The 203,774-nt window shown below is 43.5% G+C and overlaps 4 protein-coding genes across 7 annotated transcripts; 3 read left to right on the top strand and 1 right to left on the bottom strand.

Annotated features, from left to right (window-relative positions):
- Positions 1-2,675: 2,675 nt before the first annotated feature.
- On the top strand, positions 2,676-41,431 carry LOC139662310 (RNA-binding motif, single-stranded-interacting protein 3-like). Its single transcript, XM_071540968.1, has 9 exons — positions 2,676-2,685; positions 2,897-3,003; positions 10,191-10,234; positions 12,655-12,751; positions 15,601-15,651; positions 27,752-27,862; positions 34,538-34,627; positions 36,460-36,584; positions 37,251-41,431. Exons 1-9 carry the CDS (start codon positions 2,676-2,678, stop codon positions 37,252-37,254), a joined length of 639 nt encoding a protein of 212 aa, XP_071397069.1. The 3' UTR covers positions 37,255-41,431.
- Positions 41,432-66,575: 25,144 nt separating this feature from the next.
- LOC139662307 (TGF-beta receptor type-2-like) lies at positions 66,576-85,941 on the top strand. 4 transcript variants are annotated; one of them, XM_071540966.1, is made up of 8 exons: positions 66,576-66,779; positions 69,990-70,130; positions 71,023-71,214; position 71,972; positions 73,673-74,437; positions 75,682-75,823; positions 83,566-83,690; positions 84,617-85,941. In XM_071540966.1, exons 1-8 carry the CDS (start codon positions 66,703-66,705, stop codon positions 84,794-84,796), a joined length of 1,623 nt encoding a protein of 540 aa, XP_071397067.1. In that variant the 5' UTR covers positions 66,576-66,702; the 3' UTR covers positions 84,797-85,941. The 4 variants fall into 4 exon arrangements, with proteins under 4 accessions (XP_071397067.1, XP_071397065.1, XP_071397064.1 ...); XM_071540964.1 differs by lacking the exon at position 71,972 and having other exon boundaries at positions 66,576-66,775; positions 69,983-70,130; positions 71,023-71,210; positions 73,662-74,437; XM_071540963.1 differs by lacking the exon at position 71,972 and having other exon boundaries at positions 66,576-66,775; positions 69,983-70,130; positions 71,023-71,210; positions 73,641-74,437.
- Positions 85,942-98,477: 12,536 nt separating this feature from the next.
- On the top strand, positions 98,478-174,625 carry LOC139662306 (dolichyl-diphosphooligosaccharide--protein glycosyltransferase subunit STT3B). The gene is made up of 16 exons (XM_071540962.1): positions 98,478-98,937; positions 136,377-136,485; positions 142,278-142,565; positions 150,664-150,729; positions 155,952-156,051; positions 158,206-158,304; positions 160,252-160,398; positions 163,421-163,469; positions 164,155-164,309; positions 165,515-165,726; positions 167,236-167,423; positions 168,181-168,352; positions 168,988-169,161; positions 169,632-169,745; positions 171,716-171,922; positions 173,347-174,625. The coding sequence occupies exons 1-16, from the start codon at positions 98,678-98,680 to the stop codon at positions 173,419-173,421; spliced, it is 2,415 nt and encodes an 804-aa protein (XP_071397063.1). The 5' UTR covers positions 98,478-98,677; the 3' UTR covers positions 173,422-174,625.
- Positions 174,626-176,578: 1,953 nt separating this feature from the next.
- On the bottom strand, positions 176,579-188,535 carry LOC139662309 (oxysterol-binding protein-related protein 10-like). Its single transcript, XM_071540967.1, has 7 exons — positions 188,482-188,535; positions 185,448-185,597; positions 184,808-185,312; positions 181,674-181,860; positions 180,444-180,626; positions 179,634-179,787; positions 176,579-178,711 (listed from the first exon to the last, which is right to left on the bottom strand). Exons 1-7 carry the CDS (start codon positions 188,530-188,532, stop codon positions 178,667-178,669), a joined length of 1,275 nt encoding a protein of 424 aa, XP_071397068.1. The 5' UTR covers positions 188,533-188,535; the 3' UTR covers positions 176,579-178,666.
- Between the last annotated feature and the right edge of the window lie 15,239 nt (positions 188,536-203,774).

Below are 203,774 nucleotides of genomic sequence, written 5' to 3'. Positions count from 1 at the left end.
ATTACCAGCAGCACAGACATCTTGCTCTCAGTAAACTGTTTCCACCATTCCTCCTCTTGCTTTTGTGTGTGTGTGTGTCTGGTTGTGTGTGTGTACATGTATGTCCATTTGCGTATGTGTGGGTGGTCACCCCTCACTAACATGTTTACCTGTTCCTATGGCAACCCACATAAAAAAACAATTAAGAGTTCCCGTGGAGCACCTTGTTAGTGGCCGTCGTTGACCTCGGACCAGAAACACTTTATGTCTTTTTCCCCTGATTTAGGATCATTAGGGCAGCAAATTGGTGCATGAGTGAACCATTTTTTTTTCAAGCAGCCCCCTACAACACACACTATGACTGGAGCCAGTGTGAAATGTGTTGTACTTGGAGCCTGTGACCTAATGACACAACATCAGCAAGCGAGTATGTACAGCCAGTGGCCTAGTTTATTCTGGGCCGCACCAGTGGTGATGGTGGGTGGTGAGAGGTCCTAGAAGGGCTTTTAGGCTGGCTGCAGTTTGTGTTGTGGGTGTGTGTGTGTGTGTGTGCGCGGGTGTATGTGTGTGTGTGTGTGTGTATTCTAGGGTTATAGCAGAAGGACTTTAAGGGCAGAAGGAGGGTGTGAGTGAGTGTGTTTCGGGGGTACAGAGGGGTGAGTGTGTTCGCAGGGTGGGTGGGGCAGCGTGAGGCTGTTGGTTTTGGGCTGGAGTCTTAAACAAATTGGCTAGTGCGCTGTGGGAACCGGAGACGCAGTCACAGGGGGAACGTCAGCGTGCTCCGTGTCAGATTCTCCAAATTTCTCCGATAGCTAATTATCTCCCAGAGAGACAGAGGAGAGTTTTGGAAAAAGCTTTTGTTGTCTTTCTCTTCTCTCTTCCCTCTTTTCTCTTCTCTCGCTGCACTCTCCTGGGCGGGCTCTGAAAAGTTTGGTCCCTCAGTAGGCCCTTACGCCATACACACACACACACACACACGCTCACACTTTTTTTCTGTCAGAGAAGTTTGTTTGCGTGTGTTTGGTCCCTTAGTAGCCCCCGTAGCCACACAAACACACACACACACAATTTTGTTCGCTCCATAGCCCTCTGCTCATTTGCATCTCACACACTGTAACTAGCCAAACAGGGAGGCAGGTACAGTAGTGACATGTCAGAAAAAGAGATCGGTATGAATAAACAAATCATGTTCGCTTATTAGTGCCCGCAACGTTTCAGTCAGCTGGAAAACTCCCTTGTCATACGTTCACTTGACTTCAGGTTGACATGTTGTATTGCTGTCGCTGCCTTGTCAGTGTAGCCAGCAGTTCTTTCTCTCCTGCCGTGCGATCGCGGTCTATACCGCCTTGTTGTGGAGGCCCATGCATCTCTAACATCTGGGAGCAGAGATTAAAAGCCATTCTCTCTGTGGGTGTCAGCTGCGGTGCGGTGAGATGAAAGGCCCGCGTTGCTCGGCGTCGGCCTGTATCGTCGCAGAGCGGCCCGTGTCACCAGGCGCCGGGCCTGTAATGCGAATGCGATGACAGGAGAGCCGTCAGGTCCTTTCTGAGAGCACCAGCTGCAGGTGCAGGGGAGCGCCGGTTCAGTGTTTGCTGGCTCGACATGCGGCACTGTTGCTGGGCTTGTACAGAACAGGTGTTTGATCCCGGAGTAGTTTGTCTTCCCTCCACCTCGTTCTGCCTCTGTTTTCTCCTTCTTCATCTCTCTCTTTCACTTTCTTCCCCCTCCTCTCTCTCTTTGTTTCTTGTTTCTCTTAACCCTGTCTCTCTTTATTTCTGTCTGTCTCTTCTCAGTTTATCCCCACCACCGCCCAACCGTCTCCCTTCCTCCCTCTCATCTCCACAGTCCACTTCCAGAGAGAGATTCCGATCTCGCTGACGCAAACTAAAAAGGGGACGGACACTGTAAGACCCCCAGATCCCTGGCCAAGAGAGCCACCCGTTTCTCACGAGAAACGCTCACTAAGGCCTTTTTTTTTTTTCTCTGGCTTTTTTTTTTCTTTCCCTCTCCTCTTTCATTGAGTCCGTCTTTCTTCAGATGTTCTCTCTCTCTCTCTCTTGATCTCCTCTACCTGTTTTTTGTCTCCTTCGCTGCTCACCTGCAGCCCGAGTGTGAGAATGTGCCCTTTGAGAAGTTATCTTTAGGGCGACAAATGTCATCGCAACACTTTCGCTAACCTTTTATTGGCAATTATGCATACAAAAGGCTGTTGATACCAAGACGGGTTAGATTAGGTTGCAATACAGAGGGCTTTCTTTTTTCATTTTGATTAATAACAAGGTTATTTCATGTCATGTTTTCCTGTTGGTGAGAGGTTGGTGATAGACACTTGCCAGCTCTGTGTTGAGTGTGTTTGTTAATACCATGTGTGACATGGTTAGGCTGCCCCTGGTGGCCACACTGAGAACAGCACCCTCAACATCCACAGCAACCTTGCCCCAAACAACACAACCCAGTGAGACATTCGCACTGATGGTTGCGGAGTGGAAAAAGGCATAAAAATCCAAAGTCAAAGGGAAAATGGCTGTTAAAGTAAAACATGGAGGGATTATACTTTGGGAACGGGCACGCCTTCTAGAAATGAGCTTTGGCTGACAGAGCGGTCCTGCATTACCATCTCAGAGCTATTTACGAGAGCGATTACTCTGATTATTATTTCAACAATACCCTGCAATTCTCTTTCATGGGCTGCCAGCATGGGCTGGGGTAGGAAGGGCTTGCCAACACCGACGGTCTGGGAATTTCTCAAGGAACTCCATGGGAGGGGAGAGAGGAAGGAGGAGGGAGGGAAAGAGAGATGCAGCGGTAAAAAAAAAGAGAAAGGTGACACACTTCAAAAGGGCTCATGTCCTTCTGAAGGGTCACTGGTTGCAGTCCTCTTAACATGTTTTTGTCCTCTCTCTCTCTCCCTCTGCAGCCCCCACGGAGCCTTTGCTGTGCAAATTTGCCGACGGAGGGCAGAAGAAACGCCAGAGCCAGAGCAAGTATCCCCAGAACGGGAGGCCGTGGCACAGAGAAGGCGAGGTAAGATGCCACACCCATGCAGCTGCCATCCGCACTCCACATGTCCTACAAGCAGTCAGCTGAATTTATACAACATATAACAAGTCTTGGTCCAAAATAAAATAATCCTCAATTGAAAAATATAGACATTAAAACAAAGTAAGCTACTTTTTGAGGATAGTAGCTAGCTTACTTTCTTGGCTGACAATGTGACACCTTTACCAGACTGGCCCTATAACTAGTTATGCAAATCAAACTTTTTGTAATGTTCAGGTTTTAAATTCTACAACCTTTTCAAAACCAATTAGATAAACTCAAAAACTGCATAGCTGTCAACCTAAAAATAGAAATAGTGAAAACACAGTTTTCACTTGACAACACCAAAATGCCACATGAACTCAGTTGATTTTTTAAATATACATGTATACCATAAATTCTCAGTAATAACGTTTTAAAACTGTATTCCTTTGTTTATTCAACACATATTAATTCACATAACCAGGGGAACCAGACATGGCGAAAACAACCCCCCCAAAAAAGTCAGTTAACGCCGTTAAACGCAGCCCTTTCCATTCCTGCATGGTGACGTTCATAGCAAGGCCTTTACCTCTGAGGTAATGGCATTTCTAATAACGGGCCTCCCTGCTCACAAGGCCCCTTGAGAAGTTGGCTCCAACATCTGGCTTTATGTAAACCATCGCAGCCTGTCATTTTTATTTACTCTAAGGTATGGAGCTGTTAAAAAAGAAAAAAATGGCTGAGGTATCGATCAAACTGCCCCCGGATGTATAGGCGCTGTCAGGTAAATTGCATCTCAAGGCAAACGCCTCACTGAACACGTATATTCCCGTCATTCATCAAAATGCTGGGAAACCTGAAATTGGATACAGCGCTATGGTAACGTATTCATCAGCAACATGTGAAGACACATAGAAGGTTAAAGTCTGCTCATGGGCTACCTACCAGCTATACCAGGAAGGACAGATAGAGGAGTTTTTCAGCCTGGACTATATAGAAGAGAATAAATGTAAGCACATGTGCAAGGAGACACACACACACACACACACACACACACACACACACACATTCAGTGGGGTTGACAGTTGTGCTGAAACGGCAAGGTAGGGGAGAGAGAGATGAAATGTTTGTCCTTCAGAAAACACATGCTCTCTGTGTGTCTGTGTGTGTGTTGAGGTGGGGGGCTGTAGGTGGGGGGGTAAGTGTGTGTGTGTGTGTGTGTGTGTGTGTGTGTGTGTGTGTGTGTGTGCGTGTGTGTGTGCGTGTGTGTCTGTCTATCACGTGTTCAGCAGCCCTAACACCTATAAGCCAGTGAAGCGTGTTTAACCTAAATCACATTGCTACATCCCCTCACAGCCCCACACATTGACAGGGTCAGCTCAGTTGACTTGAGGTAAGGCGAGACAAGTGTGTATGTATTTGTGTGTGTGTGTGTGTGTACTTCAACTTGATGGGAGAAATAAGAATAAAAGCAAAATCCTCCATTGTCTCTTTCAGTCCTTTTGCCTCTATTTATCCTTCGCCCCCTCTGTCCTCCACCTTTTACACACTGCCATTGGCCTGAGCTTAAAACAACTGCTTCCCACATGTCTCTCACACACACACACAACTACAAAAACACGCATAGATATACACACACAAGCTATTAACATGATTTGTGTTTTTATCTTTGTGAAAAGGCAACTTAAATCAGATGCTATCCGTCAGAAAGTGGTACCGCACACACACACACACACACACACGAAGGCTAACAGTGTGATTTGTGTTTTTGTCTTGGTGGATGCGTGCTCCATGGCCTCAGAGAGAGAAACCCAACATCTCTCCTCTGTATCCCCCCTCTCCTTCCCTCCATCAGGCCCCCTCCCTCCTGCCATGCTTCACATTACCCAGTGTAAAGGCATGAAGGCATGACTGAGAGGCCGAGGTTTAAGTGCTCAAGTTCAAGGGAGCGTGTGTGTGTGTGTGTCTGCATGTGTATGTGCGTGGTTTGCCTGTGTGTGTGTGTGTGTGTGTGTTATTTGTTTTGCTATCTTTGTGGGAACCAGTTTGAGTTTTACACCTTCAGAGTCAGGTCATTTTAGCCGGCCTCACTCAAAGAGGCTAGACTTGGATTTAGGATACAGGCTAGAATTAGGATTAGGTTTAGGTTAGGACAGTGGTTCTCAACCTGGGTGTTGGGCCACAAAATAATTTTGGGGGGTTGCGAGATGATTGATGGGATAGGAAAAAAACCTTAACCTTAATCTTAAAATAACTTTCTACTCAAATCTCTATGAACACAAATTCATTATCAAGTCTATTTTTTCAGATTTTTCTCTAATCTTTGCTTTGTTGTAATAGTTCAGCCTCTTGGCCTCCTCTGACATTTGATAATTAATTCAATAAAACAACATCATTCTTTGTTTGAACTGATCACCACTCTGCATATGCTCACCTGTAACTGGCGTGAGTAGGCATCGCTTCATTTTAAAGGGTCAGGAGCCATAAAAGGGTTGAGAACCACTGCCATGTCCCTCTCCCTCCTTCCCTCCACTCTTCCTCTCGCTCTTTTTCCCTCTCATTCTCTCTCTCCATCTCTTGTTTTCACCCTCATTCTCTAGTTCTCATTTTGTCTTTCCCTCTGGCGGAGATAGGGGATATAGGGAATGAATCGAGTCAGTGGAAGGTCTTCACAAGTATAGTAAGACAACGTGTGTGTGTGTGTGTGTGTGTGTGTGTGTGTGTGTGTGTGTGTGTGTGTGTGTGTGCGTCCATGTGGTCATTGATCAGCTCTACAGGCAGGGCAGGGGGAGATGGGAGATAGGCATCACATGTTAGTCTGTTTATCAGCTGAGAGGCCATTCCTCACCGCCGCCCCCCTGGCAGGCAGATGAAGGGGAGCGCCAGCCCACGCCATTTATTACTCTCTCCCTTCCTCCGTGTCTCTCTCCCTCCTTCCCTCCACTCTTTCTCTCGCTCTTTTTCCCTCTCGTTCTCTCCCTCATTCTCTAGTTCTCATTTTGTCTTTCCCTCTCTCTCTCCCGCTCTCTCCTCATGTTTGAAGTCAGCCCAGATCCCACAGCAACATATGGAGAAAGAGAGAGAGAAGGGGAGAGAGAGGGAGAGTGACTCATTTAGAGAGAGAGAGAGGAGCACACTGCATGATCAGTCAGAAGTTACAAGGGGTTGAGTGCTGCAGGGTGGTTGGTGGTGAGGATTGAGAAATATGTGACAGATTTTCTTGTAAACTACCCAGAGTGGGAGTCATGAAAGTGTTCCCTCTCGCCGTCTCATGCTGACAACATATTAGTCACCGCTTTTTTATTTTTTTTCTGCACACACACACACACACACACACACACACACACACACAACACATACATACACACACACCCACACACACACAGACACGCACACAAGCGCGTCTTTAAAGCTCCATGGGTGCTCATTCTCCACTCTCTCACTCTCTTTCTCACTTCCTCGCTCCCTTTCACCAACACACACTCCTACACACAAAAACTTTCAAAGTCACACTTCTCAAGCACCTACTCTGGGGGAATGAGTGTAGATGAAAAAAAACATCCGGCTCTCCACTCTGTGTGAAAGCCTGACAGATGTCCGTGTGTGTGTGTATGTGTGTGTGAGTTGCTGTGTGTCTGTGTGCGTGTGTGTGTGTGTGTGTGTATAGGGAGGGAGAAAAAGAGAGAGTGTCTGTGTATGGAGGGCGAAATACAAGGAGGGAGTGGGTCAGTGTGTGTGTGTGTGTGTGTGTGTGTGTGTGTGTGTGTGTGTGTGTGTGTGTGTGTGTGAGGACACAGAGACGATGGCTTGGCTCGGCTTTCCTGTATAAGAACAGTACAGCACAGGTGTCCTTTACAGCTGCGTAATAGGCTGTCCTCACCCGACCCTCTTCAGCGGGATCCGTGTGTCACACAGACACATGTATGCACACACACACACACACACACACACACAGACACAGATGCAGACACACTCAGACAAATGCATGCAAAAAATACTCACATTTTCCCCCGGAAATGTGCCTATTTTTTTTTATTTTTACCGTTGTTGCTCAGAATCTCACACTCAGTGTCAATTCAGTTCAATTCAAAAGGTGCTTTACTGGCGTGGTAAAATGCATTTACATTGACAAAGCATGAGGAAGACAATATACATTTATACTGTATATAACCTGTCTTACAAAGAAGACAGATGAACAGGCATTGATGCAAAAAGATTCTGCACAACTTGTAATAAGCTTGAATTGACGATTGACTAAAAAGAGACATCAACTGAATCTCCAGTGCTTGTTTTTTAGCAAGCTGTTATGAATTTGACTGCCGTTACACCACATTTTGGCAATTCTCCAAGGAGGCATGGTAATTTTTGGGTTGTGATCTTGCTTTCGAATTCCTGATATATTTGGATAATCCTTGGGAAGAAATTCTATCTTAAATGATTGTATTTAGCGCGTGAGGAGAGGAAGTGTAATTCCGTTTCCACCTCGTTTAGCAGGCAGAATGAACATAACCAGTCCTTCCTTGGAAGCCGTGTCCGTCTGTGGCAGCCAAGCCATGTTCACTGAGTCTGTACATAGTCAGGGTTTTTCTTAGTTTTGGATCGGACACTGCGGTTGGAGAATTTCTCCATCTCACCAAAAGACCCACGGACTTCCAGTCAAAAGTTTGGACGCACCACATTTTTCTTAGTTTTTACTATTTTCCACATTTTAGATTAATAGTAAAGATATCAGAACTATGAAATAACACAAATGGAATTTGGCAGTGACCAAAAAAGTGTTAAACAAATCAAAAGTCACTATTTATATTTGTCTAAGAAACACATTTCAAGCATTTAAGCATAAGCCTTTAGATCAAAATGGCTTTAAGAGAATGAAAAACATAGTACATTCAATCAGGTGTGTCCATACTTTTGACTGGTAGTGTACACGTGCATGCGAACACACACACACACACATATACAAACACTCTTTCTCTTCCGTTCCCCTGTTGCGGAAGAGCCAAAAGCCGACTGCATCAGTAATCAGTCATTGGCCATGCAGGATCCCCGGCCGGGAGATTCTCTGCTGTGGAATTCATCAGCACATGGAACCAAGGGCAGCACTTAGGGGAGTTATCAGCCTCACCAGACAGCTGGCCATGTCTGCCACGGCTATTAGCGCGCACGTGAACACAAACACACTCGCATGCGCACAAACATGCGGAGAGACACGACACACGCGCACACACAATACAGGCATGCGGCGAGACTCACACATGATCAAACATGTGGAGAGAAGAGAGGGCATAAATACACACGCAGAGACCCCTTACACACACACATGGACCCACAGAGAGGGACCGATGCTGCTCCCTTCATCAGGCCTTTACAGCCCAGAAAAAGCCCTTTATTTACTAGCTGTACAAATGCTTAGCTGTGCCACGGTCTATCACACTGCGTTGTGAATTGCTTACAACTGTCTAGGCCGGTGCTTCTCAACATGGGGCAAATTGATGAATTATCGAACTTCACCATTATTTCATTTACAAGAGGTTAACACAATTAGAGAATGTAGATTTTGATCATAGGTTCACTGTTATCTCTCTACCTACTATACAGTCGTGGAATTCTGGACAAAATTGTATCTAACAATATTCTTAGATTTGAGTCCGAGAGACAAAATCTCATCAAATGGGGGTCTGTGGGCCTAATGTGGACTAAATTAGGGGGTCCTTGATATGAAAAAGGTTGAGGGCTATACACACAGAAACACACACACACGCTGGAGTATGCAGTGGATACACATAGTGTTGAGTTACATATGGTAATGTGTATGGATAAACATCCTCACACATGTCGAAGCATACCAAGGTGGTCGTATTCATCACTTGTGCACAAAATACTTTAGCAGACGCATTGCACACAGTCCAAACCACAGGTGCATACACACACACACACACACACAGGCCCACACATACTTGCATGCACACGTGGCTACACAGACCCCAGACTCACGCAAACATACACACAGTCACACATGCACACACAAATTGGTACAAAAACAAAGGCCTACCGCCACACACACACACACACACACACACACACACACACACTCACTTCCACACATCCCCAGTGTCGCAGTGGGCTTATTCATCCGGTGTAGATTCCCTGTTTTTGCTCACTCTCGTGGGTCTGGTCCAGGCTCACTGATCCCCCTGCTCCTCTGAGCCTCTATTCCCTTAACAGGATAGCTCACTCTAGGTAGCCCTCTGGAGGAACAAGGGGGGAAGAGTGGTACAGAAAAAGAGGGGAGGAGGGGTAGATAAAGAGACAGAGAGAGAGAGAGAGAGGGGCAGGGGGTGAAAGAGAAAAGTGTAAGGAACGAGAGGAAGAGAAGAGAGGATGATGGAGAAAGAAAGGAGAGACAGCAAAGTGAGAGAGAGAGAGAGAGGAATGGGCGAGAAAGAGAGAGTGTGTATGCTGATGAAATCTGCCGTCCTCAGCAGCCTCCCTTTAAAAGAAATCGGATTAGCTCTCCTCCGGGAGAGAACCTTCAGGAATGCAGATGACGGATTGCGGTGTGCAGGTTTCTCTCCTGGAGCATAGGAGGGCCTCACATAAACATACACACATACACACATACACACACACAAAAACACACAAGCACACACACACTGTCAGCAGACAAAGAACTCAGTTTTCTGCTCAGTCCCTTTCTTTTCCAAAGGGCACTTCTTCATTTCCTCTCATTCATAAAAACATGATTGTACGTGATTGAAATGCAAAGAAATGCCCTCGATACTAATCCGCTATGTCCTATTGACTGTGCTTTGTCCCACATTGGCTTGTCTCTTGTCACTTTTTCCATTTTGAAATGAGTTGATTTTGATTTAATTAATTTTGGACAAAAAGAATCAGGAGGATCAAAATCACTTCATTTACAAAGTACAATAAAGTTACGAGAAATTGTCTGGGTGACATTGGTGCAGGAACACATCGACAGAAGTGGCATTGTGAAAACACCACAAGGTACAAAGAAGTGTAAATGTTAAAGAGGATAAGACAAGAAAGATTAAAGGAGCACTTACATCCAATATGGTTGCCAAAGTAACTAACCCTAACTAAATTTTTATTGTATTTTTTGTCCCATCTGATTCAACCAACCTAACTTGTGATTAATCCTGTATGTTTGTTGTTTTCTTGTGTTTCAGACTGGCATGGCGCTAACATACGATCCCGCTGCAATGCAGAACGGGTAAGAGTCTGGTGGTCGATCCATCCTTGGCACCATCTAATACACTCATCTATTGGCCCATAGGACCCGAGTCAATACTACTGTCATACATGTAGATTAATGTACTGTCTGCACTTTGTTACTCTTTGATTAAGGAAATCTATATGGGCTTCAAAGATCAGTTTTCGTAGGTGGGGTGAGGGATGAGGGAGGGGAAAGGGGAGTTGAGGCAGCTAGTGTGTGTGTGTGTGTGTGTGTGTGTGTGTGTGTGTTTGTACAAGTACATATTTGTGTTCCTGTGTTCCTGTGTCTTTATGTCATGACTAAGTGGTGCAGTGGAAATAAATGACCCGGCGACGTGTTTTATTTTTCCCCACAGTACTGAGACAGGAAGGAGAGCATTGAGGCTCCCCTCTCTCTCCCTCTGGCCTCAGGAAGCGTCTCTCTCTCCCCGCTTCCCTGCTTCCTAAACCACTTATCCCCCAGTGACTCGGAGTCAATCTCACCCAAAACTGGATGAATAACGTCACTCATTACACACAGCTCGCCTTGTAAAAGCCTGCTTTGCTGCAAATCTGCCAAATTATAATCCTGCGGTTATTTGTGTTAAGGAATAGAACCGCTAAGAAAGGGATGATTCGCTCATCCTACGTTCTACCTGAAGTTTATCTAGGCGTACTGTCGCTCCACGTACAGGGAATGGCATGAATTAACTAACAAAGAATATGGAAGTGTATAGTTAACTTTATTCAAATGTAAATGCAAATTGGAAAATGAAAATGCAATCGAATTGAAAATGGAAACAGACATGCCATTTCACATTTTGTCTGAGAATGTGCATACTAGTACATGGAAATTCAAATGCAAATTGGGTTAGTGAATTTAAAATTTCATTATAATGCAAATTATGCATATATAATGCATATATATGCAATTTATGGTTGCATTTTCATTTTCTGATTAGCATTAATATTTGAATAAAGATAATTATATGCTTTCATGAGAGAACAGCAAAGAGAGAAAGGTTGGAAGATGAAATCCGGCCTGAAAGGGCCGCAGCACCATATGTTTTCCCAGCATCATCCAAACATGTGAATTCTATTTCAAAGTAGATTTTCACAATATAATGTAATGCGCAACATAAAGAGCTGATGCTGTATGTTGAAATTGAAAGTTGAGTCGTCAAGCCCAGTACATTACTCCTCTAATATCTCAGCCCAGTAATATGATCCTCAGCGCAGGTGACAGAGACTAGTGGACATTCCACTTAGCCTCCCAGGGGATCGCACTGACATTCGGGTTGCTATAAACCTTCAGCAATGAGATAAAGTACCGTAGCCGACCACCTCGCTTCTCAACGGCTCAACTCAACCCTTGGCAATAGGCTTCTTTAAATGCATTGAGTTTTCTCCAAGCTCCCTTGATATTGGAGTCAGCGTGCTACCTAAGCCAGCCAGCACGGTACAGTGTAACCTTAATACTTGAAGCTGGGGGGAAAAAAATACAGACAACCTCCTATTTTATATGATGACAAAGCTCAATTTGATGTGATAAAACCTGACTTTTCAATTGAGAATGCTATAAGACGCTTCATGAAACTTTTATGCGGCCAGCGAAACACAATATATAGCCAAGTGTGTGATTTGAGCAAGCTATGAGATAAAACCACTGTGTGTGTGTGTGTGTGTGTGTGTGTGTGTGTGTGTTCAGGATCCAGGAACATAGGGTAGTGTATAGACAGAGAAATCTCTATCACAAGGCTGTATAGACAAAGTCTCAGTTAACACCCCATTGCTATACTGAAGTAATGTGGTTTGGTGATGTATACATTATGCTGTATTATGCCATAAAGTAGGAATTACTGACTATATTGACATATTTTTATTAGAAATTCATTACTTAAAATACATACTGTATATACTTAAGACTTTCAGACAAAAAAAATGCACATTGTTGCTAAACTATTTAGACAAAATATTTTTAAAACCCCTAATATATACATACATATATTAAATATAGGCTATATACATATTTATTATTTTATTTTTTAGATTTAGATATTATATTATTTCTAATAATTTTTTCTTCTTATGGTAGATGTATCATATATTGATCTGTTCCTTGTCCCTTGTTCTTGTTCATTTTTCATGTTTAACCAATTTTTGTCAATAAAATGGAGGGGAAAAGATAAAAACAAAGTAGAAATTTCTGACTAATCTGTCATTTAGAAACATTTTATAGAAATGCTTATTATGATTTTGACAGGCTGATTGTGCTGTATGGACACAGAGTCTGACGGCCTGTTTTCCTCTCTCTGTTCTCTGTCTATTATACCTTCTCCATTCCTCTTTCTTCCCTACCTTTTTTCTTTTCTCCACCCTCCTCTCCTCGTTTTTTCTCTTTCTTTCCTCCCTTTCTTCCCTTTCCCTCTCCTTTCTCAGGTTCTACTCCTCGCCTTACAGCATCGCCACCAACCGCATGATCGCACAGACCTCCATCACGCCCTTCATCGCTGCTTCCCCCGTTTCCACATATCAGGTGGGCCATAATGCACTGCATCATGGGAGATAGCCGTCTGTGTGTGCCCGTGTGTGTGTGGCAGGAGGGTTTGCTTTGTGTGGGGGGATGGAAGAGAGGGGGCGGGCTGAAAAAACAGCATGGGGTTCTCTCATCGTTTCTTCGCTGCTCCAGCTGTGCTCGATGACATCTGTTTCGTTGGCGGCAAACACAACAGGCATCAGAAAACGTGCAACGAAAAAAAAGGATTAAAAAAAAAAAGGCTGACAGGGGAAGAAAAAAAGAAAATCACCCATCAAGAATGAAAGTGTCTAGGAAAAACAAACATTTTCCTCCCTCCCAGTTCCCTGACCTCTTTTGTGCTCTCTCAGCTGCTAACGCAATGAAGGGGGCTTTTTTTTTTTTTTTTACTTACTTCCACACTATCACTTCTTCCAAAGTGAATTTCCACACTCCTCATGGCTGTGATCCGTGGAATAATGAAACAGAACAGAACAGGAACGTGAAAATTGGCTGTGTGCGATGTCAGGAGCGTTAGCCTTTTTCCGTCAACACACATTTCACGCAGCGCCCGTCGCCGATTCTAAACATCGAGAGGCGCCGCCACTCTGCCCTTTCCCTCCGACGCCACCGTTTAACATCGGTTCTGTTTGGTATGCAGAGAAAGAGAGAGGGGGGATAGCGAGCGAGAGAGAAGAGATGAGGGATAGATGGGAGGACGGAGACGGAGAGAAAGATAGAACTAGGGAGAAGAGGATGGGTGGTGGTGTTAGCTGAGGTGTGTGTGTGTGTGTGTGTGTGTGTGTGTGTGTGTGTGTGTGTGTGTGTGTGTGTGTGTGTGTGTGTGTGTGGGGTGTTGCTGAAGGTTGCCGTGCCCGTCTTTGAGGCACGCTTGATTAAAACTCTGGTCCAGTACCTGGGGTGGAGGGGGTAGAGGAGGGAGGAGGAGGGAGAAAAGTGGGCCAGGGCGCGTCTCTAATCCGCTCTCGGAAGGCTTCCCAAATTGATTTATCAAAAACAATGGCCAGGCTTTTGAGGAATATTAATCCTCACAGTTTCAATATCGGGCAGCTCTGCCGCCGCTTCCTGTAATATTGCCCTTCAGCCAGTCACGGCGGGAAGGTGAGTCCTTCATCTTCTGTTCAAGTACAAAGAGACGGAGGAAAAAGAAAAAGAGAAGACAAGCCGGGCCGCCATACACGCCAGACAAAAGGAATCGCTTCCTTTTATGATGGAAACAATTTCCTTTGTTATGAAAAGACTCAAGACTCATAGAAATTATATTACATTCCTCCTTTTAGGTTTATGTTCAGCGGATATATTTGAGCTACTGTTCCGATAGTATTGATTTATCAAATGTGGAAATGACCCATGCCAACAGCAGCGTTCTGGTGTTCCTTTAAGACTGGCTCCAGTAAGCTTGAATGGTAATTGGCTTTGTGTTCTGGAAAAAGCCCTTTGATGATCCACATGACAGTAGCCAGTCCAGACCAGATCACTACCAAGATCTCAGCTGGTCCCTCCAGCCAGCCGCGGCCTGGTTATAACCCGGCCTGCTTTGCATCACTAGCTGAGTGTTCACTCTTTTTTCTGGCAGGCTGGCTCATTGGCTGACTTGACTGTGTGGCTGGCTGGTTGGATGTTTGGCTGTTGACTGTCTGGCTGTTTGGCTTGACGGCTGATTGGATGGATGGCCAGCTGGCTGACTGAGTGTGCGGCTGGTTGACTGGCTCGGTGTCTGACTGTTTTCCTGACTGACTGGCTTTTTGGCTTATTGGCTGGTGGGCTGTTTTAAATGGAAGCACGAGCTCACAAGTTCAGCCAGAGGTGGAGAGCTCCTCAGGTCATGAACACTGTGCTGTTACCTGCCTGCAAAATGACAACTGACCAACTGTTAGAATGATAAGCCAGCCCAAAGCCTCTCTATGAAAAGCCGCTTTATAAATGTGTTGGGATGCCAATATCTGGGCTGGCCTCTTCTACTAACCAGTACAGGCAGTGTTTATGTCACTGGGGAAATGCTAAAGATAAGCGATTAAGAATGAGCTTTCCCGCTCTCTATCTGTCTATCTACTGTTTTGCTGTGGAGAACAAACACGGCCATGCATAAACAAACAGACTTGGCTTCATGTTATAGAATACCAAGCCTGTTTAGGTAGGGATCCAAATCATGGGTTTGGATTGGCTCAGAGGATTGGTTGCTCTCATAGAAGATTATTCTGTGTTTGTCTTTGTTTAATCTAATCATTTTACCAGGATCAATGGCCAGCCTGTGTGTTTGTCTGCTACAAGCTGTCTAATTCCCCTTTCCAGCAAATCTAAAAGCTCTGTTTGTTCATCCATTCCTTCTATCTCTTGATCATTCTCTCTGTCACTGTTTCTCCATCTCTGTCTTTCTCACTCTTTGTCTGTAAATACACATATCTTTGTCTATTTTTTCTTCTCCTTTCTCTGTTAATGGCATGGATAATATTATGCTGAATAACCCTCACGAGGCCATAGAGAAGAAGGGTCTGTTTCTTTTCTAATTTATTGGCTCTTTGCTCAAGTCATACTGCTAGTAATAATGGAGAAACAGGAGAAGGATGGCCCATTCCAATCTCTTTGTAATTCTTTGGCAAAACTTAATCTGTGTTTGGTTTAGCCAATCTGGTGCATAAGAACCAATGCAATAGTTCTACAAAACCCCCAAACTCAATGAGTATTTGAACATATTAAATATTTGAACATATTAGGCTTGCATGTTATGCAAGTGTTCACTGCTTTATACTGAATCCTGCTTGGATCTGACAAAGACAGGAAGATTTATTTTGACAGCAACATTTTATATTTTGTTTTTTTTGTTTTTTTTTGTTTTGTTTTTTTCACAGGTCCAGAGTACGTCATGGATGCCTCATCAACAATACGTTATGCAACCTACAGTAAGTACTCTACCATTCACCTGCAATAGCAGCCGACTCTTAGTTAAATAGCCATGGTTTGCCTGCACTCTCTCTGTAGTGTTTGGCCAGCGTTGTTGAAGGGTTTTAGGAGGGAATCATTAAAAGAACCTTTTTTAAGCCCTTGCTGAAAAATGTTTTACAACATGGAAGAGTTTTTTTTATATCTATATATATTTAGAGCCATATGAATGATTGGAAAAATAGACTGTCTGGAAAAATGTTTTAGACACACATTCTTCCTCTGCTGCAGGTCAATTGTCAAACCAACTCTATTGCATACGTGCACGTGCACGTGCACACGCACACATATCCATGGGTGCAAACACACACACACACTCTCTCATACACAGGTATAAACACAAACACACACACACACGGACACACACACACACACGGACACACACACACACACACACACACACACACACATAACCACATACAAACTTCTGATAGCTAAATGATTAGACCACTTCTGTCCTGCAATTACCATACAGACTTCTATAAAAGCATATTATCTCATTCTGATAACCACATGCTTCCATCTTCCCTAAGCATACAAACACATTTTGTTTTATTTTTTGGTTTGGAGTTTATGGGTCTTGGATGAGCCAGGCAGTGATTCAGCATCATTTACCAGACCAGACCGGAGCACAATACAGAGAGGCTGCAGACTGTTGCTCTGGGTTACCAGGCTAGACAGCAGACACGGAAAATATTAATATTAATTAGATTCGGTACACCAACAACGCTGTCTGCCACAGTACGACTGAGGTAGTCACATTGCATCCAACAGCATTCAGTTGTCCTGGTTGAAGAGTGCAGTACATTAATTTACTCAGAGTCCAGAACATTGTTTTTCTAGGTCAACCAGAGTCTCGTAGTCTGCAAAGAATATACTAATACATACTAATGAGTAATTTAATCTTTCCTCCATTGGTAAAATCATATTAGAAACTTGTTTCCAATGCAACTCAAATTGTTTCAAGAATCGTATTTCAACAATGAATTGGAAAAGTGGTAAAGAGATCAGCCAAGGGTTTTTTTTTTTTCTGGAGATAGGTCACATTTTCTGGTTTAGAACTGACATCACTACCATAGATTAAAGTTCATTTGGGCATAAAAACTCAAACAATTCCTCTGTGGGTCCACATGGTTTGTTTCCCACTCATTGTCTAGAGACCACAGAATACCGGGTATAATTTTTTAAATTGAGCGGTATTCCAATTTAAAAATATATTGGGCAGGAAAGTTGTTGACATCTCCCAATGAATAACAAGTTCTGTTTCTTAGAGTCTGGTGTCTTTGTATAAACGGTAGTGCATGCATAGACTAGGTAGCCATGTTGAAATACTGTTGGACTTGTTAGTGTGTTGGTGAAAACTTTGCAGCCAGGGGCTTCTGCATTAGTAAAGGTGTGAGAGATGGTGGTTTTAGAGCCTCTAATAGGTTTGAGCTTTTATATTCAATCTTCCATCCATGTTTTCAGTGAGGTACATATTGTTTGGCAATATTCTCAGATAAGCCTTACTAATGTAGAGACAAATGTAGGCACGTATTTTGAAGCTCGAGATTCATAAATTGATCCTAGCTTTACCGTAAGTGTTCTCATTTTGTTGCTTAGAGGTCTGAAATCATTGTGCCAGAGGCTCTAACGTTTGCTTGAGACTTTGTTTGGCTCCTGAAGGTAATTCAGTGCACTTTGTTCTGCTCAGCTCACAGTTCAGTCACTGAATGAGCTTTGGAGCCAGTTCAGGTCACATATATTTGATCTGTGGCACTACTGTACAGTACTGAGTGCAATGTATGTAATACAATATAGTGCAGCACATTGCAGTATAAATCAATTTCTAATATACACAGACATATAAAATATATATTGTATATCTAATGCAAATATTGTATTGTGTGTATAATTTTAGTTGTTTAATTTTATTTTCTCATGAAATAACCATTGTAGCCCTGAGGGATACTTGAGTAATTATTTCATTGAAATAGCCTAAAATGAATCAAGCAGCCCGAGGCCTGAGAGTTAAAATCATTCTGGCATGGAAGTTCACCATTCTGTACAATTGTGCATATGTACAGTATTTATGCTTGCAGGTGAGCAGGAATCCCTTCATTTTTAGGATTTATGAGCGAAGAAGTTTGGGAACCGTCTTGTGGCTCCAATGCAATACAATACATTCAGTACAATGGTGCAACACAAACTCTGTATCAGTGTTACTCAGACTCAGGGCCCACTGCTGGTCCTTCAGATGTCGCCTAGTGATCTGTAGCAGCTAATAATGTAATAATTTCTGGATGTAATGTAAAAAACTATGACAATGTCATACAGTGCCCCCCTAAATGGATTGAAAATAATAAAACCTGGTCATGTAATACATTCATGGTAAATGTCAAGGAAGGAAGGGACATATTTTCAACTGATGATGTAATAATAATTTGACTAATAATGTAATAATGTAACTACTTGTAAAAATAAGAAGAACTTAATTAGTCGAGTTGTTCCATAATTAGTCAATATTATTATTACATCATCAATAAAAATATGTTACCTATGTTATCTCTTTTAAAGTAATAATTATTGGTTAATATTGTGATGGAAATTATTACATTAAGAGGTTGTATTATATTTTCGACCCATTTAGAGGGACAATTGTAATGCATTTTGAGGTAGTTATTACAAGTTATTACATTATCCAGGAGTTATCATTATCAGTTGCTACATGTTGCCTTCAATGGTTAACTAACACTTAAGATATGAGCTATTTTTTAATGCTGGATTTAATGGAAAATGGTGTTTGCCTCAAGCAATCCATGAAGGTGGCGATGTCATTGTTAGCCTGAGTCAAAAAGACAACTGTTTGCCTCTCTGTGACTGAATGGATTGTGAAACGCTGGACTGTTCAGCTGATGCAGTTACAGTAACCCAGCAGAGGAGTGCTCAGCCAGCCGCATGGCTCCCTGCTGTGGCCATTACCACTCAGCCCTACCCATCTCACTTCCACTCCTGCTGAGGGACACTGAACATGTAATCTGGCCACAGCAGGCCACCAGCCAGGCAGACACACACACTGCACCCTCTTCCAACCCCCCACCCCCCCTCACATCCCCCTCTGTCCAGCTGTCCTCTCCTCCAGCAGCTTACCCACCCAACTCCCCCTTTCCAGCTGTAACTACCTTCCCAGTTAGGGCTGCACGTCCCCGGTGACAGATTTTTTCACAGAGGATTAAAGCCGGCTCACTAACTAGCTAACTATTTTTGCTGCTGCTGCTGCTGTCTGCCTGTTGTGAGAGCGAAGATGTCGTGGGTGGTAGACAGCAGCATGAGTCTAACTGTTCAGCATGTACAATACTCTCTGTCAGCACAAGCACTTGTGTGTGTGTGTGTGTGTGTGTGTGTGTGTGTGTGTGTGTGTGTGTGTGTGTGTGTGTGTGTGTGCGTTTCTGCATAGGTACATCTGCATGTGTGTGTGCGTGCATGCCTTACTAAGTGTTTATTTAAACCTAGATACCATTTTATTCAGCCTCTGTGCTGTTATGGTTAGCCTGTCAGCGTGCAGATAGAATGTACATGGTCTCATCTTGTATGTTTGTGTAACTGGTCATGTTTGCTTAATACATGTTTGTGTGCACTGTATGTGTTATGTTTCACCATATGTGTGGTCCTTACTGGTTATTCCCAACCAGCCCATACGGCCGTCTGACAGCCATCCATCTCCCAGCCTTATGTCATGAGGCCTCTTGGAGCCATTGGCAGTCTAGCCAGTAGCCACATTGTACTGTGGTGTACATCCCATCAGGTCTCCATGCCAACAGTAGCCATGTGGCCATATCAGTCCCCATGGCCCCGTCCCCATTGTGTTCCAGTGGCTCTCTCTGTCACCAAGCGGCTGCTAGGCGCTAACCCCAGCTGTCACAGCCGTCAGTGGATCACAGCTACCAATCTGTCTCCTTTTATGACCCACAGTCATATCCACTACCAGCTATATACACAGTAGACCTCCCTTACGCACACACACACACACACACACACACACACACACACACACACACACACACACAGCCTGCCGCCAGCCCAATGAAACACATCAAATTAGCCAAGCGTGCTAGCTTCAAGAGCTCGGGGGGCTACTCAAAGCATTAAACCAATTGATTGTGCTGCAGTTTGGCGGCTCTCGCCGTGTGTCGCGTGTTAAACCAATGGAGCATTGTGCGATGGCGCTCCTGGTGCCCAGGCAATATGGAGGCGGCTGAGCATGGAAGGGGAAGAGGTCACAGCTAGCCAGTCAGACTGGGAATCTGCTGTGAAGAATAGATATAAATAGAATAGAATGAAATAGAATAGAATAGATACAAGGGCCATGAGGATAAACTACAAACTGCAAACTACAATAGCAATAGCAATGCTATTAGTCCCTTTATTCAGTTAGCATTACAGTTAGTAATTGTAAGAATAGAATAGAATAACCCTGATCTTCCTGTTGATAAATTGGGTTGTTATTTTAGGACCTGAATTCAAAAGTCTGTACAATTTATTTGACAAGGGAGTTTAAGTCCTTTGACAAAGTCTGAGAACAGTATTGCCTTCCAGTCAGGGACTTCTTCAAAGACCTACAGATAAGACATTATGTGCTTGTAAAAGGCAACACTTGTCTAGACTTTGCCAATATTTGTCATCCTTCAGAGAAACACTTCTTGTGTCATAAAGACCCAAAGAATTTCAGATCCAAATTCTATATTAGGCTACATGAGGCAGACTGGTGACATTCTGGCATCTTTGAAATTGTGTAACAGCAAATCACACTTTGGAAAACATTGTCATATTGTCTTCTACAATATCGGTCTGTAATAAACATAAGGAAAGGCAAAATGCAGGTGAATGTCAGTCTACTCTTTTTGCTTACTTGGAGTTATATCTTGCTCTCTATTTGAGCATAAAGAAATGATTCATCCCCTATTAATGCTTGTTAGGAAGACAATTGTGATTAAGTGGGTGGGTGATGAACCCTCTTCCATTGGGTTAAGGAACTCCCTAATAATTGATCTTCTGACCTTAGAGAGGTTAAGGTACGCTCTTCAGCACAAATTTAGCTTGTTTGTAAAATAGATGGAAAGGGCCTGTGGAGTGTTTTAGTGTATATTGTTTCCCCCCCATGTCACTTAGAACCCAATAAAAAGAATGTTAAACAAAGTAGAATAGAATAGAGTAGATAAAGCAGTAAGGGAAACTGTGTGTTAGAGTGTTGGAGTTAAGAGAAGTGAGAGCGACTTGACTCAGAGGTTGCTTATTACACAGCAGACAGAAAGCGTTGCAGCGTGTACAGCATTGGCTGAGGTGTTTGTGTTTATCTCACCAGATTAAGTTTGACAAGCCCATCCATACGAAGCCGGACCGCTCCTTTCCCTCAGAGGAGCCGGCTCTTTGTTAGCGGCGAGCGGGAGAGAGCGGGAGCGAGAAAGAGAGACGGAGTGAGGAAAGAACAGTTTTCAAAACGTGTTTATCCTCGATACACGGGCAAGATGCACTCGGTGTGAAACCTGATAGAAAGTGACAGCTTTTTTTTAAATCGGCCAGCTAAATGAGGCTTCAGCTTGTTCGCCCAGGCCCTCCTCTCTTCCTTCGTTCTCTGTTTATCGCTTGTCTTTCCTCATGTCTCTCTTTCTCTCTCTCTCTCTCTCTGACTGTCTAAAGCTGTGCTGTGTGCCAGTTAGATGTGGGATGCCAGTACAGTATGTCTGCTTGCCTTTTGTGTTCTGTTCTTTTGCCGACGGTACATCAGCCAGCAGACCTTGTACTTAGAGAGAGAAAACTCACACACATACAGTCACTTACATACAAATGATCAATCACACACACAAATCACCAGACACACACACACACACACACACACACAGACTCATATTCACTTCACGCTGCCAAACAGTGCTGGAGTAACTGCAAAGCCAGCCAAGCGCAGCGCTGCTGTCTTTCCCCATGACTTATCCATCCCCAGATAGTATTTTCCATTGCCTTGATATGCACTATATGTGCTTCAAGTGTGTACTTGCTGGAGCGGACTGGCCCATACATACTGTAGGTGAATTATTGAATTCCTCTCCATTGTACCCCGGCCAGTTTTCCCTGGCTCTGACTTTGAATAGACGCTCCCTGGGCCTCTTAGAATTGAACCATAACTATCTGCCCTCATCGGATGGCGGTGAATCGGTGCACTGTGTGATACCCATCTCCCCGCTTGACATTAAGAACGCGCCGCAGATTCAGGAGGGGAACATTATGTTGGTCTCATGAATTCTACTGGCGAGGCAGAATTTGAGACGGGGCTACAGTCGTCCTTGAGTTGATCCGACTGCTCTCTCTCTCTCTCTCTCTCTCTCTCTCTCTCTCTCTCCCTCTCCCTCTCTCTCCCTTCCTCACTATCTAAACCCTTCTTTCTCTACATCTCTCCCTCTCTCTTTCTTTCTCTTTTTCTCCCTCTCTCTCTCTCTCTGTCTCACTCCATCCCTCCCTCCCTATCTCAATTTCACTCCTTCTGAGTCGACATCTCTCCTTCTCTCTCTTTCTCTCTCTCTCTCTCTCTTTCTCTCCCTCTCTCCCTTCGTTTTTTCTCCTGCCCTTTCAGAGTACAACTGCAGTTACTGTGCCGGTGCCAGCAAAAAATCGTCTGTTCAGGGTTAAAGTTTCATTCATATAAGAGAGATATTGTTGCGGTGCCACGGGATGACTGACAGAGAGATTGAGCAGTTGCATTTTCACTATGAGGTTTTGGATATTACCTTGAAAATTTTGCGAGAGTTGGAAAAACACATTTTGAGACTGAAGTTGATTTTGTTTGATGGACAAGCTTTATTAGCTTGCTGTGTTTTGGAGTTGCATTTCTAATCATTTTCGCTGTTGTAAATGGAATATTGTGGAGAGATTCTTCTCTGTGAAATGATCCATTTGTCTATGGAGAAAGCCAGAGGACGGTTGATAAACGAGTGTAGTTCGAGCGAGCAGAGGACTGGACCTCCCATGAAGACATGACAAATACTGTTACATGCTTCATCTAGCAGCCTTATCCTCTCTCTCTTTCTCACACACACACACACGCACACACACATACACACACGCACTCTCACACATGCACACACACACACACAAATCCCACACAGATTCCGTGGCTTCCTCAATGAGCCCTTGTTGGTTGTTTTGTTTGAATAACCTCATTACCATGACAACAGAGAGGCCTCCTACCTTTGCATTTTGCTCATATTAGACTGTCTCAGACATGTCATAATACTGATGATGACATTAAAGTTTTGGATCACACACACACACACACACACACCGACTCACACAGCAAAACAACAGTAAACATGTCATATCCCACGAATTATGCAGTTTTCCTCACAGCCAGTCATTAACAAATGTGTCACCATGTAATTGTAGCGCCCACCTCGGACCAATCGATATAATTTTGAAAATGCCAAAAACGCAGTGGTAAGATTAATCATTTCCTCAAGTTCAAATTCATCGTAATCCAATCATCTGAAATATGGCACATGATGGATGGACAGATAGATGAACAGACAAACAAATGAATGAACAGAAGGAGACCGATCCGTCCTCCTCCCGATTTCACTGTGGTGCACGAATAAGCATAAATACACATCTGGGCTGGTGGTGAGGTATCCTTCATCAATATATGCTCCACCTGCTAATCTGCCGACACACACTGTTGTGGCCCTCAACTGCTTCATTTTCATAGCGATACAGTGAGGATCCCCCTTTTCCCCTCTGTTCCTCAGATGTTTGCACTTAAGCTTTCAAAACCCTCTAAAAAAATGAGATTTCAGATATCAGCGCGATGGGGGAGGCCCGGGAAAAGCCGCTATCTGCATCGGTGTCAGCTTGTGAGGTGTTGGGCTTCATTCATTGCTATTCATCAGTGTGCGCCACTACTCCTCTGCTCCTTCAGTCTGTCTGTTGGGTAAAAGGAGCAGCTCAGCTTCCTGGCTTAGTCCATGGCACGTTGTGTCTTGTAGACAGACTGTGTTGGTAATGCTAGGGCGGCCCTGGAAGTCTGTTTGCCCCAAGGAGGGATTCGTGCTGCGGATTAGGGTGATAGACCCAGGATGCTGGCTCCCTTTTCTGGGCTTACCAGACTAGAAAGGTGCCTGAGGGCCTCTGGAAACTCTGGTCGTAGTCGAGGAAGTTGCACGCAAAGTGGTATGTGGCTACTGTGAAGCTCCCATACAGAGACCCGCGCAAACAAACACAGAACCAGGTACATAGGAACGCTTGCTTGAGCACATAAACATACATGCAAACACATAGGGATTCATAAATACAGACACATATGATGCTTGCCAAGACAAAGACACACACACACACTTTCTACAGTCTCACTCAGTTATGCAACATTCCATATCCAATAACTTTTTCTGTGGTTTCTTTGTGGTTTCTATGGATATAGTTTCATTACCTTCAGTATCTACCCCAAAGGTGGGCAAGCCTATAGTCTTAGGGGCCCATGGCCTTCTGCACTGTATATAGTTACCAGTCAATCATCAGCAGATGTTCTGCTATAACGCCAGGCTTTCCAGACCAATAATGAACAGGTCTAGTGTGTGTGTGTGTGTGTGTGTGTGTGTGTGTGTGTGTGTGTGTGTGTGTGTGTGTGTGTGTGTATGTGCATGCGTGTCTCGCTGGAGGTGAAGGCATATCTATGCAACGCTAAGGCTTTAAAGCACCAAGCCCTAGTTTTTTATGTGCTGGAGCACCACTGCAAGTATGCGGCAATGAGCACAAACGCACTCTCTTTCACACACACACTCACATGCACCCGCAACCTCACAAACACACACGCACACACGCGCACACTAACGTACACACACACCGGCAGTATCCTAACCACAGAGCCTTACATGGAGAAACTAACTGTCAAGTACAGTGAGGAATGTGTCGAGTCGAGTGAGGTTCCTCTTTCATGTAGACGACACAAGCGATGCTTTGTTTTGCGTGAAAGGAGCAGGGATGTAGCCTCGGTCATTGTTTGACGTTTCTTGAGGCTTTTAATGTGCCTCTTTAGTCCTGTATGGAATGAAAGCAGCTTTTTTTTTCACTCTTCACACATCTATACCTGTCAAAATGCACATTCATTTTAAACACTTTCATGGCTCATGCAAAGGACATATTCCTTCTTATTCCTTACCTGGCTTTTAGTGGTTATGTGTGAACCAAACAGCACAGGAACACTGCAGTACATTGGTTTCCATAAAACAATGCATTCTTATTTTCACTTTTTTTTTTACCAACATTCACATCTCTACTGGAAGCATGTTGTTTTCAGCTTGTCTTTTAAATTAAAGCAATTAAATGTTACTGCGTGGCACAAGGTGAGAATAGGTTTGTCTCGCTTTTTGGCACACTAGGATTTAAATGTGGCCTAAGGCTATTTTCTCTCTGTCTGAGGGCATTACCAACGCCGGAAGGCAATGATACATGAGCAACGTTTAGCAGCAACATAGTGGATAGGCAATAATATTGGATATTATAACCTGCAGCAGCAATAGAGATGAGCAAAATGGTTGGTTATAATGAGCAGTGATTAAAAAACACTGCTGGCTGTAATTCTTTGGAATTTCTTTAGAAGATTTCTCATTTACTGTACATTGCCTCAAGTTGTTGAGTGTATATCAATGCATTTAACAACCAGGGGGCTGATATCATCTGTCTCCTGTCTAGAACAGGATCAATACCATATTTAGCAAGATGGGTTTTTCACAAACACACACACATGCGCACACAGGCACACACGCATTAGCATGTAGACGCACAAACACATCAAAACATGTGCATTCATCAAGCAGATCTGTGAACATCATCCCATACATTTGTAACAGATACTCCTAAATGGAGTATCCATTATCTCTCTCTTGCTCTCACACACACTCACATGTGCACAAACACACACATATATTGTCTATTTGCGTCAGTCTCTTTTTCATTTTCTTTCTCCTCTACTCAGTCCGTGGACAGACAGACAGACACACACGCGCACACACACACACATGCACACACACACACTAAAACCCCCTCTCTCACAGACACTCAGTCTCACAAACACAGAAAATCGAAATCACAAATCGGCTTAACTCTCCCTGACACGTCTGTGAATTAAGCCTTTCCGTTGCTCTCCCTTTCCCATTATAAAGGCATTGTCAGAGGCTGAATCAGTAACAGGTAGCCCACAGCTCCTGCTGCTTCCCTCTCGCTCTTCTCTTTCTCTTCCCTCTTTCTTCCTCGCCCCCTCGTTTTCTATCTCTTTCTCTCTCTTCTCTGCCTCTGTGCGTCTCTCCGCCTTCCTATCTCTCTCTCTTCTCTCGCTCTGTCTCCTCCCGCTCTCTTCTCGTCTCTCTCCGCCGCTCTCCTCCTCACTCCTCCCGTCTTCCTCGTGACCTCCACCACTCTCTCTCCTTAATCATCTCCTCTCCTGTCCTCGCGCAATCTCTGTCTCTCTCTCCCCTCATTTCCCCTCTCTCTTTTCTTTCATCTCCCCCCTTTCTCTTTCTTCTCTCTTTTCATCTCGCCACTCGCCTGCCTATTGCCGCCCACCCTACCCCCCACCCCCCCCACCCCCACCCCACCCACCCCCTTCCCTCCATTCCCACTCAGTTCCTTCTTGTTCATGTGGAGGTGAAACTCCGGGAAGGAGCGGATGAAGCTCGCATATCGAGCGGGAGAGGGGGAGGGAGAGGGGAGAGAAGGAGGGAGGAGAGAGAGAGAGAGAGTGGGGGGGGGGGGGGGGGGGGGGCGGAGGGAGAGAGAGGGAGTTAGCCAAGTGTGTTGTGAATGCAGGGAGAAGACAAGCAGAGCGATTCTGACAGGCTGTGTCTGCACAGTTTGTTCTCCAATAGGCCCACACAGAGTCACCAGTGGGGTGCGCCTGTGCACGCACACACACACTCACACACACTCACATGCACACACGCACGCACACACATACTGTCAGCGTCTACCTCACGTATACAACCGCAGAGAAAAACATACACATTAGCTTGCACACTCATACACACACACACACACACACACACACACACACATGCAGACACTGTCAGTCTGCTAGCCGAGCCTAGCAGAGGAAGAGGGGCTTGGTTTTGAGCGTGTTCCTCCCGAGGCTTCAGTTCTGGGGAAATGGAGCTATCATGACAAGGGATGAAAGAGCAACAATGGTTTCATCACTTTCCCTCATGTTCCACTGCACCGTGAAAAAAGAAGCTTCTAGCGTTCTCATCCGCCCGTTAGGGAAAACATGCAGCACATTTATACCAGGAGGGGAAGATCGCAAGTGAGTGAGTGAAAGAGAGGGAGAGAGAGAGGGAGAGAGAGGGAGAGAGAGGGAGAGAAGGCATCCACTCTCAGCAATCAATGAACCGCACAAACTCATATTGTTGATACATCAGCAGCAGATATTGACCACTTTGATGGACCATAGACAATAGTGTGTATTGATCTTGAAAATGTCACTTTGTTCTCTTACTGTTTATTGACGGTGTCCCCACCCTCCCTTCTTCTTCTTCTCTGGCTCCCTTGTCCTCACTTTACCCCTGCCTGCACTCCTCCTTTCTCTTTCTCTCTCTCTCTCTCTCTCTCTCTCTCTCTCTCTCTCTCTCTCTCTCTCTCTCTCTCTCTGTCATTTCTCTTATCTTTTTGACTATTCCATCTCTTACTGTTTGTAATCTCCACACCCTCCTTGTTCTCCTTCCGGGCTTTCGTCTCCTCTCTCGTCTCGGGCTCCCCTGCTTGCTTACTTGTTCTCCCCTCTTCCCTCTCCTTCCTGTCCCCCCCCCCACTTTAATCCCTCCTCCACCCACACACACACACCCCCACACACACACCCTTCTTCTCCCTAACTCCCTCGCACCCCCTCCTCCCACCTTCACACTGTCTCTATCCTCTCGCTTTATTCTGCTCCTCCCTTTATCTCACCCTCTCCCTCATCCTCTCTATCCTCCCTCTCCCTCCCTCTCTCTCCTCTCTCTCTCTCTCTCTCTCCCCTCCCTCTCTCTCTCTCCTCCCCCCTCCTCCCTCCAGGGTGCAGTGATCACGCCAGCCATGGACCACACTATGTCCATGCAGCCTGCCAGCATGATGGGCCCTCTCACCCAGCAGATGAACCATCTGTCCCTGGGCACTACAGGAAGTGTGAGTACTCTAAGACTAAGGCCGGGCTGGACCACACACACACACACACACATACACACACACACACAACAGACATGCACGTGCGGAAGCTGGCATCAACTCGCACAGACATGACGTTTGTTTGCACGCTTGCATACGCACCTAAATTTGTACGGTTCGCACACACGAGCAAAAACACAAAAACACACACACACCCATAAACAAGCCAAACTATGTCTCTGTCTAGACAGGGCTTGTGGTCCTGTGTAGCTCAGTGGGTAGAGCATGGTATAAACACTGCCAGGATTAGGAGCTGGATTCCCTCTGGAGCCATGGATGCTAGAAGTGTATGCAGCCATAGTACTGTACAGTGCTTTGGATAAGAGATACTCTACAATACTCCAGCAATGCAAAACATCTAAAAGTCTACAGAGAAGCAGAGGTTGAAAAAGAGAAACGACAGGTGGCCATTTCATCCTGGTATGGGCCAGGAGGACCAGACGACACGAATCCAGGTGGCCTCTGTATTTGGGAACTTGGTCCATTTAGTTCAAAACAAAGTACACATTGAATACGGGATGGATTTTACATTTCCTTTCAAGAAAACTAAACCTTCCCAGTCCGTCTCCACATGCACCGTGCCGTGGAGCTGCCGTATCATTTGCTTTACACTGCATGCATTCACCGCCAGATATTAAGAGAGCATATTTCCTCCCTGATCTTCCACATTAAACAGATTTCCTGCTAAGCTTAACAGTGTGACAAGCCGGCTTTCTGTTCTCTCTGTCTCTCTCCCTCTCTCTCTTCCTCACTCGCTTTCTCTCTCCCTCTCTCTCACACTTTCTGTCTCTTGCTCACCCACTAAATCACACATCAAATCTATCACTTCATCAGTCTTCCTTATTATACACGCACATGCACACACACACACACACACACACAGTCACTGCCCCCTAAACCAGGAACTCCCCCCTGTTTCAGGATCAAGTCGACTTAGAGGTGTCACACAGCTCTGAAGCCTGACTTCCTGCCCTAACCCTGCTGCCCCGGGGCAGGCAAGCAGGCGGCTTTGCTCCGCCGCTACGTTTGATCTCTGTGTGCGTGTTTGTGTGTGTGTGCATGATTGAAACAGTGCAGCTTTGTACAGTTACCCATGTGTTTCCAGGTGAGCTGTCAGCGACTGTGACGCCATGTTGGCTCTGTCAGGAATGCCCCCTCCCTAATCTGCCCCAGCTGTGCTAACAGCCAGGATTAGAGACAGGCTAATCTATGATGATGGCTTCTGATGTTTGATGGGTTGTATTATGGGAGAAAGTGGGCTAAGGCACTCTTTCTGTGTTTTTTTTTTTTTTTCTCATATAGTTTACTCTCCCTCTTACTCTCGCTCGCTCTCTCCCTCCTCTGCCTGCTTAGCTTTCCTGAGGCGATGTGCTGTGTAGCGTAACTCTTCTGTGGGTGAGCTGCACACACGGCATGCCGCGGCTGATCATCTATGGGAATTGAGGGATGTTTCCTATAAAGTTGACTCTAAGCCAGATGTGAGAGCCCCTTCGCGCTGCCTGATTGAGAAAGCCTGTTTAAAAATAGGTTATGCAACAGCATCCAGAGCCATCCGCGTAGTAAACTGGACTCGACGCCACATACTCTCTCGGAGTGCATTCCTCGAGTGTACGCGCATGTGGTGAGGTTGTTTTGATTACCGCTGCTCGTCACGTGACCGAACCGTTGCCAGAGAAGAGCACCTGCCATCAGCAAAGCGTCCCCAAAGTCAACAACTTAACATGACTGCCGTTGGCCGCTGAAGGAGCAGCCACACCTCAGAATACTCTTGGCTGTTCCAGAACTTTCTGTGGCTGTTTGTGTATGGCTGTGGCTTTTTTTTTTTTTTTTTTCTTCTCTTCTCCCCAAGGAAAGAACCAAATGTTCCCATCCGCCCAAGCAGCGGCACTGGTGACCATAGCTTTCCGAGAAGGCCGTGTTGTTTTGCGCCATTGAGAATGTGGATCGGCATCAGGAGCGGTGAGGAAAACCCTCCGTCGTAATGAGGAAGCGTGGCCCGGTGCCTCCTGAGGGTCATCGGTTGCTTCGCCAGAAAACAACTAATCTACCCACCCAGCCCAGTTTGCCATGTGAATTTGTTTGGTCTCTTTTCTTTTTAGATTATGATTACAGAATGTTGAAGAACCTCAGGCTTTCTGTTTACAAACGGCACATAAACATACAATCCATGCTCCACACATTTATTTTACCATGTTTGATGTGTGTTCCTCTAGTACTGATTGATTTACTCTCTCAGTGCTCTCGCCACTTAACTGGAGTCTATCTATCACATTGTGTGTGCGTGCGTGCAGGTGGGTGTGTTGCAGTGCGCGTGTGTGTGCGTGTGTGTGTGCGTGTGTATGTGTGTGTGTATGCATTTCAGTGTCTGTCTCTGTGTGTGTGAGAGTCGGTGTTTGACATGACAAGAGGTGACCTTCCCTCTGCTCTCTCCATCCTATTCCTGTCATGGGATGTAGAACCCGGGTCTCTGTTGTCATGGTGACAGTGGTGATTGACAGCTCTTATGTCCCAGGAAGACAGATTAGTGTGAAGCGCTCTCCTCCATTATCTGGGCTGTTTCTCTAGGTCTTCTATAGGGTAGTATAAGTATAGCACCTTATTCTATAGCATACTGCACTGCTCCTCAACTCTGCTTTGCTATTTTTAACCTTTATTTATCCTGGGAAAGTTGACTGAGCATGCATATTCTTTATCAACAGCTCCCTGCTTCACATTTAAACAGCAACACATATTCACACCAAACATCCACGCATTCTCTAAATTCTACAGTGCATCTTGAATGTGTTTTGTGCTCCATAAGAACAATGTAAACCTTTATTTCCAGTCAAAACATAAAAATCATGACAGCAGTGAAAAATGGCTGACAGAGAGTTGGCTGAATAAAAATTGGCTATGTGTAAAAGGCTTGTGGACTGAACAAAAATTAATTAATCAGCTTAAGCTCTAGACTTTAGAGTGCAATTGGATCTTGTCCCTGAAACTCTATATTTGTTCTGGAAAATAGGCAACAGCAGCAATTCCGAGACATGAAGCAAATATATTTATGGAGTGTGGTATGAGGTATACTGCATAGTTTTGATTATCACAAGACACACATAGATTACTGTTAATGTTTTACCTTTACTTAAAGATAAAAAACTAATCAGGTGATTTTGTCAAGCACTTCTCAAAACACAGTTACAAAGTGTCTTACAGATAAAACAACAATAAATGAAAGCCAAAAACATTAATAATAAAATGCCTAACAGTAATAAAAAACATGTTTACAGAATAATAAAACAGATGCGAAGGAAAGACAGGTAGATAAAAACAAATCATATAAAAGCCTGCCTGTAATGTGTTTTAAGAAGTGATTAAAAAGATGGCACTGGTTTTTGCCAGTCTGAGCTCCTCAGGCAGGGCGCTAACAAAGCCTAGGGGCCGAGATATGGAGAGCTTTTCATAGTGAAGTGGTCCAGTACTGTAATTCACAACCACCAGTGTGCAACTCCAGTATTTCCCATCATTCTGAAGCCCCACAGCTAAGATCAATAGTCATCAGGGTCCATCCCCAAGCTGCTCCACCATTAATAACCTGCACTGAGTGGCTAGGTGCTGTTGCCTGGACCAACTGTTATCCTCCACCTTACAGACAATGCAACAGAACAGCATGCTGCCATAGAGGGGATAGATAGATTTATAGAGAGGGGGGTGGATGACTGATGGATATATTCCAGTGCAAGTATCGGCACCGGAAGCACAGTGTTACACTCCATCCCACCAGTGCCAGAGAATTAAAATATATAGTATGTTTATTCTTGTTGATGTGGTAAAGTGCATGGGTGAACTCTCCCGTCATCCACGCTTGATGGATCCACCAAACATAAACCGACTGTATTATATTCCCCACGGGCGCGCAGGCCCAAACCACAATGGTACCAAAGTGGTTATGTTCATTTTATGGATTTTAGTCTTGGCATTGCTGCATTGCAGTCTGTATTTATAGTTATGGTTCTATGGCATGGAGAGTGATGGCAGAGGAGAGATTTTAAGAAGTCCACTCACACCAGCCTCGTTAAGGAGCTACACAGGCCTCCCGCTCATCAAACACACGCACACACCATCTGCTTCAGGCTCAGGTTGTGTGTGTGTGTGTGTGTGTGTGTGTTTGTGCGTGCATGTGTGTATGCATATGTACTGTACGTGTATGTGTGTGCATGCAAGTAAGCAAGTGTGTGTGACTGCAAATCGGGAATACCATTTATTGCCAATTAGGGAAGCTTTATATTGCCCAAACCTGTCCCCCGACCATGGACAGGGAAGTCTTAAAAGAGTTGAAATTGGACAAAAATCATCATGATCACCATAGCAACCCATTTCACTGTAGCCAGTCTTGACAACCCCTGACTTGCCACAGCAGCGACTGCAGAAATATGCCCCGCTCAACCTGCCACATTAAATAGGTTAACTAATGGTTATGGGAGAAGAAAAAATCTTATCTTATTAAATTTTCTTGTTGAATCTAATTTAAATTCCTTTTGCATTTCTCAGAGAAATATAGCATTTCAAATGGACATTCTCCCTTTGACAGAGCGATTTTGATATTGCTAATTATGTCCTGCTTCCCCTTCATTTGCTTTCATGCAATCCTCACAGGTGAGTTGGCTGAATAAGTTAATGGAAAGGAGAGGCGAAGACAAAAAGTCCCGAGGAAATTGGTATGCATGGTTTCTATTCACCAGGGAGGAGAAGGTCACTTCACCAATCTGATAGGCCCTTTTAGACGATAGCAGGTTGAGAGAGAGAGAGAGAGAGAGAGAGAGAGTGACAGGAGGGTGAGAGGGAAGTGGGGATGACACAGAGAGGTAATGTGACAAGAGTCAGGAAATCTGGATATGCTACCTCCCCCCGTCTCGAGTGTGACAGCCCTCCAGGTGTGATAACCTTAAATTCACACACACACACACACACACACACACAGACAGACCCACACAGTCACGCTCACATACAAACGCACACTAACATCCATCGCAGGGCATCCTCCTGGCCATGTGTGGCGACGGTGGGGGAGTTAATCACCCATGTCCATGGCCTTTAGCTGCTCTCATTAGCGGCGAGCGGTGGAGCCGTACCCGATCCATTAGCAACGCTGCCGGTAATGACACTTCACCAGCACCGCCGGGCCCACGGCCAAGAAAGGCTCCGCAGCCCAGCACAGCCCCTCCATTACAGCCTCCTACAGCACACCGCCGCCACGCTTTTTACTACTGGCAGGGGGACTGAGAGGCAAAAAAAAAAAGACAGAAAGAAAGGGATTGTCCTTCCTTTTTCCTTGGTCCGGAAAAGCAGCAGGAAGAGGAGGAGAGGCGGAGAGGCAGCCTGGTGGCTTTTATCTGGGATCACATCCGTTGGCGCTGTGCTGCGGCATTATCGTTCCAAGCCTCTTTGTCTTTGTCTATCTTTCTCACAGGCGCGCACATTGATGCACACACAAACATGCATGCATGTACCCACACACACACACACACACACACACACCCCATCCATACACAAAAGCACACACGAACACACACACATGCTCACACAGTTGGACAGACAAAGAGTGATATGTCATGTTTTATGCACAGGCATGTGCTAATTAAAAATAAGCACACACGCTGGCAAATCAAACTCGCACTGGCATGCGTGTTCACAACCACACACACACACACACACACTTTCACAAGAAGTAAGAAAAGGCTCACACAAAGTGCCGTGTCCTCATTCATATTGCATGTGAAAGCCCCGTAGCTGTCATGTAACCGAGCCTGTGTCACATCTGTAAAATGGCCATCACGGAGCGAGCTAGCACCCAGTTAAAAGCCGGGGCAGGCATGACTAAAGGAATATAGGCCACAGGCAATAGACCTCCTGCTTTCTCCTTCCTCTGTTTCTTTCTCTCTCTCTCTGTCTCTCTCTCTCTCTCTCTCTCTCTCTCTCTCTCTCTCTCTCTCTCTCTCTCTCTCTCTCTCTCTCATTCCCTTTAGCCCTTTTTTCATGTTCCTTAGCTGCTTTAGCCTGGTGCATTTGCCTGCCTGTGAAGTCTTGGAGGAACAGCAGGACGCCTCTTCTTCTTCCTCCTCCCCCTCCTCTTCTTCCTCCTCCTCCTCCTCCTCTGTCTACCTTGCCTGCTCCAGCAAACACACCGTTCTCTTCTGCTCTGCTCCGCTCTGCTGAGCGCACACACATATTCTCTTAGCGCCCTCCTAAGGATGCTGAGGGCATAGCAGGCACCCAATCTCACTGGTTCCCGGGATTAATTGCGCGGAATGAGACTTTCAGGGCATGATGATATCGATTCTTGTTATAAGCAGCGTCCTTGTTGTCTGCTATTAATGGATTTCATGTATATTATGTGGAAAATGTGTGCTGCATGTGATGTTTGTGTAAATGAATGGCTTGTAAATCATAGGGAACAGTACTGTTTATGATGCAAAACAATAAAATGTTACGGTATTGTATCATATCATAACATAGTAAGTATATTACGCTAAAATAAAATGTTATAGTTGAATGGATATTATGTCTCATTTAATTTTTTGTTTATGGGTGTAGCAAAGGACTTTCATGTGCAAGGATTTTGATGTGTGTGTGGGATTTGTTTGGTCTGTGTTTCAGTACATGACTGCTGCAGCCGCCGCGGCGCCTATGCAAGGGACCTACATTCCCCAGTACACTCCTGTGCCTCCAACAGCCGTCCCTGTCGAAGTAAGACCCGCCCACATGCACACACTACTCACCCGTAATCAAAAATCTGCGCATACACACCCAAAGGAGAACGTCATTACTCCTGACAGCCCACTCACTTACACGCACAGGCACTCGCACGCACATTTCTAAACCGGCTCACCACATCAACAGACCAACACAGTCATTAAATAGACAGATTACATTTGAAGTGCGCTGCGGATTGCTCTCATTCTCTAAACAAATGGCCTCACACTACCGGCGAATAATGAGGACGAAAACTGCAAGCAAAGCGAGATGAGTCAGAAGTTTTATAGTATTCCGGAAAGACGTTTGAAGTGCAATACAGACTTTGTCACTTCCTCGGTCGCTGTCTGAGCTCGTGGCAGGTCAGGCGGTCCAGCCTGAGAAATGATGAACGTTGGGGAGCAGGCAGGCAGGCAGGCAGGCAGGCGGGCCGGCAAGGAGAGCGGGGCGGCTGTCTGGCGGCTGACAGTGCGGTCGTATTCAGATGGACTATCAGTCGTGTATCAGATGACAGGAGCTGAAGTGAGACACAGTGCCGGCGGTGCTGTCTCCCTCTCCCCAGCCGGTCCGGGCTGGTAGGTAGCTGGAACACACACATCCCTCAGCCACGGGGCTCTGGTTAGCCCACCAGCCACGGCCAATGACAGTTTCCCCTGACAGAACCATCAGTCTCCCTCCTCCTCCTCCTCCCTCAGTCCCCCCTCCCCAGGAAATGGCCAGCTTTGCTCATGAAGGAGCGGGATGGAGCAGAGAGACAGACGTAGTTGTAGTTTAGCCCACGGCGCCTCTTACCTATTTCATCCTCGCCGCCGTCCTCTCAATGCCAGCGTCAGCGGCGGGGTGTGTATCAGTACATCAGCCGGTGTCTGGAGGGCTGATGTATGGACAGGACGCAGTATCCTTGAGAGCTTGTTAAAGGTGATTGAGATGACTCAGTGATAGGGGCTATCGGTAATGCTAGACACTTATAAAGGCTAAGAGGTTGTTGTGATGAATTGCCTGCTGCACACAGCCATGCTGAAAGAAATCGTTCTTCTCTGTAGTGGGTATTAAAATGTAGAGGGAAATGTTTGTGCTGAAGGATATTTCTTTTTATTGATTAAGCTTATGCATTTGAATTCTGTACTGACAAGCAAAATCTAAGACAGATCTGTTAAAGTTCTTGTCAAATCACAGTAAGATGATGTTACTTCTGTATTCTATTTCTTTTAACAGGGTTCCCAGGGGCCTTGAAAATCCTTGAATGTTTGTGGATTTGAGAAAAATAAAAAAAAATAAGGCCATAAAAGTTTTTGAAAAGGAATGGAAGAACTTTTTTTTTTAATTCAAATTTAGCATCCAAATTCATCAATATGTCTCATCTCTCTGGAACTCTCCTCACACCCTGAGGAAAACCCAATGATGGATGTTTCTGTTGATACAGCAGCAGCTGAATGAATGATTTCACTGTGATTTCTTGACAAGATAATGCGAGAAAAAAAATTGAGGCCTCTATGATTTCTGATTTTGACCAATGTCATGCCTTTTAAATCCGTGAGTTTCCCCAAACAAGACCTTGAAAGTCATTGAAAAGTGAATGAAAAAGTGATAATGTGAAGTGTGGGAACCCTGTTTTGATAATGGAAGATAATGATAATGAACATTTCATTTGGTACACTTTTACTCTATAAAGTCACATACTTTTCATCAGAAAGTGCCCAAGCGCTACAGAGGAATGCATGTTGAAGTTGAAGCGTCCTGCAGCTCTAACACACTTCTTCCTGTGTGTGTGTGTGTGTGTGTGTGTGTGTGTGTGCGTGTGTGTGTGTGTGTGTGTGTGTGTTCAGGGAGTGGTGACGGACGCCTCCCCCCAGACAGTGGCTCCCTCGTCACAGGAGGTGGCTGGCCAGCAGCAACAGATCCAGGTGGACAGCGCCGCCGACCATGTTCCTGCTTACTCATACCAGTCCAAGTAAGTCACACAGCGGCTCTCAGCCATCTCCTCTTTTAATTTATTCACTGGAAGACGCTTTGAAGCCGCGTGTATTAATTATTCCACAAGAAAACACATCAATCACACAGATTAAAACATGATAATAAATGTGCACATTAGAAATAGATCATTTCAAATTCCATAAATCATAAATCATCTTCTGGTTTAACACCTAAAGTCTGTCACAAGCAGGTTTCTCCGCCCCTGAGTAAACAACTAGCTTCTTGCCTGTGAGTTATTTGGCAAACTGAAGGGATATTATAAAACAAAATCAAATTTTGTGAGATTTTCAGATGACAAAGGCAGTCAAATTGCAACATATACCCCCTTTGACAAAATATTTTTTTTGATAGGCAGCACAGTACTGAATACTAATGTTTGAGAGTACGAAGAAATGCAGCGCCATTATCAAATTACTCAAATTATTCTGGGCTGCTGTTGTCATTTGTTTGTCATTTTGTCAACGCCGTCTGCTTTTCTGACCCGATCAGAACTGTTGAGCGCGCTTCATTTTGCTACTGTCTTCTGGCGGGGCTGTCAGCTGTCAACTCTATTGCTTTTGTGTGTTTGTAATATTGCGCTTTGATTACAGCTCCTCTCTCTCTCCCTCTCTCCCTCCCTGTTTTCTTCCCTCTCTCTCATCAGATAGCGACGGCCTGGGAGAATGTTCCTGTGACAGCGTTGCCTTGAGACAGAAGGTGGCTGCACTGAGAATGTGAGGAAAGGAGAAAAAGAAAGAGATTGCTTCCAGATTGCCCAGGCACCAAAAAAGAGACACTTTTTTCATTTCCTACCTGGCCTACGAGAAAAAAAAAAAAAAATAAGCAAAAGAAGGGGGAGAGTGAGAGCGCAGAGGAAAGGGATGGGGGGAAATTGCTGGGCACAGTGCAAAGAAGTGAAATTGTTTAGTCTGGGAACCTGCCTGAAGGGCTGGGCCGAAGCTTGAAAAGTTTCTCAAAGAAAATTCTCAACCATTTAAAAAAGGAAAAAAAAAAAATACAAAATGAGTACAAAATGACAAAAAAAATGTTGAATGCGCAGGTAGGCGATGAAGTTTATTTTGTAATTAGAAAAAAAGGGGAGTCAAGTTTGAGATACACACAGAGATTGTCTTCCTCAGATATTAAGCTACTATTTCTTTTCACTCTTTTTTATGTTCTAGTGTTAAATTTTAGTTTTCTAGATATATTCGAAAACAAAGTGTTTTTTTCTTTCTTGAATCTTCATGGCCTTAATTTGAAGGGCGCCAGAAACTTTTTACAGAGTTAAAGTCTGACGTCTGGTTGGAAATAAAAGCAAACAAAATCAGTCTCTTGGACCACTTGGAGGGTACAAGACACTGGAGGAGTTGATCTAAAGAGGAAAAAAAGAATCTATCACATAAGCTGTACAGATTTAATAGAGAAGAGCTTTTTTTCTTTTCTTCGTTAGAAGAAAACTTTGATAATAATTATGTCAGAGGTAACTAAGTGTCAGAAGAAAACAAAATGTCTGTTGGGGAAAAGACTTGGGGGGGAAAGATAAAGCTTTGAAGAGATTTTTCACAATGAGGAAAAAAGAAAACATAAGAAAACACGCTGCATTGTAGAGGATGCAGTCTGTTGCAAATGCTGAACTTGTTTTTTATTATCATAATTATTATTTTACATGGCAAAGTTGCTGTCGATGACATTAGTGCTTTTTATCTGCGACATTTTACCTTTTTTATGAGCTTTAAGATGTTTTTAGCCCGCTTTGCTTGTCACACTGCAAAAAAAAAAAAAAAAAAAAAAAGAAACCAGAAAAAAATTCTAAAATGAACAAAAAAAATCTATGGAAAAAATTCTGGCAGTGAAATAAAAACAGTAGATACAGTAGGAGCTTACGGTTTAAACCAATCAGTGCAAAAGCAATAGAAGAAATTGTTGACAATTTCTGTAGTCTTTCCTAGTTGTGGATCAAATGCAGCCCATGGATGGCCATTTTTATACCAAAGATGAAGAGACACTCTGAACCAGAGTTTTGTTTTTTTCCTTTTCTTTTTTTCAGTTTGATTTTGTCGTTGTTGATGTTGTTGATGTTGTTGTTGTTGTTGTTGTTAATGTTGATATTGTTGTTGTTGTTGCTGTTGTCATTGTTGTTTTTAATTTGACCTTGATGGCCGGACCAGTCCTTACTATCCTTCTTAACATTTTCTTTTCACCGGTTTTAAGCTACTTTTCCACGGTTGTCAAAACTATCACACACACATATTCACACTCAGATGCACACACTCACACACACACACACAGACATCTAGACACAAACACACACACACTTACAAACACACACACACACACCTCAAACAGTATTTGAATGTGTGATGCAACCGGTGGCAGTTCTACCAACCGTCCCTTTCTTCACCTCTTCTTCGATTGTCTTTCCATTTTCTTACACGTCTCATCACGTTCACGATGCTTTCACACACCGTGGGTGCATTCCACCTTCTCTCTCTCTCTCTCTCTCTCTCTCTCTCTATCTCTCTCTCAGATCTAGAGGGGAAAACTTAGGCAGCAGACTGGGGAATGTTGCTTGCTACGCTCCATGGTCGTTGGTGCGTTGCTTCTGGCTTTGTCGTCTTAGTGATTTCTGTCCTGAGGCTGTCTCTTTATCTCACTGAGTCAACCATAACTTAACTAACTCAACCATTCTTGAGCATACTGAGCTTCATTGTTGAACTGGGAATCTCCCTGCTGGCTGTTTGGCCCAGTTTTCATCTCTGTTCATCCAGACAGTACCAAGCCTTGGTCAAATAGTGTTTGCAGATTACTTTTTTGTGTGCGTTTTAGCCTGCTTGGAATACCAGATGAGTGGGGTTTGCCACATACTGGCAGGTAAGTCGGTCACAAAAACATAGACAAAAATTGACTTTCAAGTCTTTTCCGATGATTGCATAAACTTTCTGGCGTCCCATGTGGCAAATCCCACCTATTTGGTAGTGCAAGCATATTAAAACAACCGCTAAGAAGTAACTGCAAAAACTCTTTGATGCAGGTCTGAACAGAATACAGCAACATTTTCAAGCCCAACACAGGCCTTGACCCGGCATCCAAACCAAGAAATAAAGTCAGGACATCTATATACAGTTCAAGTAGCTTTGTTTTTGTGCTACGTGTCCATAAGCCACAGTAACTCTGTGACACTTATGAGTAAAGACACGGAAGCATGAAGTATGAAACTTGGAAAGTACTGTCTGTCTTGAACTTAAAGGGCGGAAGGAGGTGAGATCAGCACACCTCTGGGAACTAACCAGGTTCCTCACCAGCCATAACAAGGCGCTGATGGCAACTTCTCCATCTACCCAGAGTGTCAGTCTCACCCCTAGTTGTCCCGACTTAGACCACAAACAACCCCGTCTCATCCCCTCCGGTCTCCATCCCAGAGCCGCATGAGGGTTCCAATGACTTCATCTCTGAGGATTGTCCCCGAAGAAATTGCCTGTGGGACAGTGGCCATTTCTACTCCCATTACAGAAGCCTGTGTGTGTCTGGAGCGCTGTGTGTCTGCTCTGTTCGGCCATGCCCGCCCGCCCTGCCCCGCTGTGGTGCTCCGCCACTAAAAAGACCCCGTTTTTCCCTGCTTCACTGGCACCATTAATGTGGCATGGCCAGGCCAGGCTCCCTTGCTCTCATTTTCTCTCGCTGTCATTCTCTCTCTCTCTCTCTCTGTTCCTCTCTCTCTCTCTCTCTCTCTCTCTCTCTCTCTCTCTGAGGTTTCTTCTCTTTATTGGATGGTGCAGAAGCAGAACCACAAACCAATTTCAGTCACTCTCGCAATGAGGCTTGACGGGCCCAATTTGTCTCCCTCCGGGGCAATAGGATCCACTCCAGTGTCCCTCAAAAGACCCCTTTCTTCCCGACAGAGAGGGAGCTTTTTGTTTGGTGACAATTGCAATTGAGCTCTCGCAGTTCATGTGACTCATCCAAAAGTAAGTCTGGCGGTGTGCTGCATTTTGGGGGAAACGATGGCGCGCTGTGCACATTGCAGGCGAGCTATGTCATCGCACATGGCGACGTTTGTAAGTAACAATCAAATTGTATATCGAGTGCCTTTAACGAAGCTTCCAAATGATTCCAAAAACTGTATTATCTGTATGATAGTAAAAAAAAAAAAAAAGCAAAAGCACATGGAAGAGCTTGTTTGAACAAGTTGTGCTAAGGAAATGCTACACAATATCGAAGCTACTCTATGGTGCTAAGAAGGAAGCTGTCTAGGGCCTGTGCCTTCGTTGTGTCCACTGATCTCTGTGATGTGCTGGCCACTGTTGATCATTTGGTCGACATGAACTTACTCTTAACAGGCCACCGGTCCATTTGATGACACACAAACAGGCACACAGGTTCCTGTAGTGAACTGCACTGTTAAAGCCATACGTGTGGTGTGTGTTTTTTTTTTTTTTTTGCCTCAAACAGACAGTAACCCACAGTGAAAGTAACTGTTGTACATTCTGAAGCCAAGCCCACGTCTTCCATCCACTGACGGAGGTCAAAAGTCAAACGTCTCATTCTCACCGTCTCTCGAGGGCCATTCAGCTGTTTATTGTTCAATCAAATCAACACCTGTCCCTTTCCTTTCATCTGATCTGCCCGTCGCCATCTGCTTTTGCTCGCCTACAGGCTTGATTTGCTCTTATCTCCCAATGAATGCGTCTCTGCCACACTCTGCTCTTAAACAACTAACGACCGAGCTTAGCAAATGTTTGGTCTCACAGGTCTCAGTTAAACAAAAAGGTGATCTTTGCACTACCGTATGCGCCAGGTGCGTCGGAGGAGCAGGACAAAGTAAAATCAGACTCCCACACACTGTCTTCACTTAACAAGAATTTAATAAATGACACAACGTTTCGGTCAAGCGACCTTCGTCAGGTATGCTTCTGGTAGGCTAGGTAGGCTTCAGCAGATACCTGACGAAGGTCGCTTGACCGAAACGTTGTGTCATTTATTAAATTCTTGTTAAGTGAAGACAGTGTGCGGGAGTCTACTGATTTTACTTGGTCTCACAGGTCTCACAACCCCTGGGTCTGTCCGCACCGGTGATCCAGTCGTCATTGTTGCATGAACTCACTATATTCCATTGCTGAATCCTTTTCTTCAGTGTTGTGATTAAACAACAGAGCTGCTACACTATGACTTTGACCAGTTTTAAGCTAGCGCGTGTGTGTATCTGTCAAGAGTTGTTCTGCTCAATAGTTCAACTTTTGGGGAGGTTACGAATACAGTATAGCTATAACCAAGTTCTCTGACTTTTACAGCTGTTGTTTCATAGAGTATGGAAGACATTTTTGAAGCTCAAAAGACTCATAATGCAGTAGTTGCACATCAGCGAGCAGAGTGTCCTACAAATGGCCTCAGATTCAATAGTAATGGCATTATGGAAAATAGGATTACAAATAGCGAAGAGATTATAGAAAAATGCACAACAAACAATATCAGCGCTCCAATTTGCTGTTTGAGATTCAAGAAAGAAAAAGATGTTTAAACAACTGTTTGCTTCTGGTGTGCGGTACCAATTTTTCACAAAGATCTCCAAGATTGCCTAACTGAACAAACAGAAAATGTCTCTTTCTTAATAGCACAATGACGTACCTTTACGGAATACCAATACCTTCATGGAAATGTACAGAAAGCATGCCTGCAATTTTAAAAGAGTCTGTAGCAGGAACGCTCTGCTCCCAGCCAGCCCATGTGTCAGCACAAACCAGCAGCCAGCTATAGAGAGAAGAAGTGTGTGTGAGGGAGAGAGAGAGAGAGAGAGAGGGGGATCATTAGCTCCTGTTGCCGGGCAGAAGTGGTCGTAGCCCGGAGTTTCTCCGTCTTCATGCAGCAGTGTGTGAAAGAGACAGAGAGACGCAGTGCGGTCGCCACAGTCTCTTCCTCTACAGGTTTCCGGGAGGTGACCAGTTTGACCTCTCACTAATTACTGACACACACACACACACTTCCTTTCCTATACACACACACACACACACACACACACACTCCAACACAGACCCTCTCTCTCTTCACATTCACTCATTGACGTGCATTCACTCATCTTTTGTATACTTCCTCAAGTCATGAGTTGTATATTTGACATAACGTTACCGTCCCTCTGTCAGCCATCCTTTGCATCAGGTGACATGTGCATCCTCGCCCAGCCTCAAGTCAGCGTCAGCCTCTGTCTCGGGGTTAGGGAACGCCGAGAGAGACCCCAAACTGCTGCTGGCTTGTCGTCGTCGCAGGATCTCACTCACTGTATTCGTCAGACTTCTCAGAGTGGGTCAGACAGAGCGCTGATCCGGCAGTACAGAACACTTTTTGTGGCTTGTTTAAGCCTTCCCAAGTGTCAGAGGGGTGCTGTTTGTCACGCAGGACAGTGCGATTAGTGCCAGAAAGTCCAAAAAGTTTCTATACAATCTTAAACAAGTATTTGAAAGTCGATTTAGTGTACTTTTCTGAGATGGACGAGCATCTGGTATTCCAAGAAGGTAAAATCAAATGCTGAGAGTTATGTGCAGCTGCTATTTGATGGAGGGAAGGATAGATTTAGGGGGGAGAGTTGATATGTGATATATATAGGTGATAGGTGATATATAACGTTTCATCCCTGCTATTCCCCTTTGAATAAATCACACACTGTCTACGAGGTAAAACAGATCATCTGTGAGCTTACCTACTCTGAGATACCTGACAAATACAAATCTTGAGCTCTGTAGCTACATCCTGGTTTTGTCCAGTGTCAGTCTTTCGAGGCTAAGTTCAAGAGGTGCTTAATTCACTGCCTTTTTTAACTTTTTCTCAATCCGTCCCCCCCCCCCCCACCCCCCCTCCTCCACTGTCTCACAATCACTGCCGCCGTCCTAAATCAGACATGATTAAAAAAAAAAAAAGTCATTTATGTGGTGCGTCTTCTACGCTATCATAGGAGTAAAGTCATTAAGAGTTATTTCATGTCATACTCAGTTGTCGCGAGGTTCTTGTGGATTCACCCTCTGTGAACGGAGACGGGCCATCCCACATTGATTCTTGTGTTAGGAAAACAGTAGTTCAGAGTTACTCTGCCCAGCACACACACACACACACACACTTTCTCTCTCTCAACACGTAATGCAGTGGGAAAATTGCTCAAACCACCCCCCACAAGAGTGAGGCTCTATGCTTTTTAATTGATGCTTCGGTCCACCTTTGATGAGAGCTATCGATTGGCCACACATCCCCAGGAGCGCAGCCAGCCAGCCAGCCAGCCAGCCAGCCAGCCAGCACACCCCTCACAGAGTTTAAATAGCTCCCAGAGAAATACAAATCCGACCGATGGGTAACAATTGCTAGGAAATGGCCAACCAAATTGTGTAGAAATAGCCAGCACAGAAGGTGCATTAGGCATGGGATTCATTTACCTGATAAAAAGAGGAAATATTTATTAGGACAGCAGAGCGGTTTTTAATTTGTTTTTGTTTTAGTTCTAATTTTTTTTTTCTTTTTGTTGGTTGTTTTCGTTTGTTTTTCACTTTTCTTTGTTTCGGCGCCGAGGAGGACATGGTCACGCCTCGCACACGCTGCTCAGTGTGTGTGATCTTTGAGAACTATCTGTACATCTGTGGATGTTAGGATTTGACTTCGGTTTTATGAGTTGTTTTTTTCTCTCTGATGAAGCTTTCAATAAAAAAATGTGGAAAAAAGCACCAAGGAGTGTTGTTATCTTTCAATCTGCATCCGCAAATTATTGTGCTTCAACACAGCTTGCTGTTTTACTGTCCTCAAGCCGTTATTATGGAAACGTTTATTATGCACCAAGCATCCTCTAAGAAACACACACACACACACACACAGCCACCAGCAGTGGCACCACCCTCTCCATAGCCTATTATCTATATGACTAAATTGCAGTGGGAAGCAATAGGAAGGCCTATTATTATCATCCAGCCTGGTGGCACCTGCCGCGTGTTGACCTTGAGCCCCCACATCCTCTCATAATTACAGCCTTCGCAAATGGAGCTAATATCTCTCGACGGGATTTCCCCCATCACGGCTCGCACATGCTTGATTGGGCGTAAAGTGGTCATAATCAAAGACGGAGGAGGCTGCTGGAGGGAGAAGTGGATCGATGGCGATCAATCTTCCTCTTCGCTCTCATTTAGGCCCAATCAATGGCTGTCCTTGTCACCTCCTAGGGACGCCTGTCCTGTCAATACCACGGCTGCACAGTAGCCAAGTTTCCACTGCCGAGACGTCTCTGCTAGATCAAGGCAGCAAGGCAGGCCCCCCAAGACAAAGGACATCTTAATAGAGAGCAATTGACTGGTTGGATTGGATTGAGTGTGTGTGTGCGTGTGTGTGAGCACATGATAGGGCTGCCAGGAGTTATGGCGCCCTCCTTTGGGTGTGTATCCACAGATCTTTGAATATGTGAAAGTACCATCCACATGTTAGGCATACATGTCTATTCTCATCCCCAGCTGCCTGACAGTCTGTTTGAGGGAGATAACTGTAGGTGCATTACACATACAGTAATTTAAACATTTCACTCCTCTGAAAGACCTCTCTGTGGTCCCGTGGTTTTCTCCACTACACAAACCACGGCTGTCAAATCGGAGAAAAATGCAGCGGGATCCTTTATCGAATGAAATGCCACAGATTCAATCTCACTCCCTCGGAGCCAAGCAGCCTCCTTATCTGTCGTTCAGGAGAGAGATGTAGCGGCCGAGCACCACAAGGGTGCAGCATACCAACACAGATGTTATCTGGTGTGTGTATTTCACGGAGGAGAGAGAGAACCCCCCCACTGGATACAGATCAAGGACATCTCCGCTGGGGGAAACTCAACACAACAACACAACCAGCCTTTTCCCATCAAGTATTTGCCGTCTGCTGAATATATATGAAGATTAAGAAGGAACAGCCTGGACAAGCATTAAAATGTATCCGTCCTACTTGCAAAACAAACTGTATGATGTGCCTTTATATAGGATAAACATGTTCTTTCAGGTTTCCTGGATGCAGCATTTAGTGCTGATAAAGGAGCTGATGGCAAATCCTGACAAGATCTCCACTGTGACAACTATGAATTACACATAAACAGATAAATCTAGTGTGCTATTCACAGGTGCACATACAGCGGGAAGCAGTGCCTGCAAGCAGACCTGGGTCAAAGAGTAAATTCTGCAATTCTTTTATGGTTTATTTTGGCTTGCTGGGTGTCAGCTGGGTGTGGTTTGCTACATAATAATACAATAAATGCCAAAAAAAAATTGGACGATAGGAGAAAAGCATTTGAAAGTCAATTTCGTACACTTTTCTGGATGATAAGAATGATAAGAGGAAAATGATGGAAAATGCATTCTTCTCTCCATGCAAGTAAAAACATTCATTAGTTCATGTTTCGGCGTCATAACGATGTCATGATTGCAAACTCAGCACTATCTAAATTGCCCTCCACCCACATGGCACTCCAAGCAGCTTTACACAAATGCTAATAATTAGTTGCAAATGTTATTTACCCCGGAGCAACCACTAATAAAAAGCTTCTGTCTTCGCCTGTGACAAACGACCTTTTGTCGATTGCCCTCCAATACCTACTGCAGCAATCTGTACGCAGCTCTGGGGTGACGAGACGAGGCGCTTGCTTCAGGTTCCAGCTAGTTGAACACAATTGATTTTGCTCCACACCAAATTGAATAGAGGAAGCTGTGAAATTGGCTTGATGAGGACTGGGACCTTAAAGACCCCGAGCTTCCAGGTGCAGTCCGAGCAGTTTACATTCAATCAGGAATCTGTGATAGTCAGCAACCAAACACACACCTGGTGATCCCTCATTAGCTGATATTCCACTAAGAGAGAGATAATTAACTGAAGGGGGATCTGCGGTGCTGAGCTAAAATCGAAATATCGCCCAAGAGGGGGTTGTTATGGTTTGGGGTAGGGGATTCATTATTTGCTTAATCCAGGAATATGTGAATGCAACATTAGGCCAGTCAAGCTCATTACAAGTAGCTAAATGCGGATATCTCATTAGTGGGAAAATGCATGCTTCATATTTTCACTCTATCTAGGTCTATTGGATTCAGGACACACTATTGCATAAGTGTCCGGCCCAGGCTAGGCATGAATCCGAAATTGTTAAACGATTCACTGCTGTAGCTAAAATCTGTCCAGTTATTGTCCTGGCTGTAGAAAGAGCGTTATCAAAAGCGGCCCTTCAGCCTCTTATTGATAAACAAGGTGTGAGCACGGCGTTTTCTGCCAAACCCACTCCTCAAACCGACAGGAGAACAAATGAAAAACACGGATGTCTTGCCCCACATCCACAATAGAAACACCAGGTCCCAGTGGAGATCCAGAAAGAGTCACACACACTCCCTGCGTTTCAATCAGACAGCAGCTCCATTTCAATATTCCCATGATGAATTACTATCATTGTATTGCAGGAATTGGGAGTGCAGCCAAAGCCTATTGAAGTCTACAATGACATTAGTGGAACAATTGTATCCCATGAGATCCTGGGGGCTGCACAGAAGGCATTGTTCCCCAGGTGGCACTACAGCGGGTCTGAGCCAAGGGCCCAATTCTGTTCTGAATACACTGATGACAATAGGTGATAATTGAGGATGTGAAGAGAGCCAGTGCCTTATGACTTTTACATTAGTGCCCCCCCCCCCCCCCCTTCCTTTCCTTAACCCTTATTTAACCAGGCAAGTTGACTGAGAACATGTTCGTATTTATTTCAACAGCCAGGGGAAACGGTCACATGTGGAGGGTCACACACATTCACACACTCACACCCAATCAAACCATACTGTACTGGCACTGAGGAACTCTATTGGAGCAGCTGGAGGTTCAGTGCTTAGCTCAAAGGCACTAAGACAGCAGGGAAAATGCTAGTCATTCACTTCCCCCGAATGGGTTTTCCCAGCCACTCCAAGGATTTGACCTAGCTACCTCCAAGTCATAAAGTTAGGTAAAGAGAACACACACACACACACACACACGCACACACACACACACACACACACACACACACACTCAGCGAGGTCCAGATTGCAGGCTTGGGCCTATTCATTTAACTGAAAAAAATTCAATTGCACAACTCTTCTCTGTTTTTGCCTTGTGCTTTAATCCATTGCCAAACGGTTTCATGCCAACTTTAGGTTAACACCGCCTTGTTAAGGTGTTTCCTCAAAAAGCAGAGATACAGAGAAAGAGGAAGGATGGGATTCATAATTCTCATCACTGAAGTGGCCATTCAGGTTAAGCATTCAGACTAGTCAGGTGACAAGGTCAGTTATTACATCCACTTCATCTGTTTCGCTTGTTAATTTAGTGCAAGCGGAGGGAAGTATTAAAAAAGATAAAAATGCTGCTACTTTGAAGTCTGAAATAAGCGGTGGTTCAGCGTTCCCCAGCCTCTTCAGCTCCCCTCCTCACTGCTGACCTCCACAGTCGTGTTTTAAGATCTGTCCCTATTAAGCGAGTTAAGAGCACACTTAGCTGGTCAAAGGCTGTCAGCTGTTCTGCTGGTCCCATCTGTATGATTTGGATCTGGTTACGGCCAGTAAGAGGAGCGATGCCAATATCATCTGGCACTCAGACTGGGATCCGACTGGGAGTTCTCTGGCCAACACAGTCAGCCAGCGGAGAGGACACAAGAGCTGCAGCACTCTGAACAAATCTAGCCATCAAATCTAATTCCAATTATGGAAATAATAAGAGTTTGAACAGTCGTGTGCGTGTGTGTGTGTGTGTGTGAGAGAGTGTGTGAGTGTGTGTGTGTGTGTGTGTGTCTGAGATCGGACACAAGAGCTGCAGCTTTCACTCAGTGAATGGAACATAGAACAAATCAAACCATCAAATCTAATTCCAATTATGGAAATAATGACAGTTTAAACAGATGTGTATGTGTGTGTGGCCAGGGTATGTGTGTGTGCGGGTGTGTGTGTGTGTGTGTGTGTGTGTGTGTGTGTGTTTGTGTGAGTGTGAGTGTGTGTGAAGATGGCAGTTAGCCACCTGACCGGATACAAGAGCTGACCCTTACTCTCCTTCCCACTGGAGCTGAGTGGGTAACAGAGAACAATGCTCTAATGAAATCTGATGCCAATTATGGAAACAATAAAAGTTTAAAGTGTGTGTGTACATGCGTGTGCGTGTGCGTGTGTGCGTGTGTGTGTGTGTGTGTGTGTGTGTGTGTGTGTGTGTGTGTGAATTTCCCTGGCTGACACAAGCATGCTGACAAGGAGCACTCTGCCCTCTGCTCTTTCTGACTTGGACCAAAGAGAAGTGAAGACAATGTGATCTGCATTTATAGTGAATTGCTGATTGTGGACTTAACCGGCCATAGCTGATTCTACTATGTTGTTTGTTATGACTTAAAAAAAAAAAGAAAAAGTAAAATAAAAATAATAATTACCCATCAAATCATTTGCAAAGACCACAGCAAAATATTTTTTGTGGAGAAGACAAGGAACATTCTTGAAACTTTGGCGATTTTTGCTAGAAAGTAACTAATTACATAAGCGTTTTTAGTGAGCTATACTGTTGTACTTTTACATTCATGTTTTTCAGACACACTCAGAACACTCTGAACAACACACTGAACTGAAGTGACTAACAACCATTCTCCACTTTGAATTCAATGTACGTCGGAAACCACAACCACGGGTTCCACCATACCGAGGTATGACAGGGATCCTATAGAACGCGTCTGATCCCCTAATCCAGTTTCCACTGAGGACTGTGTAAATTATCTTCCTCCCACGCCAGCCACTGCAAGAAACAAACACGAGACATGAAGACACAGGAGATGAAGAAGAGGAGGAGGCGGGTGGCATTAACACATCCAAACATGCATTTTAACTCAAGAAAATGTAGCTCAGAGGGAGAAAAGGTAAACAGAATGTATATGTGCGAACCTGTGAGTGTGCAGTGGATACGTGTGTGTACAGTGTTTGTGTGTGTGTGTGTGTGTGTGTGTGTGTGTGTGTGTGTGTGTGTGTGTGTGTGTGTGATAGTTCTCAGCCTTTCCAGGGTATGAGCCAGTGACCCAGAATAAGTAACAAACAGAGAAGAGAGCGAGGGGGCGGGATGAAGGTGAGGAAGGAGATAGAGTGAGAGAAAACGGGAGAGGGAAAAAGGGAAGGAGAGAGTGAATCAGAGAGAAAGAGAAAGAAAGAACGAAAAGAGGGAGGAGGAGATACTGAGAGAGAAAGAGTAGGGATGTCGTAGAGGAAGAGGAAGGGAAAGAGAGGCAAAGAGAAGTGGTTGCAATGTAAGAACGAAGGGAGTGAGAGAAATGGAGAGGAGTATAGATAAGGAGGGAGACAGAGAGGGAATTAAGCATGGGAGAGAAAGTGAAAGAGGGAAGGATGAAGGCAGCGAGGGAGAGAGTGAGACAGAAAGAAAGAAAAGAGGAAGGATCTAGAGAGAGAGAGAGAGGCAGAGAGGGAAAGAGGCTAAGATATGTGATGTAAGGACAGAGAGAGCGTGTGTGTGTGAGAAAGGGAAGGAGGAAGATAGTAGAAAGGGAGAGAGAGAAAGAAAGAGAGGGGGGATTCATCATTCCACTTCCCTTCGGACCCGGAGGCCGACAGCTCAGTATCTCACCCAGGTCATGTGATGTGATCTCCGGTAACAGCGTGCAGGTGGATAAACAGTCCTCCGGTAACAGGAGGGAGACCACACACGCTCCGGGGGCCGATCTGTCGCCCGGCGCCGCAGATTTGTGGGATTGTAATGGGAATATGTGTGTGTGTGTGTGTGTAAACTACTGATGTGTGTGGCCGTAAAACACAGATCCAGCTCACCCCCCCCCCCCCCCCCCTCCAGATGTGGCTCTCAGCGGCCTGCTGTTGTGCTTTAAAGGATACGTGTTCAGTAGGTGTTAGAAATACGGGAGAAGTGGAAACATGAGGTCTTAGGTTTATTTATGTGATGATTTCGGACGCTGATATATGCTGCAGTGAAAATACAACAGGGGTATCACAACATTACTGCTATCGTGGGAAATATATAACAGCAGTGTGATGGAGGAGAAGTCTCTGAATGTGTGTGTGTGTGTAATGTGGGGTTTGTTTTCATGAGAATGATGTTTGAATCATATTTGTTTTATGTGAATGTTTAGTGAATGTGAATGTTAGTTTAAGAAAAAAAAAAATCTTCAAGGAACAGATGGAGCAGTAGAGATACTTTATGGTCAAGTTCAACCCTGTTTTGTCTTTTTCCTCACTTAGAGATTAAACTTTTTTTCCATCTTGCAGTGAATCTATAATTAATTTGGTTGTTTTTAATATACTTATGATGACTATCTGACACTGCTGTGTTAAACTTTAAACTTTAATATTTTCTTATTAGCTGTACAGATTTGATCTTTTCTTGTAAAGTACTTTGTAACCTTGTTTTGAAAACTGCTCTATAAATAAAGTTATTTTTATTATCATTATAATTAACACTAAAAGACACTATTACACTATCACATATGGCCTTAAAGACAAAACTTTGCATTGTATTTTAATATAGCCTAATATAACTCCTTAATTAACTGTTTTGCATGTCATTTATGTGGTCTCCTCCCTAAACAAAGCCTGTATTGCCTTAGTGACAATAGCTTTGTCTTATGTTTCCTAATGTAATGTAATCTAATGATCATTTTTGTGCTCCAGTTTCTAAAAATCACAGGATCTTCAGTCCATCTGTCAACACATTAACCTTGTGCCCTCATCAGGCTGTGTGTTATGAAAGCGTAGTGAAAGAATAGTACATGTACTGCAAATGTCATGCCCTCTCCAGTAGCAATAACAATGGAAGGTGGATTGGGGGTAAGGGCGATGGGTGGGGGAAATAAATACCAGGCTATAAATACAGTGGAAGTGCTGTGTTTGAGTCTGTGAAAGGTCGCTGTTGACTGACTGAGGTGGCCAGGCTTTCTGGAGTTAAGACGCCCCAAAGGGGAGCAGAAAGAAACGAGCGCTGCTTATTCTGGGTCAGCGGCCCATGCCCCGGGAAGGCTGAGATCGCACACGCACACACACACACACACACACACACACACACATACACACATACACACACATACACCGTGCACATAGACTAAGGCTACTCACACATAGACCCATACACTTCAGACAGCTTAAGTACACAGCCATACATTTTCTCTCTCTCTCTCTCTCTCTCTCTTTCTCTCTCTCTCTCTCTCTCACACACACACACACACACACACACTGCTCACCAAACTCAATACTCTGTTTCCTGAATCCAGCAGAATGTTTTCTAATCTCCCCAGAGTTATGGTACATTACACATGTTATGGCTACGGCAGACTAACCCTCTGTTGAACTACAAAGAAACTCGACATAGGTGAGGCTGGAGTCAGAAGGGGCCCGAACACTCTTAAGTACTCCCACATGTGGTGCATTCAAATGTGTACGTGTGTGAGTGTGTGTGTGTGTGTGTGTGTGTGTGTGCGTACATTTCGCAATTCCATTTTAAAATGTGAGGAATTTAGCTGCCCTATACGTGCGTATCTGCATGCATATGTGCCTGTGTGTGCATGTGCGTGCCATAGACCAGGCCTCAGGACAAAACAGAGCAAAACAACCTTCAGTAGAGATTAGCTGGGAGAGGCGGAGGTGCTTTACATAACCTCTCCCTCCACCTAATCTGGAATATGTATTCTCAAAGTCTTGGCTTCAGATCTAGTAGGACAGCTGGTCTGGTTTTCCTCTTTAAAAAAAAAGTTTTCCAAGAGGAACCTGTGGATTCAGACATACACTCTCAATTTGAAACTTTGTAGAGTGGTGGGGCAGGATGGCCCGGTGATTAGAGACTGTCCCATAACCAGAGGGTCACAAGTTCGATCCTTGTAACAGCAAATGCATCTGTCATTGTCAAAGTGTCCTTGAACCTCTGCTTGCTTCCAGGATACTGAAAATAATTCACCCTGTGCCCTGAAATGTTGAAATGTTTGTGTGTTTCAGAGAGATAAGCGTACTGTATGCTTGCACTCTGCAAAGAAACAAATTTTGAATACAAACTCCTGGCTCCGATTTAATGATCGAGTACTCTAAACCTTAAAAATAAGGAGCTTTCCTAAGGATTTAGCTCCTTCCTGAGCCTAAAATCTAAGGCTAATACAGGCGGGGCACAGACCCAGCGCAGTGATATGTGTTGGAAAAACAGCTGAGGTCCTGACATATGTGCAGCGCTGCCAGCCCAGATAAACAATGAATGAGCTGCGAGGATGTGAAGGTTAAGCCATGTAAACCTAGTCTCACTTATCTGTCACTGCCCACACCGTCATCATAGGAATCCAGCCTAAAACATCTGCTGGCCACTAAAAAGCAGCTCTAATGTGGAGTTTCCATTGGAAGTGCGAGTTATGTAGCTGGTCCACAGCCTGTCTCAATCCATGTGTTTGGGTATCTGCCCGGCCATGTTGCCATTTCCAATTAGGTTTGCTTTTAACAACACAATTATGAATGTGAAATATTTCATTAGTTAGCTCGGAAATCAGACTCAAGCCCGTACGCCAGACTCGGTCTATTTTCTGACGTGTGGTGCATCCCCCTGGTTAAGCTCATTGTAAATGGCTAATGATGGGAGCTGAAGGCCGGCCGTCACATCGAGGAGAACGTCAGCCAAGACCAACAGAGCTGAGCAGAAGTGCCTGGCCTTCTCTCTGTCAGTGTTGGCTCCGGTATTTCACTTCCCTGACTGCTTTAGGAGCTGGCCTGGCATTTTAATGCTTGCTCTTATTGCTTTTCCTCCTTCTTTGTCTGTCTTTCTGCGTTTCTGTGTGTGTGTGTGTGTGTGTGTGTGTGTGTGTGTGTGTGTGTGTCTCTCCAGATATCATGGCTAAGGTCTAAGGCAGAACAGAGGCCCGTTGCCATGGTACCAGCTGGACAACAAGTGTACACAGTGGTGAAGATTAAGATGTGTAGGCTGGAGCAGGCAAAGGGCTCTGCAGTGGCTAATGATGCTGTACTTGTGTGCCAGGACATTCCTTACTGCCTTTCCATGAAACTATGAGAGGATTTCAAGTGGGATTGAAAGGGAGAGAGAGAGATGGGAAAGAGAGAGATGGGAGAGGCATGGGGGGAAGAGGGAGAGATGGAAATATATGTCTGATGGATACAGCTGGCAGCTGCTGCGGTCAGAACATCTGGAGGTAGAGGCCTCATTAGATGAGAGATGGGACAGGATGAGTTAGAGTGTCTCTATAAAGGTTAAAATAAATACACTCTCTCTGCCGGCTGCACGTGTCTCTGCTGGTGAGACGCTGGGACGATGGCCAGGAGTTCGCTTGTATGGGACCAGGGATGAGCAGGTTACTCTCAAAATGTAATCTATTACAGATTACTGATTATCTATGTAAAGCAATCTACACACTACTACTGCACACAAAGAGCAGCAAGTGTGTGAGTAGTGAAACTGAGAATAATAACAAAGTTGATCTCTTTTGTTGGGACAGAAGTGAACTGTATATCATTTAATCATATTTATAGGTCGATTTTTTAAGCGTAAACCCTAGTCATGACCTTTGACCTTTCAAACAAATGAAAAGTAGTCACTTCTGTTTGCCTGTGCAGGGCAGCGCAGTCCGTCTTTTAGTCCCTGTATCGGTAACACATTGGCTCAAAAAGAGGATATTATAATTCACAGTCATGTAAACTATTGTTTCAAAATATTTTGCATACTTTGTCACTCCGCTTTCCATTTCGAGCGCACCACAAATTGTCTCAGGCACAATGGCCCCATTTGGAAAATCAGAGCCTTGAAAGTGAGCTGTAATTTTGTGGCTGATTTTGGGTGACCGCACTCTTTCCTCTGGACAGCAGTAGCAGCAGCAGTTTTCCTGTGAGTACAATGAAACAATCCACCAACACAGAGACACTATTATCATTGTTCTAGTAGGCTGGCCAGTGGTCAGATAATAGAGACAGGGTCAGGTCAGTCGGAAAATCTCTGCATGATAAGGCCAGATGGACTAACACACACACACACACACACACACTCTCTCTCTCTTTCTTTCTTTCTCTCTTTCTCCCTCGCTCTTATCAGATAGGAAACATTCACCCTGTTCAGCCCATGTGCTTCAACAATGCCTCTCTGCCCATTAAGGTCGCCATTAACCCACAGCAAAGGGAAAATTGAACTCACCTTGCAGTTGCACTTAAAACAAAGAGCTTAGGCAGCAACTGGGGGGGCAGAAGTTGAGCCATAACGGCAGTGTGTTTTAATGAGGCTGGACCGCGGAGGCCATGCCAGCCTGTACTGGAAACAGACGCAGTGTGGTCCATTTCCTCCACAGATGTTCAGCACAGGGCCTCTCAGGGGCAGTCTGCAGGAAAATGGGCTGCTGTGTAGAAAATGGGCTTTTATGTAGAACACGTTATGGCAGAATATATCGGCCTGAATGGATCGTCTTAACAGTGGACCGCTCTGTCTACTCCCACTCGAAATTTAATCTTAGCTCAATGAAAGCACATTTAGGAAAACCTCCGGTGCTAATCTATTATGGCTGAGGGCCGGTCTGCTCTGCTGCTCAAAGGAGAAGCATAAATGTTGCAAATTCAATGTAAGATATTGATAGCTTAAAATTCCCTGTCTTGCTCCCATAGATTTCTTATTCTCCCTTTAAAAGTTCATGAGTAGCGTTAGCGTTTCTCATTCGGAAAGCAAACTTTCATCATCCTTCTAAATCATTTAGGGAACTTCAAGTTGCGATCTTCATAGTGAGCGATAGAGAACAGCTTGAGACAGCAGCCCTTACGCAGAAAAGAGCAGCTGTGTTAACCATGTCAACAAAAGCCAACACATCACTGACAGTATTGGTATTGTGCATGCAGCAGCTGATCATGCTGTAAGACCCATTTGTTACAATGTGATAACCGCTGCCTTTCTTTCCTCTGTATCCCTCGTTTGCAGAGAAGGCCAGATGCAAGGCTAAACCTGGAAAGATGGGAATTTTTTACAGCTAGAGAAATGGCATGCAGTGGGAAATAAGCCACAGGTAAGAAGGGCTGTCATTTCATTTCCAAATATGTTCTGTCAAACACTGTGTTTTTGTTATGGTTTCGAGCAGTTTATGTGTTTTTTTTTAACTGGTGAAGCAATATAAACACATACCAAGCAAGTATTACTTAATGTTGTTTCGGGGAAAATGTGATTTTTGGTAGGAGGAAATTTTCTGCCAAAATACTGTTCGTCTGAGACACATCATATTTCAGATGGGCGCTCACGATGAAATTCCACCAAAAAATGCTGTGACTCACAATTCCACCGGAGCGGAACTTCGCCTTAGAGTCTGATTTCCTGAAACATCTAAATCATCCCGGTGTCAGGAGAGGTGGTGGGAGTGTTCTGTAAGGAAATGCCTCACAGTGAGAAAGCTGGCAGTCACTCTGTTTGGATAAGCGCACTGGGATCTGGAAGAAAAAAAAAGAAAGGGGGTGGTTGGCTCCCAAAGCCAGATTGAACTCAGACTTCATTAGATCTGATGAGTAATGTAAAATTTATACCCTTGTCCAAATGGAAAAATCATTTTATCTGGGAGCAGTGTATTCAAAGGGCACGGGCATCAATATTCAGCCATGACATCTGTAAATCTGTGCTCTGCAGTTTTCTTGCAGTACTAAGTGCAGAAAATTTTTAAATATTCTGTCAGTGGTTTATTCTGAGCCTCAATTGCCGCACTACATGCCACTGCAATACAGTGGGCGAAGTGAATGAAGCCTACAATGGCTCTATTAAGTGGAGAGATGTCCTTATTTGCCTGTCATTTGCATGCTGCGTTGACGCATAGACTGTGAGGGAACGTACCGAGATTCAATCTGTGTCATGCACAGTTTGTTTAAATGGAAGAAATTGTGCGCAGGTTTTCCATGATCAAAGCAATTCACAAAAGCTGAGCTTTGCCTGAGTTTCCATGGAGTGAGTGTGTGTGCCTCAAATAAATGCATGTTCACAGTCACGGTAAATTTACAGAGCAGCAAAGGAAAATGACTGCTTCAGTTGAGGAAAAGCCTATGGAATGAGGCGTTAAATTAATTCCATTCGGACTATTGACGTCACAGCGATGCATTCAAATGGTATCTACAAAATTTTGACATGTTTTCACTAGACCAAGGCAACGAGCATGTTGAGGTTAGTGATATCAAACAAGAGTGGCACACATTCACACTCTCATTCAGAGCAAATACTGTATGAATATTAAATCAGGCAGTAATTCTGCAGAACATTAAGAATGATTTTCACATTGTAAACTTACTATGGCCTTGCACATGTGAAAATGTGCACTGGTAAATTTCTGTACATTCTTTTGTGATTTTTTTTTTTTTTTATCTTTTCTCTCTTTTTCTTTCTCCTTCCATCACTGTTTCCCTCTCTTACACACACACACACACACAGAGTATATGGTTCCTCTATTGTCTGGCATTGTTTACCACGTGGCCATGGTTCAGCTCCTTGTCCTTATCAGCGACGGGTCATGGTGGTATTTCCTGCCCGCACCAAGAGCAGAAGGTGGCACAGGATGAGTGCTGCTTCCTGTTCTGGCACACCCAACCCGCTGCCCCGTCCCACAGCCCGCATCAACACCACACACACTGCACTGGAGTCAGAGGGGCTGTAAGGGGGGGAAGTTGCCCCAACATACAGCGCACGTTTTCAGCTGATCCCTCATAATACATCTGCTCACCTAAGATCAAAGATAGCTACATGATGCTGACTAACAGCTGAGAGCAATTCATTTTCTTTGTTTACAGGCTATTTTTAAGACGTTTCTGCTTATTGGAGACTGACAGGAAAGGTGGGAGAATGAGAGGGGATGACATGCAACAAAGGTCATGAGGCGGACTCAAACTCACACTGTGGATACATGGTACACTTCTGAGCCCACTAAGGCTCCCGGCTGATTTGGTTTGACCAGTATGGGTTTTTGAAGGCCAATAGGACACCAGTATTTTCGGACTGTTGCTGTTGATAGCCAATATTTTGTGCTGACATTCAATATCTTTAAATTTGGCAATTTTCTTGCCAAAAAATTACTAATTATCCTATTAATATCCTCGAGGGTGGAATAGCTTCTAAAACAGATCTTCTTAATCAGATCATGGGACACTAAAACTCTCCCCTGAAACCCAGTGCAAATAATAATTATAAAAAATCATGCATTCTTGCATGGAATCCGATCAAAATGTCACATTAAAATCAATTCAGGTTAAGGGCTTCTATACAAGCAGTGTAGTATTGGTCAATCAATATGCAATCAAACAAACTGCATCATATCCATCCTGTCAGAGCTGGTTGACTCTGGTCGGCCAATATCCTATTTTAAATATCAGGAGAATATTGGCTCAGTATATTGGCAAACTGATATATCAGTCCAATCCTGTGATATCTTCAAAGTCCACATTTGTATCCATCACTTTCTTGCTGTTCCATTAGCATCTTGTGTGTGCCAACCCCTCACGAGTCCCTCGACTGTGGACGGGCCCTTCTGGGAACAGGGGGAGGGCTGTTTGTGTGACACTTAATATATGTTACCATTTTTACTGTGGAAAGTCTTGTTTGATTGGAATGTCGTTTCATGCCGACCGCCGTGAGGTCTTTCCCATGGGAAGTGCACAGAAGAATCTTTGGTCTCATCAGGGGGAATCTGCAGATGTTTGTAAATACGCGAGCGGCCGTGGAGAGGGGGGGAGGACGGGCCCTTCAAACGCTCTGATGTTGGATGTTTATTAGAAGTGGGTTCCTCCGACGACCATGATCACTGGGCTCGCATGAATATATCTGGAGCGCGGCCTGTTGGATGTCATTACAAATTGGCTTTTCCGTGCACACGCCCATCCCCTCCGTCCCCGCGCTACATCTTACTTACAATGAGCCCACTGTAAATGAGTAGATACTGCTCGCTGTGGCATTCCTGCTCAGTAATCCAGCTGCAGCCTTCAGAGGTCCGCTGCCCCTTCTTTGCCATTTTCTGTCCTCTGGGCAGATGCTTGGTATTGGCAGTTCTTTATTGCGCTCTCTAAGGGGAAAGCAGCAGTAGTAGCTGTTGTAGTAGTTGTAACAGTACTAGAAGCAGTAGTAATAGCAGCAGTGCTAGTAGTAGCAGTTATTTGAAAGTTTAAAAAAATATGTTTGCAGCTCCATGCACAGGCAGATGGTAGTAAATAAGAACTATGTTAAAGTAGTATAAAGGCACAGAAAAGTGGATTATGTGCACATATACTTCTATTGCACTGTGTTGGTCTACTATAATCTCAACTATGAACTGTTAAGCATGTAAATGCTCTTACAGGCTTTTACTTTGACTTGAGACAAGCAATTAAGACTGGGTCAGACGTTTGCAATGCGATATAATAATAAACAGTTCTGTTCCACATCATTTATCATTTACATGCCGTTCATTTACTCAGACATCACATGCAACACATACATGAACTCCTTTTATGTGCTGCATTTATCCATTCACAACACACTGTGATTGCAGTTGTGTGTCGCTGTATCCTCAGCCCCATTAGCGATCCATATTGAAACGTTTTCATCGGGGCAGGATCGCTAACCCCCCCCCCCTCCTCCTCCTGCTGAGATAGTTAGTTCCCTGTAATCTAGGCTTGTTGAGTGGCACGACCCTCATCTTCTCTCTGCTCTCGCCACAGAACTAATGACAGGCCGGGGACAAACTGCAGGACAGGCTCCAACCCGACTCAACTCTGCAACTCTGCACTGCCCGGAACACATCATGACCCCCTTGAAACAATTAGACCCTTTGGACGGGTTTAATCTGCGTCGATCTGCGGTGAACCCGCTGAAATGGTTGATGCGTGCCATTATGCTGTAAGGAGAGAGATGGTTTCCAAACAATATTAGGAGAGGAAGGAAGATGTGGGAGCATTTTTTTTTAGCCAGCTTTTTTTGTTTCTGTTTGTTTGTTTCCTTTCCTCTTTTTGTTTCTTTGTGTTCTTTTTAATTTGAGGCTGCTTTCAGGTTCACAGTACGTGCTAATTAATGGTAATATATGAATAGGTTTTGCACACCATAATTGTTTTTTCGCTCTGTGCTGCAGAATGCATGATTAATAAGCACTTATCAAGAATACAACTTTTTGTAAGCTACTTGTAAGCAATATGCCATGCTTATGTAAGGCATTAGACAAGGGTGGCTCCTCTTGAACTGAGCCCCTTTTGACCTGACCCCCGTCAATTCATCTCCACACATGCACCACTGACCGTAGGCAGAGAGGAAGAAACGCCTGTGGGAGGAGTGACATTTCCAGAAACAGGATGTTGCCAAACACACCGAGCTGGGAGTCACACGCTGCTGCATGCGCTCACATGTATTATCGCCTTGCGATAATACATTCTCAATCAAAAAAATTGTTCGGCTCCGTTTTGGACACCTCTCAAAGTTCTGCCACAGAACAATAGTTTGAAAAGTGTTGTGATACGGTGGTTGTAACCTTTGGAGCTGTTAAGATAAACTTTCCCTTCCTTCACGGTGTCTGACTAATGCTGGGAGACAAAGCCTTTTCAGAGCGGCAGGAGAAGACAGCGAGCGGGTGTTGTTGTCAGAATGGCCCAGTGGGACTTCCTTAGGTTTACCCATGGCACAGAGAAAACTGTGCCAATTGATTGTGCGTAGAATAGAATATGCTAGTCCGACTATTAACTGTTCATTGTGTGTGTGAGTGTGTGTGCGTGTGTGTGTGCGTATGTGTGTGTGCTGTGTTGACTCACAGATTTCCCCAGTGGCTTGCTGCCTGACAGATTTCCCAGCAGAGCGCATGCAGTGAACTCACAAGCGAGAGGTCATGTTAAACAACACCAACTTCAATGTGCATGACCTGGATTCCTGCAATTCTCTGAGTTTAAAATAAATTATTCAAATGTGTTTGTGTGTGTGTGTGTGTGTGTGTGTGTGTGTGTGTGTGTATGTGTATGTGTGTGTTGGTGTGCATGCTATGTTAAGTTATATTCCCCTTGTGAGTTGTTGTTTAAAAGTGTGCTACCAACAGTGTGAGTACAGGTTCTGGTATGATGAATTTAGTAAACTGAGAGAATTGGAATAGAGCATGCATCGCTCTGGGACTGTTATGGTTTGCATTGTACAGAGGGATAATGTAAAATGAAAGAGTTGGGAAGGATGACGACATGATAAATGAGTGTTAAAATCATTTTTTCATGGACTGACCATATATACAGTATATGCACTAGATAGGCAGACAGACAGACAGACAGACAGACAGACAGATAGATAGATAGATAGATGTCCAAAGTCTGCTCTCACTGTATTGCCATTAATAGAAAAGTTGTGTGATACAGTCTATTGTTGTAGATTTCTTCCGTTGAAATCATCTAAGCTTTCTTTGGACAAAACTGCGCACAAACTGAAAGTATTTGTACATCCGGAGCTAAAAATAAAATTTTTGTGATGCATAGTTTTTGAGGAAAAACAACTTTGTTTAGGTCAGCACATCATGGTCGCTATGGTAACAGTGTTATGTGTGGGTCAGAAGTGGATATGTTTATGCTGCCTCTGCCTGAGGAAAAAAGTGCATGTGTGAGGGTTAATGCTCACTTTTGCAGACCGGAAAGTGGGACAGTTTTTTACTACTGAGTGATTCATCTTCTTGCTAATAGTGTAGCTAATCTTTGGCTAGGTGAAGGAGGGCAGTAAGTGGTGAATGGGCTCATGAGGATAGTAAATGATAGTTTGTTTGACCAGCTCACATTCAGTTTACAGTCCTAATAGAAGCTGTTGACCTTCATCTGCTGTGAAGACACACACACACACACACACACATACACACACACACACGTATATATATCAAACACCTTCTACCTTTTGAAATTCTGAAGGTTGAAGTGCTTCCAAAGATACATTTACTGGCACAAAAATAGGGAAGCAGTATATTGCTGTAGATGATTGACCAGATCTCTCTCTCTTTCTCTTTCTTTCTGTTTCTCTTCCTCCTTCCATCTTTCGCTGCTCTTCTCTTTCTTGCTTTCTCTCGTCTTTCCCTTTCTTCCCCACACCTCTATCTCTGTAGATTTTTATTACAAACTGGTATTCATCCAAAATACGTACAAGACACTTCAAAAAACGTATCCTCCTGTGGCATTAAAAAGAGATGAGGCCTGGCTCTCTGGGGTGAAGAGGGCATCCTAAGGATGGATGAAGCACGTCTCCTCTTTATTCAGCTGGAGGATTGGTGTGTAGCCATTTCAAAGAAGCACTGTAAAAAGCCTCCACAAGCTATAGATTGTGTATTCAAACTGACTAGGCAAGCCCCCTTAATCATGTAACTCCATGTAGCTCCAGAGGGCATTGATTTAGAAATCACCTGATTGTTTTGTGCCACTATGTCTCATAGCAATTTGCAAGTTGCATTACATTTCTCTGTGCTGGGCAGCTGTACATGCCTGAACCTGTGTGACTCAATGTGTCTTTCATTTTTGTTTCCTCTGACATGAACTGTACTTGTGCATCTTATCCAGTTGTAGTACTGATTGATAGTGAGTTGAAAGATAGACATAGAGAGATTTCTGGCTGTCAGTGGCTGCAGTGATCTACGTGTTTTCACAGCCAGTCGATTACAGTAACAACATCACCAACAACTCAGTGCCTGGCCCTGTTAGCAGTCATATCAGTAGTTGAGTTGTTCAGGTGGGAGTGGACCTGTTGAGATAACTGCTCCAAGTACCTGCAGGCTGCAGAGTGTATATTAAAGAAATCAAACGCCTCCAAGCCGCCCTGAAGAGGCAGGCTGCCTGTGTTGATGCCTGCACTGTCTCTACAACTCAGGCTCTCTTTGTGGGAGCCCCCCTACTCTCAAAATATCTCTCGCTATTAAGACTTGACAGCAGGATGGTGTTCAGATGGTGGCCTTGATATTTCAGTTGATGGGAAAGATTACCTGTTGAACCTGTCCAACAGTGGCTGAAATCCAGCAGGCAGGAAGCCCTGTTGAAGAGACAGGGAACAAATGAATGACGCATTACCAGGCTGCCAAAACTGGGCTATTGATAATATCTTACCTACTTTTTATTCTAAGCCTCTTCAAAGGTGAATACACAAACATAATCTATAAAATTGAAAATCTGGGCAGTTTTAGTCCATTGATACCTCATAGCTTTGTTCTGCTGGGACACACTTGCCTGCTAATCTGAAGTCTAAGCTGATACCAGCAATTGTGACCCTGTGAAAAAGTAAAATGATGCTTTGATATTTTAATTGATCTAGCCTCTGTGTGTCTTTTGCATTAAGTTTCTAAAACAAACTTGCAAGGAGAGATAGGGGTCCAGATACACTGCGGACTGGGAGCAATACTCTACAACCTGCAATACTATAACCAAAAGGAACCAGTTGGATTTACAATATCAGTGGCTGGATCTGCAGTAGTGACTGTACTGCTGCTGTAATTCACTGAACAAACTGGCACAAACTGTTCATTTCTATATAGATAAGTGGATGTCTGTAGCTTAAAGTAGGATTAAGTTTGGCTCTCTGTTAGACTTTTCAACTGTATTTCCTCTTGACAAGTGGTTGCCTCGGCGCAGTATATTGCAGGTCTCCCATGGTTTCTTATGCGTAAACAAGCCACCTGGTGTATTTCAGCACAAACCTGCTGTCTGATCAGTCTCAGCTGGGCCGCCGTCCTCGGCTCACCCAGTTCCCCCTGGGGAACCATGCATCACAAAACACTCATTTTTTCCGTAATTGTATGACCATCCAGTCGGTACAAAAAAATAAGAATTTGATACAGTTTTCATTGGTGCACTTCTTTATAAAGTCCTGAGATGCCTTCCATATAAGTTTCATAATGACATGGAATGTTGCCTCAAAATACACATTGATACAGTCCGTAATACACGCAATAAAATAGCCTTAAAATGAAATAAAATGACCTTAAGTAAAATAATAAAATAAATAAAAAAGGAAGGACTCCAAACACAATAACTTTTACCAATCTTGGAAAAGGAGTTTTCCAGGATTTAAGCCATGAGACACAACAAAACTGTGCTGCAAAACTAAATTAAAGGTAAATTTAAGTTAAAATACACTGAGCCAACTAACAGTTGGCTCAGTCAGTAACTGTGTTAAAACATTTGAATTAGTGACTATGGTGTACAAACAACACATAAATTGAAACTGCTGTCTCATACAGGAAGACTGTAGCAACATGTAACTTCAAATTAAAATGATCAGTTTCTTGCTAATCAGAGATGCTTAAAAGCCTCAAAAAGGCTTACACAGAAACAGAAGGAAATACAACTAGGTGAAATCAAACCTGTTTACAGAGTATACAGCCAAACAAATCAGAGCTCAACTTTTTCATAAGTCTTAAGAGCCATAAATTAATTGTTTTAATCAGCAATTCAGCATGTTTCCACTTGCAACTTTGCAATGCCTCGGCTTACCATTGAGCGATGATTTAATATTCCTGTTTGCCCTCGCCTTTTGTGGCGAACCTCCAGTTGGCATTCAGTGCGGGGGAGAGCGCTTGTATAAGAAATGTAGGAAATGTGCATACAGTATATGCATATAATCCTGTGTGTGGGAGAGACTTGTTGTGCTGCTGGTCTCGCAGAGCAGAGCAGCAGAGAAAGGTGCTAAGAGACTGACATTGCAGAGTGCCTGTTTAATGTGCTGCACGCTGCAGTTGTTTGCCATTGGTGTTTTCTCAAGGCATGCGTCCAGAGATTTGTCATCAGGCTGCTCTGTTTGCCTTTCCCCTCGACCAAAGCGGTTTACAGGAACGCCAAGCACCTGCTATTGAGCATAATACCACTCAGGATGTTTGCCTGCTGCTTGTTTATCTCTACTTGTGCAACGGGGAGGAAAAAAACCTTTCAAAGGTAGAGGAACACTGAGAAACTTGTGCATGGGGAAAGCTAAAAGTAACATTGAAACAGGCGCATGAAGTGACACTAAAAAAGATCGTGTTTGAATAAGCCTTTCTGGGCACAGTGCAGTGCTGTGTATTTTCCTGCTGAAGTGAAGCAGACAAAGTGAAGTTATAAAGGAGTGTGTTTGGGGCGTTGCGGTCGGTCAGGAGGATGCAGTGACCCTCTGGGATCCCACATGTGCTGAGGTCAGCAGGGGAGGGAGTGTTTTTGGACTCGCAGCGCTGCCGGATCTCCACCTTGTGGCTTGGACCCCATCTTACAGGGCTGAACGCATGCGGCACACACACACTTAAACAAACACGCACACACGCACGCACGCACCCAACCACCCACACCCACCCTGACTCATAAGTCCCTCTCAAACATGTATACACACACACGCACACACATTATTCACAGTGAAATCTTCTCGTTTGCATACACACTTGCGAACACACACACAAACTAGATGGCAATCAGTAGAGCGCATACCTCTGCCAATGCTATGTAATTGTCAATATATGCCAGTTCCACATCGGATTTTCAACAAAAGTTAATAATTTCTTCCATACCACCTTACCAACTTGTTTCACATCAAGAGATGCTCACATTTTCATGACTGGACCTGAATGGGACATGAGATCTGCCTGTTCAAATTCTAGCCACTTTCAGCTGATTATCTCAACACCACATGGCCAATCAGCTGCATATCTGTTCAGCAGCCTTTAGAGCTGCCCTTCTACCACTGGGGAAAGTTTTGGAAAATTTGGCTGAGCAGTTATGTCTAAACAGGAAATGAGCTCTCCATGTTGTTTGATTGAGTCTTTTTACAAGAAGCCACACTCACCGCCTCACCCCCCTTTGGCCACTTGGTGCAAAAAGTGAATCAGTAATTCTTTGCCCCATGACCAACACGTCCACAAAGTTTCATAATGTTCCGTGAATCAATTCAGAAGTTACAAGTCTTTTTACGAGAAGCCACGCCCACTGCCACGCCCCCTTTGGCCAATCTGAGTGAAAAGTTAATCAGTTCTTCCTTGTCCCATGACCAACCTTTCCACAAAGTTTCATGCGAATTCATTTGCAATTTTTTGAGACATCCTGCTAACAGACAAACAGACAGACAGACAGAACAGGGGGCGAAAGGGAAATTAAAACCTTTCCACAAAGTTTCATGCAAATACATTTACAAATTTTTGAGACATCTTGCTAACAGACAGACAGACGGACAGACAGAACAGGTCGAAAAGATAATAAAAAACACATATCTTACACTAAAACAGACTTACCAGAAGCAAACACTTTAGAAGACGTGTTAATGCACGGCAGAGAGCTGGTGGGGTACGGAGGAGACGCTGTGTGGGGAGAGTTATAAGCTCCGGGGTCAGAGGGTCAGGACTGAAACCTGACATCATGGCCTGAGTATGCAGAGCAAAAACACATGTGTGCAAAGCCCCGGCAATAGAAGGGTAATTTATGGGTGTTACAGTGGACTTAACCTCTGCGTGTCGTCAATAAAAACCAACACTATGAGATATGGAGAGACTCTCACCACCTCTCATGTCATCCCTGATAAACACCGAGCCTGGAGCCTCTCCAGGAGGCCATGTAGCGGGAGAATGTCGTTAAGAAATGAAGTGTCTGGGAATCAACAGCTAAATGACTGCAGTATATTGCATGTGTGTAAAAGTGATAATTCCATGACAATTTGGTGCTAAAATTAAAGATGAGTAAACCCCAGTACAGCACAATGAAGTACCGGCAGTTGTCTTTGAAAGTTGAAAAGTCTACATAAGGTTTGAAACTATAAATATAAGTGAGAAGTTTGGGTTATTTGCATACTCTTATAGCCTAGGTGAAGGTTCTGGTTTAACCTAACCTATTTTGGAGCGTGCCATTTCAAGTCTTGCTATGTTGAGTGTTGGCCTCATAATAACATGGTTCAAGACTTTGTGAGCCACATGAGCTTTGCTGAGAAGAAAAAAAAAAAAAAGCTGTCCAACCCCTCTGAAGATTTCCTGTTTCATGAAAAGTGCACATACTGTGAGTCATATAGGGCAAACCCTGCCTGCTCTATTTACTCTGCTTCTACCCGGGCTGGGAAGGCGCTGAGAGCAACAGGCGGACCAAACTAAGTCCGAAGTGTGTGGATTTATCGTTTTATCGTTGTCAAGGCTTTTAGTAAATTCATGAGAAAGAGAGGAGAGTATAGTCCGTTTCTAAATGGAGCTACTTCGGTTTTCCGCTTTTTGGTGTGGAACGATACTCTTTGGTAGTATTCTGCTGGACCAGCCGAGTGAGTAAAACTTTTATTTCTTGGAGGCTGTCAAGGCGCTGGCCGCGATTTATCAAAGCCATGAAGTAATTTTAGAAACATATATAGAGGGTTATCGACCGCTTCTAAAGGTGACATATCGCCTCCTTCACGAAAGAATGATAAATTGTCAAATTGTCAGGACTTTTAACGCACGTGGCCATACAGTAGAACACTGGTCAAGACTACAGTACATTGCTTTTTATTGCTGGGGGAGGAATAAAATTGCCTCCTCTAATCTGTTTTGAAAACAACAAAACTCGCAAATTGCACAACTTTCTCGTGCCTTCCTAGAAGCCCACTCAGCCTTTCTTCCTCATTTAACAAGGATGCTTACATTTATGCTAGGCATTACTGTCTAATTGAAATGTAAATTGAGTTTCTGTTTACACTGTGAACTACCGGTGTAAGAAAGTGTGCATTGTGGGAAGTTCGCGCTGCAGCAGCACACATCACCTGTTGTCAGACGCAACCTGCATGGCTCCTATCAGAGGGATTCTGCATCTTTGATGTGCAGCCACAGTGCTAACATTGGCCTCTCATCCCCCCCTGAGGAAGACAGCGTTTTACCTTCATCTGTCTCATGCTCAGTCCCAATGGCACCAAGTGGCTTTGGCTGCTCCTAATCCTCTCTCCCCCTCTCTGCAATTATATGTAGCCCTGGGTGACAATTACTACCATTCATCCCTTCCATAGCCCGCCTCCGTGGGTTTAAATGACATGCTCTTTGAGAGGAGTTGTTCTAATGATATAATTACTCTGGCTCAACCACCTCACCACCACCAGCACTCAGGCACAGACGATCCCCTCAGTGCTGATTTGCTTCAAAACACCTCACACCCGGGGCAACATTTTAAATTGCACTCTCGAATAGCTTTAGTCTGGAGTTCAGGTGTAACGTTTTAATGTTTTTATTTGGGAGAGACTTAAGCGCTCCGCAGTCAGACGAGGCCAGAAAGCAATATCCGTCTGCAATATCCTGCGACATGCCCAGGTATCTCACTCCAGCTCTGTGTGAGTGCCAGCAGCAACAGTGTGGCTCTAGGTCTGCTCCTCTCTGTTTCTCTTTCTCTTTCTCTCTCTCTCTCTCACTCTGCAGCTTGTGTTTCTGCTGCTTCAAGCCGCAGCTCTAACTCCACCCAGCAGATTGGGCGAGAAGATACAGTAGGCTTTTTGTCCCGGGTCAGGAGCAGACACACAGCACCTTTTCCTCAAGTCAGTGTGAACTCCGAGGGTGAAGAGATAGTCGACTGACACTGTGAGGACGTCTGACTTCATTGGCACTCCCCAGTGGCTTAAAAGCATACACTTGATTATTTTGACATTGTGGTCATGTAAATCGTCCTATCACATTTGCCAGCTTCATCTCCATAATACTACAGTCTTAACCCCCCCCCCCTGCCTGTTTTCCCCAACTAAATTCAGTTCTCTGTGACTGAACTTCTTCAGGAAGAAAATCTTTGAGCTACGCCATGCAGAAAGTAACCAACTTTCACTATTGGTTTGGTCACGAGTGTTGTATGCTGGTGCAAGGAACAGGTTCAGCTTCCTGTGCACATGGTGTCAGCTGCACTAGAAATGTGTGGTTATGTGGTAGTGCTGTGGCAATGCTGTCACATGCTCTCTCTCTCTTCTCTCTCTCTCTCTCTCTCTCTCTCTCTCTCTCTCTCTCTCTCTCTCTCTCTCTCTCTCTCTCTCTCTCTCTCTCTCTCTCTCTCTCTCTCTCTCTCTCTCCTTTCAATTTGTATTATTGCTCAACATAACACTGTAAACAACTGGAAGAAGTGCAGTCCTCACCACATGGAAATCTCAGCTACTATCTTGCTCAACTCTCTCTCTCTCTCTCTCTCTCTCTCTCTCTCTCTCTCTCTCTCTCTCTCTCTCTCTCTCTCTCTCTCTCTCTCGTGTGCACTTGTACCAACTCGTCATGTAAAAACACAGTTGAGTGGGATCGGCCGTCATGATACATGTACATACTTTCCTGATGATGCACCAACCGCTGGTACTAGATAGAGGCAGGGAGAATTAAAATATCCTCTCTTATAACGACTTCCAACTCTCAAAGCCACAAGATCCACTTTTCCTCACATACTTTCATGTGGTGGGGCTGGAGAGGAGAGGAGAGGAGAGGAGAGGAGAGATTGTCTGTTGTGTGCTTTGCTGCTCCATCTCTCCTTTCTCAGCCAAACAGAAGCGTGCTGTCTATCTGTTTTTTATCAGCAGTGGCCTACTGATCACAGTGCAAGGACAAGCTGATAACTGCAGTCGGTGAATTTTTGTGGAAACACAAACATGTGTGTGTGCAGAAATAAACACACACGCACACACATTTCTGTCTCCAAACACGCTGAAGCACAATGTCATCCTTTTTTTTTTTTAAACAAAAATCGGCACAACACCTTGCAAGACATGGAGACAACTCATCGGCTTGACAAATTAGAGGCTCCTCAGCAAGGAGATGTATCCGCGTTCCCTTTGTTTGTTGTTCTTGCCTGTCTGCCAGTTGTCTCTGGAGATGATTATCAAACCCACAGGCACTCATCACACAATCCTGTCTGTCTCACTGATATGGGGTCTGTCTGCCGGCAAAGTCAAGTCTGAACAAGACCAAAGGAGGCGGATGGCACCGTGAACTGCTCTTATTGTTCAGACTTCACTGGGAAAAAATCCGTCCAGCCCTCTAGGAAGAAATAGTTTGGATTTTAGTGTGGTCTTTTTGAATTCTGCTTCAAGATAATTGGCATTCCAACAGACAACTTTTCATTACTTTTTAAGTTTATGACTCTTGATTTTCAAGTTAATGAATATCATGTATATTTCTGTAATTGATCATCTTGGAGGTATTTTGCCTCTCTGACTCCGTTTGTTAGTCATTTCAGTGTCAAGAGTTCAGGCCTTCCATTTAGTAACAACCGTTTAACCAGGCTGCAGCAAATTGGTTTGTAGGGCTTTACTTGTTTATTATATTTCATGTAGAAGACATAACCGAATACTTTGCAGCCACACGAGTCATAATGTTTGTGATGTTTGAGTGTTTTGACTGCTTTAATGGTCTATGGTTTAAGTATCTGATTGCACATGAGAAGATGGGCTCGGATCTGAACCTTCACATTTTTACAGAGTAGACTGGACCTTTTCTGTATATCCGACTCATCACCTTACCCCTCTCACTTCCCATCTCTGTTCCAGAGGCCAGTCTGAGTATGATAAAGTTAAGGAAGCTGTGTAAGTTCTGTGACGAGCAGCCGACCAGCTGCACCGGTACAGGGAGCTGCAAGGTGGAGTGTGACATCACGGCCATCTGCCCCCATGTGAACGATGTGTGTGTCAGTATCTGGTGAGTAACCACTGCTCTAACTGCTGAATTTCCAAACCACCATTTTGCCTCCCATTTTGCATGTGGAAGCTATGACTTCAAATGAATGCCAAAGATACATTTCAATACAAAACATTGCACCTAAGGGCACATATGAAGCTTGAGACACTGAAGTTGGCGTCATTTTTTCCCTGAAACCCTGACATTTCTTCTTTGAAATGACATTTTACTTTCAGCACATTGTCAATCGTCATCATTCATGTAAACACAATGAGATATTGGCTAGAATTTAACAGCACATGATCACCTAACCACCCATCAGCATCAAACCAGACTCCAAATGTGAGATGTAGCATGAAGCAGATTTGTGTGGGTGTTAAAAGCTTAAGGCAGTGCTACTGTTTCTTACTACAGTATATTAGCAATGTTGTGGGCATGGTATGAGCTGATGTTAGCAGAAATTTAATGGCACATGGACGGCAGCACCTCTTTAAAATGTATATCATGACAACATGGCCAGCGCTGCCCAGCAGGGGAGCAAAATGGCCTGTTTTTAAATATGTATATTTCTGCAGCTTCAGGGTTTTCCTTGCTGCACATGTGTAATGGTATTTCAAAATCACCCTGTTTGTAAATACAACCTCTGTATTGCAGTAATTTCCATATTGCTGAGACCGTGGATTGTTGAAAGAGACAAATATGCCATTTCCAATTACCACTTTATCACTGTACGGCTGAAAAATGTTATTATTTGCACAGCTGTAGCCCTGCCATCATTACCTTGTTACATGATAATACAGATCTTTGAAAAGGGGACTTAAACTCCAAACAGAATAACCCAGGTGAATTAAGACTAAATACAAATCAATATAAACCGAGTGTAAATGGAAGTCGTGTTTTCTGTGTTTCCAAGGAGGAAGGAAGGTGGCAATGCCAGCATCGATACAATCTGCCACAACCCGGGCAGCAAGCTGCTCGGCCTGGACCTCGAGGATTACAACAACAGCAAGTGTGTGATGAAAGAAAGGAAGGGAATGGGCTCCCAGTTCTACATCTGTTCCTGCTCCGAGGAAGAGTGTAATGACCACCTCTTCTTCACCTGTAAGTTTAGACATTATGTTGTAATATTTCAGCTAATAACCCCTTTATTTTCACCAACTCTTTACCATGGTGAATGTATTTTCTGTGGATTATCACTTTAAGGTGATGGTATGATTATCAGCACGTTTGAGAAAACTGTGGCCCAGTCGACTGCACCCAACCAGCACCAGATATATTTTGTTCATACAGGTTTTATAACGGAAAAACCTGGTCTCCCAGACTTTAAGTAGTATAGAGTCATGGAAGTCTCCTTACACTGCATCTATCTTGCGTTATTATTTCTATACAATTTCTCTTTGCAGTGCAGCAATAGTGGAGTTACACTGCAGCAAGCATGTAAAAAGTGGGACTTTAATGATGTTTACATCTGTAGAACATAACATGGTAACGTCATGGTCATGGTTGACCTCATATTATTATGCAGTTCCTATCAGCTTGTCATGTAAGGTGTCATGCATGAATGCTAACACGTGTGCACTGTACTTTCTCTCCAGATACATGATTACAAACAGGTTCGCAGCCTTTTAGAGGCATATTCGTTTGTAGACTCCAGTTACAATATTGGCCCTGGAATCAGATGTATTTTGACTACAGCATCCAGGCAATAATAACACCGAGGTACATTTCCGAGACCTGGCTCTCCACAGAGAGCCAAATTGAAAGCATCTGCACAGTGCAAACGACGTCATGGAAACACATTCCCTCACCGTCGAGAATCTCTGAGTGCCCTCTTTAACTCCTCAGTGCATAACACAGGACAGTGTTGTAATGAACGAGCTCCAGCAGAAATTAATAGAGAAAATCCCAAAGGCAATAATACCAGTAAATGCTTTTAAGAGGTTCCCCTTAGCCTCAGCGCTGGGGTGAATTTGCCTCTAGCTCTGCCGACTAGTGACCAGCGTCCGAAACCCCAAGTCTAACCTTAAGATTCACTGTAATGGGGAAAGGATGAAGCTGACCTCAAATCAGTGTCTAGAGTCAAAATCCCCATTTTTGCCAGTCTCAGCCTTCTTCTGTGGCTGCATTCAGAACTTTGAATATTTCATACTGTAAATGAGGCGCAGAGGGAGGCAGGGAGGCACAGTGACAGGTTTGTTGTGAGGAATCGCCTCTCACTCTGCGAAAATCAAAACAAACTGGCTGGGGCCATGTTGAGGATTTCAGACGTGTGGTTTCCTGTCTAGAAAAAAAATTAGAGAGAACCAGAGGGCTCGACTGGGCAGTGAGCTGGATGCCCTCCCCTTCGTCCTCCCTCCTCCTCCCTGATTCCTCCCGCCTCTGCTCCTCCCAGCCAAACTTGCTTTTAATATCGGTCTTACATTTATAATCGCTGATACTGATATTATATGGCCAGGGTTCCTATGCAGGTCTTGAAAATCTGGAAAAGTATGGGACATGAATTTGCTCATTTCGAGGTCATGAAAAGTATTGGAATTATATAAAAAGTCTGTAGAAGAATGGAAAACGTTTAGTTTATTTGGACATATTTCACATATTGTGATTTTTGTTACTGTGAAGAACGATCTTCAGCTATAGAGTGATATGGCATAGTTTAGTCATACTGCCCAGCTACTATTGGTGAATACATCATATGAAATACCAACCACAATCTTCAAATCCATTCAAAAAATTAAGGTCTGGAAAAGTTTGGAATTTCAAAACGGAAAATGTATAGGAATCCTGTATGTCACTCAGAGAAACTAGACGAGACAACATGTTAATGACTCATTTACAACTCATCAAACCCAACTGTGCACCAGTCCGGGTTTTCCAGTGTGGCATGTTGTGTCTGGAGATATATTTTTACGGGTCTTCTTTTATTACTGCGGCCTCAAAAATAGGACCATAAACACAGCATCGGCATAAACTTTCACTGGTTTCCAAAACCTTAGCTGAGTTCGCAGACACACCACCTCTTTAAATATCAGAATCAGACATAAACTATAAAGAGACACAATGTGTGGTTGGCTGGGTCATGGTTTGGGCCAGTCTGCGTTTGCAGGCCAGACGCTAACTTTAGCTTTCTGATGCTTATAGACATTCCTCAGGGAAGGGTCAGGTTCCTCTGCTGTGCTGAGAGTATTACTTTACCCTTACCAAGATGCTGATATAGTCTGCAAACATAGAATGAGAGTTTTATTTCTTTTCATTATGGGAGATGAATTGCTATATGTTTATGGTCTTTGTCCTAGAAAAGCAGAGGTGGACAAATACAGTAACTGTCTTTAAAGGAATGTCTTGCTTTACTTGAGTATGAAATATATCCTGCTTTCACAGAGCATAGAACTTTAGAACTAGAACTATAATAAACTATCCAGATGTTAGAAACATGTACTAATCTAATCTGTAACTACAATACAACCTTCTCTGTCCTCTCATCCTGCTTTTCCTCCTCCTCACCCTCATCATCATCATCCTCATCATCTTAAGCCTTTCCTTTCGATCCCTCAGACCCGCAGGAGCCCCAGGTGGTGTCTGTCATCCTGGTGAGCCTGGTTCCTCTGCTTCTTCTGGCTGTTCTGGTCATCACTTCGTTCTACATCTACCGGGTGTACCGCCAGCGCCACGCCAGCTCCAGGCGCAAGAAGGGCCCTCCGCTGGACTTCAGCGACGGTCACGCCATCATGATGGACGACGAGGGCTCGGACAGCAGCTCCACGCACGCCAACAACCTCAACCACAACACCGAGCTGCTGCCCATCGAACTGGACGTCCAGGTCGGGAAAGGACGCTTCGCGGAGGTTTACAGGGCTAAGCTGAAGCAGGGCTCCTCGGCCGGGGAGCAGGCCTTCGAGACGGTGGCGGTCAAGATTTTCTCAGACGAGGAGTACGCCTCCTGGAAGAACGAAAAGGACATCTTCTCAGACGCAGACCTGAGGCACGAGAATGTGCTGCACTTCCTGACGGCGGAGGAAAGGAAGGTGCAGAAGCAGTACTGGCTGATCACGGCCTACCAGCCCCGAGGGAACCTCCAGGAGTACCTGACCCGCCACATCATCAGCTGGCAGGACCTGTGGCTGCTGGGGGGGTCGCTGGCCCGCGGCGTGGCGCACCTCCACAGCGACCACACCCCCTGCGGACGCTACAAGGTGCCCATCGTGCACAGAGACATCAAGAGCTCCAACATCCTGGTGAAGAGCGACCTGACCTGCTGCCTGTGTGACTTCGGCCTCGGACTCCGCCTGGACAACTCGCTGTCTGTGGATGAGCTGGCCAACAGCGGGCAGGTAAGCCTTCTTGTCCTGGAAAATTTGGGTCAAAATACCATGTTTCACTTGGTCTTAGATTCCTTCAACTTCTGTCCTCAGAGATTCAAATTCTCTCACTTTTATTATATTTAGTGCCCCAGACATGGATATAGCCAAATCTCCTGCTGTATTTTCTTCACATTTATCAAACATTGAAAAGGACATAAGAGAAATGAGGAATGTTATCGATCAAACTTTCTAATTTTTGATCCTCGTCACTCAGGGACACCATCCATTAGTGTTTGGCTCTGATTATCTCTCGGCCCCAGATGGATAATGCTGATAGAATCAGTGCTGTAACTGTTCTTAGGTTGTCGTTTTATTATAGAAACAAGATAAACAGGCTTGATTGATTCTTAATGGAGCCATTATGCTGATGTAATAGGCCGGAGTCGTTTTGGACTCTGTTATGAAAATGACTCATTATGAAAAGGCCTCACCCTTTGCTGCTCAGCACACCTAATGCATTGTAATGCCCTTAATGCATTTAGAAGAATTGCCAGTGAACACATTTTCCAAGGTGCTAATTATGTCAAGAGAAGTAATGTGTTGTTGAGCTTTGAGCTATCTTTGTTTATCCAATTATAATATACATCAAAACATATTTTCATTCAAATCAATGTGACATGACATGTTACCACAGAGGGAAATTACCACCTGTCACTCGCTTAATGCTGGTAAATTGCTTTGACTGGTGCGACAGTCTGCTGTGACTTGTAAGATTGTCTGCACTACCAGCCATCATTTAGGCCTCCTATTTTGTTCTAAAAATCTAGTTAGTTAGCTGTTAAAAAGTGGCTGAATAATGTTGCAATTTACCCGCCACCCTCCTACTGAACAATTTTATGTTTATTAGCTTCCTAAAAGATGTCTGAATGGTTATAGACGTCAAGGCTGAAATGAGGCTACATAGGGCTTAAAAGTGAAAGTTTTGACATTTATGTTTTAGACTACATCTACTGGGGTAAATGACAAAAATAAAGTATTATTTTGTACTTGCTTGGTTTAAATCTGTAATAATGTATTTACTGTTTGGTCTAAAACTAGGTTATACATCCCCAAAAAGATCCTGGGTTATATGAGAGCTAGAGCTTAGACGCAGCGTTGAAATGACGTCTACTGCTTAGTGAGACTGTTCCCTGGAGTCTCCTGCTCTTTCTGCCATACAAAACAAAATTATACAATGAAACAAATGTCTTTTTCTCTCTTTCTGCTCGTCTCAGGTGGGGACAGCCAGGTACATGGCCCCAGAGGTCCTGGAGTCCAGAATCAACCTGGAGAACATTGAGTCTTTCAAACAGACCGATGTTTACTCCATGGCTCTCGTGCTGTGGGAGATCACCTCCAGGTGCAATGCTATCGGAGGTAAGATGTGATCACACACAGAGAGACGTGATGGTAGGATGAGCTGTGTTGATTAGAGGCATAACAAGTGCTGCTGTGATTCCTTGATGAGAGAAATGACTCCATAGTAGGATTTGGCCAGTATTGTTTTTTTGAATGCCAGTACCGATACCGCTATTTTTGGATTGAACCTGCTGATTCTTCTTCCTGCTGAATCTGCTTGTCGCGATTAAATTTGACCATTTGACCATTTCCATGCCAAACAATTCCAAAAAACCCTCTGAATCAGCATTTAGACCATGGGACACTAAAACTATCCACTGAAACCCATACAAATTATTTTTTTTTAGGGTTAGCAGCTCTTTAATGCAAGGTGACCCATTCCACCTAGTCAATGGTAAGGCAAAATCTGGGATACACTAGGCCTTTACATGAAGAATTCATTTACAGAAAACATTACTGAAAGATTAAATGGCTAAATAAAATGTCCAAAAAACCTGGTTTCATGTACCGGTGGTGGTGGCACTACTGTGTATACAGCATATGTCACTCATGACCTTTAGTTAATAATAGATAGATGCCCATGTTTTCCTTAGTAATTACAGATCAGTCTGTGTCAATGGCTGGAAAGGAAATCAATATAACGACAGGTTGATGAAATTCCCTCTTGAGCCTGTGTAAATATCCTAAGAAATACTGTAAAAAGAAAAATTGCCTCCACTGCTTGTTTGACCTCGGAGGAATACGAGCGCGTTGACGACTTTACCAATTAGGAGAGTGGTGACCACCTCCACCCTGGGTTCACTCACGAGGGGTGACAGGACTTATGTGTGTGTCGTCCACGGCCCATTAATCACTGTGGGAACAAAACCTAAAGGTGTCACACACACAATCCATCTTCTGGATGTCTCAAGGATCAGCCTTCACTTAACTAATGTACCGTTGTTCCTGTTTGTCATCCTGTAGCAAAAACAAGGCCAGGATATGTGCAAATAATAGGAATGGGTGATTATCTGAAGGCAAACTGCAGGGCCGTATTTCATGTCGACACACAGTCATTTGTTTTCACTTCCCCTAGTGTCTCTGTGGTCCAGTTTGTTGCTGTGACCGGTCCCGTCTCCATTGTGTCAGAGCATTGATTGAGCGCTGAGTTCGGGCATGAACGGTTCTACTTTAGTTTTTCCTGTTTTGCCCACACCGCCCCCCCCCCCCACCCCCCCCACCCCCACCGCGGCGGCCCCTTGAACCGTACCACCGCGCTAATGCCGCCCAAGAGTCTTGTGAAGGAAAAACATGGCCGAGTGACCCACAATCCCTCTTGCTTTTTCCCTCCCAGTTGCAAGAATATGCGTGCCCCGTGGGTACACCTCCGAAAAGAAAATAGTCCCATTTCCTGTTTTGCAAAGAGCGCAGTCCCGAGACGCACTGTTTTTAGTGTGAATTTAGCTCGGTAAGTAGGGTTGTCTCCCTTGCAAGAGGATGCTCTGTGGCTAATGTCTCCTGGGAGCGGAGCAGACAGGAGACGGAGGCGCAGGTGATGGACTGTACGAACACAGGCTCATTGGATAAAGGTTAGAGTGGCTTCAATTGCTTTTCCTCTCCGAGGGATTTAAAGGAGTATTTGTGAACGACACCGCTTTTCTTTTTCCCATTTATCTTCCTCCCATCTATTTCAGTCATTTGTGAGTTCACGCTTACAAGTCATTCATTCCCTTACTGCGGAGTTAGGTCTCGGCAACCAGAGGCAGTGTATAGGGCAGTGGACATTATTTCCAGACCCAGTTTAAAACCCATTTGCTGAAGGTCTTTGGACACAAGCTACTCTCTATCTCTCTATCTCTTTCTCTGTCTCTCTCCCCCCTCTCTCTGTCTCTGTCTCTTTCTGTCTCTCTCTCTCTCTCTCTCTCTCTCTCTCTCTCTCTTTCTGTTCCTACCCTGAGGCAGATGAGGCAGCAGTAAATTACTCTCCCACTGTACCACAACACTGTGGACGACCATGCAGCCTCGCTCATGCCGACGGCGCTGTAGACAGACAGTTAGGGGAGGCCAGGCTGGCGTGGATTTACAGGAGAGGGGAAGCGGGGGCGCCGTCCCGCCCCTGGATCAGAACAGGGACGGATAGGAAGAAGCAGCTGCGATAATCCATGTGTTTTGGTTTAGTCTGCTCTCTTTCTCTGCGCTCTGTGTATCTCTCTCTTTTCCTCTCTCTAACCTCTAGACTTGGCGTCGCTCCGAGACGAGTGGATGGGTGAAATCTGTAGTCCATTAAGGCAAAAACCCATGGAGACGTTCGCATGTTGAAAGGTTAAAACGTTGTGCAAACACAGCCAGCCTCCTACCTTGATACACCCAGAGGAAGGTGGAAAGAATAAGCCGCCCTAAATGAGATGCAGTAACTCGGTTTTGCATCGCTGACTGCTGAAAAATCTCCTTGCCGATAGAGTGCTGGCAGAGATCTGGTATTGATTCTGGAATCAGAAGACCGTGAGAGTGAAACTGATGTGTGTTTACAGACTGTACTTAGAGAGTTACATGCTTTCACACTGCTGGCCCCTTGTTTTTCAACAACTGTAATGAAGTTGCCAAGCTATCATTCTAGCATTCTGAGTCACCCGTGACACCGTGAGACCTCACCTCACCTGAGACCAAACATGAACACGCTTGAGCGCTCACTCACACACACACACACACACACACACACACACTCGGAGTGACACATCTCAGTGCGTCATTATAATGACTGGGGTGAAGCCTTGGCTTCCTGGTGTCTCTTGTCTCCGATGCCGCCTGCCTGCGTGCGCCTGTGAAAGACAGATGTCTGATCAGCGTGCTGCGTCTCGGTGGCAGGCAGCCACACAGCCACTCTGTCACAGTTCCTGGGGCCCCGGTCTGATCTGAGATCTGCCAGGCGAGAAGAACGCAGCCATCAGTCGACAGATCCAGTCAGCCAGCCATGAGCCATCACTATGCTTTCTTTATCTTCCAAGACTACACAGACAGAGGGAGAGGGAGAGAGAGAGATCAACATACCCCCGAGAGAAGGAAAGGCTGGATTCGAGGCTTTTTATCTCTGCCTCTGTTCCCTAAAATGTCTCCTGTATAATTTAGCTGGTCCAGATTTAGGAGTTGGGAAGACGTTGAGGGCGTTCCCCAGGCGGGTGGGGTTAAGTAGGGGGATAATGGTGCAGCGGTGTTGAATGTGGAGCTGCAGTAGGAGAAATGCCTTCAGTCCCCAGAGGGAGAGGCTGGGTTAGAGGAGAGGAGAGGAGGAGAGGTTAGGGCAGCTGCTCTCCAGATGTCAGACCATCAGCCACTCCAGGACTGTGTGTGTGTGTGTGTGTGTGTGTGTGTGTGTGTGTGTGTGTGTGTGTGTGTGTGTGTGTGTGTGTGTGTGTGTGTGTGTGTGTGTGTGTGTGTGTGTGTGTGTGTGTGTGTGTGTGTGTGTGTGTGTGTGTGTGTGTGTGTGTGTGTGTGTGTGCGTACTTACATGTCTTTGCTTGTGTGTATGTACACATGGATACTTGCGTGTTTCATGTAATGCACATGCATGCATGCAGTCATGTATGTTCTTGTGTTTTTTTTGTCTGTGTGGGTGTGTGTGTGCATCTGTTGATCTGTGGCAAATGATTTTAACAACCTGTGAGGAACGCAAAACAAGTGTCAGAGCCACCACTGCCTAATGAAAACCATCAGAGGAGGCTGGGAGACGATTTGTCAAGCTGTTGTTGCAGACTCAGACAGACTTATGGAAACAGACATTGTTATTGTGATCACATTACTAATTCATTACTAAGTGCATGTTGAAACTCTGTGAGGATCTGTTTCCCTGCATTATTTATGTATTTAGGTGACAGGATTTCTGTTCTTTTTTTTCATTATTTATGCTTTGTTGAGCATAATTAGACAAAAAATCTTAATTTGGAAAGTGAACAGAACAAGAATATCAAACAAATACCGACGTGGGTTACACATGCCTGCAACTTTGCTGTAATCATTTAAGATGGTTTGCCTTCTCTTCCCCTTTTTGTTTTGCTCGTTTCAATTACCAAGAGTTGTGGTTCAGACTGTTTGGCTTGCTATGTCGACCGCAGTTTGAACATCACAGCCCCAATATACATCACTGAGCTCAATACATCTCTGAGGTGGGGCTGTAAGCCTGTAACCCAAGCAGGTCAAAGGTTGATGAACGAGGAAAACAGGGTTAGACACGATGGTTGACTATACTGTGAGATGCAGCAGCGGGCCATTCTGTGAAAGACATAACAGTCTGGCTATGCAGTCTATAGCCATGGAAACATGACAGCACTGCCAGAAACATACATCACAAAACTCCTGAAGAAGAGAGACATCCATTGAGAAGTTTCACAAGTGGTTGTTCTAGTCGGCTGTTGCAGCTAAATTCGACTAGAGAGTGAATTTCTCTTGGCTGCAAACTCCGAGACGTTTCTGCAGGCATGCCTCACAACTGGCATGGAAAAAAGACGATTGGAAGGATGGAATATGTGCTAACATTGCAAAATTGTCATCACTACGTGTCAGCTGTCGAAAGAGACACAGTGTAAGTTCCTCATTGTTACTGCGCTGAACTTGTTATATTGCTTTGCAAAACTCTTGTCAATATGCGCTGTGTGACTTTTGCAAACCGCTGCATTCCTTCCTTGCCCTGTGTTGTATTTTCAATAGCCTTTGCTATTTAGAGCTTAATTTAAGGTTTGCCTGCAAAAGCCATCTTTCCTCTTAGAGCAGGATTGACCAATCTTTCCATTCTGGAAAACACCACTTTTGTTTACACTGCAAAGTGCCCATGAGCAGTGTGATTCATATATATTTTAGGACCCATTGTTTGGGAATGCGCGTATAAACACAGTTTTGCAACAGTTTGCAAAATGGATTTGCAGTCTAGCACACAGTTATCACACTCCCTCAAAACTGTCAGAAGAAAAGAAACATCTGTCTCTCTGTCTCTTAAATATTGACTGATGGTTGAGTGGGGTGTATTTAAGCTTTCACACTAAACCAGGGGAACTATGCTTGCAAAAAAAACAGGAAGTTTGAGCCTGTGGAGAGAGTCTTCTGTTGCATTACTCTGTCCTAGTGGCCTCCGATTCCTGTCTGTGTGCATCATAACTTCCTGTGAGCCTCTCTTCAAGGCATTCAAGCAACTGTCATCTGTTCTGGTTCATCCTAAAAAACGATCACTATTAAGTGGATACTTTACTCCAAGATCAAAGTTGTGTTTGGGTTTGAAGAAACAATGGTTCATACCTATAGATTTCTTCATTCATCCTAATTGTTGTGGGAATTTACAATTATAATTGGGTGATGAATACTTTTCATAGACTTTTATCTTTATTCCCTCCATCATAATTAGAACAAGTGAAAACTAGTTTAGTGCTAGTTTCAAGCTCACCACCTATTTTGTCCGTGAGGCTGACCAATTTAACAGATTAAAGTGTCAAACCCAAGTATATCAAGTGTACATTCACATTTTCCAGTAATTCCAATAAACTAGACTAAGCAGATGACAACATTATACAAATCAAGAAGACCCAAGGCAACGTGCTTAGGCCTATAAAAGATTTTAGTGCATGACATCCACATTGCATCCAATAAAAATATAGCATAAAAAAACTCTATTTCTCTTTCACACACATACACACACACACAGAGACACAGCTCCCCTTGAATGTCTCTCCACAATTATTTCAAGGCTACCCAAAGCAAAAAATACACACATATGCACTCGTCAACATGACAGTTAGAAAACAAATTCCCAAAGAAAGAAAGAGGGAAAGAGAAAGAAAGAAAAAACATAGCCAGAAAGCAAGAGAGAGCCATAGGGGATCATCTTCTTTCATTCAGACCTATTTCATATCGAACCGACCCACCATTTCTATTTGAAAACATATTCCTACTGCATATTCAACAGATTCTGATGTTGAATGCTTAGGGATTTCATTGTCAGCTCTGCTCCACTTCTCTCTGTTTGAAAAACAAGTGTAAAAGTAATAATTATAATAAAATGAACTCAATTAACATGTATCGTATTTGTGCACAATGTAACCTACCATAAAGGGTTTTTACAGTGTCAAAGTTGATTAGCGTGTAGCTTACAGTCAGCCACATTGTATCAGTACAAAGACTGATATGTTAATCAGAATACTATTTATAATTGAATGATGAAATCATCCTTTAATGCACCATGTCTAGAATGTCATGCAAAATTTATAATTTAATCTCTTTTTTTGTAATAAAAAGTTAAAGTTACATTTTAAACTGGAAAAGCTACACTTCTAGGTTCCTGTTTAGCTGAGACTACTATTAAAAACTATCAATGTATTAGGAAAAAAAAAAATTTCACATTAGGAATCCTTACACCTGATCAGCTAAGAGAGATCAGTCAATAACATGCCTATAGCAGAAGCAACAGACCCTACAATAAAATGAATCGCCAATATATAAAAAATAAATACCTCTACTCATTCCAATGGACTACTAACAAGCAGTAACTTTGGCATAAATGAAACCTAAATGCCATAGAGATAGGTGTAGGCCTATTCACCACTTGCAGTAATGTCAGTGTTTTGTTGACACATTCTGCCATATTGACTCCCAGAAATGCGTTGCATTGTAACCACAGACTGTACAACTCTCCTCAATGTGGATGAAAAAGAACGATATTGAAAAAGGAAAATATGACCCTTAACCATTTAACCAGTTAAGTGACACAACTCCCTGATCTGTCATGTCATGATATGTAACCTAGGTTACATATCTTATATCATATCTTATTCGCAACCCATCTCCATATTCCGTATACTCCAGAATATCCTTTTTACAGACAAACCAACATATAGAAGTTCTCCACCTAGTGGCTAGCTTGAAAACATCGCTGTTTTATCATAGTGGGAAATCTACTAGTCTGGTCTCTCTTTGCTGTATCTAAGCCTTTTGTCTGTCTTGGTCAGAGATTATTTTTACAATATGCCATGATTGACAGACTGCTAATTCACCTCCCTGTCATCTTGTAATTATTGTAAATCTGCTGGAACAGATACTTGACTTAAGCTTCACCATTCTTCACACACTCACATGCTCCTCCTCAGTCCTCTTATCCCCATGGATCCTCTAAAACTTGTGGTGTTGTTTTTATACAATCACTCCACGCTTCAAAGGGAATTTGAGTTTGATTTGTTGTTTTGCCCCGAGGATAGATTAAATCGACGTAAAGATAAATAGTCTTTGGAAACTCTTGACCCGAGTTTCCAGACTGTATCCTCCATGCCAATGCTTTGAAATCCGGCCCTGAGTAAACTCCACTGGTACATTGGCTTTGACAAGCACTCAGGATGCTGTTGTGTAAGAGAGCTGACACCAAGCCAGAGCTGCGTCGGTGAGATACTTTAAGCCCATTGACGCTGAGGGTAAAAATGTGATAATAGTGAGTGTTTCTCCCCCTCGGCCCCTCTGTCAGCAACACAGGAGCCTTTAGACGTTTGTGCTGCTGCAGTGCTATTTAAAGTCGCAACCTGGAGTTTTAATTTGGTGCACACACTGTATACTTTTAGAGGTGTTTTGACGTGCGCACTCCACTGCATTGCCATCTCTTCTAACCCTTCTGTTCAACAGAGCTGTTATCTTCCAATAGTTATGAATCTATTTCAGTGTTAATTGCTTGTTTGTATACCATAAGAGCGATAAGGTCACAAGCTGTATTTTTAAACACCTATCTCTTGTTTGTGTTTGTGTGTGTTTGCGTGCAGAGGTGAAGGAGTACGAGCCGCCCTTTGGGAAGGTGAGGGAGCACCCGTGTGTGGAGAGCATGAAGGACAGCGTTCTCAGAGACAGAGGCAGACCTGAAATCCCCAACAGCTGGATCAACCACCCGGTAAGAGGCGCCCGGCATCAGAACTAGTCCCACACATAGACATGCTGCATTGAATGATTACATGGTCTTCTATGGGTTGAGAAAATCCTGTGACTCGTTGGGCTTATCAATCCTTTCAAAACCCATTGGATAAACTCAGAAATGTATGGTGGTCAATCTGAAAACAAGGCTGTTTTTCTTAGTTCCTGCAAAGTTGACATATGGGAGATGCAACTTTTTCACCCAACAGCGACGATATGCTCAGGCATGAGTACTTATAAGCTCTTATAAAGGAGGAAGTGAAACAACAAAACCACTTCTATTGAAAAATAACAAAACATGTTTGTTTTACTGCGCAAGAGAATTCATCAGAACCGCAGTTTTGAAAACTAAGCAGGTCACCAAAGGGTTGCAATGGGTAGAAAACACTGCCATCAGCAGTAAATGAAATTCTGCTGATTGATTGCTTTACTGTAATTTCCTTGTTGAAACATACAAGTAAAGTAATTCATACTGGAAGTTTAGATACAGAAGGTATACTGTAGTAAATTTTGGTACAGCAGAGTTCAGAATGTATGAGCATGGACATTTCTGATTCCTAATAATCTTTCTTTCAAAACTTTGTTGCATTTCAGTGGTATGAACATGTCAGTCTCCTGGATTATTTCCATTGGATATATGAGATTCTGCTGTATTGTACTCAAACTTGCAAAACCAAGTTCCTGTGACAACCCCCTTCTCTTTTTCACACATGCTCTCTTTTTACACACATATATAAATAGACAGAGAGCGGCATACACAAAAACACACAGATTGACGTACATACAGACCCACATGAACATGCATAGAGTTTCAGCTTGAGGGGATGGTGTTTTCCATCTCGATCAGACTTGCCATATGTCATATTAGTGACTGATTATATCTGTGCTCCACTGCTCCCCCTGCAGGGCATCCAGCTGGTGTGCGCCACCATAGATGAGTGCTGGGACCACGACCCCGAGGCCCGTCTGACAGCCCAGTGTGTCGCCGAGCGCCTCAGCGACATGGAGCACCTGGACAAGCTGTCGGACCGCTCCGACTCAGAGGAGAAGATCCCTGAAGAGATCTGTGTGGTGGATGAGAAGTAGAGCTCAACGGCAACACTGCCCCCCACCAGGGGGCTGAGCAACTACAACCGAGCAGCTGGGAGGGAGAGAGAGAGATTCCAGTGGATGTATTGTTTGCCGTGGGTTCGTCAGGAGCATGTGACGGAAGAGCGAATCGGAAAGTCATGGAGATGAAAGGGAACTACACAGGATTACTAGAGATGGTGATCCTGATTGCCTAAGTGCTCCAAAGACTGGAACAAGTCATAAAATAACAGGGAAAACACAGTATAAAGCTTTTGTAACCAAATACTGTTTGCACTTTATCCATATCTATGCACACCAAATGATGTATATTCAGTGTCTGTTTTTTGGTTATGACAATACAGTGCAGTTATAGGAAATAAAGGGACCACGTTTGTTTGGAAAAAGGGGGGAAAAGGGAGCAATGTCATAAAAGTTCAGGCAGTTAGTAACACTAATCCCCCTCACTGTGTATTTGACTGGCTGCTTTGACTGGCTGCAGATGTTTTATAGGTGGCCTTGGATGGATGGCAAAGGGACTGGAGGACGATGCGACGGAAGAATCAAGGTCTTTAAAGGAGGAAGTGAAACCACTTCTAATGAAACATAATGAAACATGTCTGTTTTACTGAGCAAGAGACTTCATCAGAACCGCAGTTTTGAAAACTAAGCAGATCACCAAACGGATGCAAGTATCATTTCTCCTGGCTTGAAATGGAAATGACCCTCAGCTATGAAATAGAAAATCCATCCAAAGCAGTACGGCTGCGGGGAATGCTGATGTTATATCCCAAGGACTATGGACTGTAAAATAAAGACAGTGAAATTGGCCTGTAAGAAAAAAGGGAACATACATATATATATATATATATATATATATATACTGTACATATATACTGTATATGTGTGTGTATTACTCAGAGGACTCTGCGCTATAAAAGAATATCTATTTAATCAGAGAATAAAGGGAATAGAGATATGAATAAAGGACTCTAAACTGGAAGCCCAGTGCATATCTGCTATGAAAGCTGGACTTCTTCATAGACATTTTGTGACAGAAAAGGGAATTCTGATCCCTTTCTCATTAAAGATCTCTATCAAACTCATCTGTGTATAAATGTTTAAAGCCATAATTAAAAGAGTTTCAGTATTCAGTGAGTCAACATGGTCTTTTGTAGTAATTTTATGATATTGTTTTATACTTTGACCTTGAGTGCTACTTTGGATTATTACCTTAAAGGTGCTTTGTGGAGCATTTTAACATCAATAAACCATTGCCACATTAATTTTGAGACATTAGGATAATTACCATAAACCCTTCGCTGAGACGATTGGCAGCCTCTACCAGGCTCCACTCTGCATTTTACATCGTGAGCCACTGGGTCAGATTCCACGGGAAATCCGCTGTGTTGCTTGACGCCACAAAACACAACTTTATTCCAGTTCCACTATCGGAACTGCAGTTTCAACTTGACATTAGCTTACCTTGTTGGAATGCATACTGGTTGTTATCAAGGGCTCTTATCCTTCTTCTTCCTCAGCAAAACAAATGCATGCGGAGTGATGCCAGGGCAACATCCTCTTCGTGACAGAAAGCACAGTGTTTATGGGAAATATGGTCTTAATTTTGAGAAATACAAAATGCTACATGTAGCACCTTCAAATACCTGAATATAACATATTTTACTAGCCTGCATATCTGACTATAGGTTATTATATGAATGACCAAAAAATATGTTTTAGGTGAGAATTTTCCCTTAGCCGAATTCTGCATTCTGGAAAATACAGGAAATTCAAATCACCACCCCAAAGTCAGTCAGCTCGGCGCTAATGATTTGTGACAATGAGCTTTTGAAATCTCCCCTAGCATGATGGTTTACTGTGCTTCAAGCACAAGATGCTGTCTACTGGGAGGATAGTTTCAAACCTTTTCTCAAAGGACCTAACTCTTTTCCCCGATTTCCCTAATGCTCACCGGCCCAGTCACAATATTACCTTCCTGTGATGTTGACTCATGCGCTCCTTTCCTGTCAAAAATACTTTGAAGGCTTTCCAGAAAATCTCAGCGTCACAATGAGTCTGCTGGAAAGCAGCTATCTCAGTTTTTGCAGGTTGCCAGCTCCTATCAGTAGCATCATGATCCTCATAGCCTAGTGGCTCCCAGGCTTGTAACAGGGAGTTTATGTTCCAGTCTTAGCACACTGTCTGTGACCAGCACAGGACTGCAATACCGAGACATGCATGCATACCCAAACACATCATGCTTGCATGTATACCCACATGTACTGGCAGGCATACTGTACATACAGTGAGCACACATTTACATGCTCGTGCACACACACATATTCACTCACTCACTCAAAAACACACATACATCCTTTGATGTCTTCAGACCACATTTTCACCACCAGGAGGCTATGAAAATCTTAGGTGGTGTCCAAAATATGATTAATGTCTCCGCCTGCTGTGTGTGGCTTTCTGTAATACACTTTAAGAGACAGACAGTTTCTAATGCTTTACACTAACAGAGTTTGTGTGTGTGTGTGTGTGTGTGTGTGTGTGTGTATGTGTGTTGAATGAGTGTGTGTGTGTGTGTGTGTGTGTGTGTGTGTGTGTGTGTGTGTGTGTGTGTGTGTGTGTTGGATGAGACCAAGGTGAGAGGTTCAGCAGGTTCATTGGCATGGAGTGTGTCTGGAGTGTATGATGTTGACAGACCCTTGATCCTGTGCCTACAGCTGACTCAAACTGGAATGTCTGACTGTCTGTCTTGTCTCTTGTTTGTCTGTCTGTCTGTGTGTGTGTGTGTGTGTGTGTGTGTGTGTGTGTGTGTGTGTGTGTGTGTGTGTGTGTGTGTGTGTGTGTGTGTCTTGCACTTCGCCTTCAGAGGCAGCTGCTCTCAGTTCATCCATTGGCTCCCAGCATCCCCTCAGCAATGCTGCTGGAAAAGCCTTCACCAAGCAATAACTGACTGCTTGGACTAAACTACAAATCAACGCTCACAGTGGGATGGGAATCAACCAGCGAAGGAATGTAGGTGGTATGTGTGCAAGAGTGAGACGGAGAGAGAGAAAGAGAATCTGTGTGTGTGTGTGTGTGTGTGTGTGTGTCTGTGTGCTCATGTCTGCATATCTGCCTTATGTGTGTCTTGCCAAATCTAATGTTAAAAGCTCTCTGCTGTCAAGACATATCTTGAATTTGTATGTGAGAGTCTCTATGTTTCCAACATCCACTCTATTATGTCAGAATTGTCAGAACAGCCAGGAACTTTTTTCTCATTCAAAACACATGAACCTAGGCTGCGGTTGTGTAGCAGCGCCACTGAAAATGCATGAACCATTAAAAAAATGCACTTGGGAACACCAGGAAAGTTATTTATCAGCTGCAGTGGGGTGAGTTGTTGTCTCACAGGAAGATTTCCATAGCCCTTCCTACAGTTAAAGAGTCTATTTACATAAACTGTGCCACTGGCACACTTGGTGTGGGATGCACTACAGATAAATTGGACAAGGCCCCGGGATATACAAGCTGATGATAAATGATTAACTATTTTACGTTCTAAATGGATTACCACCGGAATGTCAAAAGTAACATTTCTCTTCATTTTTCACAATCAAATAATGTGATGCCAATTTTCCTGCAGCAATGGGAGTCAAGTTCTCAAAATAAATATGCATTTTAAAAAAGTGAAAGCCTCTAAATGACTGAAGAAGCAGTTATTTTTACTGACAGTAACACTCGTTAGTGTCAGTGAAAGAATAATGACTTCATTTTGATACCAAATCCAAATTAGCTTTTACCATTTTGACACAAAGTATGGATCCCCGATACAAGTATGCATAGTTTGGAGGAGATAGCCTCTGGTTAACTGTCTGGGACAAGTAAAGTAAAACATTATAGTTATCATGCTGTACATTCATTCAACCGTTAACATAGTTCTGAACACAGTCAGTTAACATATGGATTTATTTGATCGTTTTATCACAGTTTATATTGTTGTACTTTGCAAATGAATTCACTCAAACTTGGCAGAGGTCTTAAAGAGAATAAATAAATTACATTTTCTGTTGACTGCATTCAGATCTTTTTTTTGTTTCATCTTTTTTAACCTTTATATGCAAATAATCCTCCTAAATACGGTTACTGGAAATGGCATTCATTTGGTCTCTTCAGCCTTAATAATAATCATTCATACCTCATAAAACCAAGCAATGCTCAAAACTTAGAACATAAACCTAATGGCTGCATTTTGTATTTTGGCCAGTAGAGGGCGTAGTGGTTCTATTGGATACTCCACATACAAAGACATCATTGGTGTATGTTGGAACCAACTGGGTTTGAACGCTGGAGTGCAAAGTCCAGCAAGTGACAATTTCTGCTTTGAGGCCAAAAAAAACAGTGAGCCGTTCATATGGAGCTTCTTAAAAAACAAGGCCTCCTCCAATGATGTCATTCTAAGCTTCTGTGGAAACCATAGGGCTTGAATGGATAGAAAGGGCACTAAGCTAGCATATGCATGGTACACCTAACATGGCTTCCATAGAGTTTTGATAAGCTTGTCATTGCTGCATTGATGTTGTCACATTGCTCCATGTGTGGGCAACGCGAGACTCAGAAAGTTAGAATGCTCATCACAGCTGCCACTGGAATGTTCCAAATGTCCATCCAAATGATGCCGTTGCCATGGTAACACGTCAGCGTTCTGAGTCTCATGCACCAAATCAACACTGATTTCCATTACAACATTTTCAAACGTCCCATGGCAGCAAGTGAACCCAGCCAAGTGACCCATCCAAGAGTGGAGATTTGAATGGGAATGATGGCCACTCTGTCAATTCAAATTCTACACTGGAAACGCTCCACGACAAAAGGTGGTGTCTGGCTACGCTGTTTGCAAGGTCACTAGAGAGAGGCGTTCATATGAATTTTCCAAGACTCCCCCACCCACAGTATCTCATGCTCTGCACTGTGAAAACGAAGGGGTTGAGCTCAAGATGTGACAGATCTTTCCATTACCAAGAGTCACACTCTGAGGCACCGACCAGCCACCAAACACAGGAGTCATTCTGTGTCATGGTGGGACCTAATTGCATTTAAACAGCTGCTGTTGGCACGCATAACTTAACAAATTTCTCTCTGTCTGTATCTCTCAGTCTGCTGAAGTCTCTCTCTCTCTCTCTCTTGCTCGCAGTGCAATTCCATCCTTCACCTGTGACTCTGTCACAAAGTATAAGCTTTTAAACCCTCCATTAGTATCAGTGAAACTCCATACCTGTGGCTTCATATCTACTCTTGTCTGCTACTCAATCATGACACTTTCTAACCCGATTAACCCTTTGAGTGGGCGGCAACAGCAGGCAGAGAACGTTCAGCCAAGAAATACACGTCATTACTTACACACACACAAACACACAAACACTCACACATGCATACACATAACCCTAAGGTGGGTTTAATAATCCAGAAGGAGACACTCTCCTGCCAAAGTCACTTATCATTCCCACACGCTGGTTGCCATGGTGATGCCTCATACATCAATCAAAGCTGCCGCCGAACGCGTTGGTGAGAGCTATAAACAATATTTTAAGCCCAAGTAGGGAGAAGACAAGGAAGATAAATTACTGCTTGTTGGACTATCGCCTCCTCTCTCAGCTCTCCAGGTCCAGTCGATGTCAGAGGCCATTTCCCCCAACAAGCCCCTCATTTGGAAACAATATTCATGACTGACAAAGGGTAACATCTTTGATCCTTTCCTCACAAATCATCCCCATGATCCATTTTTTATTCCACACACCCACACGATCAAGACGTTTAGTTGTCATATTGCACAGCAACACTTGAGGCGTGCAGTTTTGGCAGCAGCAGCGATAGTGGCAGCAGCAGCAGCAGCAGCAGTAATGCTCTTGGAGGAACTTTAGGGCCCTGGGCCACAATTACTTCCATGCAGTCATCGTCCAGGAGTTGATCTGCTATTAAGATAAGAGCACCAGGCAGCCCAGGCCCAGAGATAGAGCGATGAGACTCCTGCTGTATTAGGAGCCATTAGCCCAGCTCCACTCTCAGACATTTTTGTCTGATGGGAGGGTCAGTCGACTTGATGGTCCAGATATTGCTTTAATTTCCTTATGACTGAATGGACTATTGTGTTATTGTATCCTCAGTTAGCAAAGCACTCAGAGCCCTTAATAGAAGAAAAGCCCATCAAGGACAAACACAGTTGTGCCATAAATGACTTTATGTTTAACCTGGAGGTGTTTGTCTAGGGAGGAAACATTAAGTGTGTTTGCTTACATTTAACAAGGCCGGTGCTTGGCAGTTATGTTGTTATATTCCCTCCAAAAAAAAAGCTGAATTGATTTGATAATTTGTAATAACCAGGAGGATGTCATTCCACTTAATTCTGCACATAAATCATCCCCTAGTTGCATGTATAGTGTGATAATGATTTGGGACAAATTTGGCACTTTATATCCGTTAATCTGTGTTCCATGTTAATTCATCTATTCAGAATTAATTTACTGATTGCTGTCCCATTCCAGTTAGTGCTCCATAATAGACTATAGCCAGCCAGATGTGACTGAAGGGCCGTTGTTTATCTCCAGCCGTCTCCACTGCAGCGTTGCTGAAACTTGTTTGCACTTATTATCCAACTTATCAGTGGCACAGAAGCTAGAGGAGGTTAAACTACATCAAAGCTACTCTCAAAAGAAATATAGTTTTGTTGACTAAAGTTACAAAGTTAATGATCACATCTACATCTGCAATGTTATTATGATACAAAATCACACGAGTGCAAAAAATACCACTGATTAGTTTATAACAGTGGTGTGGGCTGGACACAGTGGGTCATATTTATCAATATTATGCATGTTCAGAAGGAAAATTTTGCACCACAATATATTCAGAATGCAAAATGTACATGGCAGCTGTTTGCAGGGACTCGATTATCAAAGTAAAAGTGTAATATTGATTCAAAGTGTAGATTTTAAAAAGCTTTCCGTACACATTTTTGTGCATTTTGCTAAATAAGGCCCAGTGTGAGTGCATTGTCTAAAACTGACAAAAAAATAATAAACTACAAAAAAAACACTATCCAGATTTGAATTCATTTGAGCTTCCACTAAGCTGCTCCAACATGTATTGAACCTACTAGTTTATTTACATGTGGTGAAACTAGCCTATCCAACACTGTCACTCACTGACTGCCAAACACTACCTCATAACACAAAGGCCACAGTGTAGGGTGATTGTTACAGGCCAGTTCCCCTCAGAGTCCTGTTTCTAAACAACGTTGCTATATTGTGGTCTCAGGATATTTTTTAAGCCTGAATTGATTCATTCTTTAATGTCTTAGAACTACATTTTCTTTGATATGAGGAATATCAGTCAAAACTTTGCTTTACCAGTTTACCTGTGTGTGTGTGTGTTGCCTGGCAACATTAGGCTGTTACACATTCATTCAATATCAAAAAGCATCAGTATTGGGTGTTTAAGATCTCAATGTTATAGCTCTCTCCAGACAGATGACACTGCATCTACTGTGTCCCTCTGGCATAGAGGCATGGTCAGCGATGACGTCACCAGCACCAAACAGCCAGCAGAGGGCTGGCAAGCAGCCTAAACCACCTCTCTCTCTCTCTCTCTCTCTCTCTCTGTGTCTCTCTCTCTCCTCTCTCTCCTCTCCCTCCTCTCTCTCTCTCTCTCTCTCCCCTCAGTTCTCTCTGTTTCCTGTCCTGCACCCCCTCCCCGTCTCATTCCACCTCTCCCATCCTCATTTTCGTCGCAGAGGCCAGCTAAGTTTAACTTCATTTCTGAGGCGTGAATGGTGTTCTGTCAGATGACCGATCTGGGGCAACCAGGGGGAGAATCGATTGGACATGGGCAGAGCGCAGAGACGCATAGTCCTGACCAAGAGGCCGCTCTGTATTGAGTCCCACTTACTGAATGCTTTTTGATCAGAAAATACACCAAACTTGGCTTCACAGAACTGTGAACAGACTGCCCAAAATAAACAAAAAACATGACTGAAGTTTATGAGAGGTGATTGTCCATAACAGCCATACCATAAATTGCTCAACATGCTTACTTTTAAAAATCTCAGCCAATAAAGCTTCAGGATGAGAAACCGACAGCAGCTGAGTTTGAATTTGCCCGACATTTCAAACATGCCCATTGCTTGTGAAAGCATGACAGTTGTTTTCTGAGTCTTCATATATGAATGCATGTATACATGCATGATCCCTGCATGAACTTTAAAATGACTGGAAGTATAATGTCAATATGTTCTCTGCATAGTGTGTGTCTGCTCCTCTTGTTTTGAATATGGCTGCCAGAATATTGCCATCAAGTTTTCAAGGCTGTCACTGAGGCAATAACACATAAATCTGTTGTCTTCTGAATTGACACAGCCAGTGTTGGCCACTCAAGAATGTGAGAGTGGGGCCATTTGTCAAGCTGAGGCAGCTGGGAAATTGGGAGGCACACTTCAATTTTCAACACGTGAATCATATTTTTTCTCTCCCTCAGGGATGATGTCAGGCCAAGTTCAACTGTGTTCCACGCACTACATTTCTCATATTTGAATGGCAAGCCCCCTCAAAAGAAATCACACTGAAGCTCGATCCAAACCAAAGCCAGGAAAGTGTTGATAAGGGAGCCGCTATTCTGCAGGGGTAGAAATGCAGGGCAACCTTCAGTCTGACATTACGCCTGCAGACAATTGATATCTCTGTTGAGCTTAGTTTGGTACCTCAGTCTCTCCTTTTTTCTATCTCTCTCTCTCTATCTCTCTCTCTTTTTTTTCCTCTATCAACTGAAACTTTCTTATAAAGTTTTCATAGTATGTCAATAGGATTTGAAGTATCACTGCAGGCACTTTGAGCTGTGCCGACAGGTCAGGATCAATCTTGATGAATGTGGTGAACTGTGAATGTTTACGGGCCATTTTCTATGTTGATATGCTTTTAAAAGTTCTTTTCGGCAACAACTTCAACCAAAAGTTTTTATTGCTTATTTGTGTGCAAGGCCTCTTTCCGATGTTGAGAGGCGTTTTTTTTCATTGCGTAATTACATAATTATTGTAGAATTTCATGGGATAATTGTTGTGATTAAAAGCCTGATTAAAATTTAAAACGAATAGGCTCCCTGACTGTGTTATTCTTTTGAATTATGGTGTTGGTTCACAAAAAGACTCAAGGGCCTGACATTTATCAAAAATACAGTGGTACCCTCTCATTTAGTTTTGATTTGAGCTGTCAAAGAGGGAAGCTCTCAGGGAAAAGTTTATTCCATTGATTGCTTTGTTTCCTTTCTGGTGATGTGGCAGATGAAAATATGTTTCTAATCAAATAACAAAAGAAAGACTCAATCGTTCACAGCCTAGTTGAGGAAAGTAACCTTTAATATGCTTTGGAAATTGAAAGATGACTGAATGCTATAGCATCCTGAGGCAGATGCAGCCTCATAAATTGAGCAAAAGCTCTCAAATCTCCAGCATGATGGATCATGCGATATTCTGTTGCAAGATATAGTAGCTTATCCCATTAGTTCATACTTTATCACAACATGTGATTTCCTCCAGGGAGAAAGGATTAGCCTGGGCTCGATTGTGCATGGTACACATGTCTGGCTAAGTGATGCTGTGCCAGGTAATCACAGCGGGTCACCCATGGCATTATCAAGATAACAATCCTGTCATTACAAGGTGAAATCCACGGAGCATGACACGGGCCCGTCCCATGAGGTCGGCACACGTTCCATCACCATCAGCATTAACACACTGTTCAGCCATCGTAGACTATTGCCCAAATGTGCTGCCAACGGAGACTGGGATTAAGTCGGTCCTATTCACACCTGGAAGGCTTTAGTGCTTCTCTGTGCCCCATTGACTGTTGGAGTAATGAGGCATGCTCAATGTGAAATGGTGTGTCACTGATGAGGGGACACAGGTGACCCTGGGCACTCAGTGAAAGAACCACATTGTCAAATAGGACGGCTGATTGACAGCTCTTGCTCTGGGAGAAGTTAACTGAGGTCATTACTCATGTTTTTGTCTTGTATTTTCACCCTCTGACTCAATATGAAGGGTTTTACTCTTTAGTGGCACTTTGCAAGATGCCATTAAACTCTGTTGTCATAGAAACCTGTTTAAATTTCGATCCATATTTTTCCGAAGCAATTAGGATTTATTTTTTGTGACACGTTCAACATGGCTTTGTGCTTATTATTATTTTGGTGTTGATCGGCTCTCGGCTTTCTAGAATGTATTTAAAGAAATTGTTCAACAGCACACACTTTCTAGTTTCTATTGGCCGCAAACAAATAAATTGTTCATAACAGTTGGATACTGCATCTCATTGGGATGCTAAGCGGTTTTCTTTAAGTGCTCTCATTTCTGTTAATGATTGTGGTGCAGATCGGTCTGTGCAGTGGCGATCCCCAGGCACTGGTTAATCATCCTCTCACTGTAGATCAGAGACAGACTCTATGGAGTGTTTAAAGCTTTCTGCACTCACATTGAGCAAACATCCTGTTCTTCCTTGCTTTTTGATAGAATATACATAATGCATATTTCCCCTATTAGGTTGTACATGGAGAAGATGCACAAGGCGATAATGAAGCAACTTCTCACTGTGAAGAGATGCAAGGGGAATTAAAGGACAATAACAACTTAACAACGATGCCCGAGGCGAAGCACGTTATGGTCTAACATGCATGAGTTGTTAGCATGATTTGATCATGAGATCTATAATTCTCACTTGTCTTTTTGTTTTGTTTTTAGCTTCCATTAGCTTCCATTTTGATGCAGATGTGTGTTCCAGGGAATCCAGGAACATGCTGTGCCTAACATCCTTTACATTGTCTCGAGTGCCGACCTGAAACAACAGATTACCCCCCCCACACACACACACACACACACTCACACACATTAGTTCCTGCTGTGCAATTCTCGCACTGTTTGCATGGGAATGGAGCCTCCGTTTAAAAGTATACTGCAACTTTGCTTTTGTCAGAGATAGCTGATTCAGAGCGGATTGTCCGCTTTGTTCCACATGCTTATATAACAGGGTGCACAATCGAGTGAGTGATTAGAGATGATTGTGCATCTTGGGAGAAATTGCTGAAGCCGGTCGATTCTGCACGTAGGAGATAGATGTCTACAGCTCTCAGGATTCACAGATTGCACCATTCTCAATGACCCATCATTTTAGGCAAAAGGTACAAAAAGAGGACATGATCATATTCTTCTTGACCAGCTGTGAATCCCATCTTCTCTCTCTTTTTCTCACTCTCACACATTCACGCACACACAGAGCAAAGAGAGAATGACAGAGATAGAGAGAGAGGGGAGAAGGCGGAGAGAAAGAGGGTTTCTACGTTTCATCGTGAGCTTTTGCCTGACTGGCCTTTGGCAAAGCAACAAACTGTACACACCTAGAGAATGCTTCGCATAAACTCTGTGGGCCTCTCATGTTCTTAGGGAAGAAACAGAAAAGAAAGACAAACACACTCCAGTCCGCCTCGGGAGACAGAGGAAAGCAAAGCTGCCCTGCCTGGCAACAGCACTCATTTTGGCTGGCTTTCATCTGGGCTTGGCCTTTTGACAATGGATGCGATTGAAGCAATCTTCACAGCCTGCATTTCCATTTGTCTCAAAGGTCACCCATTCAGAATTTGGAGGTAGGGGGAAAGAGGTGGAGGGTTAGAGTGTTGATCGTGGGCATAAACAGGCCTTGATGAATGAGAGGCACTGTGGGGAGGTGTGTGTGTGTGTGTGTGTGCATATATGTATGTGTGTTTGTGTGTGTGTATGGCTGTGTGTCCTTTTGTGTATACCTAAACACTTACTTGTCTGTTTGTGTGTGACTGGGTGAGTATGCGGGTGGGAATACATGTGATTGCATGTTTATGCATACATATTGCCTATCTGTGTCCACAGTGTGTGTGTGCATGTGTGTGTAGTGTGTGTGTCCGTGTGTGTGTGCCTTCTCCTCTGCACTGACTTTTAGCCGCAGCAGTACAGCAGCACACTCCTGCGGTTGTCTGTGTTACAAAGCTTTGGTTTCTGCGATCTCTGCATGAACTCAAAACCCTCATCCACTTCTCCCACTCCATCTACTCTCCATGATGACCGCCATCAATTTTCATAATCATCCTTTTATTCTCCTTTATTATCTGCCATCCATCTCCCCATCTCTCCTCCGCTGTATTCTTATCTCACTCTTATCTCCTCCTTATCTCTCCAGAATATAGTCCCCAACCAAAGCCCTATTAAACTGGCCCAGACTTCAGTCGCCAGTTCCCCTATGTGAATATTTCATCTATATTTTTCAATTTCTTGTCTGATGTGTGGCAGGGCAGCTGTAAACTGTGTTGATGTGGAATAAGGATGGGAATTTGGACTAGTCTAAAAATCAAAAGGTGCCAAAAGCAAATATTACTAACATCCTCTGAGTAAGTAGGCTATTATATTGTACATGCCAAAAACATGTACAATATAATACTCAGCTCACATCTTACAAGTAGTTATATTGTCCATCAACTAATTGGTTAAACATCGCCATCATTAAAGCAAAGCATGGGGTGATGAAAGCAGGTGTTGTTATTTTTGTCAATTCATAATCTGAATTTATAATCGTGTTCTTGGAGGTCGTTGATTTAATTACATCGCTGCTTGTTTAGGATTAGGCTCCTTTGATCATACAATGCTCCAAGGGTAACCTCAGAGTGAGCCTGAACTCTGTAATGGATTCAAATATCGCAGCATAATATGCAACAAATGTTAGAGGAAACGTGTCAAGAATTTTCCCCGCACTGTGACTCGAATGCAAAGCTGTTCTTACCTATGGTATTGTAATGATGTTGACTTTAATTCTTTTTTCTCCCCTTGGGATTGAATTACGTTTTACCTATCTCAGATAAACCACTAATCCTCCATTGCCTCTGCCTCATGGTTCTTTATGCGGAACAGCGGAAGCGTAAAATGAATGCATACCAATCAATCAAATCTTCAACGTTTATTTGAAATCTTCAAAAAAAGGTGTATCATTCCAATATAGGCTCTGAAGGCTTCGGGGAAGTTATGAGAGTACAGCCTGAGTTTAACAGAATGATGAATGCTGCGCTCTTGTCTTTGCTGGGGGACAAAATAATGATGAGACACATCAATCTTTATTACCAACCTACCTCCCAGTCCAGAACATCCAAGGGCAACAGAAATATTGCACTCACAAAGAACATTCATCTTCACACACCTGCCTATAGCTTTCAGCTGCAAGGAAACATCACTTTCTTCCTATGGATTTTCCTCCCGTACTTTATCTTCTCTTTGTGATACTCTATGAGAAATGACTAATTTACGTCTATACAGCTAACTTAGAGCCGAGTAATAAGGGTTTTATTTATAGTGAGCAGCAGAATGACTCAATTTCATAGAGAACAGGGGGATAATCCTTAGTTCAATCAGTTTCAACCATAACTTTGTGGAATTCCATTGGTGAACTACTCTGTCTATCCAGACAGTGCTGTCCTCGGATTGGCTGAGCCATATCTGGCTCCGCCCTCTCGTACCTGTCGTTCTGTGAGAGGCTGATAGCGCTTCCTATCGTCCCGCCCATCCCATCCCATCCCTCTCCTCTCCACCGGCATTCAATCGTGTAGCGGACTGAGTATTGCAGGTTCGATATGCGGCGCATGAGTGTGCGTTGGGGATGTAACGGCTGTTCGCAGTAGCGATTCTGAATTAAAAAAAAGAGAAAATCCCCGGGGGACTCAGAAGGTAGAGGATACCGAAGGAAACCGGGCGATAACAAAGGGAGGTTTACAGCAGGACGGGGCGGAGGGAGACACGGGAGCGTGGCAGGAGGGACGCTCGACCAAATCCAACCGACACCGCACGCAGAAATGGCGGAGCACCACGCAGCCAGCGACGGCAAGCACAAAGCGTCCACCAATGCCGGGGGCTCGGTGCACGGGAACAGCCGACCCGGCGCCGCGGGTGGAGGAGGGGGCAAAGGAGGCCTGTCTGGCGGACTGACACAGCCGGCCGGGTGGCAGTCTTTACTCTCGTTTACCATTCTTTTTCTGGCCTGGTTGGCAGGATTCAGCTCCAGACTTTTCGCAGTGATCCGGTTCGAGAGCATCATCCACGAGTTTGATCCATGGTAAGCTAGCTAACGTTAGTCCGCCTGATTCCCCGGTACAGTTGGTGGTAGTGGTAACCTGAGACAGTGGTTCTCAAAGTGGGGTCCGGCCGTCCGGGAAACCTTCAGAGGGGGTCCCCAGCACAAATGAGGGGCATTTTAATTTCAGTTTTATTTCACAAGTGTTTCATCCTCTAGAAGTTAGCGCAGTGAGAAAATATATAAGGATTATTTGAACATAGATTTCGTCCTTCTCCGTTAGCTCCCCACATACAATATAAACAGTTGTTCAGCTCTCTATTAAATTATATCCAACAACAAATGTCTTCCCACGTGCCTAGGGATAAAATCTTATTAAATTGGGGTCAGTGGCCGGGTGTGTATCTGTTTGGCAGACCTTGACATGAAAACCTTTTGTGGAGCCCATAGCAACCAACAATGTAGTGTTTTGCTTTATCTATCTATCTAGCTAGTCCGGTTTGGCTAGTCGGTTCCCAGTCCGCCAAGTCAACCCTCATGCTGTTTTACCCTTGACCCAATAATAAAAACAGTATCATAGCTGCAGTGAACTATATCAGGAGCTAGACGCCTCAGCTGCAGCTACAACTTTCTTTGGATTGGGGGGGAACGTGTGAATAATCTGGAGCAAGGGCAGAAGACGAGCACGCTCACTCTGCACGTCGCGCTCCATTCTTTATTCAGGGAAAACAAATTCAGTGTGAACGTATTAAGTTGAAATAGTTGTTGCTCATATGGGGATAATCGCGGCATGCGGTGGTCGATATGATTGACTCTTCAGAGGATACGGTTCTGCAGGAATAACTTAGATCTCCTCTGGGATTTCAGCGTAAAACTGCTGTTACACTCATAAATAGTGAATGCTGGTGCCGCCGTCTACCCTCCTGCTATTCATTATGATGAAGAAGACTTCCCGGTTTTCGCGCAAATTGCAGCCGGTGCCCATGACAGCAGAGAGTTTATAACCCGGAAGCCAACTGATCCGGTCTGGTCTGTCATCGCCATGCAGGATTATTCTGCTTGTTTTGTAACAGTGTCACAAGGGCCCACAAGTGTCTGTCTGGTCGCAATGCACTGCCATTCTCTCTGTGTTCACACTCTCATTCAACCAGACAGCCCAGCTGATGCATTCATATATTAATGTTCAAGGACAGGTGCTCCATCTTGTTCAGGGTTACAGCAGCCTCTTCAATTATGTTAATAACTTGATTATATTTGAGAGTCATGGGCCAAGGCTCGGGGTTATCACAGGTTCACCAGTTCTGCACGATCCAAAAGAGTGATCCTGCTTTGTGCATCAATAGATAATCTTAGCACTGTTAATGAGTAACCTCACTTTGGGGACAAGTGTAACACACTCTTTAGAAGCTGCAGTTTTCCACACTGCCTTCATATCTGATTATCTTCCTGGGTGGTCACATGGTTGCTAATTTACCTATGGTAATTTGCAACACTACCCTGTATCATAGTGACAGTGGGAGCTGCTTTGCCTCAGTGGGCTATAAAGCAGCATCAGAGTCTCCCCAGCTGCGGAGCTAGTGTTGCACAGCTCCTTCTTGGCAACATTTCAAAGAAAAGAAAGTGAAGGCACTCTTTTTATATTGAAAAGTTAAAAAGCCTTTACTGCTAACATTTTCTGCTCAGATCCCCCAAAACAAAGCAATGCACGGTTGTTGGGGCCCTCTGTTGCAGACTTGAATGGACAAAATGATGAGCTCTGACACAAAGTGATGGTTTTTATTTTCCCTTTTCATGATGTTTCACTTAATTATTGTAAGAAGCATAGAAGCTGCAGATATTAATTATTTTGCAAGTAACCTAAAAAGCATATAGTACCATGTTTGATATTAGAATTCTGCCTCTTATTTACTTTCGATGAATCATCTTGCAATCCCCACCCCAGCCCCAAAATATGATCTCTAGACCCCCTGCATGGTCCTGATCCTGATTGAACCGTTTGAGCCGTTTGAACTATGTTTGAGGATAGCAGACTCCCCTAGGATTTCTGAAATGTTTAGGGTTGCCGTAGCAATAAAGGATTCTAAGCTTTACACATAAGAGAGCCTTGGTTTTCTTTTCTTGAAAACAGACAACCCTAGCCTTGACTCTGGTGAGCACTGTTTTTTCCAGAGGTTTAAGAAAAAATGCAACCTAATAAAGCAACAATGTTGTGTTATTTTCTCTCAACTTGCAAACTCCGTGGTACTCTTCGAAATGGGTTCAATCTGTGCATTTCTCAAAACATACTTTCATGACGAGGTTACATGTATTATCACAGCATGCCTGTCTCTTATCACTCGTTTTTGAGCATATTGGATGCTGATTTGAAGCGGCCGTCACTCCCAGACATGAATGATTGGTGTTGTCGTTGTCTGAATGCTTGGATGCTGTTATTGATTTTGCTCTGCGTAGGGCTTCAAATTATCTGCAGCTAACTGCTACGTTAAACAAGCAGGCAATTTGAAGAACCAAGATTGGATTTAACAGCACTGAAATGTCAGGCTTATTTTGAAATACGCAAACATTACAGAGGCTGCCCTGATTTTGTGAGTGAGTGCCTGACACGACTTGCTTGTTATCAGGCTCTGCTCATTTTGCTCCTAATATTTGGTGATTATTTTAAGACCAGACTACAGCTGGCATTAAAGTGGGATTTTATTTGTCTCCTCTCCTCCATTCAAGAAAGTAATTAGTTTCCAAAGTTGCATCCTGGCTTAGAAATGATTTGCAGCTCCTTCAACCAACTCCTACTTAACACCCAACCTTCTCAAGTCAATGAGTCAGTCGATGGTTTCTGCTAAGAATATTGTTCTAGCTGCCTACTAGGCTGCACCTTGTGGAGGTGTAACTCCTCCACAACCCCACTGGCACAAATAGCCTATATCTCCAGCACTTGCCAAGCTGCTAGTGGTACTCCTTAGAGTAGACATTCAATCCCACTCCCAGGGTTGATTTTTATCCAAATTTCGCTGTAACATCTGTCCAGTTTATTGACTTAGTGGGAAGAAAATAGATTCTAACCAGACTGCAAGCTGTACGGTGAGGCACAGAGGTGTGTGTGTACCAGCTATATATACACTGACTGGAGGGGAGCACTTCTTGGAATCAGTCAAGTTTATTCCACCTTGGTTGTGTCAGGAAGTAGGAGTCCGTTCTGTCGGAAGAGTGAGGGGAGGAGAAGCATCTCTGTCAGGCAAATAATGAGCTGGATACTCAAGTAGAGCGCGTATAGACACACTCATACTCGCACACTTGCTCTCCTACTCCTGTCGGCACCATAACCGCTGCCTCTTCATATAGCCAGTGCCAGGACTGGAGCTTTGTTTGAGCCCTGGATGGGTGCTGACTATGTGTCTTATACAGGATGTTTGCTTTTAGTGGCCAACTCCCGTGAGGCTCAAGTTGAAAGAAGGAAGAAAAAAAAAATGCACTGGATCTTTAGCCAGGCAGCAGGGTTACACTCACAGCTCCTTCAGGATCAGGTTGATTCAACTCTGTATTGATTGTAGGGTTGTCAAAAGTATTGATCTTTCGATAAGAATTGATATTAAAAATTTGAAACGGATACAATACTCATTTGCAACAGTATCGATACCAGCAGTGCTTTCTCTTAATGAAAAAAATCAAACATATTATTTCTCTGCCACCACTAGCCACACACACACACACACACACACCCTGCACCGCTGCCCACAGCCCCTCCTCTCACTAGTAGCAGTCAGCTGGGTTGTTGCCCCACAGTCAGCAAACAATGCTACAGAGTGGTGCCGACGAAGGGGGGCAACACGTCAAACTTGGCGAAGCACCTTAAGGACTGACACGCCAGTCTGTATAAAGAATTTCGAGAGGTTTAAAAGGGACTTAAGGGACTAGTTTGGGTCTCTGAGGCCAGGAGGCAATATGATGTTTCACATGCTTGTGCAGTATAAGCTCATTCCCCTCAATAAAAAAAAATAGCAAATCATGACAGCGATCGACACCTGTCAATCAAAAATGTGTTGTTTGATCTCAGACAACTTTAAAATATTGTTTTCATGTTAAAATTATATTTTAATAAATGAAAACAGAATAAAAAAAAAAGATTGAAAATAATTTTTTTCCCCCTGTGGTATCGAAAATGGTATCGCATATCGATATTTTCCTAGGTATTGTATCAAAGTTAGAAATTCTAGTATCATGACAACCCTAATTGATTATTAAAGCCTCTAGACATTAACCCATGGATGACATAAAGCCAGGATTTGAGTTTTCAACTTGACAGAAGATCAGTCAGCATCTTATTATAGTTGTTAAGCTCATTGAGCGATATAAAATGCCCATTGTCCACCTAATTATGTTTTCTAACCATCTTATGGTAAATTGAAAAACATTTATACACATTAGGTTTTATCCATGCGTGAGGTTTCTGAACAATGTATTTATACCTTTTCTTAATAATACATTTGCATCAGGCTCATGAATGCATTTCATGAATACTATCTTTGCTCCTGAAAGTTGTTAAGTGCTCTGAAAGTGAAACCTCCCCACAAGTGATGTTACCACCTCAGCTTTTTTGAAAAGCCAGTGAAATTAGCAGGGGGCAGCAGTCTTGTATGTCCTCTCTCTGTCTCTCTCCCTTCTCTCTCTCTTTCTCACTCACTCACACTCACACTCAGACACACACAAAACATCACATCTAAATCAAAGTAGATTACGCCAGCCCAGGAGCGGCTGCTAGCACAGCAGTATGTTAGCTAGTGCAGTAGTGTGGGGAAACGGAGAATAAGTTGTGATTGATCTTTCTACCAGACACTTGGCTGGAGTGGTGATGCCCTGCTTAAACTCCTGACTGACTGTCCAATAGCTTATGAAATATTCAGTGTAGAGACAGCGTCTAATTACCAGCTGTAGAAAATAGATGTACTGAGGACCCATCCGCAGGCATTATGGACTGGTTTCCTAGACACACATTAGCTGAGGCCTTGTTTAAGACATGGGAGTTGCCAGTGCAAAGTCCACATGAGAATTGTTGCAAACTAGCCTTAAACTGTGTCTTAAGAAACAGCTGACTTAAAAGATTCTGTATTAAAAGGATGATTTTTGTGTCCAGCAATCCTTTAAAATTTAACCTGTGTATCAACGCTCATTAAATGAGTCTATTTGTATGATGTAACCTACCCTAAGCATGTGGTTGGTTGTGTACTGGCTAAATCTTTCAGAGATGAGGCTGGTAACTCACTAGCCATTTTATAGCAGTGTCTCAGTACCAAAGGTAATGATTGCATTTTGGCTCCCGTTCCTTCGTCTCCACTCCAGCCTCGCAGGCCAGGCCTCCTTGCACACAACATTCATATCACACACTACAGGACACAAAAACACACTCAGTGGTACTTTTTTATCCTCCCTGGCAGCACTTTTTATTCTCTGCTTTCTCCTCATTCAAGGGACTTGATGCTAAACCCCTGATGATTAACTGCTATTTCCCGGGCCGGGCCTCCCAGCAGGATACTGCCAGGCGTAGCGGGGGAGTCAGTTCGTCCAAGACGTGTAGAGAGTGTGTGTGTGTGTGTGTGTGTGTGAGTGAGAGAGAGAGAGAGCGAGAGAGAGGGACAGATCTGTCCCAGGGCACCTGCGGCATGCGTAGGAGATGAGCTGCTTCTGGCTGGAAGAAGCATCAAGCTCCCAAGCCACTGGGGAGCACAATGAAAAGCTTCGTCTGCATACAAACGGCCCCTTTTCATCCCTGTTTTGTTTGTTTGCTTTTTGGTTTTATTTGTTGCACAGAGGCCCAGGATTACAATGTAACTCTCTCTCTTTCTCTCTCTCACTCACACACACATGCATAAGCTCTCCCCATAATAAATCAATTTTTTTAGCCATTTCAGCCAGTAACAGACCATTAATACGTGACATCATTCTGATTGTGCCTGTTTATGTTGAGCTGAACCTTCCAAGCGGCATGTCTCCCTACCCTCTTTGCAGAGGTTTGACTCTTGGCTGTGAATAATGTGCAGGAGTTTGTGCATTCAGCGTTTTGCATGCTCATGAATGCCATTCAGGAGAATAACAAAGTACAATCTCCACTATGGAGGTGGGGAAAAGCCTGGTTGATTCATTCACATTGAATTGGGGATAGCTGATGCCCCAGTTGTTAGTCCCCAATTTGCCTGACAGGCAATTTGGTGGGGCCATTCTGAAAGTGTTGGCAGGGTTGCCACCTAACGAGAGGTGCTTGTCAGCAACCCAGAGGCCACATGGCTCACAGATGCCTTGATGGAGGATGATGACACTGAGAAGTAGCCCAATTTGTTAGTGTGATGAATTGCCTCTGCTACATATCCAGAGGAGTATTTGTTTTTGTGTGTTCAGCCGCGCATGATAAGCATCTACAGAGATGTTTAGAGCCTGTTAAGTGTTTGTTTAATTTTTTACATGGGAGTGGGAGAGGTTAAGCATAGCCCATTGCTCGTATAACCTAAAATGTAGCCTTGGCAATTACGCATTACAAATTACCATGTCCTGGTCTTCTGCCCCACCTTTTTGGACTGCACACTTCTCGCTAGGTTTGGCAGTCATTCTCTAATGAGATTTAAAGTGCACTATCCTCTGACAGCTTTAAACCCTGTGTTCCAATTCTTCGCTCTTTATCGGAGCCTGAAGAGTGTGATCTTGTACTCCCGTGACTTTCAAGCATGGCAGCAGTGCACAGCAGTGCACACAAGCAATTCATCTCACTTGAGTTTAGTGCTTTTACCTTCACATTTAGCAGTGTTTCTTTTACATTCATTGACCAACATTGGGATCCTACAGCTGGAAAATGTCCCCCACAATTAGAAAAATGTAAAGAAAATTCATCATCTGGCCATGTTCAACTCACCCCCTAAAAAAATAATAGGCTAATTACAATTTAAATCAAAACTACAAATGCACATAAATCACATCTTTTTTTTTTATTGTCATTGTGATACAAACTTGTAGCCTACACACAGTGCAATGTAGCCTACACATTGCAGAGGGCTCTGATTGTGCACATTTTGAAGATTACACTCCCCATGCCGTCCAGTCTCTGCAAACCAAACGCAGAAGAGACGAGCATTCTCAAACACAGTTGTTGTGCAAAATGTGTCGAGCAGTGGTAAGGACACCAAGAAGGACAGCAAAAAACTCATATACAGTAACTACATCAAATACGACCACAAAGAGCTATATGAAGAGTGCACAAGGAATCTGAAATGGGTAGCGTTGGTGCTCATCAAACCTCATTGCCAGCATTCAAGTAGCCATCCATTGCCCACAGTTCTGCCAGCGTGACTCCCCATGACAAGTCCATCCGGCACCAGTGTTTCCGCTGCATTCATTCAGCATTCAGGCCCTCTGCTGCAAGATTTTTACTGCTGTTCCTGTGGGATTTCACAGTTTAATGACATGTCAGTCAAATAAGTGGAGTTATTTTCAGCCACTATTCTGCACGTAACTGAGGCTGCGAGCCATCCGTGGTGATGAAAATGCACGCATCCATACTGGTGTGGAACCAGAGCGCCTGGACCATTGTAGTGTGTAGTGTTTGGCGAATAAAAAGCGAGTAGAGGGTCAAACTAGAGCGACACAGAGTCTGCAGACAACCAGATGAAGTTGCAGGGAAAGCAACAGCAAAAGGTAGTTTGTGAGGCGGTAGAGTTCACAGTTTACATAAACATTTATAAAGTATCCCCTAAGGTCTTGAATAGCAAAAAATGTACTGAATTACTTTTGTCATTAACTGTCATTTTATTTCTTAGTTGAAAACTTTGCCAGTGAGGCTTTTTTTTTGCTGCTACAAAATAATTTTATTTTTAGGAACAAAATAGGAGTTAAATAGACTAAGTCTGTACATCTAATAAATTGATTTTGGAAATAATTAGATATCATTTTTTGGCACAGCTGTCATATAATATTGGCTTTCAAGGTGTGCTTTGGCAATGCACTTACTCAAAATGTTGTGATATCTCATGTCACATCGTTATTGCAATATCCAACAAATTAACCACGTTTATTTCCGTGAAAGCCTAATATGAATATCAGAATATCAGCCATTCTTAAACTGCAGCCCATACTGGAACTGATCTTGGAATGGGCCCAGGCACAATCCTGGTTTGCAGAACTAAAATTATCCCCACCCCGCTCATCTTCAAAAAATGCTATAGGAAACACTGGATAAGCTTCATGGAAACACACGCTCACACATCAGAGTGCGTCATGCAGAGTGGAGATGCGTGGCTGATGCTGCTTTTGTCAAGCTGCACGGTCTGTCTAGCCACAGGCGCTTTGATGTGATTGTTGTTCCATGACCGCCCAGCCTGCAGAACCCATCCGCCGAGCACCAACAGAAGGAGCGACGTGTCGTCTTAACAAATGCAAAGCTGTAATTGACGGCACTCCTTTGACTGCCTGTGTGAGTGTGTGCTTGCGCGTGGCCTCTCACAGTGATTGTTCCCTGCGTCAGTAGCACAAGTGTACATCCGGTCAGCGGTTAGTGTTCATACTTCAAACCCCCACCCCACTCTAAACACACACATGCACACTACACACATCCTCCTCCTCTCTCTTCAGTCTTTTCTCTCAGTAAACTGAGAGATTCCAGGCTGGGAGTGTTGGTCTGAGTCTACGTGGCGTTGTCCACTGGTCTTTCTTGCCCTGTTGCCAGTTAGGTTCAGATCTCACCCTCACAGGATAATGGCCTCCCCTCCATTGGATAATAGTTGATAGTTGTATAATAATTACCTGAGGGTCCAAGATTTTTTATACCTACCATCAACTATTTTTTTTACTATTTTCCTTCAGTCTTATCTGCATCTTACATGTCAGCTTTGAGTTGACCCTTGATGCCCTATATGGTGGTTTCCCCTAAGGCAGAGCAATGTGAAGGAGAGCCGGTGTTTGAAAGCCGGACAACCAGCGGTCATTTGTGGGATGGGGCTTTGCTTATCGCACACCCCTGGCCTCTTACTGACAGGAGTCAGCATGCAGCTCTGTGGGCGAGCGCACCTGCATGCAGAGCGGAGAAGACGGGAGGAGGAGTGAAAGAGACAGTGGTGTGAGGGTGGGAGGCGGAGAAGCAGAGAGAAGAAATTAATGCCTGCCAGGCATCCAATCTGAGGGAGGTTGTGGTAGGGGAGCCAAAGAAATTTCATTGTTCAAAAAAACCCATTATCAGTTTGTTTGTGTGTGCGTATGTATTATTTTTTGTACAGGGAGGATGGGGATGAGTTATTATTTTGTCGGTCTCAGCCTCAAGTTAAATTGAATTCCTTGTATGGCTGATAGACTACTTAAAGTAGAGCCCATTTAATAAGATCAACTGCTTAAAGCATCTCTACTGAATAGTTCAAATAGCTCAACTCAGCTTATTCTTGAGTCATTTTCTCCTTTCACTTTAATCCCACCCGTACTCTCCAGCAACTCCCTAGAAATGCACTGTTTAGCATCAGCAGGAAACCGAAGTTGCGAGATAAGAGCTGGCTTAATCAACTAAATCTAAAATCAGAGGTTATTGTGAAGGTCGGGCAGTTGTAGTCTCACTCTGCTGCCTGGTGCAACGGCTCTCGGCAGTCGTTTGGGTTTTCCACTCAGTGAGCTGATTTTCTGCCATATTCTGTTACCACTGCGTGTTTCACGTTGAGATTGGCCTGCTCAATTGCAGGCTTGTTGATAGGCCCACTGGCATCTTCCCCAGCAAGATGATTGGCCAGCTGTCTGTTTGGCACCTCTTGAATGCCTTGTGTTCTGTTGTCATTTAGATTCTGTTATCCAATTCAGTTATGTCTTTGTTGGTAATCTTGTTTTTTTTGGTTGTTTATTTGATTGTTTTTTTCTTTTGCTTGTTTTAAGGAGAGGCTTTTGCAAGGTCCTTGCATTTTTTTTATACCTCACCTACACGAATCAGCAATTTGTTTCTGAACTTTCTGTTTTGACTGTTTTATTTCAACACTGTTTTTACCAATTCACTTCAATGTTTTATCACTGTGCAAATAAACCAAACCCAAAATAAACTGAACTTGAGAGCTGATGTTACTGCATTTCCCAGAAAGGGCCTGATGTCGCCACTGCCTGTTGTGCTGTCCTGCACTCTGCCCATTGCAGGTCTGCCAATGGGCATCTGTCCATTTTGGCTGCCCCCTCCCCCATTTATTCCTGCTGCAGATGCTGCCATTGTTCAGGCATTGTGCTTGTGTTCATTCTCATCGTCCCATTGAAAAGAGATGACTTCATCGGTGCAGCCTAGCCGCTGGCAATTCCACCTTGTATGACATTACGCAGCATTATGGTCTGAGGTCACGGCTTTGTTCCAGGTTGCCAGAACAGCTGACAGCCAGGCAAGGACATGCCTGCTCAGGGCTGCTGTCTGTTGTCCTAGGGCATTGGAGACAGCCAGACGAATGCAGGAGTAGTAGAAAGGAGGAGTGGGTGGAAGAGGGCGAAGGGCAGAGGATGAGAAATGATAGATGGAAGAATGGAGTGGTGTCAAGCCTGAAAGAGTGACAGCTGGAATAGGTTGTCATTCTGTGACAGCGCGAGGAAGACGAGCCTGTCAGGCGCCTGTCATATCATCTCGGTTATCAAGTACAGCAGCTAGCCGGTAGTCTGGGCAGGCCAGGCCAGTTAGGAAGATGGGACCAAAGAGTCCAGATCGGACCCCCTGAGAGGCCGAGGCGGGCCTCAAGTTAAGATGGTATGATGGTCATCCCAATGGAGATGGAGATCAAAGTAACACACGAGACGTTTGTGGAGAATCTGCTTTGGCCCTAAGGGTCACCTTTAGGTGCCTCTGCTCAAAAGTGAGAATGAATCAAAGGGATTTGTTAATAATACAGTCCATTTGAGGAGCAAGTTTGTTTGAAGTGGGCTAATTTTTTAATCATTATTACCAAATGACCCATGTATTTGATTTGTCCAAAGCTCTAATTCCATTAGCCTGGTAAGACCATCCTGATCACATGACCTCACATTCTGTTTCGCTCCACGGATCAGTCTGGACTTCTAGCCGTCCACATCGATTTCCTGAAATTACAATGTAACCGGGCCAATCAGGGACTGCGTCGTAGTTGATGACGTGAAATACAGGCGGCTGCTGGCAAAACAGTAATGGCGTCTCCCGAAGCAATGAGCGGTAACGTTAACATCAGTAGAGTAAACACAGCCATAAGTGCGGTTATTGCAGAAATAGACTCAATAACAACAATTAAACAAGAACAAGAGTATGCACTAGCGGAGTTTCTTGGTGGAAAAGTCGTTTTCGCCATTCTTCCGACATGTTTTGTTACGCTGATTGGCTGAAGGAGTTTGTCTGTCAAGGCAAGTACTCCCGCCCACTGAAATCGATGTGAGTGGCTCGAAGTCCAGACTGATCCGTGGAGCGAAACAGAATGTGAGGTCACGTGAGCAGGATGGTCTTACCAGGCTATAATTCCATTGTCGAAGTGTACAAAAGAACTATTTTTGAAGATGTTTTCCCTTTCCCTGTCAACTCCTCCCAGTAGGTCATGTGCCCCTTTTGTATTGACTGGCCTCTACACAGCTGATTGTAGTTTTGGTTCTCTGCATGGCAAAGGTGAAATGTCTGTTGAAGAGGAAATGGGAGACAAAAGGAGATTGAAATTAATCACCCGCAATAAATTAATCAAGAGAGTTCAGACGTGCCCCTAGAAAATCCATTAGAGACCATTTAATATCCAATTTGAACGTATTGTTTGATTTTAATACCCGCAAGGATATAGTCTGATTTTTTTTTTTCAAGCTGTTTAAGCTGCAATGGGTTAGTTCAGACTGCTGTACAGAATCATTCATCTCTAAGATGATTCTCATTAAACTTCTCGTCTTGGAATGGTTAAGGTTTAATCCAAGTAAAATTTAGCTTAATTTTAAATGGTGTGTTTTTGTCCCTTTATTTAGCAAGGAAATTGGGGCATCAACACTTGGTCATGTTTTTGGAAATGAATGTTTCATATAATGTTTCATAGCCTAGATTATGAAAAATAAGTAATATTTTGACCAGGTTTTCATGCCTTGGTAATTTATTAAAAAACAAGACCACACAGAAATCTAATGGGTACCATGGTTGCTTTTACTTAAGCTCAACGTTTAGGTTACATTGTCATTATTTAAGCACCCGCCTTCCACTATTATCTCCATGCACCTCAAAGTGACAGAAGGCAGAATACAATGTGAGTGCTAGCTGAGGACAGGTTTCCCTTGTGGAAAATGTGGGCATTGTTGGCAGCAGCTAACCTGCTGCTATAAAAGTCTAAGGAGTGCTTGGAGAATAGCGTGACTCATTGTGTCTCCAGGCTACCCACAGCAGGCATCACTGCTCTTGCAGGCCATTAGGTAAACAGTTTGTTTCGGCCTTAAGACATCTCGCAGATTTTTAAAAGAAAGCCTGTCCAATTCTAATGAAAGGTTATAGCTCTATCGCAGATTTTTTAACCTTATTGGACAGATCAATGAATAATAAATTCTTATATACAGTGACGGCCAAAAAGGCCTTTTGATGAAGGGCAGGGTGTAGTTAACAGAGGCAATGGAAGATGTTGAACCCTATAATAAAAGCCTGCCATTTACTCTTCTTTTGAAGATTTATAATGTTCTTGTCATATTCTCTAGTAATATGAGGTCAATTTCTACAGTACTTAAGACTTGTGGTTTTAATGGCAAGAGGGGTAACAAAAGTCTTACTATTGAACCCCAACACCTTCATTTTTGATATACAGTGCAGACAAAGCCATCTGTACACCGCAGAAAATACCCTAAGGGGAACACACATACACAAATACAGAATCTATAAATTCCCCAGAGGAACAAACTGTGTCACCTACAACTGAATGAATGCAATACTGCACTTTTATTTCTGTGGCCTTGCATAGTTCTGTAATTAATTGGATTAGATTAACAATGTTATTTAAAGGACCAAAACGAAGTGCCCATTTTATCTCTGTATAAAATCTGATGTCACTGGGTTCAACTGGGGCATTTCATTACTAGCAAGTTTTCTTAGGACTATTATCAATTCCAAATGTCACATATCATGGTGGCAGGATGGCCCGGTGGGTAGAGAGACAGTCTTGTAAAGAGGTTTCATGCTGGATCACAGCAACATCTAATGTCACAGTGGCCTTAAGACCTTCTGGTGACATAAACCTCCATGTCTTAGAGGGATATTTGAAGAAACAAAATCAGAGTTACACTGTGTACTGTTAAGTAATAATGGCTTTAAATTCTTAAAAGAAGCAACAAGATGCATTCGGTACATAATGTTTTTGTCATTCCACTCTCACAGTCTCGTCTTGCAGCATTTCAGTCTGCAGAGACATAACCTCTACCTACTCACTCTGCCTTTTATCATGCCTCCTCCCCATCTAGCCAAGTCTTCAGAACAGATTTGCTGAAATTAATAAATAAAATGATTTTTTTTTCCAGCCAGCTCTTCAATTTAATGTGTCCTTGAGACGTGTAGCACCGCAAAAGAGGAAGTGATTTTGCTTCCAAATGCTAATCAGTGTCCCAAGTTTCATAATCCCTCTTGTCTCCCCTGATCCCTCCACAGTTCCCAACCACAGGACGGACTGACCCTGTTGATTGGCAGGTTTAGTCTCTGCCTTCCACTGATAGCCTGGAAACTGCTTTCATCCTCAGAAGCTCTTTTTTTTTTTTATCGATCTCACTTTTGCCAGGCTGTTTTTGCCCTGATGGGGGAAAGTAAGGCCACCATCCTTGGACTCTTGTTATTGTTGAGTCACAGCAGCAGCTTGGCATTCCGACTCGATACTTTTCTCTGAGTCAACCGCCATATGGATGTCATGGTGATACCAACATATCCCGCGCATCTCCATGCTACTTTGCTATTTCTCCTACCCACCCTGCTTGGAGGGAGGGAGAGACAGTTGATCAATAGCCGCTTTTCCACCGCATGGTACCGGCTCTACTCACCTTTTTGGGTTTTCCATTGGGCAAGTACCAGGTACCAGATACCATATTACCTGGTACCTGGTACCTTGTTTGGTAGCACCTCCGTCAAGGTTCGAAGCGAGCTGAGGCGATACCAAAAGGTGACGTGAAAACACTGCAGACTACTGATTGGTCAGAGAGAATCGCCATCATTCCGCGACATGGGACATCCTGCACAGACCCGCCATATTTAAATAGCCATGGTACTGTAGCGGCTGCAATTTTTTAACTTAATTTAACTTAACTTAATTTTAATTTAATTAACTACTATTAAATGGCAACCCGCACGTTAGCTACCATGTTAGCTTACCCTCTTGCGTCGCCTTTGAGCAACCAGAGTTGTCTCGTTGTCTGAGCTTTGATGTAGGATTTCCCAAACTTTCCTGTTTTTTTCAGCAGTCTTTTGTCTTGCTTTTGTCTTTTATCTCCTTGCTGTGACTAACAGCCACATACCGAGAATCAAGAACACATCCCTTCGATATCCTCCATTGTTGCTGTGTGTGTCGCGTTGAAGATGACGTCACGGCAGTTTCATGCGGCGTCGCTATGACGACCGGTTGTGGGGGGGGGGGCACATTGAGGGGGTACTATCTGCAGTGGAAAACCAAGTGGTACTACCAAAAGCGAGTAGAATCGAGGCGAGTTCAGCCGGTACCATGCGGTGGAAAAGCGGCATATGTTGTCCTCATTGAGCTGCACCATCAATCCACCATTTGCACACATGCATTCTCCTTCCTAATCTTCTATGAATGGGAAAAAAGAGGTTTTGTTGGGATAAAAGCTGCTTGTCATGCAGCGTCTTCAGAGATGAGCATGGCGAAGCAAACACCACAGGTTGTCTGGACTTATGCCACAGTCATTACTGTCGCCCCAAGCTGCTGCTCCACATCTGGGGACCACAGGGACGCTACGCTCCCTGCCCCAGGTACATAATTTAGCAGTTCCTTTGCCTTTTGATAGAACGCCAACCTGCTCCACTTATGCAGAGAACAATTTGAAATGGGAATCTGTAATAAAAAGCTGTTTGCATAGTTTTTTCTGTGCAGAAACTTGAAAATGAGTTGCCATCATTGTTTGGACTCATGCACCAAGAAATTGATCAATCTTGGAGGTATGAAGTTTGCAAGAAAAGAGGAAGAGGGAATCAAGATGGGGTTTGCTTTAGTCCTCCTTTGCTGCTTAAGAAACTGCAAAGAGGGCTGTCTCTTTGTAGCATTCTGTAGAGTATTTCATGGAGGCAGTTAAAGTTCCCGAACTGATGCATTGCCCTGGGCCGGGACAGGGAAGCAGGAGCCTGTCCTCGGTTGACCAACATGGAGGCCAAGCTGTCACTGCTAAATCCTCGTAAACAATGAATGAAGAGGAAGAGTGAAGAAATCCTGAGGCCTGAAGGCTGCACTGTGCGGCTCCTTTGTTGAATTCTCGCTCTTTCCGTAGAGTCTGTTATTACATCTGCTCGGAGGCTCCTGAGGGCCAGTTTCATGAAGGGCTTTTGGGTCAAATCTAGTTAGGGTGCCAGATTTTGGTGGTTTCTCCCTGCTGTTTCACACTAGCTTGGCCACACTTTAATGAAAACTGATAGTCGGTACTTTGTGCTTTATTGAAAGGCTCCCTTAGCACAAAATATGAGATGGCGGACGCTTTTTCAGAGTGCCCTTTCTTTTGTAAAACATGCATATCTTGTTCTAACTTCTGGTATAACTAAGGTTTTCCGTGCTGGAGACTTTATTTGTAAAAAATAAATATGAACTTTTTTCTCTTTTTATAATGTGGGGGAAGTTTATCTTATATCAAAGTGTAAAGTCCCTAAAAGTGTCCCTAAAAATATAGCAGTTGTTAATTTTCTAGATTAGTCTACACCCCCACCCCAACCCCACCAGCCTAATGATGCCACTTGTTGATGGAGTACAATGAATTCTCCTCTCTCTGTAAATGTTTTGAGCACACATCTTCATGTCTTGTGGAACAGGTTTATTGTTTATGGCAGTATTTTACTTTTATCCTCTTGTTGCTGCTCTGTTTGTGACAAGCACCCCATTCCTGCTTTCCCTCCCCAGGCCTTTGCATTCAACACTGATATCAAAGACTGCAATGAGATGTAGGGCTTGTGGCGGTGTTATCTTCCCCTACAAAAGTTTTTCATCTCAAGCTGTGACCTTCAAAGCATATTTCCTTTGAATCAGATGCCACTCTTGTTAGTGAGATCAAGGGAGATGTTTCAGACACTTAAGGAATGAATCCCGCTCTGATGACGGCACCCCTCCTATAAAAGTGCAACCAAAGCTTCATTGGAATATATGAAGAATCATTAGGCACTTGATATGGTTTCACTCAGGAGAGATAAGTGACCTCAGACTTCTACATTTCCCTTTCAATATAGCTCCAGCAATTTAGCAATTACCACAGTCATTAGAATTTCATTTACCATGACTACTTTCTTGACCTTGAAACACACTTCCTTGCTCCTATTGGCAAACTGACTGAGGTTCTCTTCTCTCTGTCGTTCTCAATTCCTTATTTGCCAGTTTGCTTGCTTGCTTTCATGTCTCTCTGTTCTCTTCCCAAGAGCATGTCTTTGTAAGTTACCAAGCAAGTCTTTTTCTCAAACTGTGATCTAACTCCCATCTGGTCCTCCCAGCTACCCGGAGTTCGTTTGAAGCGAGATGAAATCGTGGAGGCCCTTTATTGCTCTGTCACCTGTCATCCCAGTGGCTTCTAAAGCCACATGACAACCTTACAGGACCCCTCCACTGAAGATGAAAACCATGCCTTATTAAACCTCCATGCCTTAATACATGTACAGTTGTGTGTGTGTGCGTGCTGTGTGTGTTTTTCTTTTTTCTTTTTCTTTCAAGGCGGGTTTTGTGTATTTGTTCCTGACTTTGATTGTACACTAACCCCGCCACATTGTGCTCCCCCCCCAGCCAGTGACAGTCTGAGTGCCAACAAGGTTGTTGAGGAAGATTCTTTTTTTTTTTAGTAAGGCTGTCACTGTTGCCATTTGGCACATCGTCTGATGTGAAATTCCCCTGGAGATTGACTGGCAAAATAGTTTTATCGTCTTTCTCTTCTTCATTAGGCTTTTTCGGCTATTGTCTACTGGCTTCTAAAATGGCAAATGGGGATCATTTTGAAAGGCTTGATATTTTGGAGTTTGTGTTGTGGAGAAAGAATGGCAAGATGGACCTACAAATGTCATGCAGAGTTCTTCAGAATGACCGTGTTGGCATTTCCCGTTTGTATATTTTTAGAATTGATGTTTTTAGTAGGGGCTATATCTTTCACCTTATGTAACTCATGTCAATCCCCTTAAGGCAAAAGTCTTTTCAGAGTACTTCCCAAACTCCCAGAGAACGTGCTGAGCTTCACCTAGCTTTTATGGTCCTGCTCGCGTACTGTAATATTGTGTGCAAGGACTGTACTGTATAATCTCATAATGCTCAGTGAAATTATGACATTTTCTAAATGGCTACTTAATGGTTGAGGTGTCACTTGATTGAGCTTATGACTTTTTTCCATTTCCAATATTGTCTAGGTGACTCAGCAGTAATGTCTGATTGCCTGCTATCTTGGCGCCCTTTGAGTGTGTATTGAGCGAGTTTTATTGGAACACATGAACAACATTTTCTCTTGCTATGGGGCTGTTCTGTTTTTGTGTGGTATGTTGGAAATGTTTTGAGAAAGGACTTTTCTATAGACCTATGAAATATAAAAAATACGAAATCTTGCCCTTCTGTGTGAGGAAGTTGGTTTTTTGCTATGCATGTTTGCTATTTTACACACCTAAATGGCATAGCTTACACTAAACCTGCAATATTGTGGATAAAACGATTTATTTTTGCTTTTAGGTATATAGTTGATACTCAAATGTGTTAATGAGTGAATAAGTTCATCTGGCATCGTCCATAGTTTTTGATGATGTAAAATGATGATGTAACATTTTTTGCCACAGGTGAACAAGGGCGCTTTATAATGAAGTCATAGATTGGGCATTTAGATGGCAAACATTAGCCCGATATTCTCCCATTGAATGGATGAGTTATAGGTAATGGTTGGGGATGGTTGGTTCAACCAAACTGACATTTCATTCAGGCTTGGACAGATTGGGCTGCTCTGGTCCAGCTGAGGTGTTAATAAGTTCATTTAATTCAGAATAAGAGTAAATGAGCCTTATTATTACCAGATCATAAGGCTGCATGTTGGTGTAGGTGCTATGGGTTGCTATGGTTATACATCTTTAAATTCCTGTATATGCCTAATGTTCCATGAATGCTGTTAATGCTGATGAAAGGCAGATGGTACTGTAACCTTTAAAAAAAGATGTCCTCCTGCTTGACATAATAGGGGGCACTCTGAAATTGGCGCAAAGCATGTCTCTTTCAAGGATGCTGGCGGTACTGCTTGTGACATTTGTCTTGCTATCGGCATGAGCATCATTCATTTGCAGGGGGAAATCAGAGGGAAGATTCCCCCTTCTGGTTTTCTGGGCTGCAGTTCAATCAGGAGACTCGGCTGAGAGAGTCGTCTCTCTCTCTTTCTCTGTCTTTCTCTCTGTCTCTCTTCCTCTCTCTCTTTCTCTCTCTCTCTCTCTCTCTCTCTCACTCTCTCACACACACACACACACACGCACACACACACACCCTCCCTGCATTTGCCGCAGCATAGAGCTGGCATAATGTCATTACGACACTCCCAGCCAAGGCTGGGCCCTGTTTGACGGGCCCCGCCAGACAGAAGCTGAATTGGGACGCGAATGAACCCCAGCCCCATCTCTCAGGCTTCCTGTAATGGGGTGCTGGATCTGTTTCCCCCCTGGCTGGGATTTGGGGATTTGCTACCCAGACAGAGAGCGAAAGAGAGCCTTTGCTCTCGTTCACCACTCCAAATCTATCGGGTGTGGGGGAGAGAAAGAGTGGAGTTTTATCCAGGATGAGTTCATTGTAGCCTTTTATGTATTCTCTTTGCCCGGAGCCCCGCTTTCCACTAAGATGCTATCACTACACATTTCACACAGATGCTTTATCTGTGAGTGCTTATGCCGCTTGATTTTTATCTTTGCTAAAGTTTCAAAGCCAGATAAGGACAACTGTTGTGTGTTATTGGGTAGGATGTGGTATGAATGATTAGATTTCTATTAATTTACTGGGGGTCCAAGGAGAATGTTCATACCATGGCGGTAATGGTGGCTTGCCTGGGCATACAATTGATGAGTTTCATAAGTAAGCACTGTGTCATTGGTGACCATCATTTTTACATTCTTTGTTGGTATCAGATGATCATCTCTGAGGCATTAGAGTAGCTGCAGCAGCCAGACAGAAACAGAAAGGAAACTATAATGGAACACTGATCGGACCAAGCGTGATAAATACCTTCCCATCCACATGTAGCCTATCTGCTGCAGTGCCAGCCTGTTCGGTCAGGGTGATAGTGTTTTGGCAAGGTCTTTTGTTCAGTTACATCATACAGCTGGGAGGTCTGGACTAGGTTTCTCATAAAACTGCATTTCTCAAGCCAGGGGTCGGAGCCCGAAATGGGTCACGCAGCTGTTTCTTGTGGGGCATCACATGGCAAGAGGGGCAACTGGGACTAAATTTACTCAGTTTGGGCCTTGGGCTGAAGTAGTTTAAGAGCCCCTGCTGTAAAGGATTTTGCTCCACGGTCTCAGAACAAAGATGATCTCAGCACTGAGATGCATTTGGGAAGCCCTGCCCTGAGTGATGAGCAGCAGTGCACATAGCTATTCTCCTTTTAGCCGCAAGCAATCCTTCATCTTTTGCAGTTTTGACGCCCCAAAGCGTGGAAGCCTCACCATGTCTGGGGTGACATTTAATTGGAGTAACAAAAGGCTCATTGTCTTTCCTCTCCTGGAACTTACTGCAGCAATTTTAGCTCCCCAAATCAACGCCTTCTTCCTCCGGCCTAATTATGCATGCACAGTCACATTCACCATTATGACGGAGAGGCTTTTTCTGTGTTTTACAAAGTCGGGAAGCCCCCCTGTGGTGATTTCTGTATTTGGCATGGTTACTCATTAGATTGCATGGATCATTAGAAATTGCTACATTAAACAAGCACATCTCTGGTCTGCATGTAGTTGGCCTGTGTTGGCTGTGTTGGCTGTGTTGTCTCAGGCAGTCAAGCAGGCAAACCTTAGGCAGGCCTTAAAGAGCGAATCAACACCAAATCACCTAAGACAGAAAATTGTTGTTGCACTGCTCTCCTTGGCTTGAATCTTTCAAGCTAGTTGCTGATGCAAAACACCAGCTTTGACATCACTGATTGGGGTGTGGCCAGACGTGCAACATGCTGGAAAGTTTCAACCCTTAGAGATCAGTGCAACAATGATTTTCTGCCTTATGTGATTTAGGGTTGATTTGCTCTTTAAGCCCTGAATCCAGCCACTATCTTCCTCTCCAGCTGCTACAACAGAGACCTGACATGGCAGTTGTTATTGCCAAGGTCTTTGAAGCAATCTTTTTAAAAGTGTTTGTTATTTTTGTAAACCAATGAGTAGAGTGTATGAGATTCATACAGAGGTGAAAGCAAATGAGCAATTAATATGGTTATTGAAAGTAATTTGATGTAATTTGTTTTTAATGTTTAAAATGCAGAACAATGCCTGTAACTGTTTACTAATCCATCCAAATAGCCTACTAAAAAGCTTTTAATTGCTGAAATTGTTGTTTACTCTCAGTCATCCACCGAATTACTGCAGATCTATGGTGGCATCTTTTGTGAGAGTGAGTAATGTATTCTGTCACACTAGTTCACTCAAGTCAAATAAAATTTTAACTGAAGTTAATGTGGGTCTTAAGAGCTCGGGGCTCAGTATTCATAGAGCATTCGAGCAGTCTGCCAACAGTATGGCTCAGTCACAGCATCTCTTCCCTTTCTCCAAACAAAATGTAGTCATGCAAAAATAAGGACAAACAACAATTTCCAATTTGTCATTTTATTTTTCCTTTTTTCCCCCCTCTTGTTCACCATATTCATGGATATTGTCAGTTTTGTTTTCTCTAAAAGTACTTGACTACTATGAACAGGCTTTTATACTCTTTCATTTTATTGTTTTATGTTGGATTATGTTTAATTTTAGGACTTAGGATTCATAGATTTTTCTATTTTATTTTCTTGCTTAAATTGTATCTAGCTTGATCAAATTGTTCTTGCACTTTATGACTTTTTGCTTTTTCTTATACTGTAAATCACTTTGTTTTTTCCAAATTTGTTTTCAAAAGTGCTATACAAATAAAGTTTATTATTGTTATCACCATTAATATGTTTACCACTGATGGGTTTATAATCAAACCACAGTTTTTCATTTTAACAATGTAGAGGAAGTATTTTCTCATGCTGAGTATCATTGCATGCCACAGGATCAGCATTGTGACGAACACAGCAACAATATGGGGTTTCTGGGTAACTGTAGGCCTATATGAGGAAACATTAAAAGGGAGGCTTATGCTGCAGTTGTTTAGAGAAATTTGGTAATTTTATGCCATTTTTCAACTCAACACACGGATCCTGTTCACTTCAGTTGTTTGGGAGAAGGCTGAGATCAAACTAATAGCATAAAACATGTACTGTGCAAACATAAAAAAGAATCTAACCACTCGCCCGCGGGAGGTTGCGTTGCCTGGCCTTTATTATTGGTGTGAACATCAGTGAGACTTCCTCGGGCAAGCTACTCTCTTTTCCTTTATGTTGTGTGTGCATCGGCCCCAATCAAACCAATCACATAGTCAGCTCAATGAAGCATAATTCAAAATGTCGGCGAAAAAGTACTTAAAAGTACTACATATGTTATAGTGTTATAAAAAGAAATGCGGGAGAAACTCTTCCCTTATGGATGAGACAGTTTGATCCGTCCATGCCGGAGATGTTTTGCTCAGTTTGCAGATATTACCCGAACAAGGCGGACAAAATAGGTTTGTTCTTTACTGGCACTTTAACGTCCAGCAGTTTCAGAGTCATCACTCGAAAAATTGGTGAAAACATGATTTACGACAAGCACCCATGTGCATTTGTTTATCTAAGCGGCCACACAAAGTGAAGGTAAAATGAGCGCACCTCCTTATCTCCAACCAAACGGAAACAAAGATGATATGATATTTTGACCATATCCACCACCCCTGGGTGAGTAGGTAATGACTGAATTTTTATTTTGGGGTGAACTGTTCCTTTAAAGTGTTAATGGAACTGTTACATGGAACTCAGAGACTGTCAACTACTTTTACAGATCTCAAGGGGAAGGTTTGGTCTTAAATACAGTCATACTAGCTCGGCTCAAAGTTTATTCAAGTTTGGGAATTTTTTCTTCTTGCAGCCTCATTTAGAAATCCACACCCCATTTGGTGTTCTTCAAAACTCAAACTTTGTGATTTACTTAAATGTCACATCAGCGTATGTGTGTCCCAGGGGGCTCTCATATTAAACGTTCGCCTGGCCTCATTATTAGCCTGAGCTTCTGCGTGGTGAGAGAGCCAGCTAAAGCCCCATAGAGGGAGTGGGGCCCTGCTGGACTGGTTAACTGTGAAATACAGTCAGGGCGATAATAGTGAGGCCGAAGAGGCCATAAGAGTTGGGGATTTATGCCTGCTCAAAGACTCCCCTGTGGAAGAATAAAACATTGTTCCCTCACCACCATAGGAAGAATGAGAGAGAGAGGGAGAGAGAGAGAAAAAGAGGAGGACTCCCCTCTGTCCCCGTTCCATTATCTCACAGCCATAGAATATGGAACAGCAGAGGCAGCCATGTGTTAGGAAATAATGATGAAGGGGCCGCAGTGATACAGAAGACAGTGTATAATTACTCAGCCCTGGCAGTAAATTCTGACCCCTCAGGATTGCACAGCCACAGTGGCAAGCCCATTCATGCAGATATGGCAGCTTTGGGGCAGCAATAACTTGTGTTATGATGTAGCCGCACTGTCTTAATGATTGTCAAGTTTACGGAGAGAGGACGTGGAAAGTGCTCTGTATCTTCTTGACTGGAGTGTTATTGAGTGCCTTGCCCGGTTGATGTTTGAGCCAATGAGGCGTGGATGTCTTACCGGCTTTCTCCGCTGTCTCTTAGTGACTCCACAGCGCATAGGAAAGCCATTACGCTCATAGGCAGAGCAATAACAACTCTTTGTCCAGGGGAAACGATTGTATGTAGACAGCGTAATTGTCCACAGCTGTGTTTTTAACATCCTGTTTTATGGTTTCATTTCTGGCCATCACAGGGTGGTAATAGAGCTTTCTCTCACAGCACCCTGCTTTCTCACAGCAGGTGGATGTTTGGTTGAAGAGAAAATGATTTTTCGGCAGCAGAGGGTTGTGGGCAGCTGCCCTCACTTTACCCTCGCTGCAGGATATTCAGCCTGGAGCCTCACATTGGGAGATTTTGTGTATTTTTGTTTTTTGTGCAGCCCCAAAATGCGCTGTGCTTTGGAAGCATTTAATGCCTTGCTGCTAACATGCACCTTCAGGAGTTGAGCTTGAGCCCCTCCACATCCATAGCAGGGAGACTCCCACTGAGGGCAAGCAAAAGCACAAGCACACCATCAGGCTGAGCGAGGTGGAGGCGTACATGCATCTTAATTGCCTTCCTCAGTACGATGCGCTGATAGGAGTTAGACTAGTTGGAAAGTTGAGAGTGAAGCTGTGCTGGTCTTGATCCAAATCATGATGAAGCATTCAAGCGTGGGTTCTTTGAGAGAGCCTTCAATAGAGATCTCAGCCTGTGATGATTAGGTCTGTAATTATTGCTGCTGTTTGTCCTCAGTGTTTGTGTTTGTGATATCCCATTGATTAGCCGCCCGTTATGACAGCAAAGCTCTTTGTCTGCCAGTAATTACTCCCTATCTCTGGGATTCACTGGTGCCTGCTTCCCTGGCTCTCCCAGTGCCTCTCCTATTTTTGGTCAATGGTAACAGTGGGTTTTGATAAAAGAGAGAAGCCTGTGCCCCAGCGGACTCCTTGGCTAAATGTGGAATCGGCATGCCTTTCATCCATTCCCTTTGATTCACACACTGCAGTTTAAAATTCAGTGACTACATGCTTTTGGGAACGACACATTTCTTATCCCCCTCCTTACCTTTAAACGGGTTCATACGTTATGATCTTTTGTTGCCTTTGTATCACTCTTGTTTCAAAGATGTATAACATAATTCTAAATCCAACATTGCATTTTGTTTGCCGTACTGGGGCTGCAGCGCTCGGCATAGAGGTTAGAGAAGAAGGACTGGCTTGGTAAATGTGGCTGAGGAAAGTGAATGACACACTCTCCCCTCTCTCAACATTTGGGTGCTTTTGTGCAAGACACGTAACGCCCTACTTGGCAGCTCACAGCTGTGAATGTGCGGTAATCTGTGATTTATTTATTTAATATTTATTTATTTGAGTCAATCTTTCCTGAACAAATAGAGGTGTAAGAAAAATGTTATTATACTGTATATAAAAGTAGAAAAATAAAATTAAAGCCTACCTAAGTTTATCAACACAATACCGTGCCAAACTGGGTCAAGAACACGAGGCAGGGCATCCTGTTGACTGGTGGGCTAAGGCATGTGCCATGTAATGTCCTGGGTTTGAATCCGGCCCAGTTGTTAAATGTTAAAAAAAAAGAGCACCAATAGCGATCTAATAGCACTTTTTATTCACTATATTTGCTGCTGTGGAAAACACACACTCTAGACAGGCAGATGTGCCTGGTACGCTCAAGTATCTGCATGCCAGCTGTGCAAGGTGAGTGTGCCTGACAGAGCCTGAAGTTTTACACCACTCAAGTGGATTGCTGTCTACAGGGTCTCCTGCTTGTACATTGCCATATTTTTCTCAATTAATGCTGCCCACTGTGTCCAGGCATCACCAAAAAAGCCCCCTGGCACAGTAAGCGCTGTGTGCATTCCATGCACCGGCTCATTTCCCATTGTCAACTCAATGTTGGAGTATTCATTTTCAGTCACATTCGCTCTCATCTCGTCCATAATTTTATTGCATACCTCCTTCTTTTGATCCTTTTGTCAGATGAATCAAGCACTGGAATCGTGGGTCGAGGGAGCTGTATTTAAAAGCATGAACCCTCCTTACCTTCGCCATACTGCTTTGCAATATAAGTGACGATTCTTGACTTCATTTCTTGTATTGCCTTTGGATCATTTGTGGTTGGTTTGTTTCATTTAGACAAAAGAATGTGCTTAAGCGGTAGCACATTTGATGCTGTTGTGTATCTGTTAACAGTGACTTGGTTGTCATCTTGAAAGGTTTGAGCACTTTGCTTACCTGCATAAATTAAATTATATTCACTAGCCATATTTGAACTAAACCACAAGCTAGACTAGCAGTGAAAATGATCATGTCATACTCACTGTTTAAAAGGTCCAGGCTACTGTGAAAATATATTAATGATAGTTTTTTGATTGAATTTCCTACCTTTTCCATTAGTGTCCTCTTGTTGGTGCTCAACTCAAGATGAGGTGGCTTTTTATCAGTGATGACAGCAGCCACTGGCGCCTGTTGCTCCGCTGCACGGCATATCATGTTGTAGGTGCTGTTCACCATGTTGAATATTCTTTTACCAGTTTGGTCTGTAGGAGGTAGCTGTCAGTTGTTGACTTGGTAAAGTGAAGTGCTGTGGCCTCGAGTCTGGTGATTGGTGTTTTAATGGCTTTCACAGCTGGTCCTTTTCGGACAGCGAGGTTGTGTGTACGGCACATCCATAGCCCTCAGGTGCATTTCCACTGTATTTATATAATTGCCAGCATTATGTGGTAACAGCCATAACGGATTGTCTCTTAATGTTGTACTCATCCAGTATGTCCCCGATGCATTTAGTGACATTCTCAGCTTTGTGCTCGCTCTTAATCTCCAGTGTTTTAAGAACCATGTCCTTAATTTCTCATGGACATTCATCATCCACGTTGTGGATGATGAATGCCCATCAGTTGTCAGCTCAACATATTCGTCAGAGAGGATTTTGTGAAGATTTTCTTTGGTGGCATCATATAGTTTTACAATGCGATTGATGATTGCTCCATGGCTTAAAATTTTGTAACTTTGCTCATGCAAATGGATTAGACTAACTCCTGAAATCCAAGTCCCTGTGAAATGTTAATGGGTCATATGTCCTTGCAAATGAAATGCACCAGCTTATCAGTTATGGCAGCTTGGTGAACAGCGGACAAGGTGCTTATTGGAGCTGCGCAGAAGTCACAGAAATGGCTATTCTTCTATTTCTGTGGCAGAAGTATTCTGTCATGCTTGTTTAGATGCAGAAGCCCCCGTCTCAGTCTCTGCAAGTGGGCATTTAGCTTGAATGTGGGCCCTCGTGTTGCGCGTACTGGAGTGATATTTCAGTTGCTCTTGGCAAATTGTACAGACAACGACGTCCTGCTGAATCTTGCCTTTTACTGAGGGAATCAGGGGAATAACATCACTTCTTAAACTAGGAGGAGTAGTAATCGCCTCGTCGGACTGGATATTTTCTGCCAAGATGCTGCTAACAAGCACATACTAATGACAAACTAGCAGGCTGGTAGAAAAGTATGATGAAGCAACAGAGAATCTACTATATGGAGCCAAGGCATGAGAAGCTAGTGATCAATCAGCTGTGAAAAAATATATAGCCTATATATTTTGCATTCGACAGGCAGGTTGGGACTTGAATTTGTGATTTTTTTTTTTTGACATTCAACTGAAATTCAAATTTGTTCTGACGGCCTTAATTCATGATATTATAGTAGCTGGAAAGCAATAATTTTCTGTCCTTTATGGTTATTTCTAGATATTATCCTGTTACCAAGGGTTTTCACTCTTAAACACCATTTAATTTCCCACTCTTTGGGGGGATGGCTCACATCCTCTGAGGCCTCAGTGCTTTGGTTGTGTTCCTTGGGGGATGGGGTGGAAGCCGGAGGTCTGACCAACAACCACTGAGAGCTGTCATCCTTGTAATGGGACTCGTCCTTGTAACGGGAATTGTATAAATTGTCCTCACTGGTCAGTTAGGTTCAAACACCTCTCAGCTCTTTCCACTAGTCTGCTGAGGGTGTGTTTACATTTTGATTGTTCGCCATCCATGGGGAGGATGCATCTGTGAAAGCTGTGTTTACTCACCCCATGCTTTGTCCAAATGTCACGTCCGTTCAGTCAGGGACACTCCAGGAGATGGGAGGCTAAGCTCTGTGGGGAATTGGTCTGTGGGACTGCAGCCCACACTGAGAGGAGCCTGGTCTTTTAAAAGAGGATGAGTTTGCTTTGAACTCTGACAGCTTCAGCTGCATTTCTGCATTCATCGTGCAGTGGAATGATCTGTGATAGTAATTACTTGTAGGCTTATCCACATAATGTCAATTTGACCTTTTCTTTTAGCTAGGCTGCGGCTTACATTAACTTTCCACACTATCTGTTTAATAAGGCTATTAGACTATTATTAGACACTGCCTCATCTTGTTATACCATTACCCACATCTTACGTATGCTTCAGTGAGTTGTAGGGTAATTGCTTTGGTGTTAAACCAGTGCCTGTTGTGCTTCAATTCTCCCATCTTACTTCAGTTTGTGATTACTATTCGATACTAACCTAGCTCCAGTTGGATAATTGTATGCTACCACTGCATAGTGTTATTGAACATAAAAATCATAGTAGCCTAGTGGTTTTTGTCATTGATGGATTCTCTGCACGTCAGCCTACAGGTCTGCAAGTGCTGATAAAGTCGATCTAGCCTATTGGGTCAGACCCTCAGTCTCAGTTGGATCCCTCTGTTATTACAACATAATTTTAGGGCGTTTTTTTTAATTTTTATATTAACCTTTTCACATGCACAGACTTTATTGCTCAAAAATTTGAATCGACTTTTTTGTCTTTTCTTCTCTTCTCTCTTCTCACACTCATTTACTGTGCAAGGTTCAATCTTTTAATGGTTTTATCTTGTATACACTAATCATTTCCCCATCTTATCACTCACAGTCCTGTTTCAGAAAGTGGATAATGAGGTTTGCCAAATAGGGCATATTGATGGTCCTTATATGCAGCTTAAGAGTCTTATAGATGATTTCTTAAGTGAAGGGTATACTAACTAAGAGTGAGGAAGGGCATAATTTCAAATTTCAAAGAGAGGAAGAGCAAGCCAATTATTTGCCTTTTTGTTAAGCATCTTTTTTCCCATCTTTAGAGATCTGCGTGGAAAAAAATGTTTTTGAACTGAATTATTCATTCTGACAATGGATTGTTTGTTGAACATCAAATATTAATGTGATGCAATCTGCATAAAGCTTTCCCGTAGTTCACTTGTGGTGAGCGGTGAAGCAGCTTTATATTGCAGAGCCAAGCTGCTGGCAGCTCCTGCCCTGATGCTGTGTGGCTTTAACAAAAAATACCTCACCAACAGTGAAAAGCCCCCATTATTTACTTATCCGAGCCCTGTACTACCTATGTAACATTATCTGGGATCCAGTAGCTATAGACTATGTCTGTTGAAAGTAAAAGCTGCCCCAAGTGCCTGCCTACCCATCCTCTGCTGAGCTGTTGAGATCCAGATATGCTCAGGAAATGCTTCCAAACTCTGCTCTGATTTACAAGAGGAGACAGTCCCTGATCTTCCCCTTAGGAAAGCTGGTGTCTGTTTCTGTATGAATGTCTTTTCAATGGGTCAGCACTGATGCTTGGTGTCTTACAGTGAAATTCCTCCATGCTGCAGGCTAGAACAGGTAAAGATGGACAGTTGTGTTGGTGGTAGCTTGCACTAGTCTAGCAATAACAGAAAACACATTTGTAACACTCTGTGTAGCTAAAATGTCAGTTGTGAGGATTTTACCTTTTTCCAGATTTTATTTATTTATTTCACTTCTTTTCTTGCTTAGTTTCTTATTATTTCCTGTGGTTTTGTGACACCTCTGTTTTATGGAACCGCTCCAAGAATCAGGAATCATTTCTGTATTAACATGTCATAACAGTTGATTGAATTTTGTCCCAGTGCAGCTCAAGGTAGAACACTCCCTTTCTAAACCTATCCATCAGGCATTGCCATACACCATGCATGCTCACTATTTACATCCAGAAGTCCACAGTAAAAACAGCAGTTAATTGCGCGTCTCTGGTGACAACATCTTGTGTAAACACAGCATTGATTTTGTCTGGGAGGCTGAGGTTTTTTCCATTGGAGAGCCTCTCTACAAACCATTTGTTTTGCACAAGACGGTCCTAGTGCTACAAATTCTTTGAGAACAATCCGGACAAGTTGGCCTCATTGGGCTTGGTTGACCAGCCACATTCTTCTTTGTCATTCTATCATGGGGAGCAGCTTAATCACACTGGGCAACTGCTTTGTTCAGAGCACTAATCTCCTTATAGTTGTGTTTGGTGCAAAACGCAGCAAGCTATTGGGTGTGAAATGGTCTTCTGTTCCAGACCTCTTTTGAAATTTCTTAATGGAGCTCCACAGCCCCGTGCCCTCCACTGGCAGCAATAGCAGCAGGCCGACACCTCGTACCAGGAGGTTAAACACTTACCGTTTTCTCTTTGTCACAAGTTGTGTACATTTGTTTAAAGTTTTGTTGTGTGCTGCTGAATAACTCTGTGCGTTAGAATAGTCCTTTCCTGTGCTGCTGCTTTCAGAAACAGACCTCCAGAGGAGCTTGGGTAGTCAGACAGCATCTAAACTCTGCCAGCTCCTTTCTTATAGGACCAGGCTGCGCTTAACAAAGCACAACAACACACAACTGTATACACATAATCATGAGTGTTGTAAGTGAACAGGTGTAAAAGGAATAATCTATGTGATTGTAGTAGTCTGATTACAAAATGTTGTAATCCATTGTGAGATTATTATATACTTTAACACATACTTGAAAATAGGTGATTACTGGTTGATTTTCTCAGTGGTGGACTGGTGGTAGAGATACTGAGATCTTATACACAACCTGAAAAAAGGAATTAGATCTTTGGAAAGTCTCCCAGTGAAAAAGGAGAGTGATAAGCGGCAGAATCAAACAAAAATAAATATTGCCGCTGCCTTTACTCAATGGAGAGACCTCAAGGAGCGGCAATGATTACAACCAGGAGATGAAGCACAATTTAGAGTGGGGCCCTGTCAGAAGTTTCTATAGATTGGTGACGTCAATATAAAGCGCCGGGGAAGGGAATTCATGGGAATTGGAGGCCAAAGCGGCCACAGTTGTCGCCAAAATGCAAAAGCTATAGTGTAGCTTTAATTACTGCAGATTCTGATTTAAACCCTATTCAAATTGAGTTATAAGTTAAAGTAACTTTTCCATTTAAGTGCATATTTTCGACATTTCTGGAAGCACAGAGATCTGAAAGCAATTGAAAGTATTTAGTAATCAGTAATCTGTAGCACTAAACCTCCCCACCCCCGTGCAGGGCTCATGACAGAGCTGAGTGTGCTCAGCAGACTCGTGAAGTCAGGCAGATGGATAATGCGTCACATTGTTTAATCAGACTCGCCCTCTTTTTGAACTAGTGAGCAAAGGAAATCAGGCATGCATTCTTGAATCATCAGAGTGCGTTCTTGACCCTATTTATATAAACAATTTATTATTCCATTTCTCCCCTTGTTTGCTTATATAGCTTGTGTAGGAGAAAGTAGCCTAATTCAAAATCGATCCCTCGATTTAGGCCCAGTAGGTATTATAATTCTGTGTCCTTGTGATAGTTATTGCCAAGCTGTTTGCACACAGGTGTGAATAAGGGCCCATGCTACTGTGAAAAAGTAATTAGGATGTCAATAGCACTGACTGCTCTCTCCATAAATTTGATGTCAGGAAAATGTCGAGCTCATTGGCTAATTGCCTTCAAATCATTCTCATTGAGTATTTGACCAAAAAAGCAGCACGTTCCAAGATTGAACAAATGTCGAGCCGCTGGCTTCCTTACACCTTTGGTGTTAGTGTAATAGACAAAGCATAGACACAGTCACCGCATAGAGCCTAAGCACCGATGACTCTTTATCAGGCTCCGTTCCATTTCGAAATTGGAAGACTCTGCTCCCAGCAGCTTTTTACAGCCCAAACTCTGTTTTATTTGTGATTCTTTATCTTTACTCTGTCAAAATTTGGAGGTGTTGAAGCAAATAAACAATGCTGGTTTATAGCTTTTCTGTGTCTCACGGCTAGTCCCAGACAGAGCACAAGCACAATTGTGTATTGAAGTTTTTCCCCTAGGCAAGTCAGTATTTCTGCCATTATTATGTCTTTTTGCCAAGTACCAAGCCCTGACAGAGCTTGTCATTTTTCATTCATTGGTTTGAATAGGCAGTAGTTAGGCTTATTGCTTTTTGGCATGATGACCGTACAGTCCACCTAGGAAGATGAGACATCTGATTGTCTGCAATAACTATTGCCGGCTGGCTGGTTCTGAAAAGTTGAAATTGTGACTTGGAGTTAGACCCTAATTCAAGGAAATTACTAAAATTCAGTCTTAATCTAATGGCTAAATTTTTGTAGTATTAAGATTAAACCGCTCTTCCTGGATCCCTTTTTAACTCAAAAGATGAGCTGTGCGCTCAATCAGATTGAATCAGAAGAACTGTCTCTGCTGTGTCAGCAAGTGTTTACACATTGAAATTATGGTGATTATATTTTTATTGTCTGTTCAGTAATGCCGGAAATGGTTGACTTGGCAGAATCATTAGCTGTGTATTTGGTATTCATCACCTACTGATCTTGTTCTTGTTTTAGTTTTTCTTTGCTGCTGCAGCTTGTGCAAACAACTCTACATCAGTTGAGACAGAGCCTCATTTAGCCTATATGCTGGCGAGCAAGTAATTACAGCCAATATTTAAATTCAGACTTATTAACTAATTTCCTGTAGCATCTGCACAATATTGCCATCACACATCCACAGAATGCAATTACCATACTGGGTCATTGAGCAAGCAGCAGCGTAATTTACCCTCCCCTCCTCCCCCTCCAAAAGCATGAAGCGATGGCACTACAACCCCCTGATGATATGCCAGGGAGCCTCGTCTTGTCTTGGTGGTGGCGGGCACGCTGCTCGACACTCAGCACTGTTATAAGTACAGCTTTGGCAGCTATCCAGCAAGCCAGTCAGTGTGACCCTTTCCTCTCCGCCAGCGTAGTCACATTAGTTTTGGGTCAGGAGGGGGAAAGTGCAGAGAGTGTATGGCGGCCACGAACTGCCTTGGGGGAGGGGCCTTACACAATACTTCATTTAGTGTAATGGAGAAGAACTCCTGTGGTGGGTTTTTGGCTTTGTGTCTTCTAAGCTCCTATGGCTCTCCCACCCACAAACAGCCTGCTGTAATAATTCAATTCTCAGGTAATCCAACCAGAACATCCTGTTGAGAGACTAATTTTGTATTGCACAGATATAGTTGTAATCCTGTTCTTCGAGTGATTGTGAAACAGTGAGGCGCTTGTCTAGAAGCCTAACCAGAATACCAAATTTACTCTTGGGGTGGCAGAGAGGCCCAGTCTTTAGAGAGACCATCCTTCACCCGGATGACCGTGGTTTATGCCCTGTCTCAGCGAGCATCTGTGCTGCTGAAGTGTCCTTGAGCAAGACGCTGAATCCCTACCAGCTTCAGTGTTGCTATTCTGACGCTGACTCTGCACCCTTAACTTCCCTGACAGGGGGAAAGCAAAAAGTGAAATTCCCTACAGAGATCAGTAAAGTATCAATAAACATTACTGTTATTTCACAAATTTGAAATAGCATGTTAGCTGAATCTGCTGTCATTTATCTGGACAAGTGCAGTGCCCGTTCGCTTTGAGCCCCGCTGCTGCACAGAGCGCTGTTCGCCCCGCCCCGCTGCTGCACAGAGCGCTGTTCGCTTGTTTATTCAAAGTTTATTAATACTGAACGTGTCGCGTGTCCAATCCGACACTGCACGTCCTTGGGTCCCCAGCAATACACTCGCCAAGAGTGAAGTAGATCGGACGAACGGTTCTCGAGATATGCGAAGGACACACATACAGAGATTCCTTGCTTTATAGTATGATTTACCTTTTTCAAGTAGATATATATAGTCCCTTAAGAATTGATTTGGCAATATTAAACCCTTCTGTTCCACTGGATGACATTTATTCAAAAACCATAAACACATCCAGGTAGGATGTGATCGGAAGACATTTCAGCTTAGCCCTGGGGTGCTGTTTGGCTCTCTAATTCATGCAGCACTGTTTTGGTGAATTGTTTCATGAGCTCACCCAACCTTGAAAACATTGACTGTGACTGAATAAGGTGGTAGGGTTTAAAAAAGATGCCGCTTCTTCAAGTTGCTTTCATGTGAGCCATAGGCGCATCCCGATGTATTTGTTGTGACTAGCTGCTTGACAAAGGTCGCTGCTCGGCGCACCAAGGTCTGCACTCAACCTGTTTGTTTACAGCATTTGTACCATTGTATTTCCTCTTTCTTATATTTATTTTTTTTTTTTGATAGGATGTTATATGGGGCCAGGTGATAACTTGTTTTCACATCTCTTTATCCGCTTGCAGTTTGTGAGGTCATGTTGTTGTGTCTGTCATTCTGAAAACAGCGAGTAGGTGTTTTCCAGCTCAAGTTGTATGTTTTGAAGCAGTGCTTAGTACTTGCCTTCTGGGTCCCTGGGCAGTCTCTCACTTACAGGTAATCTATTCACAGAGTTTGAGCAGAGCTGGCTAATTAGTCAAGGTGGCGATTACACCCCCGGAACCAGAAGTTCACTTACGCGTTCACCAAATTGTGAGCCGGCAGGGAAAAACCAATGATGCATCTGATTACACAGTTGATGCAGAAGGAGGCATCACTGGCTTGTAAACCACAATGGAGCCCGTTTAGTTATGCTGAGAATGAGAGCTCTGTCTCCACAGCAAACTGGTAATCAGGGAAACGGACCATGATCAAAATTAGTTATGATGGCTGCAGGTGTCCCCAAGTGATGAAAAGTGCACAGGATGCCAGAGTTAATTTACATTTTTGCTTTGAGATATTATCTATGGAGTTGATGTAGAATCCTCCTTTTCTCTACTTCATTTTCCTGGCCGCCAAAGCCAGGAGTGATTTTTAAATGGTATCGGGGGTGTGCCGTTTAGCCTGAAGCTCACCTGCTCGCTGGTTGTTGGTGGTGCTGCAGCCGCATCAGCAGTAGTCTGCTCTGTGGCCTGGGACCAAATCGGCAGTTATGCATTAAATTGCTAATGCGCCTGGCAGAGCTACATTATCCGCCCCATCAAAGTGACAAGCGCAGGGATAAAGCACTCCGCTCTGCTGTCCATGAGATCATTGGAAAATGGGTTTTTGCGGATATGGTGCGGCAGCTGGCAAAGTTTCTTTTAGAGTGCTTTCTGTGGATTCGCTTTATTTCTGCCTCGGTGCTTTGACAGCTGAAGAACAATGAGGCTGAAGTGGCTGGCCGGTTCCACCTGCATTGGAAGGCCCTCTGTGGTAGAGCTCTCTCACACCTGGCTGCGTCTGACCTACTCTGTAGCTTTGCACTCTGTTACTTTGTGGTTCTTTGCACACCTCAGAATGAAAGGAAAAAGATTCACAGAAAGAGAGTTTTGTCTGGATGGGCGTCGGATTTTGAAAGGGGAAAAGCGTTTGGCTGGCCACTTGGAATTACGTGCAGTAAAAGAAGCTTTGCTGGCTGGAAAGACCAAGTTGCAGTGGGGAAAAGCCAGATCTTTGTTGGCTGATAGTTTTGCTGTGCAGTTGTACCGTGTCACTGGGTTGGCTTGGCACTACATTCGGGTCTTTTGAAGTCTGTGTGACTATTGTGTTCCAGCTGGATGGTTGGTTGTCTTGCTGTCTTGGTGTTGTGTCAGGTCTCAGGCCCTCTGCTGGCTTCAGGTTGTTGAGTAATGTGATCCGATTGCCCAAGGAGCCACAGGGATAAACAGTCCTACTTTTCCCTACACTCTGAAATCGCTCGCTTGTCAGTGATCATCATGGGCTTATACAACATGAGGAGATCTGAGGATTTCATTTGTGTGTCTGTAAGTGTGTGTGTCTGTCCCGAAGTGAAATGTGTCATTCAATGAATTATGAATTAGCCATGACACACACACCATTATGTTTTTATTTTTTTGAGATAGGCTTCCCCAGTTAGTGCAAGCTTAAGTCATACACACGCACGTGCACTCACACAAACATCCTTTTTCTCAGTCATCGCCTCAGTTGCTTTTGTGACAACAATTTAAAACGTATTTAAAAGGCAAAATGCAGTATAAGAATCACTTTTGACTTATAGCCTAAACAAAGTGACTGCGGCCATGGAAAACCTTTCAAAGTCACCAAATCGGAAAATTGTTTTCCAGTTCTCGACAAACTAAGGAAAAATTAGATATACAAAAGAAAATATAATGGGAATTTGTTTGTAATTTTGTATTTCAGCCTGTCAAATGTTAAACATTGAACATGGCTGCTTGTAGATCTGCATACAAAACAGAAATTCACCAAAACGTATAGGCTAATTTAAACACTGACACCGGCAATTGAAAATGTGTTGTAACTGTGCAAAATGGAATGAGTGGGTAAAAAAGAGATCTTGATAATGAAAGATGGCTCTCAGGATGTATATTGGAAACCACTTGGGTTTGAAATGACTGATGTCTGGCCACCATCTGCTGTATTGAAAGAAAGAGGCCGAGCCGGGAGGCCAGTGCATGGAGGAGGAGTGCATCAGCTTCAGGTACGCTGTGGAGGAGGGGGAAAACCAAGCACCTTGTGATGATTAATGAGCTGCACCTCATGCCAGCCATTTTAGACACACTGTCCTGATCGTGAGTCTCGGCGGCGCACACTCCAGCAGCTTTGTGACAACTCTGCTGCTGCGTCTCCCTTCTCACCCACTTGTACTCTCTCACACACACGCACACACAGATACACGCGCACACATATCTGTACACACAATCGTCAGTTGAATCACTGCCTGCTGAATCATAAACTGTGGATGGAAAGAAGGAAATGCTGTTGATGTGCTTGGGGGCTGTTGACAGACTGGTGTCAGCTAGGCTGTTTGAGGTCACGCCTCTTGTGTTTGCGAAAAGATATGTCTTTCAAGTCTACTATTACCATAGCCCAAACAGCCAAAATATCGCTGGAATTTATTTGCGCTTACTTTTAGTGTTAAATTTGATCTGTACCTGCTGGAGGCAGCATTGGCCTCCACAGTGTTGCAAACAATGGCGGTTGTGCAGCAGGACATATTGTTGACTTTGACATTGAGTGGTCTGTTTCTGCGGTGTGTTAAGTGTATTGTAACCACAAAATGTCTAACGTTAATTTGTCTATTTTTCACATGGCTGCACTGTGTAAACTCAAAGAGGAAGCCATCGCATCAGAACCTGTTTTCGACCAGGCGCTCCTTTGTCTGGTCAGAATGTAGTCAAATTTTCCTCCAAGGTTAAGCATGGGTGGTGTTTGGACTAAAGATGTAATTAAATGCAAATTAATTCCAGCAACATGTTGAGGCTATTCAGGCTACTATTATTGGAGCCCAGCAGCAACAATTGGAGAGAGGATGAAATGAAAAGATGAAGGATGTTAAAACACAATCACAGTTGAATATGGTTGTGAATCGCTTAATAGCATCTTATTCTCTTCACTGTAACCTGACCTTGTGTTGGTTGGCGTACTGAAGATATTTTTATATTTGATAGAATATGAACCTGGTGTGTGAAGGCACTGATTAGCCATGCTGAGATGAGGCTATCTCCTCCATACCTCTGTATTAGTGTCAGCCAGAACAGGTAATTGTCCTTCAGCGCCCTGCTCTACCTTGCTGTATGTTCTCTATGCATGAAGTGTTTCACATGAGGCATATGGGTCTTCCTCTGAACATACCATAAAGCAGTCTGCTTTAATGAGCTAAGAAGGGATGAAGGTGCCTCTGAAAATTTACTGAACACTTGCTTCGTTCTCTTTGGCAGAGGCCTTTTCAACAGTGTCGGCTCTTTCAGTCTGCTCCATGACAGCGTTCCAAACCCCTCAGCTTACCACAGCTACAGTGTGAATCGAGGCAGATTCGCAGATATTCCTTGCAATTATTCTGTGGCAATTTCTGATCATTATTTTTCTCTGTCTTAACAACTCCAATCCCATTTTTCTGTCTTTGTCACTTCAGCACATGCCAATGGTTGGAGTTGGAAAGCAGATTGGAATTGTTTTGTAGAATAAGAAAGCTTTGTTCAGAAAAATGCCACAATGTGTGTGTCTGTGTGAGAGGCCTCCGTCTCTGCATTTTTTAACCTAGAGCTGACCTGAGAGTTGCTGGCATCAGCAGAAAGACTCACATGTTGAATGGAGGTTTTTAACGTCCCCACTCTAACAAGGCAAAGTCTCTGCGGCTTACCCACTCTGACCGCCTTTGGAGAATCTGGAAATAAAACAGCCTATTCTTTTCCCCAAGTTCAATGGTTTTTGGTCCATCCGCAGCCAGAATTTTTTTGGCGAAATGTAGTCTATAAATGGAAAAAGCAGTCTTTCCTTTTTTTGTGTACTCAACCAGCCCTCTTCTCTTTCTCTCCCCTCACTTCAGGTTCAACTACAGATCAACACATCATCTCACCACAAATGGCTTCTACGAGTTCCTCAACTGGTTCGACGAAAGGGCCTGGTACCCCTTGGGCAGGATTGTTGGGGGCACAGTAAGTTTGAACACAACCCAGCCGTGCAAACATAATCATCCCAGACAAAACATAAGCACAGGGGAAAAAGAGCTGTTTCCCCACATATAGATACAGACAAGCCCCATGTTTTACATGTTTGCTGCAAGGCTCCCGTTCCACACCCAAAAATAATTAAGAAAACAAGGCTAAACTCTAATGCAGGATAGATGGCAGATACAATAACTACAACTTTAGGCAATAGTACAGTGTGCATCTCAGGCCATAAAATAAGCATGGAAAAATAATCTAATTTTCATATATCCAATGATATTCATTTGGGTGTAGGGGGGATTACTCATAGTTACTGAGTTACTCATTACTCATCATGCTGATGTGGGGTCAGCTTTACAGGTTCCTCATTAATCGTTAATGTAAGGAAAGTGGGCAAAGAAGCTAATCCTCAGTCAGCAGTCATGGGTATTCTCAGTACTGTGTGTGTGTAGGGGGTGAGGGGGTACTCCAGGTTCATCCAGGGTCAGGTGAGGCAGTGTAGGGATACTATAGTGCCCTGTAAACCTCTGCTGAGCAGCATGGATTTCAATCACACTCCAGCACCAACAGTGACCTGATAACTTGACAGATTCCCCTCGGTTGCCATGGCTTCCCTGTTTACCAACAGCAAGAGTTGTTGTGAAATCGCAACCCTTTTCAGTGTGAAATACTACCTGCCGATTCCACACAATTTATCTCCCATCTCCCCTGCCTACCCTTCTCTGCGCATCCCTTCTCCCAGCCTCATCTTCTCAGCCCTGCGTCCTGTAAACTGGACTGTCGGAGGGCCAAGGTAAAATACGACTGGCATTCTCCTATCCAGCCTCCTCTCCTCTTCCACCACCCCACTTACATCCCTCCCTTCCTCCAACCGAGCTCCTTGGGCCCACCAGCGTTGCACTGTGAGCTGTAATCGCGGTAGCTAATGGTGCAACAGGACTACATAACCCAGTACTTTGGTGCCAGGCAAACCTGGAAATGGCTCCCTACACATTTCCATTATTGGCTCCAGCTGGGAGGCTGCGATGGACCCCGGCACTTGGCACCTGTGGTCTCTCTCTCCCATCTCTCTCCCTGTCGCTGTCTCTCCCTCCCTCCCTCAGCTGCCTGCTATGTGCCGTGTAGACTTAGTACTGGGGGCCGATTGGGGAGTTTGACTGAGCAGTTGAGACAGCCAGGCGTGTCGGTTCTGTGCATTGCTATCGGATGCCGTTATCATTACAGCACCGAGCAGATGGTGCGGGGCAGGAGCTGTAGCCACGCTAGGTGCCGATGTTTGAATGTAGTGTTGACTGCTGCACAAGGGACACAAGGAATTGGAATCCAAAACCCATCCATCAGCATTCATCTGTCATAGGCAATTACCATCAGCTATTGATAATTGTCCATGACAAGGCTAGCTTGTAATAAGGGATGTGCTGGTTCTGTAATTGTCTGTGGCAAGCCTAGCTTGTAATAAGCGATGTGCTGGTTCTGCTACAGTACTTGGATACTTGGATTGGGCCTTGTACCCGTAGGCATGGAGCTGAAACTCGTGATTAGACTTGTAATCGGACATGGAAAGCATATAGCCTAGGTCTAAGTTAATTTTCATGACATTTGCAAGATCCCTGGGCTGCACAGCACATTGTCCTCTGCATACAAATAAGCACACAGCTCACGTCTCCCTTCTGTAAGCTTGTATTGGCATTTTATGAATGTATGAATAAAAAACACAACTATACCTCCAGAGTAATTCACACATGGTTCGTTTGAAGTGGATTATAACCAGTCGTGCTGATCTCTCCTCTGGTCAGATTTAATCTCACTTACAAGTTTGTATCATTTGCCAGTTGGAATGTTATTTTAGACATTTTAATTTGCTCAACAAACTACCCTCTGGCTAGAGAAACTTTCAAATAGATGACACACGAGAGTTTATACAGTGTCAGAGCTGTGGTTTAGTGCGAGACAGGAAGAAGGTAGGGCTGTGCTGCTTCTCATGGCTGGAATGTATTACATCCTCTATTGCAGAACTAGCTTCTAGCTATTGGGAGCTGCAGGCAGAAACACTCTGTAACAACCCTATCACTGTAAATGGTGGACTATACAACAACAAAAGAGATTGGCACTTACAGCGTTCCCTTTTGGCCGAGCTACCTGTCAAGAATCCACCTGACGGTTTAATGTTTATTTGTAGAGTGATTTGTATAGTCTCCTGGCTAGAGTATATCTTGCACTGTCTTTTAGCAATGCTTTCCGGTTGTCATGTGTCATTATTTCAAACAGTGTCAGTATGTTTTAATGCAGAACCTGCATGCTCTAAAGTGTTAAGTTGTCAATATGTCTCTGCACCAGCACAACCAAGACAGATTACTGTATACCTGTTGTACTTGACAATTAAAAAAAATCTGATTCTGGAAGCTATGGGATAATATTGTCTCTAGTGAGGGCTATCTATTGACAGTGGAGTGCACTCTGGTATTATGGAACCTATGGGTTGCTTTACATGCCATTTTGCTAACCTAATTCGAGGAATTTCAGTGTCTCCTAAGAGGAATGTAGCAGAATGGCGCTGTGACATCAAATGAAAGGATGGGGTTGTTGCAAGAGGCTAAGCCTACTGTAACCCACAGTAGACTTGGAAGAAGTTTAGTGTGCTACCACTGGTGCCAGATGGCAAGTCACATCCTGCCTCGGAGGGTTCACAGGCATTTCCATAGCAGGTGGGCGGGTCATTCCTTGGCCGTACCAAATGCAAATGTCACCCTATAACATGCAAATCTATGCAGAGTAAAGCAAGATCTAGGAACTGATGCATAGGGGAGATCCGGCAGAGTTACTGCAGAGTGTCGAGCACCTGGCTCAGTGATAGGTTGTACTCATCTCCAGCTTTTATCTGTCATGTCATTATATTGTGAGAGGTTGAAGTCCAATTGGTTCAGAAGCTGAAGGACACAGGACACTCAGTGTGAATGAACCCACAGTATTAAACCCAGTATAATAGGCTGTAGTCCTTGTCGACCTGAAACTGAAAGGCTGTAAGGTACTTGTTTTTAACCTTTATTTACCTAGAGAATAGTTGACTGGGCACACTTGCTCTTTTTCAGCAATGCCCTTGACATTCAGACAGTTGCACACATTCACACCTGGGAGCTGGCCAGTTCAGTCACAGTCATCTTCTGTCAGCCACTGAGCTGCTCCACCGGAACAGTCAGCTGCCTTGCTCAAGGACACCTGGATGGTATTTGTCGAGGGAGCGGAGAGCCACTCTTAGTCACTTTCCATGGAAAGATTTGTGTTGTGTTCTGACGAATGTGCTTGTGTAGGCTAGTTGTCAAAATCCCACCTACTGTATTTGCATGACTGAGATAAATCGATAGTTGTTGTCTGAACACAGACGGGCTTCGGGAAATGGGACATTTAGTTTACTCCCACACTGCTTTGGAAATCATAAAATGAGTATGTGAGAGCCGTTGTTTGCATCAAGCCTATGCTTTTAAACCATGCAGGGGCGTGGACAAGTGCCGGGTTCATCTGAGATTGCCGCAAACAGTCTGCTTCAATGGCCATAATGCAATAACACTCCCTGGCCATGCTTGGGGAAACTCAACATCGTTTATGAATTAGTGAGTTGGTTTTATCTCCTCCTTTTTCGTTTTTTTCGAACATGACATTTTAACAGCGTCGGTCCCCTTTCTCCTGCTGAGTGGTGGTCTATGACCCATTTGGCTCCAGGTGGAATTCACAAAACCACCTTTGCTGTCTCTGAGAGCAGTGCCCTAGACTCTATCTGTTGCATTCGACCTCCACTGCCTGCACTCCCCTCTCCACTCTCTCTCCCCTCCCTGCCTCTTGCTTCTCTTCCCTCATCGCTCTCTCTCCTCTCTGCCTCTATCTTTTGCTTTCCTCGCTGCTCTCTCTCCTCTCTGCCTCTGCTTTTCTCACCCTTTGTTTGCTCTCTTGCCTCACCTCTGCCATCCTTCTCTCCCTTGCTCCCACCCTCACCCTCGTCTCCTCCCTCGTTTTCATTCAAACTCATGCAGATGATCCTGACAGTCCTCATTAATTGTGTATGATAGCGTTAAGTCTCTTAGCGCTCAGATGGGTCGCACCGTTTTGAAGACAGAGGACAGATATCCGTTAATATGACAGTGAGTGCCTTTCTGCCTAGACCACTTCTGCTGCCCTCTCTCCCTTTTTTTTTTTTTTATTTCTCCTTCGCTCCCACCCTCCCTCCACTCCCCAGAGGATGACTGTCAGTTGCTCTTTCTCCTGAGCCATAGATAAGGGCTGAGGGCTTCTCTAATGTGACAGTCCATAACAACAGAGTGCTGTCAAGCTAATAAACCACTCTTTGTTGCCATAAGGAGAATATCTCGGGTGCATTTTTTGGTAACAGTTTTTGCCTTCTCCACTTTATAATACATTCATTATGCCTGAACAGCAGCTTCACAACAGCTGCAGTATGTGGTGCATTCTTGAATACTGATTTAGTCCTTTCATGGGGTGGACATCTAATCTGTCATTTGTGACAATAGCAGTGGACCTGTGTCAATATATAGAGCAGAAATTTCAAAATCTAGCCTAAGTTATACTACACTACCAGTCAAAAGTTTGGACACACACATTTTTCTTTATTTTTACTATCTCTCACATTTTAGAATAATTGTGAACATTAAAACTAGGAAATAACACAAATGGAATTATGCAGTGACCAAACAAGTGTTAAACAAGTCAAAACTATCTTATATTTTAGATTCTAAGCCAAGTGCAGTTAGCTATGATGAACCGGCCAAATCGTCTCTGTAATGTCTTGTGGATGTGGGCCCTACCGCACAGATCAAAATGGCTAATGATTTCAGCAGTGGTTTTGTAAATGGCATGATACTGCTCCATTAGGCTGAGTCCAATCCACGGGGCTGAGAGGCAGGCACGGCTGATTTGGGAGAGGGAGATTGGTTGATGGAGCTTAGGCCTTCCAGGCAGCAGCTAATTAGAGATGTGAAGACCAGAACGGATCAGCAACAAGGCAAAGTTGTGTGGACTGTGGCTATAGCACACACACATCAGGGACATCACTCACACGTTAAACATAGCCTAGCCCCATTTTACTTCAGACAGCCAGTGTACTGCACAGGGCCCTAATTAGATCTGCTCTCATGTATAGTAGAGACAGGGCCGTGGGGCCTCGCCTGCTCAGGCCCCAGCTCTGACTGACTGGATGGTATAATTAGTTACAACTTTCTGTTGAAGATCGCCTTACCTGGCGCTGCCAAGTGTTGTCCAAGGCAGATTCAATTAACTTGATTCTTGTGATATACCAACGAGGTGAGCCGTGGAGCGTTTGTTTGACATTCCTCTCTCCTACCTCGCAATGTGATCCACTGCCTCTCTGGGTATGTGTGTGTTATAATGGAAGCCTGCATGTCAGCCATTAAAATGAATTTATATTTAATATCCACAGAAGATAACAAGCTCCTTTTTAGAGTGTGTTGTACTGTATGTCCTGTTTCTAGTGCCACATGTATTATTTTCATTCACTATGCTTCATCACAAAAATAACTCTCTCTCTGTCTTTTTCCTCTCGTTCCCTCCTCCTGCTCCTTCACTCTTCCTTTCTCTCTTGCTCTGTCTCTCCCACCTACCACTCCATCACTCACTCCCCCCCACCCCCACCCACCTACCATCCATCTCTCTCCCTCGTCCCCGCTCCCTCCCTCTGTTCCTCTCACTACTCACGACCTCTCATCCTGACACACCCTTCCTCTCCACCTCTCACTCTCTCCCTCCTCCCTCAGGTATACCCGGGGTTAATGGTGACTGCGGGCCTCATCCACTACGTGCTCAACCTGCTCCACATCACCGTCCACATCCGCGACGTATGCGTCTTCCTGGCGCCAGTCTTCAGCGGCCTGACCTCCATCTCCACCTTCCTGCTGACGCGGGAGCTGTGGAACCAGGGGGCGGGGCTGCTGGCGGCCTGCTTCATCGCCATCGTCCCCGGCTACATCTCCCGCTCCGTGGCCGGCTCCTTCGACAACGAGGGCATCGCCATCTTCGCCCTGCAGTTCACCTACTACCTCTGGGTATGTATACTGCTCTACAAGTAAGATTTCTACTGTCTCAAAGCACAGAATGAGCATAATATATCTGCAGGGGTTTGGTGGGGTTGTTGATCAATACCAGTGCAACAATTAATTCACCAGGTGCTGAAATTTCTAGCTTTCAAAACTCACTTTCTGGCCAGCATTCTCTGCTTTGGAGCAAAAACCCATTTCTCAGTGGCGCGGAAAACAAATGAACACCGCACTCGCACAGATTTTAAAATTATTTCGGTACATTGAACCAGATACTCACACTTCACACTCGCTCTTTAGAGCTGTTTTGTATTTACGTGCTGTCATGGGATTAAGTTTTAATACTTTTGAGTGGGAAAACACACAGTCACCCAGTGTTGGAAGATTAGAAGACTGGTTTGGTGCATAGAACCCGTGGAACATTAAAGAGATTACCTTTCATCACCAACCCTCTAGTCATGTGTGTTATCTTCTGCCTCTGGGTTCTTAAAGGAGCTTTCCATATTCAGATCAGAATGGTTTCTCTTGCTTGAGCTCTAGGTCAAGGCCAATACTGGAGCTATAAAGCATAATATGAGTAGGTTTACTACACATGGAAATGTGATGTAGGCAAATATTATGTATATGTAATGTTAGTTATATGAGTTATGTGAGTTATATGGCCGTTATAATCAAGTGATGATCAAACTTTTGCTTTGGGAGGCACCAGAATAACTGAACATTTGGAACATTGGTTGTCTTATTTCTCTGTTTTAGTTCAAATGATAATAAAATTATAAAATATAATTAAAATTATGCAAGGTGAAACCAAAAAAAGCAGAACTAATGTTGTACTTTGCCATTCCCTAGCTCTGGTTAGTGGCTGTGCTAACCATTATTGTATGGACATGTGAGGATAAATCTGGATGCTAATTTCATTTGGATTAACAACAATATGCATCAGTTTAAGCGCACGTTAAACTGATCTGTGTCAAAATACATTCAACTTGTGTTCAACAGATAACGAGTAAACCAATTATTACTCAATAATAAATTGTTTGGGCAATGCCAAATATATGAATAGTCGTTTAGACTAGTCATTGAAAATAACTTTTCACATGCCTTTTCTACCTCAATTTGTTAGAGCTTATTTGTTTGTACTTAGTCTTCAGTTGATTTAGCGGACAGAATGCATCCTGAAGAGTTGCCCTATTTTTAATTTCTGCTCGGACTTGGTTGTTAAATTATTTACACAAAGCCTTGAAAGGCAGGCAGGGCATCTACGCCGGCCATGTGGAGGCCAGGAAACGGCACGCTGCTCTGTAAAGCCTTTGCATTTCTGTGACCTTTAAGAGTAGAATTGAAAAGATCTCGGGTTAAAGGTGGAATAGCTATTTTCCCCTTTATTTGCCTTCTTTTCCTGAATGAATGTCAGAACTCATTTGAACACAGCAACCGTTTACTTTTTGTCCTGAAATGTGCTTTCCTTGCTTTTGTCAAGGTTTTATTGTGTGGTGTTGTGTTTTGCCTTTCTGTAGCTGACATTTGTTTAGGTTTGTTAATATCACTTTTTTCAACAAGTTACAAGTGTATGTATGTATGTATGTGTGTGTGTATATATATATATATATATATATTAAATGATCTCAAATCTGTTGCCTAAATCACATTTTTTCAGAGGTTTTTAATATTTTAATTATCTTAAATTTTTTAGCTTTAACTTGTATATAAATTATTTCTAAAATATTTTTAAAGCATTTTTGTATGTCCCTAGCAGAGTGTAGTTAAAAACATTTTCATCGCAGTTATCCTGGGTCTGTAAGGGAGACCTTGCCAGAAGAAAGCAATCCCGCGGATGAGGGGAAAAGGTTATTTGTGAATACAGCTCAGAGGTTTGCAGGCAGTGCCGCACAGAAAAAAGTATTGAAATGGGATGGTCGGTTACTGTAGGTGGAGGAAGAAGCTTTTTCAAGGTAGAAGAAGTCAGAAACATGAAACATCCTTTTCACTTGCCCTCAGTCTGTCCACTCCCTTCAATCACATCAGCAGCTGCCTCACCACCCCACAGCTATCAGGAGCCTGTGTGGATGCATCTCGGTGTGTGTGTGTGTGTGTGTGTGTGTGTGTGTGTGTGTGTGTGTGTGTGTGTGTGTGTGTGTGTGTGTGTGTGTGTGTGTGTGTGTGTGTGTGTGTGTGTGTGTGTGTGTGTGTGTGTGTGTGTGTGTGTGTGTGTGTGTGTGTGTGTGTGTGTGTGTGTGGAGGCGGGAGTTGGTTAGTCAGGCTCCAACTCACACTTTGCGCATTTTGTTCTTCTGATGATGTGGGTGTGCCCTCCCCATCCTGCTAGTTTTGTGCAGGCACATGCAATGCCAACACAACAAGATGAAATTTGAGAGCGCTGCTTTGCAAACACTTTCATCCGTATCCTCGTTATTGGAGTTGACCATGATGGGCACGGAGGATTTTTTTCATTCCCTTTTCAAATGTAGCTAATCCTTAAATGATTAATGCTTTATTTTTTACTGTAGAACTAGGAATGAACACACCAAAATAAAATTTAAAAGTGAAAATAGAAAAAGGAAACTTTCCAAAGAAAGGAGAAATGGAAAAGATTAAATGGCTACTTGAAAATTGAAATGGAAAACTGAAAATGAAAAGTGAAATCCAAAAAGTTAGGTTTTCTTTTTCGCGCTGCTTCTCATTTTCATTTGGCTTTTTCCAATTGTCATGGTCAGTTTTCAAGCTGTATGTAAATGAAGAGGCCTGGTCCTTCCATCAGTCAACGCAAGCAGGGTGGGTCTCAGATGGAGGAGGGTTAGTGGCACCTTACAGGTCAACATGATTCTGTGGTCTTGGATAAAAATATTTAAAAATCAATGGTACAGCCAATCTTTCTTCCAACCTTACTTTCGACTCTTTAATAGTCTACAATCTAGAAAAATACAATTATTATTATTATTTTTTTTTTTGCTTCCACAACTTCCTGTTATCATCCCAACTGGTAGAGAATTCACTAGCCAAACATTAGCTAGTAAACTAGTACTTATAACCCATTGTGTATTAAGCTAAAAGAGCTTATTGTTTGTGTCGATAGTTTTATTATCTATAGTCATCTGCCTGCTCTTGATGCCTAAATGGCTGCTACTTTGTAAAATGATGCTCACATTTTAACACCCACACATCAGTGTGACCGAGCAGAGTAGCACCCTGAGATGTCAGACTGACAGCACTCCATTAAAATGAATGAGAAAGAGCATACTTGTAATCTCTCACTCCTGTAATAGAACCAAAACATCTTGGCTACATGTACTGTGATAGAATCAATTGTGCCTCCTCCAAAATCAGTCAATGCAGTCTACTTTATTATGTTTTCTGTCTTATGGTTCATGTCATGGATGGACATAGCCTCAATAAACCCGGGCTACAATATGGATGAATAAAGTATGCAAGCACATTGTCTTATCTATTGAAAAGCGTTTATTAACTCTAATAATATGCTGTCTACAAGACATACAAATAATATGCCATGTCTACATGTCTACAACACAGAGCTATAGTGTGATTACCCATTAAGATATAGTTATTGCTTTATCATCTATAATAAGTTTTAATAATGAAGGTAATTGTTGCCAGTGATATTGAAGTAAAAAGTGAACAGCTGGAGTGAAAGAATCCACAGGCCTGTCTTGTGCAGCTGTTCATTGAATGTGAACGATCTGCTGTTTTTATGAGTGAGTCCAGATTTGATTTTGTAGATTTTATCATTTTAAGGGAGAGACAAGATCAAGCAAAAGTCACCAGAACATTATTCGAAGGCCATATCTAAAAAACTTCACATCAGGGAGTATTCAGGAACAATAGTCCCTGTAAGCAGTTTTACATTGCCATTTTATCTTTTCTATTTTAATTTTCACTTCATTCCTTTTCATTCCTAGTGCTACAGTAAAAAAAAAAGAAAAAAAAAAGCATTTATCATTTAACGATTACATTTGAATATTGAATGAAAAAATCCTCCATAGACGGCACGTCTCCCTCATATCACCTACTGTGATTAATATCTGGGTGGGAATGGAGCCTCATTTCAGACAGATAATGCGCAGGAGAGCTGCTCCTCTTGCCGTTGTCCCGCTCCAAGGGTGTTTCAGAAGGCAAACGGAGAAGAGCTTCCATTATGCATGCCACAGGCAGTCGGCGAACAGTAATAGTCGCTCGTAGGCTATTTGTTCAATTTATGTCTGCATTTACCTTGGAGGCCTTGTCCTCCCTTTCAACTCGGGGCCCAAGGACATGCCGGGCCAGGAAAGCACTCTTACAGGTAGGAGTCATGACTCGTGACGCGGGGTATTCCGTCACGCCACGCTTCGCTGCCGTTTGTCGCCGGCTCGGCAGCGCAGCCGCCGCCGGGCTGGAAGGCCCCTTTCGTCCAGCCCAGTTTATGTCAGTTTGTCAAATCGTGTATGGATGCATCTCTGTGCGGCTGTGTGTGTACGATCACTGAGTCACTGGGCTCAAGCGAGCTTGGCGACAGCTCTATAGCCCTTTCTGAACTCTGTCACTGACACTGATCTGGCAGTGACCTATAGCGTCCAGGTGGCCGGCTGAGCACTCCTGTTGTGTCTGCAATTTAAGTCCTGACATAACAAAACTAGCTCTGTGGCTGTTAGCTCAGCAAAGTGCAACTGAACAGCTGATGGTGCCACTCACTCACAGTGTCTGTATCCTCAGACACACATACTTGGGGGGAGACACACACACACACATCAATACTTGTGAAACACACATGCACACGCACACTGTCTCAGATTTCGGTACAATATGAATATTGGAAATATATGAATTAAGAATTAAAATTAAAATTCCTAATTATAGGAACTCTGTTTTAAAAAAAAAAAATTCATATGATTCTATGCAACGCTATGGACAATTTAGTCACAATGAAACATATATATTATATAAATATATACACATATTTTATTTACTGTTACAAGATCATTTTTATGGCATTTCTGCTTTATTGTACAGTAGAGACAGTTGAGAAAGATACAGTTGAGACAGTTGTGGAAGATACAGGAAAGGGAAAAGAGACATGTGACAAAGATCCCAGACCCGTTTCGAACCCAAGACACGATTACATGGTACGCACCTTAGACCACGCCCACCACACAGAATTTTAATACTGTTGTGAGAGACTCGCATGTCACAGACTGGCTAGATTCTTGATAATAAAATCAACTGCCAAGAACACTCTGTACTCATTTTTATATCCTACGCTTTGTAATTTAGGCTTGATTTCAAGGGAGTAATCCATCTAAGGCCTCTACCAAATTGCTAGATAGGTTTCATATTTTCTCATTAGGCGATACTAAATCTTTCGGAGGGCATTCAGCGCTTTTAACGCTAACAAGAGAGTCTTGATTCATCCTTCCAGAGGCTGGTTCCAGCTGAGGCAATTTCCTCCTGCATCTGAGCCGTTTTTCTTCCTGCGTCCATCTGAAATCATCTTTATCTCCCCAGGAGGCTTCTGAAATTATCTTTATCTCCAAAAGGAGCTTCCAAAAAAACAAAACCTCACAATTTGACTCCTCAGGACTCATCGAAAGACCGTCGCCATCATCATTTGTCTCACACCAGGAAATGCGTATGAGTGTGTGTTGGAGGAGCAGCTGTTTGTGTCTACAGTATTATAAAGGCCCCTTGTCAGCCTGTGTATGTGGACAATACATCTCCAGGTGAGGCAGGTGTTCCTTGACGCGGTCATCACAGCTTCTTAAGGTGTGATGCGTCATCAGTGGAGCGGCGCCGGTGAAAAAAAAAAAAAATCCCCCTTGACACACACGGCACCGCTCACGCCGCCATTCTATTTGGCAAGGGCCCTGAAAAACAATCATCCTGGCCACGCGCCACTGCTTCCCATTATCAGTCTCATTTACCCACGTTTGTCTCAGCGTTTTCTCTTTCCTTCTTCCTGCCTTTCTTTCCTCCCGTCTTTCCTTCTGTCTTTCTTTGTCTTTGTCTTTTTTTTTTGTCTCCCTGTCATTGTCTTTCTCATGCTCTCTTCTGCTCTTTCTCTCTCTTCGCTCTCTTTCTTGCTCTCCCTGCTTTGCTTTCTCTCCCTGTATGTCATTATTGCTCGTTCCTTTCTTCCGCTCTCCCCCTCCTTCCCTCCCCCTTGTCTCTTTACCCCCGCCCTCTCCACATGGTGAAACATGCAGAACCCTTCTCTCAAGTCTCATCCCAATCTTCATTATCCGGCTCCTTCATTTTATCCGCTAATAACCCATTCAACTCCACTCGCTTAATCTCCCTGTGTTACCCCCCCTCATCCCCTCCCCTAATCTATAATTGAATCCTCTCACACCCGGGAGAGCTGCCCTTTTTAACACCACAGCTCCTCATAACATGAGTACACACACACACACACACACACACACACACACACACACACACACACACACACGCACGGTTTCACTGCCTCCCTCTTTTGCACTCACCCCGCGCACCATGCCTACATTGTTGCAACAGTAATTCCACACTTTCTCTCGGCTCACATTTAATTAGCCAGACTCGTATCGCTGTGTGACTTCTGTGTTTTCACAAGGGGAGCGGAGGCTGGGAGGGTAGCCGGAGGCGGGGGGGGGGGGGGGGGGACGAGGCACCAGTTGAACATGACTCGCACATGCGCTGAGTCGGCGTCACAAGACCGCTCGCTAGCCGCGGCCGGCTACAGCGGGCTAATTGTCCTTTCAGGAGAGCGGCACGTGCGTTTTCCGCAGTGGCCTATACCTCTTGTCAGCCCTCTCTCCTCAGTCTGCTCGATAAAGAGATAATGCTTGTTCTTACTCGAAGGTAAATAAAAAATGAGCAAAGGCGCAGCAAGGAGCCATTAGAGGGAAGCGTGTCAAGGGAGACTTTTTGCCGGCTATGCCTATGGCAATGCAAGTTACAACTTAGTCACGATTTTCCAAACCAAACCAGTGGCCCAACAACCTTTTATTCCTCCCCCCAAATATTGCTGTTCAGCATACGGAAGTTCCAGCTTTTACAAAGGAGAATGCTAATCAGGTCAGCACAGTGCAACTTAGCTTATCTTAGTTCAGCAGGAAAAACACTATTTGGAAATGGATTGTTTTGGGTGTTAGGGCGTGTGTGAGTCAGTGTCAGTGTCTGTGTGTGCGTGTCGATCGATTGATGGATTGGTGGCTGGTAGTGGGGGTCTGTGTGTTCCGCTCCGCTGAGGCTCTGCTGGGTGTTTGGGCGAGGCGTGGCCACCTTGCTCCGGAGATCCATCGATCCCCCTCATCAGCGGATCAAGTGAGCTGTGATGAGTCGCTCAGGCGGTGTTCGATGTGATGCGAGCCCCATGACGGCTCCCCTCCTGTCACCGGGCCTCGCTTTGTTATTGGAAGAAGAGCTGTTAAGTTTGTGTGTGTGTGTGTTTATGTTTGAGTTTGTGTGTGTGTGACTGTATGCAAGTTTAATTTTATGAGTGAATATATCTTTGAGTATGCGTGCACTCGCCTGCTTTATCTGCCTGTGGAGGGGAAGGAGAGCTTGTTTACAAGCTGTCAGCAGCAGTCTAGTTTAAACTGGTCTCCTCTCATCCTCTCTCTCTGATCTGTTGGAATTACTAAAGTAATTTTAAAGATAAACTCCAGCCATGTGACTGTGTAGATTTAGAGTTTGCCCTGTAGATGGAAAATATGTATTTTTAGCACTATATTAACCCATTAGCACTGTTAATACACGTTTGTTTTTATTCCACAGTTTTACAGATGGTACAGATCTAAAGAGATCTTTCACAGTCTCAAAACACATCTTAAAATACACTCTAATACAATAAATCACAATGTAAACAAAGCCTGTAATAGGGCTACTGTATTTCAACAGGGGGACGTCATGCAACAAACTATGGATTGAGCCTTTAGTTGAGAGGACAGATTCTGGATTTTTCAACTGTTACTCAAGGAGAATGTGCTTGTGGTCTTGGGTTTCTAGTTTCCAAGAAAACAAACAAATCAGTGAGTTGTACCTGCTGTATGTCTACACGTCTTATTTGATGTTGTAGCATGCATGACCAACATACTATCCTGACCCTTGAATCATTTTGTGTTGTCTCCTTCTCTCTCAGGTGAAATCGGTGAAGACGGGCTCAATATTCTGGACCATTGGCTGTTGTCTCTCCTACTTCTACATGGTGAGAATAGTCCACACACACACACACACACACACACACACACACACACACATCTACACATACAGAATGGTCTGTGCTCAGAAAGAGTCAGTTTCAAGTCCAGAAAAACCCATAGGGTAGATACCGCCACAGACTGGATTGGACTGATTTGATTTAATCATGCACCATTCCATCTTCAGCTGAATGGGAATTGCGAGTCCTGATTGCATTAAGGTGTAGCCCCTGAGATGGTGCCGCTGGAGCGATTGCCTACTGTCATGAACAGACATGGCACTGCATGGGAAAAGGGGAGGAGCAGCTTAGCCGGTGTGTTAAGCATTATTTATGAATTCAGGCACGACCCATCAGGGGGTTGATGAGAGAGATGAGATAAAAAAGACGATCCAAGCAGACTGCCTCAGAAACAGATTGTGTGTCTGTGTGTGAGAGAGAGAGAGAGAGAGACAGAGAGAGCCTATGAAAATCTCCAGCTTCCTGCTCATTCCTAGCTAAATCTCTCCGGCCGGCCGTGAGACAGATGTCAAATGAAACGGATTACTGAAATCCAGCTTCATCGATCACACTGGGCCACAGAATCTGAGGGGGGTAGAGAGAGAATGGAGAGACAAGATACAGGGAGAAAGGATAGAGAGATATAGTGATGGGGGGGCAAGACAGAAAGAGAGAATGGAGAAACGGGATAGAGAGAGGAGTAGAGATAATGGGATGGAAAGGCAAGACAGGGAGAAAGGGATAGAGAGATAAGAGTGGGAGGATACAACAGGGAAGGGGGACAGAGAGATGGATAGAGGGAGATATAGAAGGATAACACATGAGATGGCATATAGTTAGGCAACGTTGTGGTTTTCTCTCCCTTCACTCTCTCCTGGTTACAGACGATGGGAAACATTGAGTCTCCCTGCTTCCCTCTCTCCTTACTTCTTCTCTCCCTCCTTCACTCTCTCTCTGTTCCTCTGTACTGTATCTGCAGCCCACCCACTGTTGCAGATGCCAGCAAGTAGACAAACTGTGCCTGCATGTGTCCATCAACCTCCACACTGTCTCCTCTTTGTCTCATGCGCTCTCCCACAAGCACCGCATACACTGCAGTACCTGGTTGACCCACCCTTGCTTTTCTTTACCACTCCATCACCTTCCGCTGTCAATTTAATCAGGATATAGCCAAGGCTACATGCGCCTGTGGGGCTTAATCGAATGTGACGCTCATAATGCAGATATGGAGATGGAAGGAGCGATCCCCTGCCTGGCTACTGGCATAATCAGAGCAGAGAGGACAGAGCAGGGGGAGATGAAGACGAGGATGAGACGAGCAGAACCGACTGATGGACAGGAGCCGTAGAAACCCCTGCTGTGTTAGCTATACAGTATCATCCCTTCATCCCTCCGGGGGGGGCTGGATAGAGGGAAGAGAGAGGGAAAGACGGAGCGAAGAGCAAGAAGAGATACATAGATAAGCCACAACACCTGCTTGTTCATTCCCAAGGCACTGGCTCACTTTTTTCACTCTAAACCCTCCTCCGTCCCCACCACCAGAGCAACCAGCATCATGGGAACTCTTCAAAAGCTTCTTTTTCCCTTCATAAAGTATTGATGCGGTGCTCTCAGCACAACTCAGCCTCCTCAGGTGATTGTTTATAAGATGTTGCCACTTTCTGCTGGTTATTATTAGAAGTCAAGTGATAAAAATCTTCTTGAAAATCTTTTTGATGAGAGTTAAAAGCGACTTGGAGCCTTGGCCTTTGCCCATGGTGCAGCCCTGGGTCTATCAACACCTGCCTCATACAGGCATTCACACTAAGACACACACACACACACACACACACACACACACACACACACACAGGCCTGCTCGCCAACAGTGGAATTAAGCTTCACAGCACGGCGGATCTGTCTCAGTGAAGGCCCTTTGCCGACCCTTTATCTCAAGTCTTTTCATCATGTGACTTCAAGTCTCATGTCATCTCATAGTCCCCTTGATGATCCACAAAGTCAAAGCTGGCATTGCACACACACACACACACACATACACGCTAAAGGATGCACTCAGACAAACACACACACACACACACACACACCCCGAACAATACTTTCCTCCCTACTGTTGCAGTGCGCACACAGGCTGAAACACTTACGCGCACGCACACACACACACACACACACACACACACACACACACACACACACACACACACACACACACACACACACACACACACACAATAAAACCCTTCTCCCTCTATCATGCTCTGTGTTCTCGATATCCGCTCCATGGTGGCCCCATGGTCATCAGATAAGCCCGGCATGAAATGCAGAGAGAGATAGCGGCAAAAGACTTTGCTCCAAACCATGCCTGATCCCTGCCCTCGGCTGTTAGCTTGTGGCTCGGGCAGAGGTTTGGCTGGCGGGGTCAAAAAAAAAATAGACTGGAACATACTTTGCGATAGAGCTGGTTCATTTATACACTCATGCAGAGCTGTGGTTTTGTTGTGGGCATTCATCATCGCGTGGTCCTCTAATGTGACCAGATGGCCAGCTTCACCCGTCCCTTTTTCCCCTCTGGCTGATTATGCACTGCGCTGGTTTGACCATCTAATCCAAAGACTCAAGAGGCAAATCTACAAGCAAGTTGCATTCTAGAGTTTAGAGAAGAAACTTTTAGTCGCCTCAGGTGATAATGAGGCTTGACACGGCGCCAATACGGCTCATGTTTGATCAGCACCCGAGCCTCCCACTCTCGTCCACTTTAACAACTGCAGGAAAAACAAACCCTAAAAAAAATGTTTACTTTGACTGTCTGAGTCGATAATGCTTTTCATTGATATCAGGGAGGCTAACCAGAGAGATCAATATTTTAAAGAAGCTTTTTTTATTAGCTTTACCCTGAGAAAGACACTCAAATAAAGTGCCGGTTCGTGTGGTTTCTTTCTGTCAATACATGTCATGTTTTCTCAAACATGCATATCGATTCGCAGACCTTCACAGCTATGTGAACTGGATGACTTGGCCATTTTGTCTGCGCAGAGCTGGCTTAACGTGTCCTTGGGATTGAGTTGGATCGCACTCCCCTCAATGTCAGGCCGAAGGAGCTGGCCTCTCTCACTGTTTGTTGCCGATACGCTTTGGTGCGTTCAGTAGATTGCGGTCGGCTTTGGCTGTAAGCGGCCTGATAGCAGTGGGGAATTTAGATTCAATTTTCACAATTGACTCCTCCAGACCTCCCGTCACTCCTACACACTCTCTCTCTCTCTCTCTCTCTCTCTCTCTCTCTCTCTCTCTCTCTCTCTCTCTCTTCATGACTCTGTCGTACACACTCGCTAAACACTAAAATATTAACACAGCCGATGTGTCAAATATTTGGTCAAATTGTGAGGACGTGCCCAGCCGCAGAGCCGGTAGCCTCTGTATTTTTTCCCAGTCACCCGCTCTGTGTTTTCAGCGGCATGTTTTCAATTAGTGCCCAGCCAGTCAGCAAGTGAGACTCATTCAGCCGCCTCTGTGTCAACACTGAAAATGAGCTTTAAATTGAAGTCATCTTTGGTATTCATTCAGGTTACGGTTCACATGCTACTAATTGGCTGTCACCATCTGAGGGAACAGATGCAAATGACTGCCAAAATATAATTGCACCTAACCACTCAGCAAGGAACTTATTTAGGAGTTTTTTCTTTCACTGTCTCCCTTAATGTTACTGTTTTTATCAATTAGGCATGAGGTGCTCGTTTTTCTCTGGCTGCATAAGTGTAATGAACGATCTTTTCATCGTACTTAACAGTTGCAAAGGGGCTTTTGTTTCTGACAAGCTGTTATGAATAAAGGATCAAACAATTTGCTACTATGCAATCCCTTTTCCTGTTTAATTTCCTCTCCCTCTCTGCTGTCTCTCCCTCTGTCTCTGTTGCACTTTCTGCCACTTTCTGGCTCTCCCTTCTCTGTCGAATCTGTCTCTCTTGCTCTCTGTCTCTTGTCTCTCTTTCTATCTCTGAACACTCTTCCTCTTGTGTTTTCTGAGTTCTCTCTCCCCCTCTCTCTGTGCTGTTCTGTCTTTCTCTCTGGTGCTCTCTCCCTCTCCATTTGCCCCTTTGCTGCAGTCAAGCACAGGCAATTGAAAACCAGTGAGTGATGTTTTTGTAGAGTAGTTTTATAGCCCCCACGTCTAGTGCTGCGAGACTTAGGCGGACCTCAAAGGGGTTGAAGTATAATTTTCATGGAGCTTTTAAAGTTATTGGTGCATTTCACGTTTTAGGTTTAACGTGTAAAGTCTGATTGCATAGTTTTTATATGCAGCTATATATGTCAATGTGTTATAGCTGTGTGCCTGAAGTCTAAAAGCAAAGACCACAATAAGATGTATTTATATCCATCTAGTATGATTCTATTCCAGGTGTGTAAGCTGATTTTTATAGTGTGTGTGTGTGTGTGTGAGACGAGGGGTTCTAGTGTGTGTAGGTAAATTCACTTTCAATTCATTCAGTTCAAAATGTGATTGATACTGCAGTTCATATAATAATGATAGAGCCCTAAAGGTCCCTTTATTGTAGGGATTAAACATTTCCTTGATTTATATACATATATGATCAAAGATGTCTAATGAAAATATTGTTAAAATTTGAAATGGTTTGAGTGTTTAAATTTTAAAGTTATTGCATTTTTAAAAAATCCAATATTTTTTTTACAGGCAGTTTCAGACTAACTCCAATAAATGCATCACAACTCCACTTGGAATTGATTGGCTCCCCTCACTAAAGAATTACTAAAATCCTTCCAGTCAGGCTAGTTTGCAGCATTTGAACTGAAATACCCAGTGGAACGCCTCAGCAGGTTTACCTCATTTAAATTAGATGAGATAGTGTTGTCGGCCAGGCGGGGTCCTGTGAGGGCTTAGTTAAATAGAATACATTTAAAGATTAATTCAATTCAACTTTTAACTAAACTGTATTTATTTGCAAAACATCATGAAGAACATAATTCTCATCCCAAAATCATGAAAAATTTATATGTGACCTTTAATTTTTTCATAGATAAAGAAATCATGTTTTATAGAAAGGACATAAAAACTTTTTCATGGCCAAATATTTCCACTATTTCCACCTGACTTGAGAATTCACTTGACCGCTACATTTGTGCCAGCATGCACCATGGTGCATGTTTCAGGTGTCCACTGTAGTCTGACTGTCTATGTGTGTGTGTGTGTGTGTGTGTGTGCGCGTGCGTGTGTGTTCTAGGTGTCGGCATGGGGAGGCTACGTGTTCATCATCAACCTGATTCCTCTGCATGTGTTTGTGCTGCTACTGATGCAACGCTACAGCAGAAGAGTCTACATCGGTAAGACACACACACACACACACACACACACACACACACACACACACAAGCATTTAACCCAGAGAATAACCTCAATTGCCTGACTTGTTGCTGCGGACTCCCACACATGGCTGACATTGAAGTAAATGAGCCTGTCTCTGGTATCAGAATCAGAGTAGAAACCCGACGGTACGAGATAAACCACTACTCCTGCCCGGTCTCCTCCCAACATTATTACCCAGGCGTTTCACCCTGAAACGACCCCAGACGCCCAGTCATGCCTGTGTTCATCTATCGGCGCGGCACACGCAACCTTAGGCTTTCCATCATCGGCGGTGCAGACACCCAGACACCCACACACCACTTAACAGTAAATGCAGCCACCTGCTACCTGATCCTCTCATTTTTGTGTGAATACCAGAAGCGGAGCGCCGGTGAAGAGGATAGGCTTGTTATTTTCGCAGAACATCCCAGTTCCGCTGAACACGCGGCAGCTCCGGCGCATCATCCCTTGGCGGAGGGAACGCGAGGGAGCTCGATCCTTCAGACGCTCCACCAGAACACATCGTCACATTGTCAGTTTGGCCGTGGGCAGGCACTCCTGTTGAGGTCAAGATAAATGATACTGCGTCAAGCATCATTTACACCTGATTATATGTTGTACTCACCATGACTAAAAACCATAGTCTTTGAATGCCTTGAAAATAAATTGCATCCTCTTCACAGCGAGGGAGCTTTGATCCAACTCTGCTCCATCTCCAAGCAGTACTTCTCCAGCAATGAAATTGTACTTTGTGACACGGGTATGAGCAGAAATATGTGTCACTAGAAACTGAAATTGAATTACTTATATTTGAATTTGAATTTGATGCCGTTCAGCTCGGAGTATCACGTCCAGAGAACTGAAGGGATCTGGAATTTTCGGGCCAAAAACGTGAAAAGGAGTTCTGTGAATCTGCACTCGATTGCTCTTCCTCAACGACCAGGATGTGTGTCTCAGTAAACTGAAACTGAATTGCAAGAACTGAATTTGAATTACAAGAACTGAATTTGAATTGTGAGAACTAAATACAGTTTCAGAGCAAATTAATTCAATTTCATAATATTACATTCAGTTTCAAGTTTATTGGAATTCAGTTTCAAGCTAATAAATTCAATTTCAAATTATGCTATTCAGATTCAGTTTTTCAATGCAATTATTCAAGTTAAACAACACAAATTCAAATTATGTGATTCAAATTCAGTTTTTTAATGCAATTATTCAAGTTGAGCAATTCAAATATAAATAATTCAATTTCAGTTTCTAGTGACACATATTTCTGCCCAAACACGGGGCTGTTAGTTGAAGTGGAAAATTTCCCTCCGCCTTCATCGTTCTTCAAGGATATTTACGGCCCGAGCATCAGCCAGCAACCTCACGGACCTTTTGGTAGCAAATGAGAGATGGAGCGCTACATTTGTAGACATTTTCAGTTGACAGAAAAGGCATTAGTTCTTTAAGTGGTTCCTACATTGCTCGCTCTCTCTCCTCAGCTACAATCTTGCAGCTCTTCTTTTCAGAGCCAGATGTCTCTCAGTCACTCTGTAGGAAAACACAAAAGGGGAAAGAAAAAAAAAAAATCAGTGTTTAATAAAATGCCTTGCAGTCTGTGTTCCCTCACAATTCATCTCTCTCTGTCTTGAGTCAATAGCAGATGTGTGAGAGGGAGATCGCTGAGGGCAGTCACAGCTACTTCAAAAACGAGGCACACTCTTCAGGAAGAGTATGAAATCTTAATTAAGTCGGTGCGTCTGCGAATCGGCTCCCCCCAGCCACAAAGGTGGGAGTTGTACTGTTTCAGCACCGCGGTCTCACTCCGGGCCCCCACCGCGCCGTTCCGCGCCAGCTCCCATTTTCTCAGTAAATGACTTTAGATTAGGTGTTTTGTATTTACTCCCTCTGAAGTGCGACAGTGAAAATCAATAGGCTTTAAATACCTCTGTGGTGATGGTTTCCCTCAGCAGGACCCAAACTGGAATGGTGGCAGAGAATGGAAGGTAGAGTTCAATAGTTTATTTTGATTGTTTGGTTTCTTATCTCGTTTGCTCTTCTCTTTGTCTCTCTCTTTCCCTTTCCATCTCTTTCTCTCTCTCTCTCCTGTCCCCTACCTCCCTCCGTCTCTCCTCTCTTCACAGCTTACAGCACTTTCTACATCGTGGGCCTTGTACTGTCAATGCAGATCCCTTTCGTGGGCTTCCAGCCAATCAGGACCAGCGAACACATGGCAGCGGCAGGTAGGTCCCGCCCCCTCTGCCTCCTGAGTGGCACCATGCTGTAACTGACCCTGCTATCGGATATTTCTGAAAAACAAGTCCTTCCTACTTGGAAGTTTCACATGAATGCCATTCACAGTCAGATGATGAAATTGGAAATAATGAGAACATTTTGTGACCCGAGTTTCCGGCTTATGACGCAATGATAACTTAAACTTCTCAACATGGTGGAAAAATCAAGTTTTGTGTCAGTTAACTACTAAAATCTACTTTCTACTACTCTAAAATCTACTTTCACAATAACATGAGCACATTTTTGTTTGCCTGGAGCACCGACAAACAGTAATTTACTACTTAATGCAGAATTTGTCACTGCTAGAACACTGACCTTTGTTAACTTGCATACCTTGAATTACTTTTATATTTTTTACCTTTTAGGCATTTAGCCAACGCTTTTATCTAGAGCAACTTACAGTGATTGAGCAGTTCTGGGTTCAGTGTCTTACACAAGGACAGTTTGACAGGATTCATTGGCTCTTGCAGGGATTGAACGCACAAACTTTCAGTTACGTGTCGATGTCTCTAACCACTTGGCCACTCTGCCTCGGCATGATGTAGGCGCAGGTTAATGAGGTCATTAACAGGCGACCTCCACGTCCTGACTCTCTAATCTGTAATCACTACCAACAAAACTATGACAGAACACAGGGGAAAACAATCCAGGCTGCACTGCTGTAGTTCACGTGTTAAAAGTACGACTTCACATAAACCATTTGGTGCATGCGGTTATCCAATGGGGGTACACAGGACCTTCTTGGAATAAGTTTACAAAATTAAAATCACAAGACACCCATATGGGTTTAGCACTTTAAGTACTTTTCATTTAGGCTTGTGGGTAGTTAATAAAAGCTTGTTCAGTTTCGCCTCTCAAGACCGGGCCCATCTGCTCCCCGACAGCACGGATGGGTGCGTATGTATGTGCATGTTTCTTGTGTTCATTTACATCCAGACTGCGAGAGGACCGTTGTTGGCAGCGTTAGGTAGTTAGACGGCACCTTTTGGAGAATCCTCTTAACACTGCAGCAGGCGTGCAGTGAAGTGCGCCTGTTTTCCTGGGTGTCGAGAACACAGACGGCATGACGAGAAGCTTTGAGGAATATACCGAAGCCGTCACCACCAGAAACCGTCTCCGCCTGTCTCTCTTTCTCGCTCTCTCTCACTCTCAAAGGGCGAGTGTGTTTTTTGTCGCCAGAGTAGCAGCTGCTCAGAACATCTGGCTTTGGCGTTCAGGGAGCACAGCGGGAGACAGGAAGAGAGTGACAGAGCCGCAGACCTCTGGGTATCGTGGAGATGTCAGCCCCTGAGGCGGGCAAGCAGGGTGGCATGGAGTGACAAGCGTGTTAGCACCATGGCGGCTCTCCAGGAGACGGGCAGGGCTTTAACCTTGGAAATGGTTGAGACCCGCCGTGGGCGGTGGCAGGCTGGCGGAGGATTCGGGCGATTTCACACAAAGTTTGTCAAGGAAGTGAGGTGACGAAAGGGATGGGAGGGAAACCAAGCCTCTCTTCAATTATCATTAAAATTCACCAGGCGTGGAAGGAGAGAGACAGTGAGGAAAAGGGGGTTGAGAAAGAGAAGAGAGCAAGTGAAAGAGTTTGAGGGAAGGTGGCAAGAAAGAGAGAGAAGGAAGTAGAGACAAAGCAAGAGAAAGGGAGGCTTGTTTACACAAATCTGTCTCATGCATTCAGAATATGTTGTCCCGTAGTATTTGTCATTCACATCTGCATGTACAGCCGAAGGGGCTATCGTGCGCCGCTTCATCAAAAATTTCCTCTGCTTCTTAGCGGCTAAACCTGCTTTATACCCTGCAGGAGGCAGAATGAATCAGGGCTTTTCTCAAATATTCTGTGTGAGTTCCCTTTGTGTGCTCGCTCATTCTTTTGTGTGTGTGTGTGTGTCTTTCCCCAGGTGTGTTTGCACTTCTCCAGGCCTACGCCTTCCTGCAGTACCTGAAGGACAGACTGACCAAGCAGGAGTTCCAGACCCTCTTCTTCCTGGGAGTGTCTCTTGCCGCCGGCGTGGTCTTCCTCACCGTTATCTATCTCACGTACACAGGTCCGTACGCTCACTCGCACAGTTATAACGCACCTCTGGGTAGTCTGAAAATATGTGAAAAATTAATTTCATTACTTCCAGGTCTGGCAAAGTTTGGGATTTGCACAAACAGTCTGAAAAAATATTGAAGAGTTTAGTCCTGATGCACATATGACTTTTCATAATTTGTATTAATTGTAGATCCACTGTCATGTCATGTATTGTTATGTTATTTGTCCTTCTCAGCAATAATCTTCAGTTGTAGATTGACTTGGTTTGGTTAACGGTGAGATTACTCATTCGCCATCAGAATACATTATATTGAAAACAAGCTAAAATCTAGTCAACCAAGAAATTAATATCTGGAAAAAAAATATGGATTTCTTAAATGGAAAAGGTGTTACAGTCCTGTACTCAATAATGATCTACTGTATGTCTCAGATAGAGTATGTTTAAAATGTACAGAATGATCCAGATAATACATCTCCATTAAGATCTTATTATAGATTAACTCCCTGTATACATTATGTTCTCATGACTATCCATGCCTTTATACATGAAGAAACAACATTGAGAATATTACCATGGAAACTGAGCTCACTGTGAGATGCACACAGGGCCTCAGCAGCTGTATTATATCGGCATATCCCAGGTATCTTATTTAGGTTATTTAGGAGTTGAGATAAGAGCTCATCTAGGCTGTCGGAGACGGGATCCAATTTTACCTGTACAAACACAAAAAGTCATATTTTTGTCTCCCAAATACAGTCAGGATATCTGTGTGCATGTAAACACACTCATGAAAAGGGAAACTACTCTTCCTTAGTTTTATTTTTGTTGTGCCTGACTTGCATGTGCAAATGCCTCAGAAATGAAGGTCTTTCACTGTAATAAATAAATAATAATAAAATATGATGAAAATTAAATTAAAGTCAAGGCAAATGCGTAAGATGCTGTGATGTAGTAAAGTTGATGAAATTGAGCTTCCTAACGAGGCTGTCAGGTCATCTTCCCAAAATAATGTGTGAAAGTTTTAGCTGCTGTCAACAAAAACAATTTAAACTATATTCAGCATCTCCCTGCAATTTGTCCTAGTTCATTTTTTGAGTAGCAGTGTTGAGCTCGCTCATCTTATCACCTAATAAGAGTTTTATATGATTTTATTACCTCCGCTAACGAAGTAGGAAGGAAGTTATGTTTTCCCCTGTCTGTTTGATATGTATATAGATGTGTAAGATAGAAGTTACAGCAGATGTGGCTGGAATATGGTGGACAGAGAGTTTTTGGCCATTTCAGATGATGCCAAAACTATTATGCTGCATTCATGTGTTAGTGGGATAGTCCGACATCCAGAACTCCCAAGTCAGCATTTCATTCACTTGCTACGCAGTCAGAAAATCAAACCCAGAAGACAAAAGATGAACAAACATAAACCGAGTTCTGCTGCTTTGCAAGTTGGAGAACTGTTCAGTGTTGGTGGAGGTTTGCGCTCTATCAAGTGCCTCCTAGTTACATCTGTGAACTTTGATATGTTATTTTTGACTCAGACTTGGTTGAAGCCTGGTGAGCATAGCCAGCTGGATGAACTTTGTCCCTGTGAATATTTTTTTTTTCCCCCCTTCTTCTTTTCAGCTCCCCTAGGGCTAGTGGCCTTAGTGGAGCCAGACGAGTTTCCAAAGTCTTTTCAGAACAGAGTGAAAGAAAGACTGGGGCCGAGTCTATTGATCAGCTAAATCAGTGTCATCCTTTAAATCACTTCTCAAACTCCCTTCTTCTCACTTTTGTTGGGTTTTTTATTGCCTTTTTTAAGTGCTTTGTAATTTCTGTTTAGAAAACTGCTTAAATTGTTCATGATGATTATTATTAAACAGGTTTGTCATAATGTGCTTAGAGTGCAACAAAGGATATAATACAGGTAGAATTGAGTGCAGACACATCACAAAATTTAACACATGAGAAAGCCAGAGCTTTTTTATACGTGTGTGTGTGTGTGTGTGTGTGTGTGTGTGTGTGTGTGTGTGTGTGTGTGTGTGTGTGTGTGTGTGTGTGTGTGTGTGTGTGTGTGTGTGTGTGTGTGTGTGTGTGTGTGTGTGTGTGTGTGTGTGTGTGTGTGTGTGTGTGTGTGTGTGTGGCTATGGGAGCATCCAGGCAACAGTTCAGAGCTGAAATGTATTGAAATTCCAGATCAAAGCTTAGCCAAAATGAGACATTTGCATGCACACATAAAATGCCCTGCGTGGTCTAATTTGCAGTTTAAATGCTTTCAGTTACATTAATAAACAAGTCAATTCCAGTAATTAAGCGCCATCAATAGAATATATTTTCAGCATTGACACATTCTCCTGCTGAGAGTTTATTCATGGTTTGGAGCCGTGGATGCAGAAGGTTCTGCTTTACTCAGCTGAGTCCCTTTAATAGACCTGCTTGGTTAATAGCTTGGTATTATACTTTAGGTCTACACATGAACGCTCTCAAATAGCATTAGATCTGAATTACCATGTTGTATTAATGTAGTATATTTCAGTTTTGTTCTACACAGTGAATCGGCGGACTGAACTCTAGATTGGGTTGTCCTCGGGCAAGCTCTGTTCTACATTATTTCCAGGCCTATAGCTCAGTTAGTATTTGCCAAATTCTGTGCGTGTTTTTTTTTTGTTTTTTTTTAACCTGCATGAAGTAACAGATGGCCAGGATTTGCCACAAAGGACAGGACAACGAATGCCATAAAATTTAGGCAAATACAGGGAGGTATTTTAAAGTAATTTTAGTGTACTTTGCTGTGATTGTGACTTATCTCGTCCGCACCCATCTGGTACTCAAAGAAGGTTAAAACAAACTAAAAACATTATTTGCAGTTTGATCCAGGTCTGATAATATTTTTACACACACACACACACACACACACACACGCAGTAGATCCCTACAGACGCTCCTCACAGTCTGAGGCTCTAATAGTATTTAAAGCCAAGCAAAAAGGCAGACAGAGCTCCCTGTTCTCTCTGTCTGTGTTTCTGTATTGATTGTGTTTGTGTTTGTTTTGTAGGCTACATCGCTCCGTGGAGTGGCCGGTTCTACTCGCTCTGGGACACCGGGTAAGCCCTGCTGACCTTCACACTCTCGCCATCGATGGAACACTTGTTAAATCGAGTGTGTGTGTTTTTCTAAGAGGGCTGCAAAACCCCCCTGCACCGTCCCAAAGGGGGGAAACGGGACAGGATAGGACGTCTTAATTCCAAATAGCACCGGGCACCCTGTGCTCTCCAAGCGCGCCGCAGCGTGTCTGATTTTTCAGCAATAAGACCCGATCAATTCTCCCCCCCCGTTTGCTGACTGAAGCAGTTTTGGATGGTCTTTTTTCTCCCCTTAAGAGGCTGTTACTCTTTCCTTAATGTGCTGTGTGTTTTCCCTTTCCCAGCTGTAATCACAACACACTTTAAAGAGAAATATTTAGGATAACACAGAAACTGGTGCGCAACAACCCACCATAGTGAATAAACAAGGCTCAAACAGATGAGAAAATAAAAGCAAAAGAAGAACATTACTCATCTCTTGCGTTAGATTTGTTCATATTTTTCCATGGGGATGCCGGAGAGGTCAATTATCCCACTTTTTTTTTTCTTCCCAAAATTTTTGCAGTTAATTAGGAGGTTGCATTTTCTAATTTGTCTTAACATGCCTTACGCTCTCATCCCAACATAAATCACATCCTTTCTCTTTTCCTCTTTCCCTCTCTCTCTTTCCCTCTCTCTCTCTCTCTCTCTCCCCCTCCCTCTATAGCTATGCTAAGATCCACATCCCCATCATAGCGTCGGTGTCGGAGCACCAGCCCACCACATGGGTCTCCTTCTTCTTCGACCTCCACATCCTGGTCTGCACCTTCCCAGCGGGCCTCTGGTTCTGCATCAAGAATATCAATGACGAGCGAGTGTTCGGTATGAACATTTTATTGAAATTCAGAACACCATGTTTTTTTTTGAGCATAAGATTCAAAATTTCTGCATCACCGCAGCATTCATTAATTCTGTCCATCACTTTAATCAGGGCACTAACTATTGTCTTGTGGTTACTGTGAAAATGTAGATTATATTTTCTATATTTCTGAATAACATTAAGGATGAGACGATATATTGAAATTCAGTAACATGACAATACGTAACGTGGGGCAGAAAAATTAATCACAATATTAATCACGATATTAACTACATTTTTTTCCTCTGTAGTACAAATGCGGCGACTTGCCCATCACAGTTTCACAAGCTCTCCATCCAAATTATATTATTTGCAAAATATTTTAAAATGATGTTTACATTCTAGCAAGCCAATGCCATCAATAGAAAGATTTGTGGCTCAGAAATAAACATAATTCTCTTTGTTGTCATTCAACTTTGTTGGCATTGAATCGTATAGTGAGATAAGCATATCGTCCCATACATAAATAACATACATACTATGAACATAACTGTGATTATCATGCATGATTTGTGTTAAAATACTATATCAAAAGTCATATGAAACATGCCCAGAGACGGTGTAATGATTCAGAAACCGTGCCTCTGAAACCGAAAGAATGTCCGCTGGTCTGGGATCCGTTCCCACAAGTCTGGTCTCTCCTGCGTCTCCCCTGGTATATTCTCTCTCAGCTTTCCTTCCATCTCAGTAAAGAAAAAAACACTAAGGGGACTTGACTTCTCAGTCCATTAATAATAAAAAAAACTTTTATATGAACAGAGCAAGACGGCCTAGATCAAGGGCAGAGAACTTTTGGCCGCCACAACCCCAGTCCTTCAGCAGTCTGTTTTGTTCTCCCTTGGACTTAATCAGCCTATTAATGCTATTGATTAGCCACGCACCTGTTGAGTCAGGTCGGCAGTGTTCAAGGGCGAAAAGTAGCCAGCACTCTAGAGTTGTGCAGTTGTGATTACTTAAACGACTCAATCTCTCTTTTTCATGTCTCTCTATCTCCTCCTCTCGCTCTCTGCTCCCTTTCTTTTTTCTCTTTCTACCGCCCCTCCCCTTCTCTTTCACATTCACTCCACCTCTCTCCTTCTCTGACCTCTCCTTCCTTTCCCCCCTCTCTCTCTCTCTCACCCCCCACCCCCCCCCCACCCCCACCCCTCCTCTCTCTACTGCCCTCCAGTGGCGCTGTACGCCATCAGCGCGGTCTACTTTGCCGGCGTGATGGTGCGTCTGATGCTGACTCTGACCCCGGTGGTGTGCATGCTGTCGGCCGTGGCGTTCTCCAGCGTCTTCGAGCACTACCTGGGAGACGACATGAAGAGGGAGAACCCGCCCGCCGAGGACAGCAGCGACGAGGACGACAAGAGGAACTCCGGGAATCTCTACGACAAGGTCAAGAGAGGGCGAAATGATGAATATGACAAAATGAACCTCAGACTTGCACATCGACCGTTCTGCTAGAATAATGTAATAATAATGTGAGCCAGTATTGATCTCAGGAAGGAAATTCTCTTTTCGCTCGCTCTCCATCCACAGAGAGGTCAGTGTGCAGGGTCAGATACAGAACAAGCACAGGTGCTTGAACCCGGTCGTCCGGTCGAAGAGCGGTCTTGCTACTCATTTGTATTGGTGACACCAGAATTGTGACTTTGATACCAGTGCCAAGTTGAATATCTTAAAAATGTGATACTATGAAATTACCACGCTTCCATGGAAAACAAGAAAAGCCATCCAACAATGATACAGAACAACGGTCACTGAGATGCTTTAGTTTTTGATGTCAGTTGGGTGTCCACTGGGATCCAGTTCAAGATGTGGTGGACTATCAACAGCTGACTGTACTGAACTGACTGCTGCAGTCCGCTGTCGAGAGCCAGACTGCGGCTCAGTCTATTCCAGTCCTCTTTCTTCTTGTAGCTATATCATTCATTTGTGCCATCTGTGCCGTTGAAATTGGAATTTCAGCTTGCATAACACATTTGGTGAAAGTGTCAAACGTTTATAAAGTTGAATGTTGAACTCAGTCTCTCACAATGACGTTGAAGTAGTATTGTAGTTTTGGTTTTTGTGACAATTCTGCCACTCATTACACCACTTTGCTGCCCTACACTGGCAGAGAAAATGCAGTGATGCAGAAATCCCCAGTTTCTTGGCTATGCTTGAAGGTTGAAATACATGCTGCCTAAGTATTTTAATCAAACTGCAAATTCAACTGTTAGCATGCCAGTGTGCCAAGCATTGCATTCTCCCGTACGGCCTTTGTTCCTGAGGGTTTTAATATATGCTACACAGTCTGTTGTTGGCCATTCGCATGACATATTTTGGTATACCCCGTCTTCCTTCAGACACACATTCAGCTCTCTTACAAACATATATATAGTATTTTTATCAAGGGAGTAGTCAGAGCCCAAGGTCGCCCACCCAGTCATGTCCATGGAGAAGCTTGGGGTTAAGTGCCTTGCTCAAGGATCTTTTTCTTTGACTTAATAGGTGATGGTTAGAGGTCAGAGTCGGACCAAGAGAAAAGGTTTGGAGCGTCAGAAATCAATTCCTATTAACATCTCACTTGTTGGCAGAGATCAAACGTTATTTCTTCTCTTTACTCTCCGTTAGCCGGGGATTGAGGGGTCAGAACTAGTAATTGGAAGTGATGGAGAAGAATCATGTTCCCATTGTGCAGATCTGTTCGGTACCAGAGTTCTCCTAACCTTTCATAAGGCGCTGCTGCTCATCTAAAATAATATTAACTCATCACTTTATCTCAGAATCCTGAGATAAAGGATGCTCTAGGACACTTTGCTCATTTACTTCATTCAATAATTCATTCAGCTCAATAATTCATCCGTGTGGAATGCTACAGGCTTTGCTGTCCGTCATAATAGTGTTTGTCTCCCCCTGCAGGCCGGCAAGGTACGCAAACACGTGTCGGAGCAGGAGAAAGCAGAGGAGGGTTTGGGTCCGAACATCAAGTCTATAGTCACCATGCTGATGTTGATGCTGCTCATGATGTTTGCCGTCCACTGCACCTGGGTCACCAGCAACGCTTACTCCAGTCCCAGTGTGGTGCTGGCCTCATACAACCATGACGGGTAAGAAGACTCGTACACACACACACACGCACACGCACACAATCCATTTAATCACAAGGAGTTAAGCAAGGTCCAACTCCCTTGTTACAATTTATAATGCAGTAGGCTGGATGGCTCCATCTTGCATGTAAATTAGCGCATATGTGCATGCACAAGCCTATAAGCTTTAATATGATTGCTTAACTTATTGTTTTCTGGGTCACAAAAAACATCTCTGGATTTATAAAAAGCTATTCTCTCTGTGAGATTTTTTTTACAGACATAATTATTCTCTTTAACTATTAGAGAGGAAACATTGAAGGCCAAGACTAAATGGTAGATGCAAGTACTCATACATATATTAATGAAACAACGGCAGCTCCCAGACAATGCTTTAGCCATGCTACTTGCAGCAGCATAGCTGTCATTCTCTTGTTTTCTCTTGCACACACAAACACGCACACACAAACACACACACACACACACACACACACACACACACACATGCATGCACACACGCACAGACCTGCATGATTACCGTACTTACAGTTAATTGGTTGCCCGGCTTGATGTGTGCTGCTGTTCCTCAAGGTAAATTCTGGACATAAATGTTCATTCAAAATGTGAGATCGTTTTTACCCTCAATATATTATGCATGAGTGCTCTATTTTCAGCTGTTGTTGCCATCCTAATTCAAAGTCTTAATTGAAATATTAATAGCCTCAGCAGCCATATGCCTGCCATTCCCGTTACCTGTCAACCTTGTTTCTCCTCACAGGACACGGAACATCCTGGATGACTTCAGGGAGGCCTACTATTGGCTGAGACAGAACACAGACGAGCATGCGCGGGTCATGTCATGGTGGGACTACGGCTACCAAATAGCGGGAATGGCCAACAGGACGACGCTAGTAGACAACAACACATGGAACAACAGTCATATAGCACTGGTGAGTTCTCCATCTGTTTCTCCTTCTGTCTCTCTGTCTGCTCTTTTTTTTTTGCTCTGTTCCTGTCTTACTCTCTCCTGGATGTATGCATGCACATAGAAACACACATGTGGTATCATCAGGCAGTCAGTGGATGGTTAGCAACCTCTTCGATGTCTTAAATTTTTTATGTAATTGCCATATTGTATGAAAATGCTCCTCCCAACAAACCAGATAATCTCATTTGTTTTAACTCTTCCCATTGAATTCACACTGCTGGGGTTTCAGTTAATTGCTGTCAGACTCTTTGGGTTTGATTTTCTTTTTTCTTCCCCACTGAGCTGCCAAACGTAGAGGAATGTTTTGTCTTTTTGCTAAGTCTTTTATTATACGTTATACCGCTCTTCTCTTTTTCTTTCTGTCTACCTGCTACGCGTCTCTCTATTCAGCATCTGTCAAGGGAAATGTAATTACAGAGAATGCATGATGGATCCCTGTTAAATAATTGCTGGTTTTTGCCACTTCTTGTCTGTGGTTGCCCACGTTTTGAAGTACCATGTGATGCAAAACAAAGCTGCATGGTAGGCAAGATGGTTACTGCAGGAAGCCCCTATTAAATTACGACTTGTCATGTCATCTCTCGCTGCCTTTCCTAGGTGGGCAAAGCCATGTCGTCCAATGAGAGTGCAGCCTACAAAATCATGAGGTCGCTGGACGTGGACTACGTGCTGATCATCTTCGGAGGGGTGATCGGCTACTCGGGCGACGACATCAACAAGTTCCTGTGGATGGTGAGGATAGCGGAGGGAGAGCACCCCAAGGACATCAGGGTGAGTGTGTGACGCCGCCGCCGTCTGCCTGTCTTTGAAGCCATTCTCTCTGAAATCAAGCCAAGCACACCGATGCTTTCCCGACTGTCAAGGACTCTCGGCTGCTCTATAATCCTTTTGTCCTTAGCTCAGGTAAACAACGCAGATCGAGATGAATCTGGAATTCATCGGCAAGCCCATATCCTCCCCCTGAACAGTGTTTTTATGACACTTTGGAAGCATCAGGCCATGAGAAAGGTGTTTGAATAGGAGGAAACCCAAAGATACCAATTAAATTTATGGTTGCGGCCACAGACTTGGCACAAACAGACTCTTCACTAGATGAATGTCAATACATAGACTCCCAGGCACCGTTTTTCAACACTTTCCATTAGGATCAGTCTCGGTGAGTCCTTGGTGGCGCTTTAAATGTTTTTAATTTCTACTTCCTCACTGTACCTCCTTTTTCTTTCCTTTCTTGTGTCCTTCAGGAGAGCGACTACTTCACCCCTCAGGGAGAGTTCAGAGTGGACAAGGCTGGCTCACCCACGCTGCTCAACTGTCTCATGTACAAGATGTCTTACTATCGATTCGGCGAAATGCAGGTGAGGGAAGCGGTCATCACTAAAGATGGCAAACGGTTTTCCCTTTCTGGCCAAACAACGTAGCCAAAAAAAACCCATGTCTAGGACTTTTATTGATCTTTTTTTCCATCTCTAATTAAGGTCAGATTTAGCCTGAAACTCCACTGACTTTGAGGAAAAGTTTAAAGAAAGGGGTTGGTTCCTAATCAACTGTGCAGGTGAAAATAATGAGCTCCAGCTATGCCGCTTGATCAGAAAGTAACAAGCAGCTGCCACCACCAAAGATGTAAAACTTCCCGCCGCTGTATCTTACACAGCTTGCAGCTTTACCAGAGAATAACAAGCAGCTGCCACCACCAAAGGTGTAAGACTTCCTGCTACTGTATCTTACTGTAAAGCTGAAGGAGCTGGCTGACTGACAGGCAGAAGAGGATTTAAGGAGGTGCCTTAGGGAGCTCCTGAGGGACAGATGGAGCGGGGAGGAAGGGGAAGGATAGAGGAGGAATATGAAGGATTGGCGGAAGCTCTGAGATGTGCCAAGGCTAGTTCTGGCAGGTAGCGGAGGAGAGATGAGAGGGAGAGGGGTTGCCAGGTGCTTATATCCATGCTGTAAATGCCGCCCGGCCAACAGCTCAGTGGAGACGGGCGAATCAATGGAGCCGATTCAGTTGCCACCAGCCATAGACAGCCAGCCAGTGCTCTGTGTCGGGCTAAAGAGATGGAGAGACTGAGGCAGAGGAGAGAGAGAGAGGGAGAGAGAGAGAAAGACGGGGGCACAGACAGATTGGGTCTGTGGAAACAGGATGTGACAAGGGCAAAAACAGAAGCTTGGAGGACATCATGAAAAAGACAATGAGCAGGACGGGGTGAACCATAGTGCAAGACAGTTGAGAATGCAGTTTGTAGCGCTGAGCAAATGGAGCGGAGATTAAAGGATAATACTGACAGTGCATAATACAGTAAAGGATAGCGAATAGAATAGAGTTACTCCATGGATTTGATATCTGAGTGTCTGAGTGTCCTCTAAAAACTACCGCTTTATTTCTGTTTCTTAGCATGTAAGTGGAAAGCTGTACGGTGCTACTAACTACGTGTTAAGAAAGAAATATGTCTATAGCAGAATAGTCGAACACTATATTGTTGCTCAGTAGACTGAAGGCATAGAGGAGATGCCAAGATAGATAGAGAAAAATTGGTACACAAAGGAATGGAGCAGAGGGAAGATGGATTTTTTTTGTGACAAGGGCAAATCAAATGCTGGAAGGACACAGTAACAGTAAAAGAGTCTGGAGGAGGAGGAGCGGGGGGAATCAAAGTGCAAGGGGATTGAGAGCAGAATAATGGGAAATGGAGACAGTAAGTGTGGCCCGTACCGACGGTGTATAATGCGATACTGTCATGAAAGAGCAGACGATGTACTGTAATCAGTGCTCCGAGGATATTCACCATGAGCATGCTCTGTCACAGTTGTGTTCGCAGTCTCACCTGTGTGTCCTTGTCTCTCTCTGTTATGTTCTTCAGCTAAGTGAAGACTGCTGTGGGCTAGAGTAAATCAATAAATGATTTTAGTTGCGTCTTCCTCAGTCACATTGTGCGAAAAGAAGAATTTCTCCTCCTGTCCTTCGGTTTTCCTTGAAAAAAATAAAAAAAGTTAAATAAAAAGCCTTTTAACCGAGAGGCACAGCTAGCTGCAAGCAAACAAGTCAGATGTCAAGGTGCTTCTTCAGTCTTCGGTGTGTTTGTCCTTTCAGCAAAAAAGGAAAAATATCCGCAGACTGAATTTAACGCTCCCAGCAAGTTTATTGCAGCATTTTGACCGACAAGGTCTTCGTCAGGGAAATCTCTTAAATTTAAATAACTTTAATTCAGTGTGCGAATATTCTTCCGTTTTTTGCTGTGAGTTTTGATTTTATCCTACACCTGAGCCCGATTTGGGTTGGGTGTGCACACTCTACTTCTACTTCATGTTTACCATATTACCCATCTCCCAGCTGGACTTCCGGACGCCACCTGGCTTCGACCGGACGCGCAACGCCGAGATCGGCAACAAGGATATAAAGTTCAAGCACCTGGAGGAGGCGTTCACCTCAGAACACTGGCTGGTCAGGATCTACAAGGTCAAGAAGCTGGACAACAGAGAGCCGCTGGACCACAAGCTCCGCAGTATAGTGTCCAAGCAGAAGTACACCTCCAAAAAGGTAACAGGACGGGTTCTGTTGTGTTGTTCTTTTTAAATCGGTCAATGCATTGATGATTTATGTACCATAATAGATACTGTAAGAGTAGGGGATTTATGTAGGATATTTATATATATATTTTTTCTCCAATTTTTAGCCACCAAATGGAAATATTCATCAACATCTAACTTTATTTTCTACAGTTTAGAAATCCACCCTAATACAGAGATCACACAGAGCATCCTGATGGCTAAAGTGCAGGCCATTGACTCGCAACGTCATTGGTCGAAATCCGGCTCATGTCACACGTTTTTTGTCACTCTTCACTGAATACTGTCAAAACCATAGACCATTTTCTTCCAAAACACAGATGTTGCTTATGTTAAACCTAGGATCATGTAGTCCAATGAATATTTATAATGAGCAACTCTCTCCGTAAGCAAGAAACCAGAGAGCTTATGCTCAAATCTGTAATATTTTCAAAAGCAAAAACCTGAGATGCACTCCACTAAAATAAAATCTGACACTGAACTCTGAAAAAATACCTTTTTTAGTGGTATTCAAAAGCCAAATTCACATCAGTCACTCAGAGTGACACTTAACACTTGTACATGTGGGTGCTATCAAAATGTATTAGTGTGGTAAAAATCAGTTTATACAACTCAAGTCTGTTCTTTATTGAGTAGTATGTAATTAATCAAAGGTGAAAGTTGTATTATACCGAAAAAAAATTTCACACAACTCCCATAATCTTCTTCTCATATGTGATTGAATTTCACTGATTTCACACAACAGGACTTTGCATGGACTGTGGCCACACAGTGATCCATGCTGATATATTTCTACTTAAATCTTTTTATAATGGAAAGGCAACACATACTTAGCCGTTTTGTAATAAATCACATAGTTGTATAAGCAGTGCTTCTGTGTACAGTATGTATGCAATATGCTATCAGCTCTAGCAGCGGAGATCACATTCAAATAAACTGCTAATTAATTAGGTGTGTATGTAATTGCTACCAATATGCCATGATACTGTACATAATCTGTGCTGGTTGGCATGTATACAAGCACAGCTAAAACTTCTGAACCATTTATAAATGTTGGCTTTAAATTCAGCCTGCAGTCTTCCTCGTACATCTACAAAGTCTCCCATTCCCAGAGTAAAAAAGATTCAGGATCTGTCTCCTGATGTTATGATCAAGAGTCTTGGCTCTGCTGTTTCTAGCTTTGACAAAGTTTTTATGTTTGTTTGTTTTTATGATGACAAATCTGGACTGAGCAAGATCATAGGAATAACTTTCAAATTCTGTTTTCCGTGAATTCTTGTGTTTAATGGCCCAAAACTGTGATATGTAAGCCATATACAGTATATCTAAATATATATGTAAAATGAAAGCTATGCCAATTAAAGTTTGTATGTTGACTTTTTTTTTTTTAAACAGACAGCCAAGAGGAAGCGAGGACACATCAAGAACAAGCTCGCCCTGAAGAAAGGCAAGAAACTGAACAAAAAATAATACGGACGAACTCTACTAGAAAAATATACAGAAAAAAAAAATGCAAAGAAACCTCTTAACAACCAATGAAGAAGAACACAGCGGCCATTGTCTGGAATCTTGGCGCTTAGTCCCGAGCGCTTCTCCTCAGAGCGCCCCCGTGTGTCGGGGTGGTTGAAGTGTCACATCTGGCTCGCTCCAGAACCGTTGTCCGTTTTATCCTTGAGGACCTTTGTCTTGCTCATTTTTCTCCTGTTTTTTTTTTTGTTGTTGTTTGGTTGTTGTTTTTTTTTGTACTTGAATGTGCGGCAAGGCATAGGGGGGCTGCTCTACTGGGTTCAGCGTCCAATTAATTGATTTTTCGTGGTACATTAATTAACTGCTTGTCAGTCCGGGGGATCGGTTTGGGTGGGAGGCGGCGAGGGGTGACGTACGGGGAAAACAGAAACCGAGAGGAGACGGGGAGCGTTTGCACCAAAGACCCATCGACCTTGCTCCTTGGCACATGTAAACTCATTTGTGAGAGTGAGGGAAGGCCGGAGCGAAAGCCGAGGACTTGTTCCTGACGCGTGTACAGAGGACAGTATGCGGTATGGAGGAACGCCACTGTCTAGACACAGCCCATCTGTAATATTAACCTTTTTATCACCATCTCCCTGCTTTATGTCTGCCTGGCTCCCTGTCCTTCTTTTCAACAAATCCTTTAGAAAAACAAAAAATATGGCCTAATATGTAAATATGTTATGTAAAGAAAAATGTCTAAAAGGGTTATAATATATTGGATTATTGTGGTGATTTTTAAATATGCAGATGATTTTGTTTTTTGTTTTTTCTTTGTGTGAAATCTGTTTGTTTTTTTTTTTTGTTTTTTTTGTTTGACAGCAAATAGAACAGTGAATGCAATAATTCTCATATGGAGGGACTTGAGATTTTGTTGAAAGAATGAATGTGAATTTTTACAATGCTTTCCACCCCCCTCCACCTTTCATTAATTGCTTAGATTGTATATTCTGCTGCTAGGGTTTAAAAAAGAAAAAAAATGGAAGCAAGCAATTCTGTGTAAAAAGTAGTGATAATAAATTAGGCCTCCCTTCCTGCAGGGGGAGCTCTCTAGTTGGGTGAGCGAGCCTAGTGCCTCATTGCTGGTCATCATCACCACGTTAATTTTGTGACTTTCTGTCTTACGAGTACTTTGGCTTGACATGCGTTAACACTGCGAAGGTTTGGGGGGGGGGCTGTAGACCAGACTGAGGAAAAATTTGGAAACTGGAAATTTTCAAGATGGCTGCAAATGAACGGATTGGGGATCCTTGAAGTGGGGGGGGGCAATTTATGACACGGGCACTGTTATTGAAATTCCCAGAAGAAACGTACTGATTAGGGGTGCAGAGGCATATGAATGGGCAGACCAGCGGCCATCTTTGGTGTACTTTGGGTCAGCTGTATCCTGTGACCTTCTTCTTCTACGGGCACTGCACTGTTCTTCGCTGTTTGGGTTCTTCAGACACCCGTGTTAAAACACTAAAGGGTTTTCTGTATGTGCACGCTTTAGTGACTGTCTGTTTTTTTTGTTTTTTCATATAAGTGACACATCAAAAGACTAACAAATCTACTTTTTTATCACTCACACCTCTACCCGCTTCACAGAAAGTGACTTTTATTAGTATCACCTGTTTGATTTTGTTTTCGGAACACACTTTTTTTTTTTCCTGTTCAAGTTGCTTTGTTCTCTCTGCTTTGATCGTCTCTGAGACAGTCGGTGTGTGTGTCACCTTCTCAAGCTTCAGGCCCAGAATGCCATACTGTTATTTACAGTTACACACCGCATAAAACTTTATCAGTTTGATTTCTCATCTGTCAAGCAAGAAGACAAATAGTTCAGATTAAGCCTTAATGTGATATAGAGAGTGTACAGTTTGTTTGTCCTCTTATTACCTTTTTATTCTTTCATTTTGTGGACTTTTTTTATCGGGAATGGTGGAAATAGTTCCTTCCTCCTTCCTCTTCTAAGTTTGTTTATTTCTTAGTGGCTCGGTAGCGTCTTTCCTCTCTCTGTCCTCAACACCAGTGCGTTCATTTTGTTTTATGCAACCCCTGTCCCCGCTTGTCTCCTGCTCACCTTCAAAGTTTACATTTTTACATTGTTGTTCAGTTCGGTCATGTTTAAATATAGACAAAATTGAAAAAAAAAAAAATCTTGTGTAATCTTTGTGTAAGTTGTTGTTCTTGTGACTTTACAGAATGTTTTTATGAATGATCTAATTTTACACCAGAGCATGATTTTGTTAAGCTACTATAAGTGCACAAACACACACATACTTGCCATCATCCAGGGCAATGGATCTGAATTCACATGATTCCTATACAGGTCTGGAAAATAAATGGTAATTTTCAGGTCTTCAAAACTTGAGAAATTGCCCCAAAATTATTTTTTCCTACATGCCTGGCAACACATTTTATGTAGTTGTTGACCCACTGCCATTTCACATTTTGTGATATTTACTGTTCAGTTACAGTTTACATCATATTGATGTACAACAGGACAAAGTGTTGAATTTCAAGGAACTTTGTATTCAGTGTACAGTACTTGGTGTAACTCAGTCACACAGTTCTCCCTGTCATTTCTAGGTTCCTAGGTTAAGAAGAAATAACCACTTGATGGCAGCATTAGCCTCTGAATGAAGACACTTGCTCTCAGTCTGCTGCAGATTGTATAAACGGTCTAGTTGAGAATGAATGAACCCTCTGCAGAACCTGTTAAGACCGGAAAGGAAGCAGGCGTGGGACTGGATCGTCCCTGGTTCAAATCCCTAGCTGGGAAAAATTGTGTTGGGTATTGTGAATAAGTAAAGCTCTCCTTCAGCAACTAACAACTGAGGCGCCCATGAGCAAGGCACTTGAACCCTTATTTCTCCACAGGACTGTGGTTGTAAATGTGTGCAACTGAATGACTGTGGAGGAAAAAAGTACTGAGAAAGTGCATTCATGGTGATAGAGGTGAATAAAATCTAATAAATTGCATGTGTTGACACAGGCAGCATTCCCTCAACTCCTTAGGGAGGAAAAAAAAAAATCAAGCATGCTAAACAAACCGTCACAGGATTAAGTTTTTTAGAAAAGAGAGAGTCGATAATTGCCATGGCACATTTATTAGAACAAAATTCTGTTAAACCTTTTCCTCACTGCCTCCTTCAACCTATGGTATGACAAATGAGGTGTTGCATAGGTGTTCTACCTAAGGAGTGAATGAGGAGTATGGTTTATGATTCAGCACTTGGATACATTGCAGGACATTATATAACAGACATACATTCAGGACATCTTGGGCGGACACGTGTTATTAAAAACAAAAAAAGAGGGATGGGATCTATATTGATGGACAGACCTTCCCTAATCCACAGTCTCTGTCTCCTGGATATACTCTTGGATATAGAAAAGTGCTTGTTAGTTTCATATAAGGCCAGTGTCATAGAAAATAATGAAAAGTGGGTGACAGAGTGGGTTTGTAGTATAATATATCTCGTCACAGGTTAAAATTGGCATCTGACGTAAAATTGTCCGGTTGAAAATACCAACACTGCATTTAAAAGCTACAAGGTAAGTCAAGAAACAACTGAAAGAGCAAGCTGTGAGGAGTTAATATGAAATGTCCTTCCAGCATCACACAGCATTCTGGGTAGAAAGAATTGATTTCCAGGGCGTTGCTTTGTTCAAAAATGCCATTCGATCTGGAAATGGGCCACATATTTTTTCTGTACTGTTAAATATTGACTGTCAGAGAGAAACGGGATGGAGAGGTAAAATTTTGGCAACTGCACTGAATGATTAATATGCAGACTGTGAAAGTGTGTGTACCGTACTACAGCATGGGCGTATGACCCAGTATGTTCACTCTTACTATCCAATAGGCCGGCTACCTCATTTTGCAGCGATTTTTTAATTCTGGAAGCTTATCCTTTCATCTTCGTGGAGGAAAGCCTTCCAGTGTGAGAACAGGTTGAGTCCTCCTGTATGCGTCTTATCCATATTCATCACCAGGGGCGACCTATGGAGAGGTGTTAACATCAGGAGGCATGAGATGGGTGCAGCGGCTGCCTAATTACACCAATGCCATCCTAAGGGCACACACACACACACACACACACACACACACACACACACACACACACACACACACACACACACACATCCCCAGAAGGAAAATGGAAGACCCCTCCACACGCCACAGCACAGTGCACAAACCCCACGGGCTGTTTGCTGTGTGCAGAAATAACAGCTAATGGCTGTAATTACTGAATATGAGGGGTAATAATGGATAATTTTGAAAGCGTGGTAATGCAGAGGCGTTTCACTCAGTGGATGAAATAGAAATAGACGGGCGGAGGAGAGGAGAGCATGGTGAAATCAAAAGAAGCAACACAATAAGCTTGTGTAGTAGCATACAGTGTGAGATGAAACAAGTGCCGTGCTACTTCAATGTGCCCAGATACATTCGTAATGCGACCGAAACAGACAGGATCTCTGTTTCCTTAACATGGAATAGATTCTGACCAGCGTCACTCTACTGTTTAGTAGTTTGCTGTATTGTATAATAATGTATAACACATACTGTATGTGGTACAGTTGCTCTTTTTTATCCCTTGTTTGTTTTATCTCTTTCTTTTGAATCTATGTTTGCGCTTTATTTTCTGCACAGCACCTCGAGACAAACCCGTTTTTGTAAAAGCGCTTTATAAATAAACTCGACACATTTGTACCTGCAGTATTATCTGTCGCTTGGGACTCAGATTTAACGACTCCACCTAATATTTTGTTTCATTCTAATGCTGTGTGACAACTAAAGGCTTTGGAACCCCCAAAAAAAACAGACAATGTATGTGACAACACATACTGAGAATTGAAAGAAAAAAATGAAAACACCAGTGGCAAACTTCATTACTGTGCATGTGCAAAAAAGGCCTTGGCAAGGTGAAAAATAGAAATACTCTACCTTTAATAGTAATACTATTATATAAAAATGTATATTTGTCCCAAGAGCCCCGACCCCTTCTTGGTTATTACAGTGGAGATCCCTTTGGCACCTTGCTGCTTCCTGTAAGTGTCTCCCTAGTGTCATTCAGCGAGTCCGGAGCTCAGGTCTCAGGTCTGTGGAGGCCACCGCTCCCTGGAGAGGCCTTCACCCCCCCCGACCTCTGACCTCTGACCTCAGTGTGGGGAGGAAGGGTCTCCGTTATTGTCCATGAGAACAGGCTGTGATGTTCTGCTGTCAGGTAGACTTCCACAGTGGGGTGTTGTAGATCCAACCGTCTCCCTACGCAAGGCAAAGGCAGAAAAGGAGAAAAAAAAACATATTAGGCGACCAAGCAAGATGAATAGCAGAAATGATAGGAATCATTTTCCTTTTTCCATGTGATAAGAAAAGAAAAAGTGATGAAATGACCTACTTTACATTCAGTATATGCTATACAATGATCAAAGAAATTGCCCATTTCAGATATCATTTGCTACCAAGACTGACTCGAGAATGACTGAAATGGACATTAGAGAGGATTCTACTTTGTGATAAGAATGGCTGGTTAAGAAGAAAGGTTTCATTCCAAAATGCCATCTATCCATTTTGGAACAAAGTTGCTGCTGAAATTCATCAGGCAATATTTGAAAAACATGAAATGATTCTGTCCTCAAAAAATGAACTTTTTTCTAAGCAAATGTCTTAAAATGACTCCTAACTTCAATACTAACCAATAATGTGCTTAACTTTCATGCCAGCAGTCAATATGGGAGAGTGGAGAGAGTTTTTTAAATGGTGGAATGATGGAAACTCTTTATGTTGCTTAAAGACACTTCAGCAGGGCGGATGCTTTTATCTCTCTATACCAGTGATTCTCAACCTTTTTCATATTAAGGACCCTAATTTAGTCCACATTAGGGGCCACAGACCCCCCATTTGATGAGATTTTGTCTCTCAGACCCAAATCTGAGAATATTTTTATTGTTAGATATGATTTTGTCCAGAATTCCATGACAATCTGTATTGTAGGTAGAGCGATAACAGTGAAATTATGACCAAAATAGTCTTTTCTTCTACATTCTCTAATTGTGTTAACTTCTTGTAAATGAAATAATACTGAAGTTTAACAATTCATCAATTTGCCTGGGACTCCCGGGAACTCCCTCAAGGACCCCTGGCGGTCCCCGGACCCCACGTTGAGAACCACTGCTCTACACTGTACCTCTTTAGTGAAGTATTTGGGTGTCCAGGGTGCGTTTTCAGCCGCTCTCTGCCTCTCCTCTCCTCTCTGCCGCTCCTCCAGCCTGTGCTTGTGCTCTGTGGCTTCGTCGATGTTTCCTTCCTTCAGCGACTTGGTGACATGTTGCCATAACCTCCTACATGCACACATAATACACACACACAGATTCAATTTGTAACATCACACACCTATAACAACCAAGCAATACAACAATGTAAAGATAGCCTACTCCATTACAAGTAAAAGTCCTGCATTCAAAATCTTACTTAAGTAAAAGTACATAAGTATTGGCAGCAAAATGTACTTGTAAACGTACTCATTATACAAACTGTCCCCATTTAGAGAGTTATATTTTTCATAAATTATTGGAATATTAATACTGATTTATTACATGTACATGTAAGCAGCATTTTAAAGTTGTCAACGTGAAGCTAATCTTAAGAATTTAGCTATACTTTTGGGTAGGCTAATCTATAACAATGCTATTTTATAGTTATTTTATAAAGATGATCAAATGTTTTAAATATAAAATATTGATCTGAAAAGCAACTAGTAACTATAGCTGTGAAATAAATGTAATGGAGTAAAAAGTACAATATTTCCCTCTAAAATGTATTAGAGTATAAGTACAAAGTAGCATAAAATGGAAATACTCAAGTAAAGTACAAGTACCTCAAAATTGTAAGTACAGTACTTGAGTAAATGTACTTAGTTACTTTCTACCACTGCCTATAACACTACCCACTTCCTAGATCGACCTATTTAGAAAAACAGTGCTAATTCGTATTTCACCTGGATTCTGTCCGGCCCTGTTTCTCCACCGGCCGCAGCTTCTTCCTGGTGACGGGCAGTTTGGCGGTGTCGATCACTTTGGTCTCCCCGCTGCTGTAGGTGAACTCCAGCGTCCCGTTCCACTCGCCCTGCGCCTTGCACACGATGGTGCTGGTCGGGTTGTGTTTCACCTCTGCTGTCACTCTGGAGTCGGGCAAACAGAGAGAGAGAGCTTGTCAGGAAACGTCCATTTCTACACAAGACACCCAACTCTCCCATATTGACGGCTGCCATGAAAAGTGAAGCACATTAGGAGTTAGGACTCATCTGAAGACATTTGCTTATAAAATAGTTCATTTTTTGAGGACAGAATCATTTATGTTTTTCAAATATTGGCTTCCAATAGATTTTGGAATGAAACCCTTCATTTTACATTTTATGTGCTGACATTTTACATTTTTGAGATTTTGATTTTAGTTTACTGTAAATAAGACATCGTGGTAACACTTTACAATAAGGGTACATTAATTAAGGGTTAATAAGCATTAACTAACCCTTAATTAACAGTTAACTAATGTGTCTGGTAATCATTTACTAATGCTGTTCATGTTAACTAAGGTATTAATTTATACATTATTTAATAGTCATCTTTATAAACTATTAAATAATGTATAAATTAATACCTTAGTTAACATGAACACTATTAGTAAATTACACATTAGTTAACTGTTAATTAAGCATAATTAAGCATTAACTAACCCTTAACTTAGTGTACCCTTATTGTAAAGTGTTACCAACATCGTTGAAAAGATTGGCCTCTACACTGGATTTTACATTGTGCACCACTGCTGGATTGCTTTACAGCACAAAGGAGGCTGCTTTATGGCATATGACGGTAGGGCACTGTTCTTAAAATTAAAATTAAAATTAAATTAAAACGCAAATTAAAACTTTAAAACTTTAACTTTAGGCCTTCCTGCAAAAATTTGCAGGAAGGCCTATGGAAAAATCATTTCCAACATGTTTTATCCTCTTCAGTAAAGTGAAAGAGACCAAACACACATGAAGGGACGCTAGGGAGGGGGAGGAGGGACAAGTCGCAACATCTTTACAACGGCTAACCCTAGAAAGGAGTGCAAGACACTAACAAATATCCCTGTGTCCCTACAATGTTTATGTGTGGCAGGAAGAAAAAACTGCGATGAATGTACACAGACAGCCAGAGACAGAGAGAGAGAGGGACGGACTCACCTGTGCACCTTCCCTCCATAGAAAGGCTTGGTGTGAAAGGTGACTGTGGCGGAGTAACCGCTCTTGGCACAGTTGATGGACACTTTGCCCCCCAGCTCCACCCAGGGCACCGTGAGGATGGAGCGGGCGTAGGCACAGGGCAGCGTGAAGACGTACTCCTCATCATGCTCCAGGAGGCACAGCACCCCTGGGAGGGGAGAGGGAGGAAGGTCAGAGAGTTAATCCTCAGATGCACGATGGGTAAACAAATGCATAGAAACAAGAAAAACGAGCGATTTGAATATTTGAAGAGAGCTTTTATGTGGAAAATAATGAGGGGAAGCTTAATAGAGCAGAGCCACGAACTAGTTTAAATTTGGAGGAGATGGTGCCGGATCAGGTGAGGCATGTCAAGCCGAGCAAGCAGAGAGACACTAACCCACTTCTCCTCCCACATGCATTTATGTCTAGCCAGCTAATTTCCCCGCACACTGCCTCTCTTTGTCTACATGTTTAATCAAATGTCGGAGTAACAAACAGTAATTTAATCTGCTGGCCTGGTATGCAGATGCTTTCTCTAAGTTGGTTATGAGTCTAACGCACTAACGCCTGTCACTGATTTCCATTACGCACTTGTGAAACACAGCAGGCAGTGTAGAGTGTTATGTATAGGATGGTTATGTATAGGAATTATTATGAATAGGCTACAGATTTTGAACCTGCAATGAGTGATATCAGACCTAAACTAAAAGAAACTAATGTGTGCTATGTGGAGATTTCACTGAGATATAATGATATAAACTAATATCCACACAGGGCCAGCTGTGTTGCTCTTTTCTAAAGCTTGTTGTCACATTCCACGCTGGAACGAAGCTCCTCCCAGTCCATTCAGTAGCGTTTTTTTTGTTTTGTTTTTTTAATACTAGCTTGGCTCCTCCCTCACTGTTTAAAAGCGGTCCTCATCCCCTCCCATTCCTGAAAAAAATTTAGTGTAACGGCGGAATCGATGAAGTGAGCCAGTCTTCATTTATCATTGTGGGACATGTAACCTTCAGCAGGAGAAACATCTGTCAAAGCGAGACTGGTAACCTGCGACACCTGCAATGTTTGTCCTTAGTAGGCCTCCGTAGTGTAGTGGCTTTGCTGTGCTATATTTACAAATGTGTTGTGGTTTCTGTCACCCTCTAGTGGTCAGAAAATTTTGCTTATTGCAGCTTTAAGTGGCTAACAATGCTGGTGCTCTCATATGTCGTTAATATCATTTTTACGTAATGAGTAGAAGTGTTTTTGACAATCTGAAGCTCTCCAATTAGAGCTGCCACCTTCAATCTTACTTAATATTGGGATTAAACTAAAACAAGCATGCTTTGGTGTCTTCATGTCTGTGAACAGTGATAAAAGACTCATTAAGTAAATTGGTGGTGGGTGTCAGCCTTTTCAATTACGCATGATGCAACACACTCAGCACAACGGTCACCCACAGTGAAGCGCCTTACATAAACCCATTGATATCTCCTTTGTGCGGCTCACATCTAGCATCTCTTGGGTGCAGGGATTCCCGTAAGGCCAGCTCACTTCAACGCACAGCATCATCATCTGTGTCATTCCATCAGTACTTCAGTAGATTTTGCCATATGGACATGTGAGCACCACATTTTCCTCAGATTTGCCCATGTTCATGAATAGGTTTCTGTTCTTACATCATAGCCACATCATGTCGATACATCAAACTACTTGTGCAGCAGCTATGTTGCACTGCAAAATGCCCACAGGGGTAAACTCTTGCACCATTGTGAGGCTTATAAAGACACAGAGATGGACATACTGAGAGATAAAGCCATTCAGAACCATATAATGCCCAGTAGACCCACGTGTTTCTTTCTGTTAGCTTTCATGTGAAGAGGGTATACCTGATTGAAAGAGTTTCTGTATGGTGTGATTGCAGTGGATAAGTCAAAGTCATGTGGATGGCTGTCACATGTATTGTACTCTGTAGATTAGCCTGTAACTCTAAACACATGGATTTGAAGCAGAGAAAAACTGCCAAGCACCAAAGTCTACCATATAATTTCCTAAATCACACCCTATCCACCTCTGCTTTTCTGTAGGTAACGATCATTCTCTTGGTGTTTGTTTCTATTTCAAGACACCGGCTAGCCGAGCAGCGTTTGTGTCTGTGACAGCCAAGCGTTCCACTCTTCCAGCGTCAGAGGTTTTATTTTTTACAGCAGGCTCACCTCAGCAGCTGCGTAACAAGCAGCCCGACAGGTCAAATCAAATCAAAAATCAAATCAAATCAACAGCCATTAGGAAAGCAGAAACTCGCAAAAATTCCCCTGAGCTGCGTCACCCACAGGCAGAGGTAAGATGGAGAAAACTGGAAGGTTTCACTGAATTGGTTCATGTATCCGGATTCAGTCGATTATGTTCAAGGACTTCCTGTATCCTGGCTCAGAGTGAGTCATCACAAGCGGCCTTCATAGTGTAACGGTGCTGACAGAGAGGACTGGCTTATTGATTGACACGGGAGAAGTCTCATACCCTTTCATACCAGGCAGGACACTGGGACAGCCTTGGTCCGACAGAGTGCAGGACTTTTACCAAAATAGCAAAATCCTGTTATCGGAGGCTTTTAGGCCTTTTGCTGCTCCTGCTATTCAGCTATTCAGTGTCAAAAAGTGTAAAATGTAAGCTACATTTAGATTACAATGACAGTTTAAATCAAATTTAGTAAACTTAAAACACCACAGGGAGAAGGGTGATCGTTTTATGTGATTCAAACATTAGCATATCTATATTATTAGTTTGTACCAGCAGTTCTATTTGTGCTGGTGGGAAAGTCAGCTGCTAAACAGCGTTGCATGCATATGCTATTTTGTCAAACCTGGAAGACAAACAATAAACAAACAAACACGGATGTCCTGCAGCTTAACAATCTAATTTGACAAACTTCATTCAAACAAATGTAAGGTTAGCCTGGCTAACAATGAACTTGCAAAAAAGGTGCAAGTTATGACCATTGCGTCATAACTTGGAAACTCAGGTGGTTTCTGACTTAATCATCTGACTTTGGAGGGCATTCATGTGAAATTTCCAAGTAAGAAATTTGTTTTTCCGAAATATCCAAATGCACAATATGTCGTGGATTAGCTTACCTTCCCCCACCATGGACACCCCTATGGACATGCCCATGAACTTGCTCTTGGTCCAAACATGGGCGTTGACGCACATCCTCTTCTCCCGGCACTCGCAGTAAAACCCTGACACCGGCGGATGATGGGACACCTGCTCCGCCACAAAGCGGACTCTGTAGCAGCCTCCGGGCGAATCGTCTCTGTCACTCTGCTGCGCGTTGTTGGGGCCCCTGCCTGGCTCCCTGGTCGACCCCTGGTTAGACCGGACCAGAGGTTTGACTTTGTCCCGGGGCACTTCCCAGGAGCAGTGGAAGGTCTCCCCCAGCGCCGGGTTGTAGGGCTTCTTGGCCACGGCGCCCTTGCGGCCCTCGTGGAAGGCGGTCAGGTAATACTCCACGAAGCGGACGATGCGGTCCTCGGCTGTGGCCCCGGCGGTGATGGACAGGAACATGTCGGGGTGGGCCATGAAGTTGGCGTACATCTCCAGCAGTGAGCGCTTTTCCAAAATGAAGGTTGGCAGCACCACCTAGTAAGCAAAGACCCAAAATATGCTGAATAAAAAATGTAGACTACTCTTTTGACAGAGAGGTAGTGTGGAACTCTTGGGGGTTTGGTTAGGATTTTATTCAATTGGCTTTTGGTCCATGCTTTAGTTTCTTACCCGTGTGAGGTCCATGCCCAGTTTGAGCTGGGAGAGCAGGTGGAGAATGATGCTCCGCTGGTCATCCAGGACGCCCAGGTCTTCCTCCTCGTTGTCCTCCATGTCCGTCACCTCTTCGCTGGGACTGATGTCTTCCAGCCCTGGGTGGTGCTGTGGAGACATAAAGAAAGTACAATTACAAATTGCTGGTGAGAAACCTAGCAACTCAAATTTCAATGATTTTCATCTTTCTAACTTGAATTGAAGGCTAAGCGGTCCTTCATAGTTTCAGCAAGTTTCATAACTCAATGGCCCTTGAAGCCCATTCAAAGCCCATGACAGAATGTCAAAAATGTATGGATTGACATCCATACATTTTGAAAAGAAAGCTATTTTTCTAACCAAAAGCCAAAATGTGGGAAAAACAACTGAAAACAATTCCTCTCCGTGTAACCACTTTTCAACAAAAAACTATATAAAATACTTTTCATTTCAAGGCTATGAAATGAAAGACTACATGCCTGTATGATACCATTCAACCAAATCATGTTCTTGTCATTGGAAAAACTGCCTACTGAAAGAGTGCTTCAAAGTCTAAAGTCTAAAACTCTTGAATCTAACCTATTGATTGTATTCCCTATGGTTTCATTTGTCTATACAGTACTAAAACAGTAAGAATTACAATAATAACATATGATGGCCCAGTCAGTGTAGGAATATTTGATCATTTCACATAATCTCAGATACAGCACTGCTCCCAGTGACACCTGTCAGCCTCCAAGGCCAAGAGGAGGAAGAGGAAACCATTTTGTTGTGCCGGCTTTTAACTGCTAATACCAAGGGTAAGGTCACGCTCTCATTTGGAGGGCAGTGGAGGACCGATTACAGCCCGCACTGCCAGAAGCTACCTATAAATACCAAAAGGACACAACCCTAGTTCACTTTTCACTCCAGCCAATTCATATCCCATTCACCCCCCATCATCCTCCCTCTTCAACCGCTTTCAAACTCTTCATACTGAATCGTCTCGGCGAAGAGCAGAAGGTCACGCAACGCAAGAAGAACGCAGAGTTTCTGTTTGTACCTTGAAGTGCCTTTTGTTTCGTCTGCTTCTAACAGCCTGCGGGCCCTGACCTCCACAATGCCTCGACGGGCGCTTGGCACGCAGTACAGTGGTCAAAGTGGACGGAGATTTGCGTCCTTCGTTTGTGTTCCTGCATTCAGCTGGAAGCGGATCCAGTCTGGGTTAAAGAAGAGCTAATGCCTTTGATATCTCCTGCAGTGACTTGGGGTGGGCAGGAGGAAAAAACAGAAAGAGGCTGATGTATAATGTAGAAAGTGCTCCCGAGCCTGTGGGCAACAACAACGCTCTCCACCTCCCCTCCACCCCCCCCCACCCCCCCACCCCCACCCCCACCCCCACCCCCTCTCTCTCTCTCTCTCTCTCTCTCTAATAATAATCTGTTATAACCTTCTGCTATCATCCAATTTGTGATAAATGTTTTTTTCCCCAAATTGTGGATCTCTGACTGGAATGAAACTCTGCATTTCTTCCACTGCTGTTGAGAAAGGAATAAAACAGGCAGAGAGAGAGCGAGAGAGAGAATGGGGGAAAACCAGAACTGAAACTCCCTGGTGGCATAATTGAACGAGTGTGCCTGCAGTGAGGGGGAGAAATGCAGAAGAAAAGGAGAGAGATTTCCAGTATGAATGTGCCTGCCTGTCACCTGAATATTTCATTCCATGCATGCCGAAAGCCACGCTCCACACATCTTTGTGCAGAGATCGCACAACACACACACGTTCACACTCTCTCTCTCTCGCTGCACGCTCTGTGCACCGAAACCTTTGCGTTCTGCACTTGAGCATACACACATACACACACACACACATATACACACATACACACAAGGGAACATGCTTGAACACACAAATGTTGGAGTCCCAGGAGCCGGTCGGTTCGCGGAGCAGAGTGATATATATAGAAGTGAAGGGGAAAAGAGGGAGGCAGAGGGAGGTCTGTTATGATTCCAGCGGTTCTAACTAATTAAAGAGGCGCTCTTGATAGCAACAGGAAATTATCACTGAAGAGGTCAGAGCAGTTGTGCCTAGCGGTGGAGTGGATATAGTGGAGTTAGTGTGACGAGTGGATAATAATGTCTCTCAAATACTAAATGAGCATGGAGGCATGGGAGGTTTTGGACTTATGATTTTAAACAGCAAAGGAGGGGAAAGCAACATTTTATATAGTTGTCATAGTGCAACAGAAAGAGACTTTGGATGTGTTTCAATCAAAACATGCAGCCTATCCTTGCTGCTAATGTCACTCAACACAAAATCAAATTAGTAATTTTGACATTAGGTTGCAATGTATTATACAGAATTCCAGCTCACATTAAGTCTCGCTACATCCTCTGTGTAGTCTGAAGGGCCTGACAGTTATATTGACTATATTCCAGGTCAGATCCACTGTAAGGGAGGGGGGGGGGGGGGGCACACAGGTCTGCCAGAGCTCAATATTACTGTGCATGCTTGATCAACAACACAGATTTGAATAGCAAAAAATGATACTGTAAGCAAAGCATGATGGATACTGTAGACCATGCATTTATTTGATCATCTCAACTCAGGCCATTGGTCAGTGTGTGTAATGAAATGGAGGGAGGTGCTGTGTGTATTTCCACACAGATCACCTTCCCTCCATTTCAGGAAACATTTCAACAACTTTCAAGCGTGCTGGAAAATGTGCAAGGCGCAGCATAATTCCATAGTTTATCACCACAGCTTGCCCTGGTAGCTGGTTTGTTTTATTATTTATGAAGTCAACAAAGGCCCTCACTCTTGGAGGGAAATTCTGCTTACAATTTCAGATCAGTGATGTTTACTGCTCAATGCAAGCTGATAAAACCCTCAGGCAAGTACACTATTCACCCCATAACATTTCCAACATGTCAGAAACATGGGCACGTACTTTTTACTTTTGTGGTGGCACTGCACACACTCAAGCACACACACACACACACACACACACAAACACCAGTTTATAAACACTCACATTGCATTGCTGTGAAGCTACAGGCTTGACCGGCATGGAGCTGGATCTCATCTCCAATACAATATCAGCGGTGCCAAAGGGAAAAATAAAATGGCCTCAGGTCAACACCACCAAAAGTAATATCCACCAAGAGGAGGGAAGTTAAAGCTGCGCTGTTGATACAAAACCTCCTAACAGGAAAACCACTGCACAGGTCTTCAGTAAGTGCAAAATCCAATTACAAAGGTCTAGCCTCAACGGGAAACTCAACAAAACCTGTGTCTTTGGAAGAGTTCAAAGTTGCTCTGCAGAGAAAAACGAACAGGCTTCTTCCTCATCTGAGAGAGTTTGCTGACTGAGTGAGCAGTTTTCTTTCTGGAGCCCTGGGTCTTGTTAGAGAGACATGCAATGTGGCTGAGTTGAGGAGGTGAGCCTCTGTGCGTGACTTGCAGAGAGAGAGGGAGAGAGAGAGAGAGAGCAGAGCCTCTCTCTGCCTATACCACCCACTCTGAGAAACATGGGGAGAAAAAAAAAAAGAAAAAAGTTGAGGGAGAGTCCCGGTGACGTGGATGTTGTTCCCTCTGCACTCTCCAATCATCCTCTTGCTGTGTTTCCCTACGCCTCCCTCCCCCTCCCCTCCTCCTGTTCCCACCTTCTCTTTCACTTCTCTCCCCTCCCTCCATCTACAGCATCTTCCCTGTCACTTTGTGTTTCTCTCCCCTCCTCCCTCCCGTCTTCTCCTGCATGTCTCTCTCTCTACGTCTCCTCTCTTCCATGACTGGTGCTTCCTTGCGTCCTTCCTCCACCTATCCTGCATGCATCGTGCCCCCCTCCCTCTTATCTCTTTTCTCTTCCTCTCCACTGCCTCCTTATCACATGTAGGATGGGGGAGTGTAGATCAGCTAGCTTAATTGCCAGCAGTCTGGCAGTTCTGCAAACCAACTCTTTTCCTGGAACTAATGGGCGGCTGCCTGGCTCTCAAAGCCACTTTATCTCTCTCATATTTTCTAAAATATTTTTGCCGGCCTTCTCTGTATCACTCTCTCTCTCTCTCTACATCTGTATCTCACTCTCTCCCTCTATCTGATTGTCTCTTTCTTTCTATATCTGTTTGTCTCTGTTTCTGTCTCTCTTTATCTCTCTCTCTAACTCCCAAATCCTCTCATCACGCCCGACAGTCTTCTTTTTCATTGACTCGACGCTCCTGTTTGATTCATTCTTTCTCTCTCTTCCCCCGCCCTCGCGCTGTCATCACTCCGATTGTTTCTTTCATTCACCCTCCCTCTTCTCCTCTCCTCATTCATGCCATCCGCTATTCTGTTTCATCGTCATCCTCTTTCTCCTTAACCAGCTCCTTATCCGTTCGCTCTGTTTCCCCCCCCTCCCACTCTCTCTCTTTTCTCTCTCACTTTCACTAGACCTCACTTTCTTTCCCTTTCTGTCTGTCTCTCTCTCAAGGCATCATGGGAGAGTGTGGGCGGCTACAGAAGGCTCAGATAGGGCAAGTCTGCTCGCGCTCCTACTTCAAAGGCTCTCTTTCCTTCACAGTTTGAACACGCTAACCTTTGAGGGTTTGTCTTCCTCCACCACCCACCCTCCTCATCCCCCCCATCCTCATCCTTATCCTTACCTCTTCCACATGTCAGCAAATTCTCCTCCACCTATCCACTGCCACCCCTCCCCCCCCCTCTCCCATCTCTGCACTCCTTTTCTCTGTCAGACCCCCGTCTGGGAGCTGGGGAGAGCGTGGGTGTGTGAGGAAAAACTCCACTGACCTTTTGCAGTGAAATAGCTCAATGGTGGAAGTATCCTCTTTGCACCTCTACCTTTGAAGCATGTTTGCTAGAGTAAAGTGGATTTCTCCTCCTCCTACTCCTTTGGGCACGTTCAACAGAAAAAAAAAAAAAACGTCAGTTGGAGAGAAGACGTTATCACCGGGACGGGGATGCCGGCTTTGTTGTGCAAATGAAACGCTGTTGTGTCTCCACCCGGCTCAAACTAGATCTTAATTAGCTCCATGCAGTCTTCTTTTTTCCTCTTTCCTCCGGAGTAGATGGTGCCCCTGACCCTAAACCCGAGTCTTTCCCTGTTCTGTTCAGTGGCAGAGCAACTCTTTAATAAGATCAGCAACTACTCAGAAGCTCAGAAGTTGTGTGTTCCAGCGCCCCGAGGGGTGACATTTGGACGCCAAGCACCAGCACCAGCTCCAAGAGGAAACTGAAATGATCTCAGACAAGCTAATGTATAATTAGACTCAGTAGCTCAGAGTAATAAGCTGTCACAACGTCTTACAGTCCAATGTGGGCCCACTCTGCAATGTTTACCTTAAATTTCGAACTGAGAAAAAGTGCTCAGTGGACAAGCTCAGTAGTTGTACAACTGTAATGTACATAAGCATAAGTTCACTGCAAAAAGCACATGCACAAACGTACTGAGGTGATTAACATTAATACCTGAATTTGGCTTTAACAACAGACAGCCCCCATCCAGAGGCAAGATTGAAGAGGAGTCAGTGAACAAGTTCAGAAGCCAGAAGGCTTAATGGATCCAGGTCAGTGGGCTAAGCAGCTGAATTAATTTTCTAGTTATATATGTTCACGCTCCATGTCCTCCCTTAAGTGTCAGGAATGTTATGAATGTCAGCATCCAGGAAAATATTGAAAAGCTCTTCTGCAACAGCCTCTAGTGTTAAGGGTTTCTCGCTTGGATCCCATTTACCTAACTGAACTACAAGCTATTCTTATGCTGCATTTGTCATTTTATTTAAATAAGTGTTAATACTACTTAGAAATAAGATATATCACCATGTAGAGAGCAAAATTATTGATCAAAAGAAGCTTTCAAAGAAAATTTTAAAGCTATTGATCATCACACAACAGCAGAATTAAAGCAACCCTTTATAAAATCACAACAAATTGCAACAACGCTGGACTCTCGGAGAGTTAGTGTAACAAGTTATTTGCAACAAGAGAGTGAGATCTAACAGTTTTCAAGCTTCAGCAAAAGACAGAAGCAAAAGCAAGAGAATAGATGCACATGTTTTGATATGAAAGGGGACAGAAGCAGTTTTTATCAGGTATGATGCTCTCAAAAAAGAGGTGAGGCCCAGATGAGCCGTGGAGACAGACATGGAAAACTGTCACAAATTAAGCACAAGCTTAGAAAAGTATCACTTGAATGGTTATGGATGAGAAAGTGGATCTAAACTGTGCCAAAATCAGACCTCGCAAATATCTCCCACTTCTTCTTCATGAAATGAGGCAAGTGGGGCTGGGAGTTGAGTTTTTAGTGCTTCATGTATAAATTATAATGAGCAGTTTCATCAGAGAAGCATCTAATGAGAGGATACGCATACAGCTGGCACAGCTGCACTGGTTAGGCGCTCACTCACGCACAGACACACACACACACACATACACACACACACACACACACACACACACACACACACACACACACACACACACAGACATACACACAGACAGATCAAAGAAAAAGCATTTTACACTGGGTTATGCTTTATAGCACCGTTACTTCTGGTTCTGACTCATTATGTGGATGCTGGATCTGCCCACTGATGAACTGATCTCATTAAAGCTGATATGTACTGCATTTAATCATGACAAGTCTGCCATTGTATGTTTTATTACAGAAACAGGACATTGTACAGCACAGTGGAAGCTACAGTATATATTGTCTCTTTTCAACTCTGTACCTGCACCTGTCTAGGGACTGCTTAATGTAATTACCCACTGTCTGTAATAACAAAAGGTCAAAGGTGCTGTGTGCAGCATTTTAACATCAATAAATCATCACCACATTCATTTTGAGAGATTAATATAATTACAGTAAACAAACCAGACCATCGATGAGAAGATGGGCAGCCTCTACTGTACCTGCCTCAAAACTGCACTTTACATTGTGCAGCGCCATATCGTCTTTAGTGGGAAATCTGTTGCATTGCTTTATGGCACAAAGGGAGATTGCTTTACAGCACAAAACAGGAAGAGCGCGCTGTTCTTATTATTTAACAGGTTGACTATGACAACCTTCTCATATCAAATGTTTCAAATATCAAAGCCAAATTTCATATGACAATGTATAGCATCATCAGATACTATTATATTTAGTCTTTTTTCCCCCCCGTCTTCACACACAGGGCGATACAAGGCTCTGTGGTGATGACTGTCCCTCGTCTGACACGACGCCTGAAGAAAATCAGAAAAACAGACAAACTCTGGGCATCAAAACAACTGTCTCTGTCAAGGAGCTTTGAGAAGGATTACAACAACAAAGATTCCTTGTAGTCGCTGTGAAAACACTGGGCTGTCACAACACAATACAGGATCTGATGACTAATAGCGAGCTTCCTTCTAAACCACAGAAACACACAGAAACAAGAGGAAAGTCAGCCAAGCCTGAGACAGAGAGCGCTGAGACTACAGACAGTTTAGCCTGTAGACTGTGGAAACTAATGGACAAAGTGACGTCACCCGCTGACTGCCCTGTCTGAAGCCCAGGAACTGGCGTTTCTGCACGCTGATATGTTGTATTTTTGGAGCCAGTTGTTGTGCAGAAGAGGGTGTATAAAGGGTGGTGCAAATAGAGCCAGGCTGAAGCCCAAAAACTGCAGGAAAAAACAGACAATATTTCCTACTATGGTCATAAAGCCGTGGCTGCTGCTGCTGATCATCTGACTTCTCTTTCTATGCAACCAACAGAGACTATGAAGGTGAATCTCAGATCCAAGAACACCAAGTCGTCCTTGTGGAGAAAGTTGTTCCCACGCTGTTTTGGAGAGAGCAAACTACTCAAGAACATGAGCAGAGAGAACGTATCTTTACAGTTTGAGATGGGCGGTGTGCTTGACGTTGCATGATCAATTAAGATGCCCAGCTGTTCATTTTCCCAACTGTTTTCAACCGGCCCTGTACTATAAACTGTAGTTCTGGATGTGATGTGTCATTCTTGCAGTGAATCTCCAGGCTCCCCATTCGTTGTCATGGGCCAAGTCTAAAATCTTTTTTTAAATCATACTCTGTTACTGCATCAAACACAAGACACATTTTGAGAAAGACCCCAAGTCAAGGCAACCTATAGCTTCTCACCAACCATACTAACTAACCAGAGTAACACCAAATTATGTGCTTTTATTGTGACACTGAATTCACTCTAGTTTTATGAATCGTGGTGTATCAATCACAGAGTGGGCTTAACATTAACTAGTTCAACACGTTCACTTTGTTCTATTAGTGCAGTACAAAACATATTTGCATTTAAATACACACTAAAGACAGCAATACTCTTATGACCTGGTTATGTGCATTCAGTAACAAAGCATTACAAAGGAAAGACACTTTAGGTCTTTGCAAAAAGGTCACTGTTGTTGCCAAGAACAGGATTATGCAGACATGCCCCCTCACAGTGCATGTAATTCACACAAATACCTTCCTAATGGCACAAAGATTTAAATATTCACCATAAGGGCAGACAATAGAACAAATTAAATTAGTTGCACTGCATTTCAGAACAAGTATTCAATGAATATTTCTATGTTAAGATGGGCTTTAGTCACTCCTTGTATTGACTAATATTGAGGTGGCTGGTGCTTCAGGCTCCTTGGCTCAGAAAGTAATAAGTAGTAAGGAGTATTAATAAACAGAGGAGGATTACGATCTCTCTACTTTAAATCAGGAGAGCGCCGAGGAATGAGCGGGGAGGCAGTTTCTAATTGGCAGATGTCGTATCCAGTCTGCCAAACCGGAGCTGGAGTTCAATAAAGAGAAGGGGATAAAGTGCGGAGAATGACTCATTGGTTGATCTCTCCCACGCTGATCTCTGCCACCTACCTGTCTGTCTGAATAAAGGAGGAAGACAACAACAGGAGCACAGTGTTCATTATCTGGTGTTTTCATACCGGGGCTACTGAAATGCAGAGTTATATAAACTGAGTCATCGGCAGGACCTGTTTGCCTATAAATTAGATCCAATCAAGTTGATGCTCCATTGATTTCTCCGACTGACACCAGTGAGAATTTTTAGATATATTTTTATCATAAAATCAGATCAAATCATTAAAGTTTTTACCTTTGCACGAGTTGCAGGTTGATAATTCCTGCAGCTCCACAGCCTGTCACACACTGATTGCTGTTACCACCGTATAGTTTATTATGTAATTATTATGATTCATCTCAAGTGTGATTGTAATACCCATTGTGGTAGTGGAGTGGGCTGTTGTATTGAATTATACAAGAGCTTCAAGACGCTGCACAGCAATGCAGCAGAGGGCTTTTCTGCCCTCTGCTGGAAGTAAGAGGAAACGATAAGTCAGAGATGGAAGGTGTGAAAGAGTTTGTGGCTGAAACTGCAGGAGTGCAAAGCGTGCACATAAACGTAACACAACATTTCATCACTACTGACATATATGAGTGACACACTGTATATGTTTACTAGTGCTAGTGATACAGACGTGGTTTGGCCTCATTGTGTCCATTGATGTGTCTTGAGTAATGATTAATGATTAATGTTTTGTCTCTTCTTTTGCATTGATTTACTTTCAGATCCTGTGACTTTGTCTATTTTGACATACTGTATATGTATATACATAAGAGGAAGTGTTTACTTTGAAATTACCTGATGAAGACAACCATTGCAAATTAGCTTAGGCTATAAATGTTATGATATGTGACATCAGACTATTTTCGTTTAAATGTTCTATGTCTATGTATCTGTCCCTATTCAAATAAACACTGAAATAAGATATGACTGATGGAAACATCAATTAAAAGTGGTAAAACGCAGTTTAGTGTGCGGGCTATTCCTCCTTTCAAAGCATGAACATGTAGGCCTCATTTATTCTATTCTATTGATACTTCTGTGATACAGATGAATGAGACTGCATTTTCAAGTCAATTAAAATGTTTTCTTTTTTTTCTTTCCATTTCTTTTCTCTTTCTCTTCCTAGAGGTTGAAAAGGTGGGACAGGATTTAAAAATAGAGATTTGAAAATATGAAAGAATTACTTTCCCTTTCTTCATACTGACCTTTTGACTCTGTGCTTGTAAAGTTCAAGTTTGTTTATTTCTATAGCCCTTTATCACAAGCATGTCTCAAAGGACTGAGAAGAGAATATTGAGTCTAACTGATCAAAATAATGAACAAAAAAGAAAATAAATTGGATTCATTTTTTACAGATAAATGTGGGCAGCAGAAGGAAAGCACCAAGCCAACAGTCTCTCTCCAGTTTATTCCGCAGCATCACAGCAAGCCACAGGCAGGTTTACACTCCTGTTCTGTGCTTCACTGGTGCTACAGAACTGACTGACGGTCTGTCATTAACTCTCTCTTCTACAGCAGCAACCCGCATCCATAGTAATGCAGTGGACGGGTCTAATATCTGGCAAGGGACCGCACTGGTGCTATTGGAAATGCATAAACCCACCTGATTTCTGCAAACACCAGCACTTTTCACTCCCCTTTTCCCACAGCTATGGATTGGCCACATGCCGGGTGATGATAAAGGAGAGAGCAAGTACTTTCTCTTGTTGCACCGCATAATAAAAAAGAATATCAAACGCACCGCTGTGGTGCTGAATGATTCAAACAGAAAGCCTTGATTATTCTGGGGCTATTTCATATTTTACTCCTTGCACCACATGCAAGATGGGACTTTGGCAGCTGACCAAGGTTTTGAATTGTTTATCAGAGTATGAGCTGACCTTGAGCTTGAATACTGCACTGCACATTTTATCCTTTATCTAAGGAGAAGAGTCACATTGACACCTGACCAAAAAACACACAGCAATCTAAGAATATCTAAGTAGAGACAAGTAAAAAGAAAAGAGGACCAGAAGCCATCCGATCCAGAAACCCAAAGCATCTTATGGCTAACTCTTGCACTGTGTTTTAATACCACAAGGTGGCAAGCTTACCATCCTTCCAACTTCTATAAACTTAATCTCTGTTGTGCCAACACATACACATCTGATAAATTATTATCCCAATAACACAGCCGATCCCTGTCCTCCATTACCTAAATATCACCTTAGTGAATCTCTCCTCCTCCCTCCCTCCTCAACCTCCCCATCTCCTTCACACACAAGACAAGAAGATAACATCAGACATCATATCACCCTGACTGGGCGGAGAGGAATCAGACAGGATTGGGTGCCGCTGCCGAATTTCATTAGAAGATGAATAAAAGAGTCAAGTCGGACTAATGTGCCTCAGCAATCTGGACTGCATCTGCATCTCTCTGCCCTCTGCTTCAGACGCTGGACAGAGCAGCTCTGAAGACACTAATGAAATCTGGTTCACACTGCAGAACCGGCAAGAGAAACAGACACAGGCACAGAGGGGGAGGAAGGGCGAGGCATGATAGAGAAGTGAAAAAGTCTGAATTAAACTCCCAATCCTTAAGAGTTTTGCTCCAAAATGATGTCTCCTCTCACAAAACTATAGATAGCACAAAGTTAGGGTAACTTCAGTCCTTGCTTAAAGACAAGATCCTCTATATTTTAGAGAGTAAGAGAAGATTTCAGGGTATTTTTTCCAAAATGGATACTAAATGGATACTTTTTTTTTAAAATAAACAATTTCATTATAGTGCATTCTACAACTTCAACTACTGAAATTGTTTACATAGCATTACATTTATTGGATTAAAGACGTTTTTCACTCAACATGATTTGCATGTGTTTTGAGGCTATAAATCCTTTTCTTTACATTTGTGATGTCTATAAACGCTGGAATACACAGAAAACAGAAATATTTTTTGATTTACGATGGGTTAAGAAAGTTCCACAAAATCTCTTCAAAAACATGTGAATATGACCAAAACTTAGATGGTTAAATAGGTTCCAGATTGTCATTTTTATTGAGTTTTCTTGTGGTCTGTGGTCTTGTTTGCTGACAGTCATAAGTTGCAAGGAATCCCACAATTCATAGCATCGCCCATTAGTGGACAACACTACCCTAATAGCACCGTTTAATTAGCAGAAGCATACTGACAGTGGCGGGACTGTCACTGCAGCTGGTTGGCTGAGGTCTGCTAAATCATAATAATATAATGTCATTACAGGAGCCAAATTACCATGGTGGACAGCCCCCTTCTCTCTTCTCTATTCTCCACATGAAGAATTTTGAACAGCTTGACAATTAGCTGTACATCAGTTTTAACAGTTGACACTGCGAAGCCTTAATACCCATTTTACAGTCATGTGTCAATAGAAAATGATCATTAACATGACAGATTACATCTCGTTGCCTCTAAATTACATGTCTGCTGGTTAGAGACTGCTGCTGGTACAGTAAGTCCCTTGTGGCATGCAGACAGGACCGCTTATTCATTGCGTACATCAAGATCAAAATGTCCCTCCCCCCCTCCCCGCACCTCCTTTTGTACCAAGACAGAAATTACAGGCCTGAGTGTAGGCATGTTATAAGATCTGACATGAGTGTTTAACACAACGCTCGCTCAATATTTAATGACACAGGCTCGTGACAAGTAACGATACAAGTCTAACATTTGACGAAGCAGGGCGTTATGAGCGGGCGTGGCAGTAAATGTCGCTGAGATGACAATTTCCCCATTAATCTTCTTCTTGTTATTCATAGCTCAAGAGTTCCATTACTCCGCCATGTTTGAATAATCAGATGACAGCGTCAAACATAGAGCTGTTTCAGAAATGTTCACTGGGTCACATTGTGGCCGAGTCAAACAGTAAAAAAAAACAAAAAACTGCTGTATCTTTGAAAATCAGTGAACGCAAAAATTAATTGAGGTTAAGGTGAAGGTTAAAGGAAAAATCCACACTTAGATACTCTTCCACTGTTATATATCATCGATCTGTGAAGTTCAATGCATTGTTTTGTGTTGTAATTTACTTTTTTGGTGTTCCGAATTTCCCTCAACATGCCTTGTCTACTTCTAGTTCAGTTAGTGATTTCCTACAGTGAGTGAAAAAGAGAGAATCCTTCCTCAAACCCCAACATGTCTCATGGCTGCATTGTATTATGGTCTACTGAGGCTATACTGTCGGTGGAGAAATTGGTCTCTCTGCCTCTTCTGCGATGGATTTCACTCTGTATGATTGTTGAACGTCTGTGCAAAATGTTGAGTCTAGAAAGAAGCTCTCGCTCTTTGATTCTGAGGGACTGCTGCCAAAACCTGACATTTAAAAATTGATGTTTTAGACATTTTTGACAGTAAATTGTCTATTATTAAACTCCATTGTAGCTGCGCTGCAACTACCTCAGTGTGACGTCACATTGTCTAGTTTGACGAGTTATCCATGGGAATAAGAAAAATACACCACCAAACAACAAAATGGGCCAAGAAATGCAAGATACATCACCAATAGCTGTTTTTTTAAAGAGTGTCAAAGTGTTTTCAGCTGGATTTTTCCTTTAAAGTTGGCGTTGGGTTAATGATCAGCTATTTAACTGGAAATTATCAAGAGTTCTGCTTTCCGTTAGGGACAAAAATTAAACAAACATCGTCACCCTCCCATCCCCCCGCTCCCCACCCGACACAGACACACGCGATGACGATGACGTCACTTGTCACCTGGTCTCTATTTCGTGTCAGCGATACAGGGAGGTCTAGACTCAGTCAGAAACATCAGGCAGCCTCTCTCTCTCTCTCTCTCTGCAGCAGGCAGGCAGGAATTTATAAAGCCCTCCTCCTGGGATCGGCTGAGTTCCAGCTCTATACTGCGTGACCCACTTATTTGACAGCAGCACTGTTAAAACTTTCAGAAGCCTTGAGTGCCTCCCTGGCGGGGTAACGAGGGCAACGCAAGAGAATGAAAGAAAGCGAGGCAGAGTTCCTCGCTGCCCCGTCGTCGTCATCACCGCAGATGTGTTTTTGTGCCCGTTGGCACACCGAGAGAGTTTCAGAGAGAGAGATGGCACAGGCACACGCACTGAATGACAGTTTATTCCATTCAGATTTATATAGCATGTGATTAGCACAGTCACTGTGAAGAACACTTTAAATGTAATAGTACCACTGCAAACAGCACTTAATAAGGGTAAGATTAGGAGAGATAACAAGGAGTTGCTCAGTTTGATTTGTAGGCCAGGGATTCTGCACTGCACCATAAACCTTGTATGGTAAATTGTCTGAAACACATTTCCCTTTAAGAAAAACTGCAGCTGCAATTTAGAAACTGCAGTAGTCAATATAGAGATTTAAATATGTTCTAGGTTAAATGTGCAGCCCTGAAGTGTTCTTGGATCACAGCCCCACATCTGAGATACTTCATACTTCAGATAACTGGCAGAGCAAGAAAACAGAGTGGGGAAGAAGAGCGAGAGAGAGAGCGAGAGAGAGAGAGAGAGAGAGAGAGAGGCGACGTCAGAGAATGTGAAGCAGTCCGTCTCACCTCAGCACCATGGGACAGACTCTTTTTCCTGAGGGCCGGGGAGGGCTCGGCTGATCGCAGAGGAGTCAGACCTCCGTTCTTCAGCTGCTCCCCTGAGGGCGACTTTGGTACAGTCCACACAGGAACACCATCTGTAAACGGGACAACAAGGCCGGGTCAGAGCCAACTGCCGACTTCTGGTGAACCGGATTGGGGAGGGGCAGCTTGTGATTTACTAAGATATAGGGATGGGACCGCATGCTTATCTCACGATGCGATACGATGCGATACGTGATGTGGGGTTCACGCTTCAATACAACCATGATACGGCGTAATAGATAAAAGTTCAGTGACAACAAAGTCTGACTGTGCAGATTTACGTTTATTTCTGAGCCACAGATCTTTCTAGCAACAGCATTGGCTTGCCAGAATGTAAACAACAATTTAAAAATGTCATTACAAAGTGCAAATAATATAATTTCAATTGAGAATTGGTGAAACTGGGCAAGCCGTCTCATTTGTGATTACTACAGCAGAAAAAATTGGAGCCAATATCACGATTAATTTTTCTGCCCCACGATGCATATTGTCACATTTCTGTATTGCGATATATTGAATTTCGATATATTGTCCCATCCCTACTAATATATGATTTGTGTGTATTAGTGGCTGTTTTTGGTTGCAATTTTGTTCTATTCTAATTTCTTCAGAAAGAGAAGCCCCTCATGAAAATGGCGATAATAAGGGAGCCAAAGGGCGATGGGGGAGAAAACACCAACTCATATCACACTCTGTTCTGGTGAATATTAATATCTGATGTATTTTCTGACAGATTCAATATTAAAGTTCTCATAAATAGCGCCGAACTCAGAGACTGTTCTTCCTGACTCACGGAGACAAGACACCAGGAAATTATGTATGTGCGTGTGTGCGTGTATGTGTGTGTGTGTGTCAGGTGTGCGTGTGTGTTCAAATTTAATACGTGTTCATTATTATGCCCCGGCCCGTTGCGATGTATTGACTCAGCTCAGGTCAAACATACAGGAGTGACAAGAATGACGATGATTCATGTTGACTCAAGGCCACAAATAACAAAATCACACACAGAATCATAATGGATCTACATTCTCTACGACCTGTGTCGCATAACTAAGCCTTCAAAGAACAAAATGCCAACTTAGCCAACATACTTGCAGCTGTACAGTTAGTTTAAAGAGTGTCACCTGAAAGTACTCAACCTCTACTGTCTTTACCTATACGCAACACTAACTCCGTCCTCAGATAATGAGATTTGAAAACGTCACTCATCTGAAAAAGTTATACGCTTCTTCACTCAAAAAGTTTCTAATACACGATCCCATTTCACTCTGTTGTTTTCTGAGTGATACCAAAGGCCCTCCTCATCTCCAACCCCAGCACTCAAATTAGGTTAAAAGTCTAATGCACCGAGCCCAGTCTCTGATATCCATTAGTGAGAAGCAAGCTGTGCTGAGACAGGCCGGCTTGGCTGAAGCGCCTGAGGCTAGTCGCTCCTGACAAAATGCTCTAAAAATCGCCCTCAGGCCCGGCACTCTGGTCCGGTCAACTGACAGTCTGACTGACAGGGACGTTAAAAGTGTGAGCTGCCCCATCTTCACCGGTTCTGTCCTTTCATAAACGTACAGTGTAGACATGAGCGGGGGAAGCTGCAAGGCAGAGGTGTGCTGTCGTTAATAGAACGAAAATAGAATTTCTGAGCCGGCTTTTGAAAGGTTATTCTCCAGGTGTTTAGAGACGGTTAACGGTCTTCTTTGAGTGCATTTCAAGAAAGGGTTTGAGGGGGGGGAGAAATCTCTGGAAATAGCCAGGCTTTACTAAAGAATAAGACGTTTTCACAAGTAGGCAACTGGTTTACAAATACGGCAGTTCAGCTTCTTAAACATTACATTTGACAGATATACTGTACATCTACTGTTGTGGGGAAGTGAGACTTTGCTCTGAGATGTCACAGTAAAGCGCCAGAAGTAGAAACACTCCTCAGTGAGCAGGAGTGTGTGGGGCCATTGGATGGGAGCATGCAGGTGAACCAAAAGGCCGGTGCAGAACAAATGGTGGATAGACAAACATTCATGCAGTAGGTGTGTCCAATGGCTTTACCTTCCATTTCTGGGCTGTGACATCAATGTTCCATATTTTGTGATGCTTTAACATCCATCTCTGACCCAATATCCACCTCCTGTCCACCTGCCCAATGCAACCACCCTCTTTCTCTCACACACTCAAACACAGCGCACACCGCAGTCTGCCATTCATTTTCTCTTCAGGAGTGACATGCCATTCGCCTCTCATCTCCATTCTACATGAATCAAGGCATGTCTCTTTTTTTTTTATTCACCATGTCAAGCTGCTAGGGGAGTAGTTGGTGGCAAGGCAAATTCATTCCTTTATGGATTTTCAATTCCTTAAAGGAAAATCCTCCACGTGTGGTGGGCCTTCAGCAAGCTCTTTATGGGGGGTGACGGAGGGGAAGGGGAGGGGTGGGGGGATCCGAGAGAGCGCGAGCGAGCAGCCAAGATCCTCCGTGACTGATAATATGCGGTCTGGTTTGCGACTGGCAGGTTTTTGGTGGGAGTTTACAAATATCTGTAAAGTTTCATTATACTCACTCTGATTACTAAAACAGACTCAACTGAGCGGCCCTGGTTGTCATGTTGTTTTGTAGCTATAAGAGCCTGGAAGGACCAGCGTGCCAGCCAAGCTCGGTCCGACCCTCATGCTCGGCTCACTACTGGAGACTTATCTTGCCCATGCAGTGGCAAGGCTTTCCTGTGTGGGAATTACCAAACCATCCAACCAACCAGCCAGCCAGCCACTCCCTTTATCAGCTGCATCAAATCTGGATGCCGCCCATGCCGGTGTGCCACGCGACCCATCGCTCGGCCAAAACCGAGCGTCCTAAATAAACTCTGTCACTGGGGAGTGGGGGGTACATGCCGGAAGCGGGGAGCGGCCGGACCCCCACAAGACTTGTCAGCCAGGCAGCGGAAGGAAAGAGGTTTGTACTTGCGGCCCGGCGGTCCCACTCCGCACCACCCCCTGTCTGAAGAACAGGTACAGGGCAGGGTGACTGTTGGCGCAAAGAGAAGACCAACAACATGTGAGGACTGACAGACGGACTGGGGTCCAGGACCCACCCAAACCCAGACCCAAGGCCCACTCAGGAGACCTTCCCAGAACCCCCTGTGAGAGCCACAGATGGAGGTGGACCGCAACTTGTTGTCTTGAATCAGCTTGACTCCACCCTGCTGGAGAACATGGGTGTGGTTTGTCTCCCTGTAAATGCCCCTGGACTAGGGGAAAAGTAGCAGAACTAGTCCAGAGCATTTAATGGATTGCAGATTATCTGGCAAGTTGATTCTTGTCCAGTATTTGGGGTCTACCTTCCACCTTTAGGACTGTTCCCCTCCCAAACCCACCCTTGTCATTATGCCCAATAGAGGGGGCATAGAAAACATAGAAGCACCCTCAGGCTGCAAAAGGTTTGCATTGAAAGAGCTTTATTGGATCGATTTAGATCTGGCACAGAGAGGATTAAACATGGCAGATAGGTCTGACATTTGTAGGCACTAATGTGGATTTCTTTGGCAAAGACTTAATCCGTTGAGGAGATTTAGAAGTGCATAGTATTAGTCATTGTATTTGGGTTCTCTCATTCACACATCATTTTCCTTCTTACATGCACTTAGGGAGAGAGTCTAAAATGCTGTCATGAACCTTTGTAAACAATATTGACTATAAATACACTTTCACACACTTTCACTCATGCTTACACTTGGTGCTGGCAAAGTTACCATTTTGAGAAGGAACTATCAGCATTCAATGCAGTTGACGACAAGACATAACACAACAATGAATGGAAAAAAAACAACATTGGCACCAGCAACCACAACAAAGAACAACACTACAAAC

The sequence above is a fragment of the Centroberyx affinis genome, unplaced genomic scaffold (assembly GCF_046629955.1).
Source record: "Centroberyx affinis isolate AG114_WGS23_722 - 3 ecotype Tasmania unplaced genomic scaffold, CSIRO-AGI_Caff_v1 ptg003755l_1, whole genome shotgun sequence".
Classification (NCBI taxonomy): domain Eukaryota; kingdom Metazoa; phylum Chordata; class Actinopteri; order Beryciformes; family Berycidae; genus Centroberyx; species Centroberyx affinis.
This window is presented reverse-complemented; position numbering and strand designations above follow the sequence as displayed.

Bases quoted from the DNA above. Each gene is read 5' to 3' on its own strand.
- LOC139662310 (XM_071540968.1), top strand. The intron at 10,235-12,654 runs GTAAGAGTCTGG...CTCCTTTCTCAG, and splicing joins CCCGCTGCAATGCAGAACGG to GTTCTACTCCTCGCCTTACA. The intron at 27,863-34,537 runs GTGAGTACTCTA...TCTGTGTTTCAG, and splicing joins CCCTGGGCACTACAGGAAGT to TACATGACTGCTGCAGCCGC.
- LOC139662307 (XM_071540963.1), top strand. From the start codon at position 66,703: ATGGAGCTACTTCGGTTTTCCGCTTTTTGGTGTGGAACGATACTCTTT. The intron at 70,131-71,022 runs GTGAGTAACCAC...TGTGTTTCCAAG, and splicing joins GATGTGTGTGTCAGTATCTG to GAGGAAGGAAGGTGGCAATG. The intron at 71,211-73,640 runs GTAAGTTTAGAC...CATCATCTTAAG, and splicing joins TGACCACCTCTTCTTCACCT to CCTTTCCTTTCGATCCCTCA.
- LOC139662306 (XM_071540962.1), top strand. From the start codon at position 98,678: ATGGCGGAGCACCACGCAGCCAGCGACGGCAAGCACAAAGCGTCCACC. The intron at 158,305-160,251 runs GTAGGTCCCGCC...GTCTTTCCCCAG, and splicing joins CGAACACATGGCAGCGGCAG to GTGTGTTTGCACTTCTCCAG. The intron at 167,424-168,180 runs GTAAGAAGACTC...TTCTCCTCACAG, and splicing joins GCCTCATACAACCATGACGG to GACACGGAACATCCTGGATG.
- LOC139662309 (XM_071540967.1), bottom strand. From the start codon at position 188,532: ATGAGATCCAGCTCCATGCCGGTCAAGCCTGTAGCTTCACAGCAATGC. The intron at 185,313-185,447 runs GTAAGAAACTAA...TTTGCTTACTAG, and splicing joins TGGGCATGGACCTCACACGG to GTGGTGCTGCCAACCTTCAT. The intron at 178,712-179,633 runs GTACAGTGTAGA...TGCCTTGCGTAG, and splicing joins CCAAATACTTCACTAAAGAG to GGAGACGGTTGGATCTACAA.